At 40.1% G+C, this 207,585-nt stretch overlaps 1 protein-coding gene and 1 long non-coding RNA gene across 2 annotated transcripts; one reads left to right on the top strand and one right to left on the bottom strand.

Moving 5' to 3' along the window:
* Nucleotides 1-48,111: 48,111 nt before the first annotated feature.
* Nucleotides 48,112-192,110, bottom strand: KIZ (kizuna centrosomal protein). Its single transcript, XM_030310207.2, has 13 exons — nt 191,908-192,110; nt 184,509-184,571; nt 179,067-179,229; nt 169,626-169,718; nt 132,068-132,713; nt 131,363-131,681; nt 90,393-90,513; nt 78,983-79,148; nt 78,043-78,108; nt 63,908-64,012; nt 60,939-61,035; nt 50,652-50,695; nt 48,112-48,261 (listed from the first exon to the last, which is right to left on the bottom strand). The coding sequence occupies exons 1-13, from the start codon at nt 192,072-192,074 to the stop codon at nt 48,158-48,160; spliced, it is 2,154 nt and encodes a 717-aa protein (XP_030166067.2). The 5' UTR covers nt 192,075-192,110; the 3' UTR covers nt 48,112-48,157.
* Nucleotides 48,945-58,475, top strand: LOC115510398. The gene is made up of 2 exons (XR_003967706.1): nt 48,945-49,202; nt 57,810-58,475. It is a non-coding gene; the product is annotated as an uncharacterized LOC115510398 (long non-coding RNA).
* Nucleotides 192,111-207,585: the final 15,475 nt, after the last annotated feature.

Here is a 207,585-nt window from a genome sequence, read left to right as displayed (position 1 = left end):
ACTGGGTGCTAAAATTGCTTTGCGTAAATTAGGTACAAAAATTGAAATTTTGGGCAGAAAAGGGGAGAGTGAAAGGTAGAGAAGAGAGGGAACCTGAAAGTGGCAGGAAGATATAGGCTGTGTTGTGAGATACCTTTCTCAGCCTAGTGTTTCCAGTAAAATCTACTAAACTCAGGATGGGTGTCAGTTTTGTTTTGTTTTGTTTTGTTTTGAAATCAAAAAAGAGGATGAGTCTCATGTTGGGGTCACTGTTGTCTAAACCCACAGAGCTACACAACATAGCAGATTTCGAGAAGCAGAAGAGGTGAGGAGAATTTATAAGTATTGGAAATTAGAAGGAATATTTAACCAGGTTGTAAACTTCTAAAGGCTGGGAACTATTAGGTTTTGAAACATTAGGTTTTTTGCCTAAGCCTGAAGGGGGCAGAGAAAGGCCCCCAGCTGACATCTGGATTACATTAATATGAAGATAATATGAAATATATAGAAACCAGTATTTTTAGACATTCATAAATTTATTTTAAAGCCCTATTAACATTGTAATTATAGAAAAGAGTCTTTGTGGGGCGCCTGGGTGGGTCAGGTAGTTAAGTGTCTGACTTCAGGTCATGATCTTGTGGTTCACGGTTGCAAGCCCCATGTCAGGCTCTGTGCTGATGGTTCAGAGCCTGGATCCTGCTTCAGATTCTGTGTCTCCCTCTTTCTCTGCACCTCCCCCACTTGAACTCTGTCTCTCTCTCTCTCCCTCTCTAAAAAATAAATAAACATTAAAAAAATTTAAAAAAAAAGAATCTTTGAGAAACTGTTGCCTGTGATTGCTCTCTGGATTACCAAGTGCTTCCTTTCCCTCATTGTCTTTATAAAATTCATTTTGAATAATGTGATATGTTTGAAATAATAGTTGTGATGGTTAATTTTATGTGTCAGTTTGACTGGGCCAAGAATGCCCAGATACTTGGTCAAATTTTATTCTAGGCTTTTTTTTTTTTTTTTTGTGGGGGTGTTGGCATAGGAAATTAACATTTTAATTGGTAGAGTAAAGCAGCTTGTCCTCCATAATGTGAGTAGGGCTCACTCAGTCAGCTGAAGGCCTGAATAGAACAAAAAGACCAGCTTCCCAGAGCAAGAGGGATGTCTTCACTAGACTGCCTTCAGACTTCACCTGCACCCTCCCCTTTGCTGGGTCTCCATGCTGCCAGCCTTTGGACTGGAACTGCACCATTCGTTCTCCTGGGTTACCCAGCTCATACTGCAGATTTGGACTTGACAGTCTCCCTAACTGCATGAGCCAATTCCTTAAATATATATCAAATAAATAAATAAATAATCATTCTGTTTTTCTGGAGAACCTTGACTAATATAGACTTTGGTACCAGTCTGGTTTTAGAGGACTAGAATCTTCAAGATTAATTTTCTGAATTGGTTTTGGGGCTTCTGGAATTGACTGTCCAATCTGATTAGAATTAAGCACACTAATGACTGCCTCCATTAGTAAAGAGAGCACTGAGAGTCCACGGTGTGACCTGGCAATAGAGAGATGCAAAATATCACCATTGGATACCCTCATCAACCTAATCAACTTTAAGAAGAACAAAACATTTTTGTCAACCAACAAATATGTAATGAGATTGGCTGGTTGCTCCTGGCATCACGGAGCAAAGTGGAAGAAGAAAAAGATGAGATCAGGGATTCAATTTCCCAGCTCAAACATCATATAAATGACCTCACAGTGTCTATGTCTGCCCTGAAAGAGACATTTATCACCTATGGCAGAGCTGATATTGCTGAGAGCCAAACTCCGAACCTCATCATGGGAATGGCTGACTTATAACACAGATGGCAGTCCCAGCCTCCCAGGTGTCTGCTGTTAAGATAAAGGCACTGACTGGAAAGGAATGAGGTCCTGAAAACTTGAATGCCGACATGTGAGAAAATTGATGGAGTTGGGAGCCTATGACCATTCATTCTGATTCGTCTTTGCCCATAGAAGCAACCTCTCTATTCCCACCTGTGGAGATTAACTCTGCATTGCTTGGGGAAACTATAATGGCCTCCCCTCTTTCAAGGCTGTTGCCTTGAAAGATGATACTGATTCTCCTCAGGACCCACTCCCACCACCCCTCTTTGCTTCTAGGCAATGTCTTAGTCTCTTTGGACTACTGTAACAAAATACCGACACCAGAAATGTATTTCTTACAGCTCTAGAGGCTGGGAAGTCCAAGATCAAGGAGGTAGCAGGTTCAGTGTCTGGTGAGGACCTGCTTCCTTATTGACAGTCCTCTTCTCAGTGTAATGTCGCATAACAGAAGAGGCAAGGGATCTCTTTAGAATGCACAAACATTCATTCTATCTATAGCAACCTGTAATTAGACACAAGTCCCAGCAGGCCACTAAAAGTGAGGTGCAAAGTGTGACCCATAGGTGCACTACATTCCAAAAGAACTACTTAGATTTTCCAATTTATACAGACAGAAATCCAGAGAGTATGTGTGGGAATGGATACAAAGTGTGTGAAATAATGTTAGAAGAAACCTAAAGTTGGGTCAGGGCAAATTTATTGATGTGGGCACACTAAGCAGGGATTCTGCATTGAAAGTAGCTCTGGGGGTTAGAAAGGGGTCTGACAATTTAGTTGGCTGAAAAATGGACAAAAATATGGCACACTGTGAGCAAGTTAAAAATGCTGGACCTGCCTTGGTTTAATATAAAAGAAGAGAAAACTCAAGCCTGGTTTACAAATGGTTCTGCATAATATTCAGGCACCACTGCAATACTATAGCCCCTTTCTGGGACATCCTGAAGGACAGTGGTAGAGGGAAATCTTCCCAGTGGGGTGTACTTTGAGCAGTACACCCTTGTTCATTTTTCTTGTTAGGAGAAATGGCAGATATGCAATTATATACTGATTAATGGACTGTGGCCAATGGTTTTGCTGGGATCAAGGACTTGGGAGGAACAGAAGTGGAAGATTGGTGACAAGGAAGTCTGGGGAAGAGGTATGTGAATAGATCTCTGTGGAATGGTAAATCTGTGTGTCGTGTCAATGCACATGAAAGGGTGACCTCAGCAGAGGAGGATTTTAATAATCAGTTGGATAAAATGCCCCATTCTGTGGATAACAGCCTCTTTCAGAGCCACCCCTGTCATTGCCCAATGGGCTCATGAACAAAGTGACAGCAGAGGCAGAGATGAAAGTTATGCATGGACTCAGCAACATGGACTTCCACTCTCCAAAGCTGACCTGGCTACAGCGATGCTGAGTGCCCAATTTGCCAGCAACACAGACCAGCACTGAGTTCCCAGTATGTCACCATTCCCAGGAGGCATCACCCACTACCTGGTGGGAGGTTGATTATATTGGACCACTTCCATCATGGAAGGGGAAGCATTTTGTTCCTAATGGAACAGACGTGCACTGGATATTAATTTGCCTTCCCTTCACACAATTCACCTACCAAAACTACCATCCGTGAACTTACAGAATGTCTTGTCTATCATTATGGTATTTCAAACAGCATTGCTTCTGATCAAGGAACTCACTTCATATCAGTGAAGTGTAGCAATGGTCTGTGCCCATGAAATTCACTGGCCTTTCCATGTTCTCTACCATCCTGAAGCAGCTGGCTTGCTAGAACAGTGGAATGACTTTTTAAAAAATGTTTATTTATTTTTGAGAGGGAACGAGAGAAAGAGTGCAAGTGGGGAAGGGACAGAGAAAGAGGGGGACAGAGGATTTGAACCAGGCTCTCTACCAACAGCAGAGAGCCTGATGCAGGACTCGAACTCTTGAACCATGAGATCATGACCTAGCTGAAGGTGGACGCTTAATTGACTGAGCCACCCAGGTGCCCCTGGAATGTCTTTTTAACTACTCTGTTACAGTATCAGGGGGGCAATATCTTACAGGACTGGAACAAGTTTCTCCAAAGAGGCTGTATATGCTCTCAATCAGCATTCAGTATATGATGCTCTTTCTCCCATAGCCAAGACTCACTAGTCTAGGAATAGAGGTGTGGAGATAAGATTGGCACTACTCACTATTACCCATAGTGACCCAGTAGCAAAATTTTTGCTTCCTATATTTGTGACCTTACACTCTGCTGACCTAGAGGTCTTAGTTCCAAAGCAGCAATGCTTCCAACAGGAGACACAGCAATGATTCTGTTGACCGAGAAGTTAAGACTGCCACCAGGCCATTTTAAACTCAGGCAAAAAAGGAAGTTACTGTGATGGACTGGAACTACCAGGGGAAATGGGGCTGTTACTCCATGGTGGAGGTAGGAAAGGGTGTGCCTGGAATGCAGGAGACCCCCGTGTTATGTCTTAGTGAGATTAACATTCAAATAGGTGGACTTTGAGTAAAGCAGATTACTCTCCAGAGTGTGAGTTAAAGTCTTCATAGAACAAAGACAGACTTCCTCTGCACAAGAAAGAATTCTGCCAGCAGACTGCCTTCAGACATGAACTGCAACTCTTCCCTCAGAATCCAGCCTGCCAGCCCCACTCCCCATCAGATTTTGGACTTGCCAAGCTCTCTCAATCTATGTCTGTGTGTGTGTGTGTGTGTGTGTGTGTGTGTGTGTCTGTCTGTCTCTATGTCTCTCTCTCTCTCTCTCTCTCTCTCTCTCTCTCTCTCACACACACACACACACACACACACACACTTTTGATTCTGATTATGTTTCTCTGGAGAACCCTGACTAATATATTGGTCAAGATACCTAACCTTTCTGCACCTTAGTTTTCCCAACTATAAAATGAGGATTATATACTTCATGGGGTTTCTGTGAAGATTCAATGATACTACACTCGGAGCATGGCCCAAAACATGCCAAGCACCCAGCAAATGTTAGCCATTGAATGGTTATCTGTTGGGTTTTTGCATTGAGGAAGCCTCACAATTTTGTTAGTGTGATCCACCTAAAAGATCTTGGACAATTTAATCACCTAATGGAGCTTCATTTTTCCATGCCCCACCCAGCATTAACTTCCTGGCATTGAGGCTGTCTTCATTCTTTCTTGGTTGTATTTCCTACACATTCTCACCTCATTGAGTGTATGCTGCTAGTCTTCCCACCACCTTCCTGCCAATTCAGATTACACTTTTTCTCTCTCCTCTTCTCCATGAATGTCTTCCAGAATGTGAGTGCAAACTGGCTCCTCCCCACTGTCATCTTCCATAGCATTCCCTGACTTCTACATGGCATCTCATCTTCCATTTCATTATTCCTATGAACATTCTGTTTAATCTATCAGGGTAAGCTGGGTTTTGCTATGGTAATAAATAATGCCTGAAATCTCATTAACTTACTGTAAATGGGGGTTGGGCTACTCCCCAGGGATATCCTCCATAAGGTGACTCAGGGCTTCAGCTGCTTTCTTCCTGTAATTCTGCCAGCTCAACACATGACCAGACCATTGTTACCAAAAGGAAAGACTGAGCAGGAGGGATGTCCTGGGTGTTTTTTTTTCTTAAAATTTTTTTTTAATGTTTTTATTTTAGAGAGAGAGAGAGAGAGAGAGAGAGAGAGAGAGAGAGAGAGAGAAAGTGAGTAGGGGAGGGGTAGAGAGAGAGGGAAACACAGAATCTGAAGCAGGCTCCAGGCTCTGAGCTGTCAGCAAGAGCCCAACGTGGGGCTCTAGCTCCTGTACCATGAGATCATGACCTGAACTAAAGTTGGATGCTCAACTCGGGTGCTCCAGTCCTGGATGTTTTTAAAGTCCAGGCTTGGTTGTGGCTTATTCATTTCCACTTTGGTCCATTTGACCAAAACCCAGTCACATAGTCCCAACCCAACTGCAGAGGAGATAAGGAAATATAGTCTTGCATGCCCAAGGATAGGAAAAGGAAAGAGGATTGGTGAACACATGGCTTTGTCTCTGCCACACTCCTCAGCAAAGTTGCAAATCAAATTGGTAAATATATATTTATGGTCCACAGTCTTTGCTATGTGTGTTGGGTACCATAAGCAAAATAAATTATTTCTCCCAAAGAGCCTACCATCAGTAGCAAGGATAAATGACAGCCACAAAATATAAAATAATAAAATAAGTCACAGTTTAGCCAACAATAAATAAGTCTGATATCACGGTGTATGACTGCAAGTCCAAATGAGCTGCATAGATAATAATTGCTACAGACATTGAGAAAAGACAGAGATCTAGTCATCTAACAGGGTCGTCAGATGATAGGGAGAAAGAATACACTGAGTCTTGCAATAACAGTAAGATTTGATTGAAAATAAAGAGGTGTGGAAGGAGATACTGTAAGTTCCCTGGAATCCAGCAGATTCTCAATAAATACATTTATTGAATTGAATTCTTAGAGCAATAGTTCTCAAAATGTGGTCCAGAGATCCCTAGGGTCCCAGAGACTCTTTTGAGGGGGACTTGAGGTCAAAACTATTTTTATAATATTCAAGTGTGATTTACCCTCTTCACTTTCATTCTCCAAGAGTATAATGGGATTTTTCAGAGGCTATGGGATCTGATATCTTAACAAATTGAATATCAGAAGTAGATGTGACAGTAATCCAGTTGTCATCTATGAAGCCAGACATTGAAGGATTTCAAAAAATGTAAAACAATGTCATTCTTCTCACCAAATTTCTTCTGTTGGGGAAATATAGATACTTTCATAAGATATGTTAATGTGCATAAGTTTCCTGCTATTTTAAGTGAATTAATAAATTAGTATTTTAAAATTTTCTCAAGTTTGATTTGTAACATGGGAAATATTGATAGATATAATGCACAAAAGCCCCTTGGAGTGGTCATAATTTTTAAGAGTATAAAAGAGCCCTGAGACCAAAAACTTTGAAAATCTCTGTCTTTGAACATAAAATGGAAATGGAATCTACATGTTTCTGCTCTTAGAAACAATGCAAAGCTTATTTTTCAATTTTCCAAGATTTTTGTGTATTCAGATGTTGTCTCAAGCGCTCCTTGCTACCTAAAACACTCTGCAATCATTATCACCAAGTACAAATAATAGCTACAAATGAACATGACATTGGCAAGCTGACACACAAACATGTTTGTTGATACACATCCTATCTCTGTTGAACTTCAGACTGGAGCTCAGAAATAAAGGTACAGGAGGGCAATACAGGGATGTAGATAACCAAAAGATGTATTTTTTTAAAGTTTATTATTTATTTTGAGAGAGAGAGAGAGAGAGAGAGAGAGAGAGAGAGAGAGAGAACAAATGGGGTAGGGGCAGAGAGAGAGGGAGAGAGAATTCCAAGCAGGCTCCACATTGACAAAGCACAGAGACCAACGTGGGGCTCGAACCCATGAACCGCGAAATCATGACCTGAGCTGAAATCAAGAGTCAGGCACTCAACCAACTGAGCCACCCAGGCACCCCCCCAAAAGATTTATTTTTAAGGCCGTAATATACACATTGCTAAATTTATTCAGAAAGATTATTTAACTCTAAACTTTCTCAGTGTATACTCATGCCTTAAGTTAACCAAAGAGCTATAATAATAACTAGTGTACTCCAAAGTATGTGAGAAATAGGATCTGTGGTCAAATAATTTTGGGAGCTTTGGGTTAAATTGAGCTGAGTAGACCGCAATTCTATGGCCCTCTTTGAGCCTTTTTGTATGCCCCATTTCTACATTTCTCTAACCATGGGAACCCCCCCCCCTTTTTTTTGCAAGGCATTTTGCAGGTTTTGTATCCCTGGGAAACAGTACGAATAGATGCTATAAGTGTAAGTGTGTACAGGATGCTACTGATGTTTTAGCAAGTTTTGGCTGCCTGTACTCAGGTTGCCAAGAATAGGATTTGACCAAAACCGTGAGTCTAAATCCATACTTGTTATTACATGGATTTAGATGACAAATCCCATGCTCTAAAATGTAACCCCAAACAGTCAAAGCCTGCTAGAACATGATTCGCTTGTAAAGCAGGTACAAGATGTCCTAGATCCAGCACTATGAAAGGGTCCTACTACATTTTATTTCCTAATATGACATCTGAGAAAATTCTGGCAGATTTCTGTTTAAGGCCACAGGTTGTATTGTCTCCTAAAGCAAAAGACAGGGAGTTGACAGAAGGCACATATTTCAGAGTTGAACGGTAATAATTCCCTCTGGGTGTATAAATGGGGGAGCTGGCTAGAAAAGACCTTGTTTAGAGGATAATAAAGTGTAAAGCACTCAGAAGTGTTGAAGGTAAGACCTCAACCCTACAAGCTGATAAGCAGGCCCAGACTTTTATTTATAGTGACATGAGTGACATTTATCTGCCTCTCACTAGAACATCTAATCCACTTGTCAAGGTGTGTCTTGAACAGAGACCTGGTTTCTGGCCATGGTTGGCAGGCTTCGCATACAAATGTGACTACCCTGGCTGAAATTCCCGATTGAAAAACACATCAATGGTATATGAAATTATGGAGTAAATATATCAACCCAGTTTCAATTTGCCTCAGAGACAACATTGTCTGAAAAGGGTCTTGGCTTTGTGATAGAAATTATAGTCTGTCCATGAAAGTAGAAGTAGAGATGAATTACTGAGGGGTTCACAAATCCCAGTGTCTCGCTCCTTAGCCCCAAAGTACAAGCATAACAGGGCCTTAGATGTCTCTTCCTTACCCTCAGTTGTTAACACAGTTCACTTTTAGGAACTGAAAATCAGAATGAACCGAGAACACCTACAAAAACTGCCCAGCTGCTATAGTTAAGGAACCGTTAGAGATTCGGGATACAGTGCTCTCTTAAGGAGCTTTTTACAGATTATAAGGCATGACACATTTAAAGTTAGCAGTGATAAGCAATTTGAATAACAGTTAAAGAAAAAGAAGGCCATGGTTATTTACAGACAAATTAAACTTACTAGAAGAGTACAGAGGAGAGAAAGAAGAAATAGTTGCTGTGGGTAGGGACTCCAGCTAGAATTTATGGAGGAAGTGAAATTGGAAGTGGGTCTTGATGGAAGAGTAATATAAACAAGATCTTCAGCAAAACTGGTATGTTATTAATTAATTTCAGGCCATAGGGATCCTTACACACACACACACACACACACACACACACACACACACTCGCATGCACACTCTCCTCCTCTATTTCCTGTTCATATGCTGCTTTGGTCACTTAATCCACACTGCCATTTATTGTTCTTCAATGTAGGGTCTTTATGTCATAAGACTTCACCTCATCTTCATACTAGATGACAAGTACCTTAGGAAAGTTTCTTCTGTCTCCTCTTTGCCATGTGTAGAACTGTGCCCAAACAGTTCTTTTGTTCTTCACTAATCAACTTTTTTAAGATATCATTTACACACATTAAAATGAATCCATTTTACATGTACAGTTCAATGAATTTTGACAAATGTATGTACTCGGGTAACCACCACTACAACCAAGATATAGAACAATTCCATTGCCCCAAAAGTTCCCTGTGCTCCTGTGTTGTGGCAACTCCTTCCTCACCCCTGGTCTCAGGCAACCGTTGATCTGCTTTATATCCCTGTAGATTCGTTTTTTTCTAGAGTTTCCTATAAATGAAATCATACCATTTGTAGTCTTTTGTCTGCATTCTTTTACTCAGTATATGTGTTTTTAGAATTCATCCACGCTGTGTGAACCCATCGTGTTTTTACTGCTGTGTAGTATCTTGTTGTGAACATGGTACCATAGTTTGTTTACCCATTCACAAATTGATGGATACTTGATTTGTTTCCAGCTTCTTGAAATAAAGCTCCTATGGACATTCCTGTACAAGGTTTTTTTTGTTGTGAGGAAGTACATTTTTACTTCTTTGGAGTAAATACTTAGGGATAAGGGTTGCACTGGAGGTATATGTTTAGCTTTGTAAGAAACTACCAAACTGTTTTCAAAGTAATTGTACCATTTTACCTAACTATGTTTGATGATTATAGGAATGACCTCCATGAGCATTTTTGTCACTGGAAACCTTGGAAGGCTCTCTGATTTCCATAGAATAGAATTCACACTCCTTAGGCTAGCATCCTTGGCCCTCTACAATCTCCCTTTATTTTATTTTATTTTCAGACTTTGTCTTCCACTGCTCTGGTATATGCTCACTTCACTCTCTCGTGCACCACTGTACTACTTGCTCATCCAGAAATGAGCCATACCTAAGTCACAGTGCAAGTGGATTTGTACAAGTCCAGCTCCTCTGTTTACCTTGTTGTCCATGTGACCAATGTCACATGCTTGACAGCCAAATGGCCAGGGTTAGGGCTCAACAGGGTCAGGATTAGGCAACAACTTACATGTGTGACTCAATACAGCCCTAAGACAGATTTCATAAACATTATTTTTTTGAAGTTTTTATTTCATTTTATTATATATTTTTAAATTTACATCTAAGTTAGTTAGCATATAGTGCAACAATGATTCTAGGAGTAGTTTCCTTAATGCCCCTTACCCGTTTAGCCCATCCCCCCTCCCACAACCCCTCTAGTAATCCTCTGTTTGTTCTCCATATTTAAGAGTCTCTTATGTTTTATCCCCTTCCCTGTTTTTATATTATTTTTGCTTCCCTTCCTTTATGTTCATCTGTTTTGTATCTTAAAGTCCTCATATAATGAAATCATATGATATTTGTCTTTCTCTGACCAATTTCGGATAGCATAATACCCTATTGTTCCACTCCACCAAAAGTCTGCTAGAACTGATACATGAATTCAGCAAAGTCGCAGGATACAAAATCAATGTACAGAAATCAGGTGCATTCTTATACACTAATAATGAAGCAACAGAAAGACAAATAAAGAAACTGATCCCGTTCACAATTGCACCAAGAAGCATAAAATACCTAGGAATAAACCTAACCAAAGATGTAAAAGATCTGTATGCTGAAAACTATAGAAATTGAAGAAGATATAAAGAAATGGGAAAACATTCCATGCTCATGGATTGGAAGAATAAATATTGTTAAAATGTCAATACTACCCAAAGCTATCTACACATTCAATGCAATCCCAATCAAAATAGCATTCTTCTCGAAGCTAGAACAAGTAATCCTAAAATTCGTATGGAACCACAAAAGGCCCTGAATAGCCAAAGTAATTTTGAAGAAGAAGACCAAAGCAGGAGGTATCACAATCCCAGACTTTAGCCTCTACTACAAAGCTGTAATCATCAAGACAGCATGGTATTGGCACAAAAACAGACACATAAGACCAATGGAATAGAATAGAAACCCCAGAACCAGACGCATGAAAGTATGGCCAACTAATCTTTGACAAAGCAGGAAAGAATATCCAATGGAAAAAAGACAGTCTCTTTAACAAATGGTGCTGGGAGAACTGGACAGCAACATGCAGAAGGTTGAAACTAGACCACTTTCTTAAACCATTCACAAAAACAAACTCAAAATGGATAAAGGACCTGAATGTGAGACAGGAAACCATCAAAACCCTAGAGGAGAAAGCAGGAACAAACTTCTCTGACCTCAGCCGCAGCAATTTCTTACTTGACACATCCCCAAAGGCAAGGGAATTAAAAGCAAACATGAACTATTGGGACCTCATGAAGATATAAAGCTTCTGCACAGCAAAGGAAACAATCAACAAGACTAAAAGGCAACCAACAGAATGGGAAAAGATATTTGCGAATGACATATCAGACAAAGGGCTAGTATCCAAAATCTGTAAAGAGCTCACCAAACTCCACACCCGAAAAACAAATAATCCAGGGAAGAAATGGGCAGAAAACATGAATAGACACTTCTCTAAAGAAGACATCCAGATGGCCAACAGGCACATGAAAAGATGCTCAACGTCGCTCCTCATCAGGGAAATACAAATCAAAACCACACTCAGATATCACCTCATGCCAGTCAGAGTGGCTAAAATGAACAAATCAGGAGACTATAGATGCTGGAGAGGATGTGGAGAAACGGGAACCCTCTTGCACTGTTGGTGGGAATGCAAACTGGTGCAGCCACTCTGGAAAACAGTGTGGAGGTTCCTCAAAAAATTAAAAATAGACCTACCCTATGACCCAGCAATAGCACTGCTAGGAATTTACCCAAGGGATACAGGAGTACTGATGCATAGGGGCACTTGTACCCCAATGTTTATAGCAGCACTCTCAACAATAGCCAAATTATGGAAAGAGCCTAAATGTCCATCAACTGATGAAGGGGTAAAGAAATTGTGGTTTATATACACAATGGAATACTACATGGCAATGAGAAAGAATGAAATATGGCCTTTTGTAGCAACGTGGATGGAACTGGAGAGTGTCATGCTAAGTGAAATAAGTCATACAGAGAAAGACAGATACCATATGTTTTCACTCTTATGTGGATCCTGAGAAACTTAACAGAAGTCCATGGGGGAGGGGAAGAAAAATAAAAGAGGTTAGAGAGGGAAAGAGCCAAAGCATAAGAGACTCTTAAAAACTGAGAACAATCTGAGGGTTGATGGGGGGATGGGAGGGAGAGGAGGGTGGGTGATGGGTATTGAGGAGGACACCTTTTGGGTTGAGCACTGGGTGTTGTATGGAAACCAATTTGACAATAAATTTCATATTTTAAAAAAATACCCTATAGTTCCATCTATGTGGTTGCAAATGGAAAGGTTTCATTCTTTTTGATTGCCGAGTAGTACTCCATTGGTGTGTGTGTGTGTGTGTGTGTGTGTGTGTATACACATATGATGTGATATACATATATATATACACATATATATACACACATACATATATATGTGTGTATATATATATATGTGTGTGTGTGTAGTGTGTGTATATATATACGCATACGCATCTTCTTTTTTTTTATTTTTTTTTATTTTTTTTTCAACGTTTTTTATTTATTTTTGGGACAGAGAGAGACAGAGCATGAACGGGGGAGGGGCAGAGAGAGAGGGAGACACAGAATCTGAAACAGGCTCCAGGCTCTGAGCCATCAGCCCAGAGCCTGACGCGGGGCTCGAACTCACGGATCGCGAGATCGTGACCTGGCTGAAGACGGACGCTTAACCGACTGCGCCATCCAGGCGCCCCTACACATCTTCTTTATCCATTCATCTATTGGTGGACATTTGGGCTCTTTCCATACTTTGGCTATTGTTGATAGTGTTGCTGTAAACATTGGGGTGCATGTGACCCTTCAAAACAGCATACCTGTATCCCTTGGATAAGTACCTACTAGTGCAATTGCTGGGTCATAGGGTAGTTCTATTTTTTAATTTTTTGAGGAATCTTCATACTGTTTTCCAGAGTGGCTGCACCAGTTTTCATTCCCACCAGCAATGCAAAAGAGATCCTCTTTCTCCAAATCCTTGCCAACATCTGTTGTTACCTGAGTTGTTAATCTTAGCCATTCTGACAGGTGTGAGGTGGTATCTCCTTGTGGTTTTGATTTGTATTTCTCTGATGATGAGTGACATTGAGCATTTTTTCATGTGTCAGTTGGCCATCTGGGTGTCTTCTTTGGAGAAGATTCATGTCTTTTGCCCATTTCTTCACTGAATTATTTGTTTTTTGGGTGTTGAGTTTGATAAGTTCTTTATAGATTTTGGATACTAACCCTTTATCTGCTATGTCTTTTTGCAAGTATCTTCTCCCATTCCATTGGTTGCCTTTTAGTTTTGCTGATTGTTTCCTTGCTATGCAGAAACTTTTTATTTTGATGAGGTCCCAATAGTTCATTTTTGCTTTTGTTTCCCTTGCCTCCGGAGACGTGTTGGGTAAGAAGTTGCTGTGGTTGAGGTCAAAGAGGTTTTTGCCTTCTTTCTCCTTGAGGATTTTGATGGCTTCCTGTCTCACATTTAGGTCTTTCATCTATTTTGAGTTTATTTTTGTGTATGGTGTAAGAAACTGGTCTGGGTACATTCTTCTGCATGTCGCTGTCCAGTTTTCTCAGCACCACTTGCTAAAGAGACTGTCTTTATTCCATTGGATATTCTTTCCTGCTTTGTCAAAGATTAGCTGGCCGTATGTTTGTGTGTCCATTTCTGGGTTCTTTATTCTGTTCCATTGATCTGAGTGTCTGTTTTTGATTTCACAAACATTATTAAGTTTGAAATTATGTTTGTCTCTAAACATGCCAAACATGTATCTAGGATTTGAGAAATCCTTTTTTGAAAGGGAAGCGAGGGGCGCCTGGGTGGCTTGGTCGGTTAAGCGTCCGACTTCGGCTCAGGTCATGATCTCACAGTCCGTGAGTTCGAGCCCCGCGTTGGGCTCTGTGCTGACTGCTCAGAGCCTGGAGCCTGTTTCAGATTCTGTGTCTCCCTCTCTCTCTGCCCCTCCCCTGATCATGCTCTGTCTCTCTCTGTCTCAAAAATAAATAAATGTTAAAAAAAATTAAAAAAAAAAGAAAGGGAAGGGAATACAGAGGGCATTCTCTCTTCATAGATGCAGTCCACAAACATTTAGTGAGCATCTTTTATGAGCAAAGCTTTGTGGGACATACAGACACATGGTGTCTCTGCAGGATGAGTGTGAGTCACTGCAGCAGTAGGAAAGGGGAAATAGCAGATGGCTCTTAGAGAGCCTAAAGTATCTAAGTGGGTAGATGTGACTTTAACTGAAGCACAAACTGGAAAATTAGAATATATGATTCATGACAATTACAAAGAGGAAGAAAAAAGAAAAAAGAGCAATGTAGTTCACCCTGCCTCATTATTCATTCACTGCTTAAGCAAATAAACTTAAAATCATCCATTTGGTGATGCTGAATTTGAATGAAGTCTATTGCTATTAGAAATATCATCATGGGCAAGATTAGGCTCCATAATTTCTCCTGGGCTCAGCTTGTGGTTTCTTCAAGGTAATGCTAATCGTGAGAATGAGAACAAGGTTAGAAAGGAGCAGAATCGTGCACTTAAAAAATCTCCAATGGCTGATTTTGCTTGTAACACAATGATATCAATTTGAACAAGAAAATACATCAATAATTTAGTGTATAGAGTGTGCAAGCACTATTTCTCATTTCTTCTCTCTTTTTTTTAAAACCTGATTCTGGGGCGCCTGGGTGGCGCAGTCGGTTGGGCGTCCGACTTCAGCCAGGTCACGATCTCGCGCGGCCCGTGAGTTCGAGCCCCGCGTCAGGCTCTGGGCTGATGGCTCGGAGCCTGGAGCCTGTTTCCGATTCTGTGTCTCCCTCTCTCTCTGCCCCTCCCCCGTTCATGCTCTGTCTCTCTCTGTCCCAAAAATAAATAAACGTTGAAAAAAAAAATTTAAAACCTGATTCACACTGTTCTGTGAATCCCCATATTCTTTCCCAAAATGAATCTTCCACCTGAACTAGTGTGTTTCTTTGTCCTAACAGATGTTGCTTAAATAGAATCATTCAAGAAACTTGAATAAGAGCTAAAAGATAGAATTGGACTCTTGTTTTATGCAAAAATGTGTCATTATTTGGTTTATGGCTGAACAATGTATACTGCTCATACTCCAGATGTAGTATAGCATAATAGAAGAATGCCTTAAATTAATTAGCACTCTCAGAAATGCAACAAAGGTAGGGATCCAAAAGCTTTTCAGTGTGTGAATAGCAGTAAACATGTTTCTATCTTTCTATCATGGAATCACTTTCCTGAGAATTGGCTCAAATCTCTAGCATTTACAGAGAGTTCTTTAGCTGATGGAGGGGGTGGGGGAGGAGGGTGGGAAGGGAGAGGATTTTATGATACCAAAGACCAGGAAACTTTTTCACACAGCTTATCCCACCACCCAAGACAAATCAAATGACCTAAAAACTCCAAAAGGAATGCATTGCCCTTCTGTGTAGTACACAGAGATTTTGCCCAACACATGAGCCTGAATTGTATCATCCAATTCGTATCATCCAACTCATAGTCTTATTTCTAAAATCTCATTTGTTTGTGTACAGCCAGCATTGCCAGGCTAGGAATGCTCATTTCCAAAAAGGTGCTGTACTGAAGAGAGGGCTGTCCTTCTCTAGAAGAATAAAATACCTGGAGTTTTAACTTTACCTTGTTACCCAAGTCATGGAGCCTGGTTCCTAAACCTACTGCTGTGTGACCTTGAACAAGGGTCTCCCCTCCTTTGGATCCTACCATCTTCACCTGTAAAATGAAGAGCAACACCAAGTCACCTCTAAGGATCCTTCTGGCTCTAATGGCTCAGAATTAGACATTCCTTCCATTGTCTGAAAGCCTGTGACAATTGTGATCTGTATTTAAAATGTTGATATACATGGCCTTAGTGCCACTTATTTTCTGCTGTGTGGGTCTTCCTTTCCTGGAGTCATTCAGTGCAGTCAATAACATTTGAGAAATCTGAACTGAGCAGCTACTGTGTGCCAGACTCTGTTGTATGTGCTGAATATTGGGCACAAAATGCCTGGTCTCCTAAATTTTACAGTTTTATTTGGGGTGGGGATGGGGTGGGAGAGAGATAGCAAATAAGTGAAAAAACAATGTGTAATACTATGTTGAGTTGTGGTAAGTGCTTTTTGTTTTACTATAAAACAGGGCAAAGGGATGGGAGGTAATGGTGGGGTGGGGCCTCTTTTTTAGGGTCAAGGAAGGTCATTTTTCCATTTTTTAAATCGGGCTATAATTGAAATACCATAAGATGAACAGTTCTTAAAGGTTCAGTCAATGGGTTTTGGCAATTGTTCAGACCTGTGGTGTGTTAAAACATGTCTGACAATTCTGTGGCCTTAGTAACTTGATTCCAATGCACAGAATGTGGTGGAAGGGACATAGTGTGACTTTTGAGGTTAGGTTAGAAAAGGCAATACAGCTTCCATCTGACGCTCTTTCTCCCTCTCTTTCTCTCTCAACCCATCGACCATGCTGTAAGGAAGCCAAGCAGTCACATGGAGAGGCCAGTGTAGGTATTCCGGCCCACAGCCCCAGCTGAGGTCCCAGTCAACATCAACATCAACCACCAAATATATAAGTGAATGGGCCTTTCCAGCTTCCAGCCTTCAAGTTTTCTAGCTGAGGTCCCAGATATCACAGAATATATTGTTCCTGTTGTGTTCTGTCCAAATTCCTGTCCCACAGAAATTCTCAGAGATAATAAATAGTTGTTTTGCATAACTGAATGTGGGGTCGATTTGCTACACAGCAATAGATAACAGAAACATCCATGGGAGAGTCACCATCCAAAATGAAATATAGAATGTTCTCTTGTGCCCCTCCAGGCAATTCCCCCTCTACCCAGAGGCACCTCCCTCTAACTTTTACTGTCATAGATTAGTTTTGCTTATTCTAGAGAAGGAAGACGCTCAGGATGAAATGAGTTTTGATTAGACACCTGCAGGTAGTAAGGGAGTGAATGACACTGGCAAAGATCCATGGGATGTAGACAAAGGGAATAGCCAATGCAAAGGCCCTCAGACAGGACAATGACTAGGGAGTTTGAGAAACATCAGGGACTAATTTGGCCTGAATGAGGTGAGTGGGAGATAGGAGCTGGGAAAGGGGGCAAGGATCAGATGAGATAAGGTTGACAACCACAGTGAAGAATTGCAGTTTTAGTCTGGACAAGAGGAGAAGCTACTAGAGAGTTTTTAGAATAGGAGTGACATGGTCTGGCTTATGTTTTCAAAGGAAGTCTGGAAGTTATGTGGAGAATTATGGGGTGGTAAAAGTGGAAACAGGAGCTATGGGGGGTTAAAAATGATCACAAATTCTTGGCTGCTCTGCTCATCCAGAGGTGGACTTTATTCCTCCTGATTTAAATCTGGCCCGTCCTGTGACTGCATTGACTAAAAGAATGCACAGCAGTTATTCTGTGTAACTTCCAAGACTGTAATTTAAGGACTGTGCATTTCCCTTTCAGTGCTACTCCCTCATAGAAGTCATGCTGTGTGGCAGCCTAACCAGACCCCTGGCTAATAACTCCAGCTGAGCTCCTAACTGGGAAGTCATCACAAACTGCCAGCCATGACAGTAAGGTCATAATAATCCTTCTAGCCATCCCACACCCCAGCTGACACCACATTAAGCTATAGAACCCCAAACAAACAAACAAACAAACAAACAAAACAAAAGCTGTAGAACCACCTGTTCAACTCACAGAATCATGAGAAATAATAAAATGGTGTTGCCTTAAGCCATTAATTTTGGGATTGTTTGTTACACAGCAATAAATAACAGAAACAACCTGTAGGAGACTATTAGTCTGGGTGGGAGATAATGGTGGTGTGACCTAGAGTAGTAGAAGCAGAAAACAAAGATGACAGGATTTGTTATTATGTAATAAAAGAGAGAGACAAGCTCTGGGTGATGCCGAGGATTTAAGCCTGAACACTTAGAAGAACAAAGTAGTCATTTACTGAGATAAGAAGAATGCCTGAAAAGCAGGTTTGGGGAGAAATCAAGAACTCAGATTTGAACGTGTTGAGTGTGATATGCTGATTAGACTTCCAAATGGAGATGTTGAGTAGGCAGGTAGATCTGTCGGTCTGAAACCCAGGGGAAGAATTTGGGCTGGAGACTTAAATTTGGAAGTCTGCAGTGTATGTTATTTAAAGTCATAAATAGAGATGCCATTACTTTGGACTAGTGCTAAAAAGGAAGAGAAGAGTTCTGAGCACTAAGCCTCCAGGGAACTTCAATATGTAGAGTTCAAAAAGATGAGGAAAAATCTCAAAGGAGACTGAAAAGAAACTGCCAGTGAAATGAAAAAGAAATCAAGGGACTGTGTCCTAGAGGCCAAGAGAAAAACATGTTTCAAGAAAGAACAACTGTGCCCAGTGCAGCTGATGGACTCCTTGAGTACAGCCATGAAGTCTGCTATTTTACCAATCATTTTATATTTGTTGAAACTTGCTCTGTGGCTGAGTATGCAATTGATGTTTGTTAATGTGTCTTCTGCAGCAGAAGGGAGCAGTATTCTGTACATGTCAGATAAAACTTGCTAATTGTTTTCAAATCCTTTATATTTTTCATTATTCTTTTGGCCTGTTTGATCTCTCTATTACTGAAAATAGCTTATTAAAACTACCCACTAATGGGTGATTTTATATATTCCTCTTTGTAGTTTTGTTAATTTTTTCCTTTATATATTTTGAGGCTATGTTATTAGGGGCATTCAGATTTAAACTGTTTAGATTATTATAGTGTTACATCCTTATGAAGTAATTCTTTATTTTGGGAAATGCTTTGTGTCATAAAATCTAATTTGTATAACATTAATATAGCTATACTAGCTTTCTTTTGATACTTGTCAAGTATATAATTTCTCCTTCTTTTTCTTTCACTTATCCTATATTTTGCTTTTTTTATGTGTTTCTTTCAAATAAAAAACAGCTTTTTTTTTTCCTTTTTAAATCCGACCATCTCAGTTCAGGTGCCAGACAGAGAGTTAAGAAGCCATCCTAGACATCCAGCCCAGGTGAGCATTCAGATGACTCCATGTTCAGCCATGGGGTTACCAATGCAAGATCCCAAGCAAGCACCGCCAAGCTAATCCCAGTCAACCCACAGAACTGTGAGAAATAATAAATTATTATTTCAAGCCGTTAAGTTTTGGAGTGGTTTGCTACACATCAGTAGGTAGCTGAAGAGAAAACTAATAAGAGAAAATAGAATAGTGGAAATACTCCCTCCCCCATAAAAAAAAAGAGCTAATGATTTGACTATGTATAAAATATTAAACTCTTGTATGTTCAACTAAAAAATATATAGAAAGATAGAGACTTATTCTGCTTCCAGTATCATGTGAAACCAAGAGCTCTAGGCCCCTCTAGCCCCACAACAGGTAGATACTACACATTCTTTTATATATATATATATATATATATATATATATATATATATATAATTTATTGTCAAGTTGGCTAACATACAGTGTATACAGTGTGCTGTTTTGGGGGTAGATTCTCCTAATTCATCGCTTAAAGACAATACCCAGTGGTCATCCCAACAAGTGCCCTCCTCAATGCCTATCACCCATTTTCCCCTTTCTCCCACTGCCCCCCGCCCCGCATCAACCTTCAGTTTGTTCTCTGTATTTGAGTCTCTTGTGGTTTGCCTCCCTCCCTCTCTGTTTGTAACTACTTTTTCCCCTTCCCTTCCCCCATAGTCTTCTGTTAAGTTTCTCAAGTTCCACAAATGAGTAAAAACATATGATATCTGTCTTTCTCTGACTGACTTATTTCACTTAGCATAATACCCTCCAGTTCCATCCACATTGCTGCAAATGGCAGGATTTCATTCTTTCTCATTGCCAAGTAGTATTCCATTGTATATATAAACCACATTTTCTTTATCCATTCATCAGTTGACGGACATTTAGGCTCTTTCCATAATTGTTGAAAGTGCTATTTTGCTAAAGTGCTATTGTGCAATAGCTAAGTGCTATTATTGAAAGTGCTGCTATAAACATTGGGGTAAATGTGCCCCTATGAATTAGCACTCCTGTATACTTTGGATAAATTCCTAATAGTACTATTGCTGGGTTGTAGGGTAGTTCTATTTTTAATTTTTTGAGGAACCTTCATACTGTTTTCCGGAGTGGCTGCACCAGTTTGCATTCCCACCAACAGTGCAAGAGGGTTCCTGTTTCTCCATAACCTCCCCAGCATCTGTTGTTTCCTGAGTTGTTAATTTTAGCCACTCTGATTGGTGTGAGGTGATATCTCAGTGTGGTTTTGATTTGTATTTCTCTGATGTTGAGGGATGTTGAGCATCTTTTCATGTGTCTGTTGGCCATCTGGATGTCTTCTTTGGAAAGGTATCTGTTCATGTCTTCTGCCCATTTCCTCACTGGATTGTTTTTCAGGTGTTGAGTTTGGTAAGTTCCTTATAGATTTTGGATACTAACCCTTTATGCGATATGTCATTTGCAAATATCTTCTCTCATTCCATCAGTTGCCTTTTAGTTTTGTTGATTGCTTCCTTTGTTGTGCAGAAGTTTTTTCCTCAATGAAGTCCCAATAATTCATTTTTGCTTTTATTTCCCTTGCCTTCGGAGATATGTCAAGTAAGAAGTTGGTGCAGCCGAGGTCAAAGAGTTTGCCGCCTGTTTTCTCCTGTAGGATTTTGATGGTTTCCTCCATTTAGGTCTTTCATCCATTTTGAATTTATTTTTGTGTATGGTGTAAGAAAGTGATCTAGTTTCATTTTTCTGCAGGTTGCTGTCCAGTTTTCTCAGCACCAATTGCTAATGAAGCTGTCTTTTTTCAATTGGATATTCTTTCCTGCTTTGTTGAAGATTAGTTGGCCATATATTTGTGGGTCCATTTCTGGGTTCTCTATTCTATTGCTGTATGTGTGCATTTTGTGCCAATACCATGCTGTCTTGAGGATTACAGCTTTGTAATACAGGCTAAAGTCCAGGATTGTAATGCCTCCTGCTTTGGTTTTCTTTTTCAACATTACTTTAGCTATTTGGGGTCTTTTGTGATTCCATACAAATTTTAGGATTGTTTGTTTAGCTCTGTGAAGAATGTTGGTGCTATTTTGATTGAGATTGTATTAAATGTGTAGATTACTTTGAGTAGTATTGAAACTTTAACAATATTTGTTCTTCCAATCCATGAGCATGGAATGTTTTTCCATTTCTTTGTGTCTTCTTCAATTTCTTTCATAAGCTTTCTAGAGTTTTTAGCATATAGATGTTTTACCTCTCTGGTTAGGTTTATTCCTAGGTATTTTATGGTTCTTGGTGCAGTTATAAATGGGATCAATTCCTTCATATCTCTTTCTGTTGCTTCATTATTGGTATATAGAAATGCAACTAATTTCTGTACATTGATTTTATATCCTGCAAATGGGATCAATTCCTTCATATCTCTTTCTGTTGCTTCATTATTGGTATATAGAAATGCAACTAATTTCTGTACATTGATTTTATATCCTGCAACTTTGATGAATTCATGAATCAGTTCTAGCAGGGTTTTTGGTGAAATTTTTTGGGTTTTCTATGTAGAGTATCGTATCATCTGCAAAAAGTGAAAGTTCCACTACTTCTTTGCCAATTTGAATGCCTTTTATTTCATTTTGTTGTCTGATTACTGAGGCTAAGACTTCCAACACTATGTTAAACAACAGTGGTTACAGTGGACATCCCTGTCATGTTCCTGATCTCAGAGGGAAAGCTCTCAGTTTTTCCCCATTGAGGATGATATTAGCTGTGGGCCTTTAATATATGGCTTGTATGATGTTATGTTACTTCTATCCCAACTATCTTGAGGGTTTTTATTAAGAAAGGATGCTGTATTTTGATAAATGTTTTTATTGCATCTATTGACAAAATTATATGGTTCTTATCATTTCTTCTATTAATGTGATGTATCACATTGATTGATTTGTAAATATTGAACCAACCCTGCAGCCTAGGAATAAATCCCACTTGATCATGGTGAATAATTCTTCTAATATACTGTTGAATTTGATTTGCTACTATCTTGTTGAGAATTTTTGCTTCCATGTTCATCAGGGATATTGGCTGGTAATTCTCCTTTTTAGTGGGTTTTTTGTCTGGTTTGGGAATCAAGGTAATGCTGGCTTCATAGAATGAATCTGGAACTTTCCTTCATTTCTGTTTTTTGGAACAGCTTCAGAAGAATAGGTATTAACTTTGCTTTGAATGTCTGGTAGAATTCTTCTTGGAAGACATCTAGCCCAGGACTCTTATTTGTTAGGAGGTTTTTGATAACTAATTCAATTTCTTCACTGGTTATGGGTCTGTTAAAATTTTCTGTTTCTTCCCTTTTGAGTTTTGGTAGTGTGTGGATGTCTAGGAATTTGTCCATTTCTTCCAGATTGTCCAGTTTATTGGCATATAATTTTTCATAGTATTCTCTAATAATTGTTCATATTTCTGTGGTATTGGTTGTGATCTCTCCTCTTTCACTCATGATTTTATCTATTTGAGTCCTTTCTCTTTTATTTTTGAGAAGTCTGGCTAGGGGTTTATCAATTTTGTTTATTCTTTCAAAAACCAGCTCTTAGATTCATTGATCTATTCTACTGGTTTTTTTTAAATTCTATATTATTTATTTCTGCTCTAATCATTATTATTTATCTTCTGCTGGCTTCAGGCTTTCTTTGCTGCTGCCTTTCTAGTTCCTTTAGGTGTGAGGTTAGGTTATATATTGGGGACCTTTCTTCCTTCTTGAGATAGGCTTGAATTGCAATGTATTTTCCTCTTAGGACTGCCTTTGCTGCATCCCAAAGGGTTTGGACTGTTGTGTTTTCATTTACATTTGCTTCCGTATATTTTTTAATTTCTTCCTTAATTTCCTGAATGACCCATTCATTCTTTAGTAGGATGTTCTTTAATCTCCATGTATTTGGGGGCTTTCCAAATGTTTCCTTGTGGTTGATTTCAAGTTTCATAATGTTGTGATCTGAAAATATGCATGATATGATCTCAATCCTTTTATATTTGTTGAGGGCTATTTTGTGACCCAGTATATGATCTATCTTGGAGAATGTTCCATGTGCACTCAAGAAGAATGTGTATTCTGCTACTTTTGGATGAAAAGTTCTTAATATATCTGTTAGGTCCATCTGGTCCAATGTGTCATTCAGAGCCGCTGTTTCCTAATTGATTTTCTGCCTAGATTATCTGTCCATTGCTATGAATGGAGTATTAAAGTCTCCCACAATTATGGTGTTATTATTAGTAAGTTTGCTTATGTGTGTAATTAATTGATTCATATATTTGGGTGCTTTATATTGGGGGCATAAATATTTACAATTGTTAGCTCTTTTTGATGGATAGACCCCTTAATTATGATATGATGCCCTTCTTCATCTCTTGTTAGAGCCTTTGTTTTAAAATCTAGTTTGTCTGATATAAGTATGGCTATTCCAGCTTTCTTTTGACATCTATTAGCATGATAGATTGTTCTCTATCCCTTCACTTTCAATCTGCAGGTATCCTCAGGTCTAAAATAAGTCTCATGTAGACAGCATACAGATGGATCTTGTTCTTCTTTTTTAATCCATTCTGATCCTATGTATTTTGATTGGGGCATTTAGTCCATTTACATTCAGAGTGATTATTGAAAGATATGGATTTAGTGCTATTGTATTATCTGTAGGTTATATGTTTGTGGTGACACCTCTAGTCCTTTTACAGCATTCCACTCAGAGTCCCCCTTAGAGTCTCCTGCAAGGCTGGTTTAGTAGTCGTGAACTCCTTAGTTTTTGTTTGCCTGGGAAAGCCTTTATCTCTCCTATTGTAAATGACAGCCTTGCTAGATAAAGGATTCTCAACTGCGTAGTTTTACTATTCAGCACTTGAATATTTCCTGCCACTCCCTTCTGGCAAGTTTCAGTGGACAGGTCTGCTACTACCCTTATGTGTCTACCCTTGTAGGTTAAAGTCTGTTTGTCCCTAGTTGCTTTCAGATTTCTCTCGTTATCTTTGTATTTTGCCAGTTTCACTATGTTATGTCATGGTATTGCCATAATTTTGTTGATTTTGAAGGGAGTTCTCTGTGCCTCTCGAACTTGGATGTCTGTTTTCTTCCCCAGATTAGGGAAGTTCTCAGCTATAATGTGTTCAAATAAACCTCCTTCCCCTTTATCTCTCTCTTTTTCTTCTAGAACTCCTATGATATGGATATTATTTCATTTCATTGAATCACTTAGGTGTCTAATTCCCCCATTGTGGTCTAGTAATTTCCTTTCCCTCTTTTTTTTCAGCTTTACAACTTTCCATAGTTTTATCTTCTGTTTTACCTATTCTCTCCTCTGCTTCTTTCTTCCTTGCTGTCACTGCATCTGGTTTATTTTGCATCTCATTTACAGTATTTCTTAATTAATCGTGACTATTTCTTAGGTCTTTGATTTCTGCAGCAATAGATTCTCTGCTTCTTCTATGCTTTTTTCAAGCCCAGCTATTAGTCTTATGACTAGTATTCTAAATTCTTGTTCAGATATATTGTTTATATCAGTTTTGAGCAATTCTCTGGGTGTCATTCCTTCCTGGAATTTCTTTTGAGAAGAATTCTTCTGTTTCATCATTTTGGCTAGGTTTCTGTCTTTTTTGCTTATGTGTCCTGTACTTGTAAGTACTATATTAAGGGGTCATATGCTGTCCAGGGCCTGGCACTTCAGGAAGTGTTTTTGGAGTGTGTTGCGTGCACTCTGTTGTTGCATATTTGGCTGCCCTATTCCACTACGAGTAGTGGTGGACTATTTGGACCTTCCACCAGGTGTGCTTTGATTTGCTTGTTGAAGTAACCCTGGAAAAAAGGAAAGAGGAGGACACCTTATCCCATACAAAGAGAGAAATGAAAGGGGTGAGGAAAAAAAAACACCAGGCAGAGCTTCAAAGAAACTATAAGGCTTAATTTAGGGGGGGGGGGGAATAATGAAGAAAGAGATACAGGAAAGGTGTAAAAAAAATAGAGTAAAAATGCCTGATTAAACAAACAACGAGAACAGAGGAAGAAAGAAAGAAAGAAAGAAAGAAAAAAAGAAAGAAAGAAAGAAAGAAAGAAAGAAAGACATATATGGACCAAAAACCAAATCAGAAACTATGAGCCTGATTCCAAAGGAAAAAAAAAAAGAAAGAAAAAAGAGAAGGGTAGAAAGAAAAAGAAGGGAAAAGAGAAGAGAAGAAAAAAAGAGAAAAAAATAAAAAATAGAAAAAAAACCAGACTAATGTACAAAACCATAGGACAATTGTCAGTTGGTGCCTGGGACTGATGGCTGTACTGGTTTGGAGGTGAGGCCAGCTGGTTCAGTCAATGTTAGTCCCATTCAGTATACAAGCAGTTACCAGGCTCGGAGAGGTGAGGCTTGGTGTAAGTTGTCCTGCCTCCACTGGGGGCCCTCTGTTCTGTTCCCTGAAGGAATATGGGGAGAAAAATGGCAACAACCCAATCTTTTATCCCCAGACCAGGTGCCTCAAACCACACTGTTCAGGCAGCCCTCACAGAGTAGTGTAGGTGACCAGCTTGCACTGCTCCACAGTCTCCCTCACCTTCTGGGCACTCGGCTGAGATTCAAACTCCAATGTCTTAAAGGGTCTCGTACCTCGCAGACCTGGTTCTGGGGTAGCACCACTCTGCCCTTGCCCAGCTGACACAAGGTCTTGAACTCCTGGTTCTTTTGTCTTGGGGGTGGCAACAAACTCTCTTCCCACAGTGCTCAAGAGAAGGGACTGTTGTCTCCTAGTGCGCCCCTGAGATGGCTACCGCCCTCCCCCCCACCCCAGGGGCTGGCTCCCTCTCCTCCAGATGCACCCACAGGGCAGGAGCTCCCGTCTAGAGAACATTGGCATCACTGAAAATTGCAATCTTCAGCTCCTAAGGCTGTTTGTAAAGTAGAAACTGTATTTATTGCTCCCCAGCCCATGGTCTGGAGAGGTTTTTCTCTTGTCCAAACACAAAATACCACACTTCCACAGCCTCTCTTTCTCATCCTTTTGTTTCTCCACAGAAGGGGTTCCCTCCCTTCCATGCCTACATTTTATCTCTTCCAATTCACGTAAACGCACCTCTGTCCAGCCAAGTTGTCTCCATCCACCTGTGGAGATTTTTCTGTCACTCCACAGCCTGTATACCCGGGTGTTCCAGTGTTCTGACCTCAATACAGCTGAGTTTGAGGGATGAGGGCAATCCCGGTGCCCCTACTTCTCCACCATCTTAACTCCTAGTCTAATGCAATCTGCCTCTGGTCGTGCCTGTGGCTGGCTCAGCCTCCAAACAGACTGCAGTCTGTGTCTTAATTATTTGTAGTATAGTGCATTGTAAAATACTTATTAAAAAGAGAGACTTTTGGTCATGGTCTCATGGTTCATGAGTTTGAGCCCCGTGTCTGGCTGTGTGCTGAGAGCTCAGAGCCTGGAGCCCACTTTGGATTCTGTGTCTCCCTCCCTCTCTGTCCTTCCCCCCCCCCCATGCTCTCTCTCTCTCTTTCAAAAATAAACATTGAAAAAAAATTAAAAAGGGAAACTTTGGGGCACCTGGGTGGCTTAGTCGGTTAAGGGTTGACTTCTGATTTCAGCTCAGGGTCATGATCTTGCTGAGAGTGTGGAGCCTGCTTGGAATTCTCTCTCTTTCCCTCTCTCTCTGCCCCTCCCTTGCTCATGCTCTCTCTCTCTCTCAAAATAAATAAATAAACTTTAAAAAAAATTTAAAAAGAGATACATTTGATGTACTCTATATTTTTAAATGTCTTATGAAATATAATAAATATAATATGGTTTCCTACCTTTTGTTTTGGATAAAATGAATATTTTTGGCCACACAATGGGTACATAAGCTTCTATAGGCTTATCTGAACACCTTCCTATAATCATGTAGAGTACAGTATGGGAAAATGCTTTCTGATGGTAAAAACAACCAACTTGTAAATGGACTTTGAAAGATAAATTATTCATAAGATGGGTTCAAAGGCAGTTGAACTATCCAGTAAAGTTTAAATTCTCCATTACTCCTGAAATTCTTCTGCTTTTCTATTCATCTGTAATTACCTTTAATTGGGAACCGACTCAAAGCTTGACTCTTGCCATTGTTGGATGGTATTATTTTAGCATGTAACTCAGCTCTTATATTATTTTCCATGTTCTACTAGGGATCAGTTCAGAAAAATTGTCTAATGAACTGCAAGAAAAAAAGGGATTTTCTACCATGTCACATAATTTGGAGACATGGTTCTCCCAAAGTATGAGGATGTGCAAAGAAAACAAGGTGAGAGAAGGTAATCAATGCCACCGAGATCTAAGTCAGTGTTTCTGAAACTGTGGCCCCTGGACCACCAATAATAGCATCTCCTGGAAACTTATAAGAAATGTATGTTCTCAGCCCCCACCCCCAGACCTCTGGATCTGAATCTTTGTGGGTGGGGCCCAGGAATCTTGGTTGTAATGCTTTCTCCAGGGGATTCTGATGATTCTGATGCCACTCAAGTTTGGGAATTGATGTTCTAAGGAGTGGGGGAGGAGGGTTAGAGCCACACTGCCTAACAAGCCAGCTGGCTTTCCAGTGGACACAGGCATGCAAGCAGGAAATGGAAGCATCTTATACTAAAGGGGCAGGCTCAAACAGTGCCAGGTTTGTGCAGATTCAGGTGTTCAGGTGAACCAGAAACTGCAGGAACATCTCCAAGTAAAGAGTTTTCTATGTTCACAGAAAATCCACAGGGAACATGTTAAAAGACAAAGTGAGGCATATTAAAAATTATAAGTTAATTTTTGGAGTGCCTGGCTGTCTCAGTCAGTGGAGCATGCAACTTTTGATCTAGGGGTTGTAAGTTTGAGCCCCAAGTTGGGTGTAGAGATCACTTAAAATCTTAAGTAAAAATTATAAGTTAATTGGAGGAAAAATTGATTTGAATCAGGGAGCACCAAACAAGAAGTGGTTAGGAGCACTCCATGCACAAGAGCTAGAAAAGGAAGGACTTCCCTAAAGAAGAGGCTGAAGCAAAGCAAGGAAATGATTGATTGGCTGTAACCTGAGTGGTTGCCTTATTTGAAAAAGTCTAGTTGACTGTGATTGCTTGTCTGTGGGTTTTGATTTCTAAACTTTGAGAGATTTATAGGCTTGAGTTTTGGTTTGTTTATGCAGGCTACTAAGGCATTAAGGCCGCTCATCGACTGGCCTCCTTGTTTAATTAATTTAACACTAGTAAGAGCAAAAATAATTTCTGTTTGCTGTCTCCACTGGCTCCCCAGCCTATACCTGATTCTGTTTCAGAGAAATCTTCTTGTGATGTTGGTTTTCTCATTGTTGAGTCTCACCAGACAAGTAAGAATGTGGAGGTTCCAAGACAATAGCTATGGGAAGCCTTGGCAGAATAATCTTATGGGGAAAAGTTTGGGGGCCAGGGGCTGAGGGCTACTGGGTAAAGACAAAGGTGCAGGGAGCTTCTCCCTGACCTTGTGGTCTGTCTTTCACAGGCCATGGAGCATCCCCCAAGTCCATCCCTTCAATAAGAATGTGGCCACCTCAGAATCTCTGTTTATAATCATGAGGATGGGAGAAGATGACCATGATCCCAAACTGCAGCCATAATACTATTTGACATCTATTTACAATTTCAGGATTAAACTTTTTGCTGTCCTAGAAAAAGAGACTGATGGGTTTGGCAAATGGATGCAGAGTTACAATGGAGGGGTGAAGAATGGTTTCAAACAAGCCTTGTAAATAAGCTATGCAAACAGGACCTGGTGTGCTATTCTGGACTCATGTGGGCCAATGTTATCTCCCACTTTCTGCGAAGAGAGGCTCAGAGTGACTTAAACCTTAGGCTTCTTCAGCAAATTACAAAGCTAGGAGCTGTGACAAATGCTTTCCTGACCAGGGCAACAAAGGCAGCATGAAGATCTAAATACTTTGTATTTAAAGATGAATTCAGGCCAAGACTGGCCTCAGAGGGAGAACCGCTTAGTCTCTTTCTGCCCACTCAAAGCCAGGCTTGAGAGTCCTACTGGGCTGAGAGGCTCTTCAAGGATCTCAAGTTTGCCCAGCAGGGATGATGTTGACCTTCTGTTTTAATCAACGGTTCTTCCCCTGAGGCCACACGGAAGATGGAGCCTGCAATCTGTCCTTTCCCCTTCTTTTCTCTCTCTGAAGCCCTTCCTTAGTCCTTGCAGAGCTATTTCCTTGGGAAGAAATAGGTAAACATTTACATCTGACTTCCATGGTCCTAGGGATAGTCTGTGGGGTTCCCATAGTAGTCTGTTTTCTGATGGTTTCCTGGGGTAGAAGGTGGAAGAGGGGAACTGTCCAAACCAAAGGTCATGCATGGTCCCTTTCCCTGCAGGCAGAGGACTTACAGGAAAGGGACTGTGCCTTAGAGAACTGAGAACATGAATAAACCTTCCAAAGCCCTTGTACACATTTTGGTGTCTATTAGAATAAAATAATGACTTCCCTACATGATGCAAAAGCAGTAGAAGCTCATCAGGACCCTTCAGGATCCTTCCATGCAGTATCAATAAGAAGCTTGTGAATTTATTTGACTTTAGGCTAGATAATGTGCAAACCAAGAAAAATTAGAACAGTGTATGTCTGGTTCTTCCTGCAAAAAAAAAAATTCCTTTTGTTAATGCCATGACTAGTGTTAATAGACTCTTGTATTCTGGACTCCTCCCTGAATCTGGAGATATGCTACCATCTCTTCCACCAACAGAAGCAAGAAGGTCCTGAGCTGACTTACTTTCACTCTCTTGATACCACATTGCAAAAACTGTCCACCCTCTTTTCTTCCTAATCACCGGGTCTCATTCTTTCCAACCATCACTTCCCAGAGTGATTAATCTCTACTCAAAAAAGGTACCCTGAAGTAAACATTAAGGAGGTAGGCGTTCCCATAGAGGAAATAACTTGGAATTACTAATATTATTACAATATACCATATAAGCAAGGATACTAAGTGTTTATGTATGACCATAAATGAAAATAATATATATGAAACATGTTATAACCTAGAAAAGACTAGTTTAGAATAGTCTTTACCACAAATGATAGCTCCTGTTAAAACTCAGGACCTGTGACAAAGGTAGAACAGGTGTTGCTCCCCATTCTGAGAGGAGCAAATTGCTGCCCAGGTAATAATCACACTGTGAATTTCTAGTTATGATCCTTTTCTTCAGTAAGTTCAATAATTCTACATGTCTCTAAAAACCAAATGCAGTGAGTAAGCCTCAAGTAGCTTCTGCAACTTAAAAAAAATTGCCCTAAGGATTCATTTGGGCACAAATAACAAAATTCAAATATAGACTATCCGTTGAATGCCATTGCTGAGTTAATGTTAATTGTCTTAAATATGACCATAGTAACGTGATTAGGTAGGAGATGTCCTTATTCTTCAGAGATGCAAGCTGGAGGATGTAGAACATCCATCAGGGAAAAGGGTACCACAGAGGAAAGGAGAGTAGAGGTATCAGAAGCCCCCACTGGTTGGCTCAAGACCCCACTCAGTTAGATGAAAAACATACTTTTTTGCACATCTCTTGCTGCATAAATAAACCAGTCTGAAACATAGAGGCTTACAACAACAATTGCTTGTTTGTTCCCAATCTGCACTTTGGGCAGGCTGCTAGTATCTCCTTTGTGTGGCATCACCTCTGGTGCTCAAAGGGTTGAGGGCTGGACTTGCTGTTGTCCAGGTTCCTTGGTTCTCCTCCTCAGATCTTCTCATGTTGTTAGCTTGGACTTCCTTACAGCATGGTGTTCTCAGAGAAGTCAGATTTCTTACACAGTAGCTGATTGCCCTTGAGCAAAAGTTGGAACCTTCCAAGTGTTCATAAGTCTTAGGCCTAGAATGGGCACTGTGTCAGTTCTGCTGCAGGCCATAAGGCCAGGCCAGATTAAAAGACTTAAATACCAGAAGGAGAGGCTCATTGTGGGGGTCACTAAATGAACAGTTTGCCACACATAGGGATCAGGGACTGTGACCAGTGATATTTCCAATGGGCCAGGAACGGCTGGAACAGGGTACATGAGAGGTGACTATGTTTCAAAAATCTTTGGCTCCTTGATCTCTGTTAATAGTAGTTGAACTGTTCCGTAAAAACAGAGGGAAACAAAGGTATTCTTCTTGCAGCTCCTCTACAAGAATTGAAGAAGCTCATCTACATTGGGATATAGTATAAAATATTTCCCAGACATATTTGACCATGGTGAACACTTTATAAGAGTATGCTTAGAGACATTAAGAACTGTAAAGACTCAAATTTGGATGAAAGTAAATTTAAAATTTAATAACACTTTAAAAAACTGTGGTAAAATATACATGACATAAAATTTACTATCTTGGGGCACCTGGGTGGCTCAGTTGGTTAAGAATCCAACTCTTGGTTTTTGCTCAGGTCATGATCTCGAAGTTCACAAGTTTGAGCCCTGAGTCGGACTCTGTGCTGATGATGCAGAGCCTGCTTGGGATTCTCCCTCTCTCCCCTCTGTCTGCCCTTACCCCCCCCCGCCCCTCTCAAATAAATAAATAAATAGAAAAAAATTACTGTCTTAACCATTTTTAAGTGAATAGTTCAGTGGTATTAATTACTTCACATTGTTGTGCAATGATCACCACCATCTGCAGAACACTTTTCATCTTGTAAAACTAAAAGGCTATATTCATTAAACACTGATTCCTCATTTCTATCTCCTGTCAACCCCCCAGCAACCACCACTGCACTTTCTGTCTCTACAAAATTTATCCACTCTTAACTATGTAAGTGGAATCATACAGTATTTGTCTTTTTGTGATTAGCTTATTGATAGCCACCCTTGCTCTCTTTTTGTTACTATTTGCATGGGAGATATTTTCCATACTTTCACTTGCAATCTGTTTGAGCCTCTAGGTTTAAAGTGAGTCTCTTGTAGACAGCACAGAGTTTGATCATTTTTTTTGAATCCATTCTGCCAATCTCCGTCTTTTGATCAGAGAGTTTAGTCCATTTACATTTAAAGTAATTACCAATAATAAGGGATTTGCTTGTGTTATTGTGGTATATTTTATATGCCTTGTAGCTTTTTGGTACCTCATTTCCTTCATTATTATCTTCTTTTTTGTTTAGTTGATTTTTTTTTTGCAGTGAAATGTAATTCTTTTCATTTCCTTTTGTGTATATTCTATAGCTATTTTCTTTGTGGTTACCATGGGAATTACACTTAACATTCTAACATCATAACACTCCAATTGAAATTTATACCAGATTAACCCCAGTAGCATACAAAAACCTTGCTCCTATACAACACTGTCCTCACCCCCTTTCAGTTACTGATGTTACAAAATTACATCTTTATACATTGTATGTCCAAAAACATAAACTAGCAATTGTTTTTTAATGCATCAATCTCTTAAATTATGTAGGAAGCAAAATGTGAAATTATAAAAGCAAAGCTATAATAGTAGCTTCTAAACTAATAGTTTTAGAAAGTATATTAGTCTCTTAAATCATGTAGAATACAAAAATTTGAGTTATAGACCAAAGTTAAACTAATACCAGCTTTTGCACTTGTTTGTGTGTTTATATTTACTGAGATCTTTATTTCTTCATGAAACTTCAAGTTACTGTCTAGTGTCCTTTCATTTCAACCACAGCATTCCTTTTAGCATTCTTGCAGGGCAGATCTAGTGGTAACCAACTCTCTCAGCCTTTGTTTATCTGGGAATATCTTAATTTCTCCCTCACTTTTGAGGGACAGTTTTGCCAGATGTCAGATTCTTGGTTGACCGTTTTTTTTTTTTCCTTCAGCACTTTGAATATAACAGTCCACTACCTTCTGGCCTCGAAGTTTCCGATGGGAAATCTGCTAATAATATTACTAAGGATCCCTTATATGTGATGCATTGCTTCTCTCTTACTGCTCTTAAGATTCCCTCTTTGTCTTTGTCGTTCAACAGCTTGATTATAATGTGTCTTGGTATAGTTCTTTTTGAATTCATCCTACTTAGAGTTTGTTGAGCTTCTTGGATGTTCATATTCATGTCTTTCATCAGACTTGGGAAGTTTGGGGCATTATTTCTTTGACTAATCCCTCTGCCTCTTTCTCTCTCTCTTCTTTTTCTGAGACTCCCACGATGCATATGTTCATCCAATTTATGGTGTCCTACATGTCATCTAGGCTCCATTCACTTTTCCTCAGGCTTTTTTCTTTCTGTTCTTCAGACTCAATAATTTCAATTGTCCTATCTCCAAGTTCACTGATTTTTTTTCTTCTTCTGGCTGCTCTGCTATGCCTTTGAATCACTCTAGTGAATATTTCTTTTCAATTATTGTACTTTGTATTTCCAGAATTTCTTTTTAGTTTCTTTTTATGTTTTATATCTCTATTGATATTTCCATGTTGTTCACATTATTTTCCTGACGTTCTCCCTGTCTTTCTTTAGTTCTTTGAACATCCTTACATACAGTTGTTTTAAAGTCTTTGTCTAGAAAGACTGCCCTCTGGTCTTTCTTTGTGACAGTTTCTGTTGGTTTCTTTTTTTTCTTTTTCCTTTGAATGGCCATACTTTCCTATATACCTTGTGATTTTTTTTTAATACTGGACATTTGAACCTAATAATGTAGTAACTCTGGAAATCAGATTCCTCCATTTTCTTGGGATTGATGCTTTTTGTTTTTGTGTTTTGATTTTTGTAGGCTGTGTCTGTGCTGGGGATAAGCCTGAGGCATAAACTTAAGGTCTTATCAGGGCTTTTTTAAGCCTGTGCCTTTCCTGGCCATGTGTGGTGATTTTTTAAGTGCCCTCATGTATGTGGTTCCTTTTGAAAGTCCTAGACTTTATATGTCTGGCTCTCATAAAGGGGAACGGAGAAAGGAGAAAAATGAAGAGGATAAAAAGAGGGAAATAAAAGGAGTGCTGGCCCTTGAATTCCCCTGGAAGTTGTTTCAGTTGGAGTGGGAAGGGCTTGCAACATTGTGAGGAGAGGTGCAACAGTGGACACCTGCCTGTGTTTCTGCATCTCCAAGATCAGAAGCAACAATCAACAATCAGAACACAAATCCTCAATTTTTGGAGGACAGTGTCCTTATTGCCCACCCTGGCACCCAATAGTTGACTGATGCCACGTGCTATATGGCTGAATGCAGGAGGAGGGGAGAGTGCTACAATGTTGGGAGCTGAAATTGTCCAGAATTAACTGCAACAGGCATTCCAATTTTCCTCTGGAAATTGCAAGTCTTGAAGCATACTCCAGAGTTCCAAAATAGTTAGATCAGCCAGATTCTGCCAATGCAATCACTGCATAGATCAGGAGACAGATTCCTGGTGCTTTCTACTCTGCCATCTTCCCAGAATCATTTCTTCTCTAGTTTGGACTCTTGTCCTCCAAACATAGAGGATGAGTTTCTCATTGTATTATAATTCTGGTTTTTCTGCTGTCTGTCTTCAGTGCCAACATGACACCTGCCCCTGAGTCTCATGATGTATGTTGATAGTCTTTCTTCTCCTATATCCTGCCAAGGGGATCTGAGGTTCAATGTCACTATAGAGTCAGAATGTGAGACTCAGGAGCCTAATATGAGCTCCTTTGGTATAAGAAAATCCTAATTGCTCAAAGGTAAAAGTAATTATGTGGTCACATAGTCCCTTTGGCACATGCATGCCCAGAATGACTGAACTCCCACTTGCTCAATTTCTATTGGTCCTTTGAGACTTAGCCAAAGTTTACCTTCTTATGTAAGCCTGATAGGACTCACTCACAGACAGTAGTCTATTTAATCCTTTAACTGTATTTCCATGGAATGGCAAATAATATTCTTATCTAATACTAATTGGGTACCTACTATGTGAATGATATTGTGTTGTGTACTGGGATTTAAATATAGGCTTGTTTGCCTCCTGAACCTGAGTGTTTAACCATTTCATGATTTGGCCTCTCCAGAGATGTTCCTCTATCAATATTTAGCACATAGCATTGTGTGCCAAAGGCTACCAGTTTTCCACCAAAATCCATTTTCCTCTTTTTCCTGGCAATATGGCTGCCCAGCTGGAGATTGTTTCCCAACCTACTTTATAGCTAGGTATGGCCAAATAACTAAGCATTTGCTGATTAAATGTAAACAATAACCATGTCATCCCTTAATAGAAAAATTCCTTTCCTAGGACTTCCAGTCTCTACCTCCTCCTGTGTCTGCAACCCAGTTTGGCCATGCAGACCAAGATGATGCCCTAGGAATGGTAGAGGAAGAAAATGGAAGGAATCTGGATTTATTTTTTTTAAGTTTATTTATTTATTTTCAAGAGAGAGTGAAGGAGCAAGGGAGGGGCAGAGAGAGGGAAATATAGAATCCCAAGTAAGCTCTATGCTGTCAGTGCAGAGCCCAGTGTGGGGCTCAAACACACAAACTGTGAGATCATGACCTGAGCCGCGATCAAGAGTCTGACACTTAACTGACTGAGCCACCCAGGTGCTCTGGAACCTGGATTTCTGAATGTGTAAGAAAAGACCATCTGCCAAACCTGGGGCTGTTAATGAAAGAGAAATAAATTTCCATATTCTCAAAGCCACTGTATTTGGGGGCCTATTTGTCATAGCAGCTAAAACATCACCCTAAACAATTTGCATATAGATGACCTGTTTCTTTCCTATGAGACAGGGAAGTCCTTGATTCATCTCTCCATATATTTGGCCTGGCATAATGGCTGGGGCATAGCAAGTGCTCCAGAATGAATGCTCTTGTTAAACAAGTGATTGAATAAATTGTTACTTCTTATACAATTGCAAAGATGCCTGTGAGAAATGTTTGAGCACTGAGAGTACATACAGGCATATCTGAAAAGGGAGAAAGAACTGGTCCTTGGCAAGAACTGGGACCAGGATGCAAGACTGACAGCATTCTTGTTGCACCAGAGGGAGGGATGTATTTTGATTTCAGCTGATTTCATACAGTTGCCGTAAGTATGCTTGCAAGTGCTATTAAGGCCTGGCCAGCAGGGCCCTATGAATACCATTTAGTAAACTACCATGGTGATTAAACCACAGGATGCTGCAGAATGGCTTCCTAGCTCTTTTCTCCAGCATGTTCCCTTGGTTGAGAAGCATCCAGCTTTAAATTTGGGAAGGCAGGGGATGGCAGCCATACTGTCCATCAGTATCATCTGTCGCCATCTTTGAGCTGCCAGCATGACAGCTGGGGTAGAGCAGGATCAGGTTGACTGGCAGAATGTTTTACATCTAATGAGTTTGTGCACAATAATAGTATAATAAATAAGGCTCTAGAGGAACTCGGTTATCGCTTGCATTCCAAAAGTGAGATATGGCCTTACCAGAAGCTCACAGAGCCATCTGTCATCAAATATTAGTCTTTGTGTCAATGGCTGGACTGGCCTGAGGAAATGGAAAACATCAGCGCAGTGAGGCAAATGGCGACACCACGTCGTTCAAAAAGATTTAAAGGGAACTACCTTAAGGAGCCAGAGATTTCCAGATGATTCTGAAATAAATACACAGGACCACTACCAGAAGCAGTTAGACTTGAAATCTTGGCTGCTGAATGCTAATGAGTGTTTCTACTGGATGAGTTCAGTTTCTGTCACTCGGGGTAAGTTCTTGAGTAATATAATCCTTATCTGCTTGGATTTGGGGCTGGAATTATTGCAATCTTCTTTAATGTGTTTTTGCCAGTTTGATACATCGAAATCTGATCGTCACCGAAGCACTTTGCTGATGACACAGCTGTAGTGACAGGAATATTGAAAGTGGACGAAAGCTTGAGAACTGGATAAAAGCTTTAAGGATTCATAGTTTGGTTTCCTTATTTTTTCTTGAGGGTAGGGAGGAGGGAACTCATGAGCTGTCACCAATGGAGAATTGGTCAGTGAATAACTCCACTAATGCTGAGAGTGGCAAACCACACGGTAATGAGAGAAGCCTGGGAGGACACAGTGGCGACCAACAATTTAAAAAGCAAGTGCAATTAGAAAAGCAATTCACCGGGGCGCCTGGGTGGCGCAGTCGGTTAAGCGTCCGACTTCAGCCAGGTCACGATCTCGCGGTCCGTGAGTTCGAGCCCCGCGTCGGGCTCTGGGCTGATGGCTCAGAGCCTGGAGCCTGTTTCCGATTCTGTGTCTCCCTGTCTCTCTGCCCCTCCCCCGTTCATGCTCTGTCTCTCTCTGTCCCAAAAAATAAATAAACGTTGAAAAAAAATTTAAAAAAGAAAAGCAATTCACCGAGATGAAAGGTTCAAGGCTAGCCAAATCCCAGTGGCAGAAAATGTGGGAGATTTTATGGGCCTTTTTCTAGATCATGTCTTCATCCAGCACTGACCTTCGTAGGATTTATGCCTGGAGGAAATGTGATTTCCCACTGTTGTTGGAAAACCCTGCCTACACTTCCGTGGGGAGCTACAGGGATGGATCCCAGGGACAGACTTCAGTGAGGGCGACTTTGGTCATTCAAACTCAACGTGATCCGTCCCTGAATTTGGCTTCCCTGTTTAGAACAACCCTTCCCAAGTGTATTCCAGGACCAGTACTGGTAGATCTTTACAGTAGCTATGGTAGGATGGTGCTTAGCATCCATTCCAGCAGCCTGTGGTACGCTTGCTATACTGCAGATCCTGGAAAGCTAAAAATTACATTTTCTAGATTCGCCTCAGCTAGAGTTCTTTGTGATTTAGGCAGGTCCTACCAATCAGATGTATGGGATTTGGACAGTGGTTTCATAACAGTGGCTGAGATTGGTCAGTTGGTGTTTAATAGGCACAGAGCTGCAGTTGTACAAGATGCAAAGAATTCTGGAGATGGATCGTGGTGATGGCTGCCCAAAAATGTGAATGTACTTACTGCCACTAAACTGTGCCCTGAAAATGGTTATGATGGCAAATTTTACTTTATGTGTGTTTTACCATAATTAAAAAAAAAAAAAACTTAAAAAAAATATTCCACTTTTGTGCACATATAAAAAGGCAAATGTAGTAGACCAATTAAATGTCACTGCTTTCCTAAAACTCCTTCACATATAGAATGTACATCTTCTAAACCATTTTTTTTAATTTTTAAAAAATATTTATTTAGTTTTGAGAGAGAGAGAGAGAGAGCTTGAGTGGGACAGGGGCAGAGAGAGAGGGAAACACAGAATCTAAAGCAGGCTCCAGACTCCAAGCTGTCAGCACAGAGCCCGACGCGGAGCTTGAACCCATGAACTGGAGATTATGACCTGAGCCAAAGTCAGACGCTTAAGTGACTGAGCTACTCGGGTGCCCTTAAATCACTTTTTGATTCAGAGTTGCTGATGTCAACAATTCTCCATGTTTTCCTTGTCTGTGCCATGAGGTGTGTTGGCAGGGTAACATTTAAGAGTGCTCCCCAGGGCACCTGGGTGGCTCAGTTGGTTGACTGACTCTTGATTTGGGTTCAGGTCATGATTCCAGGGTTGTGAGATTGAGTCCCACCTCAGGCTCCACACTGAGCATGGAGCCTGCTTAAGATTCTCTCTCTCTGTCTCTATCTCTCTAAAAAAAAAAAAAAAAAAAAAAAGAGTGCTCCTCTAGTGTCCCCATAATTTTCACCAAGTGGCTGCCGTGCATTCTGCACATTGGTACATCAGCTGAGGCAATGACGTCTATGCCCCGAGTGTTAACTGGACAACACGATACATGCCAATTGCAGAGTTATTCAAATAAAAAAAAATGTGTTAGAAGCAATGACATATTTTTCCTGACTGTTATTAGATGATGAGCTGGATAAGCCTAAGATAAGAGTGCAAAATTCTCTCTCTAGATGGAAATCTCTTCCTCTGTTTAAAACTCTTCAACGGGGGTGCCTGGGTGGCTCAGTCGGTTAAGCGACCGACTTCGGCTCAGGTCATGATCTTGCGGTCCGTGAGTTCGAGCCCCGCGTAGGGCTCTGTGCTGACAGCTCAGAGCCTGGAGCCTGTTTCGGATTCTGTGTCTCCCTCTCTCTGACCCTCTCCCGTTTATGCTCTGTCTCTATCTGAAAAATAAACAAACGTTAAAAAAAATTAAAAAAAACAAAAAATAATGAAACTCTTCAATGGCTTCCAAATACTGATCAACAGAAGAAAGTCCAGACTCCTTAGCATGTGATACAAAGTTCTTCATGACTTGTTTCTTTAAAAAATTATAAACTATTTTATTTAATTTATTTTTTATTTTTTTTAAATGTTTTATTTATTTTTGAGAGAGAGACAGAGACAGAGCATGAGTGGGGGAGGGGCAGAGAGAGAAGGAGACACAAAATCCAAAGCAGACTCCAGGCTCTGTGCTAACAGCTCAGAGCCTGATGCAGGGCTCAAACTCAGGAACGAGATCATGACCTAGGCTGAAGTCCGACACTTAACCGACTGAACCACCCAGGTGCCCCCAAAATTTGTAAACTATTTTAAACACACAAAAAATGCAGAGAACAGCATTACATGAATGACATGAAACACCACCCGAATTGGACAGATATTTGACAAATGTTACCATTTGGCCATATTTGCCAAGAATATTTGCTTGTTAATCTAAAGAAAGAAGCTGTTACTGATGCATTATACTTCTCTATTTACCACTCATCATAGTGTCTTCTTTTCTTCCCCAGAGCTAATCACTTTCTTGGAGATGTTGTGAACCCCTTCCTTGCATGTTTTTATACTTTTGTCATATACAAACCTTCTCTCCCCTTTCTATAAACAACACACTGCATTGTTTCATGTTTTTCACTTTTACATGTATTTTATGAACTGTATAAATCCTCCAGCAATGTGTTTCTTATTGTTTTCTTGTTGGTGGGCACTAAATGTCCAAATTTTTACTATTTCAAACAATACTGCAGCTAAGTTTTTGTCTCTCTATGTACTACAGTTTGAGTTTCTCTTTGTCTCATAGAGATATCAGAGAGCCACAAATGTGTGTCACATGGTAATTTAAATTTTCTAGTAGCCACATTAGAAAATGTAAAAAAAAAACAAAACTGGTGAAATTAATTTTAACAATATATTTTGACTCAACATATCCAATGTCTCTATTTCAAGCTATAACCAATATACAAATTAATGAAATAATGAAAAATATAATGATTTTACTTATATGTGGAATCTAAAAAAACAGTTAAGCAGAAACAGACCCATAAATACAGAGAACAAACTGTTGGTTGCCACAGTGGGGGATAGAGGGATAGGCAAAATGGGCGAAGGGGAGTGAGAGATACAGGCTTCCAGTTATGGGGTGACTAAGTCACGGGGATAAAAGGCACAGCACAGGGAATATAGTCAGTGGTACTGTAATATTGTTGTATGGTGATAGATGGTAGCTACACCTGTAGTGAACATAGCGTAATGTATTTACAAAATTAGCGAAGTATGTTATGTTATTTCTTTCAGAGACAGTCTTGAGATCCAAAATGAATTTCTCAGTTTGGACTAAGCCAAACTGCTCACATGCTCAAGAGTCACGCACGGCTGGTGATGACTGTATTGGACAGTGTGGCTCTATATATTTAGAGGGAGAACCATAGCGTCATAGGATCTGATATGCCATCTGCAACCTTACTTGATGTGTGTTTCTTCATAGTTAATGAAAGTCCTTCTTTCCTGCTATCCTACCCAAACCTCAGAGTGATCTGCCTCCAATCTTGGCCAGTCTACTGGCTATGAAATGACACCCCACTGTACTTTTCTTTTGCTGTTTCGTATACTAGTAACTCTAAGTACCTTTTATGTTTACTGATCATTTGGTTTTCTTTGTCTATGAATTGCTCATTCTAATCCTTTTTTTCATGTTCTGCTGAGTTGTATTTTTTATTGATCTATGCTTCTCTATGTATACAGATCTTTGATGGGCATGTATCCTACATAAGTCATCTTCTAGCCTATAATTTGTCTTTTAATATTGGTGTTTCAGTTATACGGAATATTTTCATTTCAATGTGGTAGTATTTATCAATATTTTCTTATGTGAGTTTGTGCATTTTCCTCATGGGTTAAGAAATTCTTCTTTGTTCTGAAGTCATAAAATTAATTGCCTATTTTTTTTATTTAAGAGTTTTCAAGTTTTTCTTTTTCACATTTGCTTCTTTATTTGAGCTGAAATTTCCTTTGTATTGAGAGTGAGGGGGGTGCCTGGGTGGCTCAGTTGGTTGGGCATCTGACTCTTGATTTTGGCTTAGGTCATGATCTCATGGTTTGTAAGATTGAGCCCCACATAGGGTTTTGCACTACAGTGTAGAGTCTGCTTGGGATTCTGTCACCCTCTCTCTCTGCCCCCCCCACCCCTGCACTCTTTCTCTTTCAAAATACATAAATAGGGGCGCCTGGGTGGCGCAGTCGGTTAAGCGTCCGACTTCAGCCAGGTCACGATCTCGCGGTCCGTGAGTTCGAGCCCCGCGTCAGGCTCTGGGCTGATGGCTCAGAGCCTGGAGCCTGTTTCCGATTCTGTGTCTCCCTCTCTCTCTGCCCCTCCCCCATTCATGCTCTGTCTCTCTCTGTCCCAAAAATAAATAAACGTTGAAAAAAAAATACATAAATAAAAAAACTTAAAAAGGAAAGAGTGATGTAGAAATTTAATTTTACCACCTCACCACCTGAGGATGGTTACTATCAAACAACAGAAAATAACTGTTGGTGAGGATGTGGAGAAGGTGGAATCCCTATGCACTGTCCTTGAGAATGTAAAATGGTACAGCCACTGTGGAAAACAGCTTGGTACTATAATTATCATTAAACAAGCAAAAAATAGTATGGTGTTTCCTCAAAAAATTGAAAATAGAATTTGGTTGAGCTTCCTACATAGGCTCAGGTCTTGAAGTTTGTGAGTTTGAGCCCCAGATTGGGCTTGCTGCTGTCAGCACAAGCTGTCCCCCTCTCCCTACCCTTCCCCCACTTGCACTCTCTCAAAAATAAACATCTAAAAAAAAAATAAAAATAAAAATAGAATTGATGATCCATATGATCCAGCAATTCCACTTCTGGGTATATATCCAGAAGGCCTGAGATCAGGATCTTGAAGAGACGTTTGTACATCCATGTTCATAGCAGCATTTTTCACAATAGCGGAAACATGGAAGCAACCCAAGTGTCCATTGACAGATGAATAGATAACCACATATCCATTCCACATATCCATGGAATAGATAACCATGTATATGTGGCATATACATACAATGGAATATTATTCAGCCTTAAGAAGGAAAGAAATTCTGACACACATCTCCAGTGTGGGTGAACCTTAGGGACATTTATATGAGTGAAGTAAGCTGGTCACAAAAAGACAAACACTGCATGATCCCACTTATATGAGGTACCTTGAGTAGTCAAAATCATAGTGACAGAAAGTAAAATGGTGGTTGCCAGGGGTTTTAGGGAGGGGGAATTCAGAGTTTTAGTTAAACAAGATGACAGAGTTCTAGAGATGGATGGTGGTGATGGGTGCACATTGTGAATGTATTTAATACCACCAACTCACACATTTAAAAATTCTTAAGATGATACATTTTATGTTACCTACATTTTGCCACAATAAGAAAGCTTGGGAAAAAATGTACTGGGGGGAGTTGGAAGGGCATCGAATGTACCCTGAATGAATAAATGAATTAATTAATGGTGGGAAGGAGTGAGGCAGGGAAGAGGGAACGGCCTTTACTTTCTTTAATCTGGAAAGAAAGGAGATGTCAGCCACTAAGAGGTTGCAGCAAAAGGAAAACAAAGCAGCTTATACTTCAATCTCAGCAAAATAGGGGACAGGTTACATCCTTCAGCCAGGGGAAGAAAGAGGTTCAGAAGGGCTGGGGCAGTGGCGTGCCATTGATAAAGGGCCCTAAAGATGTCACTAGGCACTGAGAGTGAAATTTATGCAAAAATAAACATTTCATGATGACCACGTAAAAAAAAAATTAGCTTGGTGTCTTGCCACGTGGTTTGCCAATTGGTCCAGTACCATTTATTGAAAAGTCTGTTACCGCCTCCCTGATTTCTAATACTACATCTGTCTACACTCAGTTCTCCTGCCTGGGAATATCACTAGAGCCTCCCTTCTGCTCCATGTTTTTATCTCCGAGCCACTACCACAGGAGGATTACTATTCTTTATAATAAATCCTAATGTTTGCCACCACAAGACCTCCTTTCTATTCTTCAAACTTGTCATGGCCATTTTGGTCCTTTAAATTCCTTCTCAGTTTTATGACCAGTACTGCAAAAGACCTGTTGGGATTTTGATTGAAATGGAATAACTTTCTGGATTAATTTGGACAGAATTGTGAATTTCAAGATATAGGATTGTCCCCAAAATGGAACATGTCATTCTCTCTTGTCTCAGTGTGTACAATTTTGTCTTTCAATAATTCCTTAAAAAAAATTTAGATTTTTGATACATCATTTTGTTTTTTACTGTAAATGACATCTTTCAAAAATTTAGTTTCAAACTGGTTTTCCTAGTGCATTGCTGAACTGTCACCAACTTTGCTGAGCTCCATGGTTCTAATACTTTGCCTTTAGAGTCTCTTGATTTTCTTTGGAGATCATCAGATTGTGTGAAAATAAAACACACACAGAGACCAGTCTTGAAAATTCTGGGCAGGGGCACCTGGGTGGCTCAGTTGGTTAAGCATTTGAGTTCAGCTCAGGTCATGATCTCATGGTTTGTGGATTCGAGCCCCGTGTCAGGTTCTGAGCTGACAGCTCTAAGCCTGGAACCTGCTTTGGATTCTCTCTCTCTCTCTCTCTCTCTCTGCCCCTCCCTCGCTCATGCTCTGTCTGTGTCTCTTTCTCTCAAAAATAATAAACATTAAAAAAACAGTTCTGAGCAGACAAAACCACTTCAGTCGTACAAGCAAAGCTTAATTTAGCTTATTTTGTGAGACAAGCGAGGCTAACTTGACCTTTACCTCTTGCTTATACTTTTGAAAATCATAAGTGAAACTTAAATTGTTACCCCAAGTTGATAAGTGGTAGCCACTAACCAATTCCCTTTCATTTAAGAATATTCTAACGTGGGACACCTGGGTGGCTCAGTCGGTTGAATGTCCAACTTCAGCTCATGTCATGATCTTGCGGTTCATGAGTTCGAGCTCCACAAACTGCTGTCAGCTTGTCAGCATACAGCCTGCTTCAGATCCTCTATCCCCTTCTCTCTGCTCCCCGCCCCCCAACTTGCACTCTCCCAAAAATAAATACAAAATAAAAATAAAAATAAGAATATTCTAATGGAACCAATCACTATGAAGAATAAGTCACTGGTTCTGCACTGTTAAGCTGCTTGATGAAAACAGACCCCTGGGCCTCATTCCGTGTTTTGGTTTCAGTGCTCCTGGTTTGCAAACATTTTGGCATGTGCATGACAAACTTCTATGAATTACTACTTCAGTGATTGAATAGTTTTGCTTCTGGTCTTTTCGAAACATTTGACATCTGTGGCTAATGAGCACAAATTCTTTCCCTCCCAGCCAGAGTTGCTACCTTCTCTTGGTGTGCCCCCCTGCCTTCGCAGATGTGTGCTCATGCTTGCTGCACACATGTCTTGTGCTAGCCTCACGCAAGCATTGCTTGTTTACACACATTCTTTTGGGTCTCAGTCTTGCAAGAGTCATCTCTCTGCCTATAGTCCCTTATTCCTCCAGCACCGCCCCATCCCAACAAATGTTACCTTCCCTAACTCAACCCAGGAGGGACAATGTTTTCACTCCTCTGAGCCTGTGTGTGTGTTTAAGCTTATCTATCATCTGTCATCATCTTACTGTACATAATGTACCTCGCTTCAAGCTTTGTCTCCTTTGTTGAAGTGTGAGCACCCTGAGGTCAATGACTATGTTAGATCCATCCTTGTATTATTCCCAATGACTAGCACAAACAGTGCCTGACATGCAGAAAGTGTCAGAAGAGGCTTGCTAGTAAGCAGATATTAAAGCTGTGTCTGAAGCTAGATTGGTAGGTGCTGGAAGGGCAGTTACCTCTGACATAGAGTTGGGTCCTTAGCACTGAGCTATAGCACTTGATTTTGTCAGGTGTTCAGGTCTCCATGCTAACCAAGCTCACCAAAGTCTCATTTATAAATTTGATGACCACTGGGAATTAATAGAGAATGTATATTCTGGTCTCTGCTCTCTGGTTCCTGACACAGAGCTCTAAACAGTTTTAAACTCTTGGAATTTCCCTGGGTGACAGGAGTGTCTTTTGTTCTGATGAGGTGATTCTGGGTGCGCTCCTGGTAGCTTCAGATTAGGGGCTCGTCATCAGGAAGACCAAGTCATGATGAGAAGCTTGGAACTTTCAGCCCCATCCCCCCATTCTTTGGAGAGGGGAGTGGGGCTCTGTAGAAGTGGGGTTGATAATCTATCATGCTTACATGATGAAGCCTCCATAAACATCCTAAAAGTAGGAGGTTTGGGAGCTTCCAGGTTGCTGAACACAAGCAGGTGCCGGTAGAGTGGCCCACCTGGCCAGGGCATGGAAGTTCCGCACCCCTTCCCACACACCTTGATATGCACCTCTTCCATCTGCATGTTCATCTATATCCTTTATCATACCTTTCATGATAAACAGGTAAAAGGAATTGAGTGTTTTCCTTAGTTCCATGAGCCACCTAGCTAATTATCAAAACCAAGGAGGGGCTGTGGCCATCGGATTTGTAGCCAAGTCAGACAGAAGTTGTGGATAACCTGGGGACCTACTACTTGTGACTTGTGTCTGAAGTCGGGTGGGGGTGGGGCGGTCAGCCTTGTGGAACTGTGTCCTTAACCTGTGGGGTCTGCACTAAGCGCAGGTAGTGTCAGAACTGAATCGCATTGCAGGACGCCCAGCTGGGGTCAGATAATTGGTTGGTGTGGGAAAACCCCACATGTCTGGTGTCAGGAGTGTTGTGAGTTGTGGTAGTGGTATGAGGGGACAGGAGAACGCGGTGGGGGGACGGTGGTTCATACAAATAGTTTACAAACTTACATTGTCCCACTGCCTTTACCTGGGGAAACAAGACCACCTATGGGCCAGTGCATGACCCTCCAGGAATTTAAACCCCTGGAGACCCCAAAATGGACCAGAGAGCTGTCTGGTGAGCACAGCACAGTGGAGCTTTGTTAGCCAGCCCCTTAGCCATGCCCGCCAATCACTTGTCCTGTTATTTTCTTAGTATAATTTAAAAAGTCAATTATCTTCTTTTCTTTACAATGTATACAAAAGGGAAACTTTGTATTACTTCTATGCATTTTAAATCAGGGTCACTTGAGGTCAATAGGAAGGAAAAAAAGAATGTTATTAAATTTAGCTGGAAAATTTGCCTGCGAAGGGTGTTGGGTCCCAGGCCTACTCTACCACTATTCAGAAGTAAGATTAAGCATTAGGAAAGTGGTAGACTGCACAAAGCTAGGCTTTGTTCTGGGTCATCATCAGTACACATGACATGTGATCTCCAGCAAAAGGTGTTCAGATGTAGGACTCTGTATTCCATGAGCACTGCTGACAAATACCTGACTAGTGTGCTGGCTGAAGGGCTGTGTTATTGTCTGCTAAGATTTAAGAATTAAAAAATGAAATGTTCAAGACAATTTGAAAAACAAAGAAAAGGTAAAAACATAGAAAAGGTCTGGAAGGGTATCACCCAAATGTTCATGTTTACTGCTGGATTTTTGTGTGTGGAATAATTTTAGATTTATAGAAAAGTTGCAAAGATAATACAGAGTTCTTGTTACATCCCTCTGATCTTACCTTACCACAGTACAATTGTAAAAACCGAAAACAACACTAGTATAATTACTATCAACTAAACTCCAAACTTAATTTGGGTTTCCCCAAACTTTCCATTAATGTCCTTTCTTGGTTCGAGGATCCAACCTAGGATCCCACACTGCATTTAGTTGTCATGTGTCCTTTAGTTTGTGACTGTTTTTGTACATTTTCTTTGGAGCAATGTCGATTCAGAACTTTTGCTCATTTTTAAATTGAGTTTGTTGTCTTTTTGTTGAATTATAAAAATTCTTTATATATTCTGGATACAAGTCCCTTTTTAGATATATGATTTGAAAATATTTTCTCCCATTCTTTTCACTTTCCTGATGGTGTCCTTTGCAGCAAAATGTTTTAATTTGGGTGAAGTCCAATGTATCTATTTTTCTCAGTTAAGGATTTTTGGTGTCATATCCAAGAAACCATTGCCTAATTCAAGGTCAGAAAGATTTACACAATGCTTACTTCTGAGAGTTTTATAGTTTAGCTCTTACACTTAGGTCCTTGATGCATTTTGAGTTAATTTTGTACACAGTGTGAGGTAGGGATCTAACTTCATTCATCTGCAGTTCTTTGGCTCTTCAGTTGTCCCAGCACCATTTGTTGAAAAGATCACTCCTTCCCCATTGAATGGGTTGGCACCTTTGTCAAAAATTAAGTGACCATACACATGAGGATTTATTTCTGGATTATCAGTTCTAGATTATATATAAATTGATATTTCACTGATCTGTATGTCTATGCCAGTCCCATACAGTCTCAATTACTACAGCTTTCATTTGTTTGTTTATTTCAGCTTTTAAGTAAGTTTCAAAATTGGGAAGTGTGAGTACTCCAACTTTGTTTCCTTTTTCAAGGTTGTTTTAGCTCTTCTGGGTCCCTTGGATTTCCATATGAATTTTAGGACCAGCTTGTCAATTTCTACAAAGAAAGCAACTTACATTTCAATGGGCATTGCATATCACTTTGTTTTTTGATAACACTTCAAATGAATATGCTAGTTTATGTTTATGCCATGGAATTTCACTCCAGTAGCAATATGGTCCCAAGTGCTCCTATTAAACAATTAGGAAGCTTTAAAAGACATGTTTGTTTAGGACATCACATACAAACACAGGGTTTTAGGTTATTTAATGACTTTATTTCCAATGGTTGTTACCGCTTATTAGTCATAAAAATCACCAAAGTCATCGGCAGATGTGTTATGGTTTCTAGGGCGTAAAGCAGCTTCAATTTCTGAGTTACTGTCGTCGGATTCATCCCAAAAGGCTGGAAGAGAAAAACAGACAGCTATTTAACATCTCTCCACTCTGATAAGCTTGGCTTCATCAGTAGACTGGTTCCAGTGGACTGGAAGCACTGGCCTGCAAAAGGCCTACTAGGGACACTGAGGGCTGAACCTGACCAGGTGCATCTGGATGCATGTCCATACTGCACAAATTTGCACATCTCAGTGTGTTCTATGGAAACACTGCAGAATATTTCCTTCCCCTTTTGTTGTGCTCAGCTCTTTACTGCAGGATGGGGATTTAAATCAGGATTAACACAGAAGCAGGGTTAGCCAGGTATTTCACCAGGCCTGAGACCACCTCAGCTTAGCTGCTCTTGCACTTAGATCCCCTTCTATACTTCACAAGGAAGACATGGTGGAAGAATAGGAGGCCTTGGGTGCACATGGTTTACTTGGGAGGTGATCCTGGGAACGATGGGAGGGGCTGGAATAGTGACACAGGAAGAGAGGAAGCCAGCAGAGGGTGTGTTAATGAGGGGGGCTGGCAGTGGACAAGGCGGCTCAGGCCTGCAGGGCACTCTCTGAGAAACTCAGAACTCTCCTCAAATTGTCCCAACAAAGAGTAAGGCAGTGGGGTTATTTATTGACCAACTTCCATTTCTCATTGGTTGAAGGTTATTCTCATTCTCAACCAGGGCATCAACTCCCGGGTACTCTGGGCTGCCCCATTGGGGCTTGGCATGCGCCTGCAGCCAGAGAAAGCCCTTAGGCAGATGCACAGCTGCTTGTGGTGGAAGGCCACAGCATGCCCGCGAACTGCACTGTGATCTCCAGCGTGGTCGGACAGGATGTGGTGGGACACGGTCTGCTATACGGACAATCTCCATGACCACCGCTATCTCCACGGCACTCACTACCTGCCATTCTGTGATGACTTCTTATACACAACCCCATTTCATCCTTGTACCAACCTGGGGAGGTAAGTGTTAATGTCTCCATTTACTGAGCAAATGGGCTGAGAGAGGTTAAGTAACTGGCCCCAATCACAGAATTAGCGGGTGTTGAAGCCAGGAGTCCCACCCAGGTTGTCGGACTTATACCCACGCTCTCGACCACAACCTACTGGGACGGGGGTCTAAGCAGACAGGAATAGAGCAAGCCCAAGCTCTGCATAGGATATACCACAGTGTTAGCATGGAAGGTGGGGCTGAAAGGCAAATAGGAGCTCATGGTGCTAAAGAAAAGGGGGGAACAGCATGAGCAAAGGCACAGAAGTACAAGGGTGGTATACAGGCATACCCCATTTTCCTGTGCTTTGCAGAGACTGTGTTTTTTTATAACTGAAGGTCTATGGCAACCCTACACAAGGCAAATCTATTGGTGCCATTTTTTCAACAGCATTTGTTCACCTTGTGTCTCTGTGTCACATTTTGGTACTTCTCTCATTATTCCAATTATTATTATTTCCATTATTATATTTCCTACAGTGATCTGTGATCAGTAATTATGACTCACTGAAAGCTCAGATGATGGCTAGCATCTTTTAGCAATAAGGTATTTTTTAATTATTTTTAAAGTATTTTAAGTTAATTTAATGTTAATTAACATTTTTTTAGACATAATGAATGCCATTGTACACTTAAGAGACTACAGTACAGCATAAACACAACTTTTACAGGCACTGAGAAACCAAAAAATTTATTTGGCTTTATTACAGTGATCTGGAACCGAACCTGTAGTATCTCTGAGGTACATCTATATTTGGAAAAAGCTGACTGTGACTAGATCCACAGAGGACAAGATCTTGGTAGGGACTGAGCTGGAAAGTAGGGATGTGGCCAGACCACAAAGGGAGAAAGTTGTGGACTCTATCCTGCACATAGCAGGAGGCATTAACAATTTTTAACCAGGAAGGTAAGAAGGTTACATGAGATTTTAGATGCTGGTGGCCAGGTGGAGGACAATGGGGAGTGGGAGAGGGGCCAGATGGGAGGAAACCAGTTAGTGTCTACTGTAAGAGCCCTGTCATGTCATGAGCAGTGGGTACTCTCAGGGCATTAGCCATGAGGATGGGGACACAGTCAAAAACCATTTCACAGGTAGAATATACCAGTGTTGTCAATCAATTGGATGTGGAGGCTGGGATACCCTGCAAATTCATACTTGCAAGTTAGAATGCTATGCCACCGTGGCCCATGGCACCCCATATATTGTCAGCTCATAGCCCTGTCACCGAAGAATGGTTCCTCGATAGCTCTCCAATCCCCTCAGAGACCATAATCACCCTGGGGAGAGCCACAGGGCGCCCAGTGATCGCACACACGCTTCACAGTCCTTACAGGAGGGTGCAGGAAACAAGAAACACGTCACAAAACAACTCTGGGTTAAAACACAAGATGAAAATCTAGCCTCCAGTGATTTCTCTTACCTTTAGACTCTAAATTGGTAGTTAGTTTCTTTTCATTTTCATGCCTGAAAAATAAAGAAATAGCCTGAGTCTTGCAAAAAAAATGAAAATCAGACTGATATTTTTACAATGAGCACATTAGCAAAGAAGTACTGCACTGAAAGGCCAGAAATTTTACACGTTCTCCCTGAGTCTTAAGAGCAAGAAGAAAATGTCAGGCGGCGCCTGTGGGGCTTAGTCAGTTGAGCTTCTGACTTGTGATCTCGGCTCAGGTCATGATCTCTCGGTTCATGGGATAGAGCCCCGCATTGGGGCTGTGCTGACAGCATGGAGCCTGCTTGGGATTCTTCCTCTGCTCATTCCCTGCTCTCTCTCTCAAAATAAATAAATAGAACACTTTAAAAAAAGAAGAAGAAGAAACTGTCAGGACCTCGGTGGCCAGAGTTACTTGCTGATGCTTTGGTGGGTGGGTCCCTATTGCAACAGCATCACCAGTATCCCTGAGTGCATTCTCTGCTGGCCCTGCAGACACCGGGTCATAGTGTGTCCTGCGGGCATCCCTTGCAGCGCAGGACAATGAGCACATGGGCGGTGAGGTAGAGGATCCACTTCCCTTCAACAGCCTTCCCAAAACATGTCCAGACAAAGCTTTGGCACTTTTAGACAAGCTAAAAGTGAAATACCCGAAGTAGAGAATCCAAGATAGAATACAAGGAGAAGCTGGCGGGGAAGATAAGATCCTCATCTCCATCAAGCCAGTGATACCAATCCTTAACGGCTTGACAAGGGAGTCCAAGATAAACTCTCAGTCTGCTTAATTAAAAACACGAACTTAAGACAGAAAAACGTAAGTATCCTGGACACCGAGGTGTAGGTTTCTGGGTATCACATACACAAAGATGCTAGTGTCTATGGCATCTAATACCTAGCAACCTGTTCTTGCCAAGGTATTTGCTGGGATTTACATTTATATATTATTGCATTAAAACAGATTCCAGTCTCTTAGAGGAGAAGAATGTCAAGAAAAGACAGACCCCAATGTGTATGGTCACTGCTCATGGCCAGAACCCTGGTCCTCTTAACATAGGAACCCCTGTGAACTTATCTTCTCCCTCCTTTGTGTCAAGTCTGGCTAACCTATGGCTTAAAAATTTGCTGTTTTCCATAGCTGCCATACTTGTTTTTTTTTTTTTTCTGTAAAATAAGCTCCATTTAGGTATAATTTTCCAGGCTCAATATCTGTCAATGCTTCCTTTAAACTTGGTGCCTGTTTCATTATCTGTCATGACCAACTAGTGGCCCACAGCTGTTTCTCCATGAAGAGTGGATGGTCCTATGAAAGGGCCCAGCACTAACCATCAGTCATGGAGGCTGCAGGTAAGGTGGCCACTGACCATATGAATCCATCTTTCATAAAGTACTAGTGTATACACACACACACATACACACACACACACACACACACACACACAATGCAACTATGGGTTGTATGTCTACTATTTACCTACCTCTCATTTCATGAGGACTAGTCTAGATGCTGGAGGCAGAGGTGGGTTAGAACAGTGCTGGTGGGGGCCAGAGAGTCTCCAGCTGTAGTCCAGGTAATAAGAGCCACAGCGGGGAGAGGGATAGAGCACTGAGGGCTGGGAGAACAGGGAGCAAAGGGTGGGTGATGGGTGGCTGCAGGACCCCTGAGGAAGCAGGGCATCTCCTGGACTCTGCTTTGAAAGCCAGAGAGGATTGCACAGGCCAGTAAAGGGGTGGGGGGATGCAGTGGGATGTAGTAGCAGGGAGCCCTTGTTAAGAGCAAGGGCACAATGACAGATAAGCATGGGCCAGATCCCTGTGGCCCCAGCCACTTCTCTGAGCTCCAGAAACATGGCCTGTGCTCATGTGCTAGTTCTACTTGGCCGCCTCCCAAGCACCTTGTGGGCAACATGCTCATCCATGACCAAATTCACAATCTCCCCACTGTGATTCTCTTCCCTTGCCAGGTCAGGTCCCTCCTGTTTCAGTCAAGGGCACTCGGATCCTCTGCTCCCTCCCCAACCCTTTCCACTCCTAGGCCCTCCTGCACCCAGTCAGCTCCGATGTGTAAATCAATAGACGAGGCTATATTACAACTCAATCCTTGCTCTTCCCTCCACACTGCCACAACCTGGCCAACTACACCAGCATCTCTTGCCTGTACCTTTGTAACAGCCCCTAACTGGTGATGCCACACACACCCTGTCCCCTACAGTCCATCTTCCACTCAGCAGCAAGAATGAACTTCTCACTCCACTTCCTTGCTAAAGCTCCTTAAAGCCTTCCCATTGTTTTTTGATGAACTCCCTAAATCCTGAACAGCACCTCAAAGGCTGATCCCCAGACTTGGCTGGGTCTTTCTACTACAGCCTCACTTCCCCTACTGCTCCCCCACCCACCACTGATTCCTCACCCAAGTTGCTGTTTTACACTCATTTGTGTAACTAATGCATGTGTGATCACTTCTGCTATAGACTATGAGCTCTGTGAGGGAAGCGATGGCACCTGCTTCAGCTCCCCTGGGTAACCCAGGGCTTTGTGCTTGGTGATTATATGCAGAATGAAAAGATGAAGCTCACCAAGAGCAGGGCCCTGCTTAAAGACACTCAACCTAGTTTCTGGCACATTATTTGACTTTCATGTTTCTACTTCTGTGACTTCAGAATCAGGTTAAGTTTCTTACCGGAATCGTGCAAGAAATCTGCAGAACTAAATGCATGTAGGTCACCCACTGAGAAAGGTGGACGCTGCTTCCAGGTGTCTCCTACTCCATCCCCATGCACTAGGGGCAATTATGTTTCCCTTTGGGAAGCCAGCTCTGCCCACCAATGTGACACCCCAATTCAAAGCTGACCTAGAGTCACATGCAATTCTTAGGGTCAACGGTTCTTTCTGAGTCACACCTAATGTGTAAAGCTAAGACAAGGCCAACGGGCATAGTGGGAGAACTTTCCCTGGAATACTAGATATAGTCAACTTGTTGAGCTACTATAATAAATAAGACGAGGAACACATTCACTCTGGCAAAGTATAAGAAATGGAAGAGTTAATCTTATAGGCCATGGGATTGGGTCACACATACTTGGAGTCTGACTGCTTCGTCTTCCCTAAGAGCATGAAAGTAACATTTTCATCTTGTAAAACAGAGGTTGGCAAAGGTTTGCTGTAAAGAGCCAGAGGGTAAATGGTTCAGCTGTTGTGGGCTATATGGTTGTAGGACAACTCACCTTTGTGGCTGTAGCATGGAAACAAGCCATGAACACGATAGGTGGGGCTGTATTGTAATTCAACCTCACTTATAGGCACAAAAATTTGAATTTCATAGAACTTCCAGGTCAGGTGTCATGCAACATCATTCTTCTTTGGATTTCCTCCAACCATTTAAAAGTGTAAAAACCTGGGTGGCTCAGTTGGTTAAGCGTCTGACTCTTGATTTCAGTCCAGGTCATGATCTCATGGTTGTGAGATCGAGCCCTGTGTTGGGTTCCATGCTGAGTGTGGAGCCTGCTTAAGATTCTCCTTCTCCCTCTTCTTTGCTTCCCCTCGCCCCCCAAAAATGTAAAACCCGCTCTTAGCTTGAAGGTGTACAAAACCAGGCAGAGGCCAAGACTTGGCCCTGGGGCCACAGAGCACCGAGCCGGTTGAACAGGTGACACTGCCATACTTACAGCACACCAAAGGGTCTGCCTGTCCCCTGCATGGTCTTTCATGGGTAACTCTTAGAATCCAAGATGGCAGACTTGATTTTTTTTCCCCAGAAGGTTACAATTAGATTGGAGGTCCTACTTCAAAACAAACCATTTTCAGGTAAAACACCACAGACAATGTATTAAATTAAAATGTGACCATGTTCTGCTGGTCTCATCATAATGGGACAATGACCTCTGCAGAATTTCCCAGCAGGGTAGGTATTTTTTTCCCCATAGCTGTGCAATGAATACCACATACCCATGAAGGGGATGCTTAATTTACCTTTTGCCATATTGGCTTTATCACATATCTTCCCTCTGTCTACCCATCAAGCCATCTCATTTTTTGATGCTTTTCAGTAAGTGTTTATGAATTCCCCCGCTATTGATAAACCAGATTAGGACAACTCTAATCAAAGTCACTTTTGTTCTCATCCTTGCTAAACTTAAGAAGTAAAGGTTGGTCAGGGCCTTAACAGTTTTTATCCGAAGAGCAGCACCTGGCACCCACATGCACAATCCGCAATCGTGGTGAAATAAGGTATCACTGAAATTATGTGTGTCAACTATTCATGTTATATGAGCAAAAGGCTAATGTAGCTAGGAATACTTAGTCAACACAGTCAACATAAATACAAAATTAGATGGCAAGGCCTACTGTAAGCATGAAGTTTTGCTTTGTGGAACTGGCAAGTAGAGACAAAATGAGAAGTGGAAAACCTATGAGCTTCTAAGAAACCCATTATTAAATTATAGCAGAGCACTTATAGATTATCCAGCGCTTTCACTGTATGGGTGGTGGGGCCCAGAGAGGCTGTGAAGGCTGTGCTTCAAGACACACAGAACTGTCAGATGGGAGTGGGGGCAGACGAGGACAGAGCCCCCCAGCACATGGATGCTTCCCAAATGCAAACACCTGTCTCACCTCGTGAGATGTGGTCAAACAGCAGGGTGGAGAGAACCTGGGTTGGGGCAGCCGGTCCCTGTCCCAGTGCAGGACTGCTGATGGGAGACAGTGTCAGCTCTGGGGCCAGACAGCCTCTACTCCCTTGATGCTCTACTCTGCTCCCTGTGTGGCCCTGGGCAAGCTCCCTACCTCTCTGAGCACCCGTTTTCTGTCTGCAAAATGGGGAAGTAGGCCTTCATTGCAGTGTTCTGGTAAGTTTAGAGAGAATCCTGCTTGACAGCCTGGCTACGGCAGGTGTGGGGGAGTGGTGCTGCTCACTGTCACAGCATTCGGGTGCACAAAGGCATGTGCTTGGTTTGGTGATGGCACAGTCATGGGTTCTAAGTGAAGGTGACAAGTACTCTGGCACAGTGGCCAAGGAAAGGGAAAATGTGGGGACAGAGAGAAAGGAAACAGGCCTGAGATGCATGAAGTCTACTCCTTAAGGAGCCTGATGGGCAGGAGCACTTGGGACGGGGAGGACACAGGGAAATGGCCTCTGCCAGGTCTTGCACAAGCAGGTCGGCAGAGCAATGGTTTGTTCATTCATCCATTCCCTTACTCCTTCACTGTCTCATAGGTCACACTACACATCAGCTCTATGCTGGGCCCACAGCAACAAACAATACCCATCTGATCTCTGTATTTGGGCCTCTCATGCTCCAGTGGGGAGACAGATACCAAAATAACTGTGACACAAGCCAAAAAGGGCAACTGTGGGGTAAGCTGAGAACTGACAGCAGCAGAATTAGGGGGTAATGTCCAGGCCCCTAGCACATACCAAGAGCCCATGTCAAGTTCAGGGCCAAGAGCCAGATATCCTTTTACCAATAGACAGGACAGCAGTTAGGTGAGGGCCCCAGTAATGCACTGTATGAGGGTGCATGCCCAGTGTGTTTCCTGGAAGCCAAAGGCAGGGTGCACGATTGGAGAGGGTGCAATCGAGGTTGACTGCAGGAGTCTCCCTTGGGAAATGTGTGTGTGCCCTCCCTCTCCTATACACTCATGCAGAGACCTTTGTGGAATTTATGATTTCCTGCAGCTTGGGTACGTGATGCCACCCAGAGGTGAGGGCATCTAAGACAAATGCTTGAGTGAACAGTGGAGCTATACACAGAGGTTCACTTACTCAGCAAGTCCAACCGTTATTGAGCACTGGTAATCAGAAAAGCCCTCCAAGCCCCCAGTGAGGAGCTCACAGTGAGGGGAAGGTACCTGCAAATGGTTACAATCCCTATGCTACAGATGATGGTAGAAATAGCCATGGGGCCACAGGAGGGGCGTCTTGTATGACCAGATCCTTTGCTTAGGAGACTTTTAGAAGGTTAATAGTTAAGCCCTGACAATCTAGTAGGCATCATCCAGGTGAAAGTGTGGGGCAGAAGCATTCCAGCAAAAGAGCAGGAATAGAAGCTGGGGCTCATGACATAGCTGGTTGTATGAGGGCATGACATGAGGCTGTCAAGTGGGCACAGGGACATGGGGGAGCAGGCTGGAAGGCGCTGCAGACTGTAGGCCATGCAGTGCTTGAGAGGGGTATGGGTAACAGAAGCCCCTGAGAGACTCACAGCAGCAGAGGTGCAACAGTCAGGCTAGGATTTCAGACACTCATTCTTGGCCCTGTGGGAGGAGGAATCTGGAAAACAGCAGACCTGGGGGATGTCCTAATATTAGTAACACAATGATTCTCAACCTCATGGTCAATACTGTGTTGAAGGAAATAAGTATCCACAGCCTGTCAACAAACTACCCAAGTTATTGTGACCTTGAGGTCATGTCAGTGGAGTCTGGCAATGAGACTCTGAGGGTCCTGCCAAGAGCAGGGGTCTATGGGATGGGAGACCACGAGGGGGGGCGGCTACTAGTGGGAAGTGTCCTTCCTGTTCTAGGGTCTTACTATATAAGACTGAAAATATTAACTAATGAGAAGATGTGGTCTCTAGACTCCAAATTCTGTAATTTTTAATGATTTTGACTGCTAGCTAAAATCGGTATTAAAATGTCTCAAACAGCATCTTCAGCTACAATTTTGCTCAAGAGACATATATTTCTGAAAAATAGAAGGCATAAAATTATTCAGGAAGGAAGAACCCCATGAGTATGCCAACAAATCTCTGTAAATTCTAATTTTAAGGGCTGACCAAAGGCTGAGACAGTTTTAATTTGACAAAGTCCGAGCGCCCCCTGATGGTTAGCCAGGGACCCTGCAGCAGAAGCCTTTTTTTTTTTTTTTTTTTAAGCTGCCTGGGGTCAATTTGCTAACTCCTTCCCTTCTGCTAATCTAGCAAGTTACTGTTCTTTCATGCTCTGTGTAGAAAAAAATAAAGTAGGTGGGTCTATGAGGAGAACACGTAGGATATTTAGGCAGCTGCTTATTCAGTAGGATTTAAGGCGATTGCAGATTTGCTAAGCCAGAGACAGAGAACGGGTGCTTTAATAAAACCTAAAGGACTTCCAGGAATACCTGATTTTTATTTCACTGGTATTGATTCCGTGCAATCTTTGTATTCTCCCAAGGGAAAATGGCCCAGTGACCACGCAAGGAGAGAGACACACGGCATCAGCTGCGGCCAGGCGCCCTCCGCTGGCCACTCTGGTGGTTGCAGGGTGGACACAAAATGCCACCCACAGCGGCCCTGCCAGGGTGCCATGGCTGGGTGACTTCTGCTACCTTTCCCCCAGGCAATTATGTTGCAAGCACACATGCTTTTCTTCGGTAAAATGTTATCTCGATCCAGACGGTAAACTGAAGTTACATGGCAGGCTGTTAAAATATACTCTCCATTGAATAAATGGATCCGGGAGCGTGAAAACCGCTTCCTGGGGAAGGTAAAGCGAGACAATGTTTGCAGAGGAGAGGAAGCTCTGGCATGCACCCCTGAACAAAAGGGAACAAGTGGTCTTTACTTGGAGAACGGCTTCCTATTAGGACTCACTCCTTCGTACATTATGCCTTTCATCCCCACTCAACCACAAAATGATTTTGCTGAAGCAAATACAATGGTAGAAAAAGATTTACACTGAAAGAATCTTTAATAATAAACTGTTGCCGATCTGCCTACTTGCCCGTGATTTATAATACAATAAACATCGGATTCTATTACGGCTCATGCACTGAAGCTGCTGCTCGGAAAAACGGAATATGAAAGCACCCGGATCCCACCACCATCACAATGAAATGAGCATGGATAAATGTGCTAAGAGTATCTCTTTGCATCTTTTATAGCTGGTGTGTATTAATCTGTAACGCTTATTAAGAAAGTCATTGCTATGCAAAGCAGCACCCAATCCCTTTCTCTGGCTTTTCAACAGAGTGCACTGTTTAGCCAATAGGACGGACCCTCTGGCCCTCATTCTGCATTCATCACAGGCAACATTTGCACAATGTATCTCTCAAAGGCGGCTGAAAAGAAGGCCTTAATACTCATGTAAACAACTGCAAACCAATTACTTAATGAATCAGGCCCACACATAATGAGGTGCAGACAAAGAGCTATAAATGCATTTTTGCACCCAAGCCGCTGCTTTAAAGTAAAATCCCTCAGCTGTAGTTTGGGCTTAACTAGCACATCATAATTATTGTCTCTAGGACATCAGAAGAAGCCATTTTTTTTTTTTTTTTTTTTTTTTTTTTAGGTCCAGCAGGGTCTTTTTTTTTTTTTTTTTTTTTTTTTTTTTTTTTGAGGTTGCTCATCAGCTCACTGACAAAATAGAGCAAAGAAGAATTTTTAAAAGTGCTACAGCAGCACTGCACTGTTATGTTTATTCTCAAGTACTGGGTTTCGAGACCACTTGTAAAAGCAATAAAGCACGAGGAGTGACTGCAGTAAGTGGGATCCTTAAATGTAAGCCTCTAAGAAATTTCAGTGAATCCAGGCACAAACAGCAAAACCAGAGCTCTCCAAAGCCCAGGGTGGTGTATTAACAACACCAAACCCAGCAAAAGAACTAAACCGTAACAAACAGCATGCCAAACCCACACACTCAATGCCCAGACCTTTTTCATCACTGGATTATTATCAAGTGTCTAGAACCAAATGTTCCTTGAAGACCTTTTTTTTTTTTTTTTCTTAAAGAGGGTTATGAGATTACTCATGATTTATTTAGAAAATTAATTTCATGCAGGAGCAATAGTAACACAAGGTCCCTGCCTCAAAATGGATGGGGAAGAAAGTTTGAATTTAGTTTAGTGAAATATAGACACAAGACATGAAATTACCAGGCCGAGAAAACATTCTTTGGGTCTAGCTGCTTTCTGAATGTATTTTAACATTGCCTGAAGAGTATATACATATAAAGACAAGTTCAAGAAGAATTGGGTTTTTTAATGCCTCTAAAATATAATGGAGATGACCATTTCCAACGATCTTTTAACAACTACAGGATGTGTTAGTGAGCCAGATGGTAACAGTGAGGGCTGACACCTACCTGTAGAACTTACTGTCTTTTAAAATATCCTTTAAAAGACCTAGAACTTGAATTTACAGGATAATCAAAAATATATAACACTTGAACATTCTTCCTGTCCCATAATTCATTTCCTCTCACTTCTTTCAAAACCAAGGATGAAAACCCAGGTATTAAACATGCTAATTTTTGGTAACTATATGAGTAGTTTTCTAAAACTGAACTTGTCGGGTTTCTAAAAGCAGCAACCTAATTTTAGAAAATCCATCTCATTTTAAGATATTCCAGTCCTAAAAATAGTATAATGTTTTTCAAAATATAAGTGAAAATAGGATTTTTTTTTCATTTAACAAATACTACATTTCCGGATCAAATCGCTTTATATTATGGGATACTGGATATGATGTTAGAAATGTAAAGTTTCTGTTTTAAAATTTTGTCAGGGCAAGTTAATTCTTATGTAATGTAAGCATCTAAAAGACACCTTTTTAATGAGAAATGTTATTAGAAAAGGAAATTTGTGCAGTTTTAAACAATATGCAGCCAAAGCCTAAAAGGCAGGTATTTCCTCAGACAATTGCTTTGATTCCCATCTATACATTTTTTCCAACCCAATGCCATCGCATGGCTAGTATTTTATGTCGATGACAAATCCAGCACACAACTCACCAACTCACTTACGTTGCTTGAAAAACTTATAAGAGGTGCTGGGGTTCAGCAAATGTTGGATACATCTTGTTCTTTATGGACAATAAGCAAGGAAGTATCAGAAAAGGGAAGAATAATCTTGCCCAAATGCCTGGTGAAAAAGAGGAATACAAAAACAAATACCCAGCAATTGCCAGTATATATATCAGCCGTCTCAGAAAGCAGAAACGGGCCACTTTATTTCTTTTAAGGCCCGATGTTTTCTCTCTGCCCTTTTCCGACACCCTCCATTGTGTGGTCTCTAAGCAGCCCTACTGCGAGCAGCTGTAGACGCTAATTTGTGGTTCACTGAGGTGTCAATTGAGTCTTAAACCAACGAAACAACAGCTGCAAAACAATACTTGGCTCTCTGGCACAAATATTTTCAAAGGTAGACTGGAGTTTCAACTGTTATTTTAGATAAACAAAAACCCAAACCATAACCTTCCCTCAAGTCACACAACAAAATAATATGCAGCCAGAGTTGCATTCATTACGGAGTGACAGTTCTCATCTTGTGACCGCTGTTCAGAAAGGCTTTCACGACTTTACCTTGACAAAGGACTTCCTTCGCTCGATGAAAAACTAGCCTCCAAGGCGATTTTGTTAGTTGTCTTTGTCTTGAGTATACCGCTGCCAATGTTCAAACCTGTGATAAGCACAAACGTGGAGAGTGAGTGCTGGCCGCCACGCAGCAGAGAAATGCACTGAATGAAGAAGCAGCCTCACAATAACTTTGGTGAAACAAACGTCGACGGGGGAAGATGCTGTCCAAGCCACAGAAGGCAAAGGAGCTTCTGAGGCAAGGAACAACATGTTGGCAGAATACTGAAAGGAAGTGTGTGTGCGTGTGGGTGGGTGGAGGGGCTTCCTGTGACATGCAGAAGCCACAAAAACAAAATCATTCAAAGACCTAAATTTTAAATGACCAAGTCACATGTCTGCGCATATGGGTCTCTCCTATGACACTAAATGCTGATAATTTACCTTGTTGTAACACATGGGCAGTGAGAAATCACCAAAATGATGGGTGCTGGGAACCAGGTCTCAGAAATCACTAACATCCCAGGATGACAGACACCTCTCTGCCAAATCCTCTCTCTTCCATCTTGCGGAGAAGAATGAAACTCCACTGAAAGCCATCAAGGCCACTCTTTAATCAGCCTGAAAAGGTTGATGGGGAAGATGACAATCCACATTTTCTCTGGAGCAGGGGAACCAGACCATGCCCCTGGTACATCCAGCTTGCAGGGCAACCCTCACCTCATCTCCTGGGTGCCCTTGGATGTCAGCTACCAGTCTGATTCTCAACTGGTCACTGGGGTCATGGATAGAGAGTACATGGGCATCGCTGGGAAAGGCACTGGCAGAGTTTCTGACCTGTAACCTGCCTGTCTCACAGAACCTCTGCAGCCAAGTGATTCCCTTAATGAGGTGTCCATGTTTGCCCAAAGAGAGTCCCCCATGCTTAACAAGACAAGGTCTTCTCAGACATGAACATGAAGGCACAAGGTTTAAGTGGCTTGCCTTAAGTGGTCCAGAGACACAGCATAAGACCTATGAGCAGAAGTTAATTGAAACCTGAATTTCTTCAACAGTTAGATGAACTCTTGAGTTCAGGGTCCACAGCGCTATGGCTACCTGTAACAACGCTGTGAGGTCTAATACGGGTACGTGGCTTCCATTTCCCTTCACCGTCCCATCCCACTTCCTGCTTTTCTTTGGAGCTCAGAGAAGTCCCTAGGCTCAGAGTAAGCATGAAAGTGAAAGGGTAGCCGTGACCAAAGGTAAAATAAATACAAGAAGCAATGTCTAACTACAATGACAGCCAGGACCATCAGAAGCACCTCTGTGATCCCAGTGTTAGAAAATATGGAATCTTGCAAAGCATATAGTATAATTGTGAGGGTAGGTGAGGAAATTGGATCTAGGGCTGCTTGACTTGACACAACCTATCACTTCACTTATGAATAGATTAAGAAATGAATATATTAATTATTACTATCTTAACAGTACCAAACTGTTTAATATACATCCAAGGGACTATAACTTATGTCAAACTTACTTATCCTTTGAACCTGTCCATGGAACTATCATGAATATACTTAGCAGATACAGACTTGTGGAGTCCCCTTCCAAATGTGTGTCTGCTAACAGGCTGTACTGTTCTGAGAGAGACATCACTGTCTTGGGGCCTCATTTGTAAAATAAGGGGTTGGATAAATACTTTCTAAGATCCCTCTGGACTCTAATACTGTGACTCAAATGTGAAGAAGGTGATGAAAAGCACAGTTGCAGGTTCACAGTGCTGTATCTTTCCATCCGGGTAAAGGCCCTGCATTATACAGCAATAGACTGCAAGGTCTCATGTTTGCGGAGTTCAAATAATAACCACCATTCTCCTAAGGGCTTTTCTCTAACAGGCACTGTGCTGGCATTTAACCTGCAAAGACTCACTGAATCCTCAAAATAGCCAAAATAACTGAATTTTACAGTAACTGATTCTAATACTAATATTATCTAAGAAATAGCTCTCCAAAGACAGCTAAGTCTGATACACCGTAAGTATGTCCCTCAAAAGAAAGGTCTGTCTCATGAGACAACTGGGAAACTTGGATATGGACTGGAAATTACATGATATTAAAAAATCACTATTCATTCTGTTAGGTGAAATTATGACACTGTGGTTTATGTGAAAATAAGGTCAATTAAAGTATACTTTAATGCATTTACTTTCACGAAGGGAGCTGAGGTGACTCTAACTAAAAAAAAAAAGGTACAATAAGATAAAAACCACTGAAAATAATAAAAATACAATAACACAATATATGAAAACAAAGAAAGTTACAGTTGAAGGAACTACATTTAAGCTTAAAATTTAGCTTTACTGGGATTTGCAGTATTTTTATTTAAAGAACCAACATTCTAAGGAGGGAAGGTAGCCCAGCCTGATGCTCCCACTGATGATTAATAAACTGGGAGGGGGCGCCTGGGTGGCTCAGTCGGTTAAACATTCGACTCTGGAAATCGGCTCATGTCATGATCTCATGGTTCGTGAGTTTTGAGCCCCACATCAGGCTCTGTGCTGACAGTGTGGAGTCTGCTTGGAATTCTCTCTCTCTCCCTCTCTCTGCCCCTCCCCTCCTCAAAGTAAATAAATAAACTTAAAAAAAATGAGAGAGAGAGAGAGAAACTGGGAGATATTGGGAAAAGAAGGAGTTTGGGGTGTTTCCAGTGGTACTTAGTGACAAGTTACTATCATGACATACCAGGTAGAATCCAAGGGACTGTTTGGGCCATTGCCATGCTGGGGGCCTGTACATATCCAGGAGGGAAGACTTCCAAACTGTTGTTCGTTAAGAACTGAAAAAGTATTGGCTTATTCTGACCTGATGGCAGCTTATTACAAAGCAAACTCCAGAAACCTTCAGAGGGTGACCACCCTTGCTTGAACCAGGCACTGGCTGCCCTCCTAGGTCCCCTGGATCCTCACTTGGAGCATTGAATATGCCCTTGCTTACCTGACAGTTGTATTACAGAAACATCCGCTTTTTGGAATCTGTCTTCAGTGTGATTTATATTATCCTGAAGGGTAGACTGCTTCAGCAACTGGTAGGCTTTTGTTTCTACAGATTAAAAAGAAAGACACAGATAACTGGAAATTCACATGCAAAAGAATAAATTTGGACCCTTGCCTTACACCATACACAAAAATCAATTCAAAATGGATTACAGACTTAAACATAAGACCTAAGACTATTAAATCCCTGGAAGAAAACATAGCAGAAAACTTTCAGGACATTGGAGTTGGCAATGATTTCTTGGATGACACCAGAAACATAGTCAAGAAAATTAAAAATGGACAAGTGGGACTCTAACAAACAAAACTTTTGTATGTCAAAGGAAAAAATGAACAGAGTGAAAAGGCAACCTATAGAATGGGAGAACATAATTGAAGTAATATATTTGATAAGTGATTAATATCCAGAATATATACGGAACTTCTACAACTTGGCAACAACAACAACGCAACAATGACAACAACAACAACACCACAAATGACCCGGTGAAAATGTAGGGAAAGAACTTGAACAGACATTTCTCCAAAGAAGGTATACAAAAAGCCAAGAAAAGATGCTCAAAAATCACTAATCATTAGGGAAATGGAAACCAAAACCACAATGAGGTAATCAGGTCTGACCCATCAGGATGGCTATTATCAAAAGAACAGAAAATAACAAGCGTTGGCAAGGATGCAGAGATGTTGGAATCCTGTGCACTACTGTTGGGACTGCAAAATGGTGCCACCATCATGGAAAACAGTGTAGAGGTTCCTCAACAAATTATAAATAGAACTACCATATGATTCAGCAATCCTACTTCTGAGTATATATCCAAAGGAATTGAAAGCAGGATGTGGAAGAGATACTGGCACATCTGTGTTCACTGCAGCATTATTCATAATAGCCAAGAAGTAGAAGGAGCCCAAACATTCATCAACAGATGATACACAAATGTAGCATATACCTACAGTTGAATATTAAGCAGCCTTTAAAAAGAAGGAAATCCTGACACCTGCTACAACATAGATGAACCTTGAGGGTATCACGTTAAGCGAAATAAGCAGTCACCAGGAGACAAATACCATATGATTCTGCTCATATGAAGTATTGAAAGGAGTCAAAATGATAAAAACAGAAAGTGGAAAGGCGGTCACTGAGGGCAGGGGTGAAGGGGAAATCAGTGTTTAGTGGGTAGAGTATTTCAGTTTTGCAAGATGAAAAAGCTCCAGAGATCTGCTGCACAACAATGCGAATGTATTCAACACTATTGAACTGTACACTTAAAAATGGTTAAGATGGTAAACTTCATGTTATGCATTTTTATTCACAGTTAAGAAAAAAAAAGGAGAATGACCAAACATCGCAATTGGTCCATGACAATTCAAGTTTGTGCCTGTTGTCCCAGTATAACTATTAATAGAATCCCCTTTTGTTACCAAATGTTTCCTTATTTCGATGGTGACTTATGTGGTCACCCAAACCAAACACAGTGTGTTGGCATAGTCTGGCTACTGACTCAAGAAAAAAAAAAAAAAAACAACTGTAAGGAAGAGTAGAACACTAATGGGATAGTTGATAATACTGATACATTATCATTAACTGTTTTAATTGTGGGAAAAAAGACACATAAATACAGAAAATTCTACTGCCCAGAAAGAAGTTTCTTAAATTCCTCCAGTGATGATACTTTCAAATGCATGCAGATTATTTTCTTGAACTGTCACTTTTTAGAAATTCTGAAGACAAACAAAAAACAATTTAGTTGAAGCCAGGTTTCAAAACTTGAAGATAAGTTGTATGAGTTTATCTGAAGTGGCCAAATTCCAGCCATTATTTTGAGTTGGTCTGTGGGTAGTCTCAACATCATAGTAAAATGGTTTCTCTCCTCTTTGGGCCTTGCAGAAGCCACTAGAGGAATGAATCTCAAGAGACAGAACTGATTTCCTTGGTTTCCTGGTCCCTCCAGAGCACTCCTCACCCTGGAGTGAAGGGGGACCAGAGGAGAGGCTGGGTGGGGATAGGAAAGTCAGGAAGACTAGCAGCCACAGGATGAGCTCCGAGGCCCGCAGCTGAGAAAATCGAATCTGGGCTCATCGTGCGGACAGAGTGTTTGCAGGGAGCAAAGCCAGGCACCCCTGAGGGATCAGCAGCAGCACAGACCTGGCTCAGGTCCACTTGACTGAGGTTCCCACAGGGCTTCTCATTGTGTCTGCTGTGAGTTAATATGGGGACGACTGTTGGGAACAACGACAAATAAAAAGAACCCGAGTGACACAACCTTCTGTATCCCCTCAAGTCTCAAGGATACCTGAATGAAACTGATAGCACAAACATAACAAAACAACATCCATGGCTGTACCTTCAACGTGGCCACAAAATAAAAGGATTTCTGCTGTCAGCACTGGGGGCTGGCAATCAGCTGCATCCCTGTGTTTGCTGGCTCCATTTAAGAACTTAACCATGAGGCCCTTCTTACTGGATTAAAACTACCATCACACTGAAGAAGAAGAATATAACTTCTCTTGCCCTACCGAGAATCAATCAAGATAAAAATAAGTATTGAAAATGAGCATCATATTTTGGAATGTTAAATGATATATAATTAAAAATACGTACAGATCAAGGACTCTTAACTCTGAAAATAACAAATTCTAAGGCAACATTTTTTTTTAACACTGCTGGATTGTGAACACACTGGAACCAGATTTAGTACAGAAAACACCAGAGGCAGTGGATGCAGAATGGGAAAGTATTGTTTTGTGTGATGTGTGTGTGTGTGTGTGTGTGTGTGTGTGTGTGTGTGCGCGCGCGCGCATGCATGCGCGTGCGAGCTGCCCTGGGACAGAACGTGTTTCTTGCTATAGGTTAGTCTCATTGTCCTAGGATGGCTTCAATAGGCTGGCATCATAATACTCTCTAATTAAAATCATCACGTCCATATTACTCCAGACTTGTAAGGTTATTTTGGAAGAGGGGAGGTATTAATAAAATCAAAGACAGAGCATCTGGGTTCTAAGTAGGTAAAGAATCATTGTAAAGGAGGTGAAAATGCACAGTTTTGTTTTTACTATATAAAAACTTTCCAGCCTTTAGGATACGAGTCCAGAGCATAATGACCATATGCTATTTCTGCATTCAATTACATTTATTTGGTCAAGGAAGAGATAGCAAAGCCAGACATTTAACAACAACAACAGAACACAAAGATTTTGTTTCCTGGCATCTGGAAACTTGAAGTGGGGTTTTCTCTCAGCTGATGTTTTAAGTGAATCATTTCACCCCAATGAGCTGGAACCCAGGAAAATGTGTACCTTTTATTTTCAGCTTGAAAAATGGCAAGCTAGTAGTTGAGAGGTAATTTCAGATTTGGGGGGATTAAATGTGTGGTCCAAATATTAGTGCTGATATTGTTACTGGTCTGAGTCTAGCAAGGGAGAAATGTAAAGTGAGTTCATGCTTAGCAGTAAGGGGCCATTTTACTACTCTGGAAAGATAAACCATTTCCATGTTCTGTGTACTTTCTATTCTGGTTTCCTTCCCTTCTTCTTTTTAAAAATTGGGGTGTAGTTGGCATACAACATTATGTTAGTTTCAGGTGTACCACTTAATTATCTGATAGTGTATATATTGTAAAATGATTATCACAATAAGTCCAGTTACCATCCATCCCCTTACACAGTTACACTTTGTTTTTTCTTGTGATGAGGACTTTTAAGATCTACCATCCCTTCCTTCTTGAGGGACTTGGGCTCTGTAACTGGGCTCTGGCCTTTCCCTTCAAGGTTGCCCCGAGTGTGCTTTCAACTTTACAACAGTTTTGGAGAGAGATAGCTCATCTCTCCTGTTCTTTTCAAGCAGAACCCAACCCCCTTCCCAAACACAAATCCTTGTTGGTATTTGATCCTTAAACCTCCTGTGGCCCTTCTCTGAGCAGGGTCATCGAAGCCCGCCTGGAAAACTTTTGTCTTGGATGTAGCTGCCCTGAACTGAGTGATAGAGGGAGGGTTGGCAAAATCAAGCTGGGGACTGCTGGGCACATCGCCTGCCCCATTCCCATGTGTGATTCTTCCAATGGTTTCATGGCAAAGTGAAGCTTAAAAGGTAAAAGGATTAAATGCATTCACTTGGAGGAATAAACACCAGAGACACCAAAACAGCTAGAGGCATTGGAGCAGCCAGGCGCGTGCTGCTGGCTATGAGGAAGTCTGTGTTGGGGATCAGACACTCAGAGCTGGGAGTCACTCTCCCATGGCATGTTCACATCCTTATTTTAGCCATTAGAGCTGCAACAAACAACATATGAAGGGCTGGGAGTGGACTCGAAGGCAATTTGCTGAAAAAAATAATTAGGGGAGGTTGAAGGCTACAGAGCCTGTAAAGAAAGAGGGGAAGAAGGGTTCAAGTCCATAGATACTGCATACAGACTGGACAGGGTGGGACCATAAATGCAGACACTTACTGAGGCCGAGCAGGTACCATACAGAAGTAACTCTGGCGCAGTGGGAACAGTGGGCAGGGGAGCCCTGTAGCAAATTGCTGCCAGTTGGGAGAGTGGGCCAGACTTCTTGCCAGACTTCTGGCAAAATTAAAAAAAATGTTTTTAATGTTTACTCATTTTTGAGAGACAGAGAGAGACAGAGAGTGAGTGGGTGGTGGAGGGGCAAAGAGAGAGAGAGAGAGAGAGAGAGAGAGAGACAGAGAGACAGAGAGACAGAGAGACAGAGAGACAGAGAGAGAGAGAATCTGAAGCAGGCTCCAGGCTCTGAGCTGTCAGCACAGAGCCTCACTTGGGGCTCAAACCCATGAACCACAAGATCGTGACCTGAGCTGAAGTCAGACGCTCAACTGACTGAGCCACCCAGGCGTCCCTGGACTTGTCTTTTTTAAAAAATAAAACACTGCACGTGTCAAACAGAGAATACCTGTAACCTCAAAACTGAAAGGCAGTGAGCAATTTTTTCTTCACTGTGTAAGCACAAGAACCCTTAGAGAAAAACTTCAGCCAAGGGATACAAGTTTGATGTTAGGAAAAGCTTTTTTTAGCTGAAAGTTGATTGGAACATATTATCAAGGGGGGCTGCAACAGCTGTATGGAGATTTTTAATGAGCCATCTTTGGAGGCAAGACTCTAGTTTTTGCTAGGGGTGCTCCAACAATTCAGACATCCTCTTGGAGTGGTTTAGAAGGTGAGTATATCAACTTTATAAAGCAAAAGAGCAAAAGTTACTGGCATGAGGTTTGTGGCAACTAAGGCCCAGGCATTCCTGGAAGGAAGGGAAATAAAGGATCAGGCTATTAAAAGTTGCACTGTGTTGCCCAGCAAATTCATAGTTACTTAATGAATGAATGAAAAACAAAGAACGAAAAGTAACAAATGTAGAGGTTCGAGTTAGCTGGCTTAAACAAGGTAGGGGCAAAGTTCATATGGTTCCAAGGGATAAGACTTTAGTTTTCCCAACTGCAAGTAAACTTTAAATCTGCAAATTGGAGGCCTGGGTGGCCCCTTAAGTCTTCATTTTCCAGCCTGTGACTTAGAACTCCAGAAAAATGTTTCTTCCCATTGGTAATGTCAGACTCTCAGGAAATTATTGAGTAGTGCAAACAGTTTGGTAAAACAAATGTTTCTAAAGAATAGATTCGAATGTTCTGGTGTACACAGAAACAAATACACATGTGTCCTCAAGCCTTCCTTTCTGGGTCTCTCAGTCAAGCATCCATTGTATACTCAAATCTGTGTCAAGATTTAGTTTAAAAGTAGAAAATAGTGGAGGTTTAAAACATAAAACATGGCAAGAGGTCCCGGGGGGTTAAAATCTATCCTTGGTGATTAATTCCAGAGCAGTGACACAAGATAAATATATTTTTTCCTACTTTGTTACATATGCTGGCCAAACCCAATCATGTCTTCCTGCAAAGTGGTGAGGGATCACTGAGACTGTGTTTTTTTTTTTTGACATGCATTTTGTGTCTAGAAAATGGAACAGCAAGGGAAAGAAAGAGAAAACATGCTGAATAAAGGGAGGTAGGAGATGATGTTGGTGAGAAAAGGAGAAAGAAAAAGCTTCAACTTCTTATCGGTCGTTCTCTTTTATATGCAAATGTACACCTGCTAAAATACTTCTAAATCTACAAATAAAAAGAAAATATCTGATGAACAAGTGCTTTTAACAACCCGTTACAAGAGCCAGATAAATGTGGGGTTCACCAGCCTCGAAGGGGTGTCTCCGAGGCAGAGAGTCTGCCCAGGGCTTTCGCAGAAATCCCCCATGAAGAAAGGGAAGAGCTGGGCCCGGAAAAGGAATAACAAAGAGGGATGCAAACAATACTATCACTCCGGCTAGAAAAAAACGACCTTGAACTGACAAGAACTGGGCATCTTCGAGTACAGAAGGATAATTACTATTCCCATCTGAAGTGTGCAGTAATTTTAAAATGAAATTTGAAAAGTACTTTCCATCTGCTGAGTTTCCCACTGCTATTACTCACATATTCCTACACCCATGCAATTTTCCTCCCACCCTGTGCTAGATATGTGGCTGATGCAGCAAATCCAGTCATCTTTGCAAAAGAAAATAAAAATTGGGGGATGCATTTCTAAAATTAATTCTGAAGATAAAGATTATTGCTTAAAATTCAGAATTATTCGTCTAAGTGTAATCTGCTCAAATGAAAATGAGAGACTATGAGGATATGGGTGCTTCCATGATCTGAAAATACAGAATACTCATTATATTTAGGATTTTTAAAGTTAAAGGCCGTAAGTCTATGTGAAGGTGAGACATACAAGGTTGGATCCATAACTACAATCGCTTTTCATGTCCAGATTTTCTGCCATTAACCTCACTCCATCAGTTGTCCTGGGCTGGTAAACCATCGCCAGGGAGAAGGCTGATGCATACAGAAGAGAAGAAACGCTGGATTCAGCTGACTTGCCTGGAGCTGCTTCAGAAAATAAGTATTTACATCACATTCTTAAATTCTATGGAGCAATTCAACAATTACACCTGAAAATAAACGGCAGGCTTGAAACTGCCCTTTAATGAATGTTCCAAAACTGAACTGAAACACTTCTGCTGGTATTACTTCCCATGTAAACTTACAGCTCTAGTGCCTGCCACTTAACACTGCTCAGTCCTGGGAGGTAAGTTTTCAACTCTGAAAGTCATAGAAGCTTTAACTTTTCAAAGATGGCACAATCTGATGAGGAAGCTGTATTTCATTGGCACTATTTATTTTTCAAAACAGTATTTTTAGTGGCTTTGCAGGCAATGATTTATATGAGAAGAATCAGAAACAAAGACAGTAATATTATCATTTCATCATTTATAGTAGAACCAAGAATAATTGCTGTATAAAGATGAGCTGGATGCTAGAAACATAAAATACACAGAAAACCCCTCCTCATCCAGTGTAGTGAGTTGAAAAGTATCTCTCCCCAAATTTATGTCCACCCAGAACCTCACAATGTGGTCTTCATTGGAAACAGGTTCTTTGCAGATGTAATTAGCGATGGACCTTATGATGAAATCATCCTGGATTTATGTTGGCCTTAAATCCAATGACTGGGGTCTTGGTAGGAAGAGGAACAAACAGAGACAGAGAAAAGAAGTCAGTGTGAATATGGGGCAGAGACTGGACTGATACTGCCACATGTCAGGAGCCATCAGCAGCTGGAGCAGCCATGGAAGATTCTCCCCTGAAGCCTTCAGAAGAGCACAGCCCCCCTGACACTTTGATTTTAGACTTCCAGCATCCAGAACTGTGAGATAATACAGTTCTGTTGGTTTAGGTTTGTGGTACATTGTTATAGCACTCCTGGGAAAATAATACACTCCCTGTTCCCCAGTTTTACTGAAACATCTAAAGCCCAATCTCTCTTCTTTCTCTTTCTTCACTTGAGTCTCTTGTGTAAAATGGCAGTGTTTCACCACCTGACTTGCAAGGGCTCTCTCAGCTTTGAGACCCCCTGCTCCATGGTCCTCAAACTTGGGGGACCACATGGGTCTATGTAAGACTGATGCCTGGGTCCCACCCCCTCAGGGGTTCTGATGTCACCGATCAAGGGTGTGGCTGGGGCACGGATGTGTAAAACCCTGCATGGGATTCTACTGCACAACTACTGAGAAGAATTTCTCTAGGCTCCTCTGAGTTGATTACCTTGAAGGCAGGAGCATCCAATCAAGAGCACTCTACAGAAAGATATCTTTAATTCTTTACTGACCACTTTAAATCAACACCACCACCCTCAATGTCACGAGTGAGGAATATTTTGCTCTAGCAAGCAATAGGCAGTAGGCCCCATGGGTGAAGCCCCAGCAACCTGAACCCTACCATATAGGAGGGCCATGGGGACTGCACTGGACAGCCCAGCAGCACATGGCAGGTTCCCTCGGTTTTGCATGAGTTGGGTGCTCCCTGTCTCAGGTACAGCAGGTAACATGTCTTCACATGATTTTTGTGCATTTCTGGGACAGGACAAGTGAGACACACTCTTAGAAAAGTCTGAGCAGTGGAGGTTGTACTCTGGCCGCCAGCAGTTGTCACTGCAGTCTTGTCTTCCAGGAAAACTCTAGTCACCAGCGACCACCTGGCTGTTGTGTGTTTCCAGCCCTTTCCCAGTGTGATGAGAAACTCAAGTAATCGTGTTTTGGGAAGCAGCGCCCAGAACCCCAAGTGGCAACCTTCAAATCTATGCTGACCTCCCACAAAGCTTTTAAATGGACGTACCTCAGTATGACCTTGAATATTTCAGCTTGCCAAAGAATATCAGTGAGAAATGGCACAGTCAGGCAACCACTTTCAACACAGCTTGACCAAGAGAATTGGTGTCAAAAGAATGAGAGGCTGAATGGACATTCTTAGAGGCTTAATCCTCTTGAGATAAAAGCTGAGAGGCCTTTTCACATGGAGCTTAAGGAGATGAGTTTTGCCAGGATGGGCACGTGGGGTGGGAAAAGAACTGGTGGAGTGAATGACTGAAAGAGATAGTATTCTGGCCTGAATCAACAAGCATTAAGGAAACTCCTTAATACTCTCATTTTTATTCATTCATTTGACGAAATAAGTACCCACTGTGTGCCAGATACTGTGTTAAGGGATGGGTTTTTATGAAATTTAGCATAAGCATGCATTACTTGCTGAAAAACTCATTTACCCCGCAAAGGTAAATTTAGTGCAAATACAAGGAAAATTCCCAATGTGGTAAATTTTACTCGGGGGTACAAGCTGTTCAGAGGGAGACTTTCTCTCATAAGGTAGGTAAGTATCACTTTAATCCTGGCTTAAGTGTTTCAGGGAAACACTGAGCTGAATATCCAACTACTGGCACATAGTCTCAGGCCTAAGTGCACTCAGGCTCGCCCCTCTTTATCAAGGGCAGACCTCTGGTACAAGCTATGCCCGGAAAGCCTCACAAGCTGCCCACCTCTCTAGGTCTAACATAAGGGAAATGAAACACACGGCTTTGTTCATCAGTGCTCTCAAAGCATCCTTTGCACAGCTCCTCTTTCGCTGGGATACACACTGACATTTCACTGACCCAGACATCCTGATGCAGTCAACTCCAACATAAAAAGAAATTGGAAGAGTGGTGGGATGGAAGGAGTTCAAGGCTTAAATCTTAAAGTTTGTGTTCAAGATCTAACACTCTAGCGACATGGCCTTGAGCTGGAATCTTAACCTTTCTAAATTTCTGTTGGACCATCTGTAGAACAAGGCACTGATGTTTATCTCACAGGGCTGTTATGAAGATTGGGGGTGATGGAGGCTTAGTGAGGGCAGGGTCGCATGCAGTCTTTTGCTGTCCTGGTATTTCCAGGATGCAGCCCAAGTAAAGATGCAGCATACATGCAAATGAGAGACTACTTAGTGTACACAAAAACCACATATTCACTGATATTCAAATTCATCTTTGATTTCTACCTGGATTCTTTAGTGTGAACAGCCAGACTAATAGAAGGAGCAGACTGCATTAACAACAGCAGATCATACAGGCTGTGGATGTGGGTGTGGGTGTATATGGAAGGATTTCTGTGTAAATTTAAGCACAGATTATGGGAGCCAGAGTTATGAAACTCACACTCTCCCAAATGATGATTAACAAAGCAGATGCCTTCAGAGTGACAGCAAATTCTTTAAAGATGAGCCCCCTTGCCAAGAAAACCTGTGTTTGAGAGTGATAAACAAATAAGAAAAGGAAAAGAAGAAATGAGAATGGTGGTACACTTGATTCCTTCAATATGGACTGAGGATCACAGACTTCTAGCATTAGAAGGAATGTCAGCATTCCCAGAAACAGGAATCCTTCCACAGAGCCCCTCTAGACAGTGGGTTCCTGCCATGGTTCAACCACCTGGCAGCTGGAGGACACACTTGCTTTTGCTGAAATGAAGAGTGAGGAAGTTCTTCCATGACTGAGCTGTGAATTCCTTCCTGCAACACTCACATAAGGGGCCCCTGGGCTACATTCTGTAATTATGCCTGATAAATGTTTGGTATGTGGCAGCCCCACAAATATTAAAAGATAGGTTTTGTGCCCTTTTCAGGTTAAACTTTCCCAGGACCCTTGTCATTCTGAAAACAGTTCTATTTCAGAGCTTCCCACCCATTCTGCCCAGCTTCCTGGTGCCTGCCTTGAATTTTGCCTCAGCCTCTCTCTTTACTACATCTCTCCTGAGATGGCTGTAAAACAAATAGTGTCACACAGAGGACCCACGCTGAAGAGGAGCACTTTGGACTGTCATAAGTTACTACTGTAACCTGCTGGTTGTCCATTCGGGGAGCATTTTAACATATAACTAACATATAACTTTCAATCATATCATCTGGGTTTAGTTACACTAAAGCAGCCCAGGGTCTTATTAGAAGCTAGCTTATCCATGAGGGATGTTTCCACAAAAAGGAACCACAGGAAAACACTGAAGATAAATTTAGACTGCTGAGAAAACCAGTGTCCTCACTAGACTTAAGGTTTTAACAAACGTTTCACATATATGTGTGTATATTTGTATTTCCCGAAATGTGTCTCACAGAACATTAATTCTGTAGGCCATTTATAGGAAGGATTCTATTTTCAGATAGGAGATTATTTGAAACTCTAAATTCACACTTTTAAATGGCTCATTTACAGGGCGCCTGGGTGGCTCAGTCTGTTGAGTGTCTGATTCTTGACTTTGGCTCAGGTCATGATCCCAGGATTGTGGGATCGAGCCCGGACCTGGGCTCTGTGCTGAGCATGGAACCTACTTGGGATTCTCTCTTTCTTTCTGCCCCTCTCCCTGCTCACACGTGCTCACTCTCTAAAATTAAAATAAATAAATTGTTCATTCACTGAAAGTTCTAAAAGTCTTTAGCAAGCTCCAGAGCACTGTGCTGGCTGTAGAGAGAAAGAGGGGTCAAATAGGGTTTGGTCACAAAACACGTATTCCTTGACATATCTTCTGGGTGGAGCACTGCACAGAGCAGATTTGGGGAAATGCTGCATCAGCTCATCAACACCTGTGAGACCACACCAAGGGAAGACTTCTCTGGTGATGAAGGACGCTGCAATGTCCTCAACCGTGGGCACCTCAGGCTTATGGTGCATAAGCCCTCACAGAGACATCCGGCCTCCACCAGGGAAAACTCCAGGAACTACTTCATTAACTTCTTCATGGGACTAAGTAGAAGTTCCTAAAATATCATGGGACTCTCCTTAAGATTCTTTTTTGATAAAGTAAACATCCTTCTGGATTCAAACCATTCATTGAGTTTTCAAGTGGAAATTTCCTGCAGAAACTAATTACCAGTACTATGCAAAGTACTGTCTATGAGAAATTATGGCAGCAAAAGGCTTGGGGGGTCTTGGTCCCAAGTGGTTACTACAGTTCAGGAGGTAGCATTCATGTATTGAGTGTGTAGTACATGCTTGGTGCTTTCACACACATGACCTCATTTCAACTTTAGGACAACTTTTCCAGGTAGTATGTCTTTCCCAATACAGAGGCTCAGAGGGGTGGAGAAATAGAGCAGGGAGTAAAGAGCTGACATAGACAGCTGATGCCAAAGCCCAGGTTCAGCTGCCACATCTCTCCCAGAGGACAGCCCCTGGAATATTCTTTTCCTTTGGAATACTCTAGAAGGAATGCAGCTCATACAACAGGAAAGCCTCAACAAAATTATTATGAAGAGGGTGGCGGACTGTATCTTAAGCCAAACAGGACACCTGCCCTACTCTACCAAAGGCCAAATCTCCAAATAATTATGCCAAAAGTCACAAAGACCTAATAAAGAGACGATGGTCAAGAACTTGGAGACTGAACTAATACAATGTTATATGACAATTATATCTGGAAAAAAAAAAAAAAGAACTGAAGATCAAAGTAACTTCAGTGACACATGATACAATATAGTATTAAGCAGAGCCAAGGTGCCTGAGGCCCTCAGACATCAACTTCATGGGAGGTCTGGTGGGTGGGAAGCACAGAGGAGAGTGTGGTAGCCAGGACAGAAGGCAATGCTTAAACAAAGTCACTGGCTTTGCAAGTTTTTTTTTTTTTTTTTCTTTCACATTTCCCAAGTTAGTTTATGACTACTACTTTGGCATAGAACCAGGCGCAAGGCATTTTTTTTTTAACTGCCAACTATCAATGGGTCAATGGCAGAATGATGGAATTGCAATTTCTTTAAAGATCCTAATGGCAAATAATCCTTGTTACCTCTAGGCTTGTCACACCCCTTTCTTCAGGAAGAGGAGAAAATTTTGAAAGCCCAGTATTTAACTATCTCTTCTATTCTAAAGAAAGTCTATGAGAAAATACCATCTGCATTAATTTGGGGGAGAGTCATCTATATGCAAGGGATGATTCCAAAGAATACTGGAGAAGTAAGAATGGGTAAGTGGATCATTTCCTGGTTTCCACCCAATAAGCCTTTGTCATTTCCTCTGAAATAACTTCAGGGGTCATTAGATACTTGTGCATTCAAAGGTAAATTGCAAAGGAAAAGCATCTAAATGACTTCTTGGTTATTTGCAGTTTGGACTCGTCCATACTTCTATTAATAAGAAGAGACTCTACCAGAGTTCTCTCAAAACGAAGAATAAGAAAGCAATAAACATCTCGCTGGGAAAAGGTTTAAAAGAAAAGAAAACCTCTGCATTTTGGAGTGAAATATTATCTGATGCAGAATATATACAATAATTGCTCTACTATAAACTCCCTTTTCAAAACCAGAGTTCATCGCAGAAACATGGGCTTAAAAAATTAATCATCAGGCCATGAATTGTACTGCCATAAACGAAAGCCATTCTTTTCTGCTTATAAACAACAAAACTACCACATATGCAGATGCATGCCTCAGTACCTCCGTGCAATGGTGTATTTACTTGTATAAATATTTAAAGTCAGACCTTTGAATTTCTAATGAAGTAGGACACCACTTTACAAAATAAGGTACTAGTAAATTTAGATGTATGACAAATAGAACTCTGTTCAGAATACTAATTGCTGCTGTTGATATTCTAAAAGTAAAAAAAGTAATGATATTCAGATTCCATATAAACAAGCCTAATACATGTGCAGAAATCTTAATAGGTCTTGATGAAGCCTTACTGCTAAAATTGTTAAATTATCAGACAGGCTAACCACCTCCTATTTTTGGTTAGTTTTAAGTTATCAGAGGTACAAGGCAAGCTTCCCGGATGGCATTTCCCCCTCCCTGCTCTTATTTTAATAATACACATTCAATTATCACAGGAAAGAAAAGAGTAACATCAGAAACATCTGTAGTTTGCCATATAATGACTGGGTGTTCCCCATGGAGACTGACCTTGTCACCCAGACGCAGGTGCTGAAAGGCTGTGTGATGGGGGTGCTCACATGTGTAAATGTAAGACATGATTATGAAGAATTCAATAGACACGGTTATTTTCCACCTTAGTTTATGTTAACGTAAACTCACACATCCTGCTCTTACAATTTAATCTCCTGCTCCAGCATGTAGCAGTTGAATATCCTCGCTCTTAGTGGAGTCCACAAACCACTAACCTAGAAGGTTCTGATTACATAATAAGGTTGAATCCTGTGTTTGAAACTCACAGGCGACCGTAACTTTACCTGTGATGGGGATCTTTGCTGCCATGCTTTCTTCCCTGCTCTCGTCTCCACAGCCACTGGAAACTTCTAAAAACAGAACACATGATGATAAAAGTGTATTTCAAGGATATATTTATGGAATAGACCTTCGTCCTTTTATTTTAATTGCCATTCCTTTTATTTTCATTGCCTCTCCATGTCTGTTTTTTGATTAGTTTATTTTTTTTTGTCTGAAATAGTACTGTTTCTAAAAGGAAACTGATTCTAAACCAAAAGTTCTCTCTATGCTGTTTTCAAGCAAAATAATTTAGCCTGACATCTATCAAATTCAAATGGAGCTTAAAACAAGTAAGCTTCAAATCCTGCACATGTATATCAACCGCTGAGTATGTCCTGAGCAACTCACAGCTCTCTTGGAAATACCATCACAGCAGTTTACTGGCATGAATTGACAGTAACACTAAAATTATCACAATTTCTGGACACTAAACATTGGCTATTAAATTTGGCAGGCATAAACTCAGATTCTTGGTCATCTGTTTAGACTTTTATGAGGTTCCATTACAATTAAAAAGAATGTTTACAAATTATGAGTAAATTTTACTAAGTGATATCAAAAACTTCACAGTATTTTATGGAATCATCTTCATCTTTGTGACACAATCAAAATGATCTACTGTCAAGAGGTTAGTTTTGCTAAGATTTCATTACTTATGAAAACTTATTTTGTTGGAAATTCAGCAGAACTGCAGACCTACGATTAGGTTTTCCATTCCTGTTAGACTAAAGGAAAACAAATACATTTACTAAAAGGTGGCTTAAAACAAGTAAGATATTATGCATATTAAAATCAGAGGTATTCTCTGGTCAGCTTAATTTTATACGTATACCTTGAGAAAGAGGGTGTTATGGTGACTCTGAACGCACTTCTTCTGTGGACAGAATTTATAACAATAGTTACCTTGTTCCCTTGTACGAACACTGTTGAGCCACAGAGCGGGCTTTGCTTCCTTTATTCCACTATTGTCATTCAGAATAGATGGCAGGCTGCAAGATGATTCATTACTGTGAATAGCTGACCTATCATCACACTCTTCCGTAAGGGCTTTTTTCAATAATGCCGTTGCCTACAGTGTTTAAAAGAAAGCACAAAGAAATAAAAACAAACTCTAGTCACATTACCCTTGGTCTCAAAAACCCAGCCTTCAAATGTAATTTCAGGTTAAGCTTTACTTGGGATTTAATTTGCTTCCTGACATTTAACTGAAATTTAAATGTCTTCAAGATAAGACAACATCTGATTATTTTCCAGCATAATTTCTTTACAACAACTTGCACTTGCAGTGACACCTTTTTTGAGGACTTACGGAATGCGTAAGTGTTGACTCGTGAAGTATGTATATGAGATGTGAGCACCTCTGTTAATCTGGGCTTGTTTATCCAAGATTTACTCTTTCATTGCATGAATCTGTTTTTCGGGCATGTAAGACAGTTGGGTTTGGAAAGTAAAAGAGATCTGGAAAAATGTGACCTTAAGATATCCCCATCCTTCTGTTTTTTAAAAATTTATTTACTTATTTATTTTGAGAAAGAGAGTGAGCATGAGTAGGGGAGGGGCAGAGAGAGAGAGAGAGAGAGAGAGAGAGAGAGAGAGAGAGAGAATCTCAAGTAGGTTCCATACTGCTTGAGCTCAATCTAATGAACCATGAGATCATGACCCGAGCCAAAATCAGGAGTCAGACACTCAACCAACTGAGCCACCCAGGTGCCCCAATATCCTCATCCTTCTAGAAATGACCCCTGAACTTCCCCCAAACGGGAAGATTACAGAAAAACTTTGTGGCTAAGGAGGATATACTAAAGCAAAAAGAGAACTAATCTTATTCTAAATCATAGTCTTCAATCAAGGATAAAGACACTCTGCACTTTGCCCCTCAGTCTGCTGGGGAGCTTGGGAAACTTGCCCACCACACTGCCTATCTGTTTTCAAAGGGCCCTTGAAGTGTCTTACCTGTATCAGCTCATGCCTCACGGGCAGGCAGGTGGCACAGATTTCATCATGGCCAACTTGAGCAGTGGAGAACAAGTGGCAATTAACAGGACAGGTTAATACTCACGTCTATTTGTCAGGTCAGCACTCTCCTCCCAAGAAATAAAAATACACTGCTAACAAGAGGTAACCAATGATGACATCACCTCCTTCCAGAGAATATGTTTTTACCTCTCTTCCTACTTAGAACTGATGATTTGCCCAGTCTTTTGGCAGAGGAAACCGAGGTGGTGGTGCTGACCTATCACTGGTATCAGACAACAGGAGTAAACACAGGGTGGTGTTGAACCCAACCTGTGGGAAATGAACACAAGACTCTAGAAGAGTGGAACTGCACAAAGCCTCACAGGTTATCTTTAGTCTAAGTGAAAAGTGGTAAAACCATAATTATCTAGTAAACAAGAGGGAAGATAATAATCTTTCCTGTGATTAATATGAAAGAAAGTGAAGATGCCCTGACAAAGGGAATTACTGAGGCAGAACATGGAAGATCCAGCCTTGTGAGTTTGGCTTGGAACATATTTTGAGGTCACTGCTGTCAGCTTTGACATTCCTGCAAGGTTCTTGCCTTCTGCCTTTCCTAGGACCAGCTGGCCTCCTGGACTCATGCCCATTGTAGAGGATTGCCATGATTGTAGAGGATTTAAGGAGTTCTGGTCTAACTTCGCATCAAGTTAGACTTATAGCAAGAATCTGTCTGTAGTCCACTTCTAGTAACCAGGTGCTTTTCCTCTATTTATTTAAATTAGTCCTTGATTTTACTTTTACTCCAGTTATGGTAACTCTGTACTGGGATGATCTGCACAGTATCTGTGTTTCTGCAGACTAGAGTTCAGGTGTAGAGTCCTGTTTCCGAAGCTCAAGCGAGAGCTGGTTCCCATCACTGGCTGCCATAGTGCCCTAATTCCTGTTGCCTACATGGACCACTGTGCTGCACCTGCTTCCAGGATCTGTCCAGGAAGAGAGGTATAAAGAGTAGGACCACCTCTTTGAACTGCCATCACTCTGTCATTATGGTCTCTGGACCATTCCAGCATATCTCAGTTCTAGATCTCCACCCATCCTGATCTAGTCTCTTCCCCCAGAGAGTTAAGCTCCAATTCTGTGTCCCCAATAATGCTGGCTATGTGAAAAGCATTTTAGAACGTGAACAAAATGAATTCGCCCAAATTCTGTAGTGAAAGCTGTACATTTCTTTTTCTGATAGTTAAAATAATCCAAACATTCTGAAAGAGCCTCAAATATGCATTTCTTCCCCATCTTACCTTATGCAATAGCTGTAACTAATAATTTCTTGGCATGACTTCATAATAGCCTCTGTCTTAACACATGTCTTAACACATATCTTAAGAATAGAATTGTTCAAGGGCTATTGAAGCTTCTTGTGCTTTGTGCTGTAGAATTTGCAGATACCAGAAACTGGGGTTGTCAGTGATTCAAACTATTTCTCACTAGGTCCTCAGAGATGACACATAATTTATCTCACTGGTTTGTGCATCCCTTTTCATAGAAGGGATCCCTTCCATGAAGCAAATGGGATCCCTTTTGCTTTAGCTGGGTTCCAACTGGGTCTCAGAAAGAACACAGAATAAAATGCTACACTAATACAGTAAATTGCTTTCTTTTTTTTTTTAAATTTTTTTTCAACATTTTTTATTTATTTTTGGGACAGAGAGAGACAGAGCATGAACAGGGGAGGGGCAGAGAGAGAGGGAGACACAGAATCGGAAACAGGCTCCAGGCTCTGAGCCATCAGCCCAGAGCCCGACGCGGGGCTCGAACTCACAGACCGCGAGATCGTGACCTGGCTGAAGTCGGACGCTTAACCGACTGCGCCACCCAGGCGCCCCGTAAATTGCTTTCTAATAAGTCCTTACATGCTTGATAACCATACAGCACTACCACTAGTTCTATACCAAGCACCCCTCTTCTTTCATTCCAGAGAGGTAAGTAGAGTGATAGGCATACTGCAGGTTTTTATTTATTTTGTACATTTCATGCCATTTATCTTTACTCAATACTCCTGTCTCTAGAATTTCTCTTACTTTTTTTCATAGAGACATTTACTAAAAGGACTCATCTTCTGGGGCGCCTGGGTGGCTCAGTCGGTTAAGCGTCCGACTTCGGCTCAGGTCACGATCTCACGGTCCGTGAGTTCGAGCCCCATGTCGGGCTCTGGGCTGATGGCTCAGAGCCTGGAGCCTGCTTCCGGTTCTGTGTCTCCCTCTCTCTCTGCCCCTTCCCCGTTCATGCTCTGTCTCTCTCTGTCCCAAAAATAAATAAACGTTAAAAAAAAAAAAATTAAAAGGACTCATCTTCTAAGATAAGTCTATAGATAATTTCTCTTTTTTTCTAAGTTTATTTATTTACTTTGAGAGAGAGAAAACAACGTACATGAGTGGGGGGGGGGGAGAGAGAGAGAGAGAGAGAGAGAGAGAGAGAGAGAGAGAGAGAGAGAATCCCAAGGAAACTCCATGCTGTCAGTGCAGAGCCTGACTTGGCTCAATCTCATGAACTGCGAGATCATTAGCTGAGCTGAAATCAAGAGTCAGATGCTCAACCAACTGAGCCACCAGGCACCTCTATGTCTTAACAATGACTTTTTTATATCTGTGAAGATTTTTGGTAGAGGGTCAAATTATAACATGAGAATGGCTAGGTTGGCTTTACTGGATCATGGAGCCAAAAGAGAGCAGATGTGCCCCCTGGGTCATCTGCAGAGGAATCCACAATATAAGGCCCTAAAAGCAGGGAATAATGATAAGCAGGACAGAAAGAAATATCAGCCTCAGACAAGGAACAGTCAGAAAGTTTCAAGTCAAAAAAAAACTTCTGCAGAGCCAGAAGAAACATCTGTAATATATTCTCAAGACGTACTGTTTGCAGACCTTTCAGAAGGGCATATTTCTAAGGAAGCCCCCAGTTTGAAGGAGTTTGCAGTCTGAGGCCACAACACTAACCAGTACCTGCAAAGGAACAAAAGCCCAGAGAAGAGAGAACAAGCTACTTTACACAGCTCATGCTGGGACTGAATGGGCTCTGCAAATTGGAGCTCTCTATGTGAAAAAATGCCACCAGACAACAACTTTACTAGCGGCCTCCTGATGGTGCTTATGAATGGACTATGCTTGGGTTTCAACTTACCCGTTAGCGAATAAAGGCTCTGTTTGACTTCATACATTTGGAGCCTAGGAGGGAGATGGAGACTGTCTCACTTCTCTCAGTTGTCTGATGCCTAAGTCAATACCAACAAACTAGTCTCCTCACTTTTCTGGCTTCCCAGGAGCCAGGAGAAAGACACACACTGTTTGCAGGATGACTGATGGTGGTAGCTCCACATTTCAGATCTTATGAAAGATAAATCGTCCCATGAATTATACTCAGCAGGACACCTAGTTACTGGTTCAACTCTACTAGAATTTTTCTCAAAGTCCGGTTTAAATATGGATCCTGCTAGGTCTAAAATCCCAAGAGTCATCTCTTAATTTATATCCAGAAACTTATCAATTATGATATTCACATGCATAGATAAATGAAGATATTACTGGAAAAGACATTATGTCCAAAACACCATTAAAAGAAATGAAAGGAGAAAATCAAACTGCTCCAAATATTGTAACAAATCGTACCAATTTATATTAAAAAAGTTCTTACAAGTCAGTAAGAAAAAATATTTCTAACCTAATAGAAAAATGAGCAAAGAACACGGACCTGCAAATTATAAAAGAAGAAATACAAATGGCTAACAAATAGGTAGGGGAAAATTTGACCTCAACTATAATGTAAAGGTCAAATGAACAAAAAAAATTGGATGTCATTTGCACTTCTCAATGCTGGTGCTAAAAAAAAAAAAAGTCTGTAGTATCCAGTTTCATAAAAAGTTCACAGAAATGATATTTTCATTCATTCCTCATAACTGATGACCCTTCCAGAGTGAGATGTACCAGTGCATAGCTATAGCCTGAGAGATGCACACACCCTCTGACTTGACAGTTCCACAGCTAGAAATTAATCCTAAGGAAATAGCATAAACATTTGTAAAATCTGAATTGCTCAGATGTTCTTTGAAACTTTTTTTTACTAGAGTAACAATTAAAAACAAATGTTAGGGGTGCCTGGGTGGCTCAGTTGGTTGAGCATCTGATCCTTGATTTCGGCTCAGGTCACGATTCCAGGGTCATGGGATCGAGCCCTGTGTCGGGCTCTGTGCTGAGTGTGGAGCATACTTAAGATTCTCTCTGCTCTCTCTCTCTCTCCCTCTCTCTCTATCTCTCTTTCTCTCTCTCTCTGACCCTGTCCCCAGCTCACGCTCTCTAACAATTAAAAAAAAAAAAGAAACCACAAAAACAAACAAAAGCAAACAAAACAAAACACAAATGTTCAACAGAAGTGTGGTTAAAGAGACTGGAGTATCCTCACAGAAGTCTCAAACATCCATACAGATGTTTGAAATGATGTGATGTGATGTGATGATATGAAGGGAATGTGATGATATGAAGGGAAGTTCACTTGTGACAAGTAGGAAAAAAAGAAGCTTTGTACACAGCCAGTATAGCCCATGCTTGTCAATACATTAAATATTGAAAACCACACACTGCAATTTCAATTGACAATTTTCTTTTATTCTTTCTGTTTACCTTAATATTCCAAGTTTGGAAGTTTTTTTCCTGTTAGTTTTTTGTTTTTTTAAAACTTATGCTAGCCCTAAAAGAATGTGATTTCTGTGATAGGCAGTACAAATACAAACAGAAAGTGAATGTGAAAGCATCTAGTAGAAATAAATCCTGCTCTATATGTAAATCAGTGCTATTAATGCTGATACAAAAAAGCAAGAGAATTAGGGCTGTCAACAGCACATAACATTTTCTCCTAATACACATATTTAACTGACCTTCCTCAACAACCTCACTTTTGCACACCAAAAGTAATTTTTCAGAGTTTAAAATGAAATGCTCTTAAGTTATAGGAGGGGAAAGGGATAGAAAGAGAAAGGGATTTTATCTATGGAGCAATTGGAAGAGAGGGGGAAGTATTCATACAAGCCGGTAAATGAGTATTCAAGAGATAAGATAAAAAAAAAAAAACAAAAAACAAAAAACAAAAAAACCCCAAAAAACCAGGCCATCATTTAGGAAGAGTTTGAAGGGATTTCTGTGACCAGTCACCTGTCTCTTCTGGCAATGTGTGTGTGGTAGGGGACAGGACTGACCTACTGTACGAATGATACCAACATGCCCCTCTGCTTTTGCATGGAGAAATTCTCTTGGGTGGAAAGAGACATCACTTAGGAGAAAAGGAGTATTAAGGCACTTTGTGTTTTAATGAAGCACCCAACTCATTTTTTTTTTTGTCCACATAAAGTAATTACAAATTTTTCTGATTTAAAAGCATGGAGCTCAATTATGTAATTACCTAATAGGTTATGCAGGTGCTGTGGATCTTATCTGGTCTCGAGGGGACATAATCTGAGTTTCGGTGGCTTTAATGATGTATTTACTCAAGAGACGGGATTGACTCCAGCTGACAGCAAAGGGACCCACAGGTAAACATCATTTACATGTGGCTGCTTAATTAGCCATTTACCCAAGAGATCAAAGTAAATATTTCTGAGCTTCATTAGATTCTTAACCAAGTAATTTCTAGCAGAGCTTCCTTAAATTTTGAAAATCTCTTAGTTTCACGATTTTTATCTATGGGGAACTATTTAACTGATACTATTTACTAAATGTGTATATTGTTTCAATGCAGAGAAACAACTCAAAGACACTTGATTTTGCTAATTGTGACAAGATGATGTGTGAACGAAGTAAGTCCTAGGACTCACAAAAGCATTTTGTCATAAAGTTCACAATGCCTGTCCTGCTCATGTCATTTTGTAATGTACTTCTCTCAGGCTGTGCATTTCTTTGGTCCCAAACTAACAGAAATTGCCTGCTTACTTCTATTTTTAAGGACAGACTTTGTCATTAATTTGTTGGTAATTTTATGATTGTCACTAATATGAGATCAGGATCATTTAAAAAGGAACAAAAAAACCTACCAGGGGACTCTCTCTCTAGAATAAAAAAAAAAAAAAATTTAAAAAAGGGGCATCTGGGTGGCTCAGTCAGTTGAGTGTCTGACTCTTGATTTCAGCTCAGGTCATGGTTCCAGGGTCATAGGATCAAGCCCTGTGTTCAAGGGCTTATGATTTTCTTATGCTTGTGATTTCTCTTAAGATTTATGATTTTCTCTGTTTCTCCCTCTGCTCCTCTCCTCCATTCGCACTCTCTATCTAAAATTAAAAAAAAATTTTTTTTAAGAATCTAAAAAAAACCTGCTAAGGGAGGCATACTATCATTTGAATCCTAAGCTATTAATTGGGCAGCCCCCTTTCCATTAATAATGGAGTTTTTATTTGAAAAACCATGACTGAATTGTCTGGAACTTGGGACATGTTTTCTAATATGAACAACTTAAAAAAATAAGATGATTAGATAGCAAAGTGAAGTAGACCAATACTTCTTTCACCCCTTTTTAAAAAATGTTTATTTATAAACTCAAAATGGTTGAAAGACCTAAATGTAAGACAGGAAGCCATCAAAATCCTAGAGGAGAAAATAGGCAAAAACCTCTTTGATCTTGGCTACAGCAACTTCTTACTCAACATGTCTCCAGAGGCAAGGGAAACAAAAGTAAAAATGAACTACAGGGACCTCATCAAAATAAAAAGCTTCTGCACAGCGAAGGAAACAATCAGCAAAACTAAAAGGCATCCAACAGAATGGGAGAAGATATTTGAAAATGACACATCAGATAAAGTGTTAGTATCCAAAATCCATAAAGAACTTATCAAACTCAACAACCAAAAAACAAATAATCCAGTGAAGAAATGGGCAAAACACATGAATAGACACTTCTCCAAAGAAGACATCCAGATGGGCAACGGACACATGAAAATGCTCAACGTCACTCATCATCAGGGAAATACAAATCAAAACCACAATGAAATACTACCTTGCACCTGTCAGAATGGCTAACATTAACAACTCAGGCAACAATAGATGTTGGCAAGGATGCAGAGAAAGAGGATCTCTTTTGCATTGTTGGTGGGAATGCAAGCTGGTGCAGCCACTCTGGAAAACAGTATGGAGGTTCCTCAAAAAGCTAAAAATAGAACTACCCTATGACCCAGCAATTTGCAATTCTAGGCATTTATCCACGGGATACAGGTGTGCTGTTTCGAAGGGACACATGCACCCCCATGTTTATAGCAGCACTATTGATCATAGCCAAAGTATGGAAAGAGCCTAAATGTCCATCGATGGATGAATGGATAAAGAAGATGTGGTATATATATATATATATATATATATATATATATATATATACACACACACACACAATGGAGTATTACTCGGCAATTAAAAAGAATGAAATCTTGCCATTGGCAACTACGTGGATGGAAGTGGAGGGTATTATGCTAAGTGAAGTTAGAGAAAGACAAAAATCATATGACTTCACTCATATGAGGACTTTAAGAGACAAAACAGATGAACATAACAGAAGGGAAACAAAAATAATATAAAATCAGGGAGGGGGACAAAACAGAAGAGACTCAGAAATATGGAGAACAAACTGAGGGTTACTGGAGGGGTTGTGGGAGGGGGGATGGGCTAAATGGGTACGGGGCACTAAGGAATCTACTCCTGAAATCATTGCTTCACTATATGCTAACTAATTTGGATGTAAATTTTAAAAAATAAAAAATAAAATTTAAAAAAATGTTTATTTAGTTTTGAGAGAGAGAGAGTGCGTGCGCAAGTGGTGGAGGGGTAGAGACAGAAGGGGTAGAGGATTTGAAGCAGACTCTGTGCTGACAGCAGCAAGTCCAATACAGGGCTCAAACTAATAAACCATGAGATCATAACCTGAGACAAAGTCGGAGACTGAGTCACCAGGGTGCCCCAATACATCTTTCACCCATGACATGGCTGAGATGTGAAGTACTTGCAGTGAATGGAATGAATGAAAAACACTGTTGTTATAAAATAGTACTAAATAAAATGGACAATAAAACCTGAGAAAATCTTGCTTAAGAACTACATTTATCAACAGATATGGAATGGACCTGTTTTTCCCTAAGAATATTGTTCTTTATTTACTGAGTCCCACAAAATGCAGTAAAATGCAAATGTGTGTGGGAAGGATACATACAAGGTTATCTGTGAAAAGGGAAATGGGATCCATGAAAGGCACATGGGGGCTGTGTCTATATCTGCAATAATTTATTTCAGAAGAGGAAAGGGGGGAGGAAGCAGGTAAGAGGAGAAAGAGGAGGGGTAGGGCGATGGGGGAGGGGAGGCAGAAGGTGAGGTTTGAAACAAATATGGTGCAATGGTAACAACATCCATGAACTTGGGCAGGCATGGGACTGTTGAGATCATTATATCATTCTACGTGCATATTTTGAAATGCTTAAAGTCTCTCTCCTCTCTTTTTTAAAGAGGTGAGGAGTGGGGGGGAGGCGCTTGGTAAGGGCTGAAGGTGCTCTGAAAGGCTTGTGGGGGCGATGGCAGAAGTTCTGGACCACAGTGACACAGACATGTAACGTTGGTGCAGAGAGGGCAAGGCTTGCCTCCAGGAGGGACACATGTTGAATCCTTGAACTTTGAACATGATAAAAATAAAAACTTAAAAAGGATCAAAGCCAGAAAACCCTACATTACAAAGATGAGAAAATATACTTTGAGACAAAACACATTGACAAGACAATAAATTTAGAGGAAGTGCCACCTCTCTCAATAGACGGCATTCTAGGGAACAAGGAAGACTACAATGGGCACACTCTAGATCTGGGCTTCTGGGTCCTCCCTAGTGCTCCTCTAGGGGATCTACTCCATCGCTTTCCTCTTTCTGTTCAGCATCTTCACACTCACCCACGGGTGCCTCCTTGTCTGGTCAGAACCACTGTGGGGGTCCCTCCTCTGCCTTCTCAGTCCAAATCCAAGGGGGTACAATTCCCTAAGGCACTGCAGAAATCTTATTACAGCCCTGCTCAAAAAGCTCTCAGGGCTTTCCAGGGTCTAGTAAAGCAAACACAAACTCCCTACTTGTGCTGGACGGTCATTGCACACAGGGCCCAGCACCACTTTGGACCTTCTTGCCCACCACCGCTAGCCTGAAGCCTGCCTTTCAGCCAGGAGGACCAGAGCTTGGGTCTACTTCCTGGGTCTGTTCTTTGGCTCCTAACAGCCCTTCCCTGTCACCCCTGCCCCTCCCTGCCTGATGCAACCCCCTGTAATCTTAGCCTGTCAAAATTCTGTCTTTCTCTCTTTTTTAAAGTTTATTTATTTATTTTGAGAGAGAGAGAGAAAGAGAGAGAACACAAGCAAGGGAGGAATAGAGAGAGAATCCCAAGCAGGCTTGGTGCTGCCAGGGCAGAGCCTGACTCAGGGATCCATCTCACAAACCATGAGATCATGACCTGAAATCAAGAGTCAGACGCTTAACTGACTGAGCCCCATTCTGTCTCTCTTTTAAGGGTCACCTCAATACTTCTCTACTCCCTCCACTGTAAGGTCTGCCTCACTTGTTCTCCAGATGGCTTGGCTCCTTTTACTGGAGGCCGATATTCTCTGATATTTTCTTATTACACACATCCTATTATGCCATTTCCCAGAAGGAAATGTTACATTTTATTTATCTCTTTCCCTTCAATGGATCTGGGCTGGTACCTTTATACAGAAATGGATCAGTACATATTTGCTGAATTAACATGTATGATTGCTCAGTATTTTTTGTTGTTTATTTTTTAGAGAGAGAGAGTGTGTGAATTGGGAGAGGGGCAGAGAGAGAGAGAGAGAGAGAAAATCTTAAGCAGGCTCCACATTCAGTGGCGAGCCTGACTTAGGGCTCAATCTTCCAAGCACAATCTCTCAATCGCAAGATCATGACTGAGCTGAAATCAAGAGTCAGACACTCAACCAACTGAGCCACCTGAGCAACAGGTGCCCCAGACTGTATTTTTAAAGTATAGAGTGGGGAAAGAAAACCAGAATGCTACAAGATGCTTCTAAGTTACTTGGAAAATGTTGTGGTCATTATGCTCAGTTAGGTTACCTCCAGGATCTGAACGTAGGAAGTTGAGATTCCTACACAAAACTCTGCACAAAAGGCCTGAGATCAGAAAGTGTCAACAAACAAACCACAAAACCTCACTTATTACATAACATTTTTTTCCAAATATTTTAACCATGGTTAAGAAGGTGACTTATTTCCTCAAATGAATCATTTGTATAATCTTGAAATTTCATTTTTTTTTAAAATAAAAATTACTAACCCTTGTCGTCTGGTTCACTTTTTTGACTGGGAAAACTTCAGATGGCTTAACTACTACTTCTCTGATAGAATTATCATGTTCTTTCAAGGTGGCAACATGCTGACCTGGTGCTTGTTCAGATCTATAAAACAGAAACAGGAGACACATTAGACATTGGCAGTACTGTGTGACTAAATGAGATTCCTTCATTTTTAAAGGCCCCATAATCAAGCTAGTGAAGGATTATTTATTCAGAAAAGTCAGGAACCTAATATATTCTAGACTAAGGTAATTTTCAGAGTTCAGGTATGTTTTTTTAAAATTTATTTTGGTTATGATTTCATTGTTAAATGAGCATTCTCAACTTTGACCACATACTGGAACCACCTGGGGAACTTTGCAAAATCTAGGTGCCTGGTGCCATCACTAAAGGATCTAGTCAAACTGGGCTTGGGTGTGGCCTGGCCATTGGGATTTTTTTAAAGGCCCTCAGAGTGGTTCTAATATATAGTAGCCATGGTTTCAAATCATGGGATAGATAGTCCAGCTCCTCTTATGTGTGGTTAAGAGAAACCCATCACATTTCTTTCTGAACAATAATTTATCCTTGTTATACTCTCACTAAGGTCTACTTGTAATTAAAAAGCATTGAGATAATATTAGTAAAGAGTTAAAAAGTGAGCATGTATTATATGTGCAGACTCTGGCACGTAGTACATCTCTAGGGTAGGAGATGTACGAGATGAGCCTGGAACATCTGGGCATCACAAAGTAGGGAAACTCTCAGAGGCTACTGAGTCATGTTAAAAGGCCTCAGAAGCTCCCCTGAAGGGGATCCCACTGGCCCAAGATGAAACAATTTGAGCACCAACAACAATGACTGCAATGGACTGAAACACAGCAAATATATGAAAATCATGAGTTCATTTAAAAAATAAATAATAAAAAATACTTAAGTTTTAAAAATAATAAAAACCTTTGGATTCAGCCTTGCAAATCAAGTACATCTTGTCACATGCTACATGGATGAATCTTAAGGACATTATGCTAAGTTAAATAAACTAGTCATAAAAAGGCAAATACTGTATAATTTGACTTAACGTAAGCCATCTAAAATGGTCAAATTCATAGAAATAGTGATCATAATGGTGCTTGCCAGGGGTTTGGGGGGAAGGAGAAATGGAGAGTTGATTAATGGGTATAGAGTTTCAGTTCTGTAAGACGAAAAAGTTCTGGGGATCTGTTGCACAACAGTATGAATGTACTTCATGCTACTGCACACTTACTTAAAAATGGTTAAAATGGTAACTTTTGTGGTGCGTTTTACCACAATTAAAAATATAAACCAACCAACAAACAAACCTTTGGAGGCTGGTAAGGCAACTACTCATTCTGACAATTGGTAAGTAAAGGGACAGTATCATTTATCCTGCCTTTGTGGTAAAAAAAAAAATGCATTTCAGGGTTACCAAGTAGTTGATGGGCAAAGTTCTTCCAACTAATAAATGCAGAACAAATGAATAAATTAGAAAAGCCACCATTTCTAAGTCCAGATTAATGAATGCATCTAAGAGATGATTATAATTTTGTGAAAATTGTGTAACAGTAAACGCTGTACTAAAGGTATCAGTGTGCCAACACTCGAACCCATGGATTAATCCTAGCAACACTACCAGTGGGACGACCAGCCATCGTGTGCTGCCTGCAGAGGTGTACCAGAAGTACTAGCGCCACTTATGATGTTGTCTTGCCAAAATAACTGGCCGGGAACATAATCTTGTATTTGTATCGAGCTACCAGTTTATGGGTAATATCACTTGGATCCTGGTTCAAACAAATCAAATGTAAAAAGACTGAATCAAAGACTGAGACCATCAGGGCCAACTGGCAAAAAACAGGTATTAGATAAGGAATCTAATTAAACAGTAATGTATTAAATGCTTATAGATTAAAGAGATAAGCATTTGTATTTGTAAATGAAATGTTTTGTCTGTTTTAAATGACTCAGGAAAAAAATGTGGGGAAGGGAAAGAGATAACACGTCTAAAAAAATGTTGACAATTGGTGGATCGGGATGATGAATGCATGAAATTTCATTATGTTGTTATATTTGCTTTTGCGAATTTTTGTTTCAAAGTAAAAAGTTAAAAAAACAGTGCATTAATATCTGTGACTTGATTGGAAATGCATAAAAATAAATGACTGAGATTGATGGATAGATGGAAGGATGGAAAGACAGACATAAAAACATCAGTGCAATAAAACGTCAGTGGTAGATATGGGTGGTGGGTGTATGGATGCTCACTGTACCATTCCCTTTATTTTTCTGCATGTTTGGAAATTTTCATAATAAAATGTTTGGGGGGAAAAGTAAGTCTATATACAATTCAGAACCTTCTTTAATGCATCTCAATTGTTATAATCTTTGCTTCACCTAACCAAGACTTGCATAAAGTGGGATGTGTCGGGGGATCCCTGAACTTCTTTAAAAACTTCCTAGAATGATTCTAAAGTTTCTGGCTCGTCTGGTAGAAAGGTCCTTCAGCACATTGAATTTCTTAGTTTCTTCCAGACTTCACTGAAGTCATAATGCCACCCAATTCCTTTGTTCTGATTCTATATAAATGAAGGAACATCCATTTACATTTGGTTTCACAATAGATTTCACTACTGGGAAAATGCACTCACAGGGCATGAGCAAATTCTAGTCTATTCAACTGTTGTATTTCTTATAATGAGTAAATCAATTGTGTTTCTGGTCTGAAAGCATGTTTAGCTAAATTGAATTAAACTTGAAAACAGGTTGATTTTGGATGAATTAAATCAATTAAATTAGTTGGGATGGATTGAATGATCAGAGACCAATGTCTCTGGTGATTGATACACATGACTTCTGTAGAGGCAAAGCCAAGGCAAGACTCTGGCTACTAATACTCCCCCCAACTATAACCATCTCTTGGGTGTTGGGATGAAGAACTTGCTAAGGTTTCCTATAATTATTATACATACTTCACAAAAGGACAAAACCATTAATTGACTTGCAGGGGGTCAAACAGCAAAATGAGCTCCTGAAGGAGGTACAGCATCAAGAATTTGTGACTTTGGAACAGCTAAGTCAAAAATCAAAGCACAAAACCAGGCTTTTCTGCAGATTTATTTCAGGATAGATTGGGCAAGGAGTCCAAGAGTCATGGCTGCCTTTGTATGAAGTGTTGCCCATGGTTCTACATGAATACACATATCAGAAGATCTGCAAAGTGGTACAAAGGACTTAAAAAAGTTTTTTTTTTAATTTTTCCACCTTGATTGGAAAATTTATAACATCAGTGCCACACAGAAAGAAAAACAAAATTTGGTGTCAGATAAATTATATACTCCTCTAATTAAAATTTTAAATTATTTATTTACTTTTGATGGAGGAGAGAGAGAGAGAGAATGTGACCAGGGGAGAGGCAGAGAGAGAGAGAAGAATAAAGGGAGATCCTGAAGCAGGCTCTGTGCTGTCAGCACAAAGTCCAATGTGGGGCTCGAACCCACAAACTGTGAGATCATGACCTGAGCCAAAGTTGGACGCTTAACTGACTGAGCCACCCAGGCGCCCCAATATACTCCTCTAATTAAAAATATAACAAAAGAAGAGACTTTAATCTTTAATTAACTTCATATATTTGGACTGGCTTCCAATCAGAAAATTGCAATTAAAACAAATGTACCAGTTCTTCCTAACCACAACTGATTTATAACAGATTGGTAATTTGACCAAAGTTTTAAATGGAGACAAATTAATAAACAGCCTGAATTTTGTTATGAATACAGGCAGAATAAAATAAAGAGGATTTTACATACTGTAACCCAAACAATATAAAGCTGACTCAATTTTTCAGCATGATTTTGAGAGTACAATTGGGCAATTGTATTTGAGAATAGCCAGTAAAAGAGACAACTAATTAGTTGCACCTGGAAAAACGTATAAAGTAATAGGTAGTCTCATTATGGTTTTTGTATAAGATAAAACTACTTATTTAGTAACCATTTTCATTTTAAAATATGTTTTCCTAAAGGCAACGATGAATGGAACTTTTTATCAAGTACCCCAAATGACATGAATCAAATTGTAATAACTCATCATGGTCTAAAATAGTGACTTGATACTCTACCTAATAGGAAGCCTTTCTTTCAAATGAAGGACTTTGAACACTTAATCCTTGATATAGCAAAGATCAATAATGACGATAAGAATCATTTTGTTCTTTTTTCCTTTAAGATGCTTCATTTTATGAGCAGGAATTTGGAGGTCTTCACACTACCTTTTAGAGTATGCTATGAGGCAGGTGTCCCATTCTACACATGAGATTAGAGAGACAGATGTCGATTGCCATGGTTTGGTCAGGGGCACAAACAGGAATTCGGACACACCGAACATGGCTCTACTGAATGGGCTTTAAGGAGTTCATAACCTGTTAGAGGCTTCCCACTCTGCCTGGCTTACACTTCTATGACATCAGAGTCATTAGCAATTGAAGAACAAAAGCACATCATTCTTTCCAAATCTGTGTTTCTGGAATGGTTTATCTAATTGACTAGTCTGATCCAGGGGAGATCACCAAGCATACAGGAATATTTCACTTAGGGGAGTAGCCAGCAATAACTACTGATGTTGAGGGGTGCAGGGGGTGGCTGGAGCAAGGAGGGCAGTGGGGAGCTGGATGCCACGGTTAAAACCATTAGAAGGAATACGTATTTAAAGACTTGACTACTTGTCTCTCACAGGTCATATAAACACTTGGCACTTTTTCTGAAGCTAGAGAGTGAAGCAGTGACAATCTGAATGCACTAAACACTACTATCCCCAGTCACAGTACATGGGACAATTCTAATTGTAACAGAACATAACACTGACATTAGTAACCATTCCTGACTTCTTTATCTGGCTTTAAAAATGATTGTGGTAACCAGTCTTGAAGGCTCCAGATATTAATTTTAAAATTTGTGTTGGTCATAAAGAAGGCTCATTTCTTAGGAAAGGCTGATTTATACATAACTGTAGGTCAATAGTAATGTAAAATGCAACCTTTCATAATGGAAATCAATGCTTTATCATGCATGTTGAGAAACTATAACAAACATCAGTCTAGTAGATGTAGATATTATATCTTCTCACCCACAATCACACTTTGGCAGCCTAGGTTAAGAGAGTCAAACAATGAATCATTTAGTCTAACAAGTCAGTTTGCACAGAGAATTATAAATGCATATATGCTTCCTATGCCACACGTCACACTATGGTTTATGCCGAATAGTATATCAACAGACATAAAAGGCAGTGAGAAAGAAACAGGAGCCCAGGGAAAGAGCCTCACGACACATAAGCACCGAATGACCTATAGAGCACAGAAAGACTCCTCCCAGCCAGCTTCTTCCACCACCTTGTAAAGGAGTATTTTAAGACTGCTGTTTTTTTTTATTTCACATGATAAATATATGCCAGAGGATTTTCCTGTATTTTCTTGCCTTTATTGCTTCAGGCTGAAAAGCTATTGAATAGGAAGGTCATTTCCAACATTTTCCATAACTTGGGGATCACTAGTGGAGATGTAGAAGTTGATGTAAATAAACTCAGGACTCGTGAAGCTCATCTTGTGGTCTGTGAAATGGAACCATTCGCTTGGCCAAGTTTTCTTGTGACAAGGCCCTTTTAGAGACCATTATTTATTTGACTTCTCACGCCTTAATGGGATCCAATACACACTAGACTTAGGCTGAACTCTACTCTAAAAACTTGTGAACATAAAACAGCCTACAGGGCACATTAAAGATAGAGAATGATATTGGAGGTAAGATAACCAGACCCCAGAAGCCCCTCCCAGGCTCTCAGCCAAACAAGGTCCTTGCAGATAGACTTTCACAGACACCCTTCTGCTGACCACGCCTGAGTAATCATCTGTTCTCAACTAGTAAATGGCAGGATATATTTTACTAAGAGGAAATAGAGTCAACCCCCAAAATACAAATCAAAGTTAGAACACAGGCAACATTTACGCCACATGAATTAGGAACCCACCAGATAACAGTACTGGATAAACCATTACACACATTACATATTTGTAATTCTACGAACTCGGTAAGCAGCCCAATACCACAAAACTTCTGAGGCCATGAAAAGAAACCCAACTGCCTAAAAGGCGGGTAGAGGGTATGGAATTGGTTTCTAATTGACTTAGGAAAAGTGTACAAGAGTCATGGTTCATATGTGCTGACTACCTTGCAAATAATTAACTCTCCCTCTCTCTCTCTCTCTCATCCCAGAATTGTAGCCATTTAAGGGATATCTCTGAAATGGTGGCTCTCAAACTTGAGGGAGCAGAGTTCCCTTAAGGGCTCATTAAAACACAGGTGGCCGCACCCACCTCCAGATTCCTGATTTAGTGGGTCCTGGGTGAGGCCTGAGAACACCTGTTTCTAACAAGCTCCTAGGTCTTGTTGATGGTCCAGTGACCCATACCTACAGATTGGAGACCAGTATCACTAGCACGACCTTGGAAATTAAGGAGTGCTTCCCTCCCGGTGGTGGTTATACTGGATGGTATCCTGGGTTGCTCTCGGGTATACGAGTATGCCAAAGGCTACCTGTGCTCCCTTCCCCCTTCCAAAGTAAACCCTTAAAACATTGCTATGATCAGGGATTGAGTGTATATATCCAATTAACAGAAACAAATACATTTACAAAGTAGTAAATGATACAGTTTGTAAGAAAAGGCTAAATTGACAATTATAAGTGACGACCCCAGTGGTGACTGTGTGAGTTCCTCTGTGACCCTTTACATTTGGAAGTGTCTGGGAGCAAGAACAGCCATCCCACCCCGCAGTGATTAATACCTGACTTGCTTTTCATCACTGCCACCCCCAGGTAAGAGTCCTGGGGGCTGGTGAAGGACAGCTGCTCTGCAGGCTTCAAGGTCTCCTTTCAGAATGTCACTGTGATTATAGAGCCTATAAAATAAAACAGGTGCTGCATGAGATGTTTATTTAAGCACAGATGGCCCGCTTCTAGAATCTATAGTGGTTTTCGTGGTTTATTGAAATATATCTGCAATATAATCTAGACATAAAAATGCACCAACTAGACTGTCTCTCGACAAAAATGTAAAATGGGGCAGTTTGGGAAAACTTGTTTGTGTGCACGTGGCAGTTTTAAATCCATCAGAGGAAGCAACTTTTAACCCTTTGAAGACTTTAATGTTTTCAATCTACAGCTATGCAATCTCATGCCACATTGCACCTGACTGATAGGAATGCTAGATAATCTTAACAGCGGAAAAGGCTAATTTTATATTGTCAATCATAACAAAGTTAGAGCCCCACAACTCATGTGAAATTTACTTAAATTGTCACTGCTGAGAAATTGAAAACTGTTGGCTAGAGTATGGGTTATATCCTCCATTCCTGAATAATAAAAAAAATGACTATTATTTCTTCATTTGGATCTCACTACAATAACATTTTCTTTGTAAGAACAGGAAGGCAAGGGAAGAGGGATTTAGCCTTCATTGTCTACTTCCAGGAGTGGCAGAGGCTAACAACTTGGCCACTGTTTCTAGTTAGGTCTGTCATGGTACCAATAGCCTCCAAAGAGATTGGCTAGCAACTTGCCTTAAAAAAAGGTGTCTGTTTGGGGGAAAGCATGATTCTAAAAAGCTATTGGGGAGGATATCAAAAAACAAAACAGTATTTCTACATTAAAAAAGATCACAGTTGGGAATGTTTGATACATGCCCCCAAATGAAAATGAAGCAATTCCTAAGGCAATGGGTTAACAGCAAAGTATTATTAATTTGTAATTAGTTCTATAGTTGGTTAAGTCACTGGATCCATTTGATGGCCATGTGCCTGATATCATGGGGATAAAAGAGATGTGATCTGTCCTACTTGAGGTTGAGAAAAAACTGTGGGCATAGTACCCTCCCTACCCCTACACCCCCCCCCCCGACACCCCTCACCATTCCCTTACTCTGATACAGGCTTTTACCCTGGGCAGGAAATAAAAATGGATCCCTGGATTCAAAACCTGTTCCGGGCTCTGGGCCACACTGTCAGTGTGCCAGCTCATTGCCAAGTCCTGACCTGTTGTCTAGACTCTGAGTTTGGAGTCTTAGTCCCTGTGGGCCAGACCCTGGGTTGGGCCCTTCACTTATGAGCTCTGCTGCCCAAAACCTTCCAGACTCCTGGCCTATGTCACTTACAGTACCTAGGAATACTTTTTTCTTGGGTAAAGTCTGTGTCCTAATTCTTCCTGGAAGGCTTTATCTTACTGCCACTCAATTCACACAACAATACTTGCCCTTAAGAAGAGGAAGATAAGCCCATCAGTGGTGAGCCAATTTTAGAGATGTAAAGGGGAGCTCAGGATGAGTAGGCAGACAATCAGCAATGATGAGGAAGACCTTCTGCCAGCGATCATTAAGACAGAAGGGGAGATAATACTGCAAGCTCAGGAGCAGGTGATAGGAAATGCCAGGTAAGGGGGGGTGTGGGTGCCAGTAAGGAGACAAGTTTGTCCAGGTAGGGACTGCTGTTGGTGGTGATAAGCTAGTATGGGTGACTGGTGAACAACACGGGGGTTACGGGCACCGAACGCCCATGCAGTCAAAAATCCATACATAACTTTAGACTGCCCCCAAACTTAACTACTAATAGCCTTCTGTTGACCTGAAGCCTTACTGATAACATGGTTAACACACATTTTGTATGTTATATGTATTCTATACTGTATTCTTACAGTAAAGCTAGAGAAAATAAAATATCATTAAGAAAATGATAAGGAAGAGAAAATACATTTACAATACCGTATTTAGTGACAAAAAAAAAAAAAAACAACAAAAAAACCACGTATACGTGGACCTGTGCCATTCAAACCTGTTGTTCAAGGGGCAACTGTAATGGGAAATAAAATTCAATATAAAACTCTGGTGAGAAAATAGCAACAAATCTTTCAGATGTCCACCACACAATGGCTGGTTTCCTAAAAGCAGTGTTTTTGAGAGGGTTAGCCTGGCGGCCATATGCTAATGCTACTGGTGAGGCCCCAGGAGCCAGGAGACTAAGCTCATGTTCTAGGAGCCAGCAGGGGGAAAGCAGTGGTGGGTGAGGCAGAGGAGGGAGCGATCACCCACAGTGGGGGCTGGTGGGGGCAGTCGTGGAAGGCTGGGGCCCGTGCTTCCTGCAAAGGGCCAGCCACTCACAGCTCCCACTGTGAAATGGGGGTCTCAGTGATGCTGATCTTCCTAGTGTTCAAGAGAAGCTAGAAATCTACAATTGCAAAGTTTATTTTTATTTGCCATGTTCCAAGTTTACAAATGTGGCAGTTAACTCAAAAGAAGGTTAAATACTATGCTGCACAGAGCCTGCCTGTGGGTTTGGGGTCTCCAGTTCGACTGCCTTTAATTTGATTTTCAGAACCAGGTGGTGCACCCTGAACAAGGACCGTGGCTTGGACGTTTCTATACCTCCTCTAAAATGTCCCCACGGGTAGTGGAAGTTAGCAGACACTCACTAATGCTGGGGTACCAACGTAGGGTGTGGGCAGAGTGTTGCTATGAGAACAGCCTCCCTCCAGGGGAAGAGTGTTTTATCTTTGCCATTCTTAGGAGTGGTGATAAGAGAAAGCAGACAGTTTTTTGTTACTGTTTATCAAATTCTCTAGAGAAAGCGCATCCCTCGTTGCCTGTGTGTGCATCTCTGTCCCCATTGAGCACGGTGTGCCAGTGTTCAGTAACACCTGATTGTCCAGTCACATAACCTTTGTTCTTTTCCAAATGTGAGCCTCCTGTAGACTAGCTTATCTCACACCGGTCTAGATGCTTCTCTGACCATCTCATTCATCGGGCTCTTTCTTATCCCTGATTTCCTTTAGCACTCACCATACAGACGGCATCCTTAGTTACACTAAACAGTCCCCTAGTTATGTCCTTTCTGCTTAGCCTTCTCAACAAAACCAAAAGCTTGTTGAGAACAGCAATTGGACTTGTGAACTGTTATGTTTTAAGTTTCATGTAGCACTCAGCATGACACTGAAGACACACTTAACAGCAATATGTGTTGAATGGCAGGCCAAGATTTAAACCCAGATTAGAGAAATTCATGACACACCTATTTCTACAGTTTTTACATAGTTGTTCTACCAGCCCAGTACTTCCAGGGCTGGGCAACAAGTGATCAATGAGATGGATAATTACTATCTGCACAGAGCTTACAACTACTCTAGATGAACTCAAGTTTCTCTGGCTGAAAGAAGAGTTGGTATGTGCTGGGGATTTCTAATAGGTATTTCCCCACATGGTACCTGGCTCTAGTTTGCAAAATATCCATCAGTCCTTTGCTAAAACTAACTCTATTCAAGAATTCAAACACTATGGAACTAAAGATTAAAGACTATGTGTTATGGAAACACTGACTAACTATTGGAATTCAGGACTCAACTTCTTTTGTGTCTTCTATTTGTATTCCTACCAAAATGATTCCTGCTGGAGGGGCATTGGTCCAGTGAGGCCAGGTCCAGTCTTGCCTGGGGAATGTGTGGACTGGCCTGGCCTCAACACACGGGGCCAGTTTGTTCTTTGTGAAGTCCAGCAGGTGGACAAATCTGCTGGTTGACAGGGAATTGTTAGACACACAAATGGAACCTTTAAGAGGTGTATTTTATTTTACCCAGCAATGGTTAAAGCATACAATACATAAAATTTTGGGAGGGCCTAATTTAAAATAATTCTTCCTAGTTTCATTTTCATCTTTTACTGACACAGAATTTTGGAGATAATTTGAAAGAAAACAACCCCATTCTAGGCTAATGTGAACACTCAGTATATGTATTTTAAAGTGAGGAAGAGAGAAAAGTGCTATTTTTCTTTCAGTATTGTGACCTGAGAATTACTTTTTGACAAGACAAAAACATAAAAATAGAAACAAACCCTGTATGAGGGTTACAGAAAGTAAATGATTCCTTAACGCTGCCAGGTAACTCTCACCCATTCCTGTAGGTGTTACCTTTTCAGGGACTTCGAATTTAAGCATTTCAGCTGCAGCACTACAGGCTCAACTTTCAGGTTTTATTTTCTCTAGGGAACAACAGTCTCAAAATAGTATGGTAATCACTGATGGTAAATGGTAATGAGTTGGCTTACAAAATTTTTAATGCTACTGAAAGATTGTAAAGCACCAGGGCTGGTCACAGAGCAAAGTTTTAGTGAAGGAAATCTGTATATCAAAATAAGCAAAATGAAAAGGCATCATTCGAAGAGGTGGTCCACAATCTGGGAGCTTGCAATTTAGGAATAACCCATACACAGAAAGGTGGGAAAGGAGCAATACATAGGACCTTTGTTTCCAATTCCAGTGCCTGCAGCAACACTGGCTGGAAAACTCAACTTGCTCCTCTTCATCGGTTTGACGTAAACATAAGAAGGCTTTGATCTTTAAGCTAAGAGCACATGTTCGGGACAGAAAAGATTACTTTTTAAAACCGTCATTTTATCTAGTTCTGGTTCTGGTTTTTTACACTTCATTCCCATGGACATTTGTTGATTACAATTAACATTTAAAATCCTAAGAAGCATGAGGATTCTTTAGTTTAAATAGAACAGAGTGCATTCATGTACCAAACATTCAGACCACAACTGCTACAAAATATAACTAAGGAACCAAAGCCGACTCTTGTCAGTCAAAACCTGAGACGTTAATTCAATTTGTGGAGCTTACTGGTCATCCTGAGGCAATTTAGCACCTTCACCAATAAGAGAAAACCTCCAGTGACCTCCCACCCATAGGTATACAAATACAACAGAGAACCAGAGAGGTCTCTAGAAGCTCTACCTCCATAAAGATGCAAATTAAGATTTAAACAGTGTAACAATTGGCCAGAGCTAATCCTTTTACAGAGGTGTAAATGGCTATTGAGAACTGAATTCCGGGCTGCTAGCTTTTGTTAAGTATCATTACAGACAAATTTCATCAGAGAGTAATGCCAAGCCACCAACTCTGAGGACTATGGATAAAATAGTTTCATAAATCCAGTGCAATTTGTTTGCTTTGATACCAAATTTCCTGACCATAAATCCAAACAAACGTGTAAATATAAACCACATCAAGAATTAGTGCCCTGGGAAAATAAACTGGAAGCTACTATCTCAAGCCTGACACCCGATGGCTGGAACAGCTGTATGTGCGGCCACAGTGAAGTTTGTATATGGGGTTTTGTTTGCCACACAAAACAGTTGTAGAAAGGACAAACACATACATAGTTAAACAGTATTTTTCTTTTAACGGGCTGTCTTACAAAACCTATGTTTTGGTGGCTACCTCGGTCCCCATTGTGCAGCCCTCTGGGTGGTCCCTTCCAGGGGGCCACTTGAAGGGAGCACAATGACAAAAAGGAGGAAGGAGGGGACTGCGACACAAAGGCCAACAGAGCAGGGCGGTCTGCGGCAGGCTAAGGACCAGGGGTCAGCAAACAACGCTCCTTCTCTTTACCCAGGAAACAAGGGCTCCTTCTCTTTACCTGGAAACAGTGTGATTAAGCTGACAGCTTGAATTATGGGTTACATTTTGTAGGGTACTGTCCGTCTGTGTTAAGGTCCCCTCCATTGTAGCGGAGGCTGCACAAGCAAAACCCTTGCCTTTTCCCCCACTTTGGCCTCAAAACAGACCTCATCACTCTGTAATTTTCAGAACTGCTCTCTCTCCCAGGCCACCTTTTTTTTTTTTTTTTTTAATTTTAAGTTCCTGAACGAGACACTGGACAGCCTGAGAGAATTTGTAGTAGGTGTTTTCTTCACCCTTAAACAGAGATAAGCAGCCTGAACTTATAAAGAGATTTTAGTAGCCCAGAATCATTAGTTCCAGCTGCAGACATCCTTTGTGAAATGTGTAAGGGTCCCAGTCTATTTTCTCCTTGATAATCTATGGATCCCCTACTTAACACTTTGGTTGATAAAAACCCTAGCAAGGAGGGTGAAGACCAGAAACATTTACTCTTGCTCCCTGGGTTTCCTTTCAGTCAGTGCTGACATGTTACCAGAGGGGTGTTGTCATTAGGGCTGCACTCCCCAGTCTCAGGCACACACAACAGATTTATGGAGCCGTTCACTTAATTACACCTGGCTTCAAATATCTGCTGCAAAAGAGAACACAGTAAACGTCCTACCACCATACACCTTATGCCTTTCAAAAATGGAATACAATCAGGACCTTCATTTTGGAAAAGTTTAAAAAATATTATGAACATAATAAATTTCTGCTTATTAGACATTATCATAATCATTTCTACAATTAAGCTCTACGGAGTGCTTTTGGTAAAAGGGCATCTGATATTGTCCATCTTTGTTGGGACTTCATGACTGATGGAGGACCATAAAACAAAATCAAACTTTTGCTGTGCTGTTACCTGGCTGCCTCTGCATGTGTGTGTGTGCATGTGTAAGAAGGGAAGCATGGAGCCTCAGATTGGGCTGACAAGGGTTACAGCACGGGAGGGGATCCAGAGAGAAGGGAAACCAGAGGATACAATAGGGTGGTGGGTGGGCTTAAGGAGGGCTCTTGCCGCATCCAGACCCCATAATAAGTTAGTATGCCAGTTCATGGGATAGGTGAGTCTCCTTGGAGGCCAATAACTGATGAATGGGAATGAGGTCCAGTGCAGTCACCCTCACTGAGGGGGAACTCAGATAAGTAGACCAGTTCCCTCTCTGGATTCTGACTCCATGTTCTGGGTCCACCACCATGAAGACAGTAAGATGGAAGTGGCAGCTCCCTGGGAGGACACTGCCAAAAAGAACACTTGGCTGTTGACATTTGCCTTCTGCTATGCCAGGATGGTAGAAGTCAAATGCAGGACTGCTGAAAAGACTGCTGGTTTGCTGCTGGCCCTTCACAGGTCATTGCTGTATTACGACGAAGAAGCTGAATCAACTTATTACTTAAATGTGCATTCACCTAAGAGGCTGCTTAGAAGAAGCCAAAGACGAAAAGAGAAAACAAGAAACAAGAAAGTGGGAGATGCTAAATCATCAGTACGAATTAATAAATGGATTAACTGTGGAGGAAAGGCAGGCAGGATGCAAACAAGAAAATGAAAGCTAACAGCTCCACCCTCCCACATAGACCTTGGGAGCCAGGTGATAAGGCTTCTTTCCTTTGGGTCAGAGTTCAGGGGATGTCAGACAAGCAAATCCCTGATTCCTGCTAAGTATACTTTTCAAAACAGTGGGAACCAATTCCAAGTGCGCTCATTATTACATATGTAATAGTGCTTCCAAACTACCAGGTGCAGTGCATGTCCTTGTAAATACATAACACAGCTCATCAGTAAGGACATAGGATGCATGACTCAATACCAGAAATTCAGGGATTTGATTGCCCAGGAAAGTAGTGCTTTCCAATGTTTAAGGTGGCAGAACACCTGGAATTCACAGAACTTTTTTTTTCAAAATAGCATGAAATATTGATATATTTCATTTCATCATATAAAATAGAAACATTTTTATAAGCAATGACTATATGTATGCAATATAAAAATCAAACCACAGGTACATATATGCATGATTAAAAAACCAATCTGTCAAAGCTAACAAGATCAGCTGCTCCACATTTTGTTATTATTCATCTGCTGCTCTCATGCATTTTATCTTCAAGTAGGCAGGCAGTAGCAGGTACCAAAGTTTTAGTAAAATGATTTTGAGAAAGTTCTCAAAATCACAAAGATTCATTGTCCTACAAACTTGGAAAAGATCATTATACTCAACTGCAGAATAATTCTACTGAAATACATGTGAGAATCACTGCCAAAAAACCCCCCAAAAAATGAAACCACATTATTTTAAACAGCAGATTCAAACACATTTCCTGTCCATCAAAATGACAAGCAGATTAAAATAAATTTACACTGACAAAGGAAAATAGGAAAAAAAGACAACTAGTTCAAAGCCATAAAAGACAGGGGATCCAGAACTGCTCCTCACATCTGGGGCACTGGGGTGACTTGGTCGGTTAAGCATTTGGCTCTTGATTTTGGCTCAGGTCACTATCTCACAGTTCGTGAGATTGAGCCCATGTTGGGCTCTGCGCTGACAGCACAAAGCCTGCTTTGGATTCTCTCTCTCCCTCTCTAAATAAATAAGTAAACATTAAAAAAAAAAAAAAGAATTGCTCCTCACATCTCTCTTACAGGCTAAGGCAACAGTGCAATAGTTGGGAAACTAGGACTTAAATGGTAAGATTAAATATAAAAGTACAAGCAAATATATCAAAGTCTCGGTTTTTGCTTAACTTTTGAGATTTTCCTTGTCTCACCTGCTTGTCCTGTCTGCACACACTCCCTGCAAAAGCCCTCACTGAAGGGAAGGTTTCCCACTCAGCTCTCAGGCTCAAATGTTCTTTTTCAAATCCCACCTTAAAATGCATTTGGGTTTTCCAGAAGGCTATCACTAACAGCTCAAAGACTGTTCTTTAAAGGTGAGAAATATAAGTTAAAGAGACTAAAAGGAAAGATGAGCCATAAGGAAGTGAAGGAGGAGGAATAAAATAGGCAGCAAAATGGGGAAGTGAAGCCAGAGATGAAGTGTTGAGGTTTGCCACCCAGCAACCTGTAACATTTCAGTTTTGCTCTAAAGAACTACCACTCCCCCATCCCAACCACTCCCCACCATGGATGGGGCTCAGGGTGAAGTCTGGGGTCCAGGTGCAAGCTAGTGGAGCTCTCCCCTTGCTACAGTGACTGTGGAAGGGCTAGGAACAGGATGGGATCAGAGCCAAAGAAAGATTTTGGCTCAGCACTCCAGGACAAAGGCCACCAGGATGCTGGGGCTGAGAACTGAGCCAACCCAGGGGAAATGGAGCCAAGAAAAAGAGAGGAGTCAGAGCCCAGTGGCATCATCTGAGCCTTGGATGAAGCCAGGCTGCAGACTATCTACCACAGGACTTCTTGCCACATGCCAATAGAGTTCCCTCTGACTTAAAGCTGTTTAAAATAAGTAAATACAACAGAAATAGTAATGGACACAAAGAGTAAAGAAATTTTAAAAGAAGTGAAAAGGCAAAAATTTTCAGTAATTCCTTGCTTTTGCCTCAGTTTTATTTTTATTATAAGCATGCTAAGCATTTGATTATAAAATATAAAATACTTTCTAAGGATATTTAACACACATGTCCAAAAAAGTGGCCGTTAAAAGCATCACCGTTACAGGAAGCTTTCCAAGGCTGTCAGTGAAAGCTATGAAACCAGCCATATAATCAAAGGTGCCCTTGCCTCCACAGGGCAAACACCACAGAGCTGCAAGACATGTTTTTTAATCTTTGGAATTCAGAAGATTAAAAAAAAAAAAGCCCACAACAGCTTTATTGACATATAATTCATATAACATAAAATTCGCTCATTTAAAGTATATATTCAATGGTTTTTATTAACAGACTCATAGTTGTGTAATCTCCCACAATCTAATTTTAGAATATTTCCAAAAGATAGTTTGGAGGGCTTGTTTTTAGCGTAACTATTTTTCTGATTATAAAAGCAATACTTATTCATTATTAAAAAAGCCCGAGTGCTATCTTGGACACACCTCCTTTGGTTGTTTCTGCATCCACAAAGTCTTCTTTTGACCAAGTGTAGCAGCAGTGTGGCTGCCTATTCACTTCCCAGCTCCTTACTTCCCTTTCACAGAACCTCAATTTTGTTTAGGAATCAACCTTCCTCTTGAGTAACTCCAATTCAGGACTAGATCACAATTAGTCTAAGCCAGGGGTAAACAAATCCAGCCACGGCCTTCTTTTGTACAAGCCTGGAGCTAAGATTTAAAAGGGGAAGAAGGAGGGAAAGGCGATGGGGGTGGGAAGAGGAAAACAAAGCCTAAAATATTTACTACCTGGTCCCTCCCACTATAGGCTTCTTTCATCTCAGCCAGTTATAATAACCCTTGCCGGTGATTGACTTAGGAATGGGCCTGTGACTGAATTTAGGCGATGAGATGTTAGAGGAAGTCTACTGAAGGCTTTCCCTGCTTCTAATAAAGAGAATGGAGAAGAGCAAGTGTCTTTCTATCTTTGGTGTCTCTTTACCTTTGTGGTATCTAGATGAAGTTCTTGGCACTTGCATTCGTCAGCTTGTACTGCTATAACAAAATGCCACAGATTGTGTGCCTTAAATAGCATATTCATTTTTCACAGTTTTGGAGGCTAGGAAGTCCAAGATCAAGGTGCAAGTTGATTTGGTTCCTTGGTGAAGACCCTCTTCCTGGCTTATAGACAGCCACCTTCTTGCTGTGTACTCACTTGGCAGAGGGAGAAAGAGAGCTGTCTCAAGTTACTTCTTAAAAGGGCACCAATCCCATTATGAGGGCCCCAGCCTCAATGACCTCATCCAACCCTAAACACCTCTTAAAGCCCCCATCTCCAAATACTATCACATTGGGGTCTAGGGCTTCGACATGAGTTTTGAGGGGCACTATTTAGTCCATAATAGCATTCTGCTGCCATCTGCTCCTGGCCATAGGATAAGGCCAGTACTGAGGCTGACAGCAACAAAATGGAAAGGGTCTGGGTCTCTGATGACAGAAGTGAAGGGTGGCATTAACCAATCTGAGGGCCTGCTTTATTCCTGGACTTCCAGAAATAAGAAATAACAAATATATTTATTATTGAAAGGAGTTTGAAACAGTGTTCCTGTTATTTGTAGCCAAGAGCAACCTGATATATCAAGATAATTTATAGTTGAATGTTCAACAAGGCCAAAACACTAACTTTGAAAAACAACAAACTCTTACAGATGGCTTTTCAGTAATTCAGATTCATATTTCACTGAAAAAAATTTAAGGAGGTATCTTAAAATGACAATCCTGCTCCTGTCACCCTGGCCCCCACCATATCTCCTCTTATTTTTACAAATATGAGCAATAGAAGGATCCTAGGCCCGTTTGCTATTAGCCCCATTTTCTTGAAAACCTAGCCATGTTCCAGTCTTTCCTACCTTGTTTGGGTCTTAAACAACCAGGGCCTGACTGTCAGAGTTTCCTCTCCCAACATCTGAAACCATGGTAAACTTGTCCCACTCAGAATAAACTACTTTCAGATCTCAAATTTGTGTTGAAAGAGGTTTAGTTTTGCTACACCCTGAGCAGGATTTGGTCCGTTGTTCCCTCCCTGGCAGAGGTGTAGGTCTGCTACCTTCTCCCACTAGCCTCCCTCATCTTTTCCTCCTCTACCATCTCCCTCCCCTCCCTTTCCAACTCTTGTTTGGCTCCCAGAAAGCTGGGGCAGGGCACCTTCACATGTCATTGGGAGACTGCTCTTAAAATGTTGTGATTTACCCAAATATCAAATGGTAAAAAGAATTCTAGGAAAATAGTGTCAGCATACTTTTTTTTAAAAAAATCTCTCAGAATTCCCCTATAAAATAAAAAAGAAAGACAACAACTAGTAGAGCAAACCAAAAACTCACAAGTAATATCTACCAAAAATTAGGTGACAGAACACAAGGCAGTGTGACCAACTCAAGAGCAACCCAACCCATTACATCTGCAACTGTACAAAAGGAAGTGGAGGGACAACAAAGAGACACAGGATGTTCCCCAGAACACAAAAACCTCCCCTCCACATCAGCAGGTGGCACTCACCAGAAGGACAGCAGCCCATCTGGAAGGGGGTCTGCAGGCCCATTTCAAGGGTGAGAACAGAGGGGCTTGTGGCAGGGACAGGAGCGGCCCTGTGGTCTGGGACCTCACTGTTCTCAGTGCTTTTTCAGCAGAGAGTTCAGCCCTGAGAAGAAACTGCTGGAAGTGACCTCTAAGTTGAACTGAACTGAGGCAATAAGAAAGACTCTTTCCACTTAATGTGGATGAGGGGAAAGAGATCCAAGAAAGCTAGAAGCCACACTTAGAAACATTATGGGAGAACCACAGAAGAGGGAGCTCTGGAGCCATGAAAGCAGGAAAGCCAGCCTGGTTCACCTGCTCTTCCAGAGTGTGGGAGAAGGCATCTCATTGGAAGGCAGTCCCAGAGGTGATTCTGGGTCCCCTTATCAGTAAAATGCAGGTAATGACACCTCTACTACATAGGACCATTGTCGTAAATGAGATAATGTGTATAAAGTGACTGGCACAGCATCTGCTATGTAGCAAGCACTCAAAGATAATAGAAATTATCACTATTATTATAAATATTAGCATATCAAGTTTATATGACAACCTTAAGCCTAACCCTAACAAAATATTAAAGATTTTGGGTAGGTCAGGTGAAGTGTGGTAAAACTCCACTGTTCCACTCCAGGGGACACCTCCCGAGTTGTCCGCCCCTGGACTTGGTGCGTCTCTCCCTACATCAGTACTGGATGTGGAACTACCCAATTCTGCCTTCAGCCTTCCCATTCCTGGGCTGTATGCTGCCCCTGTTCCACCTGCTCACACATCCTTGCTTCAGACAGACCCTACAGCTGATTAGTCTATGACCTTCCTTGAAGGTAACTTTTCAGCCCTGATTACAGGCATGCCTCAGAGATACTGTGGGTGTGGTACTAGACCACCGTGATAAAGCGAGTATCACAATAAGGCAAGTCAAATGAATATTTTTGTTTTCCAGTGCATATCAAAGTTATGTCTACACTATACTGTAGTCTGTTAAGTGTGCAATAGCATTATGTCTAAAAAGACAATGTAAATACTTTAATTTTAAAATATGGCTAAAAAAATGCTGACCAGCATCTGAGCTTTCAGTGAGTCATAATCATTTTGCTGGTGGAGGGTCTTGCCTTTATGGCTGCTGAGTGATCAGGGTGGGAGTTGCTGAAGGCTGGGGTGGTTGTGGCAATTTCTTAAAGCAATGAAGTTTGATGCATCAATTTACTCTTCTGTTCACGAATGATTTCTCTATAGCAGGTGGTGCTCTTTGATAGCATTTTACCCACAGTAGAACTTCTCTCATGATTGGAGTCAATCTTCTCAAAACCTGCTGCTGATTTATCAAATAAGTTCATGTATTCTAAATCCTCTGTTGTCATTTCAACAATCTTCACCAGGAGTAGATTCCATTTCAAGAAAACACTCTTTGCTCATCTATAAGAAGCAACTCCTCATCCGTTCAAGTTTGATCATGAGATTGCAGCAATTCAGCCGCATCTTTAGGCTCCACTTCTGATTCTATTTCTCTTGCTGTTTCCACCACATCTGTAGTTACTTCCCACTGAAGTCTTGAACCTTCAACTTGTAAAAAAATGCAGAATATGTGAGGCTCAATAAAGTGAAGCACAATAAAACAAGGTATGTGTCTTTTTTCTGGAAAGTATCCCTTTTTAAGGAAAACTTCTGGTCACACCCATTTGGATGATGATTTCCTGGTTGAACTCTCCAAGTTCTGGGGCTTTGCTGGTGACCTTATATACTGATGTTATGTACAAACTATACTTATAGTGAGTGCACCATACCCAACACTTTTCAATGAAAAGGGTAAAGTAAAACAAAATGCCCATTTTGTCATGATTCTGATTATTTGATGCTAGAAAAGAAATCTACCAAATTACCAACAGTCAGGAATAAGAGACACAGAAGTCAAGTTCATTTCTAACTTAAAAAAAAAATGTTGGCCATTCCTGTTTTACTTCATGTATGTCCCTGGATCTTGACTTCTAGAACCATCATATCAGGTTATCATCAACTAATAAAGATTCAAATTATAACATATGCCAGCCACTGTACAAGTGCTTTAGCTGAAAGAAATGAATCTGATGAAGGTGGAAATGAGAACTAGAAGTCAAGTTCAATTAGTCAATTTCAATACTGGCCACAAAGAGATACAAGATGACAATTACAAGAGGTCATGGCTTTGCCATTCCTCCTGTGATTTCACATGTCTAGAGCAGGGAGACAGCAAGAGAACATTCCAAACCAAACAAATGTGTTCCCGATTTGTTTCCTGTGATCACCTCTAGTTAAAGAAATGGAATTAGCATTAGCCTGACAGGAGAAACAAAAGGAAGGAAACAGGTTCATATTCTGGATGATTTTTTGTAAATGGGTGTAAACCATAACAACATTTTGAAATAGCATATTCTACAGGTCAGCAGACAGTCATGAGTTTGGAAGGCTTTCCAGTAACTACACATATGAAAACAAAGTATTGTGTGCAAACTACAGAGACAGACTGTTAAAAGACTTGAGAGGGTTCATACAGGCAAGAAAGATAAAATGGAAAGGAAGAAAACCTTCCAAGTAACAGATTTAAAGGGGGAAAGGCAAACCAAGTTAGGAAGGCCTTGGCCAAAGCTATGCATTTCATAATTAAAACTCAAAGGGGCCAAATGATATCTGGTTTCCTTGGTCTTCAGAAAGGAAGCAGCAGTTAATGGAAGTGATGATGAGGGAGAAGAGTGGGAGGCAGACAAAGAGCAGGCTTTGGGTACCAAAACCATTTCTGGACAGGGAGGGGCTATCCCCAAAACCATTTCTGGACAGGGGTGTTCACTCTGTGATAATCAATCAAGCTGTATACTTATAATTTGTTCACTTTTCTATGTGTATGTTATACCACGATAATAAAATTTATTTTTAAAAGTGCATATGACAAAGACTTCAGGTTCTCCTCATGGCATCCTAGGTAATGTAGGTGAAACCTTGCACTAAGAACAACAACATATATTTGAAAAATCTCCTTGACAGCATTAGACAGATAAGGTAATGAAGGACTACAGGATCAAATGTAAAAAAAAAAAGAAAAGAAAAAAAGAAAATTCAGTGAAATGAGCTTAGTATGTGCAGCAACTTTTCTTTGAAGGGCATGTGTAAATTCCAGAACAGGAAGCTGAGAATCTGAGATGCTAAGTAGAGCTTTGGACAAACCCACAGAGTTGGAGAATAAAAACCGACATTGGGTCTACTAAAGAAGGGAACCCTAATAAATCACCCACACTTTGAACTGGAACCTCAAAGGGCTACTTTCTATAGATAAGGGTGAAATAGAATAGTCTGGTCATCAAAGGGACTAAAGTCTGGCTCCAAACCATCAAAATCCTCACACCTGGATGAAAGAATCCAGGATTGCTTCTGCCCCAGACACATGCCAAAAGCATATGTAAATCCTCTCCAGAGGAAGAGAACGTCTTAGGTCTCAAATCACTTCAAAAATGCTTCTATACAATATCCATTCAAAAATTACCAGAGATTTGAAAAAAACAAGACAGTGATTAAGAAACAAAAGAAAATAGACCTTCAAGGAATAAATGGAGATATAGTGTCTAAGGTACTTATATTGCCCAGGAAGAATGTAAAAACACTAATTAACAACAGATTTTTTAAAGGTCTGAAACTTATAGATCAAAAGTTAGTGAACTCGCAGGTTAAAACTATGTAATTAATAAGCTTGAGCTAATAAAAGTAAGGAAACAGGTTCATATTCTGGATGATTTTTCATAAATGGGTGTAAACCATAACAACATTATGTGAGCTGGGAGGGGCAGAGGGAGGGGAAGAAAGAGAGAGAGAGAGAGAAGAAAGAAAGAAAGAGAGAAAGAGAGAGAGAGAGAGAAAGAGAGAGAGAGAATCTCAAGCAGGCTTCACACTCAGCAAGGAGCCAACACAGGGCTCAGTCTCACAACCGTGAGATCATGACCTGAGCCGAAACAAAGAGTAAAACACTTAACCAACTGAGCTACCCAGGCACCCCAGAAATGAATGAGTTTTTAAAAAGCAGTAGATGGGATAAAATCTGATTTGAAGAAAAGTAATAGCATAGACAAATCTTATGCAGGATTGACTCATTAAAAAATAGGGCAGACAAAAAAATTATGAGTGAGAAAAGGAGCATAATTATGGATGCAGTAGAAATCCTAAAATATAAAATAGGCCCACACATTTGAAAACTTAGAAAATGGATCTATTTCTAGCATAGTATACATTTGCAAACTGAGTCAAGATGAATGAAAACATAAACATATGAGCATTTAAGAAGTGGAATAGGTAATCAAACACAAATTGACGGGCTCTTCATTGGTAGAGCTGTCTTGTAAAAAATGTTTAAAGAGGTTCTTCAGGCTGTAACCTTCGCAAGTGCTCCTCAGTACCCCACAAGACTGTCTTTGCTACAGGTCACTCACCTCATCTGACCCAGGCCATCAACATAAGATGGCTGGCAAAGGCTGAGGTTCAAGATGGCCAATGGAGTTGTTGTTTTTTTTATTTCCTGCATAGACACCAAGGAACAATGACTGTGATTATTGCCTGTTTTGCTAATGATCAGGTATCAGAACTACCACCCTCTTAGAAACCCGGCCCTGGACTTTTACATTTTTAACCAAAGTAAAGATAAGGAGATCCCAGATTTTTCAGACTGAAATAGGTTTGCTAAAACCAGAGGCACAAGCAAAACTGGAGAATGATACACTGATGGCCTCATCGCTGGCGCTGGGTTATTTTCCCAGAAATGTAATGCACAACCTGACTTTGGGAACAAAGGCAAGAATCTATGGGGTGGCAAGAAAAAGTTCAGGGGACCACCTGCATTGAGGGGTAGAGGTCATATCCAGGAAAAACAAGTGACAGTGGTGAAGAAAAAAAGCAACCAAAAACAGATATCTGAAGGCATCATAGCATCTGAAGGAATGCTGAATTTGTGTGTGTGTGTGTGTGTGTGTGTGTGCGTGTGTGTGTGCGTGTGTGTGTGTGTGTGTGTGTTTTCAGCTCTTAAAGTGAATTTAGGGAAAATTCCAAAGGAACACAGTTATAACCTGTGATTCCTGGCAATTATGATTTTCAGCAGCAATCCTTTCTCAAATATAAGAACTTCCTTCCTATGTTTAACTTTGAAGAGGGGCTAAATTAACAGCACTGGATGAGATTCAATCTATGTGATCACATTTTTATGACCTTGAGAAACCAAGGCTTTCATTTGACTTAACTTAAAAGGCAGCATTACATTTTGCTTTCAGTCGTACTCCAGGGGGGAAAGAACAAAGCAACTTTGCAAGTACTTTGTTCAAGTTTGAAGAAAGGCACACAGCTCTTCACCAGATTATTTGAGACTGGAAGGTACAAAAATCAATATGGATGGAGCAAAAGATCAAATTGTCATGGCTTAGTTTTCCTTTCTTTTTCAATTAAAGAATCTAATTTGCTTCCTGAACTTCATTATTCGACCCTATGAAATAATATCCTCAATGACACTCCAGTTATTTAGGCAGGGGAAGGTTACTGGGAAACAGCCCAGGGTACCAGTTAGGACTGTGGAGGCAGCCAAGTTCAAAGTGCACTGAGATACTTTGTAACTCTGAACATAGCCTCTCTGTGTCTGTTTCCTCCTCTGTAAAGTGGTGATGATAGTAGGAAAAAATGGATTTACAAAGCTGTCAGAACAGTGCCCAGCACAGAGTTGGTGCTATTGAAGGATACTGTCACCATTATGATTGTGATTTGGGGGATAGAGCACAGAAATTGAGAGCATGAATTCTGGCATCTGACTATCAGCATGGATGCTAGCAGCACCTCTGACTAGCTCTATGATCTGGGAATGTTACTCAGTCTTTCTAAACCCCACCTGAGACACTCGACACCAACGGCACAACTTCTCGGTTCTCCTCATTCTTCCCTTGCATTCCTGACCTTGAATATGGAGTGAGGCTTGGCCTGTTTTCCTATTTATAATCACTCCCTAATGGCTTCCGGGTATATGATTTAAAAATGCATTTATACTCAGATGATTTAGTAAAATTGCAGAATACAAAAACAACAGACAAAAATCAGTTGCATTTTTATGTAACAACTCAAAAAGGAAATTAAATAAACAATCCCATTGACAATAGAATTAAAAAGATAAAATATTTAGAAATAAACTTAACCAACAAGGCAAAAGGCCCATACACTGAAAACTACAAACCATTGTTGAAAGAAATTAAAGAAGGCACAAATAAATGGAAAGACACCTCATGTACATGGATTAGAAGCCTCAATATTGTTAAAATGTCCAAATTACCCAAAATTATCTACAGATTCAATATGATTCCTATCAAAATCCTATGGGCATTTTTTTTACAGAAATAGAAAAAAACAATCCTAATTCATATGGAACTACAAAGGACTCTGAATAGCCAAAGTACACTGAGAAAAAAAGAACAAAGCTGGAGGACTCACACTTCCTGATTTCAAAACATATCACAAAGCTACAATAATCAAAATAGTATGGTACTGGTAGAAACAAAGGCATATAGCCAAGAGGAATAGAACAAAGGGCCCAGAAATAAATCCATGGAGTCAACTGATCTTTGGTCAAGCATATACAATGGGGAAAAGATAGTCTCTTCAACAAATGGTGATGGGAAAAATGGATATCCACATCCAAGGATGAAATTGGATGCTTATCTTATTTTTTTCTTTTTGAGAGAGAGAGAAGAGGGAGAGTGTGTGTGCACAAGTGAGAGCAGAGGAAGGGAAGAGAGAGAGGAAAAGGGAGAATCTTAAGCAGGTTCCACACTGAGCATGGATCTCACAACCATGAGATCATGACCTGAGCTGAAATCAAGAGTCAGGTATTTAACCAACTCAGTTACCCAGGAGCCCCTGGACCCTTATCTTATACCACACACAAAAGTCAATTCAAAATGTACTGAAAATGTAAACATAAGATCTGAAGCTTTAAAACACCTAGAAAAAAATAGGGGAACAGCTTCCTGGCATTGGTCTTAGCAATTATTTCTTGGGTATGACACCAAAAGCACAGACAACAAAAGCAAAAATAGTTGTCTATTTGTATGGGAATACATTGAACTAAAAAGTTTCTACACAGCAAAGGAAACCACGAACTGAGTGAAAAAGCATCCTATGGAATGGGAGAAAATATTTTCAAAACATATATACGATAAGGCATTAATATCCAAAAAATATAAGGAACTCCTACAACTCAACTGAAAAAAAAAACAATTTAAAAATGGGCAAAGGATTTGAGGATCACCTGGGTGGCTCAGCTGGTTGACATCCAACTTCGGCTCAGATCATGATCTCATGGTTTGTGGGTTCGAGCCCAGTGCTGGGCTCTGTGCTGACAGCCTGCTGTCTGGAGCTTGCTTCAGATTCTGTGTCTCCCTCTTTCTGTCCGCTTCCCACTCATGCTTTGTGTGTGTCTCTCTCTCTCTCTCAAAAATAAACATTAAAAAAATTTAAAAATTATAAAAATGGGCAAAGGATTTGAATAGATATTTCTCAAAAGAAGATATACAAATGACCAAGATATATGTGAAAGGATATATATGAAAGGAACTTCAAATTAAGACCACAATGAGATATCACTTCAATGATGTTAGAACACCTATCGTTTGGGGGGGATAAAAAGGCCAACAGGAAATAACAAGTGTTGGTGAGTACATAGAGAAAACTAGATTCTTGTGCACTTTTGAAAGGAATGTAAAATGTTGCAGCCGCCACAGAAAACAGTACAGAGGCTCCTTAAAAAAAATAAAAATAGAACTACCATATGATCCAGCAATCCCACTTCTGAGTATTTATTCAAAAGACCTGAAATCAGGATCTCACAGTGATAGCATCACTCTCATGTTCATTGCAGCATTATCCACAATAGCCAAGAGGTGGAAAAAAACTAAATGTCACAGACAGGTGAATGGATAGAGAAAATCTAGTGTATATATACAGAATGGAGTATTATCCATCCATTAAAAGAAGGAAATCCTGTCAGATGCTACAACATGGATGAACCTTGACGACATTATGCTACAAGAAATATGCCAGTCACAGAAGGACAAATACTGCATGATTCCACAGATATAAAATATCTAAAGTAGTCAAACTTAGAAGCAGAAAGAATGGTGGTTGTCCCGGGGCTGGAGAAGTCAATGGCACTTGCTATTCAATGAGCATGAAGTTTCAGTTAGTCAAGATGGAAACGTTCTAGAGATATGCTACATAACATTGTGCTTACAGTCAACAATACTGTATGTACACTTAAAAATATGCTAACTTTTTAACAAATGGTACTAAAATAACATCCATATGCAAAGAAAAAAGTGAATCTAGATATCACCTTATACCCTTCATAAAAATTAGCTCAAAACGGACCACACAATGTAAAACACAAAACTACAAAACGAAAAGAGAACAAAGGAGAAACCCTAGATGATGTTGGGTTATGGCTTTAACTCTTTAGATACAACAACAAAGGCATTAGAAATAATTGCCATACAGAGAAAGACAGATACCATATGGTTTCACTCTTATGTGGATCCTGAGAAACTTAACAGGAACCCATGGGGGAGGGGAAGGAAAAAAAAAAAAAAAAAAAAAAAGGACGTTAGAGGGGGAGAGAGCCAAAGCATAAGAGACTGTTAAAAACTGAGAACAAACTGAGGGTTGATGGGGGGTGGGAGGGAGGGGAGGGTGGGTGATGGGTATTGAGGAGGGCACCTTTTGGGATGAGCACTGGGTGTTGTATGGAAACCAATTTGTCAATAAATTTCATATATAAAAAAAAAAGAAATAATTGATAAGCTAGACTTCATTATAATTAGAAACTTGAAAAGTAATAGCAAGAGAATGAGAAGACAAGCACAGACTTGGACAAAATATTTGCAAAAGACACATCTGATAAAGGACTTGTATCCAATATATACAAAGAGCTCTTAAAAGTGGACAATAAGAAAATAAACAACTTAATTAAAAATGGGCAAAAAGAGACACCTCACCAAAATATACAAATGATAAGTAAATGTATGAAGAGATGCTCAATATGTCACTAGGGAATTGAAAATTAAAACAACATGAGATATTATTACAGATCTATTGAAATGGCTACAATCCAAAAAACTGACAACAACAAATGCTAATATGGCTTTTAAGCAACAAGAATTCTTATTCATTACTGGTGGGAATGCAAAAAAACACTCTGCAAAACAGTTTGGCAGTTTCTTACAAAGCTAAAGTCTTACCATACAGTCCAGCAACTGTACTCCTTAGTATTTACCCAATGAGTTGAAAACTATGCTCACATAAAAATCTGCACAGAGATGTCTATATCAGCTTTATTCATAATTGCCAAAACATGGAAGCCACAAAGATGTCCTTCAGTAGGTGAATGGATAAATGAACTATGGTATATCCAGGTAATGAATATTATTTAGCCCTTAAAAGAAATGAGGTATCAAGCTACAAAGAGACATGGAGGGACCTTAAATGAATATTGCTCAGTAAAAGAAGCCAATCAAAAAAGGCTACAAACTGTATGATTTCAAGAATATGACATTCTAGAAAGGTAAGACTATGGCAACTGTAAAAGGATCAGTGCTTACCAGGGGGTAGGGGTAGGGGTATGAATGGGTGGAGCATGGAGAATTTCTAGTGCAATGAAAATACTCTTTATGATACTCTAATGATGGATACATGTCATTACACATTATCGAAATCCACAGAATGGGCAACACCAAGAATGAACTGTAATTTAAACTATGGATTTGGGGTAATCATGATGTGTCAATGAAGGCCCATCAATTGTAACAAATGAACCACTGTCATGCAGGATGTTGATAATGAGGGAAACCATGTATGTGTGGGGGCATAAGATATATGAGAAATCTTTGTATCTACCTTTCACTTTTGATGTGAACCTAAAACTATTCTATAAAAATAAAGCCTTAAAAAATGTTAGGGTAAATCTCATGTTATGTGTGTATGTGATTTTTCAACACATACATTTATATTTCCAGAATTTGACTACTTCTCACTGCTGCTACTGTGGTCAAGGCACTACCATCTCTCCCTGGATCACTGTGATATTCTCCAAACAGGTTTCCCTGTTCCCACCCTTTCCCCAATAGTTCACTTTCCATTAAGTAGCCAGCGTGATTCTTCATCTCCCTTAAAGCACAATCCAAAATTCTTCCTATAGCCTACAAGACCCTTCATGATTTGGTCCATTGATACTTCTCTCACTCCATCTCCTACCTCCCCCCCTCACCTCTTCTTGTCCAGCTGGATTGGCTTGTGTGCTGTTCCTGGAAACATCAAATATGCTCCCACACGAGGGCCTCTTTACTTGTCATTCCCATTGCCTGGTATGTTCTTCCTCAAGATATATCCCATCCATCGCCCAGATATGTAAGGGGAGAAAGGAAATATAAATTGATAAACAAATATACCAGGGTGAAAATTAAGGTGACAAAGAATAAAGCAGGTTAAGTGATAGAGAAGGTATGGGTACAATTTAATGTGGCTTACTCACTCACTTTAGGTCTCTACTCAAATATCATCTTACTGGAAAGACTCTCCCTAACCATTCCATATTAAGTTGCATCTATGCCTTCTTTATACACTTAACCTGCTATTCTTTGTCATCACACTTTCCACACAGACTGTTTATCAGTTTATGGTATCTTCCTCCCCTCTACATGGATGATCATAAATGTAAAAGCAAAATAGTGCCTGGCACAGGGAGGCACTCAATAAATATTTAAGGTAAAATGAACGAAGTCTTATAGTAGTTATCTGTAGACTCATAACAAAGTACCCCAAAACTTGGTATCTTATAACAACCATCATTATATTATATGTGATGATTTTGTGGATCAAGAATTAGGCAGGGCTTGGCTGAGTGATTCTTCTACTTCATGTGTTAAGAGAGGTTGGTTGGGGTGAATGCACTTGTCTAGAGGGTCCAAGAAAGCTTCACTGCATGTCTGGCATCTTGGTGGAGATAGCTGGAAGGATGGGCCCAGCTGGGACTATAATCTAGAGCACCTAACATAATTTCTTCAAGCACAGCAGTCTCAGATTAGTCAGATTTCTCATAGTGCTTCAGGGTTCCAAGAACAAGTGGTATAGCAAACAGGGCAGAAACTGCATGGCCTTTTACAACTCAACTTTTAAGGTCAGAGAGCATCAATTCCACCATGCTCTACTTAGTTAAGCAGTCATTAGCCTACCCAGATTCAAGGGAAATGGACAGAAACGCCATCTTTTGATAAGAAAGGTGTTGAAAAAATTGTAGCCATATGTTTCTTTCCTTTTTTTTTTTAATTTAGATTCAAGTTAGTTAACCTATAGTGTAGTACTGGTTTCAAGAGTAAAATTCAGTGATTCATCACTTACATATAACACCCAGTGCTCATCCCAACAAGTGCCCTCCTTAATGCCCATCACCCATTTAGCCCATTCCTCCACCCACCTCTCCTCCAGCAACCTGCAATTTGTTCTCTATATTTAAGTCTCTTATGGTTTGCCTCTCTCTGTTTTTATCTTATTTTTCCTTCTCTTCCCCTATGTTCATCTATTTTGTTTCTTAAATTCCACATGAGTGAAATCATACTTGTCTTTCTCTGACTTGACTTATTTCACTTAGCAAAATATACTCTAGTCCCATCCACGTTGTTGCAAATGGCAAGATTTCATTCTTCTTGATCACTGAATAATATTTCAGTGTGTGTGTGTGTGTGTGTGTGTGTGTGCGTGTGTGTGTGTATCTCACATCTTCTTCATCCATTCGTCAGTTGATACACATTGGGTTCTTTCCATAATTTGGCTGTTATTGATAATGCTGCTATAAACATTGGGGTGCACGTGTCCCTTCAAATCAGCATTTTGATATCCTTTGGATAAATTCCTAGTAATGCAATTGCTTGGCCATAAGGCAGTTCTATTTTTACCTTTTGAGGAACTTCCAAACCGTTCTTCCCCTTTCTCCATATCCTCACTAACATCTGTTGTTTCCTGAGTTGTTATATTTTAGCCATTCTGACAGGTGTGATGTGGTATTTCACTGTGGTTTTTATTTGTATTTCCCTTATGATGAGTGACATTGAGCATCTTTTCATGTGTCTGTTAGCCATCTGGATGTCTTCTTTGGAAAAGTGTCTATTTATGTCCTCTGCCCATTTCTTTACTGGATTATTTACTTTTGGGGTGTTGAGTTTAATAAGTTCTTGATAGATCTTGGATACTAACCTTCTTCTATCTGATATTTCACTTGAAAATATCTTCTCCCAGTCCGTTGGTTGCCTTTTAGTTTTTTGCTTGTTTCCTTTGCTGTGCAGAAGCTTTTTATTTTGATGAGGTCCCAATAGTTCATTTTTGCTTTTGTTTCCCTTGCCTCTGGAGACATGTCTAGTAATAAGTTGGTGTGGCCAAGGTCAAAGGGGTTGTTGCCTGTTTTCTCCTCTAGGATTTTGATGGCTTCCTGTCTTACATTTAGGTCTTTCATCCATATTTTAAATTGCCACAACCCCATAGTGCATAGTACCGAGCTTTGGGCCTAGCAGGCATTCAGAATATTTTGGTTCAAAATGGAATTATAGAGTGTGATTTTCAATTGTATATTCAATTAGTTACATACTATAACTAGAAGGAAGAACAGTTTGATTCTTTTATACAGGGCTCCAGAAAAAATAATTAATTTAAAACAGTCTACTTAATTGCAAAACCAAAAATGTAAACATAAAACTCAAATCTGAATACTTGTGATGGCCTCACAAGTAGACAGGACATAGCTGAGGAAGGAATCAATGAGCCAGAAGATATGCTAGTATACAAACCTGCCAAAATGAAATGCAAAGAGAAAGAATGAACAATAACAAAAAAGGAACAGAATATCCAAGAACTGTGAGATAATTACATAGGGTGTTAACATACAAATAATGGGAATATCTGAAGAAGAAAGAGAAAGAAGCAAAATAAATATTTGAAGTAATAATGGCCGAGAATTTTCCAAAGTTAACGACACCAAACTATAGACCTAGGAAGCTCAGAGAACATGAAGCAGGATAAATATCCAAAAAACTACCTTTAGGAATATCATGAAAATCCTTAATGTGTATGCAATGTGTATGCACCTAATAACAGAGCACCAAAATACATAGGCAAAACTGATAGAACTTCAAGGAGAAACAGATAAATTGACCATTACAGCTGAACACTTCAACACACCTCTGTCAGTAACTGGCATATCCAGCAGGTAAACAAGCAGCAAGGATATAGCTGAAGTGAAGAGCACCATTAATCAACTGGATCTAATTGACATTTACAGGATACTCCATTCAACAACAGCAAAATATACATTCTTCTCAAGCTCAAATGTAACATTTGCCAAGGCCAAATATATTCTAGGCCATAAAACACACCCCAAAGAAATTAAAAGAACATAAGTCAGAGAGAGTATGCTCTCAGACCACAATAGAATCAAACTAAAGATCATTAACAGAAATACAGGAAATCTCAAAATATTTGGAGGTTAAAAAACACATTTCTGAAGAACACATGGGTCAAAGAAGTTTCAAGAGAAATTTAGTATTTTGACTGAGTGAAAATGAAAGTGCAACTTATAAAAAGTTGTGGGATACATCAAAAGCAGGGCTTACAGGGAAATTTATAGCATTGAACACGTATATTAGAAGAGAAAAAGATCTAAAAATGAGTAATCTAAGCTTCTATATTGGGAAATTAGAAAAAAAAGGGGGGGGAATTTTCCAAAGTAAGCAGAAGAAATCATAAAATCTAGAGAAGAAATCAATAGAATTGAAAACAGGAAAACAATAGACAAAATCAACAAAACAAAAAACTGTTTCCTTGAAAAAAAATAAACAACAAAACAGATAAACCTCTAGCCAGGTGTATTAGTCTTTTCAGGCTGCTATAACAAAATACTACAAACTGGGTGATTTAAACAACAGAAATTTATTTTTCACAATTCTCAAAGTAGGGAAGTCCAAGATCAAAGTGCTGGTTGATTTGGTTCCTGGTGAGACTTGCAGATGGCCACTTTCTCATAGTGTCTTCACATAGCTTGAGAGAGCTCTAGTGTCTCTTCCTCTTCTTATAAGGGTTCTGGCCTTATGGGATTAAAGCCTCACCTTTATGAGCTCATTTAGCCTAGATCACCTCCTCACTGTATTTGTATATCTCTGAATACAGTCACTTGCAGCACTAGAGCTTCAGCATATGAATTTGGGGGGACACAGACATTCAATCCATAATATAAGGCTAACCAAGAAAAAAAAGATATACACAAGTCATAATGAATGACAGACCATCATTATTGATCCCATGTACATTAAAGGGAAAATAAAAGAATAATATGAAAAACTCTAAACTCACAAATTTGGTAACTCAGATGAAATGACCCAATTCCTAGGACACAATATGCCAAATCTTACACAAAGAGAAACAGAGAATCTGAATAGAACTATATATGTTAAAGAAATTGAATTAATAATTGACAATCTTTCAGAACAGAAAGTACCAGGGCCAGATATGTTCACTGGCAAATTCTACCAATCATTTAAAGAAGAAATTATACCAATTCTCTACAATCTCTTTCAGAGGATAGAAGGCAAGAGAATACTTCCTAACTCATTACATAAGGCTAGCATTACCCTAACACCAGAACCAGATAAAGACATTATAAGAAAAGAAAACTACAGATCAGTGTCTCTCATGAATATAGATAAAGAACAAAAAACCTATAGCTAACACCATATTTAATGTGAAAGAACTAGATGCTTTCCCCAAAAGATCAACAACAAAGCCAGAATGTCTCCTCTCACCACTCCTATTTAACATTGTACTAGAAATCTTAGCTAATGCAGTAAGAAAGAAAATAAGGGACATCTGGGTGGCTCAGTTGGTTGAGCATCTGACTTCAGCTCGGGTCATATCTCACGGTCTGTGAGCTCAAGCCCTGCATCAGGCTCTCTACTGTCAGCACAGAGCCCACTTTGGATCCTCTGTCCCCTGCCTTCACCCCTCAGAAAAAAATAAACATTAAAAATTTTATTTAAAAAAAAAAAGAAAAGAAAAGACATATAGATTGGGAAGAAAAAAATAAAACTGTCTTTATTCACAGATCACATGCCTGTCTATGTTGAAAATCCCAAAGAATCAAAAACAAAATACTCCTGAAGCTAATAATAATTATAGCAATATTACAGGATATAAGGTTAATCTACAAAAGTCAATTGCTTTCTTATATAGCAGCAATGAACAAGTAAAACTTGAAATGAGAAACACAATACATTTACATTAGCACAAAAAAGAGAAAAGTACTTAACAATAAGTCTAACAGTTTATGAACAAAAACGACACGAAGAAAACTACAAAACTGATGAAAGAAATCAAAGATCTAAATAAACAAAGAGATATTCCATGTCATGCATAGGATGACTTAACATTGTTAAGATGTCAGTTTTTCCCAACTTGAATTCCCAGTTCTGGATTCAAAACAGTATCAATCAAATCGCAGCAAGTTATTTTTCTGAATATTGACAAACTGATTCTAAAGTTTATATGGAAAAGCAAAAGACCCAGAGGAGTCAATACAGTACTGAAGAAGAGCAAAGTCAGAGGACTGATACTACATGAATTCAAGACTTACTATAAAGCTAACATAATAAAGACAGTGTGATACTGGTGAAGGAACAAACAGATCCTAATGGACCAGAACAGAAAACTCAGAAATAGACCCACACAAATAAAGTCAACTATTTAACTCTTCAATGCAAAAAGGATAGTCTTTTCAACAGATGGCACTGCAAAGAATGACATCCATAAGCAAAAAGACAAAATGAATCTGGAAACTGACTTTGTGCCTTTCACAAAAATTACCTCAAAATGGATCACAAATCTAAATGTAAACTGCAAAACTATAATATTTCTAGAAGATAACAGTAAAAAATCTAGGTCACCTTAGATTCAGTGATGGGACCTCAAGATGGTGGCAGGGAATGTGAGTGGCTAAGCCCAGCAGTACTGGTGGGCCAGCACTCACTGCTGGGGTTCACTGCCCTGGGAGAGGTTAAATAAAAAAGAAAAAAACACAAAACAAAAAACTTCTGCCTTGAAAAAGACACTGTCAAGAGAATGGAAAGACATGCTACAGACAGGGAGAAAATATTTACAAAACATACTATCCCCCTGATAAAGGACTTGTATCCAAAATATGCAAAGAATTATTTAAGCTCAATAATAAGAAAACAAACAATCCAGTTAAAAACTAGGCAAAAGAACTGAACAGGTACCTCACCAAAGAAGACATACAAATAGTAATTAACTATATGAAAACATGCTCACCATCATATGTCATTAGAAAATTGTAAATTAAAATAATATACCATCGTGTACCTATCAAAATAGTTAAAATTAAAAAAAAAACTGATAATACCAAAGGCCGACAAGGATATTTACTGATGTCTATACAAAAACCTGCACGTAATTGTCCACAGTGTCTTTATTCATAATTGACAAAATGTGTAGGTCACAAAGCTTCAGTAAGTAAATGGATAAATAAGCGGTGGTATATCCAGGTAACAAAATATTATTTAGCACTAAAAGGAAACGAGCTAGCAAGCCATGAAAAGACAAGAGTTCAAAATATGCATATTGCTTGAGGCCCCTGGGTGGCTCAGTCTATTAAGCATCTGTCTTTGGCTTGGGTCATGATCTCACAGTTCAGGGTCGGGCTCTGCACTGACAGCAGGGAGCCTGCTTTGGATTCTGTTTCCCTTTCTCTCTCTGCCCCTTGCCCGCTTATGCTCACCCATTCTCTCTCTCTCTCCTAAAAATAATAAGTAAACATTAAAAAAATTTAAATGCATAATGCTTAGTGAAATTTGAAAAGGCTATATATACTGTATAGTTCTAAGAATATGACATTCTGGAAAAGGCAAAACTATAGACAATAGAAAGTTCAGTAGTGACCCAGGGTTTGGGTGAGGGGGTGGAAAGAGAGATGAGTAGTAGACAGAGCATAGGGGTTTTCAGGAAGTGAAAGTATTCTGTATGATGTAAAGGTGCATATATGATACTACTCATTGTAAACAAAGCAAAACCAAAAAACCATCAATACATTGCTTCATTCACTAGAAAAGTCACCAGAGAAATACTGTTTGCATGAGAAACTGCTTGTTGAGTAATGCAGTTGTGCACACCCACTTTTCTAGGTCCCTACGAGTCGACCATGTTCCATGCCTGCTCACCTGCACGTGGCCATGTGTGAAAATGCACTTGCTCAGATGGTGAGGGTACAGGGCAAGAGAAAGCACAGGTCGGTTGCTGGGCCCAACCCAGGTAGCTGCTAGGTCACTCACTTTGCCACCCTGGCACCATGTGCTCCCACACTGGACCCTGAACACATCTGATTCAGCCTGCCTTGGGTCACTATGGGTAGTGACTTCTACCCATAAAATCTTGCAAAGATACAATCCCTGATTCCAATTTTTCAATTGGATCATAACTGCTGCATAACAAATTACCACAAATTTCACACTTACCATAAACCTTTCTCACAGTTTCCATGGGTCAGAGGTCTGGGTCTAGGTTAGTGGAGCCTTATTCTCAGAGTCCCACCATGCTGACATCAAGTTGCTGGCCGGGTCTGCAATCTTGTTTAAGTCTGGGTCCTCCTCGAAACTCACTGGTTGTTGGCAAATGAATTTCCAGCCAACAATTTCCTACCATGTGGCCTTCTCCACAAGATGGCAGTTTGCTTTTTCAAGGCAAACAGGAGAGTACATCAGCTGCTTTGAATCTCTGACTTCAGTAAGGACCCAGTCCCTTTTAAAAGGCTGATCTGATCAGTTTAGGTCAGGCCCACCCTGGAGAATTCCTTTTTTGATTAGCTCAAAAGCAACTGATTTGGGACTTTATCATATTTGCAAAAGTCTTCATATCTGTCATTTAACATAGAGTAATTGTAGGAGGGAAATCCATCAAATGTACACTCCTGCCCACACTCAAGGCAAGGGGACTATACACAGTACACACCAGGAGGCAGGACTCTGGGGAGCCACCTTAGAATTTTGCCTACCTCGTGGATAATTAATCCTGACAAAACTAATCAAGTCAGATTAATTCTCCTAAGTCAAGTTACGCACCATACTATCCTTCAGCAGTTGTGCAAAAGACAGAAAATCAACCCTAAATTTATTAACCAGATATTCTGGGCCTGTTTTCAGCCATGCCTCAGGCACCATTTTAAACCTTTATTTTAAGGAGTCCTGCTCACTGAGCCTCAATCACACCCTTTGCTCTACCCACCCATCCCCTCTGTGCACTCATCATCTACATGCCTGCCAGCACTCCTCTTGGAGAACTAACCCACCTCTTCCTACCTCCTTCTTACTCAAAGCCTCAACAGCCTTCAAGATGACACATCAACACCTGTTATAAAACCTTTCCTGACCTTTGGACCCATGATGAACTTACCTTCATTTGAATTTGTCCTAAAATACTGTGGGAGGGTTGCAAAAAATGGCCATAAGCTTCCCATCCCTGTCTGTCTCCTCTTTTGCAATGTGACTCTGCCACTCATCTTATCAAGAGGTGGACCTCTTGACTTTTTCACCTGTTGACTCCGGGCTGGGCCTTGTGACTTTCTTTAGCCATGGGACACTTGCAAATGTGACTCAGGCAGACACTATAAAAGCATCTGGGCACTGGGGCTTGCCCTCTTGCTGTCTTGGGAACTCTGCTACCACCACCAGATGACAGGCTAAACGACTCTCCTGGATGAAGAGGGGCACATAGCTAAATTATCCTTGAGGCCCCAACTGACACTGGGCCAACACCCGACACATGAAAAGCAGCAAATATCAGGTTAAGTCATGGAGTTTTGTACCAATGTTTGCAGCAAACTGTTTACTGTTTAAGAATAAAAAGATTCTAGGGGCATCTGGGTGGCTCAGCCAGTTAAGTGTACAACTTCGGCTCAGGTCATGATCTCATGGTCCATGAGTTCAAGCCCCGCATCTGGTTCTGTGCTGACAGCTCAGAGCCTGGAGCTTGTTTCAGATTCTGTGTGTGTCCCTCTCTGCCTCTTCTCCACTCACGCTCTGTCTCTCTCAAAAATAAAAAATAAAAACATTGAAAAAAGAATAAAAAGATTCTAGGTCTTCCTTTTTGACATTTTTTTTAAGCTCAGATTTATTTTGGTATGCTTTCTTGTGAAAAGGGTTAACTCTAACTTGTGATGAAGGAATTATGCATGAAGCACAGCCTGGTTTTCAATATCTGGAAGTATCCATGGGAGTGGGTCATGAAGCTTCTCAAAAACACTTGGCTTTTAGGTAGAAGCAACCCAAGTGTCCATCAACAGATGAATGGATATACAGAATGTGGTATGTCCATACACCAGAATATTATTTAGTCATAAAACAGAATGAAGTTCTGATACCTGCAATAACATGTATGAACCTAAAAGATCTTATGCTCACTGAAATAAGCCAGACAAGTGCAAATAATGTATAATTACCAACAGAATAGACAAATTTACAGACAGAATGTACATTAGAGGTTACCAGAGACTGGAGGGAGGGAAGAATGAAGAGTTACAGAGTTTATATTTGGGGTGAGGAACAACTTTTGGAAAGAGATAGTGCTGACGGCTGCACAGTATGGTAAATGTAATTAATGTTACTAAATTATATGCTTAAAATCGCAATTTTAAAATGTTTTTTTTACATTTTAGCACATTTTTCACAAATCAATAATGTAATACACCCCAAACCCTTGGATTATACACTTTAAATGGCTGGACTGTATGTTATGTGAAGTATATTTCAATAGAGCCATTAAATTTTTTTCTAAACAAAACAAACAACAACCAAACAACACAAAAATAATCCTTGGCTTCACTTTTCCCCTCTAATGGAAACTATCCAGCATACTGTATTCCTCTTTTCACCTTTACTACCAGGAAGCTTAAGACCAAGTTTCATGTCCAAACACAGCAATTTAGTGGGCATACAGATGTGCTAAAACATAATAACTATCATCATCATCATCAAATCAGAGGGTCCAGTTTCCTGTCTGTATCTTTCTATGTGTCTGCCTTTGTCCCATCTCTCATCTTTCTTAACTAAAATTCGTTCAAGTGACTTTTCTCCAAGCCCCCCAAAGACCCTAAAGCTAACTGAGGTAATGAACCTTTGAGGTCACAGTGTCAGCTCTGTAAATACAATGTTATAGCCCCAGATTAATAATTAACTTTCAGAGCAAGGGAGAACAACTCATGCTAAAGAATAAATAAGAGAAAGTAGGGCCTCAAAAGCAGTAGGAATGTCAGCAGGTTAACCAGCATCATTTAAAAGCACTTCCAACCTATTCGTGGGAGTACTTTCACCACAGACAACCAATAGGCTCAAATTTGATAGCACAGACATCAACCACTGCTGACTGACCTTTTATTCTGGGAACATTCTTTTAAGACAAATATTCAAAAATTCACCAAATGACCGTATTTCCCAATAAGTTTTGGAACACAATATCCCAAATTCCCAAGGAGCTTGGCTTTAAGGTCATAGGAAAAAGTCATTCACATAGGAGAAAAGGGGATAGAGTGTTCTTAATTCCACACACATGCTCATCGTTTTTCATCTCAGGAAAAGACTGAATTCTGAGTAAAGACACTAGTACACGAGCCCCCTTGTTAGCCTACCAAAGTGCTAACTTGGCCAATGGATTGGTATGAAAAGAAGCCTGTGAATACAAAACCCAGAATAGATGATTTTATCTCCGGTAATAAAGTTTCTGATGATATAGTATATAATATCTGTACCTCTTTGATGAGAGAGAAGTATTATGACTAGAAAAATCCATTTGGCTTGCCTCTACAATAAGTAAGTCCAGGAAGTTTGTCAGTGCTTCCATCCATAGTGCAAGTGCTTTGTACTTGATGTGCTCTTAATAAATCTTTCTTGAACTCTCGGAGTCAAACTATAAATTAAACTTTTCACCATAAGTAGATTATGAATGGTGAAAAGCAACATATTGAAAGGTACAACAGTGCTCTAAAAGAGAGTATATATCCCAATACACAACAATGCCTACTTGTCTTTTCACTGCTGCTGAGACCATTGAAAAGAAAGTGACATTATCAGGGGCACCTGGGCGGCTCCGTCAGCTGCGTGCCTGACTTTGGCTCAGGTCATGATCTTACAGTCTGTGAGTTTGATCCCCACATCTGGCTCTGTGCTGACAGCTTGGAGCTCAGAGGCTGGAGCCTGGAGCCTGCTTCAAATTCTGTGTCTCCTTCTCTCTCTGTCCCTCCCCCTCTCATGCTCTGTCTCTCTCTGTCTCAAAAATAAATAAACATTAAAAAAAAAATTTTTTTTTAAAGGAAGAGTGACATTATCATAGTACAAGAGAAATTTCTGAGGGTACTATGTAAGTTGAGGAGGCAGGTCTGCCCCAATGGCACAAATGTCATTCCTATGCCCCTGACCTTGGTTTCCCCATTTTTAAAAGATGACATCTACCTTAGGTTGTTTACTTAGGTTTCTTCTATTGCTACAAGAGATGTGATCCTATCAGTGCTATTTTTCATTGCAGAATAAGTTTCCTAATAGTTTCAATGCTTTCTACATAATTCCACCCAGTATCTCTAGTCAATAGTGAAAAATCATATGTGAGCTTTTATAAGTTGGATATTAGAAGTGCTCAGAATGTTTAACACTAATGTTGTTCCTATTTAATATTAAAGATTCCAGTGTCTTCATTCAAAAAATGAAAGCTGACTTGGAAATATACTTAGCAGAACTTATAAACTCATGTTTAATCGTAAAACACAGTGGCAAGGAATAGAAGGATTAAGCAAATTAATTAGATACAAAGTTCTTAGCCTCTAAAGCTGAACTCCTAGTAAGTTTAACTATTTGTTACCTTCTGTGCTACCACAACTTCAAAAATGATTTACTTTCTAGAATGCTGGAGGGCAGGGTGTAGGGGGGAATGACTTATGAATTAACCAGGGATTGTTTGGATATAATTATAAACTGCCAATCACCATGAGTCAATGATATTCAGACTTTTAAAGCTATTTCATTAAAAAGAAAGAAAGAAAATTAAACCTTATCTAAAAGACTGTTTATGGGACTTAAGGAACTTACACATCCATGGCTGAAGGTTCAATAATACATTCCCAGTGGAATGGTCTCTAAAAATGTCTATAATTAAAAACAGAACAGTAAAAAAAAAAAAAAATGAATGTCTTACTCTCTTGTTGGTGAGTGAGTGGCGGATTCCTTTTTTGAATCAGGAGAGCTTAGGGTTTGCAAAATACAATTATGTTTTTCGGTGGATAGGGCATCTCGTTCTTGCTCAAAGTGGATTAATTTTAAGGCCTCTATTCCATTTTCTCCTTCCATCACGTCACCCGGATTTGGCTGTGGTTCTGAACTCTTGAAAATCAGATCATCTTCACTTACAGAGACTGTGAGATCACTGCTGCTGCTGCTCAAACTTTCCTCCTCTTGCTGTTCCTGCATTTTTCTGAAGGGTTTCTGTGATTCTGGGTCCCCAGGAGGAAGATGATCTATAAGAGGGAATATGAACAGACTACTGATCACTAACTTCAGGGAGAAGCGAGGTTAACACATTCTGCCTCACAGGCAGATAAATTACTCAGTTAAAAACATGTAGAAACAATCCACAATTAATTATATAGTACGTGAAAAATCATTAAAAATATCTTTAAACCTATCACAGTGGGTTTTAAAATCAGTGAATTAGCTTGCAAAAATATTTCCACCTGTGTATTTAAGAACTCATGAGAATGGAATTTTGTTAGCCAAGTCACTGGTTTGCTTTTTGACAGAGGTAAAATTAAAGTATGTATTTTGTTCTTACAAAAGACCACCACCACTCCCAAAACCTAAACACCAAGAAAAACCAGCAAACAATCTCAGCCTCTCAACCCACCTGGGAAACCTTCCCAAGCAGAATCCTTCTCTTGAGAACACTTATTTACAGATGCACAGTATTCTGAGGCTGATAGCGGAGAGACTGGCGGTCTGGCTCTTTCTTCCTTGACTTCAATACATTCCTGTGTCAGTATTTCTCCCTCTGATCCCTCTGATCTGCTGCAACTGTCACACTTTAAATCACTGGTTCTGTTCTCTGGACTTAATCTTTCCTGTAACGGGGAATGGAGTTCAGCAGACTTTTTGCCTTCAGATAAACTACTCCCGCCGTGACGTGTGTTGCTTCCTATCTGTAAGCAATGAGTTTGTTCCTCCTCAGACAATGCGCTGGCTGTGACTGGCGTTTTCTCACCAATCTGAAGAGATGTCTTTCCATCTATTTTGTCAGACTTATTTAAGCACTGTGTGTCACTATTAGTTTGTACTACATAGCTGTCTGTCACATTACCGCTCTGGGCTGTCTGTCGGTGTGAATGTGGGTCAGGAATTGAAAAGTTCTTTGTGGGCTGGGGAGATTTCTGCTCTGTACTGAAACCTCCAATGCTTGAGATGGCTGACATTTGGCGGCCCATAAAGATTGTTGCTGGTTGATACAATCCTCTTGACATGGCTGTCCCCGAGTTAGTTCCTGCCTGCCTTGCAACCTGCAACGCCAAGGTAGAGGTGAGTTAAACATACTGTGTCTGAACGATTGGGTTGTTTACATCCTTCTCAAAAATGAAGTGAGGAAAAGGAAGCATGGCCACTGAAATCAACACTGACCACATTTTATAAAACCCACGGCTTCCACAAAATAAGTCAGAAAAACAGTACAGTCCATAGTATTTACTTTGAATCACAATATTGGTTCCCCAAACAAATATTATCTAACAACTATGTAATCTACATTTCAAAAAGAGATGCACACATTGCACAACTATGTGAAAGTACTTAATGCCACTGAATTGTACACTTAAACATGGCTAAAATGGTAAATTTTATGTTACATATATTTTAGCACAATTTAAAAAACTGAATTCTAACCACTTTTCACAGAGAGGCTTGGATTTAATAGAACTAGGGAGATACTATACCAAAAAAAAAAAAAAAAAAGAGGGAGGGAGAGATGCATACAAAGGACTATAGGAGTTTTAAAAACTTTCTAGTATTATAGGTAATATAAAAAAAAACTTCCACTAATCATATACAGGATTGCATTAAAATATACTCCATTAGTGCAAAAATAATCCTGATTGCCAGTCAAACTGCAAATAACAGTTTTTCCTCCACATCTTCAAGTAATTTTATTTATTTATTTTTATTTGAAAGAGAGAATGAGTGCAAGGTGGGGAGAGGGGCAGAGGGAGGAAGACGGAGAGAAAAAGGGAGAGAGACAGAGAGAGAGAGAGAGGGAGGGAGAATCTTAAACAGGCTCTATACTCAGTGTGGAGCCCAATGCGGGGCTCAATTCCAGAACCCTAGAGTCATGACCTGAGCCAAAACCAGGAGTTGGATTGTCAACTGACTGAGCCACCCAGGTGCTCCTCAAGTAATTTTAAAGACATGTAAAGCAATTTAAATTTACAGTCATGTCTATGGGGAGAATGAGCATTGTCTTTTTTTTAAAAAGAGAGGGGGCTGGGTGAGGCAACAGAAGCAATCAGTTCAGTGGCTTGGTCAAGGACACACAGTGGGAAGTAGAACTGGATGTAACAATAATGAAGCCTTGAGGAAGTTACACGCTTTTCTTTTGAAGGGACCAAAGCATCTCTACAGACCTGATAGCATTTAGTTCACAGAGGCTTACAGAATAGATGGGGAGATATATTTGCATCTCTCTTTTGCAGACAAGAAAATCTGAGGCCCAAATTTTAGAAGAGAAAATGTCACATACACAGCTGAAACAGAATCCAGGTCTTGCTTCTCTTCAAATATACCATCCCTCCCTGAAAGCATAAAACTTCTAGAAGAAAACACAGGCAGTAACCTCTTTGACATAAGCCTTAGCAATAGTTTTCTAGATATGTCTGCCTCCTTAGGCAAGGGAAACAAAAGCAAAAATGAACTATTGGGACTACACCAAAAAAAGCTTTTGCACAATGAAGAAAATCATCAATAAAACACGAAGACAATCTACTGAATGGGTGAAGATATTTGCAAATGATATAGCTGATAAGGGGTTAATATCCAAAATATATAAGAACTTCTATAACTCAACACCAAAAAATAATCTGATTGAAAATGGGCAGATGACCTGAATAGACATTTTTCCAAAGCAGACAGACAGCCAACAGACACATGAGAAGATGCTCAACATCACTCATCATCAGGGAAATGCAAATCAAAACCACAATGAGATATTACCTCACACCTGTCAGAATGTCTAGAATCAAAAAGGCAAGAAATAACAAGTGTTGGCAAGGATGTGGAGAAAAGGAACCCTTTAGTGCACTGTTGGTGGGAATGTGAATTGGTATAGCCACTGCGGAAAACAGTACATAAGTTCCTCAAAAAATTAAAAATAGAAATACTATATGGTCCAGTAATTCCACTACTGGGCATTTACCCAAAGAAAATGAAAATACTAATTCAAAAAGATATATGCACCCCTATGTTTACTGTAGTATTATTTACAATGTCCAAGATATGGAAGCAACCTAAGTATCTATAAATGGATAAAGAAGATGTAGTGATTACTAAAGTAACACACACACACACACACACACACACACACACACACACACACACACAGAGGAATATTACCTGGCCACACACACACACATACACAAATAAGATCTTGCCATTTACAACAACACTGATAGACCTAGAGGACATTATGCTAAGTGAAATAAGTCAGACAGAGAAAGACAAATACCATATGATTTCACTTATATGTGGAATATAAAAACAAATGAACAAACAAGCAAATTTTTGTTTAAAAAAAAAGCAGAAACAGGGAACCTGGGTGGCTCCATCAGTTAAATGTCCAACTCTTGATTTTGGCAGCGCAGAGCTTAAGATTCTCTCTCCTTCTCTCTGCCCCTCCTCCCCACTTGCTTTCTCTCTCTCTCTAAAAAAAAGCATAAACATACCCATAAATACAGAAAACAAACTGATGGGTGGCTCAGTCAATTAAGCACCCGACTTCATCTCAGGTCATGATCTCACAGTTTGTGAGTTTGAGCCCCAAGTGAGGCTCTGTGCTAACAGCTCAGAGCCTGAAGCTTGCTTTGTGTTCTGAGTCTCCCTCTCTTCTCCACCCCTCTCCTGCTCACTCTCTGTCTCTCTCAAAAATCAACACTGAAAAAAAAAAACCAAAAAAAACCCAAACTGATGGTTGCCAGAGGAAGGAGGGTGGAGGGATGGGCAAAAAAGATGAAGGGGAATCAGAGGTACAGGCTTCCAGTTATAGAATGGATAAGTTACGGGAATGAAAAGTACAGCATAGGGAGCACAGTCAATGCTATTGTAATAGCATTGTATGGTGTCAGATGGTAGTTATAGTTGTTATGAGCATTGCACAATGTATACAGTTGTTGAATCACTATGTTGTGTAGTGAAACTAATGTAACATTGTGTGTCAACTATACTTCAATTTTAAAAAGGGAAAAAAGTGGGGCACCTGGGTATCTCAGTCGGTTAAGTGTCCGATTTCGGCTCAGGTCATGATCTCACAGTCTGTGAGTTTGAGCCCCATATCAGGCTCTGTGCTGACAGCTCAGAGCCTGGAGCCTGCTTCAGATTCTCCCTCATTCTCTTCCCCTCCCTCACTCATGCTCTATCTGTCTCTCTCTCAGAAATAAACTTAAAAATTTTTTTTAAAAAGGGAAAAAGTGAAACAAATAGCACTAATAAGGGTAACTACATTGGTAAACATAAAAGGTAGCATAAATATATTTTTGTAACTTTTTTTCTCCTATATGATTTAAAACACAATTGCATCAAGCAATGATTACAAATATATGTTGATGAGCAGCATATGAGATATAAAGACATAGCTCGTACTATAATTACAACACAAAGGAACAGGAAAGGAATAGAACTGTATAGCAACAAAGTTTTGGCATGCTATTAAAATTAAGTTGGTATTAGTCTGACTAGATACTTATAAGCTATTAATTATAACACCAGGAAACCCACAGCAACAGAAATGATAGGGAATCAAAATGGCACACTAAGAAATATATATTTAAAGCAAAAGAAGGCAGTATGGAGGATAAAAGGACATAAAAAGATATATGGAAAAGAAAGTACAAAATGGCAGAATAGAATCCTACCTTGTTAGTAACCACATTAAGTGTAAATGGATTAAACACTACTATTAAAGTCAGAGATTGGCAGAAAAGATTTTTTAAAAGCCATGATCCAACTATATGCTATCTAAAGTGACTCATTTTAGATTCAAAGCCACAAACAGGTTAAAGGAACAGGAGAATAAATGATATATGAACAGAACCTCAAAAAAAAATATACAGACAGTAATCAAAAGAAAGCTGAAGTGCCTATACTAATACATGAAATAGACTTTAAGATACAAAATTGATACTAGAGACAAAGGACATTTTATAATGTTAAAATGGTCAATTTGTGAAAAAGATATAACAATTAGAAAAAATATATATATATATGACAAAAAATTCCTAAAATACATGAAGCAAAAACTGAAAGAATTAAAAGGACAATTCAATAATAATAGTTGTTATTACTCCACATTCAATAAGACTCCACATTGCACAATATATAAAACTAAACAGAAGGTCATTAAGGAAATAGAAGACTTGAACAACTGTAAACCAACTAGACCTAACAGACATACATAGAAGACTCTACCTACCAACAGCAGAATCCATATTCTCAAGTGCACATGGAAATTCTGTGAGATAGACCCATATTTTTGGCAATAAATCAAGTTTCAATACATTTAAAGGGTTAGAAAGTATGTTCTCTAATGACAATGGAATGAAATTAGAACTTAATAAAATAAGGACATTTGGTAAATTCACAAATACGTAGAAATTGCAAAACCCATTCTAAATAACTAATGGGTCAAGGAAGAAATTACAAGGCAAATTAGAAAATAGTCAGAGATAAATGAAAAGCAAAACACAACATACTAAAGCCTACAACGAGCAGTTGTAGAGGCAAATTCATACCTACAAAAGCCTATATTAATATTCATAGCTATAAAAGCCTATATTAAAAAAGAAGAAAGAACTCAAATCAATAGCCTAAACTTCCATGTTAAGAAATTAAAAAAAGAAGAACCAATTAAATCCAAAGCAAGAAGAAGGAAGAAAATAATAAAGATCAGAGCAGAACTAAATGAATTAGAGAAGAGAAAAGCAGCAGTGACAATCAACAAAACCAAAGGTTGATTCTTTGAAAAGATCAACAGATTGACATATGTTTAGCTAGACTAAGAAAAAAAAAAACTTAAGTTATCAAAATCAGAAATGAAAGTAAGTACTTTGCTACTAACCCTATAGATATAAAAAAGATTATAAGGGAATACTATGAATAATTGTATGCCAACAAATTAGACAACCTAGATGAATTGGACAAATTCTTAGAAAGACACACACTATTAAAACTGACTCCAGAAGAAATAGAAAATCTGAATAGACTTGTAACTAGTCAAGAAACTGAATTGTAGTAAAAAAACTTACCCCAAAGAAAAGTCAGGATCACAACTCTTCACTGGTTAATTCTACCATAGGTTTAAAGAGTTAACACCAATCCTTCATAAACTCTTCCAAAAATAGGCAAGGAAGAAAAACTTCTTGACACACTCTATAAAGTCAGTCCCTAATACCAAAAGCAGACAAAGATATCTCAAAAAAGGAAAACTACAGGCCAATATTTCTTATGAATATAGATGTAAAAACTTCCAACACAATACTAGAGAACTGAATTCAGAAACAAACAAAAGGAATTATACATCATGACTAAGTAGGATTTATGCCAAGAATACAAAGTTAGTTCAACATATGAAGATCAAGTAATGTAATAGAATAAAGGGGGGAAAAACTCCCAAAAGATTATCTCCATAGACACAGGAAAATCATTTGATAAAATCCATCACATGCTCATGATAAAAAGCACCAAACTTGGAATAAAAGGGAACTCCCTCAACCTGATGAAGTGCATCTCTGTAAAACATCCAACAACATAGTCAATGGTGAAAGACTGAAAGCTTTCTTCCTAAGATCAAGATTAACACAAGAATATCTGTTCTTACCACTTCTATGTAACACAGCATGCAGATTCTAGCCAGGACTGTATGGTAAGAAAAAAAGAAAAAACGAAAGACATCTAGATTTCAAAGAAAGAAGTAAAACTATCTCTATTGGCAGATGACATGATCTCATATAAAGAAAAACCTAATGGGGTGCCTGGGTGGCTCAATCGGTTGAGTGTCCAACTCTTGGTTTTGGCTCAAGTCATGACCCTAGGGTTGTGGGATAAAGTGCTGCACTGGGCTCCATACTGAGCGTGGAACCTGCTTAAGAAAGATTCTCTCTCTAGCTCTCCCTCTGTCCCTCCCCTCCTCAAATTAAAAAATGAAAAGAAAAGAAAAACCTAAGGAATCGCAAGAAAAGATTAGAGGTAATAAGTTCAGCAAGGTTGTAGGATACAAGATCAATATACAAATAGAAATAATGTATTTCTATTCATTAGCAATAAACAATCTGAAACTGAAATCAGAAAACAATTCTATTTATAATAGCATAAAAACACAGAATAAATTTAACAAAGAAGCACAAGACTTGTATACTGAAAACTACAAAACATTGATGAAAGAAGTTAAAGAAGGCCCAAATAAATGGAAAGACATTCTGTATTCAAGGTACATAAGACTTGAGATTAAGATGATCAAATCTGGGGTGCCTGGGTGGCTCATGGCTCAGTCGGTTGGGTGTCCGACTTTGGCTCAGGTCATGATCTTGCGGTTTGTGAGTTCAAGCCCCGCGTCCAGCTCTGTCTGACGGCTCCGAGCCTGGAGACTGCTTTGGATTCTGTGTCTCCCTCTCTGCCCCTCCCTGCTCACGCTCTCTCTCTGTCTCTAAATAATAAATAAACGTTAAAAAAAAAAGAGGACCAAATCTTACTCCCAAATTGATCTACATATCCAATGCAATCTCTATCAAAATCTTGGCTAGCATTCTTGCAGAAATTGGCAAGATGACACGAAAATTCATATGGAAATCCAAAGAACCCAGAATAACCAAAGCAATTTTCCAAAAAAAGCAAACTTGGAGACCTAATATTACCCACTTTTAAAACTTACTACAAAACTAGGGTAATTGTAGACCTCATTGGCATAAGGATAAACATACAGATCATTGGAACAGAATTGAAACCCCAGAAATATTCATGCATCTACAGTCAACTGACTTGTTTAAAGACATTTTTAAAGAGTAGTTTTTGATTCAAGGCTAGAAGGGGCTGGAATTGGTTATTTCCCTTCCTCCACATTGAAGGTTATGCCTTCTGGGTTGGTATTTCTCTTCTCTCAGGTCAGTTAGGCTCTGGTCAGTTTCTCCTGAGGGCAGATCTTTTTAAGAACAGAATTCTTTCCTGTATTTCAAAATGATTACTTTTTCCCTGACCATGCCTGAATTATAGGGGGATTTTTCTCTGATATTCACTGTGCGGAACTGGTAAAGCTCCCTGGAATTAAAACACAAAAGGTGGGATCGGGGGGCTATGACTAGGTCTCTCTGGACTTATCTCTCAGACCTGTCCATGCTGAGCCTCCAGCAATTTGTCAATTACAGCTTGGATTTCTCTATCCTGGCACCAGTTATTGTAGTGGTTTCAGCTCTGCTCTAACAAGCTGTGATTCTCTGTATTCCCTATTGGTCTCTCCAATTTTAGAGGCAGCAGATTGCTCTGTAACCCCACTTCTCTGAGAGATCTAAGAGTTGTTGATTCTTTGGTTTGTTCAGCTTTTTACTTGTTAGGACAGTGTGGTGACTTCCAAGCTTCGTATATGTTGGGTCAGAAAGCAGACTACAAAGTAATTTCAGTAGCTGAATATTATCCTATTCTATAAATGTACAATAATTTATTTAACCCATCTTATTTTGATGGACCTTGGTTTGTTTCCCACCATCTACCATTCCAAACCATGCTGCAATGATGATCCTTGAGCGTATGTCTCTCTGTACACATGCAAGTACAAGACAGCTTCTTATAACTGAAATTGCTGGATCAACACTTGACTTATAGGATATTGCCATTTTGCCATCCAAAGAGGCCATTATGTCATTATTAAGAATATTCCATTGCACCATAAGGTTTAAATAGCAAAATTATAGTAACCAACATTCTGATTCACCTGATATAAATATTATTTGTGACTTCTATTCCTTTTGTCTATTCCTTTTGTAATTGAAAAGCTAATATAAGAACAAAGGCAAATTTAAAATAGGCAAAATCACCTATTACCATTATCCTAATCTAACAACTACTTTCATTTTTCCTATTGTCAAAAAAAAAAAGTTCTTTAAATATATGGCTTCAAGGGATGGGCTCTTGTGTAGAAGTTAAAGCTGGCCATACGCTGAGGTCAGCTAGTAAAAAATTGAGGCAAATCAATGATCAGACTTATGGGTTTGGGAGGTCTTTGGTTTTTCACTTTTAAGACCCATTTAGAGAATGTTAATGAACCAATACCAGAGTAATTACTAACCCAGCACAGGGAATACACACCTCCCTCTTTGGTGGTCTGTTAAAGGCCAAAACATAAAGCAAAGGAGTAGGCATGTCTTAGAGAGAAGAAAGCCACCTGGGGAAGGCCAAATGAAGTGCCCTGGATTACTCCTTTCTACCAGTAATTCTCAAAGTCCTCTGACCTACTAAGAGGCCAAAAACTCCAAGTCCATTCCCACTGAACAAAGAACCCCAAGAGCTAACAAATGGAGAGAAACAGCAATATAGTAACCTGCACAATCAACAAAAGTAGCATGTAATGATTTAACTTACAATAAATGCTTCTAAAACCACAGTAAGTGAAAAACAGCAACAACAATTCAAAACAGTGCTGTTAATGAAGAATACTTCATAAAAGTAGGAGAGATTCCAAATCTCTATGACAGCAAATGGTTATAAACTGCCATTTTTGCCAAGCGTTCAACACTTTTTAGAATATGGAACTGCGGGTCCTCAACAAACTCTACTAATATACTACTTACCAACATAGTAATCAATGAGAACATCACATTTATTTTAATTTTTTAATATTTTAAAAATGTTTATTCATTTATTTTGAGAGAGAAAGAGAGACAGTGAAATAGAATATGAGTGGAGGAGCAGGAGAGAGAAAATCCCAAGCAGGGTCCATGCAGTCAGCACATAGCCTGACTCAGGGCTCAATCTTACCAACTATGAGATCATGCCCTGAGCAGAGATCAAGAGTTGGACACTTAACTGACTGAGCCACCCAGGCACCCAGAACATTACATTTTAGTGGCGTATAATAAATCAGAAGTTATGGAAAGGTGGCCTGTAATTATGCATAAAATTAGAATCTACAGACTGGTGCATTTGTTTGCCTATAGGACCAAAAGAGACAACTTGCATTTGAGGATCTGTTGAGACCCAATAGGAAGTTTTTTCTGCTCTATCTCTAGTTGTTCGTTTGTGGGGGAGGAGGGTTAAGTTTTTGGTATGATTTCAACCTTACAGAAAAGTTTCAGGAATCATAAGAAAAACTCCCCTAATATCTTTTGTCTAGAATAATCAATTATTTACATTTTGTCCCATTTGTTTTATCATTCTCTCTCTACATATATGTGTATGTTTATACACACACACACACACACACACACACACACACACAATTTTTTCCTGAACCATTTGAGGGTAAATGGAGATAACTGGTCCCTCTCCCCCAAACATTTCAGTGTATATTTCCTGAGCACAGGGACATTCTCTTTCATCAGTAGAGAGAGTTCAATGATTAAAATCAGGAAATTCAACATTGATAAAATGCTATTTTCTATTCCACAGTCCTCATTCAAACTTTGTTACTTGGCCAAATAATATCCTTTATATAGCTACCTTTTTCCCAGTTTCAGGATCCAATCTAGAGCCATCTCTCTTTGAGCTTATTTTAACCTGGAACAACTCCTCAGTCTTTGTCATTCCTGACCTTGACATTTTTTAAGAATATAAGCTATCTACTTTGCAGACTGTCTCCCAATGTGTGTTTGACTAATGTTTCCTCATGATTATGTCCAGGAACCACAGAAGTATGTTTACAGTTTTCAGTAACAGGAATACTACTCTGATAAAGCAAATTTATTGGGATGGAAATTAACCCCCAATCCTCCCAGTATGAAGCAGAATAATTAGAAATATTTGTTTAAAAATTTGCCTTCTTAGAAAAACAAAAAAAATTAAAAAACAAGAGGGACAACAACATAATATCACTTTATACCTATTACATTAAATTTTAGAAATTAAAATTATAACACCCAATCCTGGATTGGGTCCTGGAACAGAGAAAGGACATTGAGGGAAAATCTGATGAAATACAAAGTCTGGAGTTTAGTTAACAGTAATGTACCTAAGTTAGTTTTTTACATCTGACAAATGTGGCATTGTAATGTGGACCATTGTGGGAAATGGGTGAGGGATCCAAGGAAGCTATATTGTCTCTGCGACTTTTCTGCAAATCTAAAATTATTCTAGAATAAAAAGTTTACTTAAAAAGATAACCCCTTGGGGAGGAGAAGCCAAGATGGTGAAACAGCATGGAAGTTTTTTGTGTGTCTCGCGTCCAAGAAATACAGCCAAACCAACACTAAACCATCCTACACACCTAGAAAACTCACTGGAGGATTAACACAACAATCTGCACAACCTGAACCACAGAATTCAGCAGGTACATGGCACGAAGAGCTGAAGTTGGGAAGCGAGGAGCAGGAAGGGCGGTGCTTTTGCAAGCAAAGAGAGGATGGAGACTGGTGGAGGGAGAATATGGGTAAAGCACCCCTCCCCAAAAGCAGCTGGAGAGAAAGTGGAAAATTGGAAACAGCTGCAGGGACTAAACTAAAAAGGGAGAAAGGAGAAAGGAGAGGGTTTAAATTCCAACAAGACTGTAAACAGTCTGCAACTCTGCATCTTGATACCTGGCAGTGCTCTGCTGGGAAGGGTGAATCCCCAAGAAAAGAGTGGGGTCTGGGAAGTTCTCAGGCCACACAAGGAAAAGCAGTTTCACTGCTGGAAGGACATTTGGTAGAGACTGTTGAAGCTACCTGGTCCCAGCAGACTCCAGAAGGTGGCCACATTTGCTGGTGCTGGGTCAAGGTCATTAGGGTCTGGCCTGGTGCCAGATGTGTGTTGTGATTTTCCACAATCCCTGAAAAGCTACTGCTACACTATCTCGCAAACTTTTTCTGGGGCAGGCTGGTACCTGGCCGCAGTCTCAAGGCACCGGCAGCAGCGGAGTCTAGCAAGCATTCTTGGGCGCAGCCGACATTTGGCCATTGCTCACTCGACCATTGTGCAGTGACACCCTCCTGCAGAGGGGCAGAACGGGTCAAAGCTACAGTCCTTCAGAAGTAAGGGGCTGGGAAAAACAGCCACATTGGAGACAAAACTCGGGAGACAGATACTGCCTGGGGTCTGGTCATGGAGAGTGAAAACGCAGGGAGTGGACAAAAGCTGAAGACAGAGGACAGGTGTGCGATTGCTAATCTGGGAGAACAGAGTTCCAAAACTAGAGACTGGGTAGCTGGGTGGCGCCATTTTCACCGCTCCCGCGCATGTGCATACACACCTAGGAGCGCTACAACACTCCACCCCACTAGGGTAGCAGCGCCATCTAGTGAAGAGCAGAGTCGTTATACTGAGCCCTGTCCAACTGGGCCAACTTCACTCTTCAAGAACACAAGTCTCACCGCCTGCTTAGTTTAGGGACTATAAAGCGCTACATAGTCTGACTTCTAGGGGAAAGCGAAGTAATTTCACTCCTACTTCAATCTGTTAGCAGGTCCATCTATTCAATTTTCTTTCTTTTTTTTTCTCTTTTATACTTCTTTTCTTTTTCTTGAATACAGAAAGAGAAAAAATTCATTTTTATTAAAAATTTTTTCTTTAATTTTTATTACTGTATTTTTTACTTTTGTGGAAAAATTTCCAAATTCTATTTTACTTCCATCATTTTGTTTTAGTCTACTTCAGTGTATTCACCTTTTTAAATTTTCAAACAATTTCCTTTTTTTCTTTTTCTTTTTCGTTTCTTTTCTTTTTCTTGAATGCAGAAAGAGAAAAACTTCATTTTTACTTTCAATTTCTTTTTTTTTTTTTAATTTTCTTTTTCAATGTTTTTTTTTATTTATTTTTGGGACAGAGAGAGACAGAGCATGAACGGGCGAGGGGCAGAGAGAGAGGGAGACACAGAATCGGAAACAGGCTCCAGGCTCTGAGCCATCAGCCCAGAGCCCGACGCGGGGCTTGAACTCACGGACCGCGAGATCGTGACCTGGCTGAAGTCGGACGCTTAACCGACTGCGCCACCCAGGCGCCCCTTTACTTTCAATTTCTATTAAAAATATTTTTATTTCATTTTTTACTATATTTTTTGCTTTTAGGTAAATTTTTTCAAATTTTATTTTACTTCCATCATTTTATTTTAGTCTACTACAGTGTATTCACTTTTTCAAATTTTCAAACGATTTGCCTTTTTTAATCTTTTTTCTTTTTTGTTTCTTTTCATTTTCTTGAATACAGAAAAAGAAAAAAATTCATTTTTATTTTTAATTTTTATTAAAAATATTTTTCTTTAATTTTTCTACTATATTCTTTACTTTTGTGTATATTTTGTCAAATTCTGTTTTATTCCCATCATCTCATTTTAGTCTACTTCAGTGTATTCATGTTTTCAAATTCTCAAACGATTTCCTTTTTTTTACTCCCCCTGCTTTTTTTCCCTAATCTGTCAAACCCCTTTCAACACCCAGACCAAAACACATCTAGGATCTAGCATCATTTATTTGATTTGTGTGTGTGTGTGTGTGTGTTTAATTTTTTAATTTTAATATTTTTTTTCATTTTAATTTTTCTACCTCATTAATTCCTTTCTCCCTTCAAAATGACAAAAAAAAGGAATTCACCCCAAAAGAAAGAGCACAAAGAAACGACAGCCAGGGATTTAACCAACACAGATATAAGCAAGATGTCTGAACCAGAATTTAGAATCACCATAATAAGAATATTAGCTGGAGTCAAAAACAGATTAGAATCCCTTTCTGCAGAGATAAAAGAGGTACAAAATAGCCAGAATGAAATTAAAAATGCTATAACTGAGCTGCAATCATGGATGGATGCAGTGGTGGCAAGGATGGATAAGGCAGAACAGAGAATCAACGATATAGAGGACAAACTTATAGAGAATAATGAAGCAGAAAAAAAGAGGGAGATTAAGGCAAAAGAGCACGATTTAAGAATTAGAGAAATCAGTGACTCATTAAAAAGGAACAACATCAGAATCAAATGGGTCCCAGAAGAGGAAGAGAGAGAAATAGGGGTAGAAGGATTATGTGAGGAAATCATAGCAGAAGACTTTCCTAACCTGGAGAAAGACACAGACATCAAAATCCAGGAAGCACAGAGGACCCCCATTAGATTCAACAAAAACCGACCATCACAAGGCATATCACAGTCAAATTCACAAAATACTCAGGCAAGGAGAGAATCATGAAAGCGGCAAGACAAAAAAAGTCCCTAACCTACAAGAGAAGACAGATCAGGTTTGCAGCAGACCTATCCACAGAAACTTGGCAGGCCAGAAAGAAGTGGAAGGATATAGTCAGTGTGCTGAATCAGAAAAATATGCAGCCAAGAATTCTTTATCCAGCAAGGCTGTCATTCAAAATAGAAGGAGAGATAAAAAGTTTCCCAGACAAACAAAAATTAAAGGAGTTTGTGATCACTAGACCAGCCCTGCAAGAAATTTTAAGGGGGACTCTCTGAAGGGACAAAAGATGAAAAAGTATATGTATATATACATATGTATATGTGTATACACATATACATACACACGTGTATATGTACATGTGTATACACATATACATATACACGTGTATATGTACATGTGTATACACACACATATATATATACATATACACATGTATATGTATATATACTTTTCCATCTTTTCTCCCATCAGAGGGAGGTATTTATTTATATAAATAAATAAATACCAAAAGCAACAAAGATTAGAAAGGACCAAAGAACACCACCAGAAACTCCAACTCTATAAGCATCATAATGGCAATAAATTCGTATCATCTAGAGTGAGTATCAGTACTCACTCTAAACGTCAATGGACTCAATGCTCCAATCAAAAGACATAGGGTAACAATGGATAAGAAAACAAGATCCATCTATATGCTGTTTACAAGAGACCCACTTTAGACCTAAAGACACCTTCAGATTGAAAATAAGGGGATGGAGAACCATCTATCATGCTAATGGTCAACAAAAGAAAGCCGGAGTAGCCATACTTATATCAAAAAATCTAGACTTTAAAATAAAGACTGTATCAAGAGATGCAGAAGGACATTATATCATAATCAAGGGGTCTATCCACCAAGAAGACTTAACAATTGTAAACATTTATGTGCCAAATGTGTGACCACCCAAATATATAAATCAATTAAACACACAAAGAAACTCATTGATAGTAATACCATAATAGTAGACTTCAACACCCCACTCACAACAATGGAAAGATCATCTAATAAAAAAATCAACAAGGAAACAATGGCTTTGAATGACACAGTGGACCAGATGGACTTAACAGATATATTCAGAACATTTCATCCTAAAGCAGTGGAATATACATTCTTCTCTGGTGCACATGGAACTTTCTCCAGAATAGACCATATACTGGGACACAAATCAGCCCTAAGTAAGTACAAAAAGATCGAGATCATACCGTGCATATTTTCAGACCACAATGCTATGAAACTGGAAATCAACCACAAGAAAAAAATTTGGAAAGGTAACAAATACTTGGAGACTGAAGAACATCCTATTAAAGAATGAATGGGCTAACCAAGCAGTTAAAGAGGAAACTACAAAGTATATGGAAGCCGATGAAAATGATAACACCACAACCCAAAACTTCTAGGATGCAGCAAAGGTGGTCATAAGAGGAAAGTAGATAGCAATCCAGGCCTTCCTAAAGAAGGAAGAAAGATCTCAGATACAAAACCTAACCTTACACCTTAAGGAAGTGGAAAAAGAACAGCAAATAAAACCTAAAACCAGAAGAAGACAGGAAATAATAAAGATTAGAGCAGAAATTAATGCTATCAAAACAAACAACAACAATAACAACAAAAAAAAACAGAAGAGATCAATTAAACCAGAAGCTGGTTCTTTGAAAGAATTAATAAAGTTGATAAATCACTAGCCAAACTGATCAAAAAGATAAAGGAAAGGACCTAAATGAAATCAAGAATGAAAGAGGAGAGATCACAACCAACACAACAGAAATAAAAACAATAATAAGAGAATATTATGAGCAATTATATGCCAATAAAATGGGCAATCTGGAAGAAATGGACAAATTCCTAGAAACAGACACTACCGAAACTGAAACAGGAAGAAATAGAAAATTTCAACAGACCCATAACCAGTAAGGAAATCAAATTAGTAATAAAAAATGTGCCAAAAAACAAGAGTCCAGGGCCAGATGGCTTTCCAGGGGATTTCAACCAAACATTTAAGGAAGATTTAACACCTATTCTCTTGAAACTGTTCCAAAAAATAGAAAAGGAAGGAAAACTTCCAAACTCTTTCTATGAAACCAGCATTACCCTGATTCCAAAACCAGACAGAGACCCCACTGAAAAGGAGAACTATAGACCACTTTCCCTGATGAACATGGATGCAAAAGTCCTCAACAAGATATTAGCCAACCGGCTCCAACAAAACATTAAAAAAATTACTCACCACAACCAAGTGGGATTACACCTGGGATGCAGGGCTGGTTCAATATCCGCAAAATAATTAATGTGATTCATCACATCAGTAAAAGAAAGGACAAGAACCATATGATCCTCTCAATAGATGCAGAGAAAGCATTTGACAAAATACAGCAACCTTTCTTGAGAAAAACCCTCAAGAAAGTAGGGATGGAAGGATCATACCTCAAGATCATAAAAGCCATATATGAACAATCCAACGCTAATATCATCCTCAATGGGGAAAAACTGAGAGCTTTCCCCCTAAGGTCAGGAACAAGACAGGGATGTCCACTCTTGCCACTGTTATTCAACATAGTATTGGAAGCGTTAGCCTCTGCAATCAGACAACACAAAGAAATAAAAGGCAGCCAAATCGGCCAGGAGGAGGTCAAACTTTCACTCTTCGCAGATGACATGATACTCTATATGGAAAACCCAAATGACACCGCCAAAAAACTGCTAGAACTGATTCATGAATTCAGCAAAGTTGCAGGATATAAAATCAATGCACAGAATCGGTTGCATTCCTATACACCAACAATGAAGCAACAGAAAGACAAATCAAGGAATCGATCCCATTTACAATTGCACAAAAACCATAAAATACCTAGGAATAAATCTAACCAAAGAGGTGAAAAATCTATATGCTGAAAACTATAGAAGGCTGATGAAAGAAATTGAAGAAGACACAAAGAAATGGAAAAAGATCCCATGCTCCTAGATAGGAAGAACAAATATTGTTAAAATGTCAATACTACCCAAAGCAATCTATGTATTCAATGCAATCCCTATAAAAATAACACCAGTATTCTTCAGAGAGCTAGAACAAATAATCCTAAATTTTGTTTTTGTTTTTTTAATATGAAATTTATTGTCAAATTGGTTTCCATACAACACCCAGTGCTCATCCCAAAAAGTGCCCTCCTCAATACCCATCACCCACCCTCCCCTCCCTCCCACCCCCCATCAACCCTCAGTTTGTTCTCAGTTTTTAAGAGTCTCTTATGCTTTGGCTCTCTCCCTCTCTAACCTCTTTTTTTTTTCTTCCCCTCCCCCATGGACTTCTGTTAAGTTTCTCAGGATCCACATAAGAGTGAAAACATATGGTATCTGTCTTTCTCTGTATGGCTTATTTCACTTAGCATCACACTCTCCAGTTCCATCCACGTTGCTACAAAAGGCCATATTTCATTCTTTCTCATTGCCACGTAGTATTCCACTGTGTATAGAAACCACAATTTCTTTTATCCATTCATCAGTTGATGGACATTTAGGCTCTTTCCATAATTTGGCTATTGTTGAGAGTGCTGCTAATAAACATTGGGGTACAAGTGCCCCTATGCATCAGCACTCCTGTATTCTTTAGGTAAATTCCTAGCAGTGCTATTGCTGGGTCATAGGGTAGGTCTATTTTTAATTTTTTGAGGAACCTCCACATTGTTTTCCAGAGCGGCTGCACCAGTTTGCATTCCCACCAACAGTGCAAGAGGGTTCCCGTTTCTCCACATCCTCTCCAGCATCTATAGTCTCCTGATTTGTTCATTTTAGCCACTCTGACTTGCGTGAGGAGATATCTGAGTGTGGTTTTGATTTGTATTTCCCTGATAAGGAGCGACGTTGAGCATCTTTTCATGTGCCTGTTGGCCATCTGGATGTCTTCTTTAGAGAAGTGTCTATTCATGTCTTCTGCCCATGTCTTCCCTGGATCATTTGTTTTTCGGGTGTGGAGTTTGGTGAGCTCCTTATTGATTTTGGATACTAGCCCCTTGTCCGATATGTCATTAGCAAATATCTTTTCCCATTCCGTTGGTTGCCTTTTAGTCTTGTTGATTGTTTCCTTTGCTGTGCAAAAGCTTTTTATCTTCATGAGGTCTCAATAGGTCATGTTTGCTTTTAATTCCCTTGCCTTTGAGGAAGTGTCAAGTAAGATAATGCTGCGGCTGAGGTCAGAGAGGTCTTTTCCTGCTTTCTCCTCTAGGGTTTTGATGGTTTCCTGTCTCATATTCAGGTCCTTTATCCATTTTGAGTTTATTTTATGAATGGTGTAAGAAAGTGGTGTAGTTTCATCCTTCTGCATATTGCTGTCCAGTTCTCCCAGCACCATTTGTTAAAGAGACTGTCTTTTTTCCATTGGATATTCCTTCCTGCTTTGTCAAAGATTAGTTGGCCATACTTTTGTGCATCTAATTCTGGGGTTTCTATTCTATTCCATTGGTTTATGTATCTGTTTTTGTGCCAATACCATGCTGTCTTGATGATTACAGCTTTGTAGTAGAGGCTAAAGTCTGGGATTGTGATGCCTCCTGCTTTGGTCTTCTTCAAAATTACTTTGGCTATTTGGGGCCTTTTGTGGTTCCATATGAATTTTAGGATTGCTTGTTCTAGCTTTGAGAAGAATGCTGGTGCGATTTTGATTGGGATTGCATTGAATGTGCAGATAGCTTTGGGTAGTATTGACATTTTGACAATATTTATTCTTCCAATCCATGAGCACGGAATGTTTTCCCATTTCTTTATGTCTTCTTCAATTTCCTTCATAAGGTTTCTATACTTTTCAGCATACAGATCTTTTATATCTTTGGTTAGGTTTATTACTAGGTATTTTATGCTTCTTGGTGCAATTGTGAATGGGATCATTTTCTTTATTTGTCTTTCTGTTGCTTCATTGTTAGTGTATAAGAATGCAACTGATTTCTGGACATTGATTTTGTATCCTGCTACTTTGCTGAATTCATGTATCAGTTCTAGCAGACTTTTGGTGGAGTCTATCAGATTTTCCATGTATAATATCATGTCATCTGCAAAAAGCGAAAGCTTGACTTCATCTTTGCCAATTTTAATGCCTCTGATTTCCTTTTGTTGTCTGATTGCTGATGTTAGAACTTCCAAAATATGTTAAACAACAGTGGTGAGAGTTGACATCCCTGTCATGTTCCTGATCTCAGGAAGTAAGCTCTCAGTTTTTCCCCATTGAGGATGGATGATATTAGCTGTGGGCTTTTCATAAATGCTTTTATGATGCTTAAGTGTTCCTTCAATCTGGACTTTGTTGAGGGTTTTTATGAAGGATGCAGATTTTTGTCAAAAGCTTTTTCTGCATCGATTGACAGAATCATATGGTTCTTATCTTTTCTTTTATTAATGTGATGTATCACGTTGATTGATTTGCAAATATTGAACCAGCCCTGCAGCCCAGGAATGAATCCCACTTGATCATGGTGAATAATTCTCTTTATATGCTGTTGAATTTGATTTGCTAATATCTTATTGAGATTTTTTGCATCCATATTCATCAGGGATATTGGCCTGTAGTTCTCTTTTTTTTACTCGGTCTCTGGCTTAGTAATCAAAGTAATGTTGACTTCATAGAATGAGTCTGGAAGTTTTTCTTCCCTTTCTATTTTTTGGAATAGCTTGAGAAGGATAGGTATTATCTCTGCTTTAAGTGTCTGGTAGAATTCCCCAGGGAAGCCATCTGGTCCTAGACTCTTATTTCTTGGGAGATTTTTGATAACTGATTCAATTTCTTCGCTGGTTATGGATCTGTTCAATCTTTCTATTTCTTCCTGTTTGAGTTTTGGAAGTGTGTGGGTGTTTAGTAATCTCTCCATTTCTTTCAGGTTGTCCAGTTTGTTGGCATATAATTTTTCATAGTATTTCTTGATAATTGCTTGTATTTCTGAGGGATTGGTTGTAATAATTCCATTTTCATTCATGATTTTATCTATTTGGGTCATCGCCCTTTTCTTTTGAGAAGCCTGGCTAGAGGTATCAATTTTGTCTATTTTTTCAAAAAACCAACTCTTGGTTTCATTGAGTTTTTTAGATTCTATATTGTTTATTTCTGCTCTGATCTTTATTATTTCTCTCCTTCTGATGGGTTTGGGGTGTCTTTACTGTTCTGCTTCTAGTACCTTTAGGTGTGCTGTTAGATTTTGTATTTGGGATTTTTCTTGTTTCTTGAGATAGGCCTAGATTGCAATGTATTTTCCTCTCAGGACTGCCTTCACTGCATCCCAAAGCATTTGGATTGTTGTAGTTTCATTTTCCTTTGTTTCCATATATTTTTTAATTTCTTCTCTAATTGCCTCGTTGACCCATTCATTCTTTATTAGGGTGTTCTTTAACTTCCATGCTTTTGCAGGTTTTCCAGACTTTTTCCTGTGGTTGATTTTAAGCTTCATAGCATTGTGGTCCGAAAGTGTGCATGATATGATCTCAGTTCTTTTATACTTATGAAGGGCTGTTTTGTGACCCAGTATGTGATCTATCTTGGAGAATGTTCCATGTGCACTTGAGAAAAAAGTATATTCTATTGCTTTGGGATGCAGAGTTCTAAATATATCTGTCAAGTCCATGTGATCCCATGTATCATTTAGGGCCCTTGTTTCTTTATTGATCCTGTGTCTAGATGATCTATCCATTGTTGTAAGTGGCGTATTAAAGTCCCCTGCAATTAACATATTCTTATCAATAAGGTTGCTTATGTTTGTGATTGTTTTCTATATTTGAGGGTTCTCATATTTGGTGCATAAACATTTATAATTGTTAGTTCTTCCTGACGGATAGACCCTGTAATTATTACATAATGCCCTTCTTCATCTCTTGTTACAGCCTTTAGTTTAAAGTCTAGTTTGTCTGATATAAATATGGCTACTTCAGCTTTCTTTTGACTTCCAGTAGAATGATAGATAGTTCTCCATCCCCTCACTTTCCATCTGAAGGTGTCCTCAGGTCTAAAGTAAGTCTCTTGTAGACAGCAAATAGATGGGTCTTGTTTTTTTACCCATTCTGATACCCTATGTCTTTCGGTTGGAGCATTTAGTCCATTTACATTCAGTGTTATTATAGAAAGATATGGGTTTAGAGTCATTGTGATGTCTGTAGGTTTCATGCTTGTAGTGATGTCTGGTACTTTGTCTCACAGGATCCCCCTTAGGATCTCTTGTAGGGCTGGTTTAGTGGTGATGAATTCCTTCAGTTTTTGTTTGTTTGGGAAGACCTTTATCTCTCCTTCTATTCTAAATGACAGACTTGCTGGAGAAAGGATTCTCGGCTGCATATTTTTCCTATCCATCACATTGAAGATTTCCTGCCATTCCTTTCTGGCCTGCCAAGTTTCAGTAGATAGATCCGTCACGAGTCTTATCGGTCTCCCTTTATATGTTAGGGCATGTTTATCCCTAGCTGCTTTCAGAATTTTCTCTTTATCCTTGTATTTTGCTGGTTTCACTATGATATGTCGTGCAGAAGATCGATTCAAGTTACGTCTGAAGGGAGTTCTCTGTGCCTCTTGGATTTCAATGCCTTTTTCCTTCCCCAGATCAGGGAAGTTCTCACCTATGATTTCTTCAAGTACACCTTCAGCACCTCTCTCTCTTCCTCTTCTGGAATACCAATTATGCATATATTATTACGTTTCATCACATCACTTAGTTCTCTAATTCTCCCCTCATGCTCCTGGATTTTTTTTATCTCTCTTTTTCTCAGCTTCCTCTTTTTCCATAATTTTATCTTCTAATTCACCTATTCTCTCCTCTGCCTCTTCAATCCGAGCTGTGGTCGCCTGCATTTTATTTTTCAGCTCATTTATAGCATTTTTTAGCTCCTCCTGACTGTTTCTTAGTCGCTTGATCTCTGTAGTAATATTCTCTGCTGTCCACTATACTTTTTTCAAGCCCAGAGATTAATTTTATCACTATTATTTTAAATTCATGTTCTGTTATATTGCTTAAATTGTTTTTGATCATTTCGTTAGCTCTTGCTACTTCCTGGAGTTTCTTTTGAGGAGAATACTTCCATTTTGTCATTTTGGATATAGTCCTTGGAGTGGGGCAGAACTGCAGGGCTCTTCCTCTGTGCTATCTGGAGTAACTTGCATTGGTGGGTGGGGCCACAGTCACACTGGTGTGTACCTTATCTTCCCCTCTCCCAAGGGCAGGACTCACTGTGGAGTGGTGTGGCCCCTGTCTGGGCTACTTTGACACTGCCACACTTGTGGTGCTGCTTTGATGGGATCTGGCATATTAGCTGGGGTGGATCCGCAAGGTGCACAGGGGCAGGAGGGGCAGACTCAGCTAGCTTTGCCTTCGGTAGTCCACTTCGGGAGGGGCCCTATGGCACTGGGAGGGAGGCAGACCTGTCGGAGGGATGGATCCACAGAAGCACAGCATTGGGTGTTTGCGTGGTGCAAGCAAGTTCCGTGACAGGAACTGGTTCCCTTTGGGATTTTGGCTGGAGGATGGGTGAGGGACATGGCGCTGGCCAGCGCCTTTATTCCTCACCAAGCTGAGCTCTGTCCTCTGGGGCTCAACAACTCTCCCTCCCATTGTCCTCTAGCCCTCCCACTCTCTGAGCAGAGCTGTTGACTTATAACATTCCAGATGTTAAGTCCCACTGGCTGTCAGAACATACTCCATCTGGCCCCTCTGCTTTTGCAAGCCAGACTCAGGGGCTCTGCCCTGTCAGGTGGGCTGCCCCTCCACCGCCCTGGCTCACTCCTGCCAGTCTGTGTAGTGCGCACCGCCTCTCTACCCTTCCTACCCTCTTCTGTGGGCCTCTCGTCTATGCTTGGCTCCAGAGAGTCCATTCTGCTAGTCTTCTGGTGGTTTTCTGGGTTATTTAGGCAGATATGGGTGGAATCTAAGTGATCAGGAGGATGCGGTGAACCCAGCATCCTCCTATGCCGCCATCTTCCCCACACCTAAACCCAAATAATCCTAAAATTTGTATGGAACCAGAAAAGACCCTGAATAGCCAAAGCAATCTTGAAAAAGAAAACCAAAGCAGGAGGCATCACAATCCCAGACTTCAAGATATACTACAAAGCTGTAATCATCAAGACAGTATTGTACTGGCACAAGAACAGACACTCATATCAATGGAACAGAATAGAGAACCCAGAAATGGACCCACAAACGTATGGCCAACTAATCTTTGACAAAGCAGGAAAGAATAGCCAATGGAATAAAGACAGTCTCTTCAGCAAGTGGTGCTGGGAAAACTGGACAGCGACATGCAGAAGAATGAACCTGGACCACTTTCTTACACCAGACACAAAAATAAACTCAAAATGGGTGAAAGACCTCAATGTAAGACAGGAAGCCATCAAAATCTTCGAGGAGAAAGCAGGCAAAAACCTCTTTGATCATGTCCGCAGCAATTTCTTACTCAACACGTCTCCAGAGGCAAGGGAAACAAAAGCAAAAATGAACTACTGGGACCTCATCAAAATAAAAAGCTTCTGCACAGCAAAGGAAACAATCAGCAAAACTAAAAGGCAACCGACAGAATGGGAGAAGATATTTGCAAATGACATATCAGATAAAGGGTTAGTATCTAAAATCTGCAAAGAACTTCTGAAACTCAACACCCAAAAAACAATCCAGTGAAGAAATGGGCAAAACACATGAATAGACTCTTCTCCAAAGAAGACATCCAGATGGGCAACCGACACATGAAAAAATGCTCAACGTCACTCATCATCAGGGAAATACAAATCAAAACCACGAGAGACCACCTTACACCTGTCAGAATGGCTAACATTAACAACTCAGGCAGCAACAGATGTTGGCGAGGATGCGGAGATAAGAGAATCGCTTTTGCATTGTTGGTGGGAATGCAAACTGGTGCAGCCACTCTGGAAAACAGTATGGAGGTTTCTCAAAAAACTAAAAATAGAACTACCCTATGACCCAGCAATTTTACTACTAGGCATTTATCCAAGGGATACAGGTGTGCTGTTTCGAAGGGACACATGCAACCCCTATGTTTATAGCAGCCTATTGACAATAGCCAAAGTATGGAAAGAGCCCAAATGTCCATCCATGGATGAATGGATAACGAAGACGTGGTATATATATATATATATATATATATATATATATATATATATACACACACACACACAATGGAGTATTACTCAGCAATTAAAAAGAATGAAATCTTGCCATTTGCAACTACATGGATGGAACTGGAGGGTATTATGCTATTAGTCAGAGAAAGACAAAAATCATATGACTTCACTCATATGCAGACTTTAAGAGACAAAACAGATGAACATAAGGGAAGGGAAACAAAAATAATATAAAAACAGGGAGGGGGACAAAACAAAAGAGACTCATAAATATGGAGAACAAACTTTGCTGGAGGGGTTGTGGTGGGGGGATCGGCTAAATGGGTCAGGGGCATTAAGGAATCTACTGAAATCATTGCTTCACTATATACTAATTTCGATGTAAATTTTAAAAAATAAAAAATAAAGTTAAATCAAAAAAATAAATAAATAAACCTGGGCCCCTCAATGTAAGACAGAAAGCCATCAAAATCCTAGAGGAGAAAGAAGGCAAAAACCTCTTTGATCTTGGCCACAGCAACTTCTTACTCAACCTGTCTCCAGAGGCAAGGGAAACAAAAGCAAAAATGAACTACTGGGACCTCATCAAAATAAAAAGCTTCCGCACAGCGAAGGAAACAATCAGTAAAACTAAAAGGCATCCAACAGAATGGGAGAAAATATTTGCAAATGACACATCAGATAAAGGGTTAGTATCTAAAATCTACAAAGAACTTCTGAAACTCAACACCCAAAAAACAAATAATCCAGTGAAGAAATGGGCAAAACACATGAATAGACACTTCTCCAAAGAAGACATCCAGATGACCAACCAACACATGAAAAAATGCTCAACATCACCCATCATCAGGGAAATACAAATCAAAACCACAATGAGATACTACCTTGCACCTGTCGAATGGCTAACATTAACAACTCAGGCAACAACAGATGTTGGTGAGGATGCAGAGAGATAGGATCTCTTTTGCATTGTTGGTGGGAAAGCAAGCTGGTGCAGCCACACTGGAAAACAGTATGGAGGTTCCCCAAAAAGCTAATAATAGAAGTACCCTAACGACCCAGCAATTTGCAATTCTAGGGATTTATCCACGGGATACAGGTGTGCTGTTTCAAAGGGACACATGCACCCCCATGTTTATAGCAGCACTATCGACAATAGCCAAAGTATGGAAAGAGCCCAAATGTCTATAGATGGATGAATGGATAAAGAAGATGTGGTATATATGTACAATGGAGTATTACTCAGCAATCAAAAAGAATGAAATCTTGCCATTTGCAACTACGTCGATGGAACTGGAGGGTATTATGCTAAGTGAAATTAGTCAGTCAGAGAAAGACAAAAATCATATAACTTCACTTATATGAGGACTTTAAGAGACAAAACAGATGAACATAAGGGAAGGGAAACAAAAATAATATAAAAACAGGGAAGGGGATAAAACATAAGAGACTCTTAAATATGGAGAACAATCTGAGGGTTACTAGAGGGGTTGTGGGGGGGGGGTGAGCTAAATGGGTAAGGGGCACTAAGGAATTTACTCCTGAAATCATTGTTGCACTATATGCTAACTAATTTGGATGTAAATTAAAAAAAAAAAAAAAGATAACCCCTGGGAAGCAGGGTGCTGGGGATAGGCTTAACAGTATAAACGTGCATTGAATAGTAAGTCCTAGAGATCTAATGCCCAGTACAATGAATATAGGCAACAATATTGTATTACAATCATCAAACTTGCTAAGAGACTAGAACTCAATTATCCTAACCACTGAAAAGAAATGGTAATTATGTAATGCGATAAAGGTGCTAATTATCACAAAATGGCAATCATATTAAAATATATATGTAACAAATTAACCTGTTATACACCTTAAATTTATACACTATTATAAGTCAAGTATATTTCAATAAAAAAATAACAGTAACAACTTTCAGAATCTCCAGTAGTGATGAAGGTTAGGTGAAATAGATGCTCCTGTATTGTTGGTAGTGAAATAAACAGGCAGAATCCTCTGAAAGCAAATAGGAAAGAATCCAGCATCAAGAGTCCTAGACATTTTTATTGTCTTTGATTCTTTCATTTTACAAGGAAACACCTTAAGGAAATAAGCCTTACAGGAAAATAAAAAGCTATGGGACAAACAAGTTCATTTGCAGCATTACTTACAATCATGAAAGGTTAGAAGCAAACCACATAAAATAGGGCAAGTCACAAAAATGAGGCAAATGAAGACGATGCCATAACAAGGGAAATGTTTAGATATGGCAAAAGAAAAATAAAACGCAAATTATATATTTAATATGCTTACACCTATGTAAAGATAAATCAACAGAAGAGAAATTAACCAAAATGTGTTTATATAGGATTATGCCAGGAAAATGAACATTGTTCTGCTCATCTTGTCCTTTTTCCAATTTCACAAACTTAACAAAAACCATTTTATTGAGATATAACTCACATACCATAAAATTCATCCTTTTAAAGTATACAATTCAGAGGCTTCAGTATAATCACAGTTGTGCAACCATCACTATATCAATTTTAGGACATCTCATTACCCCAAAAAGAAACCCAGTGCCCTTTAGTAATCACTCCCCATCCTCCCTGACCAGCCCCCAGCCCTAGGCAACCACTTATCTGCTGCACCATTTTACATTCCTACCAGCAATTACTTAAACTTTTATAACAACAAAAAATGTACAATAGGCCTGTACAATTGAACTACTGCTTGCTGTAAGGCAATGCTACATCTCAACTGGCTCAACATTTGCAAAGTAAAATAGTGGCTCCAGTAAAATACAAGCTGGGCTTCTACAGGTTGGCAGCTTTCCTGTTTGCTGAGATGGGTCGTGAGACAGGTGCCTCTTTTCTTTTTTAAAACAGTCTGCATTTTGTTTGCTTAGCAACAGGAAATAGGGTGGTCTTTAATCTTAAAATTCTGACATTGTTATGTGTCTCAAGCAGTTTCTGAGCCAGGAAAGCTGAAGAGAGAATGTTGTGTTTCACATTCTTGTTGACACAGGAATAATATTAGGAACTGAACAGTTTGAGACAGACATTATTGCCAAAAGAAGGTGCATGTATCAGTATGTAAGGATCTGAAATAATTATCAATGTTTCTACGCCTTCCTATTACTTTCTGTAGCTCAGTGCTTGAGGTAAATCTCTAATCCAGGATTTTGGTTCAGTTCTTCCTTTTCCTGACACAATTCTCTATCTGTAGTTTCTTTAAACATTTTAGGAGCTGGGGAAAGTGATTGCAAAGGAAATGAATATGACTAAAAATACTTTTCAGTGAACAGAAGGTAACTTTTTTTTTTAATGTTTATTTTTGAGAGAGAGAGACAGAGCAGGGGTGGGGGAGGGGCAGAGAGAGACAGACAGAATCCGAAGCAGGCTCCAGGCTCCAGGCTCCGAGCTGTCAGCACTGAACCCAACACGGGGCTAGAACCCACAAATGGTGAGATCATGACCTGAGCCAAAGTCAGACGCTTAATGGACTGAGACACCCAGGGCCCCCAGAAGGTAACTTTTAAAACCAGGACTACATCTTTACTGGGGGGAAAGAAGAGAGACCTAGTTTACAATTATTATAATGATGACTTAGTTAATAATTACTAACTACAGGGGCACCTGGGTGGCTCAGTCAGTTAAGCATCTGACTTCGGCTCAGGTCATGATCTCATAGTTCATGAGTTCAAGCCCTGTATCACTCTCTGTGCTAAGAGCCTGGAACCTGCTTCAGATTCTGTGTCTCCCTCTCTCTCTGTCCCTCCCCTGCTCACACTCTGTCTCTCTTTCTCTCTTAAATAAATAAACATTTAAAAATTAAAAAAAATTACTAACTACAGCTGTCAAAGCAGGTAGATCTTAATCATTACTGTACTTTGAAAAATACATGTTATACTTCACATTCTTTAAAAAATGCTCAGAAAATCTTAATTTTTTTCTTACTATATTATTATTTCTTTCACAGGTAAGGGAATTGAGAAATATCAAGATGAATGCAGACTAGAAATGGAACTATCAGACCAAATTTTCAGCTTTCACACAGTTCAATGATTATTTCTAGTTTCTGTGTAAGCAAGTCCTTAAGTCACATTGAGATTTCAAAAACAATCCCTTAATAAAAAATTTATATAGGGGCGCCTGGGTGGCGCAGTCGGTTAAGCGTCCGACTTCAGCCAGGTCACGATCTCGCGGTCCGTGAGTTCGAGCCCCGCGTCAGGCTCTGGGCTGATGGCTCAGAGCCTGGAGCCTGTTTCCGATTCTGTGTCTCCCTCTCTCTCTGCCCCTCCCCCGTTCATGCTCTGTCTCTCTCTGTCCCAAAAATAAATAAACTTTGAAAAAAAAATTAAAAAAAAAATTTATATATAACAATCCTGAAGGAATTATTTAATTCATCATGTGTTATAAACTGAATTGTGTCCCCCGTCCCCAAATTCTTATGTTGAAGCCCTAATTCCCAGTATAACTACTGGGAGACAGAGTCTTTAATGGGATGATTCAGGTTAAGTGAGTTTGTAAGGGTGGGGCCCTAATGCAATATGACTGGTGTCCTGATAAGAGGAGGAGATACCAGAGATCTCTCTCTATACACACACACACACACACACACACACACACACACACACAGAGAAGAGGCCATATGAGGACAGAGAGAAGGGACAGCTGTCTGCAACCCAAAGAGAGAGGCCTGATCTTGGACTTCCAGCTTCCAGAATTGTGAGAAAATAAATTTCCATTGTTTAAGCCCCCAGTCTACGGTATTTTGTTACGGCCACCTGAGCTGACTAAGACATCATGCCAAAGCAATTCTTAACACTTCTTTCATTTTGCCACTGTGATAGATTATAGACACAATCAATTCACAACTAAGGCCACAAAGAGATATCTCTGGCCATTAAATCCAATAGTCACTAGAACCATATTAATTTTAAAATGGATCCGTTAAGTTTAGGCTTCAAAGGTATCTTCTAGAAGTAACTTTGTTGGGCAAATCCCTATAACATAAATCAACTACAAGCTGTTACCACCCGGTGGCTTTACGTCCCATTTCTTTAACTCATAGGTAGCCTCTCCATCCCCAGAGCTCGTGTCACCACTCTCTAGATAAGTGGCAAAAAGCTGGACCAAAGAATGGCTACTCTCACGGAGACCAAAGACGGAGATGATGGGGACAGTGGTGAGAGTGGTGGCAGGATCAGTGAACATTTGCCAAGCACTTACCAGGTGTCAAACAGATTTATATTCATTACCTTTTTTAATTCTCAAAACAACCATTATTATTGTACTCATCCTTATGGGACTTAGCAAGGTTGAACAATGTGCTCTTGGTCACAGATTCAAACCCACACACGAGGACTCCAATGCCCATCTCTTATGCTACAACACTCAAAATGGAATCAATGAAGCTCAAATTGTATCACTGAGCCACAGCTTTTTTGAAAAACAAACATAAAAGTCTCTAATAATAAATTGGAAGTCTACATCTAATTTCCTACTAAATTCAACCAGTATAAAATCAGACCTATTAAAATAGGACACTAAGTGGAACCTGTACCTGATAAATAAAACCAAGTCTATATAGGGTAAATGGGAAGAGTAGGAGAAGAGCAGATAAAAACTTCAACATAAATTCAGCATTCCTAATTTGTACCAATTGGTGATTTTCAAAAAATAAACACACACACCCCAGCACCAACATTTTCCCCAATACCCCTAGGTTTATGCAATTAACCTTGATCAAAACAATAGAAAGCCACAGCTTGCAAAAAAAGAAGCTTAACAAGTGTCTGAGAATATCAAGACAATAGCCTTTTCTTTTATAATACACTTTAGTATGCTCTGTACATGCTCTGTGGTTCCTACACAGGGTGGCTCAGGATATAACTGTGTCTCTTAGAGCTTCCTGTTAAAAAAGAAATGTGCAGGACTACATTAGAAAGACAGAATGCCAACTCCAGTTTCTAATTTTGAGAGATGTGAGGATAGAAGCAACTAACACACTACAATTAAAAGAGCGATCCCATACACAGGCAGGCTCTTTCTTCCTAAAATGGATTAACCACTGCTCATCCCTTCCTCAAACTTTTTGGGGTTTTTTTTACTGTATTAACATTATTTAAAAATTTTTTAAATGTTTATTTATTTTTGAGAGAGAGAGAGAGAGAGAGAGAGAGAGAAACAAAGCATGAGTGAAAGAGGGTCAGAGAGAGAGGGAAACACAGGATCCGAAGCTGTCTCCAGGCTCCGAGCTGTCAGCACAGAGCCCGACCCAGGGTTCGAACCCATGAACCACAAGATCATGACCTGAGCCGAAGTTGATTGCTCAACCGATTGAGCTACCCAGGTGCCCCTAGTATATTAATGTTATTAAACTAATTAATTAGAGTTTCTATTTCTTGAGGATAGCTGGATTGCTGGCACAAAGCATACGTGTACATCCAACCCCCTGAACAGTCAAAAATCTGTATATACCTTAACTACTAATAGTCTCCTGTTGACTGGAAGCCTTATCCACAACACAAATGGTCGATTAACACATACTTTTAATATTATATGTGTTATATACTGCATTCTTACAATAAAGCAAGCCAGAGAAAAGAAAATCATAAGGAAAATACATGTACAAACTGTACATAAAGTTCAACATCTGTGTATAAGTGGACCCGTACATTGTTCAAGGGTCAACTGCATATATAATTGTGATAGTTATTGCCAGATTCCTTTCCAAAAAAGTTCTAGGCACGAATACATTTTTTTCAGACTATATGAAAAAGACTTTTTTTTTCTAATATATTATTTCATAGAATATAAGTATATGAAGTTTGGAAAATCTTATAAAAAATGGAAATCAAAATTTGTTCTCCTGTGGAGGCTTCCATAATCCCTTGTACCATCAAAGGGAGAAAAGAAACAGTGTTTTCCACAAATTTTATCTTCCTCTTGCCAAATCGGCTTGTTTCCGCTTCCCCTTCTCCTTGACTTTTTCTCTCTTCCCTATCACTCTACTACAAGATGTGTATCTATATATATATGAATGCAATTTTCTCACCTGTAAGAGTCTTTGACACATAACACACTTGTCACATAATTCCACCACAGAGACAGCAAAGAAGTGATAGCTGTGTAGCCAAATGTCTTCACAAAAGGAAAATTTAAAAATATGGTTATTTTCGTTCTTGACTGTGAGAAAGAGGTTAAGTCTCTTCCAGAGAGACTTCTTCCCACCATTCTCCTAAGTGAAACCTTTCTTGCAGTGACTGAGAAGCAAAGTTGATGTATTTATTAATTAAGGCTCTGCCACTGACCAGCTATGTGATCTGGAGACAAGTTACTTAATTTCTTTGGGCCTCCATCTCCTAATTTGTAAAATGGGCATAAAAATAAATCTTACCTCAGAAAGTTGTTGTAATGAGTGTGCGTAGACATGTGTGTGTGTGTGTACTGTATTCTATAAAGTCCTTAGAACCGTACCTGACACAGAGTAAGACCAATGCAAATGTTAGCTGTCAATCTGAGCCACACTACCCACTTGGGAGGTACCCTCAAAAGGAAGCAGGATGTGGAGAGTTCAAACTTCATCTGGCCTCAGACTCCAGTGGAATGGGGCACACCCCTCGCTCAAGAAGAATGGCTCCCTCCTCTTCCTCACTGCAGGCTGGTGGGCTGCTACCACTCACCAGGTGGAGCAGTGGATGGGCCAAGACCCTACCGTGCAGGAGCTCATGGTCTAATGAGCATGGAGAGAAGAGCATTTTCTAGCCTCTCCTGAAAAAAAACGCCTGCAAATCTAGTATTAGCGCCAGGACTCGAAAAACTTTGTGTAATTCAGTTTAATTTTTAAATGTCTTGTGAATAGAAACACATACAAGTGAAAAAGCTATTTAGATAAAAGAGGCCCAGCTGAATACCTTCTGACTTTGTCATTGCTCTAGGTCAAATAAAGTCACAACTCTGCGAGGGTGACAAGCAAGGTACAATGTCCCAGTATTAGAAACCTGGGCAACCGCTGAGAGCCCCACTTTAGGGAGATGCTTGCACTCTTCAGAATTGAGCAGTGGTTCAAGGAGACTGCTGGTGAATGAGGTACTCTGGGCCAGTAAGGGTAAGAAATTGGGGCCTATATAGATAACTTTAAGTAATAACCCAACCACTTTACTCTTGCCCTGCACTGCTCTCTCCAGTAGCCGGTATGACAGGGCCAGACCCATATCTATGGGAACCTCACCATCCCAGTACATGCCCACAGTGTCCTTCTGGCCTGGGAGCTTCCCTCACTGCTCTGCAGCAGCCAGGAGTAGAGCCAGCCACAACATTCAGTCAATGACAGATAGGAACTGAAGAATATATCCCCACTCCCTTTTCTACGCCCATGTGTGAAGACACTAAGGCATGTGCTACACAGTCTTCCAAGGTTCCCCAATAGGACTGAGCTCTGGCTGCTCACAGTAGTAACCCATTCAATCATTCAATCACACACTACTGGTTGTGTCACCTTCCTCTCTCCTCTGTGCTTCCTGGGACCACCTCCCAAATAAACCACTTACACTCCAATCCTTGTCTTAGGATCTGCTTCCAGAAGATTCCAACCTAAGTCATTTTCTCTTTATGGGTATTTCAGGAGAGTCTTATGACTCCTTTACCCTTGCCATCATGTTATTTCAATTACTTGTCTCCTCCACAATGCCGGTCACTTCAGCCCTTGGAGATGAGCCCAGGCCCTACAGTGGCTGCCTTGGTCTTGTGAATACTGCTCAGATCCCAGGAGCCATGGTCTGTCCTCTGGAAATGGAACTCTTCCCATCATGTAATACTGGGCTGTCTTCCCAGTTTAGTGCCTCCCCTGCAACAGGGCTGCTCCCCACCACAGTTTCACCACCTCTCCTGACACAGCTCCAACCCACAGGTGAAGCCACTGCACACAAAGTGCACATGTCTTCTCAACTGGAAGTTCTTCTTCAGCAGAGCTTTAAGGTATTTCTTCTGCCCTACCAAGCCAACTCAAATAGATTCTCCTTTTAGTGTAAACATGAGCTGTTCAGAGACAGATGCTCTGCTTTCCCTGGCTCACCTGATTTAGCTGGAATGTTATAGCACCAAATGAGACCAAGGTTAGGCACAAATGCAGCATCTAAATGGATAATTGGAATATTTTGCATGATATTGGCCAGGGTGTTTTTATTGGATCAGGAATTTTTCCCAACTTTTGAAGAGCATTTCACCCACACCACCTCAGATGGCAGGGCAGCAAGATGGCTAACTGCATGGACACTGAAGCCAAAGAGTCTGGATTTGAGTTTTGGCTCTGCCTCGCTGTGTAGTCTTGGGGAAGTTAACTAACCTCTCTGAGCCTTCCCATGAAATGAGGATAACAACAGCATCTACTTCCAGGATTGTTGAGATGATTAAATGAGTTGATGACCATAAAGTGCTTCGTGTAGCACCTGGCACAGAATAAGTGTGCACTGATCATTACCCATTGTTACAATTAACATGAGAAGTAGAAGTAACAGCCTGCATAACCATTCTCCATGTGACCCTTGCAGGAAGTATTACAACAGTGAAATGGAACTCTCCAGTTAGCCTTCAGCCCTGTGACAAGATTCCCTGGTCCTCCACAGATCTCCAGCCAGGCCTAGCATGGTACACTCTTGCTGTGAAGGATCCAGTTCACTTCTGCTTTTAGTAGAACATATTTCACAGTATAATAGTTCAAAGATTGCCTTGGGTAGTTTCAACATTTTAACAATATTTGTTATTCCTATCCAGGAGCATGGAATCTTTTTCCTTTTTTTGTGTCTTCTTCAATTTCTTTCATACAATGGAGTATTACTCACCAATCAAAAAGAATGAAATCTTGCCATTTGCAACTACATGGATGGAACTGGAGGGTACTATGCTAAGTGAAATTAGTCAGTCAGAGAAAGACAAAAATCATATGACTTTACTCATATGAGGACTTTAAGAGACAAAACAGATGAACATAAGGGAAGGGAAACAAAAATAAAAACAGGGAGGGGGACAAAACAGAAGAGAATCATAAATATGGAGAACAAACTAAGGGTTACTGGAGGGGTTGTGGGAGGGGGGATGGGCTAAATGGGTAAGGGGCACTGAGGAATCTACTCCTGAAATCACTGTTACACTATATGCTAATTTGGATGTAAATTTTAAAACATAAAAAAAAAAAAATTCTCTCTCTCACACAAACACACACAAAAATAGTTCAAAGAAACTTCACAAACCCCATCCCAAAATTGATATCTCATTCACAAATGACAATACATACGCTTTGATTTTTTTTTTAATTTTTTTTTAACGTTTATTTTTGGGGAGAGAGAGACAGAGCATGAGCGGGGGAGGAGAGAGAAAGAGGGAGACACAGAATCTGAAACAGGCTCCAGGTTCTGAGCTGTCAGCACAGAGCCCGACGTGGGGCTCAAACTCATAGACCGCAAGATCATGACCTGAGCTGAGGTCGGACGCTTAACCGACTGAGCCACCCAGGCGCCCCTTGATGTTTTTTTATGTATGTTCTCTAGTCACTGCTCATATGAAAAACTAAGTAACTAGAACATGCCAAAAGACCAACAGAATTAGAATTTACACCCTGCCCCAACAACAAAAAAATGCAATGTATAATAGAGGGAAAGGATTACTGAATTATAGTAAAATTTGTGAGGATCCGAATGGGGGCTTGAACTTTGTCTTTTTGCTATCTATTAACCAAAAACCAAAAGTTTACTAGGTAAACTAATCATGGAAACAAGCTTGGGGAACAAGTAGACCAATTATTAATTCTCTTAAGAGAACACAGAACTCTGAAAAGTAGCCAGAGGAGGCATGAAAACTCTGGATGCCTTATTATGAAACTGAGCTGGAGTTTTACATTGAGAAAATGGACAATCACTGCTTGATGACTTTTCTTGATAGAGTATCCATGTTACTGCTATGGTTGAAAGGTATACAATCACTTAAAAAATATAGCTTCTTATAATTCAGAATTATCATTAATTTGACAAGTCCTCTCCCCCTCATCAGTGTTTTCCACTTTAATGGCAACCCTCAATTTAGGCTCTTAGTTAATTCTTCCTGTCTGAACGAACCCTGATTCTTCAGTTCCACCAACTCCTTCCCCCAGTTCATCCTCCATGGCACCTCCAGCCTTATCTCCCTGCTGCTGCACAGCTGTGATGTCACTGCTCCATCCACAAGTCCTGCCTTTACCTGCCCCAACACATACACACACTATTACACGTGCCCGCGCGCGCGCGCGCGCGCGCGCGCGCGCACACACACACACACACACACACACACACACACACACACGATTCCAGGAGGAAATCTCAATTCTTAATGTGGCACTAAGAAGTTCCATGATGTAACTTTCCAACCTTACTGTCTACCACTTCCGTACAAGAACACTGGACTTCAGCCAGGCTGCACAACTGCCCACTGGGCTTTCCTGCTTCTACTCCTTTAATCATGGCATCTCCTGGCCTTCGAATGTCTAACACATCCCCACTGACTGATATCTTTCCCATCCTTCACACTAGTTCAAACACCACCTCCTCCACTGAGTCTTGGGCCACTCATTTTGGTAGAAGCATACCTTCTTTCTTCATGCAGCACATGCCCACCACATGTAACTGGCATTCATTACATACTATCTTGTGCCTTAGAAAGGACATCTCCTTGTAGGAAGCACCTTGAGCACAAGCACTGTGGAATTCATAGGGGGATCTACTGTGGCTTCTCACACAGATCACATGCTTAAAAATGATTTATTGACTTCAACCAGTGACACCATACTGCGCTTCAGGCCAATACCTGAAGACCAACAACTCTGGGAACAGAGACTAATTCATATGACTGTCTAAAGAAGACATGTATGGATTTCCACCGGAAAAAAAATGTAACTCATATGATAAGCAATTATTCTGGAATTAGCATATAATAAGGATTCATTAATTCATCATTTTACTGAAATGTATTTACCTTTTAATTGATGGAACACCAATAAGAAATTGAATATAGGCAAGAAAGAAATTTCTCAAAATGCTACCTAATTGATTGTTATATACAGTCAATAATCAAAGCTTTTAAGATGACACTTTATAGTACACAGGAAAATACCTGTCTTCTAATTATTATATGTAACATCTTTAAGGGGTTGTCAGCTGTATGTCTCTTGCCCTAATTTTAAATATAACTTAAAAGGAGACTATGTAATTGTATGTAAGGTAAGGGATCACTAGTGCAAATAGAAAAAAAAAGTCTCCCGTTTTACTTAAGTACCATTGACACTGCCGTACTAATGCCTTTATCAGGAATGGCATAGAAAGAACAAACCGGCTTATAGATTAAAAACACATCAATTATTTCATGACCCAATGTCAAACAGAAAAACTGCCTGAATGGTTTAGGCATCATACCACATTTGGCATACATCTAATGGCACAGAAATCATTTATCATTAAAAGGCCTTTTTATATAGGTCAAGGTTTCTGGGGCTTGGTGTTTTGTATCTTACAGTTTAAAGAATGCTCTAAATTCTAGGTTTTTTAACTTTTTAATCTTTGGGAAGGAAAACTAAAACTTCCTATAAACTCAGATTAATGCCTGCTAATGCATGGAAAAAAGGAAAACTAAAACCTTCCTCCTACTATAAAAACAAAATAGTGTGGCCTCTGTTTCTTTTCTGATAAGAGTCTTAAATACCAAACAGTTAACTGCATAATAACATTTACTGGCAGCCAGGCAGCCTGCTTAGCAGATATATAAAGCAGGTAAAAGGAGAAAAAGTTAATTTCTTGGCTGAATGATTCCATCGGTAGCTATAGGGCAAACCTGAAAGTCTTTTAGTAAAGTAGCAGTTGGTTCTTCTATCAATCTGTAGCACACATACTCTTCCAAGGAAAGCATTAAATATGAAAATCATATCCCGTTATCATCTGTTTCCAGCTTTCAGCCCAGTAAGCTTTTCTTAATGAATGCTGCAGCCTAAGGAACAAGCACGCTGTTGGCTTTTCTGAATAATGGAGTGATGCTACCATTTTTGCTTATTACAATATCGACTGGCTGAGGGGGTTTCACACATAGTCACAAGTGACTACTCTTGCCAGCATGCTCCAAGTTATTACAAGATGTTTTTAGACATTTCATCTAAAAGAGCTTTACTGCTTTTAGTGAAGAAAACATCTATGGTCTTGAACAGAATCATTTATATGGAGATAGGCTGCAGGATTAGAAGCCTGCATTACGGCAGATACATAGCAGAATTTATTTAAGTATTCCTTGCCAGTCTTTTTGTCTGTTGCTTAGATATGCAATCTTTTCTTTCCACTTTCTCTGTGAAAAGGTTAAAATGTACAAAATTATATATACAAAGAAAAGCAAAATTCCATATTTTGTTTACCTTTTATTTAAAACATTTCTGGAACGAAGAAAAAAAGCAGCGACAAAGCATTATCTAGAGAAACATTAATTTCACCTGCTAACAACACTAAGGTTTTCTTTGGAATCTATCTCTTTTAAACCTGCTGTGACTGCCTTTTAGCAAATTTAATTGAATTAGACATTAAAGCAATACTCTATAAGTCTTTAAATAATACTTAAGGTTTAATAAAAAAGGTCTCTGTAATAACATGATTTTATTTAAAACAATATAGTAAAAGAGAAACACTCCAGAAATCCTCTGTTAACAGAAAGTTTATTGTTTTAATTTATTACCTTTTCTCTGTCTTCATCTTTCAGTTCACCTTTTGTTCCAGGCCTATCTTTTGAGAGTAGCTGTGTCTTCTTAATTTGAGCCTCATATTCGGTCTAAACAGAAACAAAGTTTTGATTTTGTGGTGGCTCTTATTATAACCAGCATCTGCCTATATTTTTTAGTCTTTAGAGTATAAAACAGTGAAGTAGAAAGTAAAAGTTGATGTTACTAAGAAATTCAACTTAGAATAGAAAATTTCACAAATAAAATGTCAAAAGCTGAGGTCTATAAAATGCTGTATGTTTTTACATAAGACATGATGGCTTCTTACTGTCTTCCATCAATTTAGGGAATAAAACCTTAGCATATTAAGCTATCAGGAAAATCCAGTTACTTTATTATGAAAGCAGCACATTAGACGGTGTTTACCCTGAAAAGTTTTGTCCTAAAGGAAAAGAAATCAATCCTATGGACTTCTTATCTTTATAGATATCTACATTAGTATCATGGTCCTACTAATCACAGGAACAGAGTATATTATTTGCTAGCTCATCGACTTGAAACAAACTCCATTTTCTATGAATAAAAATATACAGGAAACATCAATGATCAGTATCATAGGAATGAAGTTTGCTCTGGCACTAATAACTACATGAAGATGCCTGCATCATTATCGCACCATAATTGATGAAAGTGATTCCACCATAAAATGACTTTTTCTTAAAAGCAAGGCATAAAAAGGGCTTTGATTCAGTATGTTAGTAATTAAAGCCTTAAGAAATTCACGGATGGTGGTTCATCACAGATAAGTATCAGAACATTTTCTAAATTAGGCCGTGATGCACTGCAATTAGAAAAACACCTATGAGATAATCAGAGAACTGTTTTCTTAGTTCTTAGTCTGAACATGAAATTGGCCTGAGCTTTGTTTTGACATATAAAAAAACAGACAATCATCATGAAAACTCACTTGTTTCCCTCCAAATGTCTTAAAAGATATTACATGCTGCCCCATTTTTAATAAGAGTTTAGCAGGGAATTTTTTTTCTCTATCAGAATGCTATTAACATGATAGATGACAGTAATAATCTAAAGAAATACCTAATTAAATGAAAGTTTTATAAGGCCGGTAAAAAAGATAAACCAAGAAAAGATTTAAAAATAAGGCAATTAAAACAATACAATTTACATCTCTCTGTTCTACCTACTCCTTTGGACTCAGAGATAGTTACTTTTCAACTCCAAGAGCTTTCAAAAGGCATACTTTACAGATTCTAAGGGAAAGTATCTTTAAAAAGGGATGGGAGTGGATTATGAAATAAACAAAATAAATATTGAGGTTTATTAAATAATTGCTGGTTAAATAAAAACTCTGTTCCTGTGGCTGCAAATATTTTCTTATGTTCTTTGAGATCAGTTATAAACACGCAACAGGCATCATACCTACTTTTCTCATTATGGGATCATTTCAGAGCCATACCTTCTAAAGACAGAGCACTTTCTCATGGAAACATGACATTTGTTTAATTCATTCTGCTGCAGCAAAAAGCTTGTAACTGCATTAGGACTTTATAAAGAATAGTAACAGAAGTCTCAAGAGTCCAAATTACATTGCTCTCAATGCATCTGAAAAATTCACTGAATTGTAGGTACTTTCCTAAATTAGTGATACAAATAAAAACTGAACAATGTACTTGAAATCAAAAGTTGCTATGATAGGGCGCCTGGGTGGCGCAGTCGGTTAAGCGTCCGACTTCAGCCAGGTCACGATCTCGCGGTCCGTGAGTTCGAGCCCCGCGTCAGGCTCTGGGCTGATGGCTCAGAGCCTGGAGCCTGTTTCCGATTCTGTGTCTCCCTCTCTCTTTGCCCCTCCCCCGTTCATGCTCTGTCTCTCTCTGTCCCAAAAATAAAATAAAAAACGTTGAAAAAAAAATTAAAAAAAAAAGTTGCTATGATAAATTGAAAATTGATGCAAACTATAATTCTGCATCCCCTAGGACCACAGATTTGCACCTACAAACATTTTGTTCTCTTTGCCTTTTATTCATACATATGATACTTGGTTACTATCCATCAAATTTACCTCCTAAACATTGGAGAGCAGGGATTTTCAACCCCACCTCCTATTCTATCTGCATATAAAGGGTTGTACTATGTTTAAAAGTTTTTTAAGTTTGGAAAACTGTATAGACAAATCTTTCCAAAAATTCCCTAGCTAAAAATGATAAAATAGCAGAGCATGTGCCCTATTTTTCCAACCATCAGTCTTTCCATGTTTTATGCCCCACTTCTTCTTTGATAAGGTCCCATTATATTTCCACAATACATCAGGATTTGTACTGCATCCTTTCTGTCTGGTGCTGACTCAGGCCTCTGTTCCCTTCTTGCCATGTGGCCCAGATTCCTCTTACATTTGCTGTTTCAGGGGCCAAAGTTCTCATGGCCCAGTAGCATCTGCCAGTCCACAGCACCTCTAAGGACAGTCCCCTCTTCCCACAAATCCCCCAGGGAAACCTATTTTAATGAACTCAAGAGCACTGAATCAACCTATCAGGTAACTAACTTGTTCCATCTGCTAATGTATTGCTTCCCAGCACTGAGCTTGATGCTGCCCACCTAAATTTAGGAGAACCTTTCTATTCACTTCCCCGCTGTGCACAAACAATTTCATCTCAGCTCAACTGATGAAATCTGTTGACGATCATCTGGGGTTATCTGAAGGAGGTGGAGGTCATGGGATATCTTTCAGGTCTCTGGGATATGTTTCCACGTTAATAGCACATCTCATTTTCCATTCTTTTCTTCTGTATCCCCATTACATTCCTTCAAATTCCCCTTGTCACATTACCATTTGCCTGAAAGTGCCACCACTACCTTTTTTTTTTTTTTTTTTTTAAACAGGCTTCCTTCTTTCAGTGGTCTCCAGGATTACATAAAAATTCTTGGTTACAGAACTGAACAGACATTTAAGATCTGCTGGCCCAGCTTCCTCATGTTAGAGTTGAAAAAATGGGTACAGAGAGTTACATAAATTGTTTGAGTTGACAGTCACAGTCTTTTCTCTTCTCCTATTTTTTCTAGGATATGGGTTTCCTTTTATTATTTCTTAAGCATTTATTTATTTTTTAGAGAGAGTGGGGAAGGGTCAGAGAGAGAGGGAGACAGAGGATCCGAAGCAGGCTCCAGGCTCTGTGCTGACAGCAGAGAGCCCAGAGTGGGGCTTGAACTCACGAACTGTGAGATCATGACCTGAGCCAAAGTCAGACACTTAACTGACTGAGCCATCCAGGTGCCCCTATGGGTTTCCTTTTTAGATGTTTTTTTACAAAAAGGTATGCAGGAACACTTATTTATATTCAACTAATACATATTAACAAGTAAGACACTCTGGTTGATAAAAAATGGGAAAAGCTACAGACTGTCCTCCAGGAGCCTGAAGGTCCTGCCCTGCCCAGAGTGGCTGTCACAATGCTCAGTAGGAATCAAATGAGGGCTCAAATATTTATTCTCTTCAAATTTTATCCCTCGTAGGCATATATACCCTAATGACTGAATTTCCAACAAGAATCACATCTCTAAATAGTGACATTGTATCTTCAGAGTGCCTCTGCTATTAAACAGAAATGCTCCTGGGAAGGTATAACACAGGATAGAACCAATACCACATTAGCTCTCACATAGTTGTTCATGGTCCAGAAGAGAGCAAGTTGAAAAATACAGAATTAATTTTCAGTCAAGGGGGAAGTCCCAGTGCTTACTGAGTGCTTAAAGAATAGGGAGGTGTTCCTCAAAGCTTACTGAGTGCTTATTATGTGCCACATTGTGGCCCAGATACTGACAGCACTGAAATAGTAAGATGAGGAGCCCACAACGAGGTGGAAACCGGCCATGTAAACAATGACAACACTATGAAGGAAGTGCTTACTGAGATAATTACGGCCCAGACCTAAGGCAGGATATAGAGAGAGAGGGCTTCTAGTTGAAGAAGATAGGAAATGATGTGATGCTTTCAAGAAAATATAGCAGTCAGCATGTTTAAAACTTGGTGGATGCATGTGAGTGAGTGTATGAGTGTGTAAGAGAAAGAACGTGCACATGATTGGAAGATAAAAGATGGAGAGGGACAGTGGGAAGACATGGGAGTGGAGGGAATATTGCATAAGAGATGGAGGGAAATGGAGGAGACAGGTGCAGGGAGAGTAGAGCGTGGGCAGAGAGTGAGCAGAGATGGGAGGCAGAGATGGGGAGAGAGGAAGGAGGTGAAGGGAGGCAGTAGGGAAGAAAAAATGTGCACATGTCTGTATATTTGTGTGAGACAGAAATGAGAAAGGACATGTGTGTGTTAAGGGTCATAAGGTTGAGCTGCAGGGTGGTATGCAGGCAGACGCCAGCATCTGGGCTTTATCCTGAAAGGCTGAGCGAGCACTCAAGGATTTCAGGCAGATGAGAGATATCATCAGATGGGGACTCTCCCTGAATGCCCTGACATACCAGCCTCATGCCTGGCACTTGAATGGGGAAGGCTGAAACAGATGCCATGCTCCACACATGTCCCTGGGACCCTTTTGGGTGCTCCTAAGTCTCAACATTCCTGTCTCTGTGCCTAAAGAGCCTGTGGTTAATTTCTCTTCCCCACCCCCCCCACCCCCAATCTCTTTGTCATCAGCCTTTAATCAGTGATGCTCAGGAGCCATGTCTGCATATTCCAAATGCTCGGAACCATTTGCCAGGGTTTCCCTGTAAGTTAAGTTCCAGATGCTGACTATGGTGGTTGGCTTGATAATACACCCTTTTCCATGGGGGTTGTTGGGGGAGGTGGGATGATGGTGTCCCGTGGTGGCGGCGGCGAGGCCTGTTGGGCGGTTGCCCGTTGGGCCTACAGCAGCACGGCAGCTTTGGGGCTGGCGCCCTTGCGGGGCCCTTAAGGCGTCAGTGTTGGGGTGGCGGCTTGCGGCCCCTGGTCCCCCACCTCGCTCGCCCCCACCCTGTCCAGGTACCTAGGGCGTCGCCCGCGCGGAGGTTTAAAGACCCTTTGAGGGGGTCGCCCATCCGCTTCGGGTCAGGGTGGTCAGGCCTGTGGGGAGTCGTGGAGGCTGGTTAAAAAAAAAAACAAAAAACATATATATATATATATATATATATATATACACACACACACACACACACACTATTTATATATGTACACACATATATACATATATGTATATAAAACATACATTTGTGTATATATATAAAACATATATTTGTATATACATATAAACATATATGTATATATACACTAGTGTGTATATATATATATACACACACTATTATATATACAAATACATATATATATATTTGTATATGTATATACTAGTATATATATACCCTTTTCCAGCTACCTGTCCTTCCCTGTTTCACCTCCCCACTTGCCTCCTGACATCCCATGCACTTCCCAGATGAACCACTTACATTTGAATCCTTGTCTCAGGGTCCACTTCAGGAGAACCCAACCTGAGATAAGCACAAAGGGCACCAAACCATCTGCTTTAAGGCCCAACTGGGGCTCTTCTACAAGCACCAACGCAGGGAGAGGGAGTAGAGGCAGGAAGGGGGAGGGAAGGACACAATCTTCACAGTACTACTAATATTTATATTCTTGAACTGAGCTTAGTTGGTCTCTTTATCTATTTGACAAGTAGCAATATAGCCACAACACCGTGTTTTCAAAATGACATGACAAATCAACATCCTTAAAAGCCCTGAAAATTATCATAGGCCCCCAAAGTAGTATAATTCATAAAATCAGTTTAAAATAAAAAAATTCATAAAATATGTTTGCCTTTATCCCATTTAAAAAGATTTTAATATTATATAATAAATAGTCTTACAGTCTTACAAAAAGGGAGAAATTCACTTAATACAACTTGGGCCAAATCCCCACTTCTCACATACTGCCTCATTTCGTTTCACTTTCTGGAACTCTACCAATTATTAGTCCATTTGCATCAACTATATTCTATTCAAGGGGAAATACTCCTGGCATTGTGGGGTGTGTGGGCAATATGCTTCCCCAGAACACCTTTCTCCTAAGACTTACATGTGGTCAGTCAGTGGAGGTAAAGATCTGCTACCTGAGTGGGGCAGAGTCCAGCCTTCCTAAGGCTACCACTGGATACCAAGATGAAATGAAGAGGAGGAAAGGAATGGGAAGACAGCACGGCAAACATTCCCTACTCTGAATCTCTGCTTACTGTACAGCTTGCTGAGGTAAGTGGTGTCACTGGCTGGAGTTTCAAAGATTGATGCCTGCATTCAGCTTTGGACTCAGGGTGACTCCCAATGGTGCTCCCATCTTTCCCAACTGTAGCTACATGATCTGCTCTTCTGTGCCATCACAGATTGTTTTCTAAAGGCATTCCTTATCCATTTTAAAATGCTTTCAATATAAAAGTATGGATTCTCCCTTTCAAATTCCTCCCTCTCACATTTGGCTATATCATCAAATCAATAATTAAGTAAAAAAGCATCAATGTGAAAATAAAAGGAAAACTTCTATTATTTCCTTTTTTCTATTGGGAAGGCAAAATTCCCTGCTTTGTCCATCACTTTTACTTTCTCTGTAAAATCTCTGAACAGCAAAGAGATTTACAATGTTTATAATAATTACTTTTTGAATGTTAAGTATTCTACTTGAATACTAAGAAAGAAAAAAAAAAAACTGTAGTGCTGTAGCTAAAACGTGCTATTGTTTGAGCACATCTACTTCCAGATCTTGGTTTCTAAATACCCTTCCCCACTAAAAGGAACCACAGCTCCTTGGAAAAGAGGCTAATTCCATGTCTGAGGCAGCGGTGTACAAAGTAAACCTGGAACATGTTGTGCCCCAAAGCAAAGAAGGCTCAGGATTAATGAGGTCAGGCCAAAAGGACACAGAAGCCAATTTGAAGAGACACTCCCAAGCAAAATTTGGAGAAATACAAACAACAAAAATAATAACTACAGTAATTGATAATATACTAAGTAAAAATTCGTAAGTATAATGTGATATTTAAAAAAAGAGAAAGAGGAGAGAAAAGAAAGAAAGCTCTTCTTTATAGAACAATTTAAGCTAATAAAGAGGAAGATTAAATTAGAAAATCCCTATTCCACAACCTCCACCACACTGATTCAAGCATCACTAACAGATCCTAAAACTACTAAGTAAAAGGCTATTTAGAAACAAGATATTCCCAAAATGTCAAACTATCACTCCACAGATTATATGCTCAGTTGCAAATGGAAAAAAAGGTCCTTATAAGAGAGATCTAGAGCTTGCCATCTTAAGCAATGCATCAAACTCAACCTCACTCAGGTCAGACCACCTGACATCACGACTCATAAGCCTCCTGATGGGACACAGTAGGATGTATGTAACCTCAGCTGTGATTATTTAAATTTAACCAATTAAAATTAACAAAATTAAAAGTTCAGTCCTTAGTGTCACAGCCACATTTTAAGTGCTCAGTAGTCATGTGTGGCTAGTGGCTACTAAATTAGCACCAGTATAGATCGGGAACATTTCTATCACTACAGAAAGTTCTATTGGGCAGTGCTGGTCTAATCCAAATTTCCAGTTAAATTATGCCTCAAAGAAATAACCAAATTCTGAATGTGAGTCATTACACAGGCAACTAAATTGCCTTCTTCAAAAAGCCAGTGTCATGAAAAAAAAAAAAAAAAAAAAAAAGGAAGAGTGGTAGGACACTAAATTTGATTTAGAGACCAAAAAACCAAAATAGCAAATGTAATGTGAACCCTAGTTGGCTCCTGGTCTGGAAAAATAAAGAAAATTTTGGGAGGAACTGGGGAAATTTAAATATCAGATAGATATTAAGTGGTATTATGAAATCATTATTAATTTTCTTGGGTGTGATAATAGTAGTGTGATTATGTAGGAGACTGTCTGTGTTCTTAGGAGATCCACACTTAAGTATTTAGGGGAGAACTGTTATGGTGTCCACAGCATACTTTCAACAGCTCAGGAAAAAATGTACACACACACACACACACACACACACACACACACACAAAGCAAATATACCAAAATATTTACAACTACTGTATCTGGGTACAGAATATGTAAGTTATCTTAGTCCATTCAGGCTGCTATAACAAAATATCCCTGACTGGGTGGCTTTTAAACATCAGAAATGTACTGCTCACAATTCTGGAGGCTGGAAAGTCCAAAATCAAGGTACCAGTGCGGTCACCTTCTGGTGAGGGCCTCTTTCCTCATTCAGAGCCAGTACCTTCTCACTGCATCCTCACCTGGTAGAAGTGCTCCAGAGCCTGTTTTAGAAGGCACTAATCTCATCCATGAGAGCTCCACCCTCATGACACAAGCCCCTCTCAAAGGCCCCTGGTATGAACACCATCACATTTGGTTAGGATTTGGTTAGGGTTAGGATTTCAAGATACAAATTTCAAGACACAAACATTCAGACCACTGCATAGTATTTTCATTTTCCTGTGTACCTGAAATAAAGCCTCAGTGGGGGAAATTGCTAGAGGAAAAAAAAAAGTAATTAAAGGCAACTTCTTCTATAACCAGTATTTTGTTGGGTTAACATGAGCAACAACCCTTGGCCAGCACAACTGCTTAGAGAAAAAAGGCCTAGCCCTCCTCACTGGGCATAATCTGTGGAGGAGAAGGTTGCCCAGCACCTTAAAGGAACGAGATGCCATGGAGCGCCTGGGTGGCGCAGTCGGTTAAGCGTCCGACTTCAGCCAGGTCACGATCTCGCGGTCTGTGAGTTCGAGCCCCGCGTCAGGCTCTGGGCTGATGGCTCGGAGCCTGGAGCCTGTTTCCGATTCTGTGTCTCCCTCTCTCTCTGCCCCACCCCCGTTCATGCTCTGTCTCTCTCTGTCCCAAAAATAAATAAAAAAAACGTTGAAAAAAAGAAAAAAAAAAAAAAAGGAACGAGATGCCATAATTCAGAGAGGGCTGCAGAAAGCAGTTGCTCTGGGTCACACAGATGAGGAGTATGAAGGTGAATTCCGTGGGGCCAGTTCTACCCTCAGTGTTTCCCAACACACTGCCTGATAGGAACAGAGGAGCCCAGGGAAAAAACCCGTTAAAGAAGGAAACGGTCTCTGGAGAGAACCCTAATGCTGCTCAAATTCAGTCATGAAGCCACCAAATACCACGTGCCACGTAGTGACTAGTGCCCATGTCTGTTACAAGTTAATTATTTGTGCAGCATAACAAAGTACAGATATTCCATTAATTCCTCAACTAAAGTAGAATCTAAGAAAATTCAATTTCAAGTTCCCTGATCAAAATTTGGCCACATGGTAAATCACAGAGAAAATGAGCAATTCTCTTATGGATGAACAACTAATGACCACCACTGATCTGAAACTTAGTGCTTGTTACTTCCTTCCAATTTTAGCAAAAGAAAGAGAAATAAAGAGAAATATAGTGAAAAACAAGATGTTACCTTCAGTTCCTGAAGCTTCTCTGTATTTGTAGTAAAGTGTCCAACATGAGCTTGGACATGCTCAAATCGCTTTAAATATTCTCGGTTTCGAGTATGAGCCTTCTTTTCTGATTCACATATTTCCTTCAGGTATCTCTTTAGTTTCACATACTTCAGCTTAACTCTAGAAAAATAAAAGCAGATTTGTAAATTATGCAGTTAGACACTAACAAATCAAAGAAAGAGATTTTTCTCAAACAAAATTGTTAATGAGACAATGTTTTCTGAGATACTTTACCTAACTAAACACTGAAAGCTAAAGAGCAGAATGTACACATATTTTTAGAAGAAATTAATGCAACATCACTGAATATCACATCCAGGCATAACTCTCCTGAGAAATATATACAAGACTACATTATAACATTCACACAATAAAGATTTATATGGATTTCTTTCTCAATATTAAATGTGGTTTCAAGAGCGGTGGCTATGTGGCCATGGTCGGATGAATAGTCCATTAGCATTCTTTTTATGGCAGACAATTTCAGAACTATCTGCTCATATGGAAATAGAATCAAACTATAAACCACAATCCATAAACATTGAGAAATTCTAAAATTTAAAATACCCAAAAAGTTCTCCTTTAGATAATATTAAAAATTTATCAGGAACTGCAACAACCTACTATATTTTAAAATATTTTATGATAATATATAGGCTGTGACTCTACTCAAATTGTGAACAAAACCTTTAGAGACTCTCATCCAAAGTGTAAAACAAAAGGCACACATTGGGGTGCTTGGGTGGCTCAGTCAGTTGAGCGCCCAACTCTTGATTTTGACTCAGGTCATGATCCCGAGATCGATGAGATTGAGCCCCGTGTCGGGCTCCACCCTGGGCGTGGAGCCTGCTAAAGATTCTCTCTCTGTCTCCCTCTGCCCCTCTCCCCTGCTCCAAGGTACTTTCTCTCAAAAAATGAATGAGTGAATGAATGAATGAATAATGAATAAACAAATAAATGAAAAGGCACACTATATGGCTCAAGTTGTGCAGCCCACTCTTCCCACAGAACCAACCCTGCATGTTCTAGCTCTTTCTTCTTCACAAATTTTATATCATAAGAGTACGTGATATGAAGCATTTCTATTGTTAGTTCAATAAAATAATTCAACATTTTTATTAAGTATTTAATAATTCAAGTATATATTTTAATTCAAGTATAGTTAACACACTATGTAATATTAGTTTCAGGAGTATAATTCTATACATTACTCAGTGCTCACAATTTTCATGTTCTTCTATCAAGGAAAACTAAGATGAAAAGCACAAAAAAGTTCACCCTCAAAAACAGATTCGCAAACATGCTGCAGATATTAAAAATTAATCAGCAACTACTGGCACAAAAACAGACACTCATATCAATGGAACAGAATAGAGAACCCAGAAATGGACCCACAAACGTATGGCCAACTAATCTTTGACAAAGCAGGAAAGAATATCCAATGGAATAAAGACAGTCTCTTCAGCAAGTGGTGCTGGGAAAACTGGACAATGACATGCAGAAAAATGAACCTGGACCACTTTCTTACACCAGACACAAAAATAAACTCAAAATGGGTGAAAGACCTCAATGTAAGACAGGAAGCCATCAAAATCCTCAAGGAGAAAGCAGGCAAAAACTTCTTTCAACTTGGCCGCAGCAACTTCTTACTCAACATGTCGCTGGAGGCAAGAGAAACTAAAGCAAAATGAAATATTGGGACCTCATCAAAACAAAAAACTTCTGCACAGCGAAGGAAACAATCAGCAAAACTAAAAGGCAACCAATGGAATGGGAGGAGATACTTGCAAATGACATATCAGACAGAGGTTAGTATCCAAAATCTATAAAGAACTTCTCAAACTCAACAAATAGTCCAGTGAAGAAATGGGCAAAACACATGAATAGATACTTCTCCAAAGAAGACATCCAGATGGCCAACCGACACATGAAAAAATGCTCAATGTCACTCATCATCAGGGAAATACAAATCAAAACCACAATGAGATACCACCTTGCACCTGTCAGAATGTCTAACATTAATGCCATTAATGCTAACATTAATGCATTAATGGCTAACATTAATGTTGGCAAGGATGTGGAGAAAGGATCTTTTTTGCATTGCTAGTGAGAATGCAAACTGGTGCAGCCACTCTGGAAAACAGTATGGAGGTTCCTCAAAAAATTAAAAATAGAACTACCCTATGACCCAGCAATTGCACTAGTAGGCATTTATCTGAGGGATACAGGTATGGTGCTTTGAAGCACCCCAATGTTTATAGCAGCACTATCGACAATAGCCTAAGTACGGAAAGAGCCCAATGTCCATTGATGGATGAATGGATAAAAAAATGTATGTATGTGTGTGTGTATACACACACACACACACACACACACACACACACACACACACACACTGAAGTATTACTCGGCAATCAAAAAGAATGAAATCTTGTCATTTGCAACTACGTGGATGGAACTAGAGGGTATTATGCTAAGCAAAATTAGTCAGAGAAAGACAAATATTATATGACTTCACTCATATGAGGACTTTAAGATACAAAACAGATGAATATAAGGGAAAGGAAGCAAAAATAATATAAAAACAGGGAGGGAGACAAAACATAAGAGACTCTTAAATATGGAGAACAGAGGTTTACTGGAGGGGTTGTGGGAGGGGGGATGGGCTAAATGGGTAAGGGGCATTAAGGGAACTACACCTAAATCATTGTTGCACTATATGCTAACTAACTTAGATGTAAATTTAAAAAATAAAATAAATTTTAAAAAAAGAAATAAGGAAATGGAAAAAAATTCATCAGCAATAGACTAAGGTCTATTTCAAGAAATTCTTTATCATGCTAATAATTTTGTGCTTTTGACCTTGGTTGGCTGTCCCCATTTTTCCTTCTGAAACAAAAAAAACTTAAAACTGGTTTTATTGTTGCCCATGTCTGCCACTTTCGACGCTGAGCGACAATAATGGAGGTGGAACCTAACATACTGTCTTCCACATGCAGGCACCTGGTGAAGTTGCTGGTGGTGGCCAGTGTCCAGCTGGAGTACATACAATAGTAACCATGCCTTCTCCACCCAAAGTCTAGTTTCATTCCTGCCCACATGAACCTTCAAAGCTCACCACTTCAGTCACCCACCCACTCGTGCAGTCATTCATATGTGCAGTACTGTGAATAGGAAAGCCACTCACTAGTCAACAGGGAAAACAAAAAATTAGATGAGTCCAATGCAGTGTGATAAATGCTACGAGGGAAAACTGCCAAGGACTCTTACAGAGTGGGCAATCTGACCCAGTTGAAGGGGCCAGGAAGGCCTTCCCAACAGAAATTAATTTTTAGTTTAGACATGAAGGGTGGGTGAGAATTAAACCCAAAACTGGGGAAAGCAAGGGTGAGAAGATGAGGGGAAACACTCAGGGGAAATAGCATGTTGGAAAGCTTAAGGGCAATAATTAAGAAGAATAACAGTAATACTGATTTTAAAAATAGCAACAAATAATAAATTATTGACTCTCACACAGGGCCAGATACTGCTTTAAGGCTCTGTTAAGTCCTCATAGCTACCATTATCCCAATTTGACAGATAAAGGAATGGAGGTACAGAATGTTGAAGTAATTATCCTAATGGCACATGGCTAACTGCTGGTGGGGCTCAGACTGAACAGAAGTCCCTGGTAACAAAACCCACCTGCTTACATGATACTACGAAAGTCCTTGTCATGCTTCAGACACTGAAGATTCTGTGTAACATGTTAGTGGAGGCTGGTGAAAGAGGATGATGATGAAAATGAACCAGGGGAAGATAATGGAGGGTCTGGTAAGCTGTTGTTCTGGATACTTCTCAGGCCCTCCTTACATCCTCCTGGCCCAGCATTTCCTCTCCAGCCATGGTAGCACCTGGTATCTTGCTTTTCCAGGGCTGCTTCTCTGTGTTTGCAGCATGGATGTGAGAAGGAGTTAACACCTCCCTGGTGGCCCTGTCCAGTGTGGGATTACGGATAGGTAAATGGCCCCCCTTCCTTCTCTTGAGTGAACACTTGTGAGGAGCAGAGAAGCAATCTACATGGCTCCTCTGAAGATATAAAAGGATGGAGCCCCAGGTGCCCACAGCAGTGACCAGCTCCTATTTCATTCTTCCCAGCCCTGCTTGCCAGTTTTATGTGACCACTTCCTAAAATAAACTACCATCTACATACAAACCCTTATCTCAGACTCTGCCTTCTCAGGGGGAAACCAGGTTGAAACAGCCATGTTAGACAGTTTGGATTTTATCCTGTTGGGCAGTCAAAGAAAGGATATTTTTTAGCCAATCATACCCGCTGTCTTCTAGGAAACAAGAGGGGAACAGACTCAGCAAACTGACAGCTTGCTAAAAGTCTCCAGTCTCTTCTCACCTCCCCCTTCCCATCACCATTATGCCAGGAAGCCGCCCCCAAACAGGCTGCAGGAAAAGTCTACACTCCATTGGCCACCCTCTTAGCTGCAATCTAGAAAAATGGCAGCTGCCACAGATGCTCTCAGACTTGGGCCCACTTCTGAGGCCATGGCATCCATAACACTGCTATTCCTTACACTATTTTACTGGCTTCTTGTCTCTTCTAGAACCACTGGGGACATATCAATGTCCACCATGACTGGTATCCTTGGAAATACACTCAATCCTACACCAAAGAATAATTTTGCATAGGAGGAAATAAATGGACCTGATGGGTGATTTGGTTTTAAATCTCTCTTCTGGATGAGGTGTTTTCATTTCTCACTCATCTTATGATGTGGCTAAATCACAAAATTAATGCTATCATAGCCAGAAATTTTTCATATGAATAATATTGGAGGTAATACCACACATTTGGCTTAAGGATGAAGTTCAATTTACATAAAATAGAATTAAAAATATTAAAAGTTGGCTCTTCAGATTAAGTAACCTGGAAAGGACAACATTTATATTATCCATTGCTCATAATAATTTTCACAGGCATTGTCAAATATCCATGAACAAATGAGACATCACGTAACCCTGCCTTTCAACAGTTTGTTGAAAGGTCAGCTATAGTCATTATGCCTTAATCATTACACAGGCTCAATGTGTTTAAATTGTGATCAAAAAGGTAAAGACTATGATGCATCTTATTCCTCAGACATTTAAGCAAAATAGATTCTGAAATACCACGAATACCAAATAGCGAAAATAAAATCATCTTACACAAAATTTAGCCAAATTTATTCCTACATTTGATAGTGATTATATTAAATTTCAGTATTTACTTGAAATGATTACATATTAGACATAAGAGAATGGTAAAAGTACTGCAATTATGGTATCTGTAACATACATTAGGGTTACACTTTTTTGATTAACATATGCCAATTGGTTTAAAAACTATTCCCACTATCACATCTTACCTGCATACATCAGACTGATTATATTCATAAAGTTTCTTTTCCAGGTCCAGTCTCTTTTTTTCACTATAAAATAGAAAGAAAACACTTTATGAATAAATTACACTGATAAGTAATAAGCAGCTGGATTTAGAACATGATCTCTTTTGAAATTACACCTTTGTGAGAATGCATCTCTGGACTCTCTAAGAAGCAGAAAATGCCAGCTGATTGAAACTCAAGTCACAAAAACATTTGGTAGTCACCGTGGGAGTCTAGAAAGCAAAATGATACCAATATGAAGCAAAAAGAACAAGATTTTCAAAGTAAATGGGGGAAATGCACTAAGAAAAGACTGGAAGGTAGATTCATTCATTCAATAAGAATTTCTTGAGTACCATGATGAGCCAGGCACTGTTCTAGTCCTGAAGACTAACATGGGGAACAAGACAACCAAGGCCTCTGCTGTCAAGCAGCTGACATTCTAGTCCTCACCTGGACCACTGTTTTAATGTTTATTTATTTATTTTGAGAGAGAGAGAGAGAGAGAGACAGACAGACAGACAGACAGAAGGGGAGGGGCAGAGAGAGAGAGGGGAAAAAGAGAATCCCAAGCAGGCTTTGCACTGTCAGCATGGAGCCAAATGCAGGGCTTGAACCCACGAACCATGAAATCATGACCTAGGCCAAAACCGAGTTGGAGGCTTAACCACTGAGCCACCCAAGTGCCCTGAATTTGTTTTTGTATTTTTTTTTTTTTTGAGAGAGAGAGAAGTGGGGAAGGACAGACAATAAGAAACATGAATACAGAAAATATAATATGGCCAGATTTCTCTGGACAGTGGCATATGCATGATAGGGGTCCCGCCAGGTCAAGACACCACACTTCCACAAATCCACCTTGGACTGAAGACTGGTGGCTTGCTCTACTCCCAACCAGACTTGGGTAGAGCCAAGTCTCTGAAAAGTAGGCCCAACCCCATTCAAATTTAATAAAGATCAAGTCCCCTAACACAATTACTTCAAATTTGGAGGAATTTCTTTCTATATCTTTGTAACATCATGATCTGTCACTGACTGCCATTCCATGGAGCTACTCCACTAAAGATTTATTAGCTTGTGTTGTTCAGGTGACTGCTGGCAGTAAGCTAGAGGACAGACCTTACCCTGCACACCTATATGCCCAAGCCTGATAAGAGGGAAGGGAAACTGGGCAGCAGACGAGGTGGCAATAGCCAAAGCCAAGGGGCTACGGGGTAAAGCTGCTGAACAGGACTAGCCATCCCAATCCCAGAAAGAGCCCTTGGGGGGTTTGACCATGGGGGGTTCTGTTCTACCACCAACATACCAGCTTCCACTGAAGCCAAATTGCTAATCTAAATTAATACTAACTAAAGGCCAAGAGAGAAATCACATAATGTCTGCAAGAAAAATGCCAAGAAAAAAAAAAAAAAAGACTGAATCAAAGACATATCCAAACAGAAGGCGACCTCAGGTGGCCTGCTAAGGGAAAGGGGCTGAGCCCACATTCCATTTTGGAACTCTTAATTATTAGTTTCCGTTTTCCTTCAGATATATTTTCCTTTCTAAAAAAAAAAAAAATCTCAAAAGTTACTCTGTTAGTTGCATTATAAGTAAATTTCTTTGCTTAGCATAATCTAGAATGGAAACTACCATTTAACCAAATTCTGTTAATGGGAAAATGGGGTCCAAAATCCAAATACTGAATCTTGGCTTGGGCAACCCAATTTATCTTTTTTTTTTTAATGTTTATTTATTTTTGAGAGAGAGACAAAGCATGAGTGGGGGAGGAGCAGAGAGAGAGAGGGAGACACAGAATCCAAAGAAGACTCCAGGCTCTGAGCTGTCAGCACAGAGCCCAAGGTGGGGCTCAAACCCACAAACCATGAGATCATGACCTGAGCCGAAATTGGACGCTTAACCGACTGAGCCACCCAGGTACCCCACAATCTATTCCTTAATTGGGGTATGCCCATGCCTAAAAAGGAAAAAAAAGATTACAAGGAAAAAATTCATAGAGACACCATTTTTTTAAGTAGTAGCTCCACACAGATCTTTACTTTCTCATCTTCTAAGAGTGAACTTAGAAAAGAAATGAAGGAAATATGGTATAATTGCTTCCATGTTAGAAATTTTTATTAGTCGCTTTTTCCTCTTCTAAGATTTCATGTTCAACACTTAGCTCATATAGAATGAATGGCTGGACAGTCAGCTAGCTGTCGCTAAATTACAAAGACAGAAAGACCCTAAGTGTATCTATGACCTTGTGCCCCTGATGTCATGCTTCATTTCTATGCTATTCTTGTCAAAAAACGTGATCAGAGTCTGGTCATGAGGAACCATCAGATGGACCCAGCTTGAGGATCACCCTCTGGAATGAAAGTTGTACTCTATGAAACTTTCAGGAACACAAGACAGGGAATGACTGAGGAATAGCTCCGGACTGGGGCTGGGGAGACTAAAGAGACATGGCAACATGGGTGCACAGATGGGAGCCTGGACCATTAAAGGAAAAACACAGCCTTGGGACAGTTGGCAAAATGGACACATGGTGAAATTTTATTGGAGTCTGGGTACTGGTATCAATCAGTGTTGATTTTCTTACTGGGAGAGTTATAGGGTAATCACGTAAGGGAGCATTCCCTTTTTGGAAATACACACAATTTTTAGGAGTAATGGGGCATCATTTCTGTAGTTCTCAAATGGTTCAGAAAAGACTAATAATTTAAACAGGTTGATAGACAAAATAGAAAAAAATGGAATTCAATGTTAAGAGTTGGGGAATCTGGGTGAGGGGAATACTAGACACTTGCAACTTTTTTTGTAAGCTTGAATTTAATTCAAAATAATTTTGAGGTGCCTGGGTGGCTCAGTCAGTTAAGCGTCCGACATCAGCTCAGGTCATGATCTCACAGTTCAGGGGTTCAAGACCCACATCAGGCTCTGTGCTGAGAGCACAGAGCCTGGAGCCTGCTTTGGATTCTGTGTCTCCCTCTTTCTCTCTGCCTCTCTCTCTCTCTCTCAAAAATAAATAAACATTAAAAAAATTAAAAATAAAAATAATTTTAAAAATTCACCTATGACCTCTAGTGAAAAAGGACCACAGCCTTTTTGGGAATCCGTCACCTTCTGTGCATCAAGTTCTTTTTAATCACAAAGATAAAACTACTTTGTTCCTGCTCTGTCTTTAGTACATACAGACATCTGCAGGTCACACTTCTCTATTATGACACTTCATATGGTGAAAAATCGCAAACACTTCCCGGCCTTCCGCTCCAGACAACCTAATGCTAATCTCATTAACTCTTAATCACAGGCCCTTTCCCCAACCTCCTCACCACACTGCAGAGCTTCAGAATGCTGTCCTTCATTTCTAGTTTAAATTTAAGATGTAAAACAAAACATTTGCCTCAATAAAAAGCCACAGAGGGACGCCTGGGTGGCTCAGTCAGTTAAGCATCTGACTACGGCTCAGGTCATGATCTCATGGTTTGCGGGTTTGCGCCCGTGTCGGGCTCTGTGCTGACAGCTCAGAGCCGGAAGCCTGCTTCGGATTCTGTGTCCCTTTCTCTCTGCCCCTCCCCCTCTTTTGCTCTTTCTCTTTCAAAAACAAATAAACATTAAAAAAATTTTTTTTTTAAGCCAGAGAAAGGTTTACAGGGAGGATCTCTTGCAACCCTTACACACTAAATCTTTATTTCAGAATATCTGAAACACCAGCCCTGGGATGTGTATCCATAGCCTATGGTTTCCGTCACCTGCTCCCCTCACCTGGACCATTGTTTTAATGTTTGTTTATTTTGAGAGAGAGAGAGAGAGAGCGCGCGCAGGGGAGGGGCAGAGAGAGAGGGGAAAGAGAGAATCCCAAGCAGGCTCTGCACTGTCAGCACAGAGCCCAATGCAGGGCTTGAACCCATGAACCATGAGATCATGACCTAGGCCAAAACCGAGTTGGAGGCTTAACCACTGAGCAACCCAGGTGCTCTGTTTTTTGTTTTTGTTTTTGTTTTTTTGAGAGAGAGAGCTCACACAGGAGGGGAGGGGCAGAGGGAGAGAATCCTAAGCAGGCTGCAGGTTCAGCACAGAGCCCCAAGATGGAGCTTGATACCACAACTGTGAGATCATGACCTGAGCCAAAATCAAGAGTTAGATGCTCAATCAGCTGAGCCACCCAGGTGCCCCTGGACCATTCAAAGGTTAACACAGCTGGGTGGTCTTTACAGCAGAGCCACATGGTTCCCTTTTCTCCTTTTAAGCCACTTGTTATTCTGTTTTTGCCTCAACACCAACTTCAGCTTTACTCAACTAATATCTTAGAATCAATTTCTGGACTATTATGATATCTCACTCTGAATCAATACTGGCATTGAAAGAACTGGGGCTAGTTAATGGGCCTTTTAAAGGGATGTTTTTATATAATTATAAGAGTCAATTCCACTCACATGTTTCTACCGTGCTTGTGGCACTACACACACGGTAACGAGTCACTCCAGCAGGCTCTTTAAGATTCCATGATTGATTTCACCACAGTGCAGAGAAAACACCATATACAAAGAGGAAAAAATTAAGACTATATAAGTACACCTACATGTGACTACAGCTGAGACAATCTGGGCTAGAAATATACCACTTACAAGAGAAAGGCCCAGTTATTAGACCAGATAACACCACAATGTCCCAGCTCTAAGAAGGCCAGAAAAGGGCAAGTTTTTTTTTTTGTTTTTTTTTAATCTCACACCTCCAGGAAATTTCTGGACTGATAAAGCAGCTGTGATGATCCAGGGATGTAGATTTTAAAAGGACTCTGAAGTTTTACAATCCTTGCAGTCACTGAAATTGGTTAAAAACCAAAACTAAAAGCAAGTACACTCAAACAGTCAAATAGGATACAAACAATGATATTCATTACTTGTTGCTTTGCAAAACTACAGATTCCTTTTTTTTAATGTTTATTTATTTTTCAGAGAGAGAGACAGAGAGCGCATGGGGGAGGGGCAGAGAGAGAGGGAGACACAGAATCTGAAGCAGGCTCCAGGCTCTGAGCTGTCAGCACAGAGCCCAATGCAGGACTTGAACTCACAGATCACGAGATCATGACCTGAGCCATAGTCAGATGCTTACCTGACTGAGCTACCCAGGCACCCTGCAAAACTAGATTTCAACTTTTTTAGTATGAAGCTAGTTACTAGAGAAAAAAAAACAAAAACCTATGGTCTTACCTTACATATAATTCAATGCTCTTCATTTCTGGTGAAGAACTAAGGTTCAAAGAAGCTGAACAAACTACTCAAGGTCACACAACTGTTCCTAGAGTAGAAACCAACTTTCCACATGTCTACTGCAGTTTCTCTGTATCCAAAGTTATTTGCCTCTGTGCTTACTATGCATTGGAGATAGTTATGGACTTTTAAAATGAAATATGAATACACACTGCAACAGATTTGTACTAACTAAAAAAATAAATTTAAAACCTCCAAATGCAGAACCGTGAATAGGCTATAAAATCTGACTTGAATTCCTTATATAATTTCAACAGCCTCACCTTGCTTAACAGTTAAAACATTAAGTGTTAAACATAAAGTGAGTACTAATCATTACAGTTATTATACCATAAGGACTATAAGCAGCCAGGTGTTCCTAGCATGGAAGCAAAAATGATAACTCACAATGAACTTAGTTCAAAAAGAATGCCATTTGAACCAGTAACATTTTAAAATTAGAAGCTGGGCTAAGAGGGGTGCCCGGGTGGCTCAGCTGGTTAAGCGTGCTGACAGCTCAGAGTCTGCTTCAGATTCTGTGTCCCCCACTCTGTCTCTTAAATATAAACATTAAAAAAAAAAGAAGTTGGGCTAAGAGGTAACGAAAGGCCTTAGATAACTAAGCTATTCTTCTAGCAAAACAGAGTCAAAAAGCACTTTGGGTGCACTAATGTGCAGACCAGTGTCTTGTCTTTTAACTATAAGGTGTGTGCAAACATTTAATACTGTCTTTGAAATATCATACTGTTCACTTTTCCTGGTTGACTAAAAATGGTCATGATTTAGTGACAATGGGTGGCTACAGTGTTGTATATAAAACATTCATAACATCTGGACCCTGGATGGTTGACTTTGGGATTTCTACCATTCACTCAACAAACATTTGTCAAGCTCCTCCTCCACCTCAGCTACTCTATTATCAGCTAAAGATCCAGCTAGATATGGTTCCTGTCCTCTTGGAATTCTGCATCTCAGCAAGGAGCCACTTGTCTACAGTGCTACAAAAATACAGAGATCACATAATTTAGAGAATGGGTTGATCGATACTTGCCACATGGAAGGCACTGCAGGAAGTGATTTTTTTTTTTAAGTTGGAGGTGAGGAGGTCCCCAGAGTGGGTGAGTGGCACTATGTCAGAAAGAAAAATAGGATATAGAAAAGGACTGAGGGATAAAATATGGTGAGGACAATTATGGAGGCCTGTTGTGGATGCTCTATAAATATTTGACAAGAATTAAATCTAGGATAAGATGAATATAATTCCTTTTCATAACCACTTACTCCTGCCTTTACATGTAATTATTGTTGTCATTTTAGAATTGTCACACACAAAGCTCTCCTCTTCACTGAAATGATTTTGTAACTTTTAACATTCATTAAACGCTTTGTTTATCAAGTGATCCAAATATCTATTTCCTTTCTTGTCAACTAATGAGATTTCCAACTCCAATTAATTTAGCAGCTAAATAATAGTTCCAACAACTTATCTTTTATGTTTGTATTTATAGTAAATTGCTTTATAATTTTCTCTCTGTGCTCTCAGATCTAGCTGTTTTCAGTGGCTCTCATCTTTCATGTCTTAATCAAAGTATGATGAACCCTCTGGAAGCTGGACTTCTGCTGTAAATTTCACCTCTGCTGGAAATCTGGCCAGCCCTCGTTCCTCCCCAAAATGTTTCCTGCATTTAAATGTTTCCTGCATATGTTTCTCACACACACACACACACACACACACTCCCCGCCTGCGTTCCTGGACTTGTCATCATTGATGCAGTGCAGCTGTCAGGGTGGGATGACAATTTGAAGAGAGACAGGGGAGGAGGCGTGTAGAAGGGGAGTAGAGAAATTCACAAGGCGTGATTGAGAGTGACAGGCAGGAGAACTCCACTCTCACTTCTAGGCACATGCAGTGATGCGGCCGCATCTTCCGGCAGAGACCTCCAATAAAGGCAGTGGGCCACGGTATTTGGTAAACTTTATCCTCCAGGCCCCACCAGGACCTTGGGGCGGGGGAGGGGGGCGGCGTCGCGGGCGGACCCGGGCCCTGGGAAACACGGCGCGGGGAGTGGCAGGGAACAGGGGTTAGGGCACCAGCTAACCCTCGGCCGGGCCCACTCCTCGCCCCCGCCCCGGGTAGGCCGTACCTGTCCCGCAGCCCGTGCTGGAGGCGGCCCAGCCTCTCGTAGTAGTCGGGGCTCGCCAGAGGCGCTGAGGATGAGAAGGCCGGGTGCATGCTACCGCCGCCGCGCTCGCTGTGCAACGCCAAGGGACTGTCGGGTGGCTGGGTTGTCCCAGGCGACGGCCCCACCATGCACCGCGGATAAACAGGGCCCAGGCCGCCGCACAGGGGGGCGGGGCGGAGGCCTGCAGGGGCGGGGCGCCGTGGATGGGCGGGACAGAGGGCCGCGGGGGGGGCGGGACGGCGTGGAGGGGCGGGGGAGGGGCGGGGGAGGCGGCGGGGGAGGAGGCGGAGCCTCTTGTAAGGCTGCGCAGGTCGTCTCCGAAGGGACTGGCGGATGCTCGCTCAGTGCTTGTGTCCAGGCAGGACGCGGCTTGGCCGAGGTGCCCTGGCCTCTCCGCCCGAAGTCTGCAGTCTCCCTTTCCTCTCACCCTTCAGAATTCTCCTGAGACAGACCGTAGCCCACCCCGAGGCAAGGAGCCCCTGTAAGGGACAAGTGAGAAGTGGGCCTGACTACTAACCCCCCACCTTGATAGAGGCTGGGAGGGTGGGGGCACCGCTGGGCGGGAGCACTTCACTTGATCTTTTTTTTTTTTAATATTTATTTATTTTTGAGAGAACGCGTGCGCGCGCATGAGTGGGGGAGGGGCGGACAGAGGCGGACAGAGGATTCACAGCGGGCTCTGCACTGACAGCGAAGAGCTCCATACGCGGGTGGAACTCACAAACCCTGAGATCATGGCCTGAGCCCAAGCCGGATGCTTAACCAACTGAGCCACCCAGGCGCCTCTCACTTGATCATTTTTGCCTTTGGCATCAGACTGCATGAATTTTCCCAAAGCTCATTCTCTCTTTCCTCCCCCAGCTGTCCCTCCCTTCTTTCAGGATTTCTGAGTTCCAGGCACTGTGGTAAACTTGTTTTCCTACCACACTTAAAAGCAGAAAAAAACACTACAAAAAAAGACAAAACCCAAAATACTAAGCAACTGCTCTCAGCCCTGACAGTAGAACAACCCATTGCTTGAAAGTCCATGCTGACCAAGGTTGTGGTTAATGCTGGTGACATTACTGGTTGGTGAAGAGGGAAAAGTTGCTAACTAGGTGCTCATGAAGCAGGCATTTGTTTGTGTAGACCAAGCTCGGTGTACAAACGCCCTGGTGAATCCTTCCTCATGGATTCTGGACCCAGACTCCTGGGCTTGAATCTCCTCTTCCTCTGCGCAGCTGTGTGACTGCTGGCAAGTTACCCTCTTGATGCCCAGATTTCTTCTTGTAAAACAGGGAGGCTATTAGTGCAGGATCCACCTATGCTACTGTTATAATAATTAATTAATGTGTGTGATGTTTATAAGAGGGCCCCACACATAGCAAGTTTTTATCATCATCATCATCATCATCATCATCATCATCATCATCATCATCTTGGGGGATAAGCTTCCTGCAGAAAAACAAACATATTTAAACCCACAGTGCAGAAGAAAAGGAACTACTACAGTATAGAGTTTCTTTACTCTCTTATTCTTCACTTGGCTTCTTTTCTTAGTCATTAATTTCACTTATTCTTAGGTGTGACTTAAGCTAGAAAATTGATCATTAGTAAGACAGATGGGCCACTTAAAGGTTGGCAATATAAAATTATGATGTTACTCAGCCTTCTCTTTGTATTTGCCAAGTCTAGGGCAAGAGTACATGGAGGCCTGTGTACTGTCTCTTGAAGTATTAATTATAACTCATGATGACAGGTTATAGATAAACTATATTCTCTCCTCCAACCTTGACCAATGTACCTTCATAAGAATCTGGAAAGTCACAGGGGAATTTAGTTCTGTGACTCATTCCCCAACTTACCCTCTTATTTATCACCCCCAGGCTCAGTCCTGCACTGTGAGGGGCTCCCCGTACAGGCAGTAATGTGTCTCCTTCACTCCAGTCCACAAGTCCCAGATCTATCGTCATTCCAACCTTAGTCTCTTCTTGGCCATGCATCAAGCCTGATGGTGACCACACCAGTGATAGTCACCCTCACAGGAAGGATCCAAGAAAGAGGTCTTTAAAGGCCTTGGAAAGTTAGGCCCCTTTGAACAAAGAATGTTGGTGTTGTAGGGACCTGAAATGTGTTCTGGAAGGGTGTGTGTATGTGTGATCTTCAGGCAAGCATGTACCCTGGCCTTGGGGCCTCTTTGCTTTGTATGGAGTAGCATGGCCAAAAAAGAGCCAGAACAGCCTATGTAATACACAGAAGCTGGGGCAGGGGCCCTCTTACCTGGGTCTAAGAGTAGTACTAACATTCCATTTTTTAGTTGTTGTATGAAATCATTACACCAAATTGATTCTATGGTCATGTACAAACGTTTATTTTGCTGATTTCAGCACAAACTACATTTTGCCACCACTCGGGAAAAAAAATGCATATTTTTAGCATATTTTATTTAGGTTCACTCTCACCCAGGTAAGTTTTTAGAGGGAAAATATTCCTCTATTAACATAACTAATTATTTTCAGCAAATATACAGAGTAAGCAGATGAAGCAGTCACTTAGCATCTCAAATTTTTATTAGGTCATTTTAGGGAAGCCTAAAATTAAATGTAATTAAACAGTAAATAGATATTTCAAAATAATTACAATTTGCATTTTATGGTTGGATTTATTAATGACATATGACAAATCTAGATGCAGGACCTCCTTTATTAACAATAGCACATAGCAAACTAAGTGAATATTTCTAGAGTATTTATGCCAAAATTATGCATTCTAAATGGTGACACTTTTAATAAAATGCAGTGTTCTTCACTTTGAATATTTAATTTGCTGGAGCACTGTCTTTTAATATTGTTCTTAAATCCCTTTACATTAGCAGAGGTGATTTCTGTAAGCAGCTCTACTTTTACTTACCTGGCCTAGAGGCCAGCAAGTCTGCCTAGGTGGGCAAGGCTTCCTATAAGCTACACAATGTCTTAGGTGGAAGTTAGAGAGAATCTAGTCACCCCTTTATTTTTTAGAGGAAGAAAAGGATTCAGGGCAGGTAAGGGACTTGGCCAAGGTCACACAGCTGGCAATCTGTGTTATACCAGTGAATTGTTCTAAATACGGGTCTCCCGGAGCCCCACTAAGCAAACAGCAAGGAAAGCCAGTGTGTCAGTCCTGTAGTCATGGATCTTAGGGTGACCCAAATGAAACTGCTGCTTTTGTAAGCTCAAAAGCAGATTAACAAATAGAAAATTGGTTTTGGAAATACGTTGAAATTAGAATTGGACAATTTAAAGTTTACGTTTTTAAATGCCCTTTTAAAAATGGATCCTGTATATTTGAGTCAATAACTGTTTGAATATTATGTTTGTTTGCTAGGGCCGCCATGCTAAAGTACCCCACATGGGTACTTTAAACAACAAAATTTTATTGTGTCACAGTTCTGGAAGCCATAAGTCTGAGATCAAGGTGTCAGCAGGGTTGGTTCCTTCTGAGAGCTGTGAGGGGGGATCTGTTCCATGCCTCTCACCAAGCTTCCAGGGGTTTGCTGGCAATCTTTGCCATTCCTTGGCTCATAGATGTATCACCCCAATCTACCTTCATGTTCACATAGTGCTCTCCCTGTGGACACGCACATCTCTGAATGTCTCCTTTTATAAGGACACTAGTCATACTGGATTAGGAACCCACCTTCCTCCAGTATGACCTCATCTTAACTAATTACATCTGCAATGACCTTAGTTCCAAGTAAGGTCACACTCTGAGGTATTGGAAGTTAGGACATCAACATGTGAATTTGGGTGGGAGTTGGGGGAGAAGCAACTAAACCTACCACAAACAGGAGCATGGAAAAGTATTTCATTATTTGCAATCACTATGCAAATATTAGACCTTGTGTCCTATGCTATGAGAAAATTCAGTTTGTGAGAAAAGATGACTCCAAAGTGGAAAGTAAGAGAAAAAAAAGAAGAGAAGGTAGGAGAAAAGACTATCACATACATGTGTGGATGCAACCCCTCCAGCCACTGAACATTTACACTGATGTAAGCATTTATTGCCTCGTTTAAACCCCGTGAGTGAGGGTTCTTTGAGGGCTCCACACATTTAAACAACAGGCCTAAGATTATGCTGCCAGTGTCTTCTTGGCCAGCTAGCAGTAAGTAGTGCTAGAATTCCAACACAAACCTTTTCCAATTCCAAAGTCTTTTCTTAACCTCCATTCTACATGGCCTTGAAACTCACCATTTTCTATTCATCAATACCTACTGATATTTTTTATTTTCCAGTATTAGATGTGTAAAATATAATGTATGCAGGAGGGTTTTCACATATACATGGTTCATTTGTTTGGGGGAATAGTAATTATATACTGACATAGAATGCATTTTTCTACATGCTGTGATATAGCGCTATGTGTTCACCATTCTGTTCATTTTCCTCTATGGCACTACATTTCTCATCCTTTCTAGCAGTTTAGATGGGTCTACATGATGGAGTCTGGCCAATGAAATGTGAACAGAAATGATGCAGTCACTTCTAGGCATGGCCTGCAAATATACTATACTCTCTTCCCCAGTTTTCATTCATTGGCTGCCTACATGCAGAGATTCCAATGGAGAACTCTGTGGCTCTGAAAGAAGAGAGAATTCCTGAAAAAAGCACAGGATGTGACTTGGGCAAGCAATCAGCCTTTATTGTGTTAAGCCATTGATATTTGGGGGTTGTTTGTTTCAGCAGCTGGCATTACTTAGCCTGATTAATACACAAGCATTCCACAGAACACTTACACAAGTGCATCAAAATGCCTTTCCACAACATTCTCAAACAGGATTTACATGACTATCCAGATGGTCGAGGAGACACCAAACCTGGAACTCAGAGATTGAGGGTCAATATCTGAGGAAGAAGCACCTAGAGTAGCTCTATTAAATGAGACTTTCAGCAATGATGTAAATGGTCTATTTGGTGCTGTCCAATATGGTAGCCACTAGCTACATGTGACTGTTGAGCAATTGAATATGGCTAGTGCAAATGAGGAATTGAATTTTTTATTTCATTTAATTTTAATTAATTAAAATTTAAATTTTATAGGACATGTGTATCTAGTGGCTACTATGTTGGACAGTGCAGATCTAGAGATAAAGTGGAAAGATGGATAAGCACAGTGAGTTAAGGGGAGATTATAAGTTACCAGGAGGTAGAAAGGTAGGAGCTAGAATGTGAGATGCCATCCTTGGTGGGAGGTAATGGTGGTCAGCAAGGGAGGTGTGATCAGTAATTTTATGTGTCAAGTTGGCTAGGCCATGATGCCCAGTTGTTTGGTCAAATACCAGTCTAGATGTTGCTGTGAAAATATTTTTATGATTTAAATCAGTAGATTTTGATTGAAGCAAATTGTTTTCCGTCATATGGATGGGCCTCATTCAATCAGTTGAAGACCTTATGAGAAAAGACTGAGGTCCCCAGAAAAAAGAATCCTGCCTCCGGATTGCCTTTAGATTCAAGACTGTAACATCAATTTCTGCTGAAATGTCTAGACTGCAGGTCTGCCCTATAGACTTTGGACTTGCTTGCCCCTACAATTGTGTATGCCAGTTCCTTAAAATCTATCAATCTCTCCCTCTCTTCAGATTCTCTCTCTCTCTCTCTGTCTCTCTCTCTCTATCATCTATCTTATCTATCTATCTATCTATCTATCTATCTATCTATATCTCTCTATCTGTCATCTGTCTTACCTACCTACCTACCTACCTACCTGTCTTACAGGTTCTGTTTCTCTGGAGAACCCTGGCTTATACAGGATAGCATGAGGTTACTAAGCGAATTTTGCTCAAAGGCATTTATAACAGCTAATTTGAAACAATAAGAATTGGGTGCAAATTCCAATAAATAAAGTGAAAACATAGTTTTCCTCATTTTATTTCATATCATGTAAGCCACCAACTAATGTGCGGGTTTCTAAAATACACAATTTCTGTGATAGCTAAATAACAGCCAAAAATAGAATAACAGAGCATTGAAATGGATCTAGCTAGAGACTTCTAAAACGAGATGGGTTCACTTCATCTCACAGCTCTTGCATACCCATGATTTCCATGGAAGTCCTTGAATTTGTGCTTCCATGAGCCCTCCAGGACTATCCCTTTGTTGACAAAGAGGAATCCCCAGAGGCGATAGATTTACAGCACCAAATCTTTCTTTGCATGTACTCTTTTCTCCCTGTAGGACTGGATGGTGGCTTGGTGCTGCCCTGCACCCAGGGACTGCTCTGTAGCTGTGGCTCCCTGGGTGCATGAGTAGCAGCCCTGCCTCCCTAGGTGTTGACGTCATGCGTGAACAATCTTTGAATGCTGAGATTCTCCTTAAAAATCATTTGGTGGATTTTATAATTGTTTGCCACTTGGATGCACTTCTCATCAGGGTTCAACAAGTACTCCTAACGACAAGGATTGGAAACAAAAGGATGCTCTGGGCTTGCTCTTACAACTCACAGACAGGTTGAAACCAAATGGTTTTGCATAATAAATACCATTTAATTTGCCAGCTATGTAGTTTATATTTATAAGGTGACAGGATGAAGAATGTTCCACTTCTCATCATCTGCAATTATCTGTAGCATGTGTCTTTGTAGAAATGTTGACTTCATTCATTCCTGGGGCACTTGGATGGTGGCTGCCACACAGAGCACCCTCCCTGCTCCAACAAACACTTGCCATCATGTCCTAGAGAAGTGGTAGAATACAGAGGTTAAGAATTTTGGCTCAGGTCCCCCTCTGCATAGTATACCTTCTCTTACAAACTATGCAAACTTGGGCAGATTACTTAAACTTGCAGTGCCTCAAATTCTTCAGGCTTGTTGAGCAGATTGAGTGTGGTAACCTGTGTGATGCACTTGAACCATGTCTGATAGAATTAACCCTCAATAAACATAAGTTAGCATCACTTCTTCAGCAGGCAAGAAGAATATCCCTTTGTGAGATGGAGAGAGCCATCAGAGGTTAGGGCCCACGTTCTGCTTCTTCCTAATTGTCTGTCTTGCAAAGACATTTCCCAAGTTTTCTCTCCATTATCCTTCATCAATCCTCACATGCCCACTGAGAGGGGTTGAGTCACCTGAACTTATCACCAAGGACTCAGTATGTGGTGTTCAGTTGGGAACCTCAACCATGGTTCAGTTTCACTCCTTTTGTGTTAGCCCTTGAAGATGAGGAATCCTAGCTTACCATCTCTCAAGAATAGAAGTCAAGGGCACGGGATGGGGTATGTCAAAAGATCACATACTTTAACATCTGGAGACCTGAGTTCAAATCCTAAACTTTCATCATACCATCTGTGTGACTCTGAGCACATGTCTTAACATCTTGAATGCTTCATTTTGCTAGTTTCAGACTTGAGGGTAATGACATTTTTTAATGGAGTTACTGTGAGGTGTGAATAAGGTACCATTTGAGAGGCTCTTAGCACAGAACTGGCCCATAGAAAACATTCAATAAACAAATGGAGATTAGTAAATGGTCAGTATGGAGGTTAGCTTCCAATGTCTCCCTGAGGACAAGGAGAATTCCTAATTTCTTAGGACTTTTATTTAATTTTATTTTTTAAGTTTATTTATTTTGAGAGAGAGAGCAAAACATGGGAGGGGCAGAGAGAGAGGGAGAGAGAGAATCCCAAGCAGGCTCCATGCGGGGCCTGACCCCACAACCATGAGATCATGACCTGAGCCAAAATCATGAGTCAGTGCTTAACCAACTGAGCCACCTAGGCACCCCAATTTCTTAGAACTTTTAAATGTAATCAAAGAGGATGGCAACTGGTTCATTTTGTTAATGGTTGTGTGTACACACACATGCACCAATAAATATCATCAAATAGCTACCATTAATGGAGCTTTACTTTGTTCCTAGCTCTTTATAAGTATTGCCCCCATTTTCCAGATGAAAAATCTGGGGCACATCAAGGTACACAATCCAGCTGAGGCCACACAGCTCATAAGAGGAGGAGTGGTATTATAACCTACACAATGTAGCACAGAGCCCAGACTCTCAACCACTCTGTTCTACTTCTCACAATGACAAGTATTTGTTCATCAGGGAAAATGAGGCATGAGAGGTAATACATGACCAGGGCAGACCACTGTTGCTGGAGCAGAAGTTGGAGTGGGCCTGTGGAGGTGTGATGGAGGTGTTGTGTCTCCCCAGTGGTAGACTTTCTTAGGCTAGACTCAACCTGGAATCTTGGCAGCTATTTAAATAATACATTGGGAATATTTTAAAACCATGTTTCATTATCACAACTCAATTGTAAGTCTTCTGCAGGGAGGAAGACCGGCATATATTTCTTTGGTGTTCTTTAGCTTAGCTGCAGGACTAAAACCCAGCAAGAAGATTATCCCCAAATACCAACTGATGGGCAGAAGCAGCAACAAGAAGCATTTTTAAAAAATTGCAGTATAGTTCACATATTATAAAATTCACCTCTTTAAACCATACAATTCAGTAGTTTTTAGTATATTCTCAAAGTTATGTAAACATCACTGCTCTGTAATTACAGAATATTTTTATCACCCCCAGAGGAAACCCTATAACCATTAGCAGTTCTCTTCATTCCCCTGGACCTCTAGTCCCTAACAACTGCTAGTCTACTTTTGGTCTCTACTGATTTGCCTATTCTGGAAATTTCATATAAATATAGTACATAGCCTTGTGTCTGAAGAAGCCATTATTTTTTATTTTTATTTTTATTTGACTTCTATTTATTTAAAAAAAATTTTTTAATGTTTATTTATTTCTGAGAGAGAGACAGAGCATGAGTGGGGGAGAGGCAGAGAGAGAGGGAGACACAGAATCCAAAGCAGGCTCCAGGCTCTGAGCTATCAGCACAGAGCCCGACGCGGGGCTCGAACTCACAAACTGTGAGATCATGACCTGAGCTGAAGTCGGTCGCTCAACCGACTGAGCCACCCAGGCACCCCTATTTTTATTTGACTTTTAATACATTTTATTAATTTATTTAAAAATTTTTTAAAATTTAAATCCAAGTTAGTTAACATAAAATGTAATAATGATCTCAGGAATAGAATTTCATGATTCATCACTTACATATAACACCCAGTGCTCATCCCAACAAGTGTCCTCCTTAATGCCCCTTGCCCATTTAGCCCATCCCCCACCCAACACCCCTCCAGCAACCCTCAGTTTTTTCTCTGTATTTAAGAGTCTCTTATGGTTTGCCTCCCTCTCTATTTTTATCTTATTTTTGCTTCCTTTCCCATATGTTCATCTGTTTTGTTTCTTAAACTCCACATATGAGTAAAATCATATATTTGTCTTTCTCTGACTTATTTCGCTTAGCATAATACACTCTAGTTCCATCCATGTAGTTGCAAATGGCAAGATTCCATTCTTTTCAATTGCCAAGTAATATTCCACTTTATGTATATATACCACATCTTCTTTATCCATTCATCAGTCAATGGACATTTGAAGAAGCCATTATTTTTTAAATGTGATAGGACGGTCAATATGGAGGTTAGCTTACATAATGACCCTTGCCTTTGTTTGCTGGGGCTGCCATAACAAAGCAGACGGATGGCTTAAATGAGAGATATTTATTATCTCAAAGTTCTGGAGGCTGAAAGTCCAAGACCAAGGTTTCAGCAGGGTTGATTTCTTCTGAGGCCTCTCTCCTTGTCTTGCAGCTGGCCACCTTCTCCCGAGTGTCTTCATATGGTTTTCCCTCTGTACTTGCCCATGTCCTAATCTCATTTCATTAGACCATCAGTTATATTGGATTAGTCCCACACTAGTGACCTCATTTTAATTTAACTACCTCTTTTTAAAATATTTATTTATATTTTTCGAGAGAGAGAGACAGAGAGACAGAGCGCACGCAGGGAAGGGAAAGAGAGAGACGGAGACACCATCCAAAGCAGGTTCCAGGCTCTGAGCTGTCAGCATAGAGCCTGACGTGGAGCTCAACCTCATGAACTATGAGATCATGACCTGAGCTGAAGTTGGACACTTAACCAACTGAACCACCCAGGACCCCTAGTTTAATTATTGTTTTAAAGTGCCTATCTCCAAATAAAGTCACATTTTGAAGTGCTAGGGGTTAGGGCTTCAACATATGTATTTTGGGGGGAACACAATTCAACCAATAGCAGCCCCTCAATGTTCCTTTCCACCAGGAGTTCATGCCCTTGTATATTACTCTTCCACGTTGAATAGAGGCTAACTCATGTGATGGTGATAACATCCAAGGATGGCTCTCTTTGTGAGGACACCTGAGCAGTCCTTAGGAAGGGGCCATTAGGAGAGTAACTGAGGCTTCTTGCTAAAAGCCAGTACCAACTTAATGGTCATGTATGTGAGTGGGAGTGGATCCTCTAGCCCTATATAACTTCCTGATGACTGTAGCTCTAGCCAACATCTGACTATAACCTTGTGAGAGAACTCAAGAGAGAACTGAGCAACCAAGCTTTTGTTGAATTCTTTTTTTTTTTAATTTTTTTTCAACTTTTTAAATTTATTTTTGGGACAGAGAGAGACAGAGCATGAACGGGGGAGGGGCAGAGAGAGAGAGGGAGACACAGAATCGGAAACAGGCTCCAGGCTCTGAGCCATCAGCCCAGAGCCCGACGCGGGGCTCGAACTCCCGGACCGCGAGATCGTGACCTGGCTGAAGTCGGACGCTTAACCGACTGCGCCACCCAGGCGCCCCGCTTTTGTTGAATTCTAATCCACAGAAACCATGAGATACTAAATGATCCTTGTTATTTGAAGCCATTGTTTTGGTATTATTTGTTATGCAGCATCAGAAAACTGATACAGCTGAGATGCAGAGCAGTGATTGAAGAAGCTAATAACTATTACATGCCCATTATCTTCTAGCCATAGAATCATCTGTGGGAATCCTCTCCAAGCCTCCCAAGAGCTCTGTAAAGTGTATGTTATCATTATTATTTCATCAAGGCTCAGGGGTTAAGGAGATTGCTGAGGTCTTAAATATATGTACTTTCCACTGTTATCACTGGATCCCTATTGTAAGATACTCTCATACCATGACTGATGTTGTGCACACACTTAACTACTTGCTATTATTTAGCAGCAATGAAAGTGAGCTAAAAGGTGTCTTATATTTACCTTAGAATTCTTCTTTCGAAAAGTCACCCTTTTTTACTCAACATTTTCTTCTTCTTCTTTTTTTTTTTTTTGCCTCTCATATATTTCTCTTCTCTCTCTCTCTCTCTCTCTCTCTCTCTCTGTGTGTGTGTGTGTGTGTGTGTGTGTGTGTGTGCATTTTAGTGTTTTCAAAGAAAAATGACTTATTACCCACGAATCTGTGACTTGGTTGGGCTCAGCTGGGTGATGTAGGTTGCATATTAGGCTGCATTCAATCAGGAGCTCAGCTGAGACTGGAATGTCCAAGACAGCTTCACTCATATCTGAGCTCTGGTGTAGCTATTGGCTGGACCTTTCTTTCCACATGGTCTTGCACCATTTAATGGTTTAGCTTTGTTCTACAGTGGCCAGCTTCCAAAAGAGCTGTCATATATTTCATTATTTTTAAAGCAATATGTCATGCAAAATTCAACTGAGAAGATGTACAGTGAAAATGTCCCTGCCACCAGAACCTCTGTGCTTCTTTTCCCAAAGGCAACCAGTTACCACTTTTTAAATTAGATTTCCTGAGTCTATATGTATATCTATATATTTTTATCTATGAAACTAGCTATTACAGCATTTAAAATATAAATGGTACTATTCTTTACACACTTCAGCATCTTGCATTTTTGCTAAAGCTATATTGGTGATCTTTCTATATTAGGATATGGAGAGCTATAGATCCATCCCATTCTTTTTAAATAGCCATACAATGTTTCATTTTACAAATATTACATGAAACAACTTAATGAGTCCCCACTCAATGGACCTGTTTTTATTTAATATACAATGATATTGACAGTGGTGACACTTTTTTAAAAAAAATTTTTTTTTTCAACGTTTAATTATTTTTGGGACAGAGAGAGACAGAGCATGAACGGGGGAGGGGCAGAGAGAGAGGGAGACACAGAATCGGAAACAGGCTCCAGGCTCTGAGCCATCAGCCCAGAGCCTGACGTGGGGCTCGAACTCACGGACCGCGAGATCGTGACCTGGCTGAAGTCGGACGCCTAACCGACTGCGCCACCCAGGCGCCCCAACAGTGGTGACACTTAATGCAGTAACTATTCACTTTAAAAAATTGGCTTTATAATGTTATAGAGATAGGTATCTTTCTGGTGCACCACTGGGCCACCCCACTGTAGCACTACGAGTGGGTCATTCATCAAAAGAATACATGTACCATGCTTATGAAAGCATGATCTCAGAAATGCTGCTGACTGAAAACTCTGGTGTTTTTAAAACTTGCATCGTTAAGTTATACTTACAGATATGCTCTACCACTTTAAGGTCTCTCTCCCCAGTTTTCATTAGATTTTTTTAATACCCCACACACCACTTCTACTCCATTTTCTTAGAGAAATTATCCCTTCTTGGTTTTAGTGACCTGCACCTGAGCCCCTCCTTCAATCATTAGCCATTTATGTTGCTGCCTGAAACCACATAGAGTCAGATCTATTACTTTGTAGATCTATTACTAGCCTTAGGAGACAAGTGGGGCAGAGTCAGTACTGCACCATTAGTATCCAAGTACATGCATCTCAATGTTGTATCATCATTATTTCAAGTGTATACTCTCATATTCAGTAAGACTAAAGGACACAATCTAGAGCCAGAAGACCTGAGTTCTAACTCTAGCTCTGCTACTGGCTCGATCATTTGTCAAGTGACCTGCCTTAATTCAAGTCCCAAAGGCAGATCTCAAGACAAGGTGTTTTGTTTTGTTTTGTTTTGTTTTGTTTTGTTTTGTTTTGTTTTGTTTTGTTGTTGTTTGGCACAATTGGTCCATGTAAGGTGTGATCCCAGGAAGTGGTTGACAGAGAGGAAAAGTAAGACATGAAAGGGAAGGAAGCAGACATAACATGCCTTAATGAGTGGGTCACCACTGTGGGAAACTATTCTCAATTCAACTGTGACATCTAGGCGACTATGTAGCAAAGAACAGAAACATCCTGATTTAGGGATGTGAAAGTAGGTTTTTTATTATCTACCTACTCTCATCACTCGCTGATGGAAGATTGCTCCTGGTGTTTCCAATTGTCCATGCAGCCCCAGGACCAAAGAACATCCTCAGGCAGAGAGATGCAGGATGTCCGTGGCTATACAGAAACTGTGAAGGTTGCTTCTGGGGGGGAAAAGGGAAAATGGATTTGAACAGAGTTTGCTGTGTTTGGAAGTAGCATGTACATTAGCTAGGAATTTAGCCTTTGGCCCCTTAATGGAGTACTTCATGGTAGGGCTTTCTGAGCACTTAATTCTGGGCCTAAAGGGTGCTTAGCATGTGAAGGTGCAAACGAAATTACTATATGGTGTTTAGAATATCAAGCATGCTAAGTGTTTGCCCTGGGTAGGCCTTTAATACACATGATCCCACCAATCCTAATGTAGTATGGCAAAGTAAGCATTATTATCATGAGGCTCAGAGATTGTTCAAGATTCCACAGCAGATAGAGAAATAGAGGTCAACCAATCCCTGGTCATCTATGTGACAAATGTCCTCTAAGCTGGCTAAAGGTGAGTGGGGACACCAGGCTATGTCTGACTCCCCTTCAGAATGGCCTGCTGAGAACTAATAAATGAGGTTATTAAGGTTGGAGAAAATATCAATATTTTTAAAAAATCCATGTTTCTATATACCAGCAGAAAACAATGAAACTTAAAAAAAATACTATTTATAATAGCATACAAATTGAAATACTTAGGGATAAGTCTGACAAAAGATGTGGAAGTTTTATACAGTGAAAACTGTGAATATTGTTGAAAGAAATTTAAAAAGATCTAAATAAATGGAGGGAACTCTGGGTCAGGAGACTCAACTTTGTTAAGATGTCAGTTCTCCCCAAACTGATCTATAGATTCAATGGATTTCCAATCAAAATCCCAGAAGTCTTTTTTTTTTTTAAGTAGGCTTCACACCTAACACAGAGCCCAATGTGGGGCCTAAACTCATGACCCTGAGATCAAGACCTGAGCCAAGATCAAGAGTTGGATGCTTGACTGAGCCACCTAGGTGGCCCCTAGCAGGCTTTTTGGTAGAAATTGATAAGCTGACTCTAAAATTCACATGGACATGCAAAGGACCTAGACTATCCAAAACAAGACTGATTTCTAGGCTTATTACAGGGCTGCAGTAACCTACTATCTTGCTTAAAAAGAAATGGTTCAACTGCCTCCTCGTGATTTGGGTTGAAGAAGTCAGTGGATACACTCAGAAGCTGGAAGGTAGGAGGGGATTGAGCACAAGCAGGTTTCATCCTGAGCCTAAGTCTTGGGCCAGTTTGTTGTCTTGTGACAGTGGCAACTCCAGTGCATTCAAGAAAGTGACTTTTTTTTCTTGCTGATTATATACTTGCGGATTTTCTGGCTCTTGTTTTTGTAAGATTGGGAATAGCACTCTTTTCAGCTCTCTACAACACCAAGAAGAAACTGTAAATCAATGAAATGAATTTTAAATAAAAAGGAGAGGGGATGAAATAATTCAGTGGTCTAGAAGTGACAATGTGAAATAAAAAGAGGGCCTCAGGCCAACTGGTTGCTTAAAGGTGTGTAGAGAAACTAAGACTGTCAGAAAGCCCTAACGTCAAAGTCAAGGTTCTCTGTCACTTTCCCATTTTGAACACCACATGAGATTCCTTCTCCACCATTCCATAAATTACTTACCTCTTAAAGCTTCCTTGAATATTTCAAAGCTGATTCTCTGACATGTTGGAACATGTTGGAAATTGTGACATCATTATCTTTGGGCAATAAAAGGATAGAAGGGGAAAGAATAGTATGCTATCGCAGTAGAAGAAAAATGCAAGGAGTTCCCAATGACGTCCCAAATCTCAGAAAATGCCCCTGGCATTCCAAGAGTAGAATATTGGACCTCATGTTATTTCCATTAAGATATTCAACTATGTCTCTAGAACATTTTGGCCACATCATTGACAAAAATGATAACCTTTTGGACTTTAAGACACAGAACAGATGAACATAAGGGAAGGGAAACAAAAATAATATAAAAACAGGGAGGGGGACAAAACATAAGAGACTCTTAAATGTGGAGAACAAACAGAGGTTTACTGAAGGGGTTGTGGGAGAGGGAGTGGGCTAAATGGGTAAGAGGCATTAAGGAATCTGCTCCTGAAATCATTGTTACACTATATGCCAACTAATTTGGATGTAAATTAAAAAAAAATTAAATAAAAAGAAAAAAATTATTACTTCTTGTTCTGTAGAATGCCTATAGACATAGTTGATTGTCACTGTGTTTTACAGAAGCATTAGATAAGAGCTCCCTCATCATGAAACCACAGAAATATTTAAGGTTTATTTGAGCAACTTTATAGAGAAAGTGAAATAAAGCTTCTTTCACCTTAACTTACCAACTATTTAATTCCATAACCTCTTTAGGTCCTACAATTTTTATAGTTCAATAGTTGGTCCATATTATCTTATTTCATTTTTAATTGTTTATTATTTTCCTTGCCTCAGTATTAACAAATTATGTGTTATCAATTTAACAACAGCA

The sequence above is a fragment of the Lynx canadensis genome, chromosome A3 (assembly GCF_007474595.2).
Source record: "Lynx canadensis isolate LIC74 chromosome A3, mLynCan4.pri.v2, whole genome shotgun sequence".
Lineage (NCBI taxonomy): Eukaryota > Metazoa > Chordata > Mammalia > Carnivora > Felidae > Lynx > Lynx canadensis.
This window is presented reverse-complemented; position numbering and strand designations above follow the sequence as displayed.

What these genes read in the sequence shown, in the direction of transcription:
- KIZ (XM_030310207.2), bottom strand. Translation starts at nt 192,074, where the DNA reads ATGGTGGGGCCGTCGCCTGGGACAACCCAGCCACCCGACAGTCCCTTG. An exon ending in AATCAGTCTGATGTATGCAG is followed by an intron (nt 179,230 to 184,508) that starts GTAAGATGTGAT and finishes TTATTTTTCTAG; the next exon opens with AGTTAAGCTGAAGTATGTGA. An exon ending in TTCTGTAATACAACTGTCAG is followed by an intron (nt 61,036 to 63,907) that starts GTAAGCAAGGGC and finishes TGCTTATCACAG; the next exon opens with GTTTGAACATTGGCAGCGGT.